Below are 288,358 nucleotides of genomic sequence, written 5' to 3'. Positions count from 1 at the left end.
AGGGAAAGGTTTTCAAAGACAGGGTGAGGGAGGGGGTTGTGGGCTACGTGATCCGTTCGCGGACATTCTCCTGATGGGCTGGTGGTGAGGTAATCAGGAGTCAGCATCATCCCCCTTCAGGTCCAGCTGGTCTGGGGTCTGCGTGCTTGTGGGCAGCACGCAGTTAACGTCTTCCACCTGGTGGGGCTTTCCGTATCTGCAAAACAGTGCAAAGGACGTGGCTCAGAATGCTACCTATACCCCTTGAGGAGGGTCTAAAAGTCCTTGGCTTTGTTTAATGGCTAAACTATTATTATTTTGTCTTGCTTGATTTTTTCCCTTTCTTTCTGTATTTTCTCACTCCTCTGATTCAATTTATTCTCTGACGAAAGTTTTTCTATAGACAAAAGGCAGGCGGAGGATGGGGCGGCGGGGGTGGGGGGGTTAGTCCTGTTCTGGGAAGGCCCCCCAGGGTCTTGCTTGGTTACAATTTTATTTTTTAAATTGAAATATAGTTAATTTACAATGTTGTATTCGTTTCAGGTGTATAGCAGAGTGATTCAGTTGTACATATACATGTACATACACGTGTATATGCTTTTCCAGATTCTTTTCCCTTATAGGTTATTATAAAATATTGAGTATAGTTATAACATGTATTTACATTGGCTCATATGGACTTCTAAAAAGTGTGAGATTTAATTTTTTAGTTCCTATTTTACACGTTTTCATTTTATCTGTTTTCTTTTTCTTTTTTCTTTTTAATCCTCTAATGAGTCCCAAGGAAATGAGATGCAAAAGCGTTTATTAATTAAATGTTAAGGTATTGGATTTAAACAAAGCAAGAAGTGAGCTCTTCTAATGCAAGTTTCTCTGTCTCATCGCTGTTGACACTTCCGGGCGGTATACCTCTTTGTTGTGGGGGCCCCGCCTGCATGTTGTGGGGTGTTTATCAGCATCCCTAGCCCCTGCCCGCCAGATGCCAGTGGCACCCCTGTCCAAACTGTGACAATGACAGATACCTCCAGGTATTGCCACATGTCCCTTGGGGATGGGGTGTGCAAGTTTGTTCCCATTTGAGAATTACTGCTTTAACAGACTGTGTCTCATGAGATGCGAATTGTATTCACTAGGATCTTGCTTTGAGTATTTTTATTCCCTAATATGTCAAAAGTATCATGCAAGAGGGTTAATTCTGCAAAGGAAACTCTCTATAGCATTTGTCGCCTTGGTCTGTTCGAATTTTGCAACCTTGTTACTAGATGAACATCATTGTTGTCCTGACCGCCCAAACAATTTCCACTGACTGCCAATACCAAATCTGAACACGAGATTATAGAAAACAAGAAATAAAGAAAAATAAATATCCACACAATTGTAATGAGAAGCCTGTTCTGGGGACAAGAGCTCCTGTAAAATTTCCCATTGTTATTACCATTTTGGTCTCAAGAATGGATTTGTGTTGTGCCATTTTCAGTTCTTGTTACTATCATTGTCATAATAGGGAATGAGCCAAATTGCAATGCCGGGGATAGTCTGTCACTTGCAATAGTGTGGGGGCCCTGCTCTGACCTTCTGTTATTCCAGAGTGAGGAGGAGGCACAGTCGCCGACCAGGGAAGATGAAGCACTCTGGAGAGATCAGAGGCCACTGAGGCCCGAGTAGCGTACAATTTAGCATCGGGGGTTCTATTTAGCAGCCTAAATTGCAGCTGGGCCATCTGTCCAGAGAGCACTGTGGCACACAGGTATGTTACATCACTCAGCCTAGCAGAAGGGAATCCTCATCAAAGGGAAGAGGAGACTAGGAAGAGCTCTAGTATTTCTTAACACCTACTAGGTGCCACTGGGCTATGAACTTTACATGTGTTTGTTCACATAATCTTCACACTAAACTTATGATGTATTAGTGTATCCAGTTTTTTACTCCAGGAAGTAAAGTAATTTGTCTAAGGTAGTGCTTGGAGACTCAGATCATGGCTTGAAAGTCTCTAGTTTTACTAAATCTGAGTACTTCCAGCCGAATATATCCACATATGACCTAATATTACTGAGTTTTCAGGTCTGCTCTTAGCTCACAGGAGGCTCAGTTGTTCTTATTGTCCTGTTTTAGATTCCAAGAGATTTATAACCTAACACCAAGTTCCTCCCCTGACTCTAGTTAAAATTAGAATGGGTTTCTCATCCTTCTAACCCAATGCGCTTGGACCAAAACATCTGGCTTCACTGATCTTCCCATTCTCTGAATTTCCCGTTCACTTACTCTGGGCTGTGTTCATTTTCTAAATCCATCAGGCGCTACTTAGCCCTCTTATTTGGCTAATTGAACCGGGTGTGCCCATTTTCTCCACCAATTATAAGCTCTTTAAGGGTAGAAGCTGTACCTCATACTTGGGAGGCAGTGTAACCTACTAGTTTAGAGCACGGACCCTGGAGGTAGACTGCCTGGGTTCAAATACCAGCATTTCCACTGTATCAGCCAGGATAGGCTGGAGTGTGTGCTGTTAACAGACAGCCCTCGACCGTGCGGAGGCTTGGCACGCCCAGCACAGTGGGTGTTTGGCTCGTGTTCAGTGTCCCACTCAGCTTGGCAGGGGGCCTGCCAGCATCATAGTCACTCAGAAACCTGGGCTGGTGGAGGCTGCATCGCGACGCCTGCTCAGCGATAGTCAAGCCAGGGCAGAGAGACGCGAGGGGATCAAACACGGGCTCTTAGAGGTTCTACCCAAGGGCAATTCTATCTATCATGGGCCTCCGAGGAGAACAGAGATATTTACAGACAGCTCTTAGGTCTTCCGTAATTTCTTGCTAAGCCGTGTAGCTTGAGGCATGTTGCTTAACTTCTTTGTGCCTCCGTTTCCTTTTCTTTAAAATGAGGATAACAATAGTACTGACCTATTGTCGGAATTAAATGTGAACATTAAGAGTGCGCCACATGGGGCCCAGCTCATTGCTGATGCCATAGGGGGGCTAGCTGGTACTACCTGTAAATACTTGAAGTCTAAGCTACTTCCTTGATTCTTTTTATTCACATCTCTGTGTGGGAATCAAAACTCCTGAAGGTATCAGCATTGGCGTGCTTCTGGGATGACATCTGGACAGAATTACATTCTGATCGTCTTTCATCTCTTATTCATGTAGGGACAGAAATTTCAACGCGTGGTTTCTTTGTGCTGTTCTCGTGCCTTATAGCTTAGCTTTCTTCTGAAAAATCGATTGTACTGCAAAGGCTAGGCCATCACTTTTCCACTGCAGTACCTACCCCTCCTTCTGCAGAAAATGACATTCTAAACAACGGTTGATAATTCAAAAGAAAGGAATACATACCTGTTAGCTATTCATTGTGTCTATCATCACCTCGAGAAAATAAACTTCACCTTAAATATCTGCCGAGGTTTGGTTTAGAGATTTTTATTCTCGTTTTTTTGGGTAAACTCCCCTGAATAACTTATTGCATCCTTAGCACTATTGGGAAGGAGTCCTCTGTTGGTTCAAACTGCTGTGCTCAGCATTGCTTCAAGGGGGAAGCGTAGGGTTACCAGCTGCAGAGGCCTGACGTTACTTTCAGACTTACTATCAGAAAGTATTCTACTCAAACTGAGCACTAGTTAGGAAAAAGAAAAAAAAAAAAAAACGTTTTAGAAAAGCTGCCTAAAATAATAAAAAAATGGCCTCTATTCTAATAGAGGAGAAATGTGGTTTGGCATTAACAAGGGAGTGGATAAGCTTCACTGTAACCAGAAAAACGCATCTTCCAGCCTCATCCTGTGATCAAAGCGAAAGTGTTCTTTTGAATAGTTAGTTGCTCAGATATTTGCGTTCGCCCCCACCAGGGGGCCGCAGTGAAATTCTTTCTCTCTCTCCAGGAAGGATGCTAAGGAGCACTTTGATCCATGGGGTGAGTGTGTATTTACGTGGTGTCTCCAGCTCTGTCTTTCTAAACACACAGAGCCTCCTTCCATTCTACTGTGGGCGCTGCCAAGCCCAGGAGCAGCAGGGGACGCACCTGGTGGTTTGTGCCTCCACGCCCTGCCTTGAACTAAACCTTCACCTAGTTCAGCTGGTGGGTTTTTCTATATTGTGTTTCTAATTCCTTTGGGATGTTGCCTCCGTCATCTTTTGTAACCTTTCTTCTCTCACCATTTCTCTTGATCTCTACTGGGCTTGGATCTCATATTTTGCTTGAGTGTCATTCAGCGCAGCAGGCTGGATATTATTTTGTTCTGTTTCTCGATGGAGGAAAATAAGGCATGATTAAACCAAAAGAAGGTTGTAGGTATTTTAGAGCAGCTTCTGTGAATGGTGCTTTCCAAGTCCTATAATGACGTGGTGGATCTGGGCTGCAAGTTAGGACTAACTGGTGGGTCAGTCACCCGTTGACTGAGGTTTGACAGTGTTGCCAGCCTTGGAGCTGCCTGTTTACATATGGCATTTTAATTAACATATCAACTCAATGACGTGCTTACCATTATTATGTGCACGTTACAGATGTGGAGAAGGAAACCTGAAGAAGCTGAGGGATTGCCAGGGTCATACAGATATGACTCCAGAAAATCTGATTCCGAAGCCCTGCGATAAAATGAATGTTAGTGTCCCCTACAAAATTCCTTTGCTGAAACCTAATCCCCAGTGTGAGGGTATTTGGAGGTGGGGCCATTAGGTCATGAAGGTGGAGCCCTCATGAATGGGATTAGTGACCTTATAAAAGAGACCTGAGAATGCTCTCTTGCCCCTTTCATCACACGAGGACACAGCAAAAAGAGGGCCGTATACGAACCAGGAGGCAGACTCTCACAGGACACGGAATGTCCCGACACCTTGATCTTGGAATTCCCATCCTCCAGAACTGTGAGAAATAACTTTCTGTTGTTTATAAGCTACCAATTTGTGGTATTTTGTTACATCAACTCCCACAGCCTAAGACGGAGCCCAAACTCTAAACCACTATGTGAGACGTTAGCCTCTTCGAATCTCAGTGTCTTCTTATGTAAAATAAAAGAATTCACTTGAACTGGGATTGCTCAATCGCAGCACTATTGATATTTTGGGTCGGATAATTCTTTGTTGTGGAATTTGTCTTGTATATTGTTAGGATGTTTAGCAGTATTTTTGGCTTGTACCTACTCGATGCCAATGACTCCTGCCCCTCCCTTGGCCGGTTGTAAAAAGAAAAATGTCTCTGGTCTTTGCCTAAGGTCCTAATTGGGGCAGTTTAGAGGGGTGGTGCAAACTTGCCCCTGGCTGAGAACCACTGGCCTAAATAATTTCCATGGTACTTTCTAGAATTAATAGTCTATAGTTCAATGTGTGCTTCTCTGCTTTCCTTTTCTTGGTTCTTCTCCTACTTTTTCATTCCTTCACTTTGTTTAGTTTATCCTTCTGTAAATTAGGGATAATGAAAGTGCCCACCTTCACATACAGTTGTTTTGAGGATGAAATGAAGTAATGGTACCAAATCCTAAGGACTGTCTTTGGCACATGTAAGTGCTCAGTAAAAACCATCTGTGTTGTCGTTAAAATCCTCCTCCCTGCAAGCAGGTTAACCATATCCTCATCTCATCGGAGACAAGCTCCGTCACAGCTCACTGTGAGAGGAGGGGAGAAAGGAACACCGCCACTCTGGAGACCCTAAAGGAAGTCCTCCTCCTTCCTCGTGGCCTGCAGCCCATTTGTAATATTGCAGGCTAGAGGTTCTTGTGGTTTGGGGGAAATTAGAACAGACTTTAAGCGTAGTCAATTAATTGATGCAAATCACTTTCCCTTCAGTCAGATTTAGGTAATGAGATATCTCAGATGACAAACCCTGCTATTTGTCATCTTCACTAAGAAAAACTCGCAGCTGCTTTCCATCTGTAAATTCTGAAGAGAGGCTGATAGGTTTCCCTCATTTAAATATAGCATAGATGCATTTTTAAGAACCCATTCCATCTGAAGGGAGTGGAATTGACAGACCTGGACCTTGAATGCTCATTTGATATACCGATGCTCTATGGAGCTTGGCAAGGCAGTTTTTTAACCCACCCTGGAGCATTTTCTGTTTCCTTCCTTGGTTCTATTTTAGACCTTACTTTACATACTACCTGCAGCCAAGGCCAGTGATTATCTTCCCCAGAGAAAACTAAGAATATTTTTCTTCTGCAAAGTTTTAAGATCCTTCTCCCTTCCCAACCCCACATCCAGATGTATGCAGTTTGTAGCTTTGCATTCTACTCATCTTCCATACTACAGTGATTGGAAGAGACTTCAGCTGTCTCTTTAGCCAACATCTTTTTGGTGAAGGAGGCCTTGTGAGTGGTTGGGCTGGGCCAGAAGTCTCTCCTTTGAGGTCCTAGTTTCACCTGCATGTTTACCTGTGAGGCACCATCTTGGCCTTCAGGCAACAGCACCATGCACCTTCTACCTCTCTTACAATATCTTGCCCTCTTCTATCCTTTCCAGTTTCTGTCTGTCCTTTTCATTAGCCTCTTTATTTCCTTCTCACTCTCCTATGAGCTTCATTCACCATCTACAGGAAGAAGAGACAAAAAAAAAAAAAAAAAAAAGTGTGTTTCCTATTGCCCTCTTGTCCAGGATAACTCATAGACAAAGGTACTTCTCCCAAAGATTTACTCCACAGATGGTCATTGGATTTTGTCATGGAATTAAGATTGAGTATCAGGGGTACATCAAGTGGGCTGGGTTAAACATTAGTAATTTTAAAAAAGAGCATTTCTCAAACTTTTGAACATGATAATATGAATTGTGAATTTCGAAGACAAGATAAATACAAGTTTCTCAAACTTACGTGATTGCTTATCTCTTGTTTTTACAATGGAGCATCTTATAGTTTTCTGTGCAACACATTTTGGGAAGCACTGTTCTAGGATATTTTACTTGTATTCTAAATGCTCCTTGGAGTTCTATATTTTTGATATTTTAAAACTAAAATTTTCTTGGAATCAAACAATGGACCTTCTGATGGCTAGAAAGAACATGAATTTACAAAAGGACAAAAAGCATAGCCTAGGTAGCATTCTTTCTTGAAAATTATTAAAACACACAGTGCTTTGTGTTACTGATGTAATAAATGAGATGAACTCAATGGGAACACACCCATGGAAAACACTTAACTTCCTTAATCATGACTTTAAAAACGCAAGAGCAGTGCTGACTTGCCCACCCCTAACTATATCTTGTGTATACCCCATTGCTTTCCAGGAATTTTCAGTTAGAAAATGTAGTAGTTCCCCCTTACACGCAATTGTGCTCTCTGTGGTTTCAGTTACCTGTGGTCAACTGCCATTCAAAAGTATTAAATGGAAAATTCCAGAAATAAACCATCCGTTAGTTTTAAATTGTGTGATGTTCTGAGGAGTATGATGAACTCTCCCTCAGTCCTGGTCCCTCCCGCCCCGGAGGTGAATCATCCCTTTGTCCAGCGCATCCCGCACAGTAGCTATCTCAGTTATCAGATTGACTGTCGTGGTACCCCAGTGCTTGTGTTCAAGTAACTCTTATTTTGCTTAATAATGGCCCCAAAGTGCAAGAGTAGTGATGCTGGCAATTTGGATATTCTGTTACAGTGCTTATAAACTTTACCATTGGTATGTATGTACGTGTAGGAAAAAAACACAGTATATTAGGGTTCGGTTCTATCTGCAGGTTGAAGCATCTGTTGGGGGTCTTGGAAGGTATCCCCTGTGGAGAAGGAGAGACTTTTGTAGTGTTATTTAGGGTAATTAAAATTATGTATATATATTTTTATGTCCGATTCAGGCCAGTGTAAACCGCAAGTTTAATCTCGCATCCAGTTCAGCTTTCTCCCTCCTGTCCAGCAGGCTTGAGTGGTGGCTTGGGGATTTGTAATGGGACACATGGCATAATTATTCTCCCTTACTCTCCCCTGTTCTTTTATTTCTCTTGTATATCCTTTCTTCTAAATCTTAGAGATTTGGAGGAGGAGAAAGAAGGCTAGAGAAAAAAAAAGACTAAGGTCTTTTGCTTTGTCCTTATTGCTACTGTGTATTTCTTGTAACTATGTTTTCCATGATGAGTGTCTACATGTTGGCTTGTTTGTCTTGGGCGTTGATGGATTCTTTGGAGGCTAATTGGACCACCATACTGAACTCAGTAAGGGCAATGTGCTTTCTAGCTAATCTCCTGTATCTACGCCTACTGCTGGTGGTGAACCGGTCTTGTACTGCTCGCCGGAATACTTACAAGGCAGCCCATTTATTTTCTAAGGCATCCGCTTGGTTCTCAAGAAATTGATGCATCCTTACCGGGCAATCTGTCTTGGCTTGCTGTCACAGGCTGCTCCAGTCAGACTCCTAACCTTCAAAATTTTCCAGATAAGAGGCAGATCAAGTGTTTAGGCTAGTGTATGCGAGAATTTCAGGGTACACATATCAAAGTCTCCTGAAAACTCCTTTATCCCCCTTCACTCCGGTGGGTGCACTGGTTTGGTTCTATAAGTGTCTTCAGCTCAGCAAACATCTAAGTGCAGTGAGCAATGCCAGCCTTCTTTCATACAGGATACTTTTTTGGACACTTCTCTATTAATTTTTGAGGGGGAGGCACTCTCTCGCTTCCCCAAATAGAGGAGGTAAAAAATGTATTGCACTTTTCACTTTAGAAGAATCGCCTACCAATTCTCTTCTCTCGCCTTTTGAAATTTCTAGTTTTCCCTTATTGAGGCTGTTAGGTAGGTGATGGGGATTAACAACCATTGGGTGAGTTCTGTTATTCTTCTCCTGGATGAAACCAGCATTCTTCCTTACCATCTATTGAATTACAGTAGGCAACTCAAATCAGGAAAAGACTGAGTTTGTCATGTAACACATGGAAATTAGTTCCTAAATGCAAATATTCTTCATAATATTTTCTTTTGTTGGTATTAAATAATTTCTAAAACAATATCCATTGTATGAAAATCTTTTGTTATTAGAGTTCACACAATGAGAATACCTGCTTCATTCATATGCCAGTTTCTTGTGCTCTCTTCCCAAGAGCGGCACATTGAAGTCAAAAGGGCTTTAACAACTTCCCAGCTCTTGCCACTTTATGTCTAAAGCCCGGAGTAAATGACTGCTAAGTGTTTAGAAGGGAGTTTATTAAACTTTTGAATAATACCACAGTGTACTTGCACAGGAGTTAGAATAGTAAGCACTTAGAGGGTTTTATATTTAATTGCAGTAAATAAAATGGTTTAATTGGACAATTCTAGCTAATCATTTTTAATTTTAGCTACCTAGAGCTGTATCCCCTTACCAATTCTGTGACCTGGCTGGGCTGGGTTCCCATACATTCATATTCCCTCTCTCTGTCTCTCTCTCTCCCTTTTTCTGTTTCCCCCTGTTGTTGTTTGCTTAGTCTCCAGTCTCCAATAGTGTCATTTCCTGCTGGGTTCTCCAGCTGTGTCACTCTCTTCCCTCCCCTCCCCCCCACTCTCCAGCTGTCTCCGTGGGCAGCATCCAACGGCTGATTGTAACACATTTGGTTAGCATTCAGCTGGGGCCAGGGACTCTGGGTTAACTTCTAAAATGTGTTTATGATGCAAAGATATATTTTGTTCCTAATTAAACCTTTCACTAAGCAGGAGAATAAAAGGACATAGAGGTTTGAGGTTTTAAACAGCCACCATCCCAGAAAAGGGCACAAAATAGTCACATAAGTAATACAAGAGTTCAGAGGAACCCGAAGCCCACAGCTGTGTTTCTCATGAGTTGGGGGCTAGCATTGTCTTGCCTTCACTCAGGCGGGGCTGTCTCCTGGGAAAGCGGCAGAAATACCTCTTAGGCAGCAACCCCTGAAGTGGACAACACAAGAAGCTCCTTTCATGAAGGCACTGATTTTTCAAGTGTTCCAGTATCCTGGAGGTATGTTGTCATTTTTGAAGCATTCACAACATGTGATGGTGAGAAAGAGACCCTTTGTTTGCTCTATTTAAGGAGGAAAATTGAGATGCAGCTGGGAGATGCAGGAAGCATCCAGTCAGCAAGATAGCAAGGAGAATTTATACTACATGGCAGCTTGTGGCTGTGTTTGCTTTAGGAGAGACACAGTGCTGCTGTAAGCAAGGCAGGATGTAAATGATTTTTTAAAAAACAAGTGTTAGCTCAGATTTTGAGTTGAGATGGTGCCCCGTGAACCTTGGTATTCATGAAGGCATGGGGAAGGCTCTAGCCCTGAAACTTGACCTAGAGTAAGCCCTCAATAGGGCTTGCTGACTTTCTTGCTTGCTATTTTGTAGCATTCCTAACTTGGCACACAAGGAGGAAAATAAAGTATCAATACATAGTGATAGAAAAGCTTTTCCATTATCCTGACTGCAATGCCACCTGTGGCAGGATTTAAGGAAAATCCATGGAGTTCCCGGTAAACCAGTTCATCCCTGATTGTAACATGTCTATGACATTCAAGAGGCCTTCAGAGCTCTGTCACTTCCTAGTAAAGTCCAACACACTTTGCCTCAGCTCCGTAGCCTCCTCACCTCTCCCCAAGTGTGTCAGTCAGTTCATGACCTCCTGGAAGCAGATGCCAAGACAGAGTTAGAAGTGTAAGAGATTTATTCTGGGAAACATCCATGAAAGATAACAGGAAAGGAGGCAGACACAGGCAAGGAAAGCCTCAGACCTAGAAACTGGTTTGTCATCTATGAGAAGAGAGAGGGAAGGAAGGAGAATTGGTAGGAAGAACCTCAGACTGTAGGGTGGCCCTAAGACGGCCTTGACAAGGCCAATGTGGGGGCCCAGTGGAAAAGGAGTCTTGCATTTGGCAGGAATGGTCTTTCCCTAGTATAATACTTGCCCCTGGCTCGGTCTGGCTGAGAGCAACCTACCAAGCCTGTGATCACTAAGGTGAGACAGCTGGCAGCGGTGAGCTAAAATAGGTTCTCTTTGAGCAGGGAGACCTGAGCAGCGAAGCCCATGCTGCCATCCCATGACACCACCCACCACTTCACCAACTATGAGATGGATCCTACAAAGGACCCTATCACTAGAACCGCTGTTCGAGCCCATCTAATCCTATTATGCCTTATATTCCTCTTTGCCCCTCAGGGCATCTATTATTGTTTTTTAAAATTGAGGTATAGTACAATTGATGTACAATATTATATAAGTTTCAGGTGCACAGCATAGTGATTCATAATTTTGAAAGGTTATATTCCATTTATAATTATTATAAAGTATTGGCTATATTCCCCATGCTGTACAGTATATCCTTGTAGCTTATTTTATATGTAGTAGTTTATGCCTCTTACTCCCACACCCCTATGTTGCCCCTTCCCTCTCCCCACGGGTAAACACTGGTTTGTTCTCTATATCTGTGGGTCTGTTTCTTTTTTGTTATATTTGCTAGTTTGTTTTATTTTTTAGATTACACATATATGTGATTATCATACAGTATTTGTCTTTCTCTGTCTGACTTATTTCACTAAGCATCATACCCTCCAAGTCCATCCATGTTGTTGCAGATGGCAAAATTTCAGTCCTTTTTTATGGCTGAGTAGTATTCCATTGTGTATATACATCTCACATCTTCTGTTGTCCAAAGGTAACAACCATATGGCATTCTAAATCTCCTAATGAGGCTCTGTCTTACACCACTCCCTGTCTACTTAAACTTTTCCACCTGCCCACATCCTCAACTCTTCTAAGAATTTTCTCTTCCCCTTGTTCTAACTAAACCTGGCTGAGCCCAAAGACACTGCTTCCTTCTCAAGTGGTGATTATTTTTTGTCTCATATAAATATATCCTGGGTATGGTGAAGAGTGAAGTGGACTGACTACTTACTCGTTATTTCTTTTTAAAATACATTCTCCCTCTTCCTTTCTCAAAATAGCATCTCCTTTAAAGAACCCATCCGACCATATTCCCTACTCATCTCTCAACCTCCTGGTCTCTCTGCTCCTTCATAGAGGATTTGTGCTATCTTCCTCTTCACCACTACGTCTGTTTGTTACTTCTGGGAAGTTTCTCATTCACATGGCCAATCTATCCAGTCCTCTGGCTGAACTTTTCCTGCTTCCAGCTGAGGCCAACCTCTCTACTCAATACTGGGTCCTTCCCCCATCTGCTCATGGACATGACTCATAATTATCTCTTCTTTTCTGCATTCAAACTGTGCCCACTTACCACTGGATTATTCCTATCAGTTGGTATTATTTCTCATCTTAATTACATCAGATGTAATACTAAAATAAATATTTTTCATTCTAAGATAAAGCCCATCTTGACTTAACACTTCCCTTAGCTGTCACCCCATTTCTCTGCTCCCCTTTAAAGCAAAATGCCATGTTTATGTCTTTATGTCCAAAGACTTCTCTGGGTCTTTGTAGCCGTTCTAATCAGGCTTTCATCCCCTCTGCTTCATTAATTACTAATACCGATTTTTGCAAGATTACTGAGAATCTCCTTGTTGCCAGACTCAGATGACTTCTCTTTCCTCACTGGAACTGCTAGTTCTTGCTGTGCTTCTTATAAAAATTTGACATAATTTATTCTGCCCTTATCTTTGCAATATTTCCTTCACTTAGGTTCAGAATCACCATACTCACTGGCCTTCCTGCTCAGTCACCTTTGCTGGCTCCTCCTTCATTCTCCCTCCCCAGCTTTATTGAGATACAATTGACAAATAACATTGTATAAATTTAAGGTGTACACCGTAATGATTTGTTATGTGTATATATTGCAAAATGATTACCACTATGTGGTTAACTACCACATCCATCACCTCACACAGTTACCATTTTCTGTATGTGTTGTTAGTATATTTAAGATCTACTCTCTTAGCAAAGGTCAAGTATACAATACAGTACTGTTAGCTATAGTCATGGTGCTATATGTTAGATTCCCAGAGCTTATTCATCTTATAAGTGAAAGTTTGTGTCTTTTGACCAACTTATCCCCATTTCTTATACCCTTGAGCTCCTGGCAGTTGCCAATATATCTGTTTCTATAAATTTGACTTTTTCAGATTCCACATATAAGTGAGATCATGCAGCATTTGTCTTTCTCAGTGTCTGACTTGTTTCATTTAGCATAATGCCCTCTAGATTCACCTGTGTTGTTGCAAATGGCAGGATTTTCTTCTTGTTTATGGAAGAATAATATTCCATTGTATATACAGTCGGCCCTCTGTGGGTTCCCCATCCAAAGATTCAACCATCACAGATCTAAGTATCTGAAAAAAAAATTACAGAAAATTCCAGAAAGCAAAACTTGAATTTTCCAGCAACCATTTACATAGCATTAACATTGTATTTATAGCTATTTATAGAACATTTACATTGTCTTAGGTATTATAAGTAATGCAGAGATGCTTTAAAGTATACGGGAGGATGTGCGTAGGTTATTTGCAAATACTATGCCATTTTATACAAGGAACTTGAGCATTCTCAGATTTTGGTATTTGCAGGAGTCCTGGAACCAACCCCTGACACATATTGAGTGATGACCATATATCTTTCTTCATTTTTTAAAAAATTTATTTATTTATTTATTTATTGGCTGTGTTGTGTCTTCATTGCTGCTCATGGGCTTTCTCTAGTTGCGGTGAGCGAGGCTACTCTCTGTTGTGGTGCAGGGGCTTCTCATTGCATTGGCTTCTCTTGTTGCAGAGCATGGGCTCTAGGCGCATGGGCTTCAGTACTTGTGGCACGTGGGCTTGATAGTTGTGGCTCGTGGGCTCTAGAGCACAGGCTCAGTAGTTGTGGCGCACAGGCTTAGTTGCTCCGTGGCATGTGGGATCTTCCCGGCCCAGGGATCGAACCTGTGTCCCCTGCATTGGCAGGTGGATTCTTAATCACTGTGCTACCAAGGAAGCTGCTTCCTTCATTTTTTGAACTTTGAATGTTAGCATTCAGTTCCTGACTCTCATATTTCTTTGTTTACACTGACTCCTCAGCTGACCTTATCTAGACTCTTCACTGATCACTGTACTCCTACATACGACTGTGTAATGAGAAGTCCACCAAATGCATCTGAAACTGACCATAGCCAACAGCATCTTTGGTTTTCTTCTACCTTAACATGTGTGCATATGTACCTACACACAGACACCTCCTGCGTTCTTTCTTTGTCTATGAGAGGGCACCATATTCCCTCAGTTGCCCAGGCGAGCAATCATGGGACATGTTTAATTCCTCTCTTTGCTTTACAAACCATATCCTCATGCTATGTCAGTAAATCCCATTAGATCTAGCTTCAAATCATGTCCTGAATCTGACCACCTTTAGCCATCACCACTGCTACCATCCTGTTAATGGCCACCATCATTTCTCTCCTAGACTATTGCACTAATTTCCTCAATGGTCTTCCCTTTCTTTTTCCTCACTACTGCTTATGCTCCACATCGTAGACAGATTTAATAGAAATGAAATCACTTTGTGTCCCTATGGGGATTGCCATAATCACTCCAGGTAAGTATTTCAATTTAATTGAAAGGGAAAAGTATTACATGTAATAAAAACTTACATTGAACTTTCCATCATTTCTTCCTTTTCATATGTCTGCACCTCTATGCACGTGCTGTCTCTGAAGCCCAGATACATCTTCCCACGGCCACATCCACCCAAACTTCACTTCGCCTTTCAGATCCCTGGCAAGAATTACCTCCTTCTGCAAGTCTAATATGTTTCTCCAAAGCAGCGTTAGTTGCTGGATCGTTTGTGTCTCACTGTACGTGGTTTTCACCTCTTCGTGACATCTGCCTATTTCATCAATTCTTTTTGTCTATTGGTTTTCTTCCATTAGACTGTTAGCTCCTTATGTCCCCATAGTTTAACATGATGCCTGGCACATAGTAGGATACAGTGTGTGTGTGAAAAATAAACAATTTGGCATACAAAATCTCTGCCCCTGTTGTAGGAAGAATATAATCAGTCAGTAAGATATTGAATCTTTTCCTAAAAATAAGAACAAAAACAGTCCGTTTAGGACCAGTCATTAAGAGTACCAAAGACTGCTGTCCCTTCATTAATGGAATCAGTCAGGAGAATGTGTGAGGAAAAGATACCCATAATGTCTAACCAAAAAGAATGTAACTGAGTTTACCTAATGATAAAATCCTAAGGTTAGTCATATATACCTTGGTTATAAAGAAATAACTATAACTTTTCCAGCCTTTGAAAATAAAGGATGTGAATCTGTTTGCTGACTTTTAACAGATACTTTCTTATATTCTGTGGCTCCATTAATAACTTCTATCTTGGTTTGGGGTAAAAGTAAAGCAAAAAACAAAAACCGTATGTTTGAAACAACCTTTCACTTCAAAATTATTGCTAAACTATAGACTCATTTTCCGTTCATTTTTAAAAAACAATGTCTGCTATGTGTAGTAAATAGTATTTTAATCTTTTCTACAGAAGTGTGAGTGGTGTGCACACTAAGGGGTAATTCTGTAGGAATAGACTTTTAAATTCAATTCAGCACTTTTATCGAGAATGGAGAAGCTTAAAAATTAAGCCAGCAGGCATCCAAAGCCTGAGAGAACACTACTGGATGCATTCTTAATTAGAGCCAATAAAGTGTGTTTTTAGGGAAAGCTTTCCCACCGAAAGCGCAATGGCAAAACTCAGAAGAAGCAAACAAATTAAATTCTTTATATTAACTGCTTGGCACGCTGCTTCTCAAGGAGTTATTTAGCCCAACATGAGAGCTGACAAAATTTCACTTTCAAAACTCCAAATAACCCTAAGATAAAGTACCAACTACTTGCATATTTTCCTCAAATACACAACAATCCATACTCATTTCAAATCTTCCTGGGATACTAGAAGAAAAGAGAATGCTGGAGCATGATGAGTTGAATCATGGATGAAGCCTCAAGAATCTTGGATTTTGTTTCTATCACTAGTTTTTTTTTCCTTAAAAAAACTCAGTAGGCATATTTATGTTATGACTTGGAGTGTTTGTAGACACACTGTATGACACCCGTGCAAATAAACAGGTACTATTCATAGGAGGTGGAGCTTCTGGGAGGTGCTGAGTACTATATTTCAAATGTGATATAGTAAGTATCATTTTAGTTTCTTTTGAAGATGTATTTGTAGTGTACACAATGCAGTAAATTGGTTACCAGAAGATTAAGTTAATCTGAGCATTTCTTTTTCCTCAGCTGTGCAACGGAAGTATTTTCAACTCATAAAACATAAATATATCTAATGACTTAAATGTAAAATAGGCCATTGTGTGATGATTCAGAATATTTTAGAATATTTTAAGTGTAAAAGGTATTAAGAAATAGATTGAACTGACATTCACCAGACTGTGAGTTTCTGGCACTGTGTGTTTTATCTCACCCATCCATTGATTCATTCATTTATTCATCCAGCAAATGATTTTTAAAAAATCTTATTTCTTAATTCCCAACACATTGTGTAGAGTCTTGCATGTAACAGGTGCTCCCCTGTCTTGTTGAACATATGAATGAATGAACAATTACCAGTCACTCATCAAGACGTACTTTCCTCTAAAAAGACTTTCTAAATTTCCTTTAGGAGGAGGTATATTGAGAAAATTATTTTAATATGCCTCTGCTTCTAACATAGTACTTTCCACTCCAGTGACACTAAATAAATATTGATTGGGGGAAAAACTCAAAACCATAAGAGATGGGGAATATTTAGAGAGGAGGAAGCTCAGGTTCAACAGTACAGAGGTCTTCAAATACCTAAAATCCCACTGGAGGAAGGTTAGACTTACTTTTATATGGTTGGAAGTGTTTTAATGAAGACCAATTGTTACCAAATGAAACTTGAGTCCATTTGCCCATGTGCAGTAAAGCCAATCTACTGACACTGGGTTGTGGTGAAGGAAAATGCAGTGTTTATTGCAGGAGCCAAACAAGGAGTCCAGGTAGCTAGTGCTTAAAAGGCCCAAACTCCCTACAGGCTTCCCAGGAAAGGTTTTTAAAGACAGGATAAGGGAGGGGGGTTGTGAGGTGCATGATCAGCTCATGGAAATACTTCTGATTGGTTGGTGGTGAGGTAATCAGGAGTCAACATCATCAGCCTTCTGGTTCCAACTGGTCTGGGGTCTGCGTGCTTGTGGGCAGCATACAGTTAACTTCTTCCAGCTGGTGGGGGTTTCAGTCTCAAAGTATCCTTTCAGCTCAAAGGATATGGCTCAGAATATTATCTATAGACCTTGAGGAGGAACTAAAGGTCCTTGACTTTATTTAATGGCTAAACTATTATCATTTTGTCTTGCTTGACTGTTTTCCTCTCTGCATTTCCCCAGTTCTCTGATTAAATTTACTCTTTGTAACTTAAGGAAGCCCTGGGAGGCTAAACTTTTTCTACAGACAATAGGCAGGTGGAGGACATGGGGTCAGAGGTCTGTACTGGGAAGGCCCCATAGGGTCCTGCTCGATTATGCAGTGAGTGAAAGCTCCAGGGAGATTTCAGTTTATGATCTAAGGATGTCCTAAACTTCTTTGGGGTACATCAATTTCTATTCATTTGGAAGAAACTTACAACAGTAGAATAATATGTCAAGCAGGCTGAGGAGTGCATTTCAGCCCCAAATGGGTGTTTGAGGTGGATGACTTGTAAGGTCCCTTCTAACACTAGAATTCTTTGGTTGAATGAATGAAGAACAATGTAATCCCCCAACTAAGACTCCACTCGAGTAAAAGCACCAGATGCTTTAAAACTGTAAGTCTTCCCCTAGCCTTTCTGGAAAAAAAATTTCTATCTATCTTCTCAAAGATCCAGCTAAATGCAAAACTAGAGAGAAATATTACTTGGAAAAGGCACTAATCTTACCTGATTTTCTTCCAATAGTTTAAGAAAACACTTTTAAATCTGTCATGCTTTTAATCAGCTCCAGGTAAAGTTTTATTCCTACTGCTCCAAAAAAGTTTGTTTGTGTGTGGGGTGAGGGGTAGGGATAGCCTTAGGGGTTCCCTAAGAGTGCCCCCTTAGATCTTTAAGGGGGAAATTGGTAAAATTCAGTTTATGTTAGTCTTTCTGGCTCTATAAATGTGTAGTCATATGATGCTAAGAGCTGGTGGTTTTTTCCTTGATGAAAGAGTTTTCCAGATATGTCTTTTTAAGCTCATGCATATTAAATGGATATTAAAGAAAAATAATCAGCTTCTATGTGAATAGAGAACTCAGTCTTTTCAGTGTATCAATCTAATTATGTTTTGAAGAATTTCACATGAGTTTGGGGTTAATTATTAACCAGCAGTGTAGATCAGCTCTTAATGTTTAAACTATTATTAGTTTACAAATGATTATAAGGAAAAAAAAATGTTGTTTTTTCCTCTGAAAGGCAATGCTAAAGAGGAAGTAACATTATTATTTATAAAGTTCTATTTAAGCTCAATTTCTATGTTAAATTGCCACTGAAGAATTTAAATCGACTGTTTATTTTTATTGCACAGCATAAACCATGTAAACAGAATAATACCATGTGCTTCAAAGTAAGTACCTACTAATGTAATAAGTACCTGAAGAAATACCTAATTGTTTTTTATGAACTTGTAATGGTACATGTGGTATTTCATTACTTTATTGCTTAAATAATCAATTATTCTTTTACTCTTAAAATGGAAAAAAGGAACATTGATGCAATTTCAGTGGAGACAGTTCAAAATTCTAACTAAATTATTGATATAATGAAATCAATGAATAAAGTGTCATACAATTAGAGAGCTAAGGGAGCCAAGAAAAAGCAAATATAAAAGACTCTCTTGGAATTCATCCAAAAGGCAGAAAATTAAGACAATTCACACTTCTCAATGCAATAGGGAGAAAAAGAACTTCATGAGGTCCTGTGGTTCTGAGTAACTGTTACACTGCATATAGTTTCAATAAATATACTGAACACACTTGATAAAATGTTAGTAATCAAAAATACATATGAGCAACAGGAAATTTATTGATAGAAATCTCATATTTTTCACTAGATTACACATCATTTATTACTTGTTTTTTAAAAAGTCATATTTTTGTCTTTATAACAGCAAATTAAAGATATGGTGGAAAAAATCCACAAGAGATTTGTTTCCAGTTATGGTGGAGTAACTCGCTGAAGATCATTGCTATCACTGAGGACAATGAATAGTGCTGAATTTTTAAAAGTCTGTTTAAAGACATGAGAGAACTGTTAAAATAAGCAGGGGCCAAGATTGTGGCAAAAGGGTAACTGCAGAGAGATGAGTTGAACTTCTTTAGTGACACTAATCCTGGAGGCATTTGCTGATTGTGGGCACAGGGCAAGAGGCTGTAAGAATCCACAATTTTCCTAGGAAAAGGGGCTGTGTTGAAGGTCAAAGTAACCAGCAGAGATTTGGAAGGTCTTATGGGACTAGAGAGACATAACTGGAGACTTTGGGGGCCAAGATCCCAGTGGGAAGGGTGGTATGGAGAACAGAGCCTGATTTCCTTTTCAAGATATTTGTTGAATTCTGAAGCTGCAAGGAACAGGAGGCCACAAAACCAAGCAGAAGATCTCTGAAAAACAAGACAGGGTATTTCATCAGCCTCAAGGCACTGATGTGGATAGATTTAGGACCCACCAGCTGCATCAGTCTCAAGTATGAAACCCTGGAGGCTTACACCCAGGAGCAGAGGTGAACTAGAGGTAAATGGAAACTTACCAGTTGTTGCCCATTTCTGATTCAGTTCAGTCTCAGAGGAAAGGGTGAACATTTTCTGAAGGAAAATAATATCTTGAGACTATATATTTATTTTACAGATAATACCTGACATTCAATAAAATGTTACTAGGCATGCCAAGATATAAGGCTATAACAAAATATAAGATTTTTTAAAAAAGAGTTTAACAGGTGATTCAGATATTGGAGTTGGCATAATAAGAGCTTTAAAATAACAGCAACTAATATGCACCCAAAAAAGAGGGAAATGTAAGTGAAATACATAAGGACATGGAGGATATCACCAGAGTATTAGAATATACAAAAAAGAATTAAATAGGAATTTTAGAATTGAAAAATACAACTTACATTTTAAAATTCAGTAATAGATGTTTTGAACAAAAGGCTGGACACAGGAGAAGACAGGAATAGTGAAGGCAGAACAATAGAAACCGAATCTCAGGAAGAAAAAAGGCAGAAAATACAGGGGAAAAGCATGAGACAAGTTGTTCTAGTGAAAAAAAAAATTTCATACATGAAATAGAAATCCCAGAAGGAAAAGATAGAAATAATGGGGCAGGAGAATGTTTGAAGAGTTAAAGAAAGTAGAAAGAAAGGAAAATTACAGTCTAATTTCTCTCTCAAAAACTTAAGCTGAAGAGTTATGATTTTTATTCTTTTTCTGTATTCATGTTTCCCTTAAACAAAAAATTTTAAAAGGCCAAATACATGTCTTAGTACAGCAAAATTTGATATTTTATTCTATTAATGTATACACTATGATACTGAAATTCTTGCCATACTAGCACTTAACAGAAGAACTGAAACAGAACAGTGAAGGTTTTTAGTTTTTTATTTTCTGACTTAAAAATTGTTTAAAATTTTACAATATAAAAAGTATATAGTAGAGAATGAAAAACTCTAAGATCCAATTATATGTGTCTGTGTGCATTTATATTTTTTCCAACTAGAATCAAATTACACATAATATTGTATAATTTATATATTTGAGTTAAAAACATATCATGGGGGCTTCCTAGGTGGTGCAGTGGTTAAGAATCCTCCTGCCAATGCTGGGGACACAGGTTCAATCCTGCCCCAGGAAGATCCCACATGCCATGGAGCAACTAAGCCCGTGTGCCACAACTACTGAGCCTGTGCTTTAGAGCCCGTGAGCCACAACTATTGAGCTCATGTGCGGCAACTACGGAAGCCCACATGCCTAGAGCCCATGCTCTGCAACAAGAGAAGCCACGGCAATGAGGAGCCCGCGCACCACAATGAAGAGTAGCCCCCACTCACCGCAACTAAAGAAAGCCCGCACACAACAAAAAACCCAACACAGCCAATAAAATAAATAAATAAATAAATAAATAAATACATTTATTTAAAAAAAGTATCATGGATATCTCATTATGTAACTACTTCATTTTTACTAATGGATAAATAATCTGTAACTTACTTTTTAACAATTTAGGTTGAAAATATTTTCAAAACATATTTCTTCTTATGAAAAACATTGCTGTTCCCTTAGGGAGGTGATCAACATTTCCATCTTAGTGGTTCTTTTTACTTTCTCATAAATGTAATTTGGGGGTAGTTTTTCCTTGGTAGTAACAGCACACTTGCTTTTTCATCCATTCAAGTATATTTATGGTTTCCTTCTATATACCAGGCACTGTGCTAGATAGTGAAATTAAGAGCAAACAATACAGACATATTTGCTGCCCTTAGGAATTTAGTGTCAAATGGGAACACGTACATTGGACATGCTCCAGTGATGTACAGCAAGGTCTCGTGGGAGGAGGGGGTGCTGTCAGGAAGGTGTTCCCTAAAGAAGACTCAGAGTATGAGTAAAAGTTCCCAAGTGGATAGGGACAGGGGAGAGGTCGTGTGTGTGAGGAGAGATGGTTAGGTTCAACAAAGTCTATTTTACAAAATCTCAAAGCCTTATACAGTAAAATTTCAAAAGGAAAATTTTTTTCTAGAAATTTAAGGTGGCAATGTACATCTGTTGTCCTTCCGTAGAAAGCTTACTGACTGTAGAAACTGGTGAATGGTTTATATGTAATATGGATATAAATTTCATTCAGAGAAACATATTCATTTTTTTCAAAGAATTTTGGAACTGTCATTGATCAAAATGATGATAAGAACATGATGACCTAAATCAAAAATTTATTTAAAAGTCTGACTGAAAACAGCCTGTTGTGAAAATAAAATTTCCAAATACAGTATCTCCTTATTTAAAAATGCAAAATACTGTAGTCTATGAGGAAAATGAAAGTGAAAAGCAGCACTTATGAATCCAAGGTTGGGCTCCACATCCCATGTTCTTGGGCACAGTTTGGATGATTGTGGCACCTGACCTGGGCTGCACAGTGTGAAAGTACTGTCCCTGAGGCCACATTGTGCCAGCTCTCTGAGATCTGGCAAAGACTCACAGTAGAGCCCAATGCAGCCAGAATCCATAGGACCGAGACCTAGGGTAATGGCGTAACAACAGAACTCACATAACTGAACAATCTCAAGCATTTTCTTGTTTTTTCCCCAGAGGGACAACTTGAATAGTGAAATTCTTGCATCTGAAATGCCTTCACTGAGAGGTTGGAGAGACACTAGTACCGGTAACCTTAAGGTCAAACAGCACACAGAACGGTGCTCCTGAAAGCGCTGAACAGTTCAATTTAGAAAGTGATCACAATAATGTAATTGCTCCATCACTTCCAATTTTTTTTATTTCAGGGCAAGGAATGAGAGAGGAAAATATGGGTAGAAAGAGAGATCAGAAATAAGATAATACTGTTAAGTAACAAGGGAATTTGTATATGACACCTGTAAGATGCATTCTTTGATCATTAATTTATCCCCTGAAGCCAATGAGATTTTAAATAGAGAATTCAGTGTGTGTATTTGGCACTTCCTATAAATGAGATAGTGGAGAAGTCTGCAATAAGTTAGTACTGCAGTTGTTGCTGCTAATTTTTTTAAAGCTAACTAGCTTGGTTCTGCTTAATTTGCTTTATTCTTTAGTCTGTTGGTGTAGTGAATTATATTAATTGATTTTCAAATGTTAAACCAACCTTGCATTCCTGGGATAAATCCCGCTTGGTCATAATATATTGTCCTTTTTATGTATTGCTAGATATGTTTTGTTAATATTTTATTGACTATCTTTCATCCATTTTCATGAGGGGTGTTGGTCTATAGTTTTCTTGTAGCTATGCTTTAAGCAATGCTGGTCTCATAAAGTAATTGGGAAGTGTTTGCTCCTCTTTTTTTTTTTTCTTCTGAAGGAGTTTATATGGTCTCAGCATTATTTCTTATTTTTTTTTCTTGAGGAATAAACAATCAATTTTATTGGGCTCAGACCAGGAGTCTTTGGGTCTTGAGGACCTCTGTGTATTTGTCAATTTTTTTTCTCCATGTTCTTTTCTGCCTGTTTCCTTAGCCTTGTGAGCTGTTTTTCCTTCCTGTAATGAATCTTGGCCTTCTCCTTTCTCTTCTCCAGCATGGCTATTACTGCCAGGTACTTCCAGCCAATCTATGTGCCTGACTCCCTAGGTAGGCAAACTGGTGGGGGTGGGATGGAGTGCAGAAATAAAGTGGTAAGGAAATGAAGCCAGGGTGACTAGGTGTTGACAAATTGTCCTAGAGGATCCCAGGAACTTAGTAATCCAACTCTTCTTAGCAAGCCTAGGCTCAAAAGATACAGCCACCCCCCGTAAAGGCTCCCGCATCCTCCTGGCATATTATTTCTTCTTTAAATGTTTGATATGCTTTATTGGTGAAGCCATTTGAATTGGGGTTTTTCATGTTGCAGTTTTTAAGTATAAATTCAATTTCTTTAATATATAAAGGACTATTCAGATAATCTATTTTTTTTCTTCAGTGAGCTTTACTTAGTTTGTGTCTTTCAGGGAATTTGTCTATTTCATCTAAATTATTAAATGTATGCACATAGAGCTATTTGTAATATTTTCTTATCCTTTTAACATCTGTAGGGGGATCTTTGTAATATCTTCTCTTTTATTCTTAATATCAGTAATTTGTATCTTTATTTCTGGCTGGAAGTCTATCAAATTTTTTAAATTAATTTATTTTTGTATTGGCTGTGTTGGGTCTTCGTTACTGCATGCGGGCTTTCTCTAGTTGCGGCGAGCAGGGGCTACTCTTCATTGTGGTGCGCATACACAAAAGCACAACCACTTGTAGAGGATGCACCCATGACAGTGTACTCCAGACGTGAACTAACTTACATGATTTCACATGCAAACACACGTTTGCATCTTTGAAAGTTTGCAACTTGAAGGTTCATATGTAGGGGACTTACTGTATTATAAATTTCACTTGAAGCACTGTTTTAACTGCATCCCACAAATTTTTAAGTTCTATTTTACTTTTTATTCAATTAAAAATATTCTCTGATTTCCCTTGTAACTTTGTTTTTGTTAGAAGTGGGTTGTTTAATTTTCGATTATTTGGGGATTTTCCAGATATCTTTCTGTTATTGATTCCTAATTTAATTCCATTGTACTCAGAGAACCTATTTGTAAGATTTCAATTCTCTTAAATATGTTAAGGTTTTAGAACCAGAATATAGTCTATTTTGATGAAAGTTTCATGTAGACTTGAAAATAATGTTGTTGGTAGTCGTTCTATAAATGTCAATTACATCATATTAGTTGATAATCTTGTTCAGGTCTTCTATATCCTTACTGATTTTCTGTCAACTTGTTCCACTGCTTGCTGAGAAAGAAGTGCTGAAGTCTCCAAACAAAATTGTGGAGTTTTCTGTCTCTCTCCTGTCAGTTTTTGCTTCATGTATTTCGAAGCTCTACTGCTAGGTGCAGAGATGTTTAGTTACGTTTTCTGTAGTGTACTTCTTTATCCCCGCTAATGTTTCTTCTTCTAAAGAATGTTGATTGTTTTTGTGATTGTTGTTGTTTTTAGCAGGTTATCAACCTGTTCATGTTCAAATCATAGGTTTTCTTTCGCCTTCTGTGGACAGTGTTTCCAATCTCATTTCTTTGCTGTGCTGCTTTGGTTCTGTCCTGCACGTGTGCCTCTCAGATATTCTGTGACCTGAGTTGTGGTTGGATCCTCAGGTCCATTCTTGAAACTTCACCTCTACTGCTTGAGTCTCTCACACGCTCAGGCTTGGGGGTGAGGCTGAGACATCTTCAGAGTGAGAGTTATCCCCTACCTTAGCTATCCCTTCTCTCAAATTCCCCCCACCTTCTCCAACCTACCATGCCCTTAACCCCATTCCTCTGGCCAGAAATAGGATGTTTATACTGAAGTTTTAGCTACCTGAATTACTGCTCAACCACAGTGTAGTTTCCTTCCCTAAGTTCTTTCCTCCATAATCCACCATCTTTTCGTTACTTTTCAGAGTCCTCAGGTAGCTGTTTTCTATATTTTGTTGAGTACTTTTACTCGTAATGAGAGGTAATATAAGCTATAGTGGAATTTTTCCTACCATGTTGGAAGAGAATCTCTGCTCTCTTTTGAAATGATCTGAGACAGACTGAAAATGCTTTATTGTTATGGGATCATCAAGAATATGGTGAAGGCTTCCTAATTTGAGGAGGATCCAGAAAAATAATGGTCACAGGGACTGTGGAAAGCCATAGGGGCAAAGGAATATAAAGGATTCAGGCAGAGCTTTGCCTGTAACTGCTTTTCCTTCTTTTTTCCCGCCTGCTCCAAAGAAATTTACTGATTTTTGCCTGTGAAACCATTTGAAGAAACTCAGAGCCCCATATGTTCACAGAGGATATAAATCTATTCTTCTAAAAAGTCTGTTGCCCAAATTTGAAATTGTTCATTCAGTTGGCATATTGCCCCTGCAGGACCACTCTTTCATTCTTAGGGTGGGAATTGATTTTTCTTCTCTTATTTTGTCATGTGAGAGTACTAAGTATATTACAACTGCAGAATTTTCACACATTATTTAAAAACCTGTTCACAATGTGAGAAGGTCTTGCATAGGCTTGTCTATACCAACGTGTAAAAACCTCCGGCTGCCTCTGAAATTGTGAAGACAAGCTCTGTTCCTCATTAAGTGCACAGATTAATGTCTGAGGAAAGTGAATGCTTTCTACAGACATTTTTCAACATTTGAAGTTTTCTGTATTTAAAGTGACATCACTGTAACCTCTAAGTTTATGCATGCAAATTATTGGATCTTTCCTACCCATAATTATAATACTTGCTTATAGAAAATCCATCTAGGCATTTAAAATTAGTCGGGACTTAGTAGAAATTTTTGATTTATGTAAGTTAATTCTTTTTGAATAAGCAAATCTAAATAGTTGTACTCAAAACATTTATTTGTGCAAATCCTGTGTTCATCAAAATTAGGATGACAATTTAAAGGCTGGTTTTGGAATTGAAATACTAACTGATTTATACTTTCAGATTTAGCTTTGCCATGTTTGAGTCTATATTTTATTTGGTCACTACCCCCCAACTTCCTTTGATTTTCAACTTTCAAAAAGTAGGCTATTCAAACCTTTTTTTTTTTTTCCTGTCACTGAAATGAATTAAAGTGTTCGAAAAGAAAAATTCAAAAATAAAGTATATTCATGAAACAGGCTTGTGCAAGTATGGTACAGACTGGACTCCCCAGAAAGAAGGATTAGAAGGGGCGTGGGTCTCCTATCCTTTCGAAATGGTATGTCTGGGCATAGCTGGCCATGTTCTTGGGATAAGATTGAGGAGGGGACCTACTCCCCTTACTGTATATTTTTATGAAGCGAGTGTGAGAGCTGCCTTGCCACTGGAGACATAGATTGAGATAGACTGCCAAATAGTCTGGGCTTCGGAGTCAGTTGTTTACAGTATTTATTGGAGATCTTGGAGGAAGGCAAGGGCATGTCCAGCCTCTCTTTCTAGGGGAAAGGCAGCCCCCAGGCCCAGCTAGCTGATTGTCAGGCAACCCAGAGAGAGCTCTAAGGGACTTTAGACTTTCCTGCTTATCCTTCCATATCTATTTTTAATATACTTTCAATTTTTAGATAATTTTACATTTACAGAAAAGTTTCAAAGATAGCTAATTTAGACTGAATGTTTGTGACAATCCAACATTTACATGTTAAAATCTAATCCCTAATGTGACGGTATTTGCAGGTGGGGCCTTTGGGAGGGGATGGTAATTTTGTTATAGTAGACTGAATGGACTAAGACAATAGTACAGAGCATTTCTGCACATTCTTCACTCAGTTTTCCCTAATTGTAACATTACTATGGTACATTTATCAAAACTAAGAAATTAATTACTATTTCTTTTTTGGGTGTGTTGGGTCTTTGTTGCTGTGCGCGGACTTTCTGTAGTTGTGGCACACGGGGAGCTATTGTTTTTTGTGTTGCACAGGCTTCTCATTGTGGTGGCTTCTCTTGTTGTGGAGCATGGGCTCTAGGCATGCAGGCTTCACTAGTTGTGGTGCTCGGACTCAGTAGTTGTGGCACACAGGCTCTAGCGCGCAGGCTCAGTAGTTGTGGTGCACAGGCTTTGTTGCTCCGTGCCATGTGGGATCTTCCCAGACCAGGGATCAAACCTGTGTCCCCTGCATTGACAGGCAGATTCTTAACCACTGAGCCACGAGGGAAGTCCCAGAAGTTAATTACTATTGACAGAAGTTCAGAATTTATTCAGACTTTGTCAGTTTTTCCACTAATGTCTTACTTCTGTTCCAGGATACCATATTACATTTTGTCTGTATCCATTTCTTAGATGGAAGGATGAATATTATGACTTTCTGTCACTGATAATTTTCTGACCTTAATCCTCTTGATAGTCATAAGCAAATTGTATGTAAAAGCAAACCGATTGGAAAATTCAGTCAGAAGTCAGGGAATATGCTATGTTGACACTTCTCTTTAAAGATTTATCTAGTTCAGGTACTAGGTCTTGGTCAGAATGACTGGAGGTTGGGGACTCATCTCTTTATTCAATCCAGTGTACTTAACACAGCACCTTGTACCCCAGAGATATGCAGACCACGTTACAAAATTAACGAACAGATGAGTGTCTCTTGCTGAAGCTTTCTCATCCTAACCTATGTTTCAACATATCAGTGCTACTTTATTTTTAGAATTCAGATGGTGTCCTGGTGAATCTTTATTTTCACCACAGTATAAATTCTTACAGAAAAGTGGAAATTATGCTTTCCATGTTTTTAAAAAATGTTTTTTCAAAAGCAAAACCAATAAGTATAACTTGACCCATTATTCATATATAATATAGATTCTGTTGGACATTACCGTTCACCACATCTACCTCCTCCTCCTCTTCCTGTTTTTCTTTTTTTTCTTTTTTTTAAAGAAAAACTAATTTATTCAGTGAGATTTTGAGAAGTTTGATATTCAAGAAGATTATAGCTTGTCCACTTAAATGGATGGGGTTTGGTTATAGATTTCTACGGAGTCAGATTACAAATGTGAAGAGATGAGAGATGAACTAAGCTAGGATGATTGAAAGTAGTCCTGGAATTTTTCTTTCTGATAATCAGGAATGTATATTTATAAAGGATGCTGCTGACACTGTCCAAAGACACACACACACACACACACACATACACACACACCCCTCTCGAAATCAACTGATCTGTCAACACATTTTTGAAGGAAGCTCCTGTAATAAGAATAAAAACAAGGCCATGAAGCCATTAGAAAATGTGTTTGAACAGAGAAGTCGCTAGTCATGTATAACTATTTACATTTAAATTAATTTAAATGAAATAAAATTAAAATCCAATTCCTCTGTTGCACTATCCACATGTCAAGTGCTCAAGACTTCACATATATTGGGCAACAAGAACATTTCCATTATCACAGAAATTTCTATCTTCAAAGCTACATGTATGACATTTGGCACCATTTGAGGACTAAAATGATTCTGAAATTAAGTAGATCTGGTTCATTTGGTTAAGTTTAAAAGTTTTACTTTAATTCTCCTTAGGTTCAATCTGAGCAAATAGCCCTAATGAATGTTGACCATTCTAACTAGTATTTTCCACTGGAGTTGTACCAATTTTTCCTTTGGCAAGGCAAATGGACAGATTTCCAGTATAGATCTAATATCCCAGAAATAAATTTCTAACTTTACGCTCTAGTCTCATCAAATACTATTGCCTTCCTTGAGGTTTATTCTAGTTACATACCGTGCTTTGAAAAGAGTGATAGCTCTATGTTGTGGTTCTGTTCGTAATCCACAGAGATTATTTTTCGAGCCCAGCTCTTTCTTTCATACTTTACCTTTCATATTTTACTATTATTGCTATGTGCTTGGAAGGGCATGGTGGTAGTGGGTACAAATATACACGAAAACATGAACTTACTCCACCATTTGTGCAGAAGAGAATTACCATAGCGTGCCTAAGACTATTATCTGTAGAAAGACCTCCCTGCAGAGTGGCCTTTGGCGGACAGCTGGGAAATGGCTGTCAGAGCATTCCTGGTAGTCAACATATAACTGGTAAGATTGGTGTATTGTGCCTAGATTGTGCATGTATGATTTATGCTAAGTACTTGTGTTCCTTCTGGGAATCTGGAATTTTGGTACATGTGGGGCAGAGAGTGCCTATGTGACCAGCCTCAATAAAAACCTTGGGCACAGAGGCTCTTATGGGCTTCCTTGCACGGAAACATGACAACGCACAATGCATTTTTGCTCCTAGGGGAAGAATGTGCTTTGTATGACCCCTCATGGGAAGGAGAGAGCACAAGAAAACCTGTAGGTGGAATCCTCCAGACTCTGCCTGCCTGTTTTCCTCTTATCATCCAGCTGTTTATTCTTACTACTTTGATATAATAAATCTCAGCCGTGAGTACAACTATATAGGAGTCCCATGAATCCTCTAGTGAATCTCTGAACTTAGGGTAGTCTTGGGGACTCCTGACACACCATCTTTAACAGAATTCTGGTTTTGTTTTTTATAGAAATGATGAAAAGTCTTTTGTGGTGGGTTACTAAGAAGTCCCAAAGCTCAAACTGAAACAGATTTATAGTTCCATCCAAACTACAAATGTTGTCCTGAATAGGCTAGAGAAAAATAATATTTAAAATGTATGTCAAGGTACCCAGCACATAGTAGGAATTTAAATATTATTACTTGTATTTTTCTTTCTCTTTTTCCTCCCACCCCCACCCCATTAGAAAACAATGTTTCTCAGTGGGTGGACACTATGACACCCTTATGTTGCCTGTTTTCCTGCTTCTATTTTCTTTGCTAGAAAGCACACAATATATTTAAAAGTTAGATCGTTAACCAGTTTTGTTCTATTGGCATCTGGTGTTTAAGGCAGTTTCAGTTTTCGCTCCAATTTTTTTTTTATCACATGTTCCCACCAATTGAATCTCACTTGCTCTTTCTAAAAGCAGAAATATGAAACACAGAGAGGGATCATTTTATGGTTTCAAAGTCAGCAGGGTCAAGCAGGAGAGCTCATAATTGAAAACTAGAATATGCGACTTTTCTCTTCTTTGCAAGAAAAGGGGAAGAGAAGAGGCCGTGACCCAAACCACTAGCACTTTGGTTGGTAGAGAATGGTTGACATTGAAGCAATTACTAGAGCTTAGATTTCAGGTCTGGGATGTGTGGCAAGACACATAGGCACCTACCAGGGAAGTCATTCACGAAATTTCCTAACACTAGGTCCAGTGATTTAAGTTTTTAGCTACTTATTTTTTTATCATGAAATGCATAGAATAAACATAGTTTATAAGTTGGGTCACTGACCAACTAGTGATCAAAATATAAGTGACAAAGGTTAAGGACATGCAAGGTGATGCTCACTTCTCAGAAAAGGAGATTCTGGTCCCTGATGTGCAGTTACTCAGTGACCCATTTTCATTTCTACCCCTTCTCCCTTTCACAAACCTGCCTGTCTTTTTTGAACTTGAACCATACCTTCATAGTATCCCAGTGAATATGGATAACTCCATGTAACAGTCCCTAGGCATCTCAAATTTACTGTATACAAAAATGAATTTAATTCAGAAAAGGTTTTAACCTTTAAGGAATACCTGTTATTCATCACTTGCAATATGGAGGATATCTACATACATGATCTTACTTGATCCCGTTCCCATGATATCTGAGATATCATGTCATGTCCCTGTAGGGGAACTAGCCTTGCAAGTAAATATTTAAAGGGTGAGAGAAACCTCAGTTAAGCATGTGGGGATGTCCCTTCAGTAGCCCACTGCCACTTCAGAGGTTGCATGGGTTGAAATGGTGCCTATGGGCCAACGTTCACCTGTGTAAAGCAGTCCCATGTGGGAAATGGCAGGCCTTCATCTCTGTCCCTCTACCATCCCTGGACAAATTGTAAGTACTTTACAGTCAGCAGGAAAATCACTCAACCTAGCTCTCCATTTCCAGTGTGGCTTCTTTGATGAATGACACAATTATAAAAGGGTCAGAAATACTCAAACTCAGTGTCGCAGATTCCCAGCCCAGCAAACACCCGGAGGCCATCTCTCAAGTCTGAGGGTGTTTATTTGATGCTTTTTGCTCCTTATCTCTTCCTCCTGCTGCTGTTTCTTCTGGCTTCTGCCTTACCTGTGGATCACACATGGACCTTTCTGATGCCAGACACTTCTAAGCCCTGTAGCTAACTTCATATGTTATTATGCCCCCTTTGACTGCAAAGTTGCCAAATGTTCTACTTCAAAAAACATTGGCCAGGTCTGGTTATCTACCAGTTGCTCACGCAGGCAGCTTGTAGCACATCCATTCTCTCTCAATGTAGACCTCTATTTTCACATATTATAATCCACTGGCCCAGAGAAAAGAAGGGGGTAGATGCAGGTGCAGGAGAATTAAAAAAAAAAAGAAATAGAAAAAGGCGGTTACATGATTTGATGTAGCCCTGAACACATTAACCATGAAATTAAAACTGTAGATCTATAGAAACTGTGGAATCTTTACAAACCATGAGTGTCGTGGGATTCCAGTATACTACCCTGCAGCCATCTTTGATGTGGCTGAGGTTAAACAGAGCCAGAGGAGGAGGGGCGCAGAATAACAATCGTCGAGCATTTACGGTGGCTCTGCTATGTTTTACCGGAGGAGTGCTTGGTGAGAGTGGTTATTTAATCTGAGCCCATCACCTGCATTGTCTATGAAACTAAGTATCTATGAATAGAGAAAGGTGATACTCTAGATTAAGGGGGTCAGTTGTTTGTTTTTATTTAACAAGCACTGTACAAACATTTCTACATCAGTGGGATATTTTTGCCTCAGCTCAAATAGGAATAATTACAAAACAAATACCTTTGGCCATGTTCTGGACATCCTCAGAGTAAAGACAAGGCTGGATCCTGATTCATGTCCTCTATTCTCCAAGGGCTCTGAGATCATACCCAGAACCCTGGGACTTCGTGGAGCATAAGGGCACTGTGTGGTCTGGTGGAGAAACAGTTCTCAAATCAGATGCACTGGGAGTTTGAGCCCCAGCTCTGCTGATACTACCTCTTGATCTCAGCAATTTATTTAATTTCCCTGGATATCTGTTCTCTCAACTTCAAAAAAATAAGGGCAAATAGTATCTATTTTAAGAGATGGCTGTAAGGAGTGAATGTGATATGTATAGGTGTGGCACCCAATTGGTATTTAACAGGTGTGATTTTTCTTTTCCCCATCCTTCAGTTAAAGCCTCCCCCTTCAAGTTAAAATAAAAAGGAAGAGCTTTAGTTAAAACATAGAGGATGATATTTGAGAGAGAGATTTTGAGTACTGCCTTGAGTCTTCTTCCACGTATGAAGGTTGCTTTAGGCAGTGTTAGAGAGCTGACCTAGAGAAGACAAGAATGAGAGCTGGTCCCATTAGGCAGTGGGATGGGAAGAGAAAGCCTGGCGACAGGGAGAGGAAGCTGATGGGGAGCAGTGGAAGTGAAGTCTGGTGAGGGTGTCCTTATGAGGTATAGAAGACAGTGAAAAGTATTTGGGCTAAAAAAGGAACATCATAGATTGATGTCCAAGGGAGGGGATACTTATTAGATTTTAAACTGTAGATTTCCAAGATAAATTTCAATAGTTGGGATTGGATGTTGAGGGGATGGACCAGTTGTATCACAGAATCACAGAACTTCTGAGCTGGAAGGGAATTTATCCTTCTTCTGGTCCTCCTCCCTTGGTTTATGGATGAGGAAATGAGAAGTTAAGTGGCTAATGCAGAGTCCCACAGTAAGTTAGTAACAGGATTATGGTGCTGGTGTATTTCCTCTGTAATATATTGCCTGCTCCTTTAGACTTTCCTCTTATTTCCAGGTCAGACTGCACATGACTCCATAGTCTCCCTTAGCAACCAGTTATAATGTTCATGATTCAGAACATAATTCTCAAATAAGAAATTCTGTTTTACATATATTTAAATCTCGGCCACTAAGCATACTTTCTGATCTTTTCTAAAAGCCATTCCACCTGCAATAAACCTGACTGCCTTAGATAAATTAGTGGCATGTTAAATGCAATAACCCCTTATACACGAGGAACTAATTCATATAGATAAAAAGAGGGAGTTTTGACAAAGAGTAAAATCAGATTTCAAACTCCTTGCCAAAGAGGAGCCATAACAACTGATCAGGAATAGAAACATTAAGATACCTCTCCAAGTTTAGATCTAATCCAATTACGATCAAAGAACATATTCTGGCTAACAGAGAAAAAGCACAGAGGCTGGTTAATGACTTCATGAAGAGTTTTAGAAGATGTTTGAAATTAAAAAAAAATTCAAATGAAATAAAAATACTTTGGTATAAAACCCACAGAGATTTAAACATCATGCCTGTTACAGTTTCAGAAAGCAAACAATGGGAAATGTACTCATAATAATAAAATTCACAAGCAACTAATACACAAATTGGATGTCACTTTATTAATTTTTAATGAAAAAATATAATTGTTACAAGAAAATTTAAGTTTGCACGTTACATGCATGTTCTCAGTGTGGGTAGTCTACAGTCTATACCTGAAAACCAAGTAATAACTAAAAAGTAGCTTGGAAATGTACAATGAAAGTTATTTGGATAATCTTCATGGCCAGTGTCATCAAGCTATCATAATCTGATGAATCTGTCTCCCTCCTGTAGGAGTAGCTCCATACTGACCTGATATCTGTTTTCATAAGTAAGGGACTCTCTTTTCCTGGATGGTGCTGGAAACACAGTATTATATATTATATCTATATACATAAACATAATGAAAATCACAATATTATTGTTGTGAGTTCTGGAAAAGCAGAACATCTCCCTTATGATTGATATATTCATTTTTTATCCACTGATTCAATAAGTATTTAATGAACACCTGCAACTTGTCAGGCATTGTGTTGATGGTGGGTGTAAAAGAGGAGCAAGACAGACACAGCCCTACAGAGATTAAGGTCTAGGGATTAAGATACACAATTAAACAAGCTATGACCACAGAGTGTAAGTTATACGGTAAAGGAAATACATGGTGCTGAGAAAGTGAATGAGCGGCACCTAACCCAGACCAAAGATTGGGGAAGTCTTCCTGTAGGAAGTGGTATCTTACCTGTGACTTGGTTGAGTACCAGTTAGCTAGGTAAGGGGCAGAATATGTCCCAGGCAGGGGCCACCATAAGCAAAGATCTAGAAGTAAAAGGGAGGATACACCTAAAACAAAGAAAAACACAGTGAGAAATTCCTCCTTGACAAGAATGCGAAGGTTTTTTGTTTTGTTTTGTTTTTCAAGATAATGTACATTGTTGGTGAGTGTATGGGTACATACTCTCATACAGGGCTGATAGGCGTATAAATTGATATAAATTTTTTAGAAGGTAATTTGTCAGTACTATGCCAAAAGTTGAAAGATGTGTACATTTGATGCTGTGATTTTAAATATTTATTCTAGGGAAATAATTATAGATGTATAAAAAGGTAAAATATCCTAGGTTTTGGTTTTATAAAGAGAAAAATTGGAAACAGAGAAATGGTTAAATAAATTATATATACTGAAAGACATCCTGTACAGCTAATAAAAATACTGTCAAACATGTAAGTTTCTAGACCACGGCAAACTATAGCCAAACTATGGCAACAACATGACACCTGCTTTTCTTTTTTTTTTTTTAACTTTTTATTTTGAAATAACTATGGAGTCATAGAAAGTTGCAAAGATAACATAGAACAGAACTAGGTCCTATGTATCATTCACCTAATTTCATCCACTGGTTACATCTTACATAACTGTAGTACAATATCAAACTAGGGAATTGACATTAGTACAATGTGTGTGTGGAGTTCTATAATTACAACTGCAATCCAGAGAGAGAACTATTCCATCATCACAAAGATCTCTCTGTGCTGTCCTTTGATAGTCATACCTACCGTTTCTCCCTAACCATGTCTAGACCTTGGCAATCATTAATCTGTTTTCCATCTCTGTAACTTTGTTATTTTGGGAATGTTATGTAAGTAAAATCATATATTACCCTTTTTTTAAAGAACTTTTATTGAGATATAATTGACATACAATAAACTGCATATATTTAAAGTGTACAATTTGATATTTTTTTTCTTATTGGTAATGAATATATGGCAATCCCAATCTCCCAATTCATTCCACCCCAACCTCCCCCCCCAATATATTATCTTTTGAAATAGGCTTTTTTTTTTAATCACTCCACATCATGTGATGTATTTAAAGTATAGGTGTATTGATAGTTCGTTTCTTTTTAGTGCTGAGTAATATTCCATGGTATGGATCTATCAGATCTTGTTTAACTATTTACCTATTGAAGGGGGCGTTACGGTCGTTCCTCTTTGTGGCTGTTGCAAATAAAACTGCCATGACCATTTGTGAATAGGTCTTGCTGGGGACATAGGGTCTCATTTCTCTGGGATAAATGCCTAGAAAGGTGATTGCTGGGTTGGATGGTAAGTATTTGTTTAGCTTTTTAAGTAATTGCTGAGTAGCTATATCATTTTACAATCCCCCAAAGAATGCATAAGAGATTTACTTGCCCTGCATTCTTGCCAGCATTGGGTTTTGTCATTATTTTTTATTTTAGCTGTTCGGATAGGTCTGTAGTAATATCTAATCAAGCAAGTTCTTTGTTAGATATATGGTTTATTCTACCACACAGTCTTGCTTTCTGTAGCTATAAAGTACATCCGAAAATTGGACACAGTGATTCCTCCCACTGTAGTCTTCTCTGAAAATTGTTTTAGCTCTTCTAGGTTGTCTTTTCATGTAAATTTTAGAATAATCTTGTCCATATTTCCAAAAAAAAAAAATTGCTGGGAATACGACAGGAGTTATGTTAAACCTGTATATCAATTTAGGGAGAATTGAGATCTTTGCTATGTTGAGTCTTCCATTCCATGAACATAATGTGTCTGCTACCTGCTTTTGTAAATAGAGCTTTATTGGAATGCAATCATGACCATCCATTTACATGTTGTCTATGGTTGCTTTCTTGCTATAAAAGTAGAATTGAATAGTGACAAAGACTGTATGGCAAGAAAACCTAAAATATTTACTCTGACCCTTTACAGAAAAATTTGTTAACCTTTGGATCAGATCAATATTGATGCTATATTGTTAAGTGAAAAAAAGTATATTACAAAATAGTATAAATGGTATTATGATTTTAGATACAAATTTTAATCACAAATGTTTACACATGTTAAGATGACTGAAAGAATGTAAAACAAAAATTTTAACCTTGGTTCTTTCAGGACAGTAGTATCATGGTGATTTAAAAAATTTTTTTCTTGTGTGTGGTTTTTTGCACTTTCCACTTTCTATTCTAGCTAGAAAAAAAGAAGTATCAGGTTAAGGAAAGACTCTGCTTCCCAATCTCTCTCTCACCAATTTTATGACTTGTTTCTTTCAGGTAAAAAGAGACTTTAAAATTATAGCAGATATGACAGTCAATTGTTTGTGTTAGGGAGAGTGAATAATGCTTTTCCAATACGCCTTTTCAAAACACAGATGAATTCTTACATGTTCATAATCTAAGCATACCCTTAGTCAATAAGCACAGATAAGAAAATGCCATAGATAGAGTCTCAATCCTTCGTATTTATTCTTGATAGTAACAATGGAGCGCTCCACCCTTGAGGTTTATTTACCAGCAGCTCCATGCAAATCCCAGATGCTTGAGCCTGAACACCAAGCAAACTGGTTATCACTAAATGACCATTTCCAATTACGGAGACTGGAAAATGAACACTTGCGTATTTGTTGCCATAACCCTCTGTTAACAATTACTGACAAGCTTCTTCCAGTTCTGATGGGACATCAACATAGATACAGACAGATCAAACAGCAAGTCATACCCTGAGAGTATCCTGCCATTTGAGAAACTGAATGCAGGGGATAAAACACAGTGATTACAGCTATGCTTTCATCTGGAAAGGGCTCTGATAGGGTCATGAAAGACCAAAGAGGTGTTTGAAACACACATAGGTCCCTGACAGGTTAATAACCCACTTCACAGAGTCACAGTGCACCTCAAATGACTGCATTCTGTTCCTGGAGTGATTATTTCTTTAACCCTAATCTTGATTTTTAACCCTACTCTAAATCCATTCTGTGAATGTTCATTCATATGGTGTGAATTAACAGAAATTAACATGACTTAAATAACTCTAGGAATTATATATTATATAGTTCCCTCATCCTAACCACGGAAGAAAGTTAGTATGGGGAAAAGAGATGAAATTCTAAAAGGCTCTGATCCTGCTCAGAAACAGGCACAAATTTTCTCCGCTGAAAACATGTTTATTACATAAAGACTGCAGATGCTCAGAACAGCTTGTCATCCCTTTGCTTTCAGGTGATGCCCACACAGTACTAAGAACAGCAGAGATCTGGCAGTTTTCTAATTAAACATGATCAATATTGACAGCCAAACAGCACCATTCTGGCCCCGGAGTAGATTTATGGGCCACAGTGATCGTATTTGTCTGTCTGCATTTCTCACGTTAACTGGGTAAATTGGCTGATCAAATCTCCACTTGTATAATACCAGCCTGGAGGAGAGAGGTTTAGGGATTTGCTCAACAGTGGAGAATGAATAAAAGGTGTTCATCATTCATCCATTTTTTTTTTAATAAATAAAGTTGACAGTCACTCACTTCTGCTGTACTTGGTATATGGAAATTACAGTAATGAATAAGGCATGGATCTTTCTCTACAAGAGGCTTAGAAATTATGATAAAAAACCAGGATGTAATCATGAAAGTGTGCTCTAAGACAGATATGTCATAAGAAATATATAGATACAGTACAGTAGGAATTCATAGGATGAAGACATCACTTCTATCTGGGGGGAATCACAAAAAGCTTTCTGAAGGAAGTTGTCTTGAGCAGGGACTTGAGGCAAGATGTAGAATAAGGCATAAGCCACAGAAGAGGTTGCAGATTAATTAGCTAGAGTATGCTTAAGAGGTAGCAGAAATTACTCTAAGGATTCAGGGGTGTCTTGGGAGAACTCAAACGCAGACATTCAGCCAGGCCCGAGGAAGGAATTGGAATCAGGGTTGGGAAGCTGTCAGGAATCCAGGGAGTTCTCTTTCTACTTCTGCTTCATTCATGTCTCTGAACAGACTTGCCTTCTCAGCGTCTTCATTCACACAGGGGATTACGACTACTCCCAACTCTTTATTTGAAGGGAATTAGCTTGCCCTACATTATGTCAGTTTCATGAACTACTGCTAGGAGAGAGAAGTCATGCATAAATAGCTTCGGGGGAAGATCTAGAAGTTCCTAGATAAGGGGAGATGACTTGCATGGTGATCAGACATTCCCTACTGGGCATGTGCTGTACTGTGTGTGGGGAATTGTAGAACAGTGCAATTGGAATACAGGTTTGGAATGGCAGTTGGGGAAAGATAATAAGGACTTTGGGGGCATCACTGAGTAGCATAGTGATATGAAATAAATTATACTCTGGACAATTTGATAGCACTGAATATGATAAAATTAAGCAATAGATTTCTTTTTGTCTTATTTTTGTATTCATTGATCTTACCGCATTATATGCACTTTTGTTAACCACTTTAATTTCTTTTGGATACAAGACGCAAGATGATACAATAATTATCAATATTAACAAAAGAGTACAGATGGTATAATAAAAATTAGACTTAGAATTTGTGTTATCTATGAATTTGTTCTGTGACCATTTCATGTCCTGAAACCACTCAGGGTCCAAGTTTTATAGTTTAAAAACAACGTGAAGATTCAATTAGAACAAAAATGTCTCTTGTGTGCCCCTCATCCTACTTGTTCCATCCAGAGAGTATTAAAGTCCTGGCTCTTTCTTTCCCTCTGAGGCTGGACTGGGCCTTGACTGTTTCTCCATTCCCAGGCAACTCATAAACACCAGTCCACTGAAGGTGTCGTTCGAGGCCAAAATATTTGCCATTTCTTAACCATTATTGTAAATGGTTAGGTTACTATAATATCACAGTGTGAAAATGGAAATTTTTGTCCAGTCCCCTTATTTTACAGATGACAAAACTGAGGACCAGAAAGAGTGATTGGCATGACATCACACAACCTGGTAAGTTATACCCCAAGACCAGAGTCTTCTTTCAGCAATTGTAATGAAATAGTTGTCTGTGCTATTATAATCCTTCCTGTATGTGGTCACTGAGCTTTGGTTTGTTCTTCAAAATACATGCCATTGAACTTTCTGATTTTTTCTTTAATTTTATATTTTCTAACAAACTAATGGGACATTACTACTTGAATTAACATTTTCTGGATAATGTAATCTGACTTTCAGTGGACCACCACTGACGTACTGGAATTTAGCAATTAGGCAAAAGCAATTACCTTAGTATCATGAAATTGGAACTTTAACCTGCTTATGAATGTTTTCTATTTTGTGGCTTGTCAAAAAAAAAAAAAAAAGACATAACCCTTAGTGAGTGTTACCTGGTTGCTTAGCAAGTCTGAGTTCTGTCCCTGTGTTCTGTTACTCTTGTATTATTTTCCTCTTGTGGCCCCTGAGACCTGATTTCTCAAGAGCTGAGGGAGTGCAGCCTCAGAATCCTAGAGCTGCAGGGTTTTCTAAGAGGTTACTTGATGTTGTCCTTGAAGTCCTAGGAGATAAACTCAGTCAATCAAGAGAAAATTTCTAAACTTATTCTCAGTGAACTCAATAGACACAGACCAGATCAGGATTTTATATCCTTCTTTGGTACCGATATTTGTTTTAGTTTATAAACCCCCTTTAGGTGGCACTCATTGCATTTTCCTGCAATTCTTTGTTCACCTGTTTATCTCCCCTTGGAAGAACTTGAGGACAGGAATACATATTTATCATCTCTTAGAGCACCCAGCACACAGTAGGGGCTTGATAAATGCCATTGTCCCATACACTGTGCAGATATTGGCATAAATTCTACTTTGTTATAAAGCATAATGGAAGCCTATGTCCTTTTGTTTTACCTCTTCGGAGGGGCACACATCCCCAGCACAGGGACTAATACAAAGGGACCAATCAGAAAATGTGTGTTGAATAAATAGATGAATAAAAGATGATTTCACACCTCTTAAAAGTCCACTCACACATTCATTCTTGTGTTACCTTTATTTTCCTAACTTGTATTGCTGTATTTAAGACATGTTTCCCCGTATAAACCTGTTCATGCCCTGTTAAACTTCAAAATATTAGTCAACTAGGAGATATAATAGGCAAAGTATCCCAATTATATCATTGCTTCTCATGCTGAGGCCTTTCCTTACATTGCCAATTAAATTTAACAAGCAATCTTGAGCATCTCTGTGTTCAGGGCACAGGGGATGGGGCAGATATTTATGGATTTATCAGGAGAGGAATGACTTGACCAAACATCCACACCCTGTTGCCTCTTCAATATGACTAATCCTTGCTGACTCCTTGGCAGTTAGCCTGTTTCCTCCCTTGTCTGGGCTTCCTCTCCTGCTGTACCTCTGCCTAGGCAGTGAAACATCATAGTGGCTATTCAGTCCCATATCCTGGGTTTGAATTCTGACTGCTATAGTCTGGTTGTGTGACATTGGATAAGTTACTTAATCTCTGAGTCTCAGTTTCCTTACCTATCAAATGGGTGTGATTATAATTCAGAAGGTTGTTGGGAGGAGGAAATGAAATAAGGCACCTAAAGTGCTTGCTAGAGCACCTGGCACGCAATGAATGCCAGTTGTTTTCATTATGAGTGTAAACATACTTTCATTCTCTGTTTCCTCATACCCTACCCCATCTTCAAAGCCCAGCTCAAAGGTTGCTGCCTCTGCAAAGATTTCTCTGCTGCCAGCCAAAGTGGTTTTTCCCTTTCCAAGTGTCTTTTGTACTCACTCACTGCCCCTCACAGTTACTTGCTCGTTACATGGCACTGTCTGTTCTCCACTGGCCTGTGGTACACAATTTAGCACTGGGGTATGAAGAAGTTCAATAGTGTCCTGCCTTGTTCGTAATATAATTATTCCCTGCATTTGTCTTCTCCTCAAACAACATCTAAGCAACATGTGGGCAAGAACTGTGTAAGGCAAAACACAGGATCTTAAACACGATGGAAGGAGCTGGGCCATGTCTTAGCTTTCTCTCTCCCTCCAATTTTCTTCTCCTGTTAACTCCTGCTTTCAGTTAGCTTTCTGATTTAAATGAGCCCATTTTTCTTTTAAGAGGCTGCCACAGTCAATTTCTGGGCATAAAACACTGTGAAAAATCACTGGTTTGTGAAGGTTTTTTGTGCCAGATTCACCCATCTTCTCAGTTAAAACACTCAGCGTTCTGCGCAGCTGTATGGAATTGGCATTTCTATATTAGCCACATCAAATCAGCTTGGGAAATAGCCAAGTCCAGGGCACTTATCCATTCATGCAGACAGTTCTAGGAAAATTGCCTCAAAGCCTTGTCAGCCAGTTGTGGGCTCTGCGGGACAGAGAGCTGCATGCACTATGTGGGTGGGGATCTCATCCCCTGCTGCACCCAGAGTTTCCTGGCCCTCCGCTCAAGATATCCCAGCAAACTGTGAAAGGAATCACACACATGCACTCTAGAGAGTGGGTTACCTTTTGGACCGGGGGGTTGGGAGAGAGAAGGGACATGGGAAGGGGAAGAGTAAAAGGGACTTTCCAAAACAATGCTAACATTCTCTCTCTTTAACTTGTTACTAGTGGTTACTTGGGTGTTGGTTGTACTGTTATTTTTTTATACTCTACGATGTAACAATGTTGTATATACTTCATATGTAATGTTTTAATGTAGAAAAACTGGAAACTATAATCCTATGGAATATTACTTATTCCCTTGCCATCTTATTCCTGCATTCAAAATGCAGAGTCATCCAAGAATTCTAAACTTAATATGGAAAGGTCACCTGGTGATGCCCCCCTAGTCAGCTTAGTTTTCACTACCAACTCCTGGGGTTCTCTTGGAGGCACCTCAAGCACCATCCCAAGGGTCAAAGGGAAGTCAGTAGGTGGAGCCTGGGCTCATCACCCATTTCAACCACATTTGATTCTGTTTTACATATTAAGATTCTGGGTAAGAAATGGTTAAAGAGCCAGGAGGGAGGTCAGAATAGATCTTTTCTAAGGATATCAAATGAAATTAAGCTGATGTTTATGGCTGCAAAGGGAGAATGAGGATACACGGGTAAAAGTTCTTGGGAAAGAGGACTGAGCAGCTACAAGTAGGGGTGACTCTCCGTTGCAGTTTGCTTGAGGCAACCCAAGTTCGTGGCTTTACGCCAGCTGCCCAGGGTAGCTACAAATAGCACCTTCTTTCATGCTGACTGTACCAGTTTGAATGATAAATTGTAAGGTAGCTCCAGTTACAAGGAATACTTTTCTAACCGTTATATCTAAGATTACAAAGGGCTAGTTCCCAAAGCTGGAGCAAGAAGCGGGATAAGTGATGAGGACCGATTGAGAAGCTGTCTTGATCAGCTGTTTTCAAAGTTTTTTTTTCTTAAGTAGAATTTTTTTCTGGTTCTCTAACCGCTTCTCCTGTGGCATAGTTTGCAGATTCCTCACCTCTTGGTCTCTCTGCTCTTGATATGTTTCCATTTTTTTCCCGGAGTCTCCAGAAACAAAAACGGTAATTCAATTGCGGTCTGCTCAAGGTGGATTGAAGAGGCTTTCAGAATTATAGAATATTTGTATTAGAAGGAAATAAAAGACCATCAAGCTCATCCTAACAGCAACAGGAATATGGTGAACTCTTTTGTTAGGCACTTACATTGGAATCGGTAGAGAGTTTGCTCTGCACACATATTTCTAGGCCCGTTGTGAGAGATTCTTGTTAGGTTTTTCTGGGATGGAACCTGGGAAGCTGAATTTAAACAATATCTCCCGTGTTCTGTTCTTGACCATTCTGGGGACTCCTCAGGGAGCCCACTGCTTCCCACATTGTGGGCCATGACTCCCAAGGGTGCATAGGCTATGTCGTTACGTTAGTTATTCTAAATACTGCCTTTTTTCTTATCAAATAAATATCTTTTCCTCATTTTTAATACTTATCAAATCTGTAATGCTAGTGTAATTAATAAAATACATGTTTAAAAATTATCCAATTCATTATAGCTATTAGTCTTTTTTCTTCACAAATGAGTACTACAGAGAATATAAACTTTATCATGTATATATCTGATACCTTGCTTTATTTATAATTAACTGGGTTTTTATACTCTAAAAGGATGAAAACAATAGAATTCATTTAACTTTACAGATAAAACCAAGTAAACCCAAACCAAGGTCATGGCCAGAGGTGTCCTGGTAAGTGTCTAATAAGCTGTCTGTGGAGGGTTATGGAGAGAAATGGGGGGTGGGGGGAAGGCGTAACGAAAGCCTTGGTTTGTAAAGTTTATCACTTTCTGTAGTGTAAATATTTTGACCATGGCTACCAACCTGCCTTTATTCAGTGTGGATGTGGGAAAGGAGGCAGACGATTGGCTCTTGTTGAGCTAGTAGGAGCTGGCTCCAGCAGACCCCTGGGCCAACTGGAAATCTAGTTCTCGTGCCTCCTAGTTTAGTGACCTTTTCATCACTCTACAAATAAAGCTGGCGTGTTAAGAAGTCTTGGTAGCACATTATTTGTGGAATCAGGGGCTATCATTTTGTGTTTGAATTCCAGAGCCCCAACAATGGAAAGTCGTCCATACCTGAATTCCTGTGGATGTTCCTCTTGCCTCCGTGACACCTTGTTCTGACCTTACAGGTGCCAATTTTGGCTCTCCAGAAAGCTTCCACAGGCTTTGCCTTCCTCCTTAGCCTCGTTCTTTTGTGACAATCTAATATATCTTCAGGGTAGCCCCTCACTAGGACTCCACTTTGGTGAGGGTCAGCCTGCTTAACTATGACGTTAAAGTTCTACCAGATCTGGTTTCTCAAGGATTATGTGGTGACTATGGCAAGCACCATTATCATAGACTTTGTTCATTTTTATCAGCTGTCATTAATTCAGTGCATTCCAAAATGGCTTCTAAGAAACAGTAGTCATTATAGATGTTCAGTGCACAAAAGGGATCCATGTTCGGATATGAATGGGAAATGTGGCATACTACTGTTGTATAGTTACTCCTCTCTTCCTACGACGTTGGAGGATCACAATCCAGTTTCACAAATTAATGACTCTGAGCAATCTTGCAGAGAGAAATATACTTACTTTGGTCTGATTTAGCTTTTCAAGCATGGATTTCTTCGTCACTGATTCTTATTTAAATCCCATTAAATATGCTTAGTGAAATACTGAACTAATAGTTCGTAGTAGCGTCTACCTTATGGCATTTCAAAATCCATATTCCATGTTGGATTGCTTCTTAGTTTCCCCATGTCTGAATGATGGCCACCTGGCACCTCTTGATTTGCTGATGGGAAAAGATTGATGTACTCTGAGATGAATGATTGGCCCAGCTTTTCAGGTTTCAGTGGCCAACTCTATCTTCCAGGGTTCCTCCTGCTTTCCCGTTGGGGTAGAGGGAGGAAAGATCATAGGGGATCTCTACAGTCAGGCAGAGGAATTTATTTTTTTAGTTTTTAATTTGGCCATACCGTGTGGCTTGCAGGATCTTAGTTCCTTGACTGGGGATTGAACCTGTGCCCTCGGCAGAGAAAGCGCAGAGTCCTAACAACTGGACCTCCAGGGAATTCCCAGGCAGAGGAATTTAAATGTGAAGATGTTAAGAAATAGGACATGGAATAGCTGCCTTCTGTTCAAGCAGCTCCTTCAAAGGAGAGAAGTGGTGCCTTGATTGAATTAGCTCATTTAGAATGCATTTGTTTCTTTTCCTTAGATAACAGCATGGCTTTAACTCTGAGCAGCAACACCTAATGTGACCCAGGTGGGCTTTCCTAAACCTCTTACTGCTATTACACTCTTGCACTGGCAACCCTTGACTTCTTTACCTCTCTCTCAAGTGCTGCCCCTGTGCTCGATTCATTCCAGCTGTGCTATTTGGTGCTCAGCCTCAGGTCCCATGGCGATAGTCATGAATTTCCTCATTGAACAGGGTGATATCCTTGGAGAATCAAACCTGCCCAAAAGGAACAATAGGGTTACTAGTATTTTTTTTTATGAGTGCCCAGTGGAATTATATCCTTGATTTGGGTTTCTCTCTGATAAAACTTCTTGTCTTTGGGGAATATCTGTTTTGCAATTGGTTAAATCTATATCTTCAGGGGATAGAAATGCTTGCCACCTATGAATGCTCTGAAGATATTTACATGCCCCGAGAGCCAATGAGAGAAACGTGGGAACCTTTGAATGCTGCCATCTTCCACTGCCTCAGTTATCTGTATCTTCCTTGAAGACATTCTTTGTGATGTGAACACCCTAGAGCCTGGCCTTGTAAAGTGACCAAACATTTCACTTACAGCCCACTCACTACTAGCCTTTTTATTCTAGTATTCAGAGCTTCTCCAGTCAAATGTGTGGACCTGCTTTTGCAATATAGTAAGGGTTACAGTATACTCATCTGCTTATGGGACTTCCTGGGAATTTGCTCTCCCACTCAAACCTGATAAGCAGATTTGATAAGATAACTGATTCTTTACAAGAAGACATTTAATTTGAAGATGTGTTGAAACCTTCTTAATTGTTTTGTTACCTTGTGACTTCGCTGTTTCTAGGAACTCCCAGTGGAACTTAGAGGGAGACCATGGTTAGAGTTCTTAAATGATTATAAACTGTTGAGTCTGGTACTCCCCAGTGACTAGCTGAGCTGAATGCACAGGTGTACTCAGTTCACTGAGCGTACAGGTGTTTTGCATGGATTTTAATCATCCCCATGTTTTCTCTGCCTTCTTATCCCTGGTCGTATATTACAGCTGGCCTTCCCACCCACCATGCTTCTGCAAGCACCAAGATGGCTCCGTGTAGAAGGTCTGTTCCCGGTAAGGCCGTCTTTTTTAAAAATAAATATTTATTTATTTGTTTATGGCTGTGTGAGGCCTTATTTGCAGCACGTGGGGCTTCGTTGAGGCATGTGGGATCTTTCCGTGCCGCAAGCGTGGGCTCTTCATTGCAGTGCGGGAGCTTCTCTCTGGTTGTGGCGTGCAGGCTCCAGGGCGTGTGGCTCTGTAGTTGTGGCACGCGGGTTCCACAGCGTGTGGGCTCTGTAGTTTGTGGCACAGGGGCTCTCCCATTGAGGCACGGGAGCTCAGTAGTTGTGGTGCCCGGGCTTAGTTGCCCCGCGGCATGTGGGATCTTAGTTCCCTGACCAGGGATCGAACCTGCATCCCCTGCATTGGAAGGCGGATTCTTTACCACTGGACCACCAGGGAAGTCCGTCAAAGCCCTCTTTCATTCATACTGTGCCTATTGCTTCTTGCTCATCTCTCTGATACTTTCCTCTCTGACGGTGTTATGTGGTGCTCGCTATTTCTTTTGGGCGCCATGTTTTTTGACCATTTGGACTCTTTTCTGGCTTATGAACAGTGTTTTATCCTAAGCTCTTTGTTTGGCATACTCTGATTTATATACTGCTCAGATTTTTGGATGAGCGATGCTCATGTGAGCATTCCTGACCTATGTGAAAGCCTACTAGCTGGGCTGGGCTCCTTAAGCTAGGGAGGAGGGAGTTTTGAAATTTTATTTGAAATCTAAAGTCCTTAGTCCTTCACCTTTCACAGCCCAGGGACAGAGGATGAAGCCATCAAGATCCTAGGGCTCTAATGGAGGTCATGTGGTGTTTGGTGGTACTCATGGCTCAGCTGGTGGAGAGAAGGTTGGAGCTACTGAGGCTTCATTTGCACACATTCTGGGATGAAACCACTACCCTGCTCACCCTCATAATGCTATTATTGTGCTTGCTGCCAAAGAAGTCCGAGTGGGAGTCTAACAAACTACCAGGCATTTATCTACAAGTTCATTTTCATGTGTAAATTCAGGGTTTGTTGTCCCGTGAACAACTACATTATCTTCTGTTTGTTGGGGGTGGGGGAGCTGAGCGATACATGATTCCCCTCCAATAGTCTGGGAATATCCCTTTATGGTGTTGTACCAAGTTCTAGCTTGTCTCATGACTGACATGGTTGCTGGGCTCAAATGGAATTGAGGTGAGCAATGCCCTTAGCTAGCTGAAGAGGTAGAAGACTGGCTTTCTTATTGTGATCCTTTATGTTCTTTTGTTTAACTGTTCTGCTTAACATCTTTAATTCTTCACTTTAGGATAGGGCCATCTGCTGTCATTCTGTATTCTTTGTGGCTTAAAGGATTTTTATAGACCCCTTTGTGACTGGATTATAAATCACCTGTTTGCCATATGGGGCCGTATGTAGCTCATATTTGATGTATGGATGCTGGGCAACGGGAAGGACACGTTTGACTTTAAGTGATAGTCTTGGTGCTGAGATAGCCGAAGCACTTGGGTCCATCTGGAAGCATTTAAATCGCTAATTGGCAGATGCTGTGCATCACATGATAAAGAACCCAGGAGAAGTCTCAACTATGAGAGGCCCCTGACTTAGAAACATCAAATACTCCTCCTCTGACTTCTTTGCTAGGTTCTTTAAATTACAGGGTAATGAGAGAAGTGAGAAGAAGCTAAATCGGGACTGGATTGCAAAAGACATTTTTTCAATTGAGGTTTCTGTTTATCGAAATAATTACAGATTTACATGCAGTTGAAAGAAATAATATAGAGCAATCCCTTGTATACTTTTCTCTGTATCCCCCAATGGTAACACTTTGAAAAATTACAGTATAATATCACAGCCAAGAGAGTCACATCGATACAATTCATGATCTTTAGATTTCCCCAGTTTCACTTGTCATTCCTGTGTGTCTGTCGTCTCTGTGTTTCTGTATATACGACGTTCTATGCAATTTTATCACCTGTGTAGGTTTGTGTATCCACCGCCAGTTAAGATCCTGAACAATTCCAACACTATAAGTATCTCTCCTTTCTCTTTTATGGCCACACTGACTGCCTGCTGTGCCCATTCTGTACCTCCTCCAGTCCCAAACCTTTGGCAACTACTAATCTGCCTTCCATTTCTAAAATTTTGTCAGCTCAGAAATGTCATACAAATAGAATCCTACAGTGTGTAACCTTTCAAGAGGGGCTTTTTGTTGTTGTTGTTCTTGTTGTTTTGCTGTCTAATTCCCTGGAGATTCATCCAAGTTTTTGCATATATCAAAAGTTCATTGCTTTTTATTGCTGACTAGTATTCCATGGTATGTATGTACTACAGTTTATTTAACCATTCATTCCTTGAAGGACATCTAAGCTGACTCCTGTTTTGGGATATTGCAAATAAAGCTGCTACAAACACTCACGTAGCAGACGTTTTGTATGGATTTAACTTTTCATTTCCCTAGAGCAAACACTCAGGGGTGATTTTGCTAGGTCATACAGTAGTTGCGTATTTAGTTTTTAAGAAACTGCCAAACTTTTTTTTTTTTTCCCCAGAATGTTTATCATTTTACATTCCCACTGCTTCATTGCTGGAATTTGGGTGTTGTCACTATTTTTTATTGTAGCCATTCTGACAGATGTGTGGTGAGACCTCATTGTGGTTTCACTTTGCATTTGTCATGGTTAATAATGTTGAACAACTTTTCATGTGTTTATTTGCCATCTGCAGATCTTTTTCACTGAAATGTCTCTTCATATTCTTTGCCTCTTGAATATTGTCTAATTGTATTATTTTTCTGTTGAGTTTTGAGAATTCTTTATATATTTTGGGTACTAGTTTTTGTCACATATGTAGTCTGCAAGTATTTTCTTCCTGTCTGTGAATTGTCACTTTATGTTCTGCATATGGGCTTTCACAGAATAAAAAAGTATTTCATTTTGATGAAGTTCAATTGATCAGTTTGTCCTTTTATACGTCATAAACTTAATGTCAAGTCTGCATAGCTCTAATTCTCAGAGATTTCCCGTTTTTTTGTTTTGTTTTGTTTTCTGGTTTGTTTCATTATTTTGTATTGATTAGTTCAGATCCATTTTGAGTTAATTTTTACAAAAGGTATAAGGTTTAGTTTAAAACTGTTCTTTAAGATTTTTTTGCCAGTGGATATCCAGTTACTCTAGCACTGTTTGCTGAAAAAAGTGATTCAATGTAAAAAAGGCCTAAATTATATTAGTGTCAGGAAAATGTTATCCTTCACTCTGGGCTTGAGATGGTACTATGCTACTCTTGTGGTGCCCGTGTTCATCGTGAGGTTTTTAAAGGTAAGATCTTGTAAAGGAAGGTTCTGACTTACTTTGTGCTTTATGTAAGACAGTACTTGTAAGGGTTTCCAAGTGAGTTGAAGCTCAGGCCAGGGGTGGCCAGGTAACCATTCCTTGTAGAATATTGCCCTTTCATCAGAAGATTGAGTGGAATGAGATGAATGCCTCATTCTAATTCCAGCAGACCAGAAAAGCCTTGAGGTCCACTGCAAGATCAGTAGCACAAGCAAACAGACCTCTAGCTTCAGGGCCTATGGGGCCAGGTCACCCTCCAAGGGACAGGTCTCTGCAGCCTCCATGTCTCAGAAGGGACCAAACAGCATGGTCTAGGTGACCAGCCAACAGAAGAAAACATTCTCTCCAGGATATTAGCAAACTAATTCATCCTAGTTTAAATGATCCTAGATCATCCTCTGTTACCTCCATTTCAAGGGTCTTTTCTCTCACTCAGCTGTCAAAATAAAGGTTGGCAGGAGTGTATTTTTCAACTCTAATGCTAAAAATTTTCAGTAGCAGTCAAACCACAGCCGGCCAAAAATCAAGAAAGACCTTTTCTTGGAAAGGTCTTCATTTCATTGCCTTTTGGACAATTGCAGTTCAGCTACAAGTGCCAGGGGAGCAGTGAGCTATGGGGGAAACGATACTAGATTACAGCTCACAGGTCAGGAATCGAGTCCTAGTCCTCATTGGCTGGGAGACCTTAGGTAGAGCCTCTGACCTCTTTGGACTTCAGTTTCTCTCTCCTCAAAATGGCAGTAAGACTTGTCTTATCTACTTCACTGTGCCATTGTGAGGCTCAAATGAGACAGTGAGTATGACAGTTCTTTGAGAACCTCCCAGTTTTCCAGGTTGAGAGTGAGCCTGATGGATGCACCAGAAGGCTTCCCTGGCTACTTGAGCCCTGACTGTTGTCTGCCTGCCTCCCCCCCCACCGCCCTGGAATAATGAACAACAACAACAAAAAAACAAAAATAAAGACAAAACACAAACAGACTACTTTTGAGGGAATGTAGGTCAAGAGCTTGAACAGTGTCTGCTGTCTGTGTTCAATAAATCCTAGCTGTCATAATTCTGTCACATATCCTGTACCTTAACACCCTCTAGATGACAAAGCTTGGGTGTGGGCTGAGGCACAGGTGGCAGACCGTCTGCTAGATAGCTGTGCTCCCATCTGCAGCACACAGGTCTCACAGGGACGTGCCGGCCACCACGGACCACATTTCCAGAACCCTCTTGCAGTTAGGCATGGCCATGTGGCTGGGTTTTAGGCAAAGGCATATGAGTGAAGGGACGTACGCTACTTCAAGCCCGACCTGAGAACTCCCGTGATGCTCTGTGCTCTCGTCCCCTGCCTGGAATGGTGCTGATTCCCCAGGAGGCACTAGAAGGAGTGTATAGAAAAAAGCAGAACATCTGTCAGTCTCCCTGACATGCTTGAATGTCTACACAGAGGAGGATTGCTCTGCCAGTCTGTTTTTCTCCCTAGGAAACCTTACTTGAGCCAGAAATACACTTCTACGCTTCTACTGGGTTTGATTAATTGCATATTTCTGTTTATATGTTTTTGACAGCAGTTAGCCTATCCTGAGTAAGTCATGGTTCGCTTTCTCATTTTCAGTGTGAATATGGTATGAACATGTTGAGGGACTCTAGGCATGTGACATATTGTACTTTGCTCTTATTTTCTCCTTATGATGTATAAAAATCAAATTACACAGAGCAATAGTGTCTCTGGTTCAAATAGATCAATCAGAATAACTTTTTGTAATATAGTCTTTCAAGACTACATTTTTCTAGAGTTGACGTTATTAAGTAAAATGAGTGTAACCCACAGATGTTAGCCACACCAATTTTTGAGCTGTGTTTGATAGAAGGCATTTTCTCTCCAGAAGGAGTTTATCTAATCAAAGTTTCTTAATATGGCCCACATTTGGTGCAGACACAGAAACTGTAAACTCCTCTGTCTTTATTTTTTATTGCCCCACCCCACCCCGGGTTTGTCAAACACAGTGCCACTGCTGCCCCTTTAGATACTTTAGAAATCTTTATTTGAATAAACAAACAGAACTCTAGGGCTGGGAAATGCTAACTATCACACGGGCATTGTTGTCACCTCAGCCTTTTGAAGCCAGAGGGATCCAGGCTTAGGTCCAGCTTAACCTTCAGCAAATCAGTCATGAACCAAAGAAAACTGACCTAAAGACTCAGCTTCCTCAGCTGAAAGCAGAACTAATAATAGTACCCACCGTCTGTGTGGGACGCATGGCATAATACATACAGATTGCAGATTGCTTAAAACGCACCCAGTGAAAGTCAGCTGTTCTGTTTATAAGCATTCTTTGTTAATAACTGCACCCAAAGCAATTTAAAACATTTCTGCCTCCTTATTAAAACGAAATGAGTTTGCTGTAGTAAGTACAGTTATACGACCAGCCATAAAACAAACAAGTCTACTAGGAGACTCCTGTCTGCATGGCGACCAGGGGTATATATAATTGTATGTGTGTGCACGTGTGTATTTGTGTGTGTGAGAGAGAAACAATGAAAATACACATGGAAGGCAATGGACCAAAGTCTCTGAAATACTGAAAGAAAGAGAAAGAAAGAAAAAAAAAAAACAACTTTCAACCCAGAATGCTATACCCAAATGAATTTTTACCTTTTAAAAAAATTTCCTTTATACCTCTCCTAATTTCTTTGTGCAGATCTGAAGACCCTTGGCCCAATATCATATTCCTGCTGCCTGAGGAATTTCAACATGTCTGTGGTCGAGGTCTTCTGAACATGAGTTCTCAGTGCTGGGTTTGTCTGAAGCCTTTCTCTTGGCTTAATCATTGCCCAGTGTCGCTAGACCCAGCACTCTGCCCTCTAGTGGGAGGAGGCCATCACTACAGCGGGGAGAAGATTGCCCCAGGGCACACCGCAGTACAGTTTATGTATAGCTCTTGTTTTTTGTCCCCTAGAATGTCAGTCCCATGAGAACATGAATGTTCTCAGCACTGAGTGCAGGACCTCATCTCAACCAGCCTTTGCTCTGCAGCCACCATCCTGACCACCTCCTCCTGGTGGCAGTTGCATCCTGGTCTTCCTTTGGCCCCTTGGCTATCCCCACCATTACCTCCAGGGCCTTCAGTGTCTGTCACTGCCACCCACCCCTATTGCACCCTTGTGGGTAGAAGGGTGATGTGACAAGGCTCTACTGTCATGTTTGCCTTCATGACAGCAAAGCATCCAGCTATGAGAGGAGCCAACTGCCTATGGTGGTGAAGGTAGAGAGGGAGATAGTGATGGGGTGGGAACAGGACAGAGGTGGCCCAGGGCAGGACCACATCAGGGACAGGCAGAATAAAGAAGCTGAACAAGCTGAGGATCCCCGTGACTCCCTGATGCAGGAAATGCCCTCCAGAAGGAGGAAATGGAACTGAGGAAGACGGTGGTGCTGAGGTCAGAATCTGGTAGGGATAGGTGTGTACATGTATGTGTTTAAATTTAATAGAATTCACAGTAAGCTGATTGGCTGGCAACAAAACTTAAAATATTAGGGAGCTATTTACCAGGCAAAAGAAAGAGCCTCTAGACTAGTAATAATGAGGGTGTTAGAAATACCAAGTTGTAGTCTTGGATCTGCCCGCTGATTATGAGCTGTGCAACCTCTCTAAGATCTCATTAAATCATCTGAAAGATGGAAAAAGCTTTACCTACTGTGATGGTTTATTTTGTATAGCAACTTGACTGGGCCAGGGAATGCCCAGATACCTGGCTAAACATTTTTTTTTCTGGGTGTGTCTGTGAGGCTATTTCTGGGAGAGATGAGCATTTGGACTGGTGCACCGACTAAAACAGATGACCCTGCCCAGTGTAGGTGGGCATCACCCCACCTGTTGACGGTCCACATAAGACAAAAAGGTAGAGGAAGGTTGAATTCTCTCCATCTGATGCTTGAGCTGAGACCTGGGCTTCTGCCCTTGGACTGGGACTTGCACTATCAGTGCTCCTGGTTCTCAGGGCTTCGGGCTTGGACTGCAATTAAACCATGGGACTACCAGTTCTCTGCCTTTGAACTACACCATCACATTTCCTGGGTCTCCAGCTAACCAAGGACAGGTTGTGGGACTCCTCAGCTTCTATTATCCCATAAGCCAATGCCTTAAATATATATTCCTTATATATGTAGGCTGTGTCTTCTCTGGAGAACCTTGACTAATGCACCTACCTGACGTGACAATTAAATGATGTATCCAGTGCCCTTGTTCTCTACTTAGAACATGGAAGCCACGCAGTGAATGCTACTGTTATTAACCACATAAACTTGGAAATCACCAAGACTTTTCTCAAAATTCATCCGTCTTTCTAATTTAAATAAAGAGGTCTACATATTCGTGACCTCTATGGCTCTTTTGGAGTTTATCTACTCTTTGTGAAGCCCATGATTTAATTCCCTAGATTTTGAGTAAAAGCTCTCATTTGCATGCCAGCCAGACATAGATAAATGCATGTATAGAAAAGGCTTGAGTAGTCTTCAATATATTCTAATTATTCATCTTGGTGATTTTGTTTTATGAAAAAGTGCTCAAAGAATTGAGCATCATCAACATTTGTCTAAATCAAGTAAGCTCAGAATCTTTGGTAGGCTATTTGCTGGTGCAAATAGAACTACTCTACTGTTACAGAAATAACAGAAAGAATAACTTAACCCATATTAAGTTGCCTTCCCATGTCAGATTTTTCCCCCCTCACATTCAGCTTTTATACTTTACCACACTTGAATTTCTAAAGCACACATCTGAGTATGTCTCATCTCCAACTCAGACCCCCAGGGGCTCCCCGCTGTCAGATGGCTCGGTCTGACATGCCTGCCACACCTTTCCAGCCTCAACTCTTACAATGCCCCTCAGAGAGACCTTATGTTCTAGAGAAACTGAGACATACTTCATACCATGTCCCATGCTTTCCCAGTGGGAGTGTTTAAATTCTACCCATGCTTGAAGGCTCTGATAAAATGGCACTTCTCCCTTGAAGCTTTCTCTAATTCCTATTCACCAAATCCAAATTATCACAGCACTTTATTTTACCTGGCTTGTCTCATACTGTGCCTGCCTGTTTGCCCACCTGCCTTCCTCCCTCCCTTCCTTCCTCACCACGTACACCTACTACATGTCACATGCTGAACACGCAGCAAGGAATAAAGCAGGAAAGATCTGTGTTCTGGATGTGGAGAAAGCTCCTAATCAACCAAAAAGTAAATTTATAATTACAAAGGCGTTGAGTACTGCCAAGGAAAGTACAGAGGACTGTAAGCTAGCGTGACAGAGGAATGCATTTAGAATTTGAAGTAGGGAAAGAAATTTTGGTCAGGGAGGTGGTACAGGCCTGGTATAACATATGTGAAGGTGCTAACAAAGGACGCCAGTAGACGTTGTACATTCAGGTGTCCTAGCTCCCAACCTAGAGCAAAATAATTAGGCTCTCCTGGAGGGCTTATTAAAAAGCTGACATTGTTTCCTTTGGTGCTCATCCAGCTACCCAAGAACAGAACACCTTGATTAGCCCCTCTTTTGGGCTAATTATCAATTTATCCAAAATTTACTGTTTTCAAACTGTGGTTTCCCTTCTCCCCTTCTTCTTCCTTTGATGAATCCTGATACTGTCTTTGCTAAAGGAAATGAATAGTAATTACTAAGTTATTTTTGGTTTCCTCTGCATATAAGTAAATGACATGCTAATAAATAATTATCTACCTGTCATTTTACTTTTTGGCAGAACTTACTCTTTACTGAGCTTTGTTTATGTACCAGGTGTTGTGCTAAGAGGTTTAAATATATTATCTTATCTAATTCTCACAACAAAATTCTGAAGTCAAATATTCTTTTATCATCAAAATGGGAACTAAAACACAGAAAGGTAAATCAAGAGAGCACCAATATTTGAATGTTCCATTTGACTCCAAAACCTGTGCTTTTAACCACGGTGCCATACCATTCCCAGTTGTACAAGTTTCTTTTTTTTTTAAATAAATTTATTTATTTAATTTATTTACTGGCTACATTGGGTCTTCGTTACTACACAAGGACTTTCTCTAGTTGCTGCAAGTGGGGGCTACTCTTCATTGTGGTGTGCGGTTTCCTCATGGTAGTGGCTTCTCTTGTTGCAGAGCACAGGCTCTAGGTGCATGGGCTTTAATAGTTGCAGCATATGGGCTCAATAGTTGTGGCACATGGGCTTAGTTGCTCCAAGGCATGTGGCATCTTCCCAGAGCAGGGCTCCAACCCATGTCCCCTGCGTTGGCAGGTGGATTCTTAACCACTGCACCACCTAGGAAGTCCTGTACGTTTCTTGAAGGGAAGAAAAACATTTCATCCATAGTGAGTCCTGACATGTGAGGATGAAAATCAGGCGGGATAAACACACTTGTTACCATTATATTTTAGAAATACAGGGGCTTATGCTGATCCTCTGAAAAACTGACTTTCAATTTTAAGGACCCAAATTGGTCCAAATTCAGATACAAGTTTCCATAATAATTAAGTCCAGCTCATAAGCAATAACTCTAGATTTTTCAAGAGAACTGTTAGATGACATTGTAAATATATTTTTTCCTTGTTTTCTCTCAACACTTTGACCAAATAGATTTTAACCTATTTTTCTATCTATCCAAGTGTGTCTGCCTGTCTGCCTTTTCTTCTTTTCTTCCTTCTTTATTTCATTCCTTTTTTATTTCCTTTCTTTTCCTGTTTCCTTTCTTTTTCCCCTCCTTCTTTCATTCCTTCTATTCTCCATCCATCCATCATTTTTTTCTCATTTAATACATGAATCAAGGAGTGACAAAATCATTGAAATTTTCAGAAATTCTAAGTATCTTTGTCTCCCACAAAACTGGTTCTCCGTGCATTAGCATTGCCATAGCTGGGTTCAGGAACTGGCATATGAGTTAGCTTAGTTGAATAATTTGTGCATCTGTTGTTGAGGGTGATTTGTAACTTTATTTGGAAAGAAGTTTTGTTTCCTAAAAAAAAATATCAAAGGTACTGCTTGCGCCCCACTAGAGAATTTCTAAAACCTTCTGAAAGCATTCCACCATGAATGAAAAATAAGGCTAGATGATGAATAGGTGGACCTTGAAACCTTAAACACCGAGATGCTCATCTGAGCCCAAGCTCTGTTTCAGTAGAATAACCTGATTAACTTCCAAGGTTTGACATTTCCTCTTTCCAGTCAAGCCAGGATATCTCTAAGGAATAGCCACTTTGCTGGCATGTTGGTGCTGTGCTTCAAAAACTCAAAATGGTACAGACTGAAAGTAATCTTAAAAATTTTGTAACATGTACTTGTGGCTGTGTATTCAGATGTACACATGGAGAGGAAACTTAGACGTGACAGCATCAGAAGCAGCCTAGTGATTTGGCATCTCCTTAAAGCAATACTCTTTAAATAGTTGTCCGACATGTAGTTAGTAGCATAGAAGAGCAACCGATTTCCTAATAATAAAAACTATTCCTCTCTTTACATTCAGAATAAAAAATTTATTAAATGTACTATATAAAATATTTTTAAAGCTTTTTGTAACTATTTCCTTCCATGACTTTTAGCCATTCACAATTTAATAATGTTTCTTAGTTGAATTCACTAAGGAAAGAAGTAACTTACGTGAATATGGCTACAGGTTTGTTCAAAATATTAAGTTCAGAAGTATGTTTTCTTTCCTGTTTCATGTTGGTTAAACATTCCCAAATCTCTTATAAGTCTAGTTCTTTATCTAGTTTTCCACTGTTGTTTAATCTGGAAACTTTCTTGGAATGCACTTGAGTGCTTTTTCCTTTTCGTTGGAGGGAACAACACACACATGTATAAAGTCCTTTTTAAGATATTCTCTATTATGGCTTATCACAGGATATTGAGTATAGATCACTGTGCTATACAGTAGGACCTTGTTGTTTGTCCAGTCAATATATAATAGTTGCATCTGCCAACCCCAAACTCCCAATCCTTCCCTCTCCTGCCCCTCTCGACCTTGGCAAACACAAGTCTGTTCTCTGTCTGTGAGTCCATTTCTGTTTTGTATATAAGTGTCTTTGTGTCATATTTTAGATTCCACATATAAGTGATATCATATGATATTGGTCTTTCTCTTTCTGACTTACTTCACTTAGTATGATAATCTCTAGTTTGAACCATCTATGTTGCTGCCAATGACATTATTTCATTCTTTAATATGGCTGAGTAGTATTCCATTGTATATATATACACCGCATCTTTATCCATTCATCTGTTGATGGACATTTAGGTTGTTTCCATGTCTTGGCTATTGTGAATAGTGCTGCTATGAACATAGGGAGAATGCACTTAATTTTAAAAAATTTAGATAGATAAATTTCAATACAGCATGCACTACATCATACTTTTTTCTATGTTTCAGATTTTTTTTTGACTTTCAACTGACTGCTCTCAATGCTGATGGCTTGGCTCCATGTGTGTGGAACAGAAGATTTTTACACCAGTAAATTTACAGCCAACAATGAGTATCTTCTTCAGATCTGTGAGTTTTTCCACTAATTTTAATTAATTTGAGCTGGTTTTGCAGAGCTGAGAGTGTTCACATTTTTCCCCCTCACATGGCAAAGAGGTTTTCATGTCTACAGATTTACCAGAAAGAAAGCTAAATCTGGTAGGATCCTCGGAGATTGTATGATCAGCCTCGTTAGTTTTGCAGAAAAAAAGAAAATCAAGCTCAGCCAGGTGATGTGAGGCCTCCTGAACCTCCTGAAAGAAGTCACCTGTTCTATATGCAGGAGAATGATGGTAATGCTGTGGTCCTTTTGTGTTTCTCATAGTTTTCAAGCTTCAGTGGAAGCCAGGGAGTTTGTAAAGCATCACAAGCTTTCTGAATGTCTCTGTTCTTTAATTCTGATGGGGCACCACCTTGCAGTCTGAGAGCCACATGTGGGAGGAGATATGAATAGAGTTAGCCAAGAATTAGTTAAATACAGTGTAAATACTATGGAGGAGAAGTAGAGTATATGAAAAAGAAGGATTTGACCTTTCCAGGTGAATTGGGGACAGCCTCAAGGAGAATCGCACGTTTAAGTTGAAACCCGCAGGATGATTAGGAATTGCCCAAACGAGGGAGACAATTTCATTAAGAGCACTATTAGGAAAAACATCCAGTTGTGCTTAGCATATAAGGTTTGCGATCTTGAACTCTGAGGCTGACTGCCTGAGAGAAATTCTCTTCTTTAACAAGTTGTCTGTTTCTGTGAGCAAGACACTGAGGTTCTCTGTGCCTTACCAGTCTTTTCTGTAAAATTAGCATATAATACTATTGGGGTATTATACTGTTATCATACTATTATAAAAATCCCATATGAGGCTTGACTGATATAATGCCTTAAAGCACCTTTGTTATAGTGCCTAACACTCAGAATATAACTGCTGGCCATCATTAACCCAGAACTTTGCAAATTACAAAACACTTTTATAGGCATCATATATCATTTGATCACAATGCTTACCTCTAGTACTCAGTCCTCAGTACCTCTGCTAATGGTAGTAAGATTGTTTTTGGAGAAAACAAGTAAGCTTTGTGGTCCCCTAGTAGGGGCCAGGAGTGTCCCAGAGAGAGAACAAAGATAAAGCCTGGGTCTCAGGGTCCCAAAGAATATTCAAGAATCATCCTATCTGGACTGGAAGTGTGTCAATACTTAAAATGCCAGTAGCATCTCAAGAAGAAAGGAAACACACATTTAACAGTCTAGGTTATATTAAGGATTTTGACAACATGACATTTATGATTTAAGTGCCCCTCAGGAATCATGACCTCAAACTGTTCAATAATGATGTAAAATGTGTGAGCAAACAATTTAAGTGTTACTCTAAGATAATCTCAGCAGGAGCACAATGTTGTAAACAGCCCTCTGCACATCTCCATTCTGTGAAGTAGCTGCCTATTGTCCATTTATTCCTTTACAGCTGTAAGTCTTTGACTAAGTCACTTAGCATCTTCTAACAATTTTTAAAAGATTTTCTAAGGAAGCCAGCATAAGATGGTGTGGGCCGTTATGCTAATGGTAAATGATGTGATTTCTATTGTAAAGAACATCTTTTCCACTGCATATATTTAACCTCTTTATGTCTGGTGTTGTGGCTCAGGTGAGGGAAAGAATGGTGGCATTCATTGTCACAATACTACAGCATTTAACATTGGTCGATGATCTTGTTGTTGATAAAATACATTACCCATTTTATCACATTTGGTTCTCCAAAGAGGGTTTCCCAGTTTTCACTTAGTGAAGCTGAGACCTGGAGATGTTTTTTTTTTTTTTTTTAATTTTAAAAATTTTTTTTGGGGTACACCAAGTTCAATCATCTGTTTTTTTACACATATCCCCGTATTCCCTCCCTTCCTTGACTCCCCACCCCTCGACTCCCCCCCACCCTCCCTTGACTCCCCCCCACCCTCCTCGTCCCAGTCCTCTAAGGCATCTTCCATCCTTGAGTTGGGCTCCCTTTGTTATACAACAACTTCCCACTGACTATTTTACAGTTGGTAGTATATATATATGTCTGTGCTACTCTCTCGCTTCGTCTCAGTTTCCCCTTCACCCCCCGCCCCCTCCCATACCTCGAGTTCTCCAGTCCATTCTCTGTATCTGCGTCCTTGTTCTTGTCACTGAGTTCATCAGTACCATTTTTAGATTCTGTATATGTGAGTTAGCATACAATATTTGTCCTTCTCTTTCTGACTGACTTCACTCTGTATGACAGATTGTAGTTCTATCCACCTCATTACATATAGCTCCATCTCATCCCTTTTTATAGCTGAGTAATATTCCATTGTGTATATATGCCACATCTTCTTTATCCATTCATTTGTTGATGGGCATTTAGGTTGCTTCCATGTCCTGGCTATTGTAAATAGTGCTGCAATAAACATTATGGTACAAGTTTCTTTTGGGATTATGCTTTTCTTTGGGTATATGCCCAGAAGTGGGATTACTGGATCATATGGTAGTTCTATTTGTAGTTTTTTAAGGAACCTCCAAATTGTTTTCCATAGTGGCTGTACCAACTTACATTCCCACCAACAGTGCAGGAGAGTTCCCTTTTCTCCACACCCTCTCCAACATTTGTGGTTTCCAGACTTTGTGATGATGGCCATTCTGATTGGTGTGAGGTGATACCTCATTGTGGCTTTGACTTGCATTTCTCTGATGATGAGTGATATTGAGCATCTTTTCATGTGTTTGTTGGCCATCTGTATGTCTTCTTTGGAGAAATGTCTATTTAGGTCTTCTGCCCATTTGTGGATTGGGTTATTTGCTTTTTTGGTATGAAGCTGCATGAGCTGCTTGTATATTTTGGAGGTTAATCCTTTGTCCGTTGTTTCATAGGCAATTAATTTTTCCCATTCTGAGGGTTGCCTTTTAGTCTTGTTTATGGTTTCTTTCACTGTGCAAAAGCTTTTAAGTTTCATGAGGTCCCATTTGTTTATTCTTTATTTTATTTCCATGATTCTAGGAGGTGGGTCAAAAAGGATCTTGCTTTGATGGATGTCATAGAGTGTTCTGCCTATGTTTTCCTCTAGGAGTTTGATAGTGTCTGGCCTTACATGTAGGTCTTTAATCCATTTGGAGTTTCTTTTTGTGTATGGTGTTAGGAAGTGTTCTAATTTCATTCTTTTACATGTTGCTGTCCAATTTTCCCAGCACCACTTATTGAAGAGACTGTGTTTTTTCCATTGTATACTCGTGCCTCCTTTGTCAAAGATAAGGTGCCCATATGTGTTTGGGCTTACTTCTGAGTTCTCTATTCTATTCCATTGATCTTCCTTTCTATTGTTGTGCCAGTACCATACTGTCTTGATCACTATGGCCTTGTAGTATAGTTTGAAGTCAGGAAGCCTGATTCCACCAACTGCATTTTTCCTTCTCAAGATTGTTTTGGCTAGTCGGGGTCTTCTGCGTTTCCATACAAATCGTAAGATTTCTTGCTCTAGTTCTGTGAAAAATGCCATTGGTAATTTGATCAGGATTGCATTGAATCTGTAAATTGCTTTGGGTAGTACAGTCATTTTCACAATGTTGATTCTTCCAATCCAGGAACATGGTATGTCCCTCCATCTGTTTGTGTCATCTTTGATTTCTTTCATCAATGTCCTGAAGTTTTCTGCATACAGGTCTTTTGCCTCCTTAGTCAGGTTTATTCCTAGGTATTTTATTCTTTTTGTTGCAGTGGTGAATGGGAGAGTTTCCTTAATTTCTCTTTCTGCTCTTCTGTTGTTAGTGTATAGGAATGCAAGAGATTTCTGTGCATTAATTTTGTATCCTGCTACTTTACTAAACTCATCAATTAGTGCTAGCAGTTTTCTGGTAGAGTCTTTAGGGTTTTCTATATATAATCTCATGTCATCTGCAAAGAGTGACAATTTTACTTCTTCTTTTCCAATTTGGATTCCTTTTATTTCTTTTTCTTCTCTGATTTCTGTGGCTAAAACTTCCAAAACTATGTTGAATAATAGTGGTGAGAGTGGACACCCTTGTCTTGTTCCTGTTCTTAGAAGGAATTCTTTCAGTTTTTCCCCATTGAGAACGATGTTGGCTTTTGGTTTCTCATATATGGCTTTTATGATGTTGAGGTAATTTCCTTCTATGCCCATTTTCTGGAGAGCTTTTATCATAAATGGATGTTGAACTTTGTCAAAAGCTTTTTCTGCATCTATTGAGATGATCATATAGTTTTTATCCTTCAAGCTGTTGATATGATGTATCGCATTGATTGATTTGCGTATATTGAAGAATCCTTGCATCCCAGGGATAAACCCCACTTGATCATGGTGTATGATTTTTTTAATGTGCTGTTGGAGTCTGTTAGCTAGTATTTTGTTGAGGATTTTTGCATCTATATTCATCAGTGATATTGGTCTGTAGTTTTCTTTTTTTTGTGACATCTTTGCCTGGTTTTGGTATCAGGGTGATGGTGGCCTCGTAGAATGAGTTTGGGAGTGTTCCACCATCTGCAATATTTTGGAAGAGTTTGAGAAGGATAGGTGTTAGCTCTTTTCGAAATGTTTGATAGAACTCGCCCGTGAACCCATCTGGTCCTGGGCTTTTGTGTGTTGGGAGATTTTTCATCACTGCCTCAATTTCCATACTTGTGATTGGTCTGTTCATAGTTTCTATTTCTTCCTGGTTCAGTCTTGGAAGATTGTATTTTTCTAAGAATGTATCCATTTCTTCCAGGTTATCCAATTGATTGGCATATAGTTGCTTGTAGTATTCTCTCATGATGTTTTGTATTTCTGAGGTGTCCGTTGTTACTTCTCCTTTTTCATTTCTAATTCTGTTGATTTGCATCTTCTCCCTTTTTTTCTTGATGAGTCTGGCTAATGGTTTATCAATTTTGTTAATCTTCTCAAAGAACCAGCTTTTAGTTTTATTAATTTTTCCTATGGTTTCCTTCCTTTCTTTTTCATTTATTTCTGCTCCAATCTTTATGATTTCTTTCCTTCTGCTCCCTTTGGGGTTTCTTTGTTCTTCTTTCTCTAGTTGTTTTAGATGTAAGGTTAGGTTGTTTATTCGATAATTTTCTTGTTTCTTAAGGTAGGACTGTATTGCTATAAACTTCCCTCTTAGAACTGCTTTTGCTGCATCCCATAGGTTTTGGGTTGTTGTGTTTTCATTGTCATTTGTTTCTAGATATTTTTTGATTTCCTCTTTGATTTCTTTAGTGATTCCTTGGTTGTTTAAGAGTGAATTGTTTATCCTCCATGTGTTTGTCTTTTTTGCAGTTTTTTTCCTGTAATTGATATCTAGTCTCATGGTGTTGTGGTCTGAGAAGATGCTTGATATGATTTCAATTTTCTTGAATTTGCTGAGGTTTGATTTGTGACCCAAGATGTGATCTATCCTGGAAAATGTTCCGTGTGCACTTGAGAAGAAAGTGTATTCTGTCGTTTTTGGATGGAATGTCCTATAAATATCAATTAAGTCGAGATGGTCTAATGTGTCATTTAAAGCTTGTGTGTCTTTATTTTCTGTTTGGATGATCTGTCCATTGATGTAAGTGGGGTGTTCAAGTCTCCCCCTATTATCGTGTTCCTGTCGATGTCCCCTTTTATAGCTGTTAGCATTTGCCTTATGTATTGAGGTGCTCCTATGTTGGGGGCATAGATATTTACCATTGTGATATGTTCTTCTTGAATGGATCCCTTGATCATTAGGTAGTGTCCTTCCTTGTCTCTTGTAATAGTCTTTACTTTCAAGTCTAAGTTGTCTGCTGTGAGTATTGCTACTCTAGCTTTCTTTTGACTTCCATTTGCATGGAATATCTTTTTCCATCCCTTTACTTTCAGTCTATATGTATCCCTTGGTCTGAAGTGGGTTTCTTGTAGGCAGCATATAGAAGGGTCTTGTTTTTGTATCCATTCAGCCAGTCTGTGTCTTTTGGTTGGAGCATTTAATCCATTTACATTTAAGGTGATTATTGATATGTGTGTTCCAATTACCATTTTCTGAATTGTTTTGGGTTTGTATTTGTAGGTGTTTTCCTTTTCTTGTGTTTCCTACTTAGAGAAGTCCCTTTAGCACTTGTTGTAAGGCTGGTTTGGTGGTGCTGAATTCTCTTAACTTTTGCTTGTCTGGAAAGCTTTTGATTTCTCCCTCAAACCTGAATGAGATTCGTGCTGGGTAGAGTATTCTTGGCTGTAGGTGTCTCTCTTTCAGGACTTTCAGTATATCCTGCCATTCCCTTCTGGCCTGCAGAGTTTCTGTAGAAAGGTCAGCTGTTATCCTGATGGGTTTTCCATTATATGTTGTTTGTTGCTTTTCTCTTGCTGCTTTTAATATTTTTTCTTTGTGTTTAATTGTCGTTAGTTTGATTAATAGGTGTCTTGGTGTATTTCTCCTTGGGTTTATTCTGTATGGGACTCTCTGTGCTTCTTGGACTTGGTGAATTATTTCCTTTCCCATGTTGGGGAAGTTTTCCACTATAACCTCTTCAAATATTTTCTCAGACCCTCTCTTGTTTTCTTCTTCTTCTGGGATGCCTATAATTCGAATGTTGGTACGCTTAATGTTATCACTGAGGTCTCTGAGACTGTCTTCTATTCTTTTTATTCTTTTTTCTTTTTCCTGCTCTGTGGCATTTATTTCCCCCATTCTATCTTCCAACTCACTTATTCGTTCTTCTGCCTCAGTCATTCTGCTGGTTATAGCATCTAGAGTATTTTTAATTTCAGTTATTTTGTTATCCATTGCTGTTTGTTTTTCTGAGTTCTTATGAACTGTTTCTTGTACTTTCTCTAATTTGTTATCGAGATTTTGTATCATTTTTACTATCATTCCTCTAAATTCTTTTTCAGGCATTTTTCCTATTCCTCCTCATTTATTTGGTCTTGTGGGTTTTTTTCCTGCTCCTTTGCCTGCATGGTGTTTCTTTGTTTCCTCATGGTTGTCCAAACTTTTGGGGTTGCTTGTCCTGGCGATAGAGGTGTTTATAGAAGACTGTCCAAGCCTCAGACTAATGTCCAAGTATTGGATTAAACAAATATTAAGTCTAGGAAACACATACATGTATAAGACACACAATTACTGAATCCATTAGGACATAAGGCTCTAGAAAGACCTGACAGAACCCCAGTGTGCTACCAGATATTCAAAGAGAAACCCAACAGAAATTGACAACTGAAACAGAACAAATCAGAGACAAAAGCAAAAGGAAACAAACAAACAACTAACACCTTACACATACAAACATTAATCCAGGGAGATTTTGTAAGCTAGGAAAAGAGCCAGAGTACCACCAGAGAGAATGGAGATTCTCAGAATGTAATTAGACAACTGTACTAAGAACTAAGATAAAGACAAAAGGCTAATATTAAATACCACAGCAGTGCGTCATCTGGAAAATAGAGCAAGGAGTCTGAGCAGACCGATAGTGTTGCTTATAAGTATGTTAAGATAAAATAAACTTAAAAAGGCTGGAAGAAAGGGGAAAAAGAAAGGAATAGAAATGTATAAAAGATAGGGATGAAAGGAAAGTATGAAAGATATATTGTCCGTACTACCAAAAACTTAGCTAGATATAGAAGTATATAAAAAGGCAAAAAAAAAAAAAAAAAAAAAAAAAAGAATAAAAAAAATCATTAAAAAATTACGTTATAAAACTTGTAGATCCCTTAGGGCTAAGATCATATTTAATAAAAAAAAAGAAAAAAGAGAGAGAGAGAAAAAGAAAAAAAAAAATCCAGAACTGATCCCAGAATGGACCAGTTCAATAGGTATTGATACTACTATTTCTGTTTCCTTAGCGTCTCAGCTGTAAGTGTCCTTCTCCTTGCCTTGGGTTTTTTTGCATTATTCTGTGACCAGCAGAGGTTCCTTTATTGTTCATCTGTAAGCTTCGGTGTGTGGGGAGGGAGAGGATACAAGAGTGCCTCCTTCTCCTGGGAGGGAGTGAGCAGTGGCGCACTGTTGTTTCAATCGGGCTTGGAGGTGCCTGTTGCAGAGGGATGCTGGTGGGTCAGGTGTAAACAGAAAGTCTTAGAGAGTTGGGCGTCTCTTGGGGTTTTTTTTTGTTGTTGCTGTTGTTTTTTTTTTTCTCTTGGCAGCCTCCCTGCTGCTGGCATTGCAAGGGGTTTTAATCTAGCCCCGCCCAAGTGCCTGAGGGTGCTTGTTATCCCTGAGCACCTTAGGTGGCCCACAGCGTCTCTCCACTGCCTGTTGCAGAGGCACCGAAAGAGAGGGAGAGGCTATGCACGCGGCTCCTCCCCCCCGCCCATGAGCCTGCAGCCTCCAGCCGCCATCATGGCCGGGCAGCTCTCAGGGACGGGCACTCCTCTCCGCGGACCTCCTCCCTCCTGTCCTCTTGGTCCGTCACCCTACCGGCAACAATGTTTCTCCCCCTGAACCAGCTCTCCGGTTCCCACACTCCCGCTCCTGGACCCTCCGTTCAGCCGCGGATTGATGTCTCGGTCCGGGAACGCTGAGCTGCACTGCGGACCCTCCGTATGTTTCTCACTCCCTCCCGTCTGCCACAGCTCTTCCGCTTCACCCTCTTTGAACCGTTGTAGATGCCTCCCTACTGGCTATGTCGGGCTCCCCGCGGTCCTTTCTGGTGTCCGAGGCCATCTGCTGGTGTTCAGCTGGTTCTCTTTGGGAATGACTGCATCCTTCCGTGCATTCCCAATGCATCTGTGGAGAGGGATGCACTCCACATCCCTCTACTTCGCCGCCATCTTTTTATTCGACCTGGAGATGTTTAAGCAAGTTCAGGTAGTTGGTTAGTGACAGAGCCAGCACTTGAACCTAAATGTTTGGTCTCCAAATAGAGTGCTCTTGTTACTAAACTGATTTTTGCCTTGTTTTCAAAGCTCGCATGTGAAGACAAGAGCAAGCATGTTAGAGCTGTAAGATTAGTAGATTGCAGAAGACCATCTTTCACAAGTGTGTCATGGAGGACCCTATTCGATGTAGATTCAGTTCCCAGGAAATACTAAGACTTCAGAGGCCACTGGTGAGCAAGAGAGACAATGTTTCAGCAGCCATTGTGTGACCTACTGATCCCCCTGGGAGGGAGCTGTTGAGGGTACAGAGTTAGACTTGGCCACGTGGCTGTATTACACCTTCCACCCTGGGGAGTTCCTCAGAGGCCAGGAGGCAAATGTCCTCCGAATGTCTTCGGGGGTTTCCAACCCTGTTGCAACAGACAGTTTCCAGCCATTTCCCACTTTAGGCAGCCACTGACAAGTTGCTAATGATTCCCTTAGGGTCCTTAACTTCAGGCACTTTAAGGATTGTTTCACTAGAATTTGAATCAGGGCATTTTTTAAAGAAAATCCAGCTTGCTTTTTACCACCCTCCTTTGGGATTAAGTTAAGGAAACTAAAGCCATTATCTGCTTGTGGCTTTGCTGAATCAATGAATTTTATTCACTGTAAACCCACATGAAGTAGTTCTTTTTCATGAAAAGATGGCATAGGCGTTTTTGAGCCTTGAATTCTGAAGAATGCACAGAAGGCTCTCTCCTGCTGATAATTAGAGGTGGCATCAAGACAGGGTACATGAGCAGTGGTGGAGCTTTTCCTTTTCTGACACATTGAGAGACAGAGGTACAGAAACTGTTTAAAGTAAAATAATAGAAAGAGGGGCGAGGTTAGGAAGGGACTAATAACACTGAAATCACAGGAATGGTGTGTTTTTTCTTTGAATGTTTCTCTAAATTGTACCTTCTTTTCAATTGCTTGAGATGCCTTTTGTGCAAAAGGAATACAGATTAAATAATGTTGCTTTTTGGGGGCAAACAATGGACTGGACACATGGCTTAGGCTAAGAAGTCACAACCAGGCAAAGCTACCATATTTTCTTAAGTCTAAGACTCTATTGATTCTGAGATGCACTATATTATGTTAATATATCACTAAGAGAAAAAAAAAATGCTGGCAGTTGGCCACGTCAGCCTCCTGCAAGTTTAACTTGTGTCTTGTCTTTTTGATGGTATTGGTAATTTCTCCTGCCTTTATATTATTGCTTGGCACTTGAGAGGCACATGTCTTTTGCACATGTACCAATAACAAAAATAACACAGCGTCATCTACATTTTGGTTGTAGCTTCATCTGCATCTTGGTTGCAGCTTCATCTACATCAAGTACGTGTTTGTTGCCTTGTAAGAAAACGGGGAGTTTCAATCATCACTTTGACAATATGTATTTGCTTCCCAAATAATACCAAATTTATATGCATTTCAACAAAATTACTCTGTTTCAACAATAAACAATAGTATAGTCTTTTTAAGACTGACAAATTAGGCCATTTGATTTGTCATCACTGCCACTGACCAACAGTGATGATAAGGCACATTCTAAACGTGGAAAGTTAAAATGTGAAAAAAAAAGTGTGACTTAGAATTGATGAACTATGAGAGTTCACCAGTCTAAAGAGACAAGAAGACCATTCAGCCATGGGGATTTCAGTTCCAATGACAAGAAAGAATCATAGCAGTGATTAGTAAACTAGAAGGCCTTAATGTTCCTCTCGGCTTGATTAAACTTTAGATAGATTTCTTCATAACTGTAGGGCCTGACCTCCCTTTTCTTAGTGCATGAAAATTGTAATTATAAATTCTTTCTCTGCCCCTTTGAGATGTAAATTTTCTACAACCCAGAAATATCTTCTCAAGGACCACCCCTTTGAAATGTAATCATTGAAAGAGACAGCACCCATATCTTTGTCTCTGTGGGAGGATGGGAGCCTAAATTCTATAGGTGCCAATTAGCAAACACAGATGGCCTAATCACATTGACTAGTCTCCCCGCCAAGTCCTCCAGTGTTTCCATTAGCTCACCCTGGTTCTTAAGAATCACCTGCCTTTTGTTTGAGCCGATTGTTTCTTCCCGCTCCTCTATTGCAGTAGTGTTGAATAAATTCGTCTTGCCTGTTTAACAGATCCAATGCAGTTTTTCTTTTATACTAGGAACCCAGTTCTAAAGAAATGATCAGCATTAAAAAGATCCTTTCTGCATACTTAGCAAGTCACAATTCAAAGTTGAATGTGCTTTTTTTTTTTAATGCATGTTCTTTTGTCTCCCACGTAGCTTGTATAGTTTATATGTTTTTTGAGAGTAAAATCCATGAAATATATTTTCCCCTATAGTATTTCCTTATTGTAAATGCTTGGGTGCAGCTGTGTTGAGAATTAAAATATATGGTTAGAACTGTTCATTTTTATCATTTTAAACCATAGGAGTTGAGGGGTAAAAGGAAATTCTTTCTGATCTAAATATCTAATTTTTCAGGCTAATATCCTGTGGCCTTTCTCAAGATCACATAGCTAGTTAATGGTCAACCAGGGACAATCCAGTGTTGTTTCCAGTGGACCAATGATCCCCTACACTGACCTGAGCATTAAACACCTGGGGAGTTTGAAAAAATGCTGATGTACTTTAAAAAATAAGGATCAGAGAAGAATCAAGATGGCGGAGTAGGAGGACGTGCACTCACTCCCTTTTGCAAGAGCACTGGAATTACAACTAACTGCTGAACAACCATCGACAGAAAGACACTGGAACTCACCAAAAAAAACCACCCTGCATCCAGAGACAAAGGAGAAGCCTCAATGAGATGGTAGGAGGGGCATGATCCCGTTAAAATCAAATCCCATAAATGCTGGGTGGGTGACTCACAAGCTGGAGCACAGTTATACTGCAGAAGTCCTGAGGGTTCTGAGCCCCACGTCAGGCTTCCTAACCTGGGGGTCCAGCAACAGGAGGAGGAATCCCCAGAGAATCAGACTTTGAAAGCCAGTGGGATTTGATTGCAGGACCTCCACAGGACTGGGGGAAATGGAGACTCCACTCTTGGAGGGCACACAAAATGTGTGCTCACCAGGACCCAGGGGGAAGGAGCAGTGACCCTGTAGGAGACTGAACCAGACCTACCTGCTGGTGTTGGAGGGTTGCCTGCAGAGGTGGGGGGCAGCTGTGGCTCACTGAGGAGACAGGGGCACTGGCGGCAAGGGTTCTGGGAAGTGCTCATTGGTGTGAGCCCTTCCAGAGTCCGCCATTAGCTCCACCAAAGAGCTTTTAAGCTCCAGTGCTGGGTTGCCTCAGGCCAAAGGACCACCAGGGTGGGAACACAGCCCCACCCATTGGCAGACAAGCAGATTAAAGTGTCACTGAGTTCCACCCACCAAATCGGATTAAAGTTTTACTGAGCTCCACCCACCCAGTCCTACCCGCCATCAGTCCCTCCCATCAGGAAGCACCCAGGAGCCTCCTAGACAGCTTCCTCCACAAGAGGGCATACAGCAGAATCAAGCAGTATCAGCAGTATTTCATCTTGTGGAAGTGAAAATCACAGCCACAGAAAGACAGAGAAAATGCAAAGCCAAAAGACTTTGTACCGGATGAAGGGACAAGATAAAACACCAGAAAAGCAACTAAATGAAGAGGAGATAGGCACCCTTCCAGAAAAAGAATTCAGAATAATGATGGTGAAGATGATCCAGGACTTTGAAAAAAGCCTGGATGCAAAGATCAAAAAGTTGCAAGAAAAGTTTACCAAAGACCTAGAAGAATTAAAGAGCAAACAAACAGAGATATGCAACACAATAACTGAAATGAAAAATACACTAGAAGGAACCAATAGCAGATTAACTGAGGCAAAAGGGTGAATAAGTGACCTGGAAGACAGAATGGTGATAATCACTGATGCAGAAAAGAATAAAGAAAAAAGAATGAAAAGAACTGAAGACAGTGTAAGAGACCTCTGGGGCAATGTTAAACGCACCAACATTCACATTATAGGGGTCCCAGAAGGAGAAGAGAGACAGAAAGGACCTGAGAAAATCTTGGAAGAGATTCTAGTTGAAAACTTCCCTACCATGGGAAAGGAAATAGCTACCCAAGTGCAGGAAGTGCAGAGAGTCCCAGGCAGGATAAACCCAAGGAGAAACATGCCAAGACATATAGTAGTCAAACTGACAAAAATTAAAGACAGAGAAAAGTTATTAAAAGCAACAAGAGAAAAACAACAAATAACATACAAGGGAACTCCCATAAGGTTAACAGCTGATTTCTCAGCAGAAACTCTGCAAGCCAGAAGGGAGTGGCGCAATATATTTAAAGTGATGAAAGGGAAGAACCTACAACCAAGAATACTCTACCCAGCAAGGATCTCATTCAGATTTGAGGGAGAAATCAAAAGCTTTCCAGACAAGCAACAGCAAAGAGAATTCAGCACCACAAAACCAGCCCTACAACAAATGCTAAAGGAACTTTTCTAAGCATGAAACATAAGAGAAGAAAAGGACCTACAGAAACAGGAACAAAACAATTAAGAAAATGGTAATAGGAACATACATATTGATAATTACCTTGAATGTAAATGGACTAAATGCACCAACCAAAAGACACAGACTGGCTGAATGGATACAAAAACAAGACTCATATATATGCTGTCTACAAGAGACCCACTTCAGACCTAGGGACACATATAGACAGAAAGGGGATGGAAAAAAGATATTCCATGCAAATGGAAATCAAAAGAAAGCTGGAGTGACGATACTCATATCAGATACAATAGACTTTAAAATAAAAAATGTTACAAGAGACAAGAAAGGACACTACATAAAGATCGAGGGATCCATCCAAGAAGAAGAGATAACAATTATAAATATCTATGCACCCAATATAGGAGCACCTCAATACATAAGGCAAATGCTAACAACTATGAAAGAGGAAATCGACAGTAACATAATCATAGTGGGGGACTTTAACACTCCACTTACACCAATGGACAGATCATCCACATAGAAAATTAATAAGGAAACACAAGCTTTAAATGACACAATAAATCAGCTGGATTTAATAGATATCTATAGGACATTATATCCAAAAACAGCAGGTTACACATTCTTCTCAAGTGCACTTGAAACATTCTCCAGGATAGATCACATTTTTGGTCATAAATCAAGCCTTGATAAATTCAAGAAAATTGAATTTGTATCAAGCATCATTTCTGACCACAATGCTATGAGATTAGAAATCAATTACAGGAAAAAAACTGTAAAAAACACAAACACATGGAGGCTAAACAATACGCTACTCAATAACCAAGAGATCACTGAAGAAATCAAAGAGGAAATCAAAAAATACCTAGAGACAAATGACAATGAAAACACAATGATCCAAAACCTATAGGATTCAGCAAAGGCAGTTCTAAGAGGGAAGTTTTCAGCAATACAATCTTACCTCAAGAAACAAGGAAAATCCCAAATGAACAATCTAACTTACACCTCAAGAAACTAGAGAAAGAAGAGCAAACAAAACCCAAAGTGAGTAGACCGAGAGAAATCATAAAGATCAGAGCAGAAACAAATGAAATAGAGACAAAGAAAACAATAGCAAAAATCAATAAAACTAAAAGCTGGTTCTTTGAGAAGATAAATAAAATTGAAAAACCTCTAGCAAGACTCATCAAGAAAAAGAGGGAGAGGACTCAAATCAATAAAATTAGAAAAGAAATAGGAGAAGTTACAACAGACACCACAGAAATAAAAAGCACCATAAGAGACTACTACAAGCAACTATATGCCAACAAAATGGACAACCTGGATGAAATAGACAGATTCTTAGAAAGGTATAACCTTCCAAGACTGAATCAGGAAGAAATAGAAAATATGAACAGACCAATCACAAGTAATGAAATTGAAACTGTGATTAAAAATCTCCCAACAAACAGAAGTCCAGGACCAGATGGATTCACAGATGAATTTTTTCAAACATTTAGAGAAGAGCTAACACCCATCCTTCTCAAAGTCTTCCAAAAAATTGCAGAGGAAGGAACACTCCCAAACTCATTTTATGAAGCCACCATCACCCTGATACCAAAACCAGACAAAGATACTACAAAAAAAGCAAACTACAGACCAATATCACTGATGAATGTAGATGCAAAAATTCTCCACAAAGTACTAGCCAACGGAATCCAACAACACATTAAAAGGATCATACACTGTGATCAAGTGGGGTTTATCCCTGGAATGCAAGGATTCTTCAATATATGCAAATCAATCAATGTGATACACCATATTAACAAACTGAAGGATAAAATCCACATGATCATTTCAATAGATGCAGAAAAAGCTTTTGACAAAATTCAACACCCATTTATGATAAAAACTCTCCAGAAGGTGGGCATAGAGGGAACCTACCTCAACATAATAAAGGCCATATATGACAAACCCACGACAAACATCATTCTCAATGGTGAAAAACTGAAAGCATTCCCTCTAAGATCAGTAACAAGACAAGGATGTCCACTCTTGCCACTACTATTCAACGTAGTTTTGGAAGTCCTTGCCACAGCAATCAGAGATGAAAAAGAAATCAAAGGAATCCAAATTGGAAAAGAAGAAGTAAAACTGTCAGTGTTTGCAGATGACATGATACTATACATAGAAAATCCTAAAGATGCCACCAGAAAACTACTTGAGCTAATCAATGAATTTGGTAAAGTTGCAGGATACAAAATTAACACACAGAAATCTGTTGCATTTCTATACACCAACAATGAAAGATCAGAAAGAGAAATTAAGGAAACAATCCCATTCACCGTTGCAACAAAAAGAATAAAATACCTAGGAATAAACCTAACCAAAGAGGTAAAAGACCTGTACTCAGAAAACTACAAGACACTTATGAAAGAAATCAAAGAAGACACAAACAGATGGAGGGACATACCATGTTCTTGAATTGGAAGAATCAACATTGTGAAAATGACTATATTACTGAAAGCAATTTACAGATTCAATGCAATCCCTATCAAATTACCAATGGCATTTTTCATAGAACTAGAACAAGAAATTTTACGATTTGTATGGAAATGCAAAAGACACCGAATAGCCAAGGCAATCTTGAGAAGGAAAGATGGAGTTGGTGGAATCAGGCTTCCCAACTTTAGGCTATACTACAAGGCTACAGTGGTCAAGACAGTATGGTACTGGCACAAAAACAGAAGTATAGATCAATGGAACAGGATAGAAAGCCCAGAGATAAACTACAGTCAACTAATCTATGACAAAGGAGGCAAGGATATACAATGGAGAAAAGGCAGCCTCTTCAATAAGTGGTGCTGGGAAAACTGGACAGCTACCTGTAAAAGAATGAAATTAGAACACTTCCTAACACCATACACAAAAATAAACTCAAAATGGATAAAAGACCTAAATGTAAGGCCAGACACTATAAAACTGCTAGAGGAAAACTTAGGAAGAACACTGTTTGACATAAATAACAGCAAGATCTTTTTTGATCCACCCCCTAGAGTAATGGAAATAAAAATAAAAATAAATAAGTGGGACCTAATGAAACTTCAAAGCTTCTGCACAGCAAAGGAAACTATAAGCAAGACGAAAAGACAACCCTCAGAATGGGAAAAAATATTTGCAAACGAATCAACAGAGAAAGGATTAATCTCCAAAATATATAAACAGTTCATTCAGCTCAATATCAAAAAAACAAACAACCCAATCAAAAAATGGGCAGAAGACCTAAATAGGCATTTCTCCAAAGAAGACATACAGATGGCCAAGAGGCACATGAAAAGCTGCTCAACCTCACTCATTATTAGAGAAATGCAAATCAATACGACAATGAGGTATCACCTCACATTGGTTAGAATGGGCATCATCAGAAAATCTACAAACAGTAAATGCTGGAGAGGGTGTGGAGAACAAGGAATGCTCTTACATTGCTGGTGGGAATGTAAATTGATACAGCCACTATGGAAAACAGTATGGAAGTTCCTTGCCAAACTAAAAATAGAACTACCATATGACCCAGCAATCCCACTGCTGGGCATATACCCAGAGAACACCATAATTCAAAAAGACACATGCACTCCCATGTTCATTGCAGCACTATTTACAATATCCAGGACATGGAAGCAACCTAAATGTCCATCAACAGATGAATGGATAAAGAAGATGTGGTACATACATACAATGGAATATTACTCAGCTGTAAAAAGTAATGAAACTGGAACATTTGTAGAGACATGGATGGACCTAGAGACTGTCATACAGAGTGAAGTGAGTCAGAAAGAGAAAAACAAATATTGTATATTAACGCATATATGTGGACTATAGAAAAATGGTACAAATCAACAGGTTTGCAAGGCAGAAATAGAGACCCAGATGTAGAGAACAAACATATCAACACCAAGTGGGGAAATCAGGGAGGGTGAGGGGGGAGATGAATTGGGAGATTGGGATACCAAATTGTACACTCTAAATATACGCAGTTTATTGTAAAAAACAAAGAAATAAAAAGTTTTTAAAAATCGGGATCAATTGATTCAGTATCTCTGGTTTTGGGTATAGGCATTTATAGTTTGTAAAAAGTGCACAGGTTTGTTTTGTTTTGTTTTGAAGTGCATCTAAGATGCACCCAGGTCTTAGAACCACCAGAATAAGCTTTCTCCCTATATGTAATATACTAAAACCAAACAAGGAACTAACTGCTACTTTATGTCCTGCACAGAGGAGCAGAGGCTTTATTTTAAATGCTTTTTATCATTTTTGCACTCACCATTGTCATTCTTAAAGCATCCAACACTTTAGTTATTTCTTTCATTGCTTTCTTGCCCTAGAATTGTGTAAAGTTGCACGTGGTACCACTGCTACACTGGTAATTGTAGCTCACAGAACCTGGGAAGGTGGCCTTTTTGCCAATGCAATAGTTGTGGCACACGGGCTTAGTTGTTCCGCGGCATGTGGGATCTTCCTGGAGCAGGGATCGAACCCGTGTCCCCTGCATTGGCAGGCAGACTCTCAACCACTGCGCCACCTAGGAAGCCCTAGCACTTGATTTATCTTAGAAGCTGTTTGCAGATTGGGCTGTTAGGCACAGAGGGAAAGAGATTTCAATGAACATTTCTCTAATGTTACAAATCTACTAGACTGCTGGCTTATAAGTCTGTACAGGTGATAGGATATTTTTTTGCAGATGAGATATGCTTGATGAGAATAAGCTCCTAGGAAGAAAGAAATTGTATAAATGCAAATGATTATTTTTATTATGCAAAGAAATGAGTCTAATGCAGCAATAATCGCGATTAAAAAGAAAGCCAGACCCCATGCCCTAGAGAGCAACATCTTTGTAAGGAAATCTAACGAAACTTTTATAACTATTATTACATGCCTTAACTGCAGGGTTTTGAGTAAGAACCAAACTTTTAAGTGGGTGTTGGGTTTTTTTTTTTTTAATCTATTAGACAAATTAAGCCAAACCAGGAGATTGAAGTATCTCCTCCCTCTTCCTCCTACACCACTGTGGGTTTAACCTTAATTTGCTGATGTTTGCAGTATTTGTACAAGCACTGCTATCTTCTAGAGCAAAAGCAATGCTACTGTGATGATTCAGGGAAAGAATTAGAAACTATATATTTAAAAATCTTTCCTTTTTATGAGCAGTTTAAATTGGCAGGAAAAACACAATTAAGCAGTTTCAAAGGTATAATTTTATGGATCTTTAAACACTACATCTCTAAACACTGTTTTTAAAAAAGACATTGGTAATTAAGTTTTTCTATTATTTATAGTTCTAATCTTGGGGAGACAGTGGTGAAGAAAATTGCCAAGAATATGATTTTTCACAAAGTACAGCTTGAAAATTCCCAGCCTAAAATGTTAAAATGGAAAAAGGTGACAGTGACTAGAGATTTCAGATGTGGAAAAGAGCAGAGATGTGCTCTTGGCATTGCTCTTAAGATCGTTAACCAAGGGAGTTCTGCAAACTCCATCCCTCAGCTGCTGATGGGAAAATCTCTTACTGCAAATTAGAGAGATCTTGCTGGAAATACTGTAGAAGAAACAGGAAATCACCAGGTGTCTTTAACCCTCCCATTTTCACACACTATCTTTGTAACCTTCCATATACAAGGTTTCATTTTATAGTTATCTTTGACAGCATCAAGATCTTCAATTACCCAGAGTACTGGGAACTCCTAGTTTTTGAGTCAGTTCCATTGCCCAGCTTTGCTTGTTGCAAAATTTTTTATCCATCAATGAAAATCTGATTCCATATTTTTTTCCCTGAAGTTGTCCCTCTTTACAAGTTTGTGTTCTGTGACATCAGATTAGAACTTAAATCTGCCACAGTGAGATTGTTCACATGAAGGAAATCTGCAAAGGCTGCTGTTAATCAGGGAATCTTGGGAGAGCTGGTTGTTATGTCTTTGCCAGCACACCACTGTCTCTGGAACTAGCTAAGTTGGCTTCCTCATCTCTACAATGGCGTTTCAAAGACGTGAAGGTTTCTCTTCCTCTCTCTCAGAAGTCTAGGCCATGCATGATGAGAAGGACCTTCGTAGGGTCTCTAGCTGGGTCTAATTCTGAGCAAGGGGTATGTGTCTTTATCTGTATGTATATCTTCTTCCAGGATATACTGCTTATCTTATTAAGCTGTTTCAGACATTAAACAAAATGATGCCTGCAAAATGCTCAGCTTTGCACATGGTAAGACCTTGGGTACTATTAGCTATTATTATCTTCGGTGTAAAGTTGTTCTGGTACAATAAACCCATTGTTTACTCCCTCTCCTAGCTAAGAAGGTTAAAAGGTATACCCTAAAATGGCTTTTATTTTTTTCCAAATTGTTTCTTCTTAAATTCGTGCAGTTCTAATTAGATATGAGGGCTAGGTATATGTTTATTTCCAACTTTAAGTTGAACACAACATCCTGTTAGGACACTTGGCGGAGTGTTAGAATGGGGACCCCAAAGTCTGCCTTGCTTTTCTGAAAACTTGCAAAGAGAGCTGCAATACATTTGAAAATACAGTAAAACCTTGGATTGCGAGTAACTTGTTCGGTGTGTTCTGCAAGACTAGCAAACATTTCTAATAAATTTTAACTTGATAAACAAGCAATGTCTCGCAATACGAGTAGTACATGACACGGAACGTCACATGATCACAACTGAGCCAGTGGTTCTTCTCTCTCTCTCGCTGTGGGGTTTCTCCAGTTTGCTTGGAGAAAACTGTGGCCTGATTGCGTTCTTGGACATGACTTAGAGGGGCTTGCTCATGAACAGGAGCCACCAGTTACCGATGAAAGTGTGTCCTTGGGGACGACCATGGGACTGGAGGTGAATGAGGATGATATTCAAGATCTGGTGGAGGAACATGGCCAGGAACTGACCACCAACCAAGTGATGGATCTGCATTGCGAGCAACAGCAAGAGGTTATGGAGGAGATCTCATCTGCAGAGGAGGAGGAGAAAAAGGCAGAGGAATCCCTCACTTCAAATGAGATTAGGGAGATGTGTAAAATGTGGGAAACAGTGCAAAATTTTGTACAAAAGCACCACCTGAATAAGGCTGTAGCAGTTTGAGCAATGAATCTGTTTAATGACAATGCAATGTCACATTTCTGCAAAATCCTCAAAAGGAGGCAAAAGCAAGTGTCATTGGATAGGTTCCTTGTTAAAGTTGCACGAGGAGAAAAAGATTCCTTTGAGCCACTAGATAGCAGTGATTCCGTTAGTGATAGTGAAAGTCATCCTACACAGTAACCCTCCTGTCTCGTCTCCCTCACACCAGCCACAAAGGTTTTAAAAGGTAAGTGCAGGTTAATTTGTTTATTTTTCTTTATATTTTGTATTTTCTTTATTATTTTGTATTATATTACAGTATCGTAATCATTTTTATATGAATATTTTTGGGTTGTGGAACGAATCATCTGAGTTTCCGTTATTTCTTATGGGGAAATTTGCTTTGACATACATGTGCTTTGGATTACAAGCATGTTTCCAGAATAAATTAGGCTCTCAAACCAAGGTTTTGCTGTACTTGCTTCAACATAATCTCTCATTATGACAGCCTAATCTCTGATCTGAGGAGAGACTGAGGAGTGCATAGATTTTCTATACTATTCTTCTTGGTCTGTCTTTCTGTCCCTCAGATCCTATAACCCACTTGGCCCTTTGTCCATGATTACTTACCTTTCCTCACCTAAAGTCCTTAAGACTTGTGACATTCTTGACACCAGAAGAGGAACCCAGCTGTGGTTGGTGACCTGCTAAGATGGCCCTCAAGTTTCCCTCCTCCTGATGTATATGTGCTATACAATCCTCTCCTTTGAGTGTGGGCATGACTGAATATCATGGGATAGCACTCCCGTGATGTTATATCATATGGCACAGCTGACTTTAAGAAAGGGAGAGTGCCCTTTGAGAATATGTCCTAATCTGGTGACTCCTTAAAAGGGACTGGAAAAATCTAAAAATGGAGTTACCATATGATTCTGTAATCTCGCTCCTGGGCATGTATCTGAAGAAAACTATCATTTGAAAAGATATATGCACCCCAGTGTTCATTGCAGCAATGAATAGGCAAGACATGGAAGCAACCTAAATGTCTATTGACAGATGAATGAATAAAGAAGATATGATACATTTATAGAATGGAATATTACTCAACCACAAAAAAGAATGAGATAATGCCATTTGCAGTAACATCGATGGACCTAGAGAATGTCTTACTAAGTGAAGTAAGCCAGTCAGAGAAAGATAAATATCATATCATATCACTTATATGTGGAACCTAAATTTAAAAAGATACAAATGGGACTTCTCTGGTGGCGCAGTGGTTAAGAATTCACCTGCCAATGCAGGGGACATGGGTTCCATCCCTGCTCCAGGAAGATCCCACATGCTGTGGAGCAACTAAGCCTATGCATCACAACTATTAAGCCTGCGCTCTAGAGCCCATGTGCCACAACTATTGAGCCCATGTGCCACAACTACTGAAGCCCATGTGCCTAGAGCCCGTGCTCTGCAACAAAAGAAGCCACCACAATGAGGAGCCCATGTACCACAATAAAGAGTAGCCCCCACTCACTGCAACTAAAGAAAGCCCGTGTGCAGCAATGAAGACCCAACACAGCCAATAAATAAATAAATTTATAAAAAAAAGATACAATTAAACTTCTTTACAAAACAGAAATAGACCCAAAGGCATAGAAAACAAACTTATAGTTACTGAAGGGGAAAGGTGGGGGGAGATAAATTAGGAGCTTGAGATTAACATATACACACTACTATAAATAAAGTAGATAACCAACAAGGACCTGCTATATAGCACAGGGAGCTGTACTCAACATTTTGCAATAACATATAAGGGAAAATGATCTGTAAAAATATAAATATATATTATATATATATAATATAAACTGAATCACTGTGCTATATACCTAAAACTAACACAGCATTGTAAATCAACTATACTTCAGTTTAAAAAAAAAAGAAAAAAGAAAAAAAAAGGGGGCTGGGCTCTTCTTGAAGTCTGAGGTTTTGAAGGATGAGATGGATTCCATGGGAGGGAGATTGTCTGTTACTGGCTTTGGATTAGAGGAAGTCAACTTGTAGGGATCTGAGACCAACCTACGGCCAACAGCAAACCAGAAAACAGGACCTCAGGCACACATCCTCAAGGAAATATATTCTGTCAACAACCTGAATGAGGTTGGTAGTGGATTTTTTTTTCCTAGAGCCTCTGATAGAGACCTCAACCCACTTCATATCTCGAGTGCAAGACCCTGTGTAAAGAAACCAGCTTAGCCAGGATGGACTTCTGACTTACAGTGTGATAATAAGTGGCTGTTGTTTAAAGCCGCTAAGTTTGTGGTAATTTGTTATGTAATAGTAGAAAAGTAACATACCAGCTGTCATGTGTTCTCATAGTAATATCTTCTCCAGTCGAAACAGCTTTAATTTAGTCACCATATTTCCAGGTTCTCATCAGCCATGGGTGTTTTATTCTGGATTGTTCCTACTTCCCTAATGTTCTCTTGAAATGAGTGTAGAATGACTGCATTTTGTCAGTATTTTGTCTAACCCTGGTTCAGTTTTCATTCTCTGTATAGGTAGAACATGTGCTAAGATAAATCAAAGGATATTCCAAAATGCAGTAAGTGTACTAGGAGGCATAAAATTCTAAAGAGGCACGTACAAGTTACATTAACATGAAAAAGTGTAAATCTTTTCTGAAACAGAGTAGGATAGAAATAATTGAATAAAAAAGCCTCTGGCTAAAAACTAGACCCATCTCTCTACCATGGCATTCTTTGCACTACCATGTGATTATTTTCACTTTGGTCTAGTGTATGAACTTGAAAGTGAGGGTCTGTGCTCTATTTCATCTCTAAACTCTAAATATAGTACTCGGTATGTTTTAGGTGCTCAATAAGCATCTTCTGTATTTACCTGAAACAGACGTGTTTGCAAATGACAGGATTTACGTCTTGCTGAGATTAATTGAAGTTTTTCTCCAAAGTTGAAAAGCAACAAAGAGAACTATCTGTTCAGAAAGACGTGAAGGGCTAAAGAATGTACCCAAGAGTAAATGCTTTCTCAGAATCAGAAAGCAATTTTTATGAAGCAGGAGGTGTTGGCGAGCTCTTTCTGGGTGGGAGATGAAGAATAGAACAAAAATAAAAATGAGACCCCTTAGAATCTGCCGTAGAACCAACAAGACAGGAGGTGATACCACTGATAGTTTAGAGCTGCTCTGAAAGCATATTTTCTCTAGTTGGGGAAGGGCACTGTCTCTCCTTTGAGAGACACTAGGTTATATATACAGACCTAGCTGGGGGGATTTGTCCACGGTAAAATAGCCAAACTAATATTAAGAAAAGAAAACCCACTCACAGCTGAAAGATAAATGGAACAAAAAGATAGAGGCTGAAATGCTGCAGGCAAGTCAAGGCTCCCCTACAGGGAACCCAATTAGTACCTTCCTAAATCAGGCTGCCAGTTTCTCAGAGCGTAATCCGGGGCACATCTGAGAGCAGCAGGCAATTGTGGAATAACAACAACCAAAAGTAAAACCGATGATGCTATTTGCAGTCTATATACTGCGTACATGTGTGAAATATCAGTAACACTTTTACTGTTCTTTAGATGGGGAAACTGAGGCTCACAAGGTAAGTGACCTGCTGAGGGTTGCAGAGCAATAACTGATAAGGGGGACTGGAACTGAGCGCAGGAAATTGATGTCAACCTTTGTGTTCTTCCAGAACATCAAAATGTCTCTCCAAGGAGAAAGAGAGAATAGAAAAATATGCATTTTGAAATTAAACCCAAATTCCTCAGGGCTGCTGTGAGAATCAGATAAAAGGGTTATGTTCTTGGGAAAGTCACTTAATTTCTCTGAAAAAATTCCAATAATCCATTCAACTCTGATAATCTTTGACGGCCTGACTCTAGCAATTTACTGGTACCTATCATGGATATAGTGCCAGGCCTTAGACATTATAGGAAATATAGAAATACATACTCTGTGAGAGTTTCTGTTGAAATTTGGCTTATAAGTTCCCATCTTCTCTGATGTCAATCCTGCATCAGTGATGTTCCTACAAACAAATCAGGAGATGTTATATATTTTATACATTTCCTTTTAAAAGCAGGAAATGTTAATGTTAAAATGTCACATTTAACTTGAAAGTAAAGATTGTGTTTGTTTTTCAATAGCTGCTAGATAATAAACCATTGACTACCTCTTTTCATTACAGAAAAGATCAGTCAATTTAGGCTGTTTTTTATCTTATATAATATTTTAGAAAATGAAAAATGTATAATCCATCTTTGAGGTCTATCATTTTAATAAATACAAACTTTGCCTAGTAATTAACAGAGAATATCTGTGGTACACAGTTATGATTACTCATCATCTCATTATAAAGTATTGCATTGCTTCTATGATTTGAGATAATCTACAAATCCATTTAGTGAGGCAGACATGAAGTATAAAACAACCCAGTAAGTCAAAAGTGAACAAATGAATGAGGATGGCACTCACTGTCACCCCCTCCCTATGGTGGAACTTCCAGGATAGTTGGCTTGCTGTAAGTGACAAGCATTTCTCTAACATAAGGACAAGATGTCATAAGTAGAAATCCTAGTATTTTCTTTCCTAATCTGATACATATCAACTTGTACCATCCTATACCAGCACAGTCATCACTGCCTGCCTGACATTGTCCTCCCTCCCTCCTCTCAGGTGACTGGAGCTCGATTTGGAGAGCCCTATTTAAATAATACATGCTGACTGCAGAAAAATTTAACAACACATGTATGTGCAAGGAAGAAATTGACAGAACTCCTAATCTACCAACCCAAGTCAAAAGTATTTGACATAATTGGAATTCTCGTGTCTGTGGTAGTTAGCTGGTATGAGTGTGTGCAGCCTTTAATATTTTTATTTTCATATCTCAGCACTTAATAACATATATTTTCACTTCTATGGGATTCTTATTAATATAAAGAAAAACTATTTTAATATTTATTTTATATTTATATTTTATTAAATTTACATTTTATCAAACATCTTACCAAATTCTCTTGTTACTTTTTTTATTGGAGTTTAAATTTTCCCAGTGTATGATAAAATAATCAGCAAATTGTTTTTCAATTTTTAAATCAAAGGACTCATTTTCTGGTCATAGAGCATTTTCTAGAGTCTTTAAGATAAAATGAATTCCGTAAATATATTTAGCAATTATAGTGCAATGATACTAAACAGACTATCATTATCCACTGGATTTAACCTTATGTACTGCTAGGTTCGTGGCCTAGTTCATCACTTACTACTGATTGCTCTGTTTTTCATCCTCCCTTTTCTTGGGGAAGTCTGCCTATTCAGTAGATAATTTTTAATGTGCATGAATGGGATCTGGTTCCTGGCCCCGTCTAGTTTCATCCTGGTTATAATTTTTGCATGGTCATTCCATTCCTCCTACTCATGGCCATAATAGGGAAAATACTGTTTTGCTCTGATCATCTGGTCTTTATAATTTGGTGGTCCAGCAGTAGGGAATCTGGTATCTGTCAAGTGTCAGGAGTCAGGAAATCTGGCTGTCTCTCGATGCTAGGATTCTTGCATGTCTGTCATGATTCTAGTATCGTCTGACATCTGAGACGTCTATCTCTGCCACTAAACCAACTACATTTATTCAGACCATTGACTAGTGATTTCAGTCACGAGATTAAGTCACTGTGTCATTTCCTTTGCTTTTCCATTGTTGACATCATTATTTGTCTGTAATGTCTGTATGAACTCTGAAGGTCTAGATAGGGTGTCCCAACTGTGAAACCAATGTGTATATATGAAAGTCTATGAATATTTCCAAAGGCAAAATAAAGTAATGGACCTACAGCATCTGTATTTGCTTTTGATACAAATGTGAAACTGAAGTTACCAGTTTTCTCTGTATGTATCTGTAAACAAAAAAAAAGCTGAAAAAGCCTTTTTTCATCAAAAAGAGTTTTTTTCAACAGTCTCTTCATGTATCTATTGCCAGGTCTCTGTCTCTGTTGCGTGGAGGCAGGTACTCTTATTCTTTCTCTCTCCCCCAGGACCTTTAGAAATTAGTTTGTCACAATAATCTGTCATTTCTGTGCACTTCAGGGATCTCTTATTAAGGCATATCTGCTGTTTAAAGAACAATGTATGCAAAGATGGAAAGCATTTAAGAATCAAACTAGTTTTTATTTGGCTTGGAGAACAGACAAATCTGAATTCCAAGTGAGCTTTACTTGTGTTTTTACAGTGCTTGTGTAACAAACCTGGGGTGAATTTGGAGGATGGGATTAGCAGATGCAAGCTGCTATACGTAAAACAGATAAGCAACAGGATTTACTGAATGGTACGGGAAGCTGTGCTGAAATAAAGAACAGAAGTGTATTGAGAAGAGAACACACACACACACACACACACACACACACACACACACACACACACAAGAGAGAACACAGATGGAACAGAAATTATTACTTCTGGTTTATTCTGATTTTCATGTCCCTTCATTAAGACCTGAAAAATCTGGAATGTTCTGAGTGCATAATATTTTCACCTCTGTTGAATGCAATAGAACAATTTTAAAGAAATTCACAAATGAGCTGAATCAGATGTGAGGAAAACCTTTGAGTGGCTAGAACGAACTGGGAAAAAAACCTTAGAGTTCAGACCCTATCTTAAATATACAATAGGGTTGGACAAATGTTAGAGAAGACAGCTTCTATGAAATAGGCAGACATGGCCCTAACTATAAACTTCTTATACTGGAGTTAGGGAATTTTGTTCCCAGACTAAGATTACCTGCTCAAGAATCAGTACCAGGGAAAATGACTCTACTACAGAGAGTATCTACCTCCAGATTTCCCTACCTTGACCAAGATATTGATAAGATTCCTTTACTTTGTGAGTGTACATGGTTTTCTAGGCAAACAATTTGAAATATGTTTACCTTTTGGGGAGGGGATTAATAAATTACATTATAAAGGCTCTTAAATTTAAAGGAGTTTCTATTTGGATTGGCTTATAGAGTGTATTTAATACTTCCATACTCCCAGGATAAAATAACTCAAAAATTCCTAGATTACAAAGGAGTTTAACTTCTATGTTTTAAATGTCCTGGCTTTTTAAGAAAGCTCTTGAAGTTATAAGTCAGGGAGAGAAAAACTTAGTTGCAAATTAAATTAATGAATATTGTTAGATTAGAGTAAGTGATATTTAGCTTATAAAAAAAACACTGGGAGAGGTTTAGTATTAAGGCTGTCTTCTTTTATCTTAGAGTAAAAAAAATATGAATATTCTTCTCAATTTTATCTCAGAGTAAAAAAAAAAAAAAAATGAATATTCTTGACCACAAAAGACTTGATGCCATTTATCATACTTTTCTGTCCCTTTTTCTATCAAGTTCTTTCACTTAAATTCTTCAAACTTCCCAACTATACTATTTCCAAACAATTTCAATGGTTGACAGAAATCTTTTCAACTCCTGAGTGGACATCTGGCCCCAGACTTCTCCTGTAAAGTTCTTATAGCCATATATATATATATATATATATATAGCCACATTCCATTTTATAGTCAATACAGAAATATAACCACAGTAATTAACTGCTAGTATTAATATATTACAGAGCCTCAAAGAAATTCAGAGGAAAGGGGTAAAAATGGACATGGAATTATGCAAGCTATGGTCCAATTATTTCTCATGAAGCTATGCCGAGATCATTACAAGATCTGTTTAATTCACCAATTTTTGCCCTTAACCACAGTCAAACCAGTAAGGCTGGAGAGCAATGGATAGCAACTGTTTATCATAGACAGCACAATTGTATACCTTCCAGATGCAGCTCTCAGGGTGTGTGTGTGTGTGTCCAGCTCTGTGTGTTCAGATGGCCCTCCTGTGCTTACCATGTTAAAACATGACCTATACTTTTGATACAGTCATCTTGCCTTCCCATTTATTCAGAGGCACACTGCTTTACCAATTAGTACTGATTTATTTAGAGAATGGACAGTAATTTACCATGATGCATCTGTAACACTGGATAGCACTAGTTTGTTTGGTTAGGGTTACTTGTTTCAAAGTTTCCAAACTACAATGTCTGATCCACAGTTTAAGAACACTAAGGCCCAGATAGCAAATGAAACAGCTTAAGTATTAGAGACCTAACTTATACTTAATCAGCAACAGTAGTTCAGCAGCAGTAGTCCGCTAGTATGACATAGACCTAACCAGCAACAATAGTCCCAGATAGTCGATTTTCTCTTAACTATTTAATAGCCAAACACAACAAAGCATGCACAATGTCCAAAATACTGTGTTGTGCCTGGGTAAATACTTGAGGATTCCCTTGGTTAGGTCTAGGTTGAGAAGAAAACCATTTACAAACTGAGATCCAAGTTTTCTAATGACTTTTCGATTGCCCTTAATCTTTCTGACTTCCGCATCTGTTTGATATATAGTTGTTTAAATGTTACTATGCCGCCAATATTCTGAGCAGATATTCAGCTGATGATGCAGAACCAAAAAGAGAGTCAAGGTTCCCATGGTCAACTCAATTCATCTGGCATCTGAGGTGGACTTAAAGGGAGACTGAGAAATTAGGAGAAAATGATGTGGACCCAACTTAACTGAACTTCCAAGGACAGGTCATCAGCAGCCATAACTCAGAGATGGTTGCATTACACTCCTGAAACAGCAGTATTTCTTAGAAACACCTGAAAATTGCCTCCCTCAACAACTCTGTCTACTGCTAAGGGGCAAACTCTCCTCCTTGGCAGATTTCAGCCAATTAGGTGTGTTGAAGGGCTGCATTCCATAAACCTTCTGCAATGTTGCTTTTGAAAGCGTGGCCTTTGCCTTTGAGCAATGAGATGATGTATACATGTTTGGTCTTCCTCATATATGAGTTAATTTTACATGTACTCTAACTCAGGGGTGGGCAAACTTGTTATCTAGCGTCAGGTAGTAAATATTTTAAGCTTGTTTGTATGCTTTCTGTTGCAACCACTCTACTGTAGGCAAAATGGCCATAGATGATATTAAAGTGATTAAGCATGCATGTTTTCTAATAAAACTATTTATGGTTATTCTTTAGATCCATATGGACATATGAACATTTATATCTTGAGTATAATGAAATACAATTTTTTTCTTTCCAGTTTTATTAGGATATAAATGACATACAATACTGTATACGTTTAAGGCATACAACATAATGATTTGACTTGCATATATTGTGAAATGATGACCACAGTAAGTTTAGTGAAAATCCATCACCTCATATAGATCAAAAACACAAAAAGAAAAAATGTTTTCTTTCTTTCCTGTTATGAGAACTCTTAGGATCTACTCTCTTAACAGCTTTCAAATATATCATACAGCAATACTAACTATAGTCATCATTACATCCCTAGTACTTTTTAATCTTATAACTAGTTATGTTATAACTAGTACTTATACTTACTTATCTTAAACCTTTTTACCATCTTTATCCAGTTCCCTCTTCCCCCACCCCCTGCCTCTGCTAATCACAATCTGATCAATCTGATCTCTTTTTCTGTAAGGTTGGCTTTTGGTGTTTGTTTGTTTGTTTTTAGATTTCACATATAAGTGAGAGCATGCAGTATTTGTCTTGTAACTTCCCTAAGCTTATTGCCCTCAGGTCCATCCATGTTGTTTTGTAAATGATAGGATTTCCTTCTTTTTTTGTCCAAATAATATTTTATTCATTTAACTTCTTTGTTCATTCATCCATCAATGAACACTTCGATTGTTTCAATATCTTGGCTATTGTAAATCATGCTGCAATGAACATAGGGGTACAGATACCTCTTCAACATAGTGTTTTCATTTCCTTCATATAGGTTCCCAGAAGAGGACTTGCTTCATCATATGATAGTTCTCTTTTTAATTTCTGAGAAGCCTGCATACTCTTTTCCATAGTAGTTGTACCAATTTACATTCCCATCAACAGTTCACAAGGGTTCCCTTTTCTCCACATCCTCAGTATTTATTATCCCTTTATGTTTGATGGTAGTCATTCTAAAAAGCCTGAGGAGATATCTTGTGGTTTTGATTTGCATTTCCCTTGTGATTAGTGGTTTTGACTTTTCATGTGTCTGTTGGCCATTTGTATATCATCTTTGCAAAAATATCTATTCAGGTCCTTTGCCCATTTTTTAATTGAATGGTAATGATGATGATGCTTTTGCTATTGAGTTATATATGTTCTTATATATTTTGGATATTAAGCCCTTATCAGATAAGTGATTTGCGAATATTTTTTTTCCCATTCTCTAGGTTGTCTTTTTATTTTGTTGACATTGTTTTGCTATGCAGAAACTTTTTAGTTTGGTATAGCCCCACTTATTTATTTTTGATTCTGTTGCTTGGGCTTTAGGTGTCTTATCCAAAAAATTATTGCCAAAACCCATGTCAAGGAACTTTTCCCCTATGTTGACTTCTAAGTTTACTTTTCTGGTTTTCATTCTTATATTTAACTCTTTAATACATTTGAAGTTAGTTTTCATTAGTAATGTAAGATAAAATTCTAGTTTCATTCTTTTTCATGTGAATATCCAATTTTCCCAGCACCATTTATTGAAGAGACTGTCTTTTCTCCATTGAGTATTCTTACCTCAAGTATTCTTACATTGATTACCTTGTCAAATATTAGTTGACCATATATATGATTGCATAGGTTTATTTCTGGGCTCCTGATTCCATTCCATAGGTCTATATATCTGTTTTTAATGCCAGTACTGTACTGGATTTGATTACTATAGTTTTATAATATAGCATGGTATCATGAAGTGTGATGCCTCCCTCTTTGTTTTCTCTCAGGGTTGCTTTGTTAGAGGTCTTTTGTGGTTCCATATGAATATTAGGATCTTTTTTCTACTTCTGTAAAAAATCCCATTGAAATTTTGATAGGTATCGCATTGAATCTATAGATAGCTTTGAGTAATATGGACATTTTAACAATATTAATTCTTGCAATTCATGAACACAGGATACCTTTCCATTTATTTGTGTCTTTTTTGTTTTTTCTTTCATTAATGTCTTACAGTTTTCAGTGTAGGTATCTTTCACCTCCTTGGTTAAATTTATTCCTAAGTAATTTATTTATTTTTTTGATATTTTAAATAGGATCATTTTCTTTCTTTTTCAGATCATTTTTTTGTCAGTGTATAGAGATGCTACTGATTTTCATATATTAATTATGTATCCTGCAACTTCACTGAATTTTTAGATTAGGTCTAATAGTTTTTCTGTGGCGCCCATAGGATTTTCTATATATAAAATCATATCATGTCATCTGTAAATAGAGACAATTTTCCTATTTCTAATTCTGAAGTCTTTTATTTCTTTTCTTGCCTGATTGCTCTGGCTAGGTCTTCTAGTACTATGTTGAATAGGAGCAGTGAGAGTGATCACCCTTGCCTTGTTCCTAATCTTAGAGGAAAAGCTTTCAACCTTTCATCATTGAGTATAAGGTTAGCTGTGGGCTTGTTATATATAGACTTTATTTTTTATTTTTTTAAGAACTTTTATTGAGATACAATTGACATACAGTAAACTGCATATTATACAGCCTTTATTTTCTTGAGGTACATTCCTTCTGTACCTAGCTTGTTAAGAGTTTTTATCATGAATGGATGTTGAATTTTGTCAAAAGCTTTTTCTATGTCTATTGAGATGATCACAGGGTTTTTTTTTTCTTTCATTCTATTAATGTATCACATTTATTGATTTCTGTATGTTGAACCATCCTTGCATCCCAGAGATAAATCCCACTTGGTCCTGGTAAATGATACTTTTAATGTGCTGCTGAATTCAGTTTACTGGTATTTTGTTGAGAAATTTTTGCATCAATAGTCATCAGGGCTGTTGGCCTGTAGTTTTCTTTTCTTGTAGTGTTCACTGTTTGATTTTTTGAAAGAGTTTGAAAAAGATTGGCATTAATTCTTTTTAAATGTTTGGTAAAATTCACCAGTGAAGCCATCTGGTCATGAGCTTTTTTCCATTGAGAGAGTTTTAATTACTAATTCAATCTCCTTACTAGTAATTTGCCTGCTTGTACTTGTAGTTCTTACTGATTCATTCACAGTACATTGTATGTTTCTAAGAATTTTTCCATTTCTTGGTTGACCAGTTTGTTGGCATGCAGTTGTTCTTAGTATACTCTCATGATACTTTGTGTTTCTGTGGTATTGTTGCAGAAAACCGATCCCATGAGAGACCAAGCAGCACACTCAGAGGGTTGGAGAACTCAGGTTTATTGAGCTGGCAGACCCAGACGAGCTAACACTGCAAAATTCTGGGGCCCCATTTCAGGGAAATCTTTTCCTTATATAGGTTGAAGCATATAGCTGTAATTGGCACAGAGTGATTGGTTGGTTTAAACAAGGCTCTAGTTGAGTCTGGCACAAACTGATTGGTTACATAATTACTATAGGTTACGGGCAGTTACAGAGCGTGGTAGTTGCTATGGGTTACATGCAAGGTGGCAGGGGTGGGTTGGTTTCCAAACAGAAACTTGCATGAGCAGGAGCAGGACGTTCCATACTTATCAGAACATCTTAAGGTTATAGTTGATAACTGGGTCATCTTGTTCTTATAGTGGCACAGCAAACAGATTTTACAGAAATAGAGCTAGCATAAAGTTATAAACTTCAAATTTTCCCCCATCAGTATCTGTTGTAATAGTGTTGTTCAAGTCTGCTGTTTCCTTATTGATACTTTGGATGATCTATTTATTGTTTAAAGTGGGGTCATTAAGTCCCCAAACCTTATTGTATTGCTGTTCATTTCTCCTTTTAGCTCTTGCTTTATATATTTATGTGCCCTGATGTTGGGTGCATAAATGTTTATAATTGTTATATTTTCTTGATGGATTGACGCCTCCATCATTATATAACAGATTTCTTTGTCTCTTTTTACAATATTTAAAATCTGTTTTGTCTTGTATAGGTAGAGTTACCTCTGCTTATTTTATTTATTTATTTTTTTGTTTGCCATTTATTTGAAATATCTGTTTCCACCCTTTACTTTTAGTCTATGTGTGTCTTTAAGTCTAAAGTGAGTCTCCTGCAGGCTATGAATCAGCTTCTCTGCCTGGAAAGAATGAAAGGGCCACTCTAAGCAGCCTTCTGGATGTTCCTATTTAGGCTTTCTGGTTGGGAGGAGCCAGACACTAGACTCAGCAGTAAGTGTGATTATGAGTTATCTCCCCTGCCTGGGTGGAGCAGGGGAGGTCTTCAGGCCTGAAAAGGCTCTTTGTTTGTGGTTGTGACTCAAGCCAAGCTGCTTTCCAAGTTCCTTGGCTGAATGGTGCCCCTGGCTTTGCTCTTTAGATGATCAGCTCTGTCCACTGTACTTGGTTTGAACATTGTTAGCTAAGTAGCTTCTAGGTATTCTGGCTAACCTTTCTGGTTAGGTAGGGCCAGAAGCTACACTTAGCAGTGAGCCAAACTATGACTCAACTCATCTTTCTGGGCAGGGACAGATCAGGCTCCAGGGCTGAAAAGATTCTTCCTTTGAGGGCCTGAATCAGGCATCCTGCTGAGTTACCTGGTCAGATGGAACTAAACTCTTGGCTCTGCACAGGAGCAAAGCTGCTGGTTGGGACTACTACTTGACACTGCAGGTAGGAAAGTGGTCTGCCAAGATCCAAGTTCTGGTTGTTGTAAGGGCCTTACCCCTTCTGCATCTCAATCATATTCCCATTGGTCAAGCGCTACAGATTCCACAGAGACTCTGAAGGGCACAAGCAGAGTAGAGAATCCCATGAACTGACTCACAATGCTGGAGGAGCTGGATGTCCACCCTGGGCTCTCTTTTCCTGCTGGAAAAACTATATGCTCAGGGGAGACCTCTTGGTGTGATAACATGTCAACCTGGGGGAGGGGGATGTGATCCTTGTGTAGCTACTTCTCTTACCCTTCTGACACAGCCTGTCTTAGTCTCTGTGACGCAAGGGATATGCTTCAGCCTGTGTTCTAGGATGTTCTCAGTGGTATCTTGTCCTCAGTAGTTGTTAGTTGTTCTTGTGATGGGGAGAGAAGTGAGGAATGACCTATGCTACCATCTTGGTGGTGTCACCTATAATTTATAGATAGTGAAATTTGATTTTTTTTATAAAGTGTTCTGTTATGGAATATTATTATTTTTTTAGATTTATTTTAATCATTTGTAAATGTAAAAAAAAAAATCTTAGCTCATGGGTTGTGTGAAAGCAGGCAAAGGCTAGATTTGGCCCATGGGCTGTTGTTTGCCATGCCAACTACTCCAACTGAGTATTTCTGAACTGTTCTTTGTCAGAGTGTGACATGCAGAAAAATATGAGGAAACAAGGGGAACTTCAGGGGAAAATCTCCAAAGTAAGCTGATTGTGTGAAAAGAGGGATTGCCTGCTGGGAAATGTTCACCCTGAGGATATTCTTGGTAAAAAATAAGAAATGGCAAGGAAATGAACTACAAGATGGGTTAGACATTATTCTCATTTCTCCTTTTATTTTTTATTTTTTTTCATTTGATGGATTTCAAGCTTCACAATGGAAACTGCCATCCCCTGCTTATTTCATAAACAGACTGCAAAAGGAGTTAGAAATACTCTTTTGCAGTCATCCAGCTCCTCTGCTATACATGCACTGTAACACATTTGTGTCTTCCTGATGGGCTTCACACCTCCCATGCTAATAGTAAATTGAATTTTTTGTCTCAAAGAAGCAGAGCAGCATAAGCTTTTCTGAAAAATTGAGACAAACAGTGCCAATGTCTAGCAAGTGATTTGTTCAGAGAGCTTCTAGGAAGAGGAAGAAATAAACGAACACTGCTGGATAGCTACTATGAACTGAATATTATGCTTATATGTGTAGAATGCTTAGTATAGTGTTTAGCACAGAGCCAGTGCCAAAAACATTAAATACAATGTATCAGTTTTAATTATCACAGAGTGTCTTTTTTGATCTTAACAAAACAACCGGGTGGTTGAGATACTATGATGTCTGTCTTGCACTTGGAGAAAATAAGGCTTGTGAGAGTAAGTAATTTTTCTCATGTTACATAATTAGTAAGTGGTAGCACTGGGTACATAGTAGGCTCTCAATAGATATTTGCTTAATTTTATCTTTATTGTGATGAGGACACTTGGCATAAGATTTACCCTCTTACCAAATTTTAAGTGTAGAATACAGCATCGTTGACAACAGGCAAAGCATCCCACAGCAGATCTCTAGAATTTAATCATCTCGAATAACTGGAACTTTTTAGGCATTAATAGCAACTCTCAAATGGTGAGTTACTAAATTAGTGAATGAGTGAATCTACTGGATTTGAAATCAATTCTGTCTAATGTGAAACTCCCTTGCTTCTACCTGGCACAGAGTGTAGTCTATCCAGGTGACAGATTTTATGCTAAAGTAGTTCCTTGACATGCTGCTGGGGTCTTACCTGATGAATCCAAGAAAAATTCATTAGCAACTAAGGGAGAGTGAACTTCTTGACCAGAACAGATGATGCCGTTAAGGGATTAGCAGTGCCATGCGTAGAGTTATGATTAGCTAAATAATTGGTGACACTTAACTCAGGGCTTTTGCTAAGAGGGAAAAAAATAACACTATTTGTTGTTCATATAATTAGATTTTTCACCTCAAGCGAAAAAGCAAATTGAGCACAAGATGCAGCAGACCTGAAGTGGCTGCTTCAAGGTGATGTGGGTCTTTAATTACAGGACTCATCAGATGCAGGACTTCAGACTCCCCAGGAGATGCTGCTTTGAATTCAAATATGTTAAAACCTCCAGGACAACAGATGACTGGTCAGCTCTGTAACCACTCTGGCCACCAGGAAATGGGAATCATTTATCCTGGCACTTCATAAGGATGTGCAATCAAATCCCACTTGAGGCGCCTTGAAATAACTCCACTGCTCTGCCCTGGAAACGTGTGTCAGTCAGTAATTGGGGCTGCTCTTGCTTCCCCTATTGCTCTCTCCAGCTTGGCAGCCCTGAACCTTTGCGGTCGGAGATTTGCTAATGTATCTGCTCAAAGGCACACATTTCATGTTTCTCATGTCCTCTCTTTTCCTGCCTCTCAAGACACCACCTCTCCAAGGATCCATTTCAGTGTTGCTAGTAATTACCCCACTCCTGAGACAGTGCCTAGGAAATGGACTTCAATGTGACTGGCCTCTCATTTTCCAAAATAGGATCTCCTATTGCCTTGTCTGAGTGTTCTGGAAAATCATATATTTCCTGCGCTATATGATCCTATAACCCAAACTAAGAGGAGTGAAAGATTAGGAAAGAGGATGATTTTGTACTTGGGGAATGAGGGGAGGAAAAGGTGGAGAATTTTGTGTTTCTTTAAAATATAACTTTAATAATAATCATTCATGGGCATAACTACCTATAGCATCCAAGTAAAAATGTATTTTCTGATAGAACAATTTAATTCCAAGAAATCACCTTTTTCAAGTCCCCTCATTAACTAGAAACTGAAGAGTAAATTCTTTTTGTTGATGTAATGATCTTCTTTGTACTGTTCCTGAATTTTTATATTTTTAATTTTTTAAAAAAAATCAGTCTCTTTGTTTTCTGTATTTTCTGGTATCTATTTTATCTTGTGAATATGTACTTATACTAAAATAGTCACATATTCTAGTGTGAGCTGCCTCAACACTTTTTGAAAGTGGGGATGTATAAACTATATCCTGAAAAAGAGTAAATTGCTCAGATTAAAAGAATAAGATCTAACGATTCAAAATATATACAAAAAGCCCTTCTCTGGTTATTGAATCATGGACTTATATTTAATAGCAAATGGATGCACCACTGCTCGGTTTACATAATCCTGAGTTGTACTTTGTCCTGCCACTTGTAGACAGGAACATAAAGTTTCTCTGTTCATCAGAGAAAAGCCAAAGTAGAAGTTCCTCAGCTATTGGCTGAGAAGCCTTGAGGACATTTGTAGAAATGACTTGGTAGAAGAGAGGCCAGTACACGCTCCCCTCCTGAGAGGAGAGGGATATGAGAGGTCTCCTGCCCTGGGACTGCATTAGGAAGTGTCTGTAAAGGGAGAAGACGTTACTATGAATAATATTGCTGTAGCTATTTTATCTTTAAATTGCCATATCATATGGGGAAGGTGGTTTCTTAGGAGAGATTGGTTATATTATGAAAGAGCAGATCTTAGGAGCACAAAAATTTTGATGCCCTTCTTTAACTTTGATGCCCTGTTTTTTCCTTGATTTCACTTCCATTCATTCTGTCAGCCTTTACTTTTATTTTCTTTTGGTGTTACAAATTGGGTAAGCATTCCTCTGGGTTTGCCTAGGTGAAGTAGAGTTTATTACTCTGAAGGTAATTTTGACTAATACCCACTTTCACTTTCAGAAGTGTTTCACCTTGGATGATAAATGATGATAAATCACACATGTCCTCAGTTAGGAGGTCAAATGATTGGTCTATAGGTTTTTCTCCCCCCAGGAAGAGATCAAAGATAGAGTGCACGTGTATGGTGGCACTGCTTGGGGACTAGTAGGCTCAGAGGGCTGTGGGATGGGGAAGGAGGAAGCCAAAATGGAGCATTGGTCCATAGCACCAGGTAAAAGCGGGCAGGCAGGACTCCATCCTCAGGGGGCTGAGGCAGGCTGACTGAGGGACAGGTCTCAGCCAGGCAGTTGAGCAGAGGGCCTGAACAACGACATGATGCCTCCTGAGTTCTTTCCTTCCACAGAGTTTTCCTTTTGATTATTGACTTCCTTGCCATAGCAGTGAGACATAAAATAAGCAAAACATCACAAGCTTGGCAGGCTGCAGAGGTTTAAGAAGTCTTATAATTTCCATAGCCCTTAGCCTTTTCTCTGTTTTATGTACGTGGATACCCAGAAGTTCTCTTGATCTTCTGTTCCCATCTCTTTATTTCTGAGGGTGGATTCATCAGATTCCACCCTTTCCCAGGCACGCTGCTTCCTTCAACCTGATGGCAAACTCCTTCATTCAGTGACAATTAGTCCTGAGTCAGTGATGTGGTCATTGGTCCCTTTGCGGTCCATTTGCATCTTGGGGACTACCAGATGTAGTAAGCCCAATGCCAATGAGGCCTGGTATAGCTCTTCTTTGTGGTTTGTCACTCAAAGGAAAATCACTCAGAGTGGGGCACTCAAAGCACTGTGAGAAATGTCAAAGATCTTAAGGAAACTGGAGGATATTGAATCACCTGCTTGACAGAGAAGATTCAGGAAAAGTAGACTTCAAGAATTGAGTATACCTAGATTTACTTTGGTACCCATACGTGTATTTCTTCTTTTACTCATGAACTCAGCAAATGTTTATTGAACGTTTATGGTGTCATTGACTGTGCTGGATCTTGGGGACATAGAATTGAATGGGTGCAGTTCTTGACCTTAAGAAGGTCATAGTCAAGGGGGCAGAAAAGAAAACCAAGATTTATTATGTGGTGTGATGTGTCCAAATAAGGATGTGCATAGAATGCTATGGAAACAGAAGAGGGACATCTAGATCAGTTTTGAAAAATAAGGGAATGCTTCTGAGGATGGCTGTATTTTGACATAAAACCAGCAATCAATGAGGGGGAGGTTATAGTGAGAAGTGGTGCTGGCGTTGGGGAGAGGAAGAGAAATGATAGTATTATGACTGTGGTCAGTTGGAAAGTGCATTCGTGGGAGTACTGTCCTTTTAGCAGTTACAATATTGTAATTTATTTTTTTTAATTTACCTACTTTTTTTTATTGAAGTATAGTTGATTTACAATGTTGTGCCAATCTCTGCTGCACAGCAAAGTGACTCAATTATATATATATTTTAAATATTATTTTCCATTATGGTTTATCCCAGGAGATGTAATTTATTATTTAAGTTTTAAAAAGGAAGGAGGAAGAGTTGCCTTCAGTGCCACAAACAGACCATATTCAACACCTGCTGGTATACTCCACCCTCTACCAACTCTCTTTACCAGTCTTCTCAACCTGGTAGCAGAGTTGCTCTTTTATCTCAAGCAATCACCACTTAAAGCATCCCTCCATTGCCTCCTCACTCCTCTTACCTAGTACTTTTCCAGTGCTTTAGACAGAGAAGCTGGCCTCTCCTAGGTCTGCATACAGGGAGAGAGAGTAACCTAGTGACTTAAGAAAAGTCTCTCACTCAAAAATAATTTCATTTATTAAGGGAGACATAAAATGTGGATAAAAACATACCCCAGGAAAACATTTTTTCCATTATACTCATTAAAGACTCTAATTGAAGACTTGCCACATTTCATTGCTTTGTATCCTTGTGTTGTATAATCCTGACAACTGACACATGTCAAAATCAAGGATCTGGAATATTGCTATGACCTAGTTATAACTCTAAAACTCTGAAAAAGAGAATCTGTAACACTATTCTGATCTGGTGTGTTGTTAAAACATGTTTCTCGTGAACATTGCCCTGTTCTTAAGACAAATTCATACAAGGAATGACAAGTCCATCTGGCTTATAGTTAATTCATTCAGAAACTTAATTAAGGCAGAGGTTTTCTAACACTCAGGATAAGCTCAAATTTTTGGATTCAAGGGAGATAGGAGATAGGAAGGGATTGAAACCAATTGAACTGTACAGCGATCAGAATATCTTTAACAACCTACATCTCCACCTCAAGCAAGCAAATCTTAGAGTATGCTTTCTCAGTTTGTCCAGTTGTGATACTTTGATTAAAAGTAAATTGGGTTATTAGTTAAAATTAAGATCTGATACCTCAGAGGAGTTGGCTGTGTTGCAGAGGGAAGGAAAGGAAAAATACTTTCTGGAAGACTGAGCTGGGGAAAGTTGTATGTGGTCAATAACTGAGTTCTTACTTGCTGGGACTCTGAAATCTTTGAATCTAAGAGCATTTTTTTCCCTCATAAAATCACAGAGCCCTTGGGTAATGATAGTTCAGTATTGAGAATTTCACCTGAGAGGATTGCTTATTATCTCTGCCTAATTGGGAAGTTTTCTAAACTGAAATAACTCACTTAATGTAAGAATCACAAATGGAAGAGTTTATTTCAGGTTTCCCCTTCGGTTATGACCTCTTTGGGAAATGGATGGCTCAAGCTTCCTTAAGCGGTGATAGTAAGTAGGTGAATGCTTTCACTCAGCAAAGGGGAGCCTCCTCCCGTAGACTGAGCAGCCGTGTGGTGCAGTTGTTTTACATGGGTGGGCCCGTAAAAGGAAGGCATTCCTTCCTGTAACTAACATTTATTGAAACAAACCATATGTGCCGCTGTAGTGTAAGCTTGAGTAAGTCACACTCCCTACTTGGAAGGGTGTTGCAGCCTAGGGGAGAAGTCAGAACTAGGAACAGATAAAAGATACTGCAGTGTGTTAAGCGCCCTAATAAGGGCCGCAAAGAGTACAGTGGAGCTCAGAGGAAGGAACTATGTATTTGGTCTGAGATTGTAAAGCAAAGTTTTCCTGAGGAGATGGCATCTCAATCTGGCCCTAAAGATAGAAAAAGAGATGAGAGGAAGAAGAGAAGGATGTTCAGGGCAGGGGGAGCATCAGGGCAGAGAGTGCTTGAAAGGGCCTGATGAGTTGTATTGCAATGGTGACAGAGGCGACTGGACCAGAGAAGGTGGGGGAGGACGAGATGGACGCTCCTGCATGCCGGGCTGAGGAGTTTGGTCTTAATGCTGTTTGCAACAAGAGCAATTGCTTCTTTCTTTAAATAAAGGCAGTTGATAGAACAGGAAGTGCTCATTAGGGTACAATCAGGAAATAGCTTAATTCCACCATTGTCCTCTAAATCTGCTCTGTTTCTCTGCCTAAATTGGGAAGATTTCACAGCTTTTTGTCAAGTTCAGTTTTAAATGACCAAAACCGCGTTAGAAACTCCGATGCGCTAGGAGTGAAAATTCCCATTTCTCTTGCCTTGACCACAGCTAAGACCTGACCTAGGTGCAGGAGGGGGTGGGGCGGGCATGGTCTCCAAGATTGGACTGGGATGAGCGCCTCCTTTCCTCTGGCCCCCTAGGTGCCTCTCTTGCTTCACCCTCCTCTCAGCCCTGCCTGTGGTTTTAATTCCCCACCCCACCCCCAATCCCTTGCCCTCCCCCCTCTCCCACTCATGATGCTGTTTCTGGCTGCTGTAAGCTTGGCAAAGAGAGGGACTGGCAGAGCGGGGCAGACGTGCCTTTCACTTGGCGAGTGCAGTTTGCTTCTTGACTCTTAATGCACTTGGTCGTTGAAGACACTCGCCTGTTCTCTCAGGGCATAACTTGGTGCATGTGGGGGAAGCCGGGAAGCCTCTGGACCTTAAATATGGACAATTTCCTGATTTGGATTGTACGAGGGTGAGTCAAAAATTATCCACACTCTGGCTGTAGAATTTATAGAAGTTTTAATGTAACCGGAGTGTGAATAATTTTTGACTCACCCTTGTACATTCTCCAGCTAATATCTTTTGACTCCTCCTTGGTTCCTACACCAATTACATAACCACATATGGAAGCAGATTCACCCACAGGCTAATGATGCGTCAGCTTCAGAGCCCCTCACTTGGACAGACTCTGATCAAGGCCCTGTAAAATGTGTAAGAGTAAGCTGTTTTGACACAAGCAGCTGAGACTGAAGTCTGTTCACTCTAATTTTCCCTCTGAAATGCTTCCCCTTATTGCTCGTGAACTTGGAAGGCTTATGAGAACTTGGGGGAGCTGACCAAGGGGGGTTGATTTGAGATTCATTTAGTTAAGATTTAGTGGAATATGTTTGTGCGGTTCATAAGTCACAAGATTTTGTTAGCCATCCAATGTGAAATGGCTTCTAGAAATATTCCAGTCACTCACTGCCATAGGAAGGTGCGGGGACAGAGTCTTACTAACATTAAGTGTCCTGTGGCACCTGGCCTCAGAAGCATGTGGCTCATGGAGAAGAAACAAGATTTGAAACATAGGAGGCTCAGAGCTAGTGTGTGAAAAATTCTTAATATTACAGATATGAAAGAATGGTCACAGTTTCCCCAATTTGACAACAATCTTAAAAACTTACGTGGCATTGCCAAAATAAGATTTAAAGGAGAAAGAAACTTTCTCAACTATCAACAATTTAAAAAAATTAATTCAACTGTACCCGAGGAAAGACTAAATGATCTTTCAATTCTTCTGTTATTGTCATAGGGAGCATGTTTCAAAAATATACAGCCAAAATTTTTAGTGAAAAAAAACTATTGTGGAAAAGTGTCAGATAATTAAAATTTTTATTTTCTGGATTTATGGTCTTTGAGGCATTTGTCAGCTTTAAAAATTTTATATTTCATTATATATTTTCTTATTTCAAATAAACCTTTACTTTTGTGGCTAGTTTTGTATGTGTAAAAGTAGACCCCCTCTAAATTATACATACTTCAGTCCCCATGAAACCTCAAATCACCTTTTCTGATGGGTTCATCTTTTTTTTTTAAATATATTTATTTATTATTTTTTGAGGTACACCAAGTTCAATCATCTGTATTTATACACATATTCCCGTATTCCCTCCCTCCCTCGACTCCCCCCCACCCTCCCCGTCCCAGTCCTCTAAGGCATCATCCATCCTCAAGCTGAGACAAAGTGAGAGAGTAGCATAGGCATATATATACCACCAACTGTAAAATAGATAGCCAGTGGGAAGTTGCTGTATAACAAAGCGTTCATCTTTTTTTAACTTTTATTTTCTAGCTTTTAACTTTTATACTTTCCCATAGAAACGTTTTTCAGTTTTAGTATTTTTTATTAAATATAATTGCTTTACAATTTTGTATTAATTTCTGCTGTACAGCAAAGTGATTCAGTTATACGTATATATACATTCTTTTTTAATACTCTTTTCCATTATGGTTTATCATAGGATATGGAATATAGTTCTCTGTGCTATACAGTAGGACCTTTTTGTTTATCCATTCTATACATAAAAGCTTACATCTGCTAACCCCAATCTCGCACTCCATCCTTCCCCCGACCCCTTTCCGCCTGGCAACAACCAGTCTGTTCTCTGTGTTCGTGATATCGTTTCAGTTGAGTATCCTCTTCAGCAGTAGCCTTTCAAGATAACTCATGCTCAGTGATTTTCCATGTTACCTAGGCTGCAGGAAAGATTTGCATCCTTGTCTTGCCAAACTCAGGAAGGGTGACTTTCTTCAAAGAACTAATTCTCCCTCAGTTCTGATAGGCAGACCAATGAGCGTCTGTGCTCAGCTCATCAAACCTCTAGCCTGGGGCACTAAGCGAGCAGGGTGCCCTCTGGCAAAGACTCTCCTATCCCCTATCCCATCTCCTACACACCGAGTTGCTTTTGATACTCCTTTTACTTACCTTGAGGCAGAGGAGAACAGGGGATGGGAAATGCCTTAGACTCATCCTCCAAGGTCAATAACTAAATCACTGCAAATGAATCTGCCCTGATTATTCTCCTCAGTGATTCTCTAGCCTTCTTGGATGTGCATGTTGGACAAAGGTACCTTAACCGGTTTCACTGTCTTTAATAGGCAAGCCCTATAGGGTGTCTAGTACTTCTTGTTAGAGGATGGGGGTACTTTTATCCATTATCCACAGCTGCACGTTCAGGGGAGGCAAATTGCAGGTAACTACTTTCGTTCAAATATGTAGTTCTTCCTTGTAATCAAGCTTTATAATTTTTCCTGTCATCAGGGAAAGAAACAACAGAAAAAGGAATTCCAGGCAGATGATTCAAGCCATGCAAAGGCAGTAAGAATAGAAAGAAAGCAGGCTGCCTCTGGGGATCCCTGGGATGTTAAGGCAGCTGCAGCAGAGGGTGTATGAGATGAAGGGCAAAGAGAAGGTGTTAGAAAAGGGCCATGTTGTGACCTTTTGTAGGATATTTCATTGTTTCCCCAAAGGATCAGTGATGAAATCTGAGGCAGCTCTTTAACCTTTAGTAATTTTCAACATTCATTTTCTTTCTTCTACAGCTCCTTTACTTTCCTTATACCCTAAAGTCTAATTTTGTACCTCCACAAAAATTTCAGGAATCTGCTTCCGTCTCTTGGGGTAATTGATTGCCAGAACATATTTCTTCGCTTTCTGAATCTCTTCCTCTCCAATTCGTCACAGACTTTGACCACTTCTAACATCAAACCTCTTTCTGTGAAAAGATTTAGTGGCAGAGGAATTAAGAAGCCCTTCATGGTCCTTTAAAAAAAATACTAAGAACTGGTATGAGGAAACTGAATTATACTGATTTTTTTTTCTTGTATTATGCTAGGAATGTCCCGCTCTGTGCCTCAGTTTGTATACTCTTATGGTTAAACAGTTCAGAAAAAATATCTGTATAGGAGTTTGTAGGCTGAAAGATGATGGGGGAAAGACATCGGTACTTGTGCTCTTGTCCAAATAATTTACTGGACCTTATGTCACTGGATTCTCACAATAGTCATGGGAAATATGACTCCAGCTATTACATATAAGGAAAGGAAGACAAAGATAGGTCAAGTGAATTGGCTAAGGCCACTCAACTAGTTAGGGATAAAGTCAAAACCATGATTGTGACTTCCTAATTCATTCTTGTATGTGATGTTCTTTCCCTGAAAAGATCTGGACAAAGAAACCGAAGGGAGCAGAGCCATTGGAGAAAATGGAGGAAGTGGTGTGAGCATGGAGCTGGGCTGTTGATTGGCCTGCCTCATGCTGCAGGAAGACCATGGGTAGCTTGAGGCTAACTCCTTTGAGCTTTGGCCCAAAGGAGTTGTTTGGAGAAGCAACAGGGTGGATCAGTCCCCAGAAATTCCTTCCTAAATGAGACAATGGAGATGTCCCCCTAAACCAAGTAGAGGAACGCAGTTCTGCAGCAATTTGTGGGAACCTTTCAGAAAACCTGGTGTCCTGGGGAACATCATACCCACAGTGCTCTTTTGTATCTGTAAGTGAATTCTACTCTTTGGTTGGTATATTTTCAACATGGTAATTGCATAAAATGAATTTTTCTTCCAGTCATTAGGCAGAATAGGATGTCCACTATTGTGTGTTGCTAAAGAAAAGGACATCCAGCATGAGATGTTTGCCTCCGCTTGCCTTGTCCTACCTAAATGTTGAGTCAAGTGAGCTACAGCCAAGGTACAACATGATATAATTAGGCTATTTTTTGAGACTAACATTTTAGGGTATAGCACAACATAAATGGAGGCTTTATGTTGACAACTTAATATTTTAATCACTGTCCAGCTTTTTATTTCTTAGCACATCTATCTAGATTAGAGTCCCAGAGACCATAGAGGCGTCACATCTCACTCAGATTATGTGACCATTGATGTCCCTCCACATCTATTTTGTAGTTATTAGAATGCATCTGGTGTGAGCAGATTTAACAGATTATTTTCATTGCTTTACTTATATATTTCTGAAATCAAAAGTTTTATAGAACTGCACTTTAGCTATTATGCAGAAAAGAATAATTTATTTTACATACTGGGTGAGAATAAAAGCTATTACAATGAGTTTTCCCTATGTATGATATTTTTCATGGAAAATGAATATATCACCAATTTTGTATCATTTTAATAATTTTGGTTGGCATACAATATAGTATCTTGGCTGAAGTACAACAACAGATGTCTACAAATTTTTTACTAACTCATTTGTGCAACAAAAGCAAATATGCACATATAGATGTCTAAGAGTGGGGAGCGAAAAGGGCTCTAGGACACTTATCCAAAGGAATGCTCACTATGGGAATGGAGACTTAAAAGGAAGGGGTTTTGAATCTCTTGACTGTCAAATAGTAAGATAAAACCAATTCATTCCAAACAGATTTGATTTAATGTAACAAATTGGGGGGTGGGGGGGGGACCCCTACCATCAGAAAATATCTTTATATAAGCACTGAATAGGCCAGGCTGGCTCAGTGGAGAGTGCATGAGATAAGAAATCTGTGGATAAACTCTTTATAGACTGGGGCCTGAATGATATGGGACTTTGAGCCTATGAACTTTATTCTAAAGGCAGTGTAGAGCCACGGAAAGCATGTGAAGGAAGATTATTTCAGAAGCAGAGCATGGAGTAAATGAGAGAAAGGATAGGAGGTAGGCACATAACTAGTGTATTAATACACATTAGGTTAATAGTACAATAGTGTAGACCTTTAGGAAAGTGAATCTAAGAACCAGAACAAAGACAGAAGTGTTGTGAATTGAAAGGGTTGGGTGGGAGATACGAGATACAAGAGATATTGAGAGGTACAATTTCTAGAACGTAGCAACTGATTGGTAGCAAATGGAGACATTAAAGATATTTTTAAGTACATTAACCAGGAATATATTGATTGCATTAAAAGAAATTGAATGTCTATTGATGGATAAATGGGTAAAGAAAATGTAAAAAAATAGCGGAATATTATCCCTAAAAAGAAGGAAATCTTGCCATTTGCCACAACATGGATGGACCTTGAAGGCATTATGCTAAGTGGATAAGTCAGACAGAGAAAGACAAACTGTGTCTGATCTCACTTATATGTGGAATCTAAAAAACAAACAAACAAAACCCCCCAAAACTGAGCTCATGGATAAAACAGATTTGTGGTTGCCAGAGGCAGGGGGTAGGTGAAATGGGTGAAGGGGTTTGAAAAGTACAAACTTGCAATTCTAAAATAAATAAGTTTGGGGGATGTAACATACATATTGTATTGTAAATTTGAAAGTTACTAAGAGAGTAGATCTTAAACATTCTCATCATGAGAGAAAACAATTTGTAGCTGTGGTGACAGATGTTAACTAGATATATGTGGTGATAATTTTGCAATGTATATAAATATGTAATCATTGTGTTGTACACCTGAAACTAATACAATATTACACATCAATTGTATCTCAATTTTAAAAAATTGAGGTTAAAGGAGGAAGCATTTGGGGCATATGGCAAATCATGAGGATATTCAGGGACAGTTTCTTAATAAGTGGGTGAAGTGTCATTTGGGACTTGGTGAAGAAGATGGGACATGAGGGTATATTTTGGGAGTGTTTGGAGGCATTACACTCATGGTGTGATGAAAAGAGCACTGGATTTAAGAGCTGGAATTAAGTTTATAGACCTGGTTACTTTTTATCTTTGAGCCCCTGGGCAGGTGACTTGACCTGTCTGAGTCTCTGTTTCCTTTTCTGTAAAATAAAGAACAGTAGGTTGTTGGGAATATTAAAGGAAAGTCTATGTACATTTTGTAAGCTTCTAGACGAAGATAAGGGATAATTATATGGGGAGAGCCTATGGTGAATTTGTGACAGGAAAACTAATAAGTGCAAGCAGATGCAAAAAGACTCTTAGGGAATGCCTAAACAGTTGGGGTCTGGGGAAGGGTGCCTGGCAAGAGAACTGAGAGGCATTGGCCAAAGATGGGGAATCACCTTAGTGTCATCCAAGTCCAGAGAGTCTCAAGAGTAAGGAGGAGGTCTGTGACACCAATTAGTATCAAAGATGGCTTGGGGGATCCTATTAAAAGGAACCTATCAAATATGATAATTGGATGGTCATTAGTGACCCTCAGAAAATCCGTTTCAATGAAGGTGTGACAGCAGAAATCAGATGGATAAAGGAGTGGGAGGTGAGATTGCTCTCTGATGACCTACTTTTGCCATTCAGCATTAGTATAGCGCCTCAGTGCACGTAGGGAGACCAAGATGTTCCTCCATCTGGCTCTCTAGCCTTCTGTCCTGATATCCTCAGGAGCTATATGAGAGGTACAAGAAAGACAGTGCGAGGAGCAGCAAAACCAAACCTTCATAACTGCTTTTCCTGCGAATGAGTACGTGATACCATTTATTTTGCCTTTACTGTTGTATCTGTAATTACATGAATATTCCATTCACTTCCCCATGTAAATAACCATACCAAGAGCCAAAGACAGAGAGTATTGAAATAGTCACTTGTTTCATTCCAATTCGTCACCAAGCTCCTGCTGCTGTGTCCTGAACGGCAATAGTTCATGTCCTGGATACTAGTCCTTATAAACCCCCTGAGTCCTGATAGGCTTTCTTCTTACTCTTTATACCTCTTTGTCAAGTGTGAAAACCTTTCAGTTGGTGTGTATGTGTGGTAGTGGTTAGTGGCATGCTTGCACGTAGCTCTATGCAATAAGATCCACTCTGCCTCGTGTATCATGCTTCTGATTCCTCTTATGGAATGATTTCCTTCTGTTCAATCACCGTCCTTGGTGAACTCAAAAGTAAAAAGTCACTTTCCTCCTTCCTAACCAAATTGTACCCTGACAGAGGAAATAAATTCTGGTTTTTGAAACTTCCATAAATGAAGATTTAAAACATTTCTCCCTCTTACTTAAAGTGTGATTTTAACAGCACTTGTTATGAAGTTTTAGAAGTCTTGTGTCCTTGTATCGTGTTCATGACTTTTTTCCATTTTACTTTATTTCTTATTGAAGTATAGTTGATTTACAATGTTGAGTTAGTTTCAAGTGTACAGCAAAGTGATTCAGTTATACATATACACATACATACATATATATTCTTTTCAAGTTCTTTCCCACATAGGTTATTACAAAATATTGAGTATAGTTCCCTGTGCCGTACAGTAGGTCCTTGTTGGTTATCTATTTTATATATAGTAGTGTGTATATGTTCATGATGTTTTATGAAATATTTTGAGAATCACAAGAGGCCAAAATTTGCCTTCATGTGAGAAGAAACTTAAATGTCTGTTGAATTTGTCTTTTTCTCCTTATTATGGATAAATCCCAAAGAGGAAATTAGCATGGTAAAATATCTTGCATTAGGAATTTCCTTATTATCATAAACCAACATCCTAACAATGCTTAAAATTCTACGTATATTGATAACCTTTACTATGGTTAGTCTTTTACTGGGACAACTTTAAAAAATATCCATTTTGTGGCACAAGTCATATGCAAGTGAACAGGCTGATTTGCATATGGCAGATAGGCCTGCCCAATCACATGCGTTATTACTAACTGATTTTATTAGTTCTCAGGCCAGTAAGACGTTGACAGCCTAAAGAGATCAGATGTATCTACGTAAAGGTTGTCTATGATGATACATTGTCTACGCTTATCAAGTTTTTACCTTTACAGTAGTTAGATGAATTCGTGGCACAGATCAAAATGAGAGTGTCTTCCAAAGACTATTAGAATAGAAGAGGTGACCTAAGGGCTTAAATTCCAGATCTGTCATGAACCAACCATGTATGTGACCTTGGGCAAATCACTCCATCTCCTCTGGCCTCATTCGGTTTCTTCAACTGTAAAATGAAAGTTTGACTACATCATCTCTAAGGGCCTTCCAAGTCTGTGATTCTCTATCTAAGTTTTCTTTCTAGCTGAAAAGATGAAGGATTGAAGGACTGCCTTAACACTGAGCCAAAGAACACATGATTTTATGCATGCCTGTCTCTCTGAAAGAATCCACAGTATGAGCTTCAGGCCCTGTCACCTTGACACATTCATGTCTGAGCTGGCTCCCTGGTGCTTTCGTCAGCCCAGGGCTTTTCTTCACAGAGAGTGCCTACAGGCTGGGGCACTCTCATCTCTCAACTATTTGAACACCTCCTGCATTTGTAATCAGTTTTTTTTTTAAGCACTGGTTTTCATTAAATGAATTAAGTGGCTATGAACTGTATGCTTCCCTATACATCCAGGGATCCCTCAGGTGGCCCCATTCAGATTGCTTCAACTCATGCACACCTGCTAATTGATCTACTCAGTTCTTCAGTACTCTTTCCCAGGTCCAAAGATGAAGCTATTTTCTTTACAAAAATGGCTTTATTCTTTGCCATCTCATCTCAGTTTTCTCCTTTATGGGTTCATAGTTCCCTCAGCCTTCCAGGATCCCTCATCGTCCATTTGTAACTCTCAGGAGACTAGTAAACTCACCCCTCTTCAAGGTACCACTGGACTCCTTTCCTCTTGGGTCTGGTATTGTCATAGAGGCACACCAGAGCCTAGGTCCTTTCTCACACTTACTTCTACTTTAAGTAACCCACTCTCGCATCGCATCTTGAGCTCTGTTACAATTGAAAATAGATGAAAAAAGATCAGGTAGAGTAACCTTGCCTTCACTTTTTGGTGTCTGAGAGGTCAATACCCGTTAAATTTTTTACTCATTCACACCACAGTAATTTCCGCTTTTCCAAGGGAAGCCACCTCCTTTTCCTATGCTCTCTGTGTCCTTCAAGCCTCTGGTGCTACAAGGGGACCAAGATATAATAGATACCCATTGACTGCAAAAAAAGATAGCTTTCCGCAATCTGGCCATAGATCGCTCAGAAACTCCCTAAATGAGTCCTCTAAGTGCTAGAAATATCATGGCAGGTTTTACCCTCTAAGTCATCTTGAGATAAGGGAACTCCCTCTTATAGTTCACACTTAGGCAGTTTTATCTGCTGGCCTGTATTCACCTCTTCTCTAAGTGCATCACCTATCTTTGCAACTGTTGATTTAGAAAGAATAAAAAGTTTGCACATATTTTAACAATCAACTCCATTTTGGTTGTGAGGTTATATGAAAGCCTGTAAGGAACCATATTTGTAGAGCTCAAGAAAGTATGAAAAAGCAGGACTTTTCTTTTTCTGTCCCTCAAAAGCTTACAGTTTTGATTCTGTTTTTCCTTTGAGTCTCCCTTTGTTTCGTTTGGGCTTTGCAAAGCTGAGGTGATGAACCAGTATCTTTGGAAGTCAGACATGCCTGGTAAATCAGCTTATTTGGTTATAATTTATTTTTGTTTTCGGATTCCCTAGCCTTCATTAAGTCTTCAATCTTTTACAGCTAAGATTGAGTTATTAGGAGAACCCCTTGTTCTTTCTTGGGTCAGAATGTTGAAGGGGGATCAATGTCACACTCTGTTCTACTACCTCTTGGTAGTGGTTGTCATTAGTTAGCAAGAGTTTTAGGGCTATTTGTTACCTGGAGTTCATGCTTCCTTGATGGTGCGTGTGGAGAGAGGGGAGAGGAACCCAAGGATATCAATATTGCATGCACATGAATAGGTCTTTTTCTGAAAGGTTTTCATGATATTCTCAAAGGGACCCATGTCCTCCCAAAGTTAAGGTACGCTGTTGTAGAATAATGTAAATCTGGGAATAACTTCTGGTCTATAATCCAGTGGAACTTTTCCTTCTATCATAAACTGTAGAACATATGATTCTAGTTTTACCAAGAATGGTGAAGATTTATGCCTACCATCCTTTGATACCCTGACCTGTCATAATGAAAACTTACATCTATATCTATCAGTTCTAGGCAGTAATAAAGACCTTAGGTCTGTCACTGAGCTCATCTCTGGTTTCTTCTGCTCCCTGCTGGCTGGATAAGTTTTGAGGCAACTAGGAAAAACTAAGAAAGGCAGCGATTTGTAGGCTGGTGGTAGATTTCTTAGCAACCTCCCAAGGGTAGCACACAGGAGGGAGAAAGTTTAATGAAACATTTACCTTCAAGGGCAACTCATGGTCAAGTCTTTTCTATATCTAAATTAGATTCTCAAACAAAGAAGAAAGTTTATAATTCTTCCCTCTTTGATCACATTAGCCAAAATAATCACTAACCTATTTGTTAGACTAATTCTGTCTTTTTGGCCTTTCTTTCTCAGGTCAGGACTTATTGCTAGGAAAGAGAAACAAAATTGCTATTCTAGTGTTAAAACACCAATAGAAAGAGCAAATATTTCTAAATGTGTGCTTAGCCAATAGGGTCTTTAATGTCATTTAAGATCTTTTAAGTTTTCTTAAGGTCCAGGGAGAGAAAAGGACCATGTGCAAGTAAAAAAGGAGCCCATGGGGCAGTCTTGTACCATCGTGTCTTTTTCAAGTGGATGAATCTTGGCTCCCAGGAAGGCTATTGGCCAGTTCTCTAGAAAAAAAAAATCTTTATACATTTAACCTCTACAGAAGATTTAAGAATTTAAAAATAAGCAGAAACTCTTCTAGACTCATAAAACATTATCTCTGAGGGCCATGGAGAGTTAGAACTTCATAAGCATGATTTTTAGGATTGCCTAAGTTAGAAGTTCTAACCTGGCCAGACCCAGTGTGGAGTTAAATCATATTACAAATAGTCTATACTTATTACTGCTGCTATGACATATACTAAACTTAGGCAATTGAATTGTGGTCATACTCGAATCTGCTCCTCTTCTGATTACCTTCAAGCCTGAGCCAGATTTGGACACACTTAGAACTCTAAAGAAAGCAGTCTCATTATATTCAACACAAAGAATAATTACCAGAAAAAGAATCACTGAAAGGTAAATGTGTGCTGAATAATTCTCAGAGCTTACATAGGTTTGGAAGATAATTGAATCTGACCATTCAGACTGGAGGAACTTCGTAGAACCTGGGAACTTCAGTAGACATACTAAAAGGATCACCTCTTTGAAGTAGGACTAAATGACTCCTACAGTGCTTCCTGGATCTGCCTTTAAGATATTGAAATAAGGCTCAAAAAATCTCAGGCTAAAATCTATCTTCCAAAGAAAAACTTACCCCTCTTAAAAAAAAAAGGCAACAAGATCCAGGCCCTCACAACATAAAATATACAATATAAAATTAGACATGCAAAGAAGCAGGAAAATACAACCTACACTTAAGAGGGAACACATTCATAGAAACAGACCCAGAAATGACAAGTATTATATAATTCTCAAACAAGGACTTTAAAACAGTATTATTAAAATGTTCAAAGATTTAAAGGAAAACATGAATATATTGATAAGAGAAATAGAAGATATTAAATATAGCCCAGTGGAACTTCTAATAGTTGAAATGAAAAATTCTCTGGCTTGGTTTAACAGTAGGTAAGATACTAGAGAAAAAAAGTCATTTAACTTAAAGAAAGATTGATAGAAACTATTCAAATAAAAGCATTCACACACAAAAACAATATAAACGCTAAAAAACAATATATTGAGTTCCAGTGACCTGTGGGACAATGTCAAGAAAACTAACATGTATGCAATTGTGTTACAGTAAAAGGTAATGTCAGGAAAAATATTAAAAAATATAATGAGAAAATTTTTCCTTCTTGATTAAAACTATGAACATAGAGCTCTTTAAAGCTAAAAGAATCTAAGCAAGATACACACACACACACACACACAATCAGGGCACATCGGAATTAAACTGCTGAAAATCCGTAAGAAGGAGAAAATATTTAAAGCAGTGAAAGGGGGTAGGGGGACACTTTTTATACAGGGGAACAAAGATAGGAATTATTATTGACATCTCATTAGAAACAATGCAAGCCAGGTAACAGTGGAATGGCTTCTTTAAAGGCCTGAAGGGACAGGAAAAAAATGTCAAACTAGAATTGTATAATCAGCAAAAATAGGTAAAGGAAGGCAAAAAATAAAGGGACATTTTTAAGACAAGCAAAATCTGAGGGAATTTATTGTTAGCAGAACTGTACTAGAAGAAACATTAAAGGTAGTTCCGTTCACTAAAGGAAAATGATACCAGACGAATAGTTGGCTCTAACAAGAGGTGAAGAGTGCCAAAGTGGTAAATGTGCAGATAAAAAAAGACTTTCTTTCCAGTTTTTTGTTTCTTTGAAATATAATTAAATGTTTAAATAAATAGCAATATATTATGGGATTTATAACATATGTAGAAATAAAATGTATAATAATACAAACGGCGATAGGGTAAGGTTATAGAACATGCTGTCATAAGATTCTTACATTATACATGAAGTGATACAAAATTAATGAAGGTAGACATTGGTGAGTTCAGAATGTATGTTATAAAACCTAGAGAAATGACTTAAAGAAATAAAGGTGTACATCTAATAAACCAATAGAGTAGATAAAATAGAATGCTAAAAGTACTCAACCTGCTCCTCCTCCTCTCTTACTCGCCTTCCCCCCTGCCCCCCCAAAAAAAACACTGATGAAGAAGAGTGAAAGCAATAAGAAAGGCATGAGGACTTTTGTTTTTCTTTTTGAAGTTGGAATTCTGCTGAGAATTTATCTGCTGATAAGTGAATTCATCTGCTGGGCACTGTCTGAAAAAGATGTTGAAAGGAACGGGAAGGGAGGAGAAGGACTGCCCCATATGGAAAGAGCCCATCTGAGGTTGGAGAGCATGGGTTTGTGTGACATTCTTCTGCATGGCGGTACACTTTTCTCCAGCAGTGCTAAGCCATTTGGATGAAGGGAAGGGAAGCCAGGTGGGTAGGTGGCTATAAAGCTGTCATGCTCCAGAGCCGGACAATAATGAAAACGTGAGAGCTGATGAGTTCAACTGATGGGTGAGAGTGAGGCTAAATATGTGAGGAAGTTATCTCTCTAGGGGAGAATAAAATGTTCAAGGGGTTAGAATTTTTAATAAGGTTAAATAATAGGTATAATAGGAGTGATAAAATGAGAGAAGTGAAGGCATGTAGACTTAGAGTGGAAAACTAGAGTTTAATGTTTCGGAGGTGTTATCAAAAAGTGAAGTGCAAGTGTCAGTTGGTGGGGTGAAGTTGTCACTGATTTTGTGATGCCAGCATTTTTGGGGGGCTGTCCAGATGCACTAGCATGTTACTTAAGATGACGGTGAGACTTAAGATGCGTTAGATAGTGTGTGAACCAGGTGCTGATAGTCTGTGATCAATAGTATTTTCAGGGTATAGGAGTCAATTTTTATTTTTATTTTAAAATTTTTTTCATTTTTAAAAACCCCTTTATCAAGGTATGGTTAACATAAAAAGCTTTAATGTGTACAACTTGATACGTTTAGGGATACGTGTACACCTGTGAAACCATTACCACCATCAAGGCCATAAACATATCCATCACCTCGCACAGTTTCCTCCTTTTTATTAATATTATTATTATTATTGTGTGTGTACGTGTCTGTGTGTTGTGGTAAGAACACTAAACATAATGTTTATGCTCACAGCAAAGATAAATATGTCAATTATGTACATGGCAGTTAGATTTTTAAGTTTTTGAGGAACCTCAATACTGTTTTCCATAGTGGCTGTATCAATTTGTATTCCCACCAATAATGTGCAAGTGTTCCCTTCTCTTAACATCCTAGGAGCATTCTTTTAATATCTAATGAGGTCCATGATTTTGACCTTCCTGTTGTTTTGATCTAGTCAGCTGAATTAACCAGCTACAGGTACTCAGTAAATATGGAATATCTATGATGAAAGAACAAGGGGAAAATTACTAGAAGTCTCTATATGGAAAAATTCATTAGCTACTAATGCCTACCTGAACTCTCTTTCTGATACTGTGTTAAGAAATATACGAAACAAATGGACCACTTCTACCACACATTATTTAGAAAATTTAGAGAAGGACAGTGTTATAAACATTGACATCTATACTCGGATATTATGTGATGTAAAGGAATGGCTGGAAGGGGAACCAACATAGATTTACAATGGGCTATTTACTAACTTATGTGCTTTCTATTTGTATAGTAATGTTTAAGTTCTTATAAACACTTTACAGGTGAGGAAACTGAGGTTCCAAGAAGGGATGTCACCTCACTGCATTCTAATAGGGTGATTTGGAGAAATTTTAATCACCCATCTGGAAGAGTCATCTGAAGAACTAATTCCAACTCTGAAATAAAATTGATAAAATTGCTTCTGCAGTTATCAGGGCCTTTTATTTACTCTTTTTGTCATTGCAATTGGAGGTCCGAGGAGAGAAGAGAATTATAGATTTGGTAAAGTTATCTGTACCTTTAGCCCTTGAGCTAAATTAGTAATTCCTTTTAACTTTCATTTGAACTATTCTACTAAACTATACAGAATAACAAATAGGTAGTTTCGCTTCTGATATGTGATCTACTTTTTCCATATATATTTCTTTCTTATTTACTTGGGCTATGTTTATTTTTCATACCTAATATTGATATAAGCTTGTGGTTGTTTGCTTGGTTTAGCAGTTGCCTCCATGACAAATAATGGTGGTTTGCCAGTTATTTTAATGATCAGTATCTGTCAGAAATATGTTGTTTATCTTGATTTTGTTCTTTCATTTTCACAGATAGATAATAAACCATGGTCATTTCTAGAAACATTTTTTAATAGATACTATTCAGTTTGGGCCTAAATTTTAAGTAGAATAATGGTTATTTCTTAATGTAGTTCTTAAGTATTATCAAAGTCTACAGTTCACCTGAATTCTTTTCTTTTACTGGAGCTCAGTATTTTGCAACAGAGGGGAGCTGCTACTCCTTTCTCTTCCTATCTTTTCCATTCAGACCTATATCTCCTCTCAGGCAGGGCGGTACTCTTGCTTCCCCTATCTGTGATATTACACAAAGCAAGACGGTCTTGTTTTCCATAGTGGAACCATTGGAGAGGGGCACTAGGGAGGAATGTGGATTACATATCTCTGGTTACCATAAACAATAAAAGAAGCATTAAAATGAACATTTATTGAGTCTACAGGATTCCATCACTACTCTGAGTGATTAACATATATCATCTCACTAAGCCCCATATCAACTCTACTATGTATAATCTTCACGTTATTGAGAAACATTGAGCCTTGGGGAAGGTTTGTCTAATTCCAAAGCTCATTATGTTTCTTCTATCACATACTATTGCCTCTAAAATAGTTTGTAGCTGAATAGGTAGGTGGAAATGAGAGAAAATGAAAGTCTGAGAGCCCCAAGGGGGCAGACATTTTTAATGGAAAATCAAAGTTATTACTGTCAGCGACTGTAAAGAACAATTATTATGCAACATAAAAGGTAAAATGTTTAAATAACTAAACTGTAAGGAATTCATTTAGGAATTAGACATGGTTCTCAACCTTTAATGTGAATTAGTTAGTTGTGGTGTTTGATGAAATACAAATTCCTGGGACCTGACTCCACACCTCTTGGATCAGAAACTATTGGGACGGGTCGTTGATGATGATGGCCTACATGACGTATTTTAAAGGCACTGGAATAGAACAAAAAATAATGAAACAAACGCATACCAGGTTAAAGAGGTGAAACTGATTTTTCAGTTTATCCATCAAATATTGAATGAATTAATGGAAACACTGATGTCCTCCTGCTCAAGCCATGCTTGGTGCACTCCCACTTTTTCTGTGTCCTTGTGGTCAGTGAGATCAGAAGGTTCTGGCTCGTTTTTCATTGGTCAGAGCCACAGGTGACAACATGACCACCTGGCTCTAGGTCTCCACTGCCCTCCCATGGCCCAGTGCGGTACTGCTCACACCTGGACTCCACATTGGCTGGAAGCTGTCGGTCAGGCTTAGCAGCAAGAACTTTGAAGAATAGGACTAAGGTGATAAAGCTGAGAATAAACTTTCATTTTGTTTTGGAGTGAGAAGAAAAAGAGGGTAAGTAGTAGGCTTACTGTTTGGGGATGGTGGTGTAATATCAGCATACGGTGAAATGGAAGCTTTGTGCCTCAAATCGGAAATCATTTTTTTTCCCATTAAAAGTGCACTACAGATGAAAAAGATCACACAACTAGGATTATTAAAGAAGTAGAGTAGAGCAGGGCTACCCCTAAAGGGTTCAACTGTCCTGGTCAGTATTAAGTAATTTAAGAACACTGATAGAACTTTAGGAGGAATTCCTGAATAATGCTGATGATCTTAAGGATATGCAGAAAACAAGAAAGGGATAAGAAGTAAACGTGGAGCCAAACAGTCTTGATTTTCCAAAAAAGAAATATAGAAGACACTGCAATGCTGAGGCGGACCCTAGGGAAAACTTTAGTAAGATTCTTCATAAAAGTTGTTTTAGATCCACTTAAAAGGAAGCAATAATCATGAACACGAGTGTGTCAGGAACAAATTAGGTCAGATAGAAGTTCACTTACATCTTTTAAAGGACTACTAAATTAGTGATTCCAGGGGAGAGTAGATCTAGGGCATCTTGCATGTAGCAACGCATTTGGAGTCAAGTCTGTAAAGCCACAGGCCACAAAAGTTTTAGACATCTTTCCTTCTTGGTTTACTTAATTCCCTAATCTTACATCCATCTTCGGTTAGATCAGAAGTTGCGATGGGAGAAAAGAAAGGAGTTCCCAGGGCAAGTGATCATTGTGGCCTATCTGTCCGTCAAAGCAGACAGAGAAGGGCAAATTACCACACCATTACAAAATCTAGACATTTTGACATTTTTGGTAGGAAATGTGAGGCTTCCCTTAAATTAACTATTTCTATTTCATAGTATTTTTCTCACTGTTATATGCCTAATTGTTAACTATTTATTTCTATTCTTAAAAATAAAAATAATAGACATACACATTTTAAAATTTTAAGGTTCATGGAGGTATTAAAATTCAGAAAAAAAATCACTGAGGCAGAAAAAAAATCCCCAATCTCTAGCTCTTCTCTTCAAGAAACACTGCCACTAACAGTTTTAATAGTTTCCAGAAAAAAATGTATTTCTCATATACTTAAATACGTTGAATCGCACTATCTGTATGTACTCTTTTATATCTTTTTTTTTGCATTAAATAATATGTCTGAGAGATCTTTCCATATCTACAGATATGAAAATTCTTATTATTCTACCATCTAAATTTATAAAATAGTCTATATTTGTGGTGTTCAGGATCTTAACCACCAGCTACACTGAGTACTTGAAAGTGGCTAGTTCAGCTTGTGATGTATTATTTATGTAAAATACACATACTGAATCTTGAACACTTAGTACAAAAATATATAAAATATTCCATTAACAATTTTTCTATATTGTTCACCTGTGGCAAGTATATTTTGGATATATTTAATTGAACAAAATGTTATTAAAATTAGTTTTACTTTTAAAAATGAGGCTAACAGAAAATTCAGAATTGCATATATGGCGCACATCAGTGGCATGTGTTATATTACTATTGGGAAGTGCTTTTGTATATATACAAACATATATACTATAAGTTACAAGGAATAAAAGAACTTTCACATATCCAGGACTATTTATTATTCAGATGGTAGGCACTAGTGTGGCTATAGTGATTGTTGAAGGGTATCCATACTGGCTGGTAGGTCGCTGCTGATCTGAACCTCCAAGTGCCCCCCTAACCCCACTGCCCCATCTCTTTGGACCTGAACCTCTTTTGAGATTCAGTTCTTAAACACATAATGTCTGGAAAGCAGTCACTGTTTGGACTCTGACAAATTACTATAGCAGTTGTCCTTTTAGATTTGTTGGTAGTTAGACTGTTTGGATTATTGTATAATATATTTTGAATATCAACCCTGCCTGTACCTACCACCCAGTTTAAGAATAGATTACTAATATTTCTGAAGCCCTTTATGTACCTTTCCCCTTAGGTTTTCATTTTATTTCCTCTCCTCCCCTCCCATTTGGTTAGAACTTTTTCTTTATAGGTTTACTATAAAATTTGCATCTATAAATGATAAATTATTTAGCACTGGTTTCAAATCTATATATAAATGCAATCGCAATGTGAGTATTCTTCTTCAACTTCTGTTTTTCATTTAACATGTTTCTAAGATTCATTCATGTTTGAGATATGTAACTATAGTATCCCACTTTACCAATACATTGTATCCATTTTCTTATTGGTGGACATTTGGGTTGTTTACAGCTTTTTTGTTGTAATTCTGGTAGTGTTGCTATGGACATGCTTGAACATATTTCTTCACATGTTCAAATTTCTCTTGAGTGGAGTTTTTCAACTTTTATTTTTTTATCAGGACTCAGCAATACATAGGTTTTGCAATGCACAGAATACACATGCACACGTGATCTATTCTACTCTCGAATCTTCGCCGCTCTCGTCCTCTGTCTTTTCTTCTGTTCTCATTTTATGGTGAGGTAAGTTCCACACTCACTCTTCTTCAAGAGAAGAGTTGGTCTGTTGGCAATGCTTGACCCTTTACTGTTCCATATAAATTTCATAGTATTCTTGTCAACTTCCATGCAGTTGTCCTTGTCAAGATTTTGATGGGAATTGAGTTGTCTGGAGATTAATTAGTACACAACTGATAATCGTACTCTTTAGAAATTTGTCTAAGTATTTATTTTTTCCGAATAATCAGTTGTTGGCTTTGTTGATCATCATCTTTGTTTCATTAATTTCTGTTCTTCACATTAATTTTTACCTTTCTTCTTTTCTGACATAAGCATTGAAGGTGTAAATGCATCATCTAGGCTTTTGGTGCCTCTTCATAGTACAACCACTCCGTAATTATCTGAATCTTATGTTGACTTTCCAACAGCCAGGCTGTTCCAGCAAAGAAACATGCTTGAGTGTTTTCCTAACTTAAATGTGTGTGTCACACAGGACTGTGTCCACCTTTTGTCTTCCTCTTATCTCCCAGCTTTCATTTTGAGTATATTTGGTGATTACTTATAAGCTAGATATCTTAAATACACATTTTAACTTTTTAAATAGTGCTAAAATTCTTTTAAAAAGTTGATGTGTCCTTCAATATCAAAGTGCATTTTTATTAAAAAGAATAACATACCGACTAAAATTGTCAACTTGGCCTCAGAAGCAGCCTATGTACATACAAAAGAGTCTTAAATATGCGGAGGAGTGGAGTGCTTTTGAAAAGTCACCGTATCTCAAGCACTCTGCTTTGTATTGGCTAATGGTGAGATAGCTCTTTTTGAGGCTGGAGTTGTTCATATCAGAATGCTGTTACCATAGGTATAAACAGAGCCCCTCTCTATCTTCTTTATGACAAATTATCAGGAAACTGATCACCCAGTACTTTGTGGGAACCACATCTCTTGGTACACAGATATATGTTCTGAGTAGACTGCTCCCAATTCATTTCAAATGGTTCCAAATTCTGTATTAATTTTACTGTCAAAATGTAAAAAAAAAAAAAAAATAGTATCCAGATTAAGTATTGAGTACATTGAGAATGAATTTGGTGTGTTTTTTAAAATGCATTTTTCACTTTTCGGTATGCAAATATGAGTTTTATTTAAAAACAAAAGGCTGAAAAACCCTGACCTGACCAGTGTTTGCTCACGTGTGTGTCCTGGGTTCACTTGGATGGCCTGAGGTCTGTGTCTGCCCACAGAGCGTTCCCTGCCTGCTCCTCTTGCCGGGATCCTCCACGTCCTGGCTGAGGGGGCCATTGTTCTGCTGCTTCTACTTTGTTTAGAAGGAACAGGCCTGGGCCCCACTGTTCCACAACACCCCACCCCCAGCCCTTGCCCTAGTCAACTCAGAGCACAGGGAGTGGGTGAGGCCCGCGGCGACTCAGGGCTTGCCCTAAATGCTTTGTCCTGAACTGCTAAGTACAACTTCTCTAGACACCAAGACAATGTGAACATACTTCTCCATAGAAGAGGATACATTTTTAGAAAAATTAAAGGTGTATTTTTTGGAAGATTGGGAATATGGCTACCTTTATTTCATTTAGAAAAATTCTATTATTAAATTGTATTACTATAATCAAAAGCATGTTCCCGGTTGTGCTGACAAAAAAAAAAAAATCAAACACTGATTCCTGGTTCACCTCAGTATTTAGAATGCATGGGGTAGCTACTCTGGTTGGTCATTTTTCATTTTTAATTTATAGTCCGGAGTCAGGCACTGGGAGGGCCCTCAAGAAATGGAGAGTAATTCTTTCTTCCCTGATGGGCAGCTATGCTGTGGAAGAGGTGACATTTTTGTTACATATCTGGAAATAATGGGGCTGAAGATCTTCTGTGGCCTAAGTTCAATCTGTATTTGTAGAGTGTGCTCATATCCCCAGGAGGCCAGTGAAAGCTGTGAAATCCCAGAGGAGCATTTAGCTAGAACAACACTTCAAATAAGTGAATGCTGACATTTGCTGCTCTGTTCAATAAGAGGACAGAATTCTCATACGGTTTTTGACATTGTAACCCCAGTGTAGACATATTATTGCAACCACTTGCTCAAGACTTGAGAACAAGATAGCGTTAGGAAACAGGAATCAAGTTTTCAGAGTTTTCAAGAGCCAGATGGATCCCTAACCTGGAAGCAGAATCAAAAGAAGTGCCTCTCAGAGAAGCTGTCCAGGAACTTATAGGTGAACGTTGGAATCCTTCTCTGGGATGGAAGTGGTGATGGCCTGGGTTTAGCTTTCTCTGTGAAGGGAGGAGAGAGAGAATCTAGAACTTGTGACCAATTTCAGAGTAGAGTTTGGAAGAGATGAGATGGAGGAGGTAGAGGAATTGTTATTTTCTTGCTGGGTCTCTTAAGGACCTACAGATGATCTAGCCCTTTGAGCACCTCTCTTCTGAAGACACCTAAACCTATTCATAGCTTGCATTTGTAAAGCTTTTGAAGACATTTATTTATCTTTTGACACTTCCCATATTTAATTCACTGCATGTTATTACATGGGGAGTAAGCAGTGGAATTAAAGATGATATTATAGTTAGATGCCTTAACAGTCCTCCAGCTTTTTAAAGGTAGGACAGAGGCTTAGAGAGCTGAAGCTGTAAGGACCAGCAAATAATATGTTTCTCGCAAGTCTTTTTCATTTTCCTATTATGACTGTTCTGATGAGGAGCTGATGTGAAGCAAACCAAGCCATGTATATCAGCAAAGCATCTCTTGGAGTTCAGCTGGTAGTTATACTTAGTTATAAAGTCTCCAGAACATGGAAATCTAAAATGTACTTCCTATTACAAATGACATGGAAAGGGTAGAAGGGGAGAAATTGGAGAATGGTGTTGTCCACTATTCTTGACAAACTCAAGATGAGGGGATCTTGTGGGGTGTTCCTGATTGGACTGTGTAGGGGCAACTCTAGCCCAGAAACTGACATTTCCCCTGTGAGTATGAAGGAGATGAAGCAAATGCTTGTTCATAAGTTTTGCACAACTTTGAAGGATAATATTAAATGTATGGTATTTAGAAATCTACATAGTTAAGTAGTTCTTCGAATCTACATAGAATTGCTAGGAGATTTCTTAAGAACCATGCAACACTTTGTGTGGAAGTGATTTCTGTTTTCTTGCTACACAATACTTTTCTGCCCTAGATTATTGATTCTTGAGGGGATGTCTGAGACTCTTATCTAAACCTGAATGGAATAGGGGAAATATTTGTTTTTAAATTTCATTCTTTTCTCAAGGCTCAGCATGATAGCAACGTTTGTGCTGGTGATCAGCAGGAAGAACTATTCCCTAAACATCCCCCCAGTGAGAGGGAGAGATAGGAGGATAGGTCCCTAATTCCAGCAACTGTGATAAGTGAACAGGGACCGTCTCTCCTTGCACAAATGCTGAAGAGGAATATGGATTTGCTTTGATATTGCCCTTTTCCTACAGGAAAAGCCTCCTCTGGGCCTTTTTGTGATATGACTGGGGATTTCAGTGGATGTGATTTGGGGATTTCCGAGGTCATCAGCTAGGGAGTCCATCTTTCTATAGTCCTTTCATAGCTCTAGAGGTCTGAAGGGCAAGAGGGTGCTGCAGAATCTAGAGGGGTATGTTGTAGCTCTTACAGAGATGAGCCTAGAAACCCAGCAAGAGTTCTGAACCAGTGTTTGGCAGTGATGGGAAGACCTTGGATCCCACCGGCTTAGAGTTGGTTAGAATCTCAAATAAATGCATATATACATTGGCTTCTTCCTGGATGAAACCAGATTTTCCAGGGTTGGCAGCAGAGGGAGAATTTCCATAAGGAAGAGACTTAGCTAAGGCTCTATAACCAGACTTTTTTCCCTTTCTCTAGAATGTTTCTTGAGAATTTCTATAGCCACCATTTCGAAGATGGCATAAATGTATGGTGTTGTTTCCCTTTAAACTTTCTTGTCTAAGAGGGAATCTGTCCTTCTATTAACAGTTAGGTTAAAGTTGGGATATTCATATTATTTATGTAAGACTTACCTGAAAGTTGGGGTATAACAAAAGAGAAATAAATGGAGAATAACATGTAACCATGGTTTACAAGGGATGGTTGGCTTCTATGAGCATATGACAGATTAACTGAATTTCAGAAGATGGAGGCATAGAGGAAAAAAGCCCTTACCTCCTTGCCAGATAATTGATGACAGTCTCCCGGGTGACCATGCCTACTGATAAGATTAGAAAATCACAGTGACCCATAATTCATAAGTACTGATAAAGGTCATTAAGTTTCTGAGCTCTGTGGCATTTCTCTGTATGATTTTTATGTATGTATGTATTGAAGTACAGTTGATTTATAATATTGTATTTGTTTCAGGTGTACAACATAGTGATTTGATATTTTTACAGATTATATACCGTGCAAAACTATTATAAAACACTGACAGTATTTTCTGTGCTGTATATTACGTCCTTTCAACTTATTTATTTTATAACTGGTAGTTTGTACCTCTTAATCCTCTTCACCTGTTTCACTCATGCCCCCACCACTCTCTTCTCTGGAAACCACCAGTTTGTTCTTTGTATCTATGCATCTGTTTCTGTTTTGTTATGTTTGCTCTTCTATTTTTTAGGTTCCGCATATAAGTGAAAACATACAGTATTTGTCTTTCTCTTTCTGAATTATTTACCTAACCATAATACCCTCCATCCATGTTGCTGCAAATGGCAAAATTTCATTCTTTTTTATGGTTGCGTCATAGTCCATTGTATAGTATACCACATCTTCTTTATTCATTTTTCTCTCAGTGGGCACTTAGATTGCTTCCATATCTTGGCTATTATAAATAGTGCTGCTATGAATATTGGGGTGCATATATCTTTTCTAATTAGTGTTCTCATTTTCTTTGGATAAATACCCAGGGATGAAATTGATGGATTATATGGTAGTTCTATTTTTAATTTTTTGAAGAATCTCCATGCTGTTTTCCATAGTGGCTGTACCAATTTACATTCCCATCAACAGTGTACTGGCATCTCTTTTTCTCCATATCCTCACTAACAGTTGTTATTCATGTTCTTTTTGATGATAGCCATTCTGAGGGGTGAGGTGACATGTCATTGAGGTTTTCATTTACATTTCCCTGTTTCTGAGTTTTAAGAGTAAGAAGTTGTAATGTTTTGGCTGTGTTATTTACAAAAGTCTCAGATTATCCTAATGCCCAAAATGGTGGAATTCTTTGGAACTCTAGAATGGCCCAAAGTAAGGAAAGAGGAGAAGAGAAGGCTCAGGAATCAAAGGGTGTAGGAGCATCTCTATGCATGGCTATGAATTTGCTGATGACCAGAATTAACATACTCTGGTGATGGGCCATGTGGAAAATAAAGACACCATCATTGTGAAATAAAGCGAATATTATTGTGGGTTTGGTGTTTTGTTTCTTTCGAGTCTTATCTGGGCATAAACTCTAAGGTTGCGGGGCTCCTGGATAATGTCTAAGGGTAATGTTCTGGCTTTTAAAGTTACATGTGAGCAATAAATGGGTTATCTGAGGGCAAAAAAAACGTACTTCCAGGATATGGGTTGGTTTTTCTTCCTAGCGATAGGAAAACAGAGTAGAAGAAAGGAAACAACGCTTAGCAAATCATGACAAGAAAAGATCTTGCCCAGAGAGCCTGTACTGACATCTTTGTTTTCCCCAGTGGGGCACCTTCTAGTAGAAAATAGTGTGTAAACGAAGCATCCGTCCTGTTGTCTTCTGTATTTGTAAGGATACATTTGGGTGTTGGGCACCCAATTTCACCATGGACATTTAAAAAACTGTTGCATATCTGAAGAAAAAAAGACAACTATGGTGAAGAGGCTAGAATTCATATCAGATGAAAAATCTTTGAAAGTATCAGAAGTATTTAAGTCAGAGAGGTGAAGACTGGAGCTCATTATGCAAATAGTGTAAGCATTTCCCAGTGAAAGAAGAGTTTGTTCTTATGCCTCCAGAGGGTATGCCGGCTACCCTTGCCTTCGTGGTAAAATTTAAACAATTACAGATAGCCCTGCACAAAAGAAACCCCAGTAGTTTTGCAGCTCATCTGAAGTCAGCCAACATACATATTAAGATCTAAGCATACAGATTTTCCTTTTTCATACATTCTTTCATTAATTCATTGATTTAAAAATAGTCAATAAGTGACTTGTTGGCAACAAATGATTATCGAGTGCCAATGATGTACCAGCTCAGTAGTGATCATAACAGCCATAGTCTCTTTTCTTGCCTCTTTAGCAAAACCAAGGATATCTTAGAAACATTACCTCTGATATCACCTCTTCTGTGATCCTACTAACTTCTTTTAATCACCCCTTTTACCATAATATATTCATTTATTAAAGCATATTTCACATTGCATTGTGTTTAATTTTCATAGCTATATAAGAGTCTGTTAAGGTTGATTTTCTCTTTAGGTTTACAGCCCTATTTCCTGGTATATATCCGGTGCCTAATGAATGTTTTGTTAATGAAAGAACGGAATTACAAACATGTCTTTCATGTCCCCATGTAGTAGGCCTACTTAAGGGGCATCTCTAATGCTTGAGTCAAAGATAAAATTTAAATCTTCCTTTCTTCATGCCTTTTATAATCAATGTAGATTGTTCTAGTGTCAGTACTGCCCAACCAAGGAGAGAAGGATTATCATGGGAAGGAACAAACCAAGATCCTATTTGATCTGCTATTAAAATTTAATCTTTATCAATAATTACACTTTTCATTCGCCAAGTTATATAGTAGGCGCTTTACATACCATGTTTTATGTTAGTTAATTCTCATAGTAACCTGTAATGTGGCACATTATTAAGATGTTGGGCTAAATTCTCAGAAATTAAATTATTTGTCCCAAATTATATTCTTGATATGGTTGCTAGAGTAGAAAATTATGGTGTAGCACTGAACTGGTATATCTGAGAAGACATTTTTAACTCAGATCATGAAAGCTTTTAAACAGGGCCATCAGTAATTCTTTACCAGCCCGTGCCTATTGAATTTTAGTGGGAGAGAAATAGGGATCATTGTTGACCTATTTAGACCTTCTTTAAGTTGATGGAAATAATCATGTTTATCACAGAGGCTGTCAGTTACTTAGACTTGATTAAATGCTTCTCTTACTGGTTAAGATGGCTGTTCTGTGGTGTTTCCTGAAAGATGTAGTATTCTCAGCTATGGGCCTTAATGTTGATTTCCAAGTCTGGCATTGGAGGCACCCAAAATGATCTTGTCAGTAAGGGAGAACTAGTTTAGCTCTTTGATTTCTTGATCAGTATCTACACCAGGGTCATTATTTTTTCAGAGGTGCATCTTTTGATGGGAAGATGGAAACTTTTTTGTTTTCAATTAGTTCATGTGTTCATGTTATTGCTAAATGAGATAAGGATCAACATCAATTCTATTCCTATTTTACATTTTTATAGATGTTTGAGAAATATTACTGACTGAAAAGTAGGTGGGAATGGAAGGAGTTTTGTGATGGAAATGTCACTCAGTTTAAAATACTTTTCAGATACATGACAAAAATCATATAATAAGTAATCATCAAAAATACTTTTTATGAACAGCTGTCAATTGGTAAGTTCTTCGATCAATCTAGTTGAAAGCAAAGAATTGGAAACTCCTTGACTTACAAAAAGATTTTTTAAAAATCCAGTCATTTGTCATTCATTTTCTCAACACTAATACCAATATTTAAATCATCCATTTGTTTGACAGCTTAAGCTTCTTTCTCTGTAAAATTTGAATAATAGTTTACCTATTTCTTAGGATTATTGTGAGATATTCATGAATTATGCATCTATCATAGCAATGATAAGAACTTCTCAATAAATGATAGCTATTTCATGATGAGCTTAGGCCTGATGTAGGTAGATGATCTTAACTAAGCATGAGCGAGGTACAGCATTGGGATGTTCAAGAACAATAACTAAATAGAAAAGACATAGACAGCAGTATCAAGATTTTGGTGTATTTTTCACTTTAAAATAGAATTGTATCCAGTGGAAATGTCTCATCTCTTTAGGGAGGAGATTGGCAAAAGCTGGGTTGGGTGTCAGGGGTCCAAAACATAGGCTTAGGTTAAGAGAAAACTCTAATTCCCAGCAGGAACAAAGTACAGAGAAGAAAAATGAGCCAGAAACTCAGTTTTAGTGGTGGGACCACACAGCAACGTAGTGTGGAAGTTTAAGGGTGGCTGTGGATGGGTGTGCAAAGCTAGGTTTCATCCTCTCCCTACGTACATGCACACGTGTGTAAACACGTGATAAAGAACCTAGAGAAGGGAAGGCAAATGAATATCATCTTTAGTTCTAATTTCTGTATCTTGGTAGCAGATTTCTGAAAGCTGAGAAGAGTTTTTAAGGACTGATATTGGTTTATTAAAGATAAACATTCTGGTGTGTAGGGTTAGTTAGTATTCATGCTTCTTTGTCATGCCGGGCTATAGCAATAACATTAACTCTACTGACGGTGATCAACTGCTTATTGAACTCTTTTCTTGCTCAGGATTGATTCAGTACCCATACAGGAAGAATTTCAATGAAATAAAAGAGCTTCCTTAATTATGTCCTGAATTCCTTAGGTGGGAAGCAGTACAGCATACAGCTATCTATCCAATACAAGGTTGCATGTAGAGTACCAACCGATCAGTGCCTGTCACTGACTGTAATAGTTTCCCAAGAATGCCTTAGCAAGGTACCAAAAACTAGGTGACTTAGGAAACAGAAATTTGTTTTCTCACAGTTCTGAGGGTTATAACTCCAAACTCCAGGCATTAGCAGGGTTGATTCCTTGTGAGGACTTGAGGGAGAATCTGTTTCACGATTCTGTCCTTGTGTCTGACCGTCTCAGGCATCCCTTGGCTTGTAGATGAATTCTTCATGTGTCTTCACATCATCTTCCTTCTGCACACATCTCCCTCTATGTACAAATTTCCCCTTTTTATTAGGGCACTAGTCACACGGGATTAGGCCCACCGTAATGACCACAATCAACTTGATCATGTTCTCTATAAAAACCATATTTCCCAATAAGGTCATATTCATATGTCCTGGGAGATAGGAAGGACTTCAGCATTTTATTGAGGGCTTTGATTCAACTCATAACACTAAAGCAATTATACTCCAATAAAGAGCTAAAAAAAACCCCAAAAAACTCATAACACTGATATATCCTTAAGTGAGAAATAGGCAAATCTTAGAGCTTTAAAAACACCCAAGAATTTCCCTAGAAAGTGGAAGAACACTGATTAGGAATTAGAAGTTTTTGTTTAAGCCCTACATTTATCACTTACTGACTATAACATCCCAGGAAGTAATTCAAAAGCTTTAATCTCAGTTTTCTTATCTCTGCAATGGGAGTAAAACTTCACAGTTTTGTTAAAAGCATTATAATAAATGAGAAAATAGGTGATAGTGATTTGTAAACTGTGCTATACAGATACTATATGTAATTACAGCTTTTATTAAGGCATTGTTTTTATGCTCTATCATTCCTAGATTATTCCAAGCACTAAGTTAAAAAAGTTGGAGGCTCTGAAGTAGCTAGAAGACAAATGGAAGCAGGGACCATTACCTATGTAATTAGTTCTTGAATTATCAATGAAGATCATTATAAGCATTAACAAAGTTTAATAACTGTTTATCATAAGCATAATTTAAAATACTTTGCTTGTCTCAGTTTCATATATAGAATGCTTTTCTTTATTAGTGTATAGAATATTGAGAAACAACTTTTAAAATATTTGCAGATCTTTGGAAGAAAAGCATTGCGTTGAACACCCATGGTGGGGGCAGATATACTGCATTAAAGAATGCACACACACACACATTTCCTGTGTCAAAACAATGTGAGTCTAAGAGTGTGCAGGGTCAAACTGGGCTCTAACTGCTATGACTTAAACTTCTACACTTGGCTAGATGAATTTCCTCAGCCTTTTATTCCGCGCGCTTGCTAAAGTTTTCGGGAGCTGACAGATTGCTATTATGACCACTGCAGACGTTGAAAAATGACTTAGAAACAGCCACTGCTAGGGAAAGACAAATAGCTTCCCAGAAGAGAGAGATTCATGCAAGAGGTCATTAGCGTGTACTCGACTACTTGAGCCTCAAATATATGTAGACAGTTCAGTATTCGGCAGGATCAGTACAGAAGTTACCTTCTAATTTCCCCTATTTTTCCCTCTCTCACCTTCCTTTCACTGATTCTGATACAACTTCTCCCTTGCTCTAGACACCAAACAGAGAGAATCAAAGAGAAAATGAGCACTGCCCATTGCCTGGCCCTTGTACAATGTGACTTTATCAGCATGGTCTCTGTCCTTTAAGAGAGTAATAGCACAGATAGCTATACTCAAGACTACAGAAGGTGTATAAGTGCCAACTATATTAACTAGTTGACATTCAGCAGATATTTAATGGCTAAACACTGCTCTAGGCCCTATCCTAAGTGCACAGGATAGAGCCAGAAACCAGACAGTACCCTTCAAGGGCTTTATGGTCTATTAGATGGTACGCTTAGCAGACAGTTATGATATGGTGTTAAAATTGCAATGATTGGGCACATAAAGGGTCTGTGGGAGTAGAGCAGAGGGTTATCTTCCTTAGACTGGAGATGGGTGTGACGATGGGTAAGAAAGATTTCCTGAGAAAGCATTTTCACTTTCACAGTGAGTTGAAAGTGTAAGCCTAGCAAATTTTATTATCTTCCTCATTATAATAAAGGAGAAGAGGAGCATTCCATTTTAAGCTGCTGCTGAGAAGACATATTAAGTCTTAATTTAGCTCTAAGTTGGACATATTCTTAAGTAAACTGCAACTTGGCTCTTTCAATCCATTTGCCTTAGCAGCCAAGTCGGGGTCCAGCCCGTGTACAGGAAATACTGGTATTCTGAGTAGCTAGGATCTTTCTGTAGAGCTGGCATACTTCGTTTGCCTCGAAGTTCCACCTGAGGAAAATCTCTCAACAGAGTCTAACACACCCACACTAACTCCATGCCTCAAAAGTACACAGGAGGTGAAGTGTGAGGCAGTCTATGCATTTAAATGCAAGAAAAAATCAATAAATGTAGCAAGGAATACTGACCCTCAGTAACCCCAAACCCCACAGTGTGCCTTGATCCTACGTGGATTTAAGCCTAATGTGACTCACCATTCCTGAAATAAAAATTGTTTTCATAGCAGAGCCTTTTGTCAGCAGAAATACCACAGTAAAGTCAACTGAACTCCCCTTTTGCTGGAAGGATCTCTCCTCTGGGATTGTCCACACTGTGTCCGCCTCTCTTCAGCCATAGTCTATATGGCATACATGCCAGCAATGTTGTGGTGCCCCAGTGATACCTTTCCCTATCAGAGAACCACTGTAAGATTATCCTGTGCTATTTCAGTGAGGTCAGCCTCAAGTGGTTTTCCCTGCAACGAAGGGTTATTTGTGGTCATTTTTCTTACCCAGAGCTACTTGGGCATACAGCAGGGAGATGTCTTGTTAAAAAGAAGTCACAGTGGCCAGAGTAAACCCACTCATCTTTTCCTTACTTATTGAGAGTGCCACTTTTATATTAATACACCCTTTTCTAAAAGCAGGCATATGTCTCTGGCCTTTCAATTAATTTTCATTGACTTATTTATTCTTAAGCTAGTAACACGTTGTTTTAAATATTATGATTCTATAGTACGTACATTTTCAAATTTACAATACATCCAAGTTGTTTTTTTTTTTTCCCAAAGGGGGTATATCAATTTATACTTCCACAGTAGGGTGTGAGAATTCCTGTTTCTCTGCATCTTCCCTGGTAATTGAAATTATCAGTTTTTTTTCATTGTTGTCCACTTGATGGTTGAAAAGTGGCATTCATTATTTTAATTTGAATGTTCTCTGTTACTAGTGAGGCTGGCAAACTTTTTATCTGCTAATTTTCAGTTCACATTTCATCTTCTGTGATTTGTCTTATATATCCTGGTCTTAAAAATTAAATTTATCTTCTCTGTGTGCATTAGAGATTTACTTTATATATATGTTGATTTCAATCCTTTCTTTTAAACATATTGTAAATGTCATCTCCCAATCTCTTGATTGCATTTTCACCTTGTGTATGACCCTCTTCTGAGGACAGGAGTTTTTAGTTTTAATATAGTCAAATTCAGGAGTCTTTTAATATATGTATATGCTGTCTCTTGTTTAATTATACCCTCCAAAGATATTCTCCTAAATTTTCTTCTAATTTTAAAGCTTTGGGTTTTTTGTCTAGGTCTTTATTTTTGGTGTGGTTCAAGATTGGATATATTGTAAACTTGAAAATCTTCCTATATTATGACCTAGCAACTCTACTTATAGAAATAAACTCTAATGAAATCCTTGTACCTACACAGAAGGAATCATGGACTCAATGTTTTAAATAAAGCATTGTTTTTAACAGGAAAAAGGACAACCTAAATGCCAGATGGAGTGGCAAATGATGTGTGGTAAATTCATGTGGTGGGATAATATACAGAAATTATAAGGGAAAACACCATCAATGAAGATAGATTTCAGATTTTAAAAATTGGGTAAAAGTAGCAGATTTCAGAAAAGCATGCTGTGTATGATACTTCTATATTAATGTTTAATATCACATACAAAAGCAACACTATATATCCTTACATAGATATATATTTATATAAAAATTTTAAATGGCATGGAAAAACTACCTGTGAAATTCATGATGGTAAAGACATGAATATAAACATCAAAAAGCTTAATGGACGCCAAGTAGGATGAAAAGGAGGCCCACACTGAGGCACATATAACCAAACTGTCAAAAGCCTAAGACAAAGAGAGACTCTTGAAAGCAAGAAGAGAGAAGTGTTTCATTACATGCAACATTTCTCAATAAGAAAATTAGCATATTTCTCATCAGAAGCTTTGGAGACCAGAAGACAATGGGCTGATATATTCAAAGTACTGAAAGAAAACTCTGTCAACCAAGTATCCTAGATCTGGCAAAACAGTCCTTCAAAAGTGAGGGGAAAATTAAGACATTTGCAGGTAAACAGAAGCTGAGGGTGTGTTCATTACTATTAGACCTGTCCTGCAAAAAATACTAAAATGAATCCTACAAGTTGAAATGAAAAGGCTAGACAGTGACTCAAAGCTGTATGAAGAAATAAAGAGCTCAGTGAAATTAAATGCAAAAGCATTTATAGAAGCTAGTGCTATTGCAACTTTTGTTACTATACTTTTTGTTTTTATATGATTTAAGAGGCTAATACATTTAAAAATTAGTCTAAACGCTAATATTATTGTAAGTTTGTAACTCATGGTAATCATAGAGAAAATAGCTATAGAATATTCATAAAAAGAAATGAGAATTAAAATGTTTCACTGGAAAAGAAACCCAGCTAAACATGAAAGAAAATAGTAATACAGGAAATAAGGGACAAAAAGCTATAAAGCATATAGAAAACATAAAGTGACATAAGTCTTTCCTTGTCAAAATTACTTTAAATGTAAATAGATTAAACTTTCCAATCAACAAAGATTGATAAAATTACATGGCCCAACTATATGCCATTTATAAGAGACTTGCTTTAGATCCAGAGACACAAACAGGTTGAAAGTGAGAGGATGAAAAAAGATATTTCATGCAAATAGTAACCAAAAGAGACAGGGATGGATATACTAATATCAGACAAAATAAACCTTAAATCAAAAGCCTATTAAATAAAAAGTTTACAAGGGACAAAGACAGACATTACATATAAATAAAAGTTTTGATACAGTAAGAAAATATAATCATTATAGATATTTATGGACCTAATAACAGACCGTCAAAACATATGAAGCAGAAATGGACAAAATAGAAGGAAGAAATAACAGTTCTACAATAACAGTTGGAGATTTCAGTATCCCACTTTCAATAATGGATGGAACAACCAGACAGAAGACAGAAGTAAGGAATTAGAGGTCTTGAACAATGCAATAAACCCATTAGATCTAACTTTTAAAGAACACTGTACCCAACCCAACAACAACAAAATACACATTCTTCTCAAGTGTACACGGACATTCTCCAGGACAGATCATATGTTAGGCCACAAATTAAGTCTTATTAGATTTGAAAAGATAGATATAGTACAAAGTATCTTCTCCAACTCATAACAGGATAAAGTTAGGTGTCAATAATGGAAGGAAAACTGGAAAATTCACACATTTGCGGAAATTAAACAGCACACTCTTAACAGCCAATAGATCAAAGAAAAAAAATCACAAGAGAAATTAGGAACTATCTTGAGACAAATGAAAGCAAAAACATAACATACCAAAACTTATGGGACACAGTGAAAAGAGTGCAAAGGGGGAAATTTATAGCTATAAATCCTTGCCTTAAAAAGGAAGGGACAGGGCTTCCTAGGTGGCGCAGTGGTTAAGAATCCGCCTGCCAATGCAGAGGTCACGGGTTCGATCCCAGCTCCAGGAAGATCCCACATGCCGCGGAGCAACTAAGCCCATGTGCCAAAAAAAAAAAAAAAAAAGGAAGGGACATCTGAAATCAACAACCTGACTTTATAACTTGAGGAAATAGAGAAAGAACAAGCTAAACCCAAAGCTAGAAGAAAGAAGAAAATACTAAAGATTAAAGGAGATACAAATAAAATACAAATGAAATATAGAATAGGAAAACAATAAAGAAAATCAATGAAACTGAAAGTTGTTGCTTCTTCAAAAAGATCAACAAAATTGATAAATATTTATCTACATAGACTAAGAAAAAAAGCCTCAAATTACTAAAATTAGAAATAAGAGTAGGGGTCAGCATCTGGTTTGTGCCAGTTGCATGGGCCTATGATTTTTCTCAAGCTTGACTCCCTGGCACTGAGCCATGGCACAGGAAGTGAACCTGCCTCTGCTTGTGCTGCTCCTGTCCATTCTGGTCCTCCTGCAGAGCTCAAGTCTTCTGCCCTGGGTATTTAACACTTGGCTTTTTAAGAATGCAATTGAAGCACTGTGGAGGACATAAGCATCTGGAGGCTCTATCTTGCATGCGGTTGAGAGTGGCGGTTGTGCCTGTGAGAGAGCCCTGTGATGGCACTGTAGGTTTGGGGGGATGTCCTGATGAATTTTGAAAATTCTTAAGATGGGACATACTGCTGTTGTTATATCTACAGACGGTATAAAATTCAAAATATATGGTCAACTGGGCGATTTACCAATCCCTGTAGCTGGCCATATGTTGATGCTATGGGGCCAGCCTTAGTCCCCTGGGATGGTGATGTATTGAAGTGTTTTCTACCAAGCTACCAAGCTGTGGAATATACAAGAAGACCCACCCATTGCTTGCTAAAATGTGATTTCAAAAATTCAGCAGTATTTTCCAAAGTTCTTTGGAGCCGTTATATGTTCCAATGTAACTGGAAGCTATGATGCTGCTTATAGTAAACTTCCAACATCTGCTCAGTTTAGTTTCATTGTTTATAATTTTCTAAAAAATTCGCCAACTGAGGAAAAAGTACACTGCATCTAATCCATCTTTTCTGTCAGCAGCTATACTTAAAGAAGAAAGAAACAAAGGCTAAAAAGATTACTAGCTATCATCTTATACTGTGCCTCCAGTATTCTAAATTCTTTGTGTAAAATAAGCACAAAAATAAATTTATAGTGAGTATTAAAAAAAAGTGAAAGCGGGGACATTACTACCAATTATATAGAAATAAAAAGGATTATAGGAGAGTACTATAAACAATTATATGCCCCCCAAAACCCCTGCATATCCATATGAAATGGATTGTTAGAAACACAGAACCTACTATGACTGAATCATGAAGAAATAAAAAACCTGAATAGAATTAGAACTAGTTAGAAGATTAAATCAGTAGTTAAAAAAAAAAAAATCACCCAACAAAGACAAACTCTCAGCCTAATGGTTTCACTAGTAAATTCTACCAAATGCTAAAACAAACAAACAAACGAAAACCACCAAAAACCACCCCAAACTAACACCAATCTTTTTCAAACTTTCTCAAAAGATTGATGAGTAGAGAATACTTCCTAACTCTTTCTGTTTGGATCAGTGTTGCCCTGATCCAAAGCCACACAAAAACACTATAAGAAAACTATAGGTCAATATCCTTTATGAACTCTGATGAAAAACTTCAGCAAAATATTAGCAAACCAGATTCAGTAGTGTATCAAAAAGATTATACACCATGACCAATGTGATTTATTCTTGAAATTCAAGGATGGTTCAAATATGGAAATCAATCAATGTAATGTACCACATTAACAGAATGAAGAAAAAAAAGCTGTCATCTCAATTGATGTAGAAAAAGCATCTGTCAAAATTCAATATCCTTTTATAATGGTAACACTCAACAAACTAGGAATGGAAGGAAACAATCTCAACATAATTAATGTGTAAAATATCCATAATGAGCATCATATTTAATGGTGAAAGACTGAGATTTTTCTCTAAAATCAGGAACAAAGCATGGATGCCTTTTTTTGTGTTTTTAATTTTCAACTTTATTTTTTTATTTTTATTTTTTTATATTTATTAATTAATTTGGCTGCTTTGGGTCTTTGCTGCACACGGGCTTTCTCTAATTGCAGAGAGCAGGGGCTATGCTTCACTGCAGTGCTTGGGCTTCTCGTTGCTGTGGCTTCTCTTGTTGTGCAGCACAGGCTCTAGGCACATGGGCTTCAGTAGTTGTGGCACACAGGCTCAGTAGTTGCGGCTCATGGGCTCTAGAGAGCAGACTCAGTAGTTGTGGTGTTGCAGAAATTGATCCCACGAGAAACCAAGCGCCACACTTGGAGGGTTGGAGAACTCAGGTTTACTGAGCTGGCGGACCCAGGTGAGCTAACGCTCCGAAATTCTGGGCCCCGTTTCAGGTGAGTTTTCTCCTTATATAGATTAAGACATATAGCTACAGTTGGCACTAACTGATTGGTTATACAATTTCCGTAGGTTACAGGTGATTACGGAGTGCGGGAGTTGCTAGGGGTTACGGGCAGCATCGGCTTTCAAACAAAGGCAAGCAGGGGCAGGAACAGCATATTCCATGCTCATCTAATCAACAGAAACAAAATAGGCATCAGGTTATGGATTCCAAATTTCCCTCATCAGTGGCACATGGGCGTAGTTGCTCTGCAGCATATGGGATCTTCTGGGAGCAGGGATCGAACCTGTGTCCCCTGCACCGGTGGGTGGATTCTTAACCACTGCACCACCAGGGAAGTCCCCATGGATGCCTTCTTTTGTTGCTTATATTCAACCTATTACTGGAAGTTCTAACCTGAGCAATTAGGCAAGAAAATGAAATAAAAGGCACCCAAATTCGAGATGAAGAAGTAAAATTATCTATTTGCAAATGATATGGTCTTATATTAAGAAAACCCTCAGTATTGCAGGAAAAACATGTTAGAGCTAATAGACAAATTCAGCAAAATAGCAGGATACAATATCCACAGGTAAAAATCAGTTGTATTTCTATGTGCCAACAATGAACAATTTGATAGGAAAATTAAAGAAATAATTCCATTTACAATAGCATCAAAAAGAATAAAACACTGAAGAATTAACCAAGGAGGTAAAAGACTTATATGATGAAAACTACAACATGTTGCTGAAGGAAATTAGAGAAAACATAAAGATATCACACGTCCATGAATTGGAACACAATCTTGTTAAGATGTCAATGTTACTCAAAGAGATCTACAAAGTCAGTGTAATCTCTATCAAAATCCCAACAATATTTTCTGCAGAAATAGGAAAAAACCATTCTAAAATTCATATGGAACCTCAAGGGACCTCAAATAGCCAAAACAATCTTGAAAAAGATGAACAAAGTTGGGGTACTCACATTTCCTGATTTCAAAACTTACTACAAAGTTACAGTAATCAGAACAGTGAAGTACTGGCATAAAGACAGATATATAGACCAATGGAGCAGAATATAAAGCCCAGAAATAAATCCTCACATATATGGTCAAATAATTTCTGACAAGTGTGTCAAGACTATTTATGGGGGAAAAGACAATTTTCAACAAATGGTTCTGAGAAAACTAGATATTTACATGCAAAAAAATGAAGTTGGACCCTTATCTAACACCATGTATAAAAATTAATTTGAGGTGAATCAAAGAGTTAAATGTAAGAGCTAAAACTATGAAATGCTTAGAAAAAAACAAGTTTCACAACATTTGACTTGACAATGACTTCTTATATATAACAGCTAAAGGCACAGATAATAAAAGAAAAAACAGACAAGTTAGACTTCATGAAAATGAAAAACTTTCATGCATCAAAAGACAGTATTAACAGGGTAAAAATACAAACCACAAAATGGGAGAAAATATTTGCAAATCATATATCTGATAAAGGATTAATAACCAGAATAAACAAAGAATTCCTAAAGCTTGACACCAAAAAACAAACAGGCTCTGAGGATGATCACAGCCAGCACCTAAGATGCATGCTAATTAGAAGCTGGACCCTCAGGCAGCAGTTTCTAAAGCAGGTACTCCAACACCTCCCAGGGGAAAAGCTGGGAAAGGGTTGTTTTGTGCCTGCTCTGTGGACACTGAGCCTTGGGGGGATAGGTGTGACAAATACTCCTGTACCCTTTAGCAACTGCTTCATTGTTTGCTATAGTCATCTTGGATTTGTGGAATGTGAGCCTCATTGACTTTCAGAGCTAGGTGATTTGGGGTCATGACCTTTGGGTAGCAGTGTTAAATGTTGGGGCACTAGATGTGTGGTCCAAACCCTTCATCTCTCAGGGAAAACCTGGAGTTGGAGTTTTCCCCCCAGTTGTATGGCACTGTGTCGAGGTGGGGTTTATTGCAAGAGTGTGTCTCAGCCTTTCCTACCACTTTTGATAAGAGTACTTTCTTAGTCACCCAATGTGTTGTTGGAGTCGCTCAGCTAGTTTCCGGATCTTTCTCTGAGAGAATTGCTCCATGTGTGGCTGTGTATTTGGTTCATCCCTGGGAAGAGGGGAATTCAGGAGCCTGCTATGTTGACATTTTTGTCCAGAGTCCCTGCTAGGCTCTATCTGAAACACTTTAGTTATTAACTCCTTTAAACTTCAAAAGAAGCCACTCAATAAGAAGGGCTCTGCAGACAGGGAATATACAAAAGTGACCTTCAATCATACAGGTAGCTGATTTTGGAGACTAGGTCCCATGACCTGCCACCTGCAATGTGGAGACTAAGGAAAGTTGGTGATGTAATGTAGTCTGAGTGTGAGTTTGAAGTCACAAGAATCAGGGGAACTGTTGTCGGAAAAATCCAGTCTCTGTTCACGGATGCCAAATAGAAATATGGAGACAGAGCTTTGGAGGAGTAGAAAGGAATAGCTTTATTACTTTGCCAGGCAAAGAGGAACACAGCAAGAACTGTGCCCCCTTTCCTGAGGGTTGGATAAGGTCTTATAGTTTTTTGGGGGGAAAATAGGACCGTAGATAAGGATCGGGGCTGATATAGTCTTGCATTCTTCTCCTCCTCCTGGGGCGTTGCGATCATCAGGCTGGTGTCAGGTGATGTCAGAGCAGGTTCTAGGGGTCCTCCAGGTTACCGTCCCATGATGTCCCTCCTAAAACGAAGAATGCTCCAGGAGGAAAGGAGTGTTAGGGAGCGCTGTCTGGAGGGGTAAACACTAGGTGCATAATACAACCTTAGCTAGAGGGTAATTGTTCCCAGAGTGCAATTAAGCAAGAAAGAGACAGAAGAAAAAAAAAATCTGTAGGTCAAATGGGTGACGAGAATAAAGGCTGAATAAGGGCTAACATAATGGGGTGCCTCAACTCGTGGCTGCTACAGCAGAACCAACAGTTTAAATCCCCTTCCAAGGGTCAGAGAAGAGGACATAAGATATCTTAAGTCAAGTCAGGGAGTCAGGAAGCAAAATGGCTGTCATATCATTTTGTATTTATCATTTATCTCTCTCTGTAAAATGTAGTGGGCTCTATAATTAATTTTTCATTATTTTTCATAATAGGTCCTATAAAGTAGGCCAAATAAGAGCAACCTCACCTCATAGACCAAAACATCCTGTCAGCAGTCCTAAAATTGGCACTATTCAAATAATCACACCCAGAGCTACATATTTTTACAGTAAAAGTGTCTGTGAGAGGAGGGGGTGGCTGATAGGGAAGTTTTCCTGTATTCCCAGGATGGAGTAAACGTGGCAAGGTTTTAAAAGCCATGTAAATTAAGATGCATATACTGATCAAAATCATTCCCACCATGAATCGTGAGAGTGGCACATACACCATCAGTTCACAGGTTGGGCGTCTGTGGGTCTGAGGAGGCAGCAAGGTGAATTAGCTTTACAGTGAAATCTTTCAAGCCAGGCATAATGTCTGGGATTTCAGTCCAAGAAATTCCCATAAAACATTCCTACAGTGCTTAAAACATATTTGACACTAACTAAATTACTTAATTTCAAAATTTGTACAATAAGAAGACAAGCAATGACATGCTCCATGTGTGCCGGGGGAAGGGGTCCCCATCACATGTATTTGGTGCTAGCTTGAATATGTGTTATTCAATATCATCAGGTAGGAGATATTAGTAACCCGCTCTAATCTCATGCAAAAGGATTTCGGCTAGTTCAGGAATTCAGATGCATTTGCTTAGTATTACTTAAAGGAATTTATTTTTGTTGAAGATTTTGTAAAGATAGCAAAATAATGAAGGAATAGAACCCACAGAATGAACTGAACAGTGAATATTAAACAGTAAATAAATATTTTATGGTGTGTAGTTATGTGGTCTGCTTTCACTTCCAATTCCTTCTTACCAGAATTCAAGTGACCCTCTGTTTTTATGCAAACTATAATACAGTCATGACTTTGATCCTAGTTTTCATAGCTCTTATTCCGTTACAGTCTAATTCTCTGGTAGTCATCAATGTTTCTCACAGTATATTCAGCTTTCCCCCATTGAGGCACATGATAGAATTGTACTTTTTGACTTCCTTGTGGTTGATAGGGACCTTATGACTTTGATAGGGACAGTGTGGCCAACTCTGACAAAGGAACAGAAGTGACATGTGCCACTTCCAGGAGGAGTTTCTAATTTCCAAGAAAGAATTCTACAAAGTGTTCTTTTCCCTTTGGGATGGCTATTGGATTGGCAGCACTCTAGATGGTGACTTTTCCATCAGACTGTGTCCCTCAGTGATGAAAGATTCCTCCTCGAGACCCATGATGAAGATGTAGTGTGAGTAAGAAATGAATCTTCATTTTTCAAGCCATTAAGAGTTGGGAGATTGTTACTGTAGCATCATCTAGCCTTCATTGACTAACATCCATGCAGTATTATATTTCATATTACTAGACACAATTTCTTATCAGATAGGTCACATGGATATACTACTTATGAAGTGTTCTCAGCCTCTACTGTTCTTGTTTCAAGTTCAGCTTTTTTTTAAATTAAATTAATTAATTAATTGGCTGCATTGGATCTTTGTTGCTGCACACGGGCTTTCTCTAGGGGTTACTCTTCATTGTGGTGTGCGGGCTTCTCATTGCGTTGGCTTCTGTTGTTGCAGAGCATGGGCTTGAGGCACTCGGGCTTCAGTAGTTGTGGCACGTGGGCTCAATAGTTGTAGCTCGCAGGCTCTAGAGTGCAGGCTCAGTAGCTGTGGCGCACGCGCTTGGTTGCTTTGTGGCATGTGGGATCTTCCCGGACCAGGGATTGAACCTGTGTCCCCTGAATTGGCAGGCAGATTCTTAACCACTGCACCACCAGGGAAATCCCTCAAGTTCAGCTTTTAAAGAACAGAAAACTTCTGCTCAGATATGGCAACGTACAAAATGAATTTATCGCTTAAGGATTTTAGTTACTAACCATTGCGCAAATGTATACAGAAGCATGAAATGCTAGCTGTATGAGTGAGACCACATATTGTCCTCTGCAAAATGCCTTCTTCAAAATCCCATGGCTTTGATTGCATATGTTTTATAGGCTATGATGATATGCAAGTGATAAAAGGAAAATGTTTGGACTGAGTGTTTTCTGGAAGACTCTCCCATTCTTTAGAAAATCTTTCATCTACAGTTTTTCTTGCTCACATGAATAAGTGAACTTTGGCTGTAGTCACTGGTTGTGCTATTTTGTGACAACAAAAAATGGATTACATGCATACATAACATAGTATGAACAATATTGAAAGGAATTTTAAGACTGTCCTGTCTTCTTTGCGTGTGCAAAATCTAGCAATTATCTCTTACCAAGCTGTCTTTCTGTTCCTTTAGACATCTCCAAAGCACTGAAAAAATCATTATGTGCATCAGTGGCATGTGCATGGTGACTTCATTAAGGTACCAGAGTGACTGCCTCTGTTGGGAGGAATAGTCTTGGATCCCACAGAGTTGATGCTTCTATCAAATATGACCTTGATAGAGAAAAAGCATGGGTGCAGTGAATATTTCAAAGGGTTAGAAATAGTCACAGTAAATGGAAGAAAAGGGACTAAGACGAGGAAGGGGAAGGAAAAAAGGCTGCCTACATATAGTTTCATGGAATAATTTCTGATTAAAAAAAGCTTTTGGAAACTTCGTTGATGTAACCACCATTTGCAAGTGAAATATGAACCCTATTAAACCAACAGGATATAGATAGGTATAGGTATAGATTATAGATATATAAAAGAGGATTTATTATGGGAATTGGCTCATGCAATTTTGGAAGCTGAGATATGCCATGATCTGACCCTGCCATTTACAAGCTGAAGAACCGGGAGGGTCGGTGGTATAATTCAGTCCAAGGTCAAAGGCCTACAAACCAGGGGAGCTGATGATGTAACTCCCAGTCTGAGGTTGAAAGCTTGAGAAGGGATGGGGATGTTATTGGGTAGAGCTAAATCAGAATCCCTGTTAGATCTGTTTCTTTGACTTTAAACTTTGCTTTTTGCTGCTTTTGTTATTATAATCATACATGATGGCCTGCCTCAGGGAACTCTGCCCCTCTGCCTGAATGTTAAGTTAAAGTGCCTCTGTTCAGCTCACAGGCAGACACTCTGCCCTGCCCACCTGTGTGAATGGCTGAAATTAACACATCCCCTCACTGAGGCTGGTTATTCCTGGAGATCTTTTGTAAGACTGAGGGCCCTTTAACTTTACTTCCTCACAGCCTCTCCCTCTCTGATTCTGTAAAACAAACTGGCATCCAGACCCCAATAAGATGGTTTTTAAAGACACTAGTCTGCCATCTTCTCCACTTGCTGGTTTTCTGCATAAAGTCTATTCCTTGCCTCAACACCTCATCTTCGATTCATTGGCCTGTCGCGCGGTGAGCAGAGCGAGCTTGGACAGGGGTACATTGTGGGCTAGGGGTGTAAGTCCAGAGTCCAAAGGCCAGAAAACCAACCAGGAGCTCCCATGTCTGGGGACAGGAGAAGATGGGCATCCCAGCTCAAGAAGAATGAGAAAGTGTCCTCCCTCTGTCTTTTTGTTCAAGTCCTTAATGGATTGGATGATGCCTGTCTGCATTGCTGAAGGTGGATCTTCTTTACTCAGTCCACAGATTCAAATGCTAATCTCTTCTAGAAACACGCTCACCTCCAGAATTCAGGTTTTGCCAACTGTCTAGGTGTCCCTTAGCTCAGTTAAGTTGACACAAAATTAACCATTGTAAACACCTTCCCTTAAAATGCTAATCATGAAATACATTCCTATGGGGCTGCTATTTCTTCTTCTCTTGGTATCAATATTAGCATCTCTTCCATTGCCTTATACAACTCAGCGACTTTATCTTCAGCTAGTTGCAGTCTCAATTAACTCCTCTCTTCATGTTTTTCATACAAGAACTTGATTCACATGCCTCCTAGCCAGAATATGAGTTTTTCCATAATTATTAAGTATGTCTATCATTCCTGAAGTATTTCTAAATTTTACCCAATACATCTGAGAATGAATCATTTTTATATACTAGTGATAGGGACAGAGTAAAGGGACAAAATAGATGATTAAATAGTTAATCCCACTAGGGGACTGTAAGTAGGAAAAAGTATGGGATACCCCTGTAAGCTAATGATTACTCAGGAAAGCAGGTCTGCTTAACCACAAAACCAAGGCTTGCTCAGCAACAAAACCATATGACACAAGCACGAGATATGCCCCAAAACAATAAAACAATGATGGCATGAGACCCACATTCTGCCCAGTGAGCTCAGTAAGTTAATGTTCCCTGGGACGTGCTCTCTGCACACATAAAGATACAATACTTTATGTAAAGGTGCTCATTGTACAGAGACCTGAAATAATTTTTACAGTCCTGGCTTGACCATGTAGAAACTCCCCTGCCCAACCTGGAGGAGGAGCTGATGATGGAAGTATGACACCAACTCAGGAAAGACAAAGAAGATCCTTTCCCCCTCCCCACTTTTCCTTTGATTTTAAAACTGTAGCCCACTAAGTTCTCAGCACAGCACCCTCTTGCGTGCCTGCTTGTAAGCCTCACAAGCGTCCTATTCTAATAAATCACTACTTATCTATCACTTTGCCTCTTGCTGAATTCTTTCTGTGCTGAGACATAAAGGACCAGGCTCCTCGGAGCCCCCTGAAAACACACCTATCCGTTTCACTAGTATCTTTAATTTTCTTTCCGATTGTTTACTATAATGAATCAAATGGGCTACTCTTTGGGAAACAACTGACCTTTAGTGGTGACCATGTGTTTCTCTAGAAGGAGATCTATGGGAAAAAAAATCTGATAAATTCCATCATATCACTGTTTCTTTTTTTTAATCATATAACTCACAACCATCCCATTTTGAGGACTGTTTTATTTATATAGTTATTTTGTCTGGAATAATTTATGTAACTGATTATATAAAGAGATTAAAATTAATTGGGGCAAATAAAGTTTACATTTTTGTCTCTCCATTATTTTTGAGTATTTCAAAACCAGGGGAATTCTACAATGACCAATTCCTAGATTATTAGAGTGTGCAGGGAAACTGGTATCTTCTAATCCATTTCCTTCATGTGGTTGATATCTGTTGTTTTTTTTGCACCAATATGTGTTTCATTTCCTCTTCTAATAGCACCTAGACTTCCTTTGAATTGTATTTGGTGAGTATGTGACTCAGATTCAAGCCAAAGTGACTGTGTCTCATCTTGGACATGGTTGTTGGTTCAGGAGTTGATGTGAGCTAAAGTCAGGTGAAATGAGAGCTTATAAATACCAGCTCCAGGACTTTTGCTGAAACTACTGGGAAACATGTTCTCTCCTTCCACTATTGTTACACAACAGCTAGAAAAAGCCTGAAGTTTCCAAATGCCATTTTTGTCTCCCATTGAGAAGGGCTTCTCTGAAAATGAAGCTCATACAAAAACACTGAGTGAAGGGGTGAAGAGAAACAGTTTTACCCCCTTAAACACCTAGATTCAGCCTTTCCTGAGGTCTGCTAACCTAGAAATTTTGATTATGGGAGATAATACATCCAATTTTTAAAATTTAAAGTATATTTATTTTTATTTTTGGCTGTGTTTTGTCTTCGTTGCTGCATAGCTTTCTCTAGTTGCGGTGAGCGGCGGCTACTCTTCACTGCAGTGTGCAGGCTTCTCAGTGTAGTGGCTTCTCTTGTTGCAGAGCATGGGCTCTAGATGCACGGGCTTTAGTAGTTGTAGCATGCGGGCTCAGTAGTTGTGGCTTGTGGGGTCTAGAGCGCAGGCTCAGTAGTTGTGGTACATGGGCTTAGTTGCTCCACAGCATGTGGGATCCTCCTGGACCAGGGATTGAGCCCGTGTCCCCTGCATTGGCAGATGGATTCTTAACCACTGAGCCACCAGGGAAGTCCCCTCAAATTTAAAGTATTTTGAATTGTATTTCTATACCTTGCAGGCACAATAAGCCCATTTGTATGCTTTATTATGTATAGAAAGAAGCTGTGACCCAGAAAAGTACGGTGATTTACTTCCAGTTCACAACCTTGAGTCAGAATCTAAAACAATCCTACCAATCCAGATCCTTTCCAGTTCACACCCTTCCTCTTTAGATGGGGACTGTTGGAACCCCAGTTTGGGGAGCTGACAATTCTTCATCTTGCTCTGTGTTCGTTTTGCATCACTGACTATATCAGCCTCCTTGTGTCACACGCAGAAGGAGGTTCCCAATCATTCATGCTTCTGACACAGAAGGCAATAGATTGACAGATTCAGAAGGAATAAAAAGATGTCTTTTATTTCTGGATGTTTTCTTGTCAGAAATAAATAAGGCTGAGCTTTGATAAGATGCCTTGTAAATAATTCTTAGGTGGAATATACAGAACACTCAGTTTGCCAAGTCTGTGGCAGCTATTATAAATTGAGAGAGTGTGCTTTCTCCTACCTCAGTGAATTTTAAAAATTGAATATGTAATCTTTCTTCCAGTATGAAGACTTTCAAAACTCTCCCTTAGAAATTCCAAAGTAAGGGCATTCTGTATGACTTATTTTGATGAGGATCTGACCACTACATTTAATGCTCTAATTCTAAATTTAGGAAAACATAAGATATTATCATCTAGGTAAAAGGCATATGAGGCACAATTCAAACAAATCTTTAGTTTCCCTGCATGGCCATATAGCTATACAAATATCTTGTAGTTTCAGTCAGCCACCAGGCCAACTCAGAAAAAAAATTCAGTCTTTGGTGTTTGCAAAGTTGATCTTGACTTGGAGAAGTTTTGTGGAAGATTCTTATTGCTGCATATTCTGATCATTCAGAAAACTTGGGAGGGTACTCATAATATTAAAGTGAATTTGTCTTTTATTTTGCTGGTAAACAGAGTTTGCTCAGCCAACAGCAAAGGCAAATGTGGTGTGGCATTTTCTGCTGTCTTTCTCCCTTTATGGAATCATAATCTTCAAGGTGGCATCAAGGTGACACCAGTGTGAAAGGAGTTAATTGCCTGTGAATCCAGCAAAACTGCCCCAAGCAAAAAAACAGAACAAAACAAAACCCAAACAACTAAAAACAAATAAACACACAATACAGAAATTCTGACTTGAAGAATTTCTATTTCCCATCCCATGGGTGGGTTAATGGAAGGCAGAAAAGATTTCCTTTTTAAGGACTTTTATTGAGATATAATTGACATACAATAAACTGCATATATTTAAAGTGTACGATTTGATTTTTTTTTCCTATTAGTTATGTATATATGGCAATCCCAATCTCCCAATTCATCCCACCCCAATCCCCCACCCCTCACACTTTCACCCCTTGGGGTCCATAAGTTTGTTCTCTACATCTTTGTCTCTATTTCTACTTTGCAAACTGGTTATCTATATTACCGTTTTTCTACATTCCGCATGTATGCGTTACTATACGATATTTGTTTTTCTCTTTCTGACTTACTTCACTCTGTATGACAGTCTCTAGGTCCATCCATGTCTCTACAAATGTCCCAACAGAAATGAGTTTCATTATAAGAATTTTTCTTATACATTTGTGAATAAAACTTCTGTTGTTTATTTCAAATGCCATTTAAATTCTGTTCGAGATTGATACTTGACTTACTACGAGTCACTGGTTTTTAAAGCTGGGCCGAGGCTGTTCTTTTTAGATAGAATTTGTTTTTTATAGAGGTGGTTTCTTTCTTTCTGAACTAATACATAAATCCTGCCTTCTAAATTTAATGTAGCACTTGAGAGCTGGCGGTTGGCTGGTAAGAGTTACCTGGGAAAGGAGGGGTTAATCTGTCATTAAGATCACCTGGCATCTCAGGTGTTGGTGGGGCAGGTACAGATCTAGCCACACTGCAGGCAGTTGTGATAGTCTGTTGAACTGAGGGCTACAGTTTAGGAGAACAAAATGTACTTTAACTCCATAGATGGAACTCAGTCCTTCAACACAGTTTCTTCATATTTCTCCTGTTTCTGCATTCTTACCATCTTCCCAGTAACATTTGGAATAAGAGTACAGTAGCTTTAAGAGGGACCTAGGTCCCATTTGAACTATGCAGAATGAGGGAGAAAAGAGAAGTTCCACCAATTTTAGAGTCTGGGGAGTCATGGAAACAAATGTCCCTGGGTTGGAGTCACTGCTTTCTCTGAACTCTCTCAGTAGGAGGGGTGGAATTAGGAGTATTTTCCGTTCATGGAACCCTGTTACTTGGTTAGGGATTAGAATTGTTGAAGTGTGTGTGTGTGTGTGTGTGTGTGTGTGAGAGAGAGAGAGAGAGAGAGAGAGAAACAGAGAGAGACAGAGAGAATTTGTGTTTTATGATATACAGCGAAGGAATTTTGAGAGGATACACCACCAAGCCTCTTAAAATACAGCTTCAATGGTACCACTTAATGAATGGTACCCAGCCAGCCAAAACACTTGTGAACAACTTCTTTTTCTCTAGGAAGTTCTTGCTGGTTCTCTAAAACGTGAAAACACTTTGAAAAGGCATTGATATTCTAATTAAAGAGGTAGGAAATCAATATTACAGAAAGGTTGGGGAACTTCCTGTCACTGATTGCCTTGATTGATAAGCTATATCAGCAGCTTCACTCATTTCAGAAACATTAGGCAGCAAATAATATCCAAAGAACTATCTTTTATATTTTGGCCCTTTTGGAAAGGGCGGACCCTAAAACACACAACACCAAACCTCAAACAGGAAAATCAGAAGGAAATGTTTCCTGCGTCTCTGAGAGAGGAATAGCACAAATCGATTTTGTGAAACCTGATGAGAAGGCTTGCTCAATGTGACACATCATTTTCCCAGAAAAATGGTCATTCAAGAGATGCTTTGGAGAGTGCAGGAGGCAAAATCTGTGACTTACAATGAAATCAGTTGATCATTCAGGCTCTAAAGGTTTAATGAGACTTTCAAATGCCTTTCTTAGCTTTGGGCACAGTGTTGCTGAAAATTATCTTCAGCTGTTTGCTGATAGATGCGGGTCTTTGTTATTTCTGGGTAGCTGGCATCATGGCAAGTTGGGAAACTGAATTGTTCTAGTCATTTAACATTCTGGCCAACAGTGAGACACCTGCTTTCTCCCAACATTAGGACCATCTCTCATTCTCTGTTTGTCTCTCTGTCACCCTGTCTTCTCTGCTTCTCTTTTTCTTGCAAGTTTTCTCCCAGGATGTCCATAAAGAACTAGGACTGTGGAAGGACAGAGTTTGCTCAGTTTGACAGGAAGGACACCTTGGCAAAAAATGTAGGCTCTGTATTTCACAGATGTTTCGGAATCCAGTTATAGACTAAGGAAAAGGAAAAGATGAAGCAGAGCTGCTCAGCAGTGGAACAGGCTAGCCTAGAAGATTGTGAGTTCTCCTGCTCCTGGAAGTTCAAACAGAATAAGTGAAGCATAGCTGTTGACAACATGGAATTGGGAGACAGACTGCCTTGGTTTAAAACCCTGGCTCCCCACCCATGACAACTGTGAGACTTGGGCAAGCTGTTCACCTCAGGAAACTTAACTCTCATTTGTAAAACAGGGACAGTAGTACCTATCTCACAACTCAATTTGAGTATTAAAATAGTGTAAATAAAAATCCTTATAAAGTGACACATAGTAGGAACTATGTGTAATTGTTATAGATTTTGTAGGAAGAGTCTGGTTTAAGCAGCTTAACATTTTTATTCTACTGTAATATTCTGCTCTTCGTTTAGGAAAGAATTATCTTTCTGGTATTGACTTTCATCATTCTATCTCAAGAGTTTCTTCTAAGAATATGTGGTAACTGTGTCATTACTCGGCTAATCAGGATTTTTTTTTTGTAGGAGTTAGCAACCTAAAGTCTCAGAGTCAGAAAGTGGCAAGAATTAAGTGAGTTATGGACTTCCTAGATGGCTCAGTGGTTAAGAATCTGCCTGCCAATGCAGGGGACATGGGTTCGATCCCTGCCCCAGGAAGATACCACACGCTGTGGAGCAACTAAGCCTGTGCACCACAACTATTGAGCCTGCACTCTAGAGCCCATGAACCACAGCTATTGAGCCCATGTGCCACAACAACTGAAGCCCATGTGCCTAGAGCCCATGCTCTGCAACAAGAGAAGCCACCACAATCAGAAGCCCGCACACCACAATGAAGAGTAGCCCCTGCTCGCCACAACTAGAGAAAGCCCTCACTCAGCAACAAAGACCCAACACAGCCAATAAAGTAAATTAATTAATTAAAAAATAATTAAATGAGTTAGTACTTTGAAGTGTTATACCCACCACTCCAATTCTGCCATTAATATTTTACTAAACTTGCTTCATCACATAATCCATCCATCCATCCATCCATTTTTTGATGCATTCTAAGTTACAGATATTAGTACATAGTATCCCTAAATATGTCAGTATATGTATAATTAATTACAGTTTAATTTTTTACCTTTAAAAATTACTTATTTATTTATTTATTTATTTATTGGTGCATTGGGTCTTCTTTGCTGCGCAGGGGCTTTCTCTAGTTGCAGTGAGCAGGGGCTAGTCTTTGTTGTGGTGTGTGGGCTTCTCTTCTCATTGTGGTGGCTTCTCTTGTTGTGGAGCATGAACTCTAGGCATGCGGGCTTCAGTAGTTGTGGCACATGCTCTCAATAGTTGTGGCTCGCAGGCTCTAGAGCACAGGCTCAGTAGTTGTGGTACACAGGCTTAGTTGCTCCGGGGTGTGTGGGATCTTCCCGGCCCAGGGATGGAACCCATGTCCCCTGCATTGGCAGGTGGCTTCTTAACCACTGCACCACCAGGGATGCCCTATCATGCTTTTATTTAGACAAAATTTACATACAATGAAATGTACAAATTTTAAGTGTACTATCCTATGACTTTTGACAAATGCATACACTTGTATAGCCCAAACCACAGTCAAGGTACAGAACATTGCCATCACCCCAGAAAGTTCCCTCATGCCCTTTCTAGTCATGAGTTTACCTCCAGAGGCAATCCGTGTCTTGATATTTAGTTCATCATATTTCAGTTTTGCCTGTTCTAAAATTTTATATCAAAGTCTAGGATATGTACTCTTTTGTGAAAGAATTCTTTCATTTAGCATAATACTTTTGAAACTCATATTTTGTTTTCATTGAGTATTTCATTGTATATGAATATAGCACAGTGTTTTATAAAAATATATTCTCCTGTTGATAAACATTTGGGCTGTTTCCAATTTTTGGCCAGTATGAATAAATCTATGAAATTTCCTCTATATAACTTTTCATGGACCTATGCTTTCACAGCTCTTTGGTAAATACTTATAATTTTTAAGAGTTACAGTTACTGGACTTCCTTTTCAACAATTGGAGTATTAATCTCTTAATTTTAGCTCTTCTGGTAGATGTGTAGTAGTATCTCATTGTGGTTTTAAGATGCATTTCTATGAAGAGTGATTATATTGAGCACTTTTTTGTATGTGCTTATTACCCATTTTACGTTTTTTTTCCAAAGTGTCTATTCAGACATTTGTCCATTTTTTGAATTGGGTTATTTGTCTTTTATTACTGAGCTTTAAAAATTCCTCATGCATCTTCAATACCAATCCTTTGTCAGGTATATATTTTGTGAATATTTTTCCCAGTTTATCGCTTGCCTATTTATTTACATAATGGTGTCCTTTGATGAGCATGTGTTTCTACTTTTGATGAAATCTAATATATAATTTTTTTTCTTTTGTGGTTATTGCTTTTTGTGTACTGTTGAAGAAATATTTCCTACCTTCATGTGGTTGTCCTACTTTATCAGAAACTTTCAAATTTTAGCATTTGCATTTAGATGTATAATACATCTCAAATTTTTGCATATGGTGTGAGGCAGAGGGTCAAAGTTTATTTATTTTTTATGAATATCCAGTTGTTTTAGTAACATCATTTGCTGTAAAATCTTTGATTTCTTCATGGATTTCTTTGGTGCCTTTGTGAAAAAAATTCAAATGATCATATAAAGGTGGGCCTACTTCTAGACTCTCTATTTAGTTATATTGACTATTTTGTCAATCCATATGCCGATACCATACTATCTTATAACTCCTTAGTAAGTCGGCATCAGGCAGTATTTGTCTTCTAATTTTATTCTTCTTTTTAAGGTTGCTTTTGCTATTCTATGTCATTTACATTTCCATATAAATTTTTAAATTGACTTGCCCTTTTCTACAAAAAGCCTAGTGAAATTCTGATTAGGGTTGCATTGATTTTATAGAATATTTTGGTGAGAATTGGCATCTAAGCAATATTGACTATCCTAATCCATAATAGAGTACATCTCTCCATTTGTTTAGGTTTCCTTTAGCTGCTCTGAGCAGAGTTTTGCAGTTTTTGTTGCAGAAGTCGAACAGGTTTTTTTGTTAAATTTACTACTTAGTACGTATGTTATATTTTTGATGCTCTTATAAATGAAATTTTTCTTCTAACTTTCCAATCGATACCACTAGTATACAAAAAACATAATTCACTTTAAATATTGACATTATATCCCAAAACCTTGCTAAGTTTAGCTCTTAATTCTAATAGTTGTTTTATGGATTCTTTAGGATTTTCCACATAAGCAATCATGTAATCTGTGAATGGACAGAGTTACCCTCTTCTTTTATGGTCTTTATAGTTATTTCTTTTTCTTGCTTTACTGTACTACTAGGACATCCAGGAAAATGTTGAATAAATATATAAGTGGATATCCTTGCCTTATTCTAAGTTTCAAGAAGAAAACCTTAAATATTTCATCTTTTTTTTAAATTTATTTATTTATTTATTATTTTTTGGGGGGGTACACCAAGTTCAATCATCTGTTTTTATACACATATCCCCATATTCCCTCCCTCCCTCGACTCCCCCACCACCCTCCCTTGACTCCCCCCCACCCTCCCCGTCTCAGTCCTCTAAGGCATCTTCCATCCTCGAGTTGAACTCCCTTTGTTATACAACAACTTCCCACTGGCTATCTATTTTACAGTTGGTAGTATATATATCTCTGTGTTACTCTCTCGCTTCATCTCAGCTTCCCCTTCACTCCCCACCACCTCCCAAACCTCGAGTTCTCCAGTCCATTCTCTGCATCTGCATCCTTGTTCTTGTCTCTGAGTTCATCAGTACCATTTTTAGATTCCATATATGTGACTTAGCATACAATATTTGTCTTTCTCTTTCTGACTTACTTCACTCTGTATGACAGACTCTAGGTCTATCCACCTCATTACATATAGCTCCATCTCATCCCTTTTCATAGCTGAGTAATATTCCATTGTGTATATATGCCACATCTTCTTTATCCATTCATTTGTTGATGGGCATTTAGGTTGCTTCCATGTCCTGGCTATTGTAAACAGTGCTGCAATAAATATTATGGTACAAGTTTCTTTTGGGATTATGGTTTTCTTTGGGTATATGCCCAGAAGTGGGATTACTGGATCATATGGTAGTTCTATTTGTAGTTTTTTAAGGAACCTCCAAATTGTTTTCCATAGTGGCTGTACCAACTTACAGTCCCACCAACAGTGCAGGAGAGTTCCCTTTTCTCCACACCCTCTCCAACATTTGTTGTTTCCATATTTTGTGATGATGGCCATTCTGACTGGTGTGAGGTGATACCTCATTGAGGCTTTGACTTGCATTTCTCTGATGATGAGTGATGTTGAGCATCTTTTCATGTGTTTGTTGGCCATCTGTATGTCTTCTTTGGAGAAATGTCTATTTAGGTCTTCTGCCCATTTGTGGATTGGGTTATTTGCTTTTTTGGTATGAAGCTGCATGAGCTGCTTGTATATTTTGGAGGTTAATCCTTTGTCTGTTGTTTCATAGACAATTATTTTTTCCCATTCTGAGGGTTGCCTTTTAGTCTTGTTTATGGTTTCCTTCACTGTGCAAAAGCTTTTAAGTTTCATGAGGTCCCATTTGTTTATTCTCGATTTTATTTCCCTGATTCTAGGAGGTGGGTCAAAAAGGATGCTGCTTTGATGGATGTCATAGAGTGTTCTGCCTATGTTTTCCTCATGGAGTTTTCTAGTGTCTGGCCTTACATGTAGGTCTTTAATCCCTTTGGAGTTTATTTTTGTGTATGGTGTTAGGAAGTGTTCTAATTTCATTCGTTTACATGTTGCTGTCCAATTTTCCCAGCACCACTTATTGAAGAGACTGTCTTTTTTCCATTGTATACTCGTGCCTCCTTTGTCAAAGATAAGGTGCCCATATGTGTTTGGGCTTACTTCTGAGTTCTCTATTCTATTCCATTGATCTTCCTTTCTATTTTTGTGCCAGTACCATACTGTCTTGATCACTATGGCCTTGTAGTATAGTTTGAAGTCAGGAAGCCTGATTCCACCAACTGCATTTTTCCTTCTCAAGATTGCTTTGGCTATTCGGGGTCTTTTGCGTTTCCATACAAATCGTAAGATTTCTTGCTCTAGTTCTGTGAAAAATGCCATTGGTAATTTGATAGGGGTTGCATTGAATCTGTAAATTGCTTTGGGTAGTACAGACATTTTCACGATGTTGATTCTTCCAATCCAGGAACATGGTATGTCCCTCCATCTGTTTGTGTCGTCTTTGATTTCTTTCATCAGTGTCTTATAGTTTTCTGCACACAGATCTTTTGCCTCCTTAGGCAGGTTTATTCCTAGGTATTTTATTCTTTTTGTTGTAGTGGTGAATGGGAGAGTTTCCTTCATTTCTCTTTCTGCTCTTCCATTGTTAGTGTATAGGAATGCAAGAGATTTCTGTGCATTAATTTTGTATCCTGCTACTTTACTAAACTCATCAATTAGTGCTAGCAGTTTTCTGGTAGAGTCTTTAGGGTTTTCTATATATAATATCATGTCATCTGCAAAGAGTGACAATTTTACTTCTTCTTTTCCAATCTGGATTCCTTTGATTTCTTTTTCTTCTCTGATTGCTGTGGCTAAAACTTCCAAAACTATGTTGAATAATAATGGTGAGAGTGGACACCCTTGTCTTGTTCCTGTTCTTAGAGGGAATTCTTTCAGTTTTTCCCCATTGAGAACGATGTTGGCTTTTGGTTTTTCATATATGGCTTTTATGATGTTGAGGTAATTTCCTTCTATGCCCATTTTCTGGAGAGCTTTTATCATAAATGGATGTTGAACTTTGTCAAAAGCTTTTTCTGCATCTACTGAGATGATCATATGGTTTTTATCCTTCAATTTGTTGATATGATGTATCACGATTGATTTGCGTATATTGAAGAATCCTTGCATCCCAGGGATAAACCCCACTTGATCGTGGTGTATGATTTTTTTAATGTGCCATTGGAGTTTGTTAGCTAGTATTTTGTTGAGGATTTTTGCATCTATATTCATCAGTGATATTGGTCTGTAGTTTTCTTTTTTTGTGACATCTTTGCCTGGTTTTGGTATCAGGGTGATGGTGGCCTCGTAGAATGAGTTTGGGAGTGTTCCTCCTTCTGCTATACTTTGGAAGAGTTTGAGAAGGATAGGTGTTAGCTCTTCTCGAAATGTTTGATAGAATTTGCCCGTGAACCCATCTGGTCCTGGACTTTTGTTTGTTGGGAGATTTTTAATCACTGCCTCAATTTCCATACTTGTGATTGGTCTGCTCATGGTTTCTATTTCTTCCTGGTTCAGTCTTGGAAGATTGTATTTTTCTAAGAATGTATCCATTTCTTCCAGGTTATCCAATTAATTGGCATGTAGTTGCTTGTAGTAGTCTCTCATGATGTTTTGTATTTCTGAGGTGTCCGTTGTTACTTTTCCTTTTTCATTTCTAATTCTGTTGATTTGCATCCTCTCCCTTTTCTTCTTGATGAGTCTGGCTAATGGTTTATCAATTTTGTTAATCTTCTCAAAGAACCAGCTTTTAGTTTTATTAATTTTTGCTATTGCTTCCTTCCTTTCTTTTTCATTTATTTCTGCTCTGATCTTTATGATTTCTTTCCTTCTGCTCACTTTGGGGTTTCTTTGTTCTTTTTTTCCTAATTGTTTTAGGTGTAAGGTTAGGTTGTTTATTCGATAATTTTCTTGTTTCTTGAGGTAGGACTGTATTGCTATAAACTTCCCTCTTAGAACTGCTTTTGCTGCGTCCCATAGGTTTTGGGTTGTTGTGTTTTCGTTGTCATTTGTTTCTAGATATTTTTTGATTTCCTCTTTGATTTCTTTAGTGATTCCTTGGTTGTTTAAGAGTGAATTGTTTAGCCTCCATGTGTTTGTCTTTTTTGCAGTTTTTTTCCTGTAATTGATATCTAGTCTCATGGTGTTGTGGTCTGAGAAGATGCTTGATATGATTTCAATTTTCTTGAATTTGCTGAGGTTTGATTTGTGACCCAAGATGTGATCTGTCCTGGAAAATGTTCCTTGTGCACTTGAGAAGAAAGTGTATTCTGTCGTTTTTGGATGGAATGTCCTATAAATATCAATTAAGTCGAGATGGTCTAATGTGTCATTTAAAGCTTGTGTGTCTTTATTGATTTTCTGTTTGGATGATCTGTCCATTGATGTAAGTGGGGTGTTCGTCTCCCCCTATTATTGTGTTCCTGTCGATGTCCCCCTTTATAGCTGTTAGCATTTGCCTTATGTATTGAGGTGCTCCTATGTTGGGGGCATAGATATTTACGATTGTGATATGTTCTTCTTGAATGGATCCCTTGATCATTATGTAGTGTCCTTCCTTGTCTCTTGTATAGTCTTTACTTTCAAGTCTAAGTTGTCTGCTATGAGTATTGCTACTCCAGCTTTCTTTCGACTTCCATTTGCATGGAATATCTTTTTCCATCCCTTCACTTTCAGTCTATATGTATCCCTTGTTCTGAAGTAGGTTTCTTGTAGGCAGCATATAGAAGGGTCTTGTTTTTGTATCCATTCAGCCAGTCTGTGTCTTTTGGTTGGAGCATTTAATCCATTTACATTTAAAGTGATTCTTGACATGTGTGTTCCAATGACCATTTTCTGAATTGTTTTGGGTTTGTATTTGTAGGTGTTTTCCTTTTCTTGTGTTTCCTCCTTAGAGAAGTTCCTTTAGCACTTGTTGTAAGGCTGGTTTGGTGGTGCTGAATTCTCTTAACTTTTGCTTGTCTGGAAAGCTTTTGATTTCTCCCTCAAATCTGAATGAGATTCTTGCTGGGTAGAGAATTCTTGGCTGTAGGTTTCTCTCTCTCAGGACTTGCAGTATATCCTGTCATTCCCTTCTGGCCTGCAGAGTTTCTGTAGAACGGTCAGCTGTTATCCTTATGGGTTTTCCCTTATATGTTATTTGTTGCTTTTCTCTTGCTGCTTTTAATATTTTTTCTTTGTGTTTAATTGTTGTTAGTTTGATTAATATGTGCGTTGGTGTATTTCTCCTTGGATTTATTCTGTATGGGACTCTCTGTGCTTCTTGGACTTGGTTAATTATTTTCTTTCCCATGTTGGGGAAGTTTTCCACTAGAACCTCTTCAAATATTTTCTCAGACCCTTTCTTGTTTTCTTCTTCTTCTGGGATGCCTATAATTCGAATGTTGGTGTGCTTAATGTTATCGCTGAGGTCTCTGAGACTGTCTTCTATTCTTTTTTCTTTTTCCTGCTCTGTGGCATTTATTTCCCCCACTCTATCTTCCAACTCACTTATTCGTTCTTCTGCCTCAGTCATTCTGCTGGTTAGAGCATCTAGAGTATTTTTAATTTCAGTTATTTTGTTATCCATTGCTGTTTGTTTTTCTGAGTTCTTATGAACTGTTTCTTGTACTTTCTCTATTTTGTTATCGAGATTTTGTATCATTTTTACTATCATTACTCTAAATTCTTTTTCAGGCATTTTTCCTATTTCCTCCTCATTTATTTGGTCTTGTGGGTTTTTTTCCTGCTCCTTTGCCTGCATGGTGTTTCTTTGTTTCCTCATGGTTGTCCAAACTTTTGGGGTTGCTTGTCCTGGTGATAGAGGTGTTTATAGAAGACTGTCCAAGTCTCAGACTAACGTCCAAGTATTGGATTAAGCAAATACTAAATCTAGGAAACACATACATGTATAAGACACAAAATTACTGCATCCATTAGGACATAAGGCTCTGGAAAGACCTGACAGAACCCCAGTATGCTATCAGATATTCAAAGAGAAACCCAGCAGAAATTGACAACTGAAACAGAACAAATCAGAGACAAAAGCAAAAGCAAACAAACAAATAACACCTTACATATACAAACACTAATCCAGGGAGATTTTGTAAGCTAGGATCAAATATAGAAAAGAGACAGAGTACCACCAGACAGAATGGAGATTCTCAGAATGAAATTAGACAGTTGTACTAAGAACTAAGATAAAGACAAAAAACTAATATTAAATACCAAGGTGGTGCATCATCTGGAGAATAGAGCAAGGAGCCTGAGCAGACCGATAGTGTTGCTTATAAGTATGTTAAGATAAAATAAACTAAGAATGGATGGAAGAAAGGGGAACAGAAGAGCATAGTGTGGTTGGAAATATGCAAATAAAAAGAAAGGAATAGAAATGTATAAAAGATAGGGATGAAAGGAAAGTATGAGAGATCTATTGTCCATACTACCAAAAACTGAGCTAGATATAGAAGTATATAAAAAGGCAAAAAAATGAAAATAGAATAAAAATATCATTAAAAAAATTATGTTCTAAAACTTGTAGATCCCTTAGGATTAAGATCATAATTAATAAAGAGAAAAAAAAGAGAGGGAGAAAAAAAAATCCAAAACTGATCCCAGAATGGATCAGTTCAATAGGATCGATACTAATATTTCTGTTTCCTTAGAGTCTCAGCTGTAAGTGTCTTTCTGCTCGCCTTGGGATTTTTGCATTATTCTGTGACCAGCAGAGCTTCCTTTATTGTTCGTCTGTAAGCGTCTGTGTGTGGGGAGGGAGAGGGTACAATAGTGGTTCCTTCCCCTGGGAGTGAGTGAGCAGTGGCGCACTGTTGTTTCAGTCAGGCTTGGAGGTGCCTGTTGCAGAGGGACGCGGGTGGCTCAGGTGTAAACAGAAAGTCTCAGAGTTGGGTCTCTCTTGGTTTTTTTTTTTTTTTTCTCTCGGCAGCCTCCCTGCTGCTGGAGTTCCAAGGGGTTTTAATCTAGCCCCGCCCAAGTGCCTGAGTGTGCTTGTTATCCCTGAGCGCCTTAGGTGGCCCGCAGGACATCTCTCCACTGCCTGTTGCAGAGGCCCGGAAAGAGAGAGAGGCTATGCGCATGGCTCCTCCCCCCGGCCCGTGAGCCCGCAGCATCCAGCCGCCATCATGGCCAGGCAGCTCTCAGGGACGGGCACTCCACGCCGCGGACCTCTTCCCTCCTGTCCTCTCGGTCCATTACCTTACTGGCAACAATGTTTCTCAGCCTGAACCAGCTCTCCGGTTCCCACGCTCCCGCTCCCGGACCATCTGTTCACCTGTGAATCGAGGTCTGGGTCCGGGAACGCTGAGTTGCGGTGTGGACCCTCCGTGTGTTTCTCACTCCCTCCCGTCTGCCACAGCTCCACCGCTTCACCCTCTTTGAGCCGTCGTAGATGCCTCCCTACCGGTTATGTCGGGCTCCTTGTGGTCCTTTCTGGTGTCTGAGGTCGTCTGCTGGTGTTCAGCTGGTTCTCTGTGGGAATTATTGCGTCCTTCGGTGCATTCCCAATGCATCTGTGGAGAGGGATGCATTCCACGTCCCTCTACTTCACCGCCATCTTTTTTCTCAAATATTTCATCTTTAAGTGTGATTTTAACTCCAGGTTTTTCAGAGATGCCCTCCATGAGATTTAGGAAGTTCCTTTATATTTCTCATTGTTGAGATGTTCTATTATGAAATGGATTTTAAACTTTGTCAAATGTTTTCCTACATCTTTTGACATGGCTATGTGCATTTTTCTTTATTCTGTTAATGTGGTGAATTACAATGATTGATTTTTGAATGTTAAAACTACCAACCATTTCTGGGGCAAATACTCCTTGGTAATGATGCAATGCCATTTTAATACACTTCTAGAGTTGAAGATATTAAAGATTTTTGGGGGTACTCAAATATAAAATAATTTTTTTCTTTTATGAAACTCCTTTAAAATATATGACAATATTTCAAAGAATGAAGTGTAGATGACATTATAATCTTATAGCGGTCATACATTTTACATGACATATTAGAATATTATTTAAAGTAAAATTGAAGTGTATTAAAGATGCATATTATAAAGCATAGCATAACCACTGAAACATAAAGCAACGAAGTAAGACCAATTAGGCAATAGTGGAGAAAAACAAAATTGTACTCAGTCCAAAAGAAAACAGTAAAATGGAAAGAAAAAAGGAACCAAAAAAAACAGAAGGGAGAAATATAAAACAAAAAACAAGATAGTTGATTTAAACCCAATGATACTGATAATTATATTAAAAGCCCATATGTAGTTAAAACATTCCAATTAAAAGATAGAGGTTGTTATATTGGATAGAAAAGGCCCAACTTTTGTATTCCACAGAAACCCACTTTACTGCCATGATACTATGTCACAGCTTTTACTTTAAGCAGTCATACGCATTTTAAAGAAAGTAAGGGGAAAAATTAATATCTTTTGATGGGAAGTTTCTAAATTTAATGAAATCAAATGTGTAATTTTTTCTTTTATGATTATTGTTTTCTGTGACCTGTTGAAGAAACTTATGCCTGTCTCTAAGAGGCACACTATATTAGAGTAGAAGCCACATTTTCTGATTATAAGACCAGTGATATTGTCACTATAACATGGTGAAATTCTGTATTCGGGCATGCTGTGTTCATTGTCAAACAACACACAGATGAATATAGCATATAGTGTTTTTTTTTAGGGATCCCTGGAACACAGCCATTTCAGGAGGTACCTTCCTGTCATCATCTCCAGGAGGTTAGGAGTTGTGCCCTCAGCATCCGAACATTACTGCCACGAGAGATTTCCAGTCCAGGTGTCTGGCTTATGAGGGCCTGCAGCAATTTTTGACTGCCAGAGGAGAGCTTCCAATGGCAGGTGCTCAGAGTTGACCATTTGGCTCTTTCTGTTTCCAGTCCTGATCCCTGCAGTCCCCACCATTTCATCAAACAAATGGTAAAATATGGTATGCACATGAATGTGTAAAGTAAAAGCCTGGGTTACTGTGCCCAGGGGGAGTGAATGTTAGCTGGGCCTGGGAGACTGGAGGGAGGACAAGGAGAGGGTAAACGGAGAAAAACCTTCAGTGTTCAGCTCATATAAGTCTGTTTGGCTTTAGCGCGGCCTGGGGGTGTCAATGTCTGGTTTTGCTAAATGACAGCCTGACGGAGAAATGAGTTTCAACTCTTACCCCCTAATTCAGCAGCGGTCACCTTTTTCAAATGAAATTTTATACAGAACACTATTAATAGATGAAATTTCACCAGTTTCTGTAAAAGCAGATAAGTGGCTTAAAGGTCTACTCTTTACCCTCCATGGAAGCCTTGAACACAGTCTAAGAGGATAGGAAAGATAATTTATGGTCAAGGTTAGGAAAGAAATCCAGTCACATCTACACTGTGTTATGCTTGTTTACCTGGATGAAGCACTAGGTACTCATACAAACCACTACTGCAAAGATGGGCAACCTTAAAAAAATAAGAGGAAAGCATATAAAAGTCAGTTTAGAGAAAAAATAAATGTAAATATTAGAAAAAACTCAAAATATGAAATGAAACAACTTCATTCATAATTAAGAAAGTGCATATCAAAACAACGATGAAGTACATTCCCTCTTTTTCACATCAGATGGGAAAAAATAAAAACGTTTAATGGTATCCAGAACTAGCGGTGAAAACATGGGTAATGGGAATCCTCACACTCTGTTGCTGAGAGAAAATGGGTGCAACCTTTCTGGAGGGAAATCTTACAGTATTAATGAAGATAAAAGTGACCTAGAAGTCCCTTTGCTAGGAATTTACTCTGCAGTTATGCTTACAATAAATTTACCAAGACATATCTTTTAGGAGAGAGTGGGTATCCCTTCTTCTATATTCTGATGTTTTTTCCCATGTTGGAGGGACTTCCACCAACATGAGAGTATGGTCTATCTTTGCTCCCTCATTCACTCTTTCCCAGAGGAGATGGAGTGACATATCTGATTTGTGAGCTTGGAAGGAGAAACAGACTTGTGCACCTCTGTCACATCCTCTCTCCCTTCTTAGGAAGCTGCCTGCCTGCAGGGAATAGACATTTCACTCTCCCCTCCATGTTGTAGTTTTGGGGGTGTGTGTGTGTGTGTGTGTATGTAAGTAAATCTTCCAGTTCTGCATTGAATTATTAAGTAACTCTGTTGCAGACAGTTTTAAGCCACCTTCTTCAATGTTCATAGTAATGGAAGTGGTATTTTGTCCTCTGTATACCTTAGTCTTTCTTGTCTGTCTCTTATTTGGTTGAGAACTAGGGTTGGACAGAAAGGATGAGACTTGAGAAATATGAAAGGAGTGGAATTTCAGGTACAACAGGAACCATAGAGGTTTTTACCGTGGCAGATTGATATGACATTATTTTGGATAAATGGGCTGTCTCTCTAGAATCCTATCCTGTTTTCAACTGCAATTGGATCCATATATTTTAAGACTTACTTCATATGGTATTTTGACTTTAGCATGATGAACCAGCTTGTGGCATCTTTGTCCACTAGCTAATGGTTATTTTTATATGTGTCACACCAGCCTTAGGCAAACACTCAGGGGCGTTAGGAAAGACACAGTCTTTAGCAAAACATGTCAGCCTTAGCAAGCATACCTAACTGTATACCCACAGTCCTCCAGGGAGCTAGTTTTGCATAAGAGGGATCCTCTTTGCACAATAAACCTCGACTCTCTTAGAGAAAACACCAGTTGAGCACCTATTTGGATTCTAGTGATCTTGAAGGATCAGTGAGATAAGAATACAGTGGTCTTGGTTGCTAAGCAGATAATAAATTAACACACAGCAGAAACCCTAGTTCATCCAGTTATTTATGTGTCTGAGGCGGAAGTGGAAATAGAGCCTAATCTCCGACACCCCTCATCTTCTCCTCTGATCAGGGTACTCCTTCTTCTCCCATTATCTGTGCCGATGCCTTGTCAGAGCAAATGAAGATGAGACAGCAGCACCATGATTCTTGTGTTAGCACCTTTGCTCTGTGTGTGTAACTGCCCTGCCTGAACTGTCCTCCTGGCCCACCTCCTGCCTTACATTCTTCAAGGCCCAGGTGGTGTCCTACCTCTTCCTTGAAGCCATTCTTGTTTACCCTTGTCTTCTTCTATGAACTTAGAACTTCATATCGGTCTTGTATTTTTCACTAGTGTTTCTAATGCATTTGCTTTAAGTTATTACAGACCCAAACACCATGGGGGCAGGATTTTACTTGTACCTGTTACCCTTCCTCACTCTCTGCCAACAAATCACGGTGCTCTGTAGTTCTAAAAGTACTCTATGAATATGGGATAGTTTATAATTTTATAATTTAATAGATTATGAATCAGTGATATTTTATTAATATTTGAAGAGTTAAGGAAAATTTTTAATTTCACTATCACCAGGAGCTGTTTTTATTTTCACTGTATTACCTATCTTTCTTTCTATGCTCATATCCTTGCAGATCTACACTGCACGTAGCATTCTGCATTGTGCTTTTTTCCTTTTACCATATAACATTATGAATAAGCCCATGCAGCTATATAATTCTCAAAATTATCATTTTTATTGGTTGCATCATATTCTAGCTTGTTGATAGACCATAATTACCATGTCATTCCCTTTTGTTGGGCAAAAAGATTTACAGTTTCTTGCCACAGTGTAGAGGTAACATTGTCAAATGTGTAGCATTTTGGGTTTCATTATATTTTAAGGATAAATCCCAGATGTTGTGTGATTCATAATAGGTATCAATAATTGAATGCCATTGATTTTGTCCCCAAAAACTTTTGAGTAACTTTGTGGGGTGAGTCACTATAAAAATTACTCATTTTCTTTTGGTTAGCAAGATCTACACAGAATATTTATGCTTATGAAATAATTTTTTCCTCAGTTTCAATGTCCAACTTCTTTGGGAAATGTGGAGGCACTGGAATTAAAGTCTGCCAGGACATATACTTTTTCCTTTGGAACTTCAGAATACCAGATACAACAGCAACGAAACCACCCACATTTGGCTTTAAGGATAAAACTTTCATGTAGAAAAGCCTGTAACCCAAGTGGCATTGCCTGCAGACACATGGCAAACATAGCAGTGTGTTCAGGAAATATGGTTTGGTTCCTTTTACGTCTTCATCTGCAGTTCAGTTTTGCTGTTTATTAAAAATGCAAGAAGTTTTGTTGGGATTTATCATAGGCTTACCAGCCTACCCTCCTTTACAGGAATAATCACAAACTATAAAACATGCTAGGATTGAAACAGAGTATATGACACTCATATAAAGATGGTTGTGATTTAAGAGACAGGAACTATAATTACCTGCTGCTGAAGTTCTTGTCCTTGCTTATGCAAGGGCACAGTGAATACAAAGTTTCCATACCCCAGGCAGGGCAAAGTCTTGCTGTAACTTGTTGGCGAGATCTCAAGAATTGAGATTGAAAATCATTTTTTTCTGACATAGCGTTTTGTGGACTGCCATAAATAGATTTGCCTTTATTTTAGACATGGTGTTGAATCAATGAGTAAGTAGATACGTACTAGAAGGGTCCATCTCCAAAACTCAGGCAGAGGCAACATGGTATCTCTCTTCTTTACATCCCGGATCTCAGGGTCATGTCTCTTTCCTGCTTTGTTCTGTCATGAATCCAGCTCAGTACTCTGCAGCTTATGGACTAAACGGGAGAGGGAAGCACCACGAACATAACTGATCTAAGTGGCAAGGCAAAGGCGGAGGAAGGGAAGCAAGCAAGGGCGCACGAGCAGATGTGCCGTCTTGATTCTGCAGGGGGAGGCGGCCACAACGGTTCCTTGTTATCTGCTATTTTCATTATTAACCGTGTCGTAGTCCCCTTTTCTCTGTCCATTATCTCAGAGAGTCACAGTTCCTTGCCTGGTAAGGTAACTTAAATAGTTATTTCTGGGACGACAAAGTGTGTGGTGGTCCAAGCTCTGTGTAGTTTGAGAGAGTCTGCCCTTAATGTTAACAGAGAGAAACAGGAGGTGGTTTGCAGTACACTCGGGGTCTACACTCCTTGTGGCCCTCCCTGTGTTGCGACAACATTTCCCGTTACTGTCAGTGTCAATCACCTCAGCTCACCCTGTGACCCCTTTTTTTTGCATAACATACGTGATCCCCAGATGTTTATACTGAACATCTAATGGAAATAGTATTTGTTTTCAAGAAGAAATGTCCCTTGCACAGGTATTAAACCTGTGGATCAGCAGAGTGCTGGGTATAGGATGGAAAGGCAAACATTTTGAGTGTGGACCGGTAAATGTACCATCGAGAGATACCATCCACATATACGCTGTTTGGTTCCCAGATGTGCTCATTTGGTTGTGGGCAAAAAGACATGATATATTGGCCATTGGTTTAGAGCATCACTCCAAGTCTGCAAGATATTTTCTCTCAGCTGGGACTATATTGGTTTTCCAATGACCCATCTTAACATTTTCCAATATCAGCTGCTTTTGGATGGCAAAGAACGTAATAAGATCCCGGCTTCAAACAGGGTTTAGGATGGAGAGCCTGGTTGTCACAGAGGGCTTCTTTAAAGACTTTACAATTGAATTGAGAGTTAAGTCCTGAGAAGTCATTTGCTAGATAGAGGGAGGAAGGGACAAGAGTGTTCCAGGCAGAGGGAATAGAATATGCAAGGAGCTTGTGGTGGGAGCAAGGACAGTGTATCTGAGAAACATAAGAGTGAATGAGAGTAGAGTGAAGCACAGAGATTGAATGAAAGGGAAGTATGAAAGGCGGGTGGAGATATAGGCAGGGCCAGAGCATATAGAGCCTTATAGGCCATGTAAATTATCTTTGGTATTTATCCTAAGAGTAATAAAAGGCTATAAAATCATCCTAAGGGTGTGTGTGTGTGTATGCGTGCACACGATGCACATAGCAGGGAAAAGTTTTTCACTCCAGTTATAGAATAGAAGTATGATGGTCACATTGCAAGGGTGCCAGAAAGGATACACAGAGACTGGTTGGGGAGCCCCAACAAGAGTATGAGAAAACAGATGGTGGTAGATTGGTGGCAATGAAGACGGGGCTGAGTATACGAAATTCAAGAGATTTTCAGAATATAATTGAAGACATAGAAATACATGCAATTACCCAAGGAGGGAGTATAGAGTGAGGACCAAAGGACGAAGTTTGAGACTTGAGGAACCTCAATGTTTAATAGTGGGTTGGAGGAGGATAAACCTGTATAGGAGGTTGATAAAAAGATCACAGAGATATCGGAGGAAATCAGGAGTGACTTCTGTCCTGCAAGCCAAGGGAGGAAAGCTTTTTAAGTGATGGGTGTGATTAGCAGTGTAAAATGAACACTGAACAATGTCTCTTGGATTTAGTGCCAGAGAGGCATTGGTGATCCTTAGCATGAGATATTTTGGTGGATGGACCCACGTGGAAGAAAGAGTGGGAAGTGAGAAAATAGAGACAAAGGGGTAGCAACACAATATCTAAGGAATTCTGTGAGGAGGAGAGAAATTAATTGCTGGGGAGGAATGTGGGTTAGTGGATAGTGTTGTTTTAATAGGCGACTTTTGTGAGGAAGGGCACCCGGCAGTGTAAATTTGCTAAAGTAAATGAGAGAAAGGATTTAAAGAAAAAGGGGGCTGGACAGTTCCTCTTTTGGGCTAAGAGGGAAATGATGTTTCAAGGTGGGAATACTAGGAGTCTGATAGCAGGAAACCAAGGAGTTCCCATTTGATGGCTTTTAATTTCTGTGAAGTAGAAGTTATTTGCCAAGAGTGGAGAGCCATGGGGAAAAGATGAGAGGTTTGAGAGGAGTTTTGAAATTGCTCTTAGGCAGAATGGAAGAGGGAGATGATCATAGAAGGAAAACAGGACCAGAGCAGGACTGCTGTGCAGTGTTGGTGATTATGAACTTATACATCTGAACAAATAGACTGATGGGTAGATTATGGAGGATGGAGAGATAGGTTCAAATAAATTTACCTAGGCAAGTGATTCTTGTGTAGAACAGGTCTTTTGTTAAATACCTGAGATATGAATAGATACTGTGCTAAAAATAGAATAACATGGGGGGAGGAGAAACCTAAAGAATTCTGTTCACTGTCTCCCTCTCTTAGAAATTCACAATGTCCTTCACTGTACTGTGTGTCTCTGAGAGGTCTTAAAGTGAAGTCTTAACCTTGCTAAGCTTTATTTATTTTTTATTTATTTTTGGCTGCATCAGGTCTTGGTTGCGGCACACGGGATCTTTGTTGAGGCATGTGGGCTCTTTGTTGTGGCACACGGGCTTCTCTCTAGCTGTGGCACGTGGGCTCTCTAGCTGTGGTGCATGGGCTTAGTTGCCCCATGGCACGTGGGATCTGAGTTCCCTGACCAGGGATCGAACTGAGGTCCCCTCCGTTGGAAGGTGGATTCTGTACCACTGGACCACCAGGGAAGTCCCACTAAACTTTGTTTAAACCAGTCTCCCCCTAGAGAGTCTTCATGATCTGGCCTCTGCCTGAGGACCTTGCTGCTTGTCAGTCTCCTAACCTACTGCCTTCCTCCCCCTTTCTCCTGGACTATTTACATTTCTTTAAAACGTGCCAACCCTTCTTTCCTCAAGTTCTTTGCACAGGGTGTTGCCTTAGCCTGGAACACCCTTTTTTCCACCCACTTTTCGTATAACTGTCTCCGGGTAGAAATCGCCTATGTCGGAAAGCCTTCCTCTGATTGCCCAAGCTTTGGTCGATTATCGGTATTTGTCTGCTCTCCTGTTCTGCGATCACAGCACCCTAACTCCCTGTTGGCTTATGGTCTCTTCCAGCTTGAAGCAAGGAAATTTGCCTTCTTTCGTGCTGTTTCCCCAGCACCCAGCACAGGGTGCATAAAGAGTATACACTTTGTCAGTGGCTGGAGAGCCGGTGACACATGGTTCTTCCTTTCCCCTTGTGCAGGGGAGGGGGCGGGTGCAGGATTGTGAGAGAGGCTGTGTCAGGTGGATCTGGCCCTGGGTGGCCCAGATCAGCAAGCTCTGGGCTGCTGCTGGAGACTTGTAATTCCCTAGTTAACTTCTGTCATTGTTTTCTGCACACAGTTACATATATGCATGTTCCCGTCATGCATCCCTGAACACACACACACACACACACACACACATATGCACGCAAACAATTTGCATTCTCTCTCTTCTCAGCTTTTGCTTTTATCTCCTCCATCTGCCCTCGATTCCTTATGGAGTTATGGTTGTTTTCATACTCTTTTCACTTATCTTGATCTCTTTCCCTCCGCTTATAGTGTTTTCCATAGTCATTCCTCTGGGCCTTTTGCCCTTTCATTTTGTCTTTTATTTCTTCTGCTTCTTTCTAGGCTGCTTAAAGCACCTCCCAACAGACTTTCAATAGGAATATGGAGGCTTGCTTTGGCGGTGCAGATGTTAAACAGTGGCGATGTTCAGCGCTTTTCTTTTTTCTTTCTTTTTTTTTTTTTTAAACTACAGGGACTAGATGCATATAGTGTTTCACTGCTCATTCTTTGTAATAGTACTGCACAAGCAAAATGTTAATCAATTATACCAGCAGAACTAATTAAAAGGCATGCATTATACATCTTGTGGACATACTCTTCATTTGCATAGATTCTCAGCATTACGCATTCAAGTCAGAGGGAATGAGAAGGAAAAATTAAAAAAGAAAAAGACATACATGCAGAGAACCAGGCACTTTGGCTTTCTTAAGACTTTTGCCAAATGTATCTCCTCATGGATTCAAAAGTCTCTTTCATTTTTTTGTGTGATTTTAAAAGAAAAACACGAGCCCTATTTTTATATGTTAAAAAAAATCCAATCAGCCTTAAAATGAGAAAATTAATCCTGCTTTTACCTCCTCGGAAGCTTAAATGATACTCAGTGAATAGGTTTCTAGAAACAGAAGCATGTCTTTAATTTAGCTCTTCCATAATATTTCCTAATAGACATTTGACTATGAAGAGCTCAATCACTGGGCTCTCATGTTTGTTGTTGCTTTCAACTCAGCTCTTATTCCAGAGCCCAGCTTTGTCAGCAGCAAGACAGGCCAAGAGTCAAGGCAAAGAGCAGTTCAGCACTGCCATACAGTCCCTCCCAGTGATTTGACCCCTTCCTTAGGAGGGTATGTTGGCTCAGGCTTTTTGTGACAGTTTGGGTTTAAGGATACTGGACCACGTATCATCTGTGCTGACAGAGTTCTCTTGTGCATAAGGACTTCTCATAACTTACTTTGTAGACAGCTTCAAGTGGGAACTAATCTGATAGACAGTAGAAGTGCCAATATGGTGATGACCAGGCATCTTTTAGTCACTGAGCCAGGTAATGGGATGATTGGATTCTGCTTTTAACCACAAGTATTCATAGCACTTTTTAGTTTCTTGCCTCCTTCCAAACATAGGATTCAAGAGCTTGAGATGCCAAGTTGGTGACACTACTATAAGAGCTTTTCAGCGCATCTCCCTACATTTACTCCTGGCCCATAGTCTATTCTCCACTCAACAATCCAAGTGAGATTTAGAAAATGTAAATCAGATCACATTCTACCCTTGGGTACAACTCTCAAATGCTTCCCATCATTTGGGAGAAAATGTTTTCTAAATGGCCAAGTAGGCCCTTCTTGATTTGGCCCCTTCTCTAATCTCATTTCTTATTATCGTCTGTCTTTTCCACTTTGCTCTAATAACACTAGCATTCCTGTTCCTTGGACATGTCAAACTTGCTTCCTCCTCTGGACCTTTGCACATGCTCTTCCTTTTTTTCTGACCATCTTACCCCAGATGTAAGTATGGTTTGAACAGTCAGTTCATCCAGGTGTCTCCTCAGAAGGGACTTCTCTGACTACCTTTTCTAGAACACCAGGTAGCACTTACAGCTACCTGATATTATAGTATACATATATTTGAAATGTCTTCTCTCTAACAAAATGCAAGCTCCTTATGGTTAGGGGTATTATTTCTCTGACTCAGTGTTCTTATAGCACAGTCTGGGAGAGTACCTGGTACATAGTATTCACTACTCATTTACTGAATAAATGAATGAGTGAATCTTCTTTGGTGCACTTGAGTGAATACAGGTATTTGGATTTAACCAGTTATTAAATTCAAAAGGACCTGTTAGGCACATGCCTCTTAATGTAAGAGTTTGAGAGGAAATTACATAGGATAGGATGGTGAAAAATATTGTAAAGAAGTGAGGCTGGTATAATTGTAGGACAATAATGCAGGGACAGGTGGGATCTAAGTGTACTTTGTATAAAAGGACAGAGTGACAATATTATAGATGCTTTCATCAAAACCTAAAGTGGTTTATGAGCATTCAGGGAAAAGAGGCCTCTTCTACCCGACTGCTCAAACTGTAAATTGGCACCTGTCTGGTATCACTGTTTGTCAAAAGCCTCAAAAAGTTTCATTAATTTTTGACTCAGCAATTCCACTTCAGATAATTTAGCTTGCAAAAGAAATTAGGATCATGACACTCCTAATTAGCTCCAAAGATGCTCGGTATAGTCATTGACAATAAGGAAAAGAATCGGAAACAACTTAAATATTCAACCATATGGCATTGGTTAGATAAATTACAGTACGATTAGACAATGGAATTCTGTGCAGCCATTTAAAATAGAAAGCTATTCACAATAAAATGTAAGTGAAAAGGAAGTTTATGAAACAGTATGTACCCATTAAAAATACATACGTATATGGTAAAATTGGTTTATGCTTATGCTGATTTAACCACCTAAATATTACCAGTGGTTAGCTCTTCATTTAGAGTGGTCGGAAATTTTAAGTTTTCTGTTTCCTATCTGTTTTTTAATGATTCTATAAGGAACATTTGTTATATGTGTATTTGAAAATAGACACTAATAAAGCCCACAAAGAGTGAATGTTTTGTGAAAGAGCTTCGTGCCTAGAAGTTTGTCTATGAATATGCTTCTTCATGCTGTGGCTTTTCTTTGGGTTATGTACCCATTTATCTGACACACACTTAGTGAGCACCTCCTGTATGCCAGACTCCGTATTAGGCTTTCCCTCCATCATGGGGATATGGACTTCACACAACCCTTCCCCACCATTGTAGGCATTTCCCTGGGACAGAGGAGAGGCTCTTTCACACCCCTCTTTATTTCCTTCACTTTGATGATATTTCCAAAATGTAAGGTGTATGTGTTAGTCCAATCCCAAGGCTTTTCATTTTGGACACCCCATTCAACCAAGATTTTTTTGCCCAGAAGAGCTGTTCCTTGATAATAAAATGAAACCTTTGACCTGCAACAGTTTCTGTTTGAGATGGCCTCCCAACCATGTCACTGGACTGGGTGCCTGGCCCAGCTTCCCAAGACAGACCTGATATACCTATCTTGCTTTCTACTGTACAAGCTGGACAGAGGCAGGACTGAAAGGCACCTTGCTGAATGACTTCCACACGGAGAAGTAGCTGAAGGACAGGCAGAGACGTGATACCTCCTTTTCTAGGTGTCTTACTTGAAGTGGAATCCCAGCGTATTAGCTGACACAGAGTAGGCACTCAATAAATACTTGAGTGATTTACAAACAGGCCAGATATCAGCTCACTTGTTTCTAATCTCATTGAAAGCTCCCTAGAGGGGGACCCTTTCTCCCTGTTTCTCCATATACCTCTCCATATTCCAACTCAGGGACATGTGAAAATGTAAGGAATTTGGGAGAGTACTGTGTGTAATAACTCTGACAAATGAAAGCATGCTATGGCAAATGAGCGAGATGAGAAGGCCCATAAATAACCCACGTTTCATGGTAAACATTACAAAAGCACACACAGACAGTCGGCCTTGGCCCTGCTTAACATGAGGTGTTTAATTGGAAACCTAAATAATAAACTCAGCTTTCTGTGTTGGAATCACTCTCTGTCATTCTCCTTATCTGTCCCTGAATGAGATGAATTTCCACGGCGTGCTTAGATTGCTTTATTTAACACCAGCAGGCAACCACTGTTAATGCTTCTTTTCTCTCCTGATAGCTGGAAGGGAGTTTTCATCTTCCTGGGGGAGGTGGTTGGGCCAGAGTTGCCACATAGAGTCCATCTGCATCATTAACCTCTAGGAACAGAGAGCAGTCTCTGCCTCTCTCCTTCCCCAATTAGCAGAAGTTTCCGCCGTACTTAATATCCAGTGTTTCCAAATTAGGCACATATGCTTCTGTGTTTCATATACCGAAGATTTACCTCCCTTGTATAAAAAAATGAAAGTCTGCAGAAGAAAGATGACTTCCCATATAAAGCACATGGGGTTTCCTCTCCCTATGGGTGGCATAATCTAGTCTTATCTTCTGTTTTACTTCAATTCCAGGAAAATCTCATTCTCATCAAGAAAAATGTGTCAGAAAAAAGAACCCAGACTGCTCTGTTGTATGGGGCTTTATATAACCGATTTCCCCGACCAGCTAATAAAGGGAGGCCTTATCAACATGAAGGCAGGAGAGTTTTGAAGGTGATGAGGAGCTGCAGGCTTACTCCCTGTGGCTCCTGTGATCGCAATCATGAGAAAATAACTTCAGAGGAAGAAAAATGCCTCTTTGCCCTTTAAGATAGTCAATAAGCTTTTACAAGCAGGCACCACAGAGTCCACTGTCCTCTCATTTAGTTTTTAATTAATACCAAATTACCGTTGCATTTTCAGAGCATCCCTAGTTAGACCCCATTAGCAATAAGTGATTTCATCTGTATGGATGTTGTGACGAACACCAGGGGAATGAGTACGAGATCCCGGGCTGCTGCAGGGGGCAGGGGCGGAGCAGGAAAAAGAAACAAACCTCAACAGAATGGCGGCACATGTAGAACAACGGTAGTCAGAGGCCTCCTTGTGAAATGATTATAAGGCTTCGTTTTACTTAGGAGAGTTTCAGAGTTGAGGGGCAGCATGGCAGGGTGGAAAGAAGAGGATGTTGAAGTTAGACCGCATTGGGTAAAAATCCTACAAAATGAGAAAAACTAGTGGTTGCCAGTGGGGAGAGGGAAGGGGGGAGAGGCGAGATAGGAGTATGGGATTAAGAGACACAAAGTACTATGTATAAAATAAGTAATCAACAAGGACATATTGTACAGCACAGGGAAATATAGCCATTGTTTTGTAATAACTGTAAATGGAGTATAATCTCTAAAAATAGTGAAGCACTATGTTGTACACCTGAAACTAATAACAATATTGTAAATCAGCTGTACTTCAATTTTAAAAAAAGTGCCCACCAACCTCTAGGGTTTCTTGGGAGATAAATGAGCTTGTTTTTGTAAAGCTCCAGGTACACTGTGGGTGCCTAGTGATTGGTAGCCATTATTGCCTTCAATTTGCATCTGCAAATTTCAAAGAAGATCATATAGACTGAGCTGAGTAAAAGTGATTTTTTTTTTAGAAGAATGTGAACTTTTAAGGATGCAACTCGCACCATGATCACTACGGAGGATTTTCTCAGACCCTTTTCTGATGTCCTGAATGAGGGAGTAGGCAGGTTGTTTCTCCTTTGCGTGCTCTTTTTTTGGCGCTTCACCAGAGGCCCTGGAATGCTGAATGGAGAGAAGGAGCAGGAAGAGGAGGAGGAGAAGGAGCAGGGGCAGGAAAAAATCGTGGTGGTGGCAGCAAAACCTTTAAAAACCTCTATTTTAAAACCGAGTTTACTATTTAAAGGAGACTAAAAAAGTGTACTGTAATAATTACTGTGAAAGATAAGGGAATAAAGGATTTTCCCCCCCAAATCTCTGTATTTTCTACATTTTTTTTTTTTTACAATGAGTCAGCATATAGTACTTTTATATTTAGAGGGAAAAAAAAAAAACCAAACAGCCCCTTGCTAATTACTTCATTGTCCTATGTCTCTTTCTGGACCTTTGAAAGAGTAATGTTTGAGGAGCTTAGCAGACTCATGGTCAGACGTACACTAATAGGACATGAGGGGTTTAGAAATTCAAATTCTAGCCTCAGAAATCAGCACAGCCCCAGTAGGCTAGGACCCTAGATTCCTTTAGAGTTTATAAAAGGCAAGGACAGAGTGTTTATTTATTTATTATTTATTTATTCATTTACTTATTGGCTGTTTTGGGTCTTTGCTGCTGCATGTGGGCTTTCTCTAGTTGCCGCCAGTGGGGGCTGTTCCTCATTGCGATATGCAGGCTTCTCATTGTGGTGGCTTCTCTTGTTGCTCAGCATAGACATGCGGGCTCAGTAGTTGTGGCTTGCAGGCTCTAGAGCACAGGCTCAGTAACTGTGGCACATGGGCTTAGTTGCTCCGCGGCATGTGGTGTCTTCCTGGGGCAGGGCTCGAACCCATGTCCCCTGCACTGGCGGGTGGATTCTTAGCCACCAGGGAAGTTTGAAGGACAGAGTGTTTAATATGAAAGAATCTAGCTTCATAAACATGCCTCTAATCTCAGATAAAGAAAAGTTGTTTTACATGAGGACTCTGACTCTTTCTCCCTGGCCCCACCCTGATTTCTGGAACATTTTGTTCCTGCATGGGACAAAGTCTTGTGGCCTAGCCTCTGATACAGAATTTTGGTTCTCTGGGAACCTCAGCGAAAATGAGTAACTTGGACAAATGCTGGCTTATCACACTGAGCCTGACACCCTGGTTCTGTACTATCAGCAAACCCAGTAGGAATAGCTGCAGAGAAGCTTGTGGGCATCTTGAGTAAGTTTTAATTTAGGCAGTTATCTTCTTCAGACAGAAAATTTGGGCCTCTTTAGGTCAAGCAAATGGTCTTAGCAAACACTGTGGTGCTTGGTTAGACAAGAACACTTTGATTGATGGTTCTGCACCAAAATAACTATGGAGAACAAGCTAATAGCCTGTCACTTAGCTCACGTGGGTAAGCCAATCTGCATACTGAAAACGGTACAGCTGACCTGGAATGTGAGCAAATATTGAGTAAAGAGAAAAAGAAATTTAAGAGGTTAAGATTTTTGCAGAATTATAACTCTGGGGATGTGTTGTGAAAAACCAGAGAACACAGCTCTTTAAGGACTTTGGTGCAACAGAATGAAAAGTCATATGTAATTGCAGAAAATTAATGACAGCTAGGCCAGTCTTGAAGAGTCAAGGAATAGTAAAGTAAGTGAAAACAAAGAGAAGACTTTCGTAGTTGTTGAAGTCCTTTTTCATCCGTCTTTATTTGCTTATGTTGACTCCTCTGACTTGTCTTGCTAATAGTTTTACCAAACCAGGTTCATTTGCCTCATGCACAGCAAGTCAAAACCTGAGACTCCAAGATTTGCAGTAGAGAAAGGGTTTATTCACAAGGCAGTCAAGTCTCAGATCCACCTCCCTGTAGGAGAGGGGCTTAGGATATTTATGGGATAAAGAAGCAGGGTGGTCTTAGGAGCAGAGAGAGGTGATTGGAGATAGGAAAAAGACGAAGTAATCTGTGTTCTTTGCAAGTGTATTTGAGTTACATGCTTCTTCATGGGATGTATGTTTAAAAAAGAGGCACTTAGCATGATCTGAGGGTGGAGTTTTTGGCCCTCTGACATCAAAAAGTCATTCATTGGACACCTGCACAGGCCCAGATTTTGGGTCAATGGTCCCAACCAAGACTTGATCCCAACCAAGCCATCTTGAACTGGACACAGCTGACTCCAAGTTCCTGAAAAACAACTCTGACGAACAATTTATTGTTTGGGCTAGATGAAGGTTGCAGGGTATACAGTTTACAACAAAATGACCAAGGCAAGCTTCTCAGCCAAGGTGGGCTACAAGCAGATAGGTTTTTTGCAAGCTGTAAGACTAGCTCAAGAATTTCTGTTAGTCACCCGTTTCTGTAAACGCTGTGGTGCACTGTTTTAGGATAAGTTTTTTAACTCTATGGGCCATGGTTTCCATATTAGATACCATCTCTCATGCTCGTGGTAAATAAAGGTGATGGAGCACTTGGTTAATGTGCAGAAACCAACTGCTATGAACTGAATTATGTCTCCCCCACCCCCAATTAATATGTTGAAGACCTAACCCCCAATGTGATTGTATTTGGAGATAGGGCTTTTAGAAGGAAATTAAGTTTCAGTAAGTCTATAAGAGTGGGGTCCTAATCTGATAGGGTTGATGGGCCTTGTAAGAGGAGCGAGAGAAGGAGATAGCTCCCTCTCCCCATGTGCACGTGCTGAGCAGAGGCCATGTGAGGACACAGTGAGAAAGTAGGTGTCTGTAACCCAAGGAGAGAGCTCTCACCAGAGGCTGACCCTGCTGGCACCTTGATCTTGGACTTCCCAGCCTCCAGAACTGTGAAAAATAAATTTCTGTTGTTTCAGCCACCCAGTCCATGGGATTTTATTACAGCAGTCCAAGCTAAGACATCGACAATGTTTTTGTTTCGATCAAGTTTCTCTAAATTACTGTGGCAGAATCTTGGCTCAGAAATTTTTTTTAAAAGTCAAGCTTCATTATTTTCATCTCATTTCTTAAAGTTTCCTAACTGACAGAGCTAATAGCTCATGGTTATTTCCTACCACTTGCAGTGACATTTTTGCTGGAAAGAAAAGAGGTCATATTGGAAGGCCTGTTTCTTCACGCCCATCTGTCTTAGGTGATTCCATGTTCAGCCTTGAATACGGAGCCCTCATAATTGGTTCTTAATTTTTTTCAGTTCTAAATCCTGAACAATTTTATTTTATTATTTTGCAAGTAGATATAATAATTGAGCTATACCAATGAATGTAGGAGAAGGCTGAGCTTCTATTATAATTATGATTAAAATATGATTAATAATGTAGTGCTATTAATGAAACATTAAAAGGATGAAGAGACGAATAAATGTTATTTTAGAACATTCAAAAACGAAATACATTTTTTTAGGAAAGTATTTTATTTTTGTGTCTCAATAGATGAAATTCATAACCTTGTTTTCTGATAAGACAATTCAAACATACAAATCAATTACAACAATGTGCTTTTCAGCTCCCCCCTCCCACCCCTGTATTTTAAAGCAACTGACAATTTTGAAGGACACCAAGACAATAGGGCTTAGCTAAACAATATGGCAATTAAAACTGGCCCTCTAAGAAAATAATTACAGTGGTTGTTGAAAAGAACTTGTCCTTTGAGCAAAACAGACAGCATGAAAAGAATCATCATGAAATGAGGAGGATTATAGCTTCCCTTCCAACAAAAGGGAAAAGGGGATGTATGTTAAAACAATGGTACAGAAAACTGGGGAGTCAGACTGAAAACAACAGAGAACCCTAGACAGTAAATTTCTCCAGTGAAATGCATCCCCTTGAAGATACCCATTCAAACTCTTGTTTCATATTGAAACAACCATCCCCACCCCCAGCACATGGAAGGGAATCATTTTATTATCCTTTGTTAAAATTAGTTTAATAATTTTTCCAAGCTAGCATCTCTCAAACAGAAGGGAATTTGTGATGAATCTTGTAGACATCATATTAAAGCTAAACCAAGCCAATCGATGGTCAATGCCATTTTAGATTCTAATTGTATTAGGGAACAGACCTGGGCCTCTCAGCAGGAGAGTGGCTCATACTCAACGACTTTGTCCAGCCACTCTAACTCCTGTAGCACCTTCGTCTTAGGCCCCCGATTCTACATACCATTCCCTCATGCTTTCACGGTAAGCCTCACAACACCCTTGAGAGGTAGGTAGTGTTATGGTCATTTTAAGAGACGGGGATGAAGAGATGTTAAGGATCTTGCCCATTAAGAGACGTGAATCCAGTGACGGAGCCCTTAGAACTCTTACTCCAGATCCTTGTCTTTTTAGTACTTAACTGCACTGACTCCCTGAGAGTGGATCATTAAAGCAGGTAGGTCCTTAAAGCCAGATTAATACCTGGCCTTTTGGACACCAAGGCCCATCTCGAAACTACATGATTTAGATGATGGAATGAGAAATACATTGTGATCAACTGTGGAAGCCAAAGAAATTAATATGGAGAAATGCAGGATGAAAGTTGGGATTGCAATTTGATAATTTTATTTATTGATGTGCTGTTAGTATGATAATGGATACTTAGTAGATGTTGCATGATTAAATAGATGAATGAATGAAGGAGGGAGTGAGTGAATAAATGGAGATTGTGCTTGGATAGGTGGAAAATTAAACTTTGTACATATTTTAAAACTAGAACTAGAGAAATCTGATTTCCAATTTCTAATCAAGAACGAGAAGGAAAGAGTTCAGTAGATTCCTGAATTTTCTGTGGGCATATATTTGAGCTAATGCTGGCAGCATTTAAAAGGATATAGATACACAGACATTTAAAATAACTTTTAATATAGAATCTGTGTACTTAACGGTTTTGGATCCAAACTGTGGAGATCAATATTAGAGGCATTGCCACATCCATAAAGACCATCCATTTTCCTTCAAAACGAAATTCCCTTACGTATACCTGTTTTCTCATTGTCATTTATTTAAAAAGCTTGTGCTCTACAGTTCTTATCAAATCGTATTTTGAAAATACATTAAACTAAAACAATGAACTACTTCTCTCTTGACTCACCAGTCAGAGAACACTTTTCAGTTACTTTCCATTTCTGTGAACCCATTTTTTTTACTCCAGAAGACTCAGGACAGAAAGTAGCTGCCATGCGTCAAAACCAGCCCTGCATTAATACCAGCAAATTTTTTTTTAATTGCAGTGTTGTGGAAGGCTCTTGAGACCACTGAAGCAGAGGCAACTGGATTCTCCAGGTGTTGCTAAAACAGAAGAACTTATGTAAATCAAGATGGTGGAGCTGACTTGATAATCTCTTTGCATTCACATTTGTTCAGTGTTCAGTAAATTAATTCCCAGTAGGATGTTTGAACTGATACACAATGAGGCTTAAAGAAACTCTGGACACCATAGTATGGATTTGTGTGTGTGTTTATGTGTTTGTGTGTGTGTGTTTAAAAAAGTGTTTATCTAACTTTCATAGGAGCACTGAATGCATATAATAGATGTAACCTGTCGGTCTTTTGTACATCCAGCTAATAGCCCATGAAAAGAATAGATTAAGTGTAGTGAATTGCCTCTATGCTATGGTACCAGCATGCTTGATTTCTTGGGCTTAAGAATAATATGAGGACTGATGCAGTGGTTAGAAAAGGCTCATACAAATGCGGATCTGGTAAATGGATTTATCTCCCAATGTTACAATGAAAAAAGTTGTTCAATGTATACAACTAACTTTTGCAATCATGGTTAAGAATCAGGTCTTTCAAGTGAAGAGGTAACCTATGTAGTAGTATGTTGTTTTTCAGAAACTTTACTTAGGTTTTCATCTTTCAGACCCTATTTTCTCAGTGACTGAGTTCTGTTCTTAGTTTTCTTTATTAGAGGCAAATGGAATTGTGAGAATCCTCAGCTAAGCCATATATTTTCCATCTGCCTTTTCTTTTTCCTTATCTTTCTTCAGATGGTTCTTAGTAAAACTTGTGCTCACGCATGTGTGTGTGTGTGTCTGGCATTAAACTACGTGTACTATATAGAGAGACTTATTGACATGTTCTGACTTTCTGATTTACCCAGTTCAGAGTATTAGGGAATGAAACAGTGCCTATATAGCTATAACAAGAGTTTTCCTTCTCAATCCAAATTTTTTACAGAGGGTCATGATTTTTGCATTTAGTTGTTCATAAGAGTTGATGAAAGGCACCAGAGTGACAAGCCCTACAAGCCAGTGTTTTCAGATTTTCCCCCCATCGGTGGCAGAATTCCTAGGTGAATTTCCCCTCAGGAATCCCATTAAGGTTTCTCAATTTCCTCCTTAACTTGGCCTGTTGCACATTAATTGTCACATCCTGGGTTTTAGGTCTGACAATGAGGTAATTATGAAAAGAATATTGGGTTCTACAGTGTACTTATCTGCCTTAACAGGAATATGTAGGAATTCATAACATTTATTTTGACTGTATCAAATGACACAGAAACATGAACAGCTAGAGCAGTCTGCCCATAACCAAGGAGAATGAGAGGAGAAGAAGACCTACAACCACCTCCCCAACTCAGAAACTCAAAACTCCGATGGGCTTCTAAATTTATGAAGCAACACATGGCCAGAATGTCTTTATAAGGACAGAGCCAGGAGACAGGCTGCTGAGTTAAGAGTATATTTAGGTCTCGTTTAAAAATTTGACTTCATTATATGGTCTTCTTCCCTTTTATCCTTGTTTAAGAAAAAGCTCTGAAGTATTGGGGTTCTCTTCTCCCTGTTCAGGGAGTTTATTGGACAGCCTAACTTGTGATGTATTAGTCGGCAGAGATGAATTCCCAACATATTCAAAACTATATTCATGGAAAATCTTTCTCTGTTTTGGTCATGCTAGTTTAGTGATATAAAAGGAAAGCCCACTGTCAGAGGTGTGACTTTTAGTCACACAGCTTTGGCAACACCAAAAAATCTTCCAGGAGAAGGAAACCCCTTGCTGGTGGTAAGCTCTTCATTCTGCAGTTACAGAATAGCAAGGCGGCCTTTTGTGAATTTCTTGCTTGCAGCCTCAGAATTTGAGTATCTGCTGCTGCCTGAGGTGAGTCATGGACTTTCTTGTCATTTATCAATATAGTTTCCAGGTCCCATTCCTGCCAGCTCTGTCTTCCTCCACTTGCTCCCTCTTCACTGGAAGGCATCTAATGAGCTCTAGGGGGTGAAGATGAAACTACAGGATGACAGCTACCTGAGCACACCTATCTGAAGCCCATTCCCTTAAGCACCAAAGGTAAGGAGAGAGCACCTTTGCTCTCAGAATAAAGACTGCACAAGGGCAGTTATTACATTTTCAGTTCTTTTCCTCTTTTCCACTAGACAGTCTTCTTTTCTTTGTTACCAATTGGCCTGAAGATGAGAGAAAAGATTTTTCTCTTTTTAATTTTTTATGCCTTCCTATCTTACACGATGTCTCAATCACAGATAGTTGGCTCAGTGAAAGCTACCTCAGAGAGGATGACTGGGTGATGATGTTGTGTGCATGGCTTGCTGAACCCTACAGTTCTTGCACAAATGTATTTCACACCTAAAGTCATGGCCATTACTTGCTTATGTAGCCAAATCAAGTGGGTGAGATGATTTTGCAAGTGATACAGGATTTATCTTCAGTAAAGCAGAATATCTTTCTAGTGTGGTTGTTAAATTTGAATATCTAGCAGGTGAAATCATGTCCCCTTAGATATTTTGCTTACGAAGAACCTGAAAGCCTGGCCTCTGATTCTTACCCTGAGTGGTTTCCTTTCATCCCAGGAGTAGAATCAAATTCCCTTGGGCCTACTGCTAATCTAACTGGAGTTATTTGTAGATTATCTGGTCTAATAACAATGTTAAAGATATTTAAGCAACCTCATATTCCTGGTAAGGCTCATATAACCTACCTCTCTCAATAAGGAAATATTTTCTGATAGATGACTCCAATTGTCTTTTATTACATTTCATTTCTTAATAATACCCGAATGGATTTAACTGAGATGTCAGATGCTTAAGCCCTTTACATCAGTAAAGAAAACATGTGTTCTTAACTTATTTTATATGTTAATAAAATAAGTTAACTTGGTTTTTACATGTTAAAAATAAAACATGCCCACAATAAATCAATAATAATAGTCAATGAGACACAAACCTAAATCAAGATACTTTTGTCATTAGCACTAATTTTTTTTGAGAACAAAAACAAGCTATCAGGCATTAAAAAAAAAAAAGTTTTATAGGTTGTTGGTTAGTAGCTTCCTATCATGGGATGTTCCCGGAATAAGACTTTGATAAGACGAAAAAGAAAAACAGACACTTTTTCTTTTTCTCCTTCTCAAGCTTATCAACTTTAAAAACAGTTACATTTTATACACTTAAAAAATCAAATCACCCTCCCCCTCATATTTATATATGTATATATAAACAACAGCTTTTAAATTAATTATTACTTGGGGCATTTCATACAACATGGAAAAGGATAAAAAGTAAGAAGACAACTGACTTGCATATCACAGCAACATGTGTGTGTGGTACACCTGATTTCATAACCGGGGAGGAAAAGAGCATGTTTCTCTCCAAATAGCCTGTAAACAGATTGTTCGTGATTCAATCCTGTCTCTTGCCATCACATATATATATATATATATATATATATATATATATATATATATATATATATATGGCTCGGTGTGTTGCTGGACACGCATTGTTGTAAAGATTGAATTTTTTTTGCAAGTCTGAATTACTCCCCTGCTTAATCATTGTTGATTACATGGTATTGCAGATTGAATTGATTTCATCATAGTGGAAATTAAAAATATTAAAGCAATTTAGAATAGGAGGTTTGCAAGAAAATGAAGAAAGTTAACATGACAGCCAAATTTCTGGGGTTTTTTTGTTTTGTTTTTTGTTTGTCCTTGTAGAGTAGACCCAACATCTTTGACTCTGACCCATTTGTAGTATGGAAAGCTGTCTTTTGAACTGTATTGGAATTAATACAGTTAACCAGTTTAGAAGAATGTAAATTTGCATTTTCGTTGTCTTCTAATGGCTATTTTGCATATTAAAGGTAAAGCCTTCCTTAAAATATGCAGTACTCTCTTGCTTATGCCAGCTCTTTGCTCATTCTGCTAAGGCTATAAATAAAGCTTCTATTTAAGGCTGGCATTATATCAACCCACCTGCTTCTAGAAGAGAGAGAGGAAAAAAATCAGAATCACTCCACCTGCCGATTGCTGTCAGCTTGTGATTATGTGAATGGTAAGTCTTAACTTTTAAAGTGTTATGTGAGATAGGCTGGAGGGCTTTTTTAAAAAAGCAATTTCCAGTTTAACAATTACCCAAGAATTTCTGAGTACCAATGAAAGGAGACTTTTCCCTGGAGAGAGCATTCATTGATGAGGTATGACAGCAGCTCGGAGGTGGCAGTGGTGAGTAAGGCAGAGCTGGAGAATGAGGGATCCTTTCAATTGTGGCATCAGGAAAGGAGGCAGGAATGGGGGGAGTGCCAAAGCTTTCCTCTCTCTGTGAGCTGTCTCAGGGGAGTTAGTAGTCCCTGTGCTTTTCCTCCTTGCTATTCAGAATGTTCTGGGGGGTAGGGGGTGGGAGAAGAGGTATTAAAGGCTTTGGCCAACTGGAGAAGGGCAGCCTGGGGTACATGCAAGCTTGTCTTGATCAGATTCCCACATTTTGAAAGAGGAACATCCAGCTTCAGTTCAGGCCTGTTTTAGAAAAACAAAGCTTTTACAAACTTCTTAATTATGTTTTTTTTTTTCTTTTTTTCTGCAAACAGTTTATCCTAGACAATCTGTTGAAAAGTTCACAAGATAAGCAGTTTTCATTCTCTTACACTTTTTGAGAAAATATGCAGCTACATTTACTGCTACCAAAACAGAAAAGCCAACTTCAGATTTGAAAACCTGTCATTCATTGTTGATTTAAAACATGGTTTACTTGGCTAAACCTTGCAAGTCTAGGCCTATGGCCGCTAAACCCATTTTTTGGTAGGTAACTTAGCTAAATATCATGGCAAATCAGCTGTCATTGACTTAGACTGTGAAGCTGTCCTTTCCCTGTAGCAGAACTTTTGGTAGAGTGAGAATGAGAAGGCTCTCTTTGGAATGGCTTTTGAAGGAGTTAAGAGAAGAGTAACAGATTCATGTCAAATGTTTGCCAAAGTGCTAGGAAGCACACTCTGCTGCCTCACATGCAACTCTAAAATCAGCGAGTCAGATAATACTCCATTCCTCAAAGCTTTACACACACAGTGGCAAGGATAACTCCAGAACCTCCTCAATCAGAAGATAGCAAGGCTTTTAGAAGAAAGGATGGGGTTCTCAAAGCCAATGGTGGAAAGTCAATGGAAATAGCCAGGCACCTGAAGTACTGGGTTGGCCAAAAAGTTCATTCGGGGTTTTCCAAACCATCTTATGAACACACCCGAACGAACTTTTTTGCCATCCCCATATTAGTCTAATGGGGAATGTTTCTAGGACTTTAATCCCAGGAATAAAGGGAATAAATCTTTACCGAAGTACTAAGTAGAACGAATGGCTTTGGCTGCACATGTTTGTTACTGGGTTCACGTGGCACAAAATCCATTTGGCATGGTTTATGTAAGCTATGTGAAGGTGACCAGGACATAGGTAAGAGGGTTAAAAAAGACACTGATGAAGGTTAAAGGAGAGTATAACTTCTGACGTTTCTTCAGTTAGAAGGTAACTATAAAAATTAGTAATTAAGGAAATAGGATTAAAATGGATTCAAGTGTCTCCCTCCAACCTTTCTTTAAACTTCTGATGTGTTTTCGGTCAGGTCTTAGCCTTCTAAGTTGAAAATGATGTGTATTTTTTTTTTTTTGTTGCTTTCCTAGAAAGCCTCAAGATATATTCTGTGGTATTAAACAGCTTCTGAGCACAGTCCCTGAAGTTAAAACCAATATCTTGATGTGGAGATAAAGAAAGCCCCTGGAAGGGTAGGTTAATTTACATGAGGCTATACTCAATTTTTCTTTTCCAAGATCACATCCTCTCTTTTGTACCTTATAATATATAAATATATTTGTTCCTGCTTGAGTTGCGGACAATGACAAAGGTCAGGCTTAAATGCAGGTGATATTTAAATCATCCGTTTTTTTTTTTAAGTCATAGAAGATTTTAATTTTGGGGCTCCTCTGAGAACTGAAGAAAACAAAATATTTGACAGAACAATGGAAAAAGAGTGCACCTTAAACAATTCAGAGCAAATCCTGCATGCGTTATACTACTGGGGAGCTGTTGGTGATAAGCAAAATGTCTGAGAAACTTGAGCAAAACCAGAGTTCAGAAAATGTCATCTGGGACTAGGAAGTACAAGTCTTGGCAATTCTTGGTTTATATTTTCAAACTTTGAGAATATTTGAAAAGCTCATAATTATAAATGCAATGAAAATGAAAAAAAGTAAGTAACATGAGAATTTGGAAAAGTAGAAATCCCTTGCCAGGAACACATTAGGCCAAATCGTTTGGCGAGTTATCATAGTCTAATAGCATGTGTTTCAGACATATGGGGGCATAGATCAATTCTCTGACCATTAGGGCTCTAGTCAGGGAATTTTGCTCGTAGAAATTCATTGCCTAGAGAGTATTAGTACATCTCTGAATATGCTTAGTATGTACAGAGAATTGGTCAACCCAGAATTAAATACTGAGCCAAACAACTGTATTTCTTCTTAGGATAGTTTGAAACAAATACTCTGGAAGATGATGACCCTGAGATGACTACTCAGGGGAAGATTTGGCCCATGTGCTGATCCAAGCTGCTATTGTCTATGATGGTCTAGTTGGATCTAACAAAGAGGTAAGCTGAGGCCATTAGAGAAATTCACTTTGTGAAATTCAATTCCAGAGCCCCAGGGTTCTAGTCAACGGAACCCAAGATCAGAGCTTTGCTGTTATAGAAAGGAACCCAAGATCTGAACAGATAGTAAGAATATAGAAAATTAAGTGGCCATTCAATTACCTATAAATCTGTTACTATGATGCTTCAGACAGAAAGTTGCAGATTCTCCTAGAACTATCTGGCTAGTACATTTTTATGATCAGATCACTTATCCCAGTGGCATTTTTTTGGTAACCTATTGAAGCCCAATTTAAATAGTAATTTTACTCTTTTTGGAAAATAGTATTTTACCCTTCTTCCTCCTGGGTTTAGGAATAATTCAGAGGAGTACTGCTTTAGTCCAGTGTTGAGCAAACTGGGTTCTGTGGAACTCTAGTTTTTCAATATGTTTAACAGTTACATCATGAAAAGAAATGCTTTGTGCTCAAATAAGTTAGAGAAACCCCAAGGTAAACAAAATTAAACAGAATTCTTGTTTATTGGACTTTTCTGAGGATTTATTAGGCTCAAATAGATATTGAACCTCCAAGAGGTGGTTACAAAATGTACCATTTTCTCAACTTATTAGTCTATGGGACTCTTTTTCGGAAAGAACGCTTATTAATATCTTAAATCACTATTATTCCAGGGATCAGAGTATGGAAACCCCTGAGAGAGTGCAATCTCCTTTCTTCCTGCGGAATAATAACTAAATCTTTTCATGGATGGGTTAACTTTAATCCAATTTCATTTGTCTAAGCTTTTTGGTCAGTTAGAATAATAGCAGTTAGAATTATAAAGCCCTTTTATTAACTGCTAAATGTTTCTCTCTTTTTTTTTATTGGACAATTAGTTAAGTACTTACCCCGTACAAAGCACTCTCCACTAACTTTCGGTAGACTATCTCTCTACTTTAACTTTGTTCATTTTTAAATTTGAAAGACTCCATTCCATTTGCACACAAGTTGGAATTATGATAGATATAAATAAGGTAATTGCCATAAGCGGGAAATGAGTTTCTAGGTGATGTATGATAATCATCAGGAAAGTCAAATGAAGAATGATTCAAGCTGGCAATTCTTCAATCTTTCTATCTCATTTTCCACCCTTTATTAAGGGAGAAATGGGTTTAACCATGCTGCTATCCAGTTGGTAAAACAATTTCTGGACCTGTCACTTTTTTTTATTGAGGTCAATTTAATTTTATTGAAGTTACTCAAAATTTCAAATACTCCAAAAAGCCAGCTTTTTGAAAGTCAAACCTCCAATCTGATATGCCAAGAAACAAACCCCAGAGACCTTCTACTCCTGCTTACACGCTGTCTAAAAGGGTACTCTTTTTAGGTCTCTCTCAAAGTGTGAAAAGTGCAGAAATCTATCTGTGCTATGCTGATTAAATGCATCACGTGTCATGAATACACTCCATATTCAATGCTTTCTCAGATCATATGAACACAGTTGACCCTTGAACAACATGGGTTTGAACTGTGCAGGTCCACTTATACACAATTTTTTTTCAACAGTAAATACTACAAATACTACATCATCTGAGGTTGGTTGAATCCATGGATGTGGAATTGTGGATACACAGGGCTAATTATAAGTTACGTGAAGATATTCAACTATGCAGAGAGTCATCACCCCTAACTCCCATGTTCAAGGGTTAACTGTATATGCTTTGAAAACCACTGACTCAACTGTTAGCCAAATGGAATTATGTCTCATTTGAATGAGATCACTTGTGGTAATGGGATAACACCACTTTTTAAACTATACTACTTTAACTTCGAGTAACAATCATTAATACAGACTGAATTGGACAAATACCCTTCATTCAGAGGGGTGAAAGTGTCAGCACAATTTAACCTATTTATACATAGGGGTAAATCTTAGTTTTCCCTCAGTAGAGAAAAAAAATCAGTAAGTGCTTTTTAACCTACCTTGTTTTTTTTGCCACTTCTTTGAAAACAAGACAGATTCTTCTTGTCTACACCAGACGCCTTTCAAAATAAAAATCAATATCTACTTGGAAAGGAAGCAGTGAGAAACCCTGCAGCTGTCCATTTAAGATGATACTGTGTTGAAAGTATTTGACTAGACCACACGAGAGCCGCAGAAGCTGGCTGATTCCTTAGACTGGCAACGGTCTAGCCTTTGGACAGCTCTCATATTTTAAACAGATCCTTAGCTCCTTGGGTCATGTGAAGCATGCATCACCCTGGTTTGTGGTGGCATCTGAGAAGAACTCCTTCTTATCCAGAGAGCTTTTAAACATCTGAATTGTTGATCTTAGGTATGAACTGAATATTACCCCATGAGTATATATAACAATCCCATCCTCTTCCATTTTCTATTAACCCATTAGTAGTAGTTGATGAAAGTAAAAATCAAGTTGTGGTTAAATGAATAATTTTCATCATTAACACCCACCTTGCATTTTACAGGCATAAACAGTGGCACGCCACCTTCTGGAGAAACCAAGGGCTTTGTTACAGTAAACTGGTCCAGTGTGATATCACAAGTATAAAAAATATTCCATTCTGTATCAAAACTAGGCACATGCCTTTATTTATAGCAACAGAAGTGAACAGAATTGAGCATTTTTGCCTTGGGTCCTATTTCTTGGCATCCTACATCAGACAAACGCATCTTTCAACATATATCCGCCCATAACTCCAGGGATCTAGTCTCAGGGTTATCTCTATGTAAAGGAAGGTGAAATCACACTTGGATCGATAGTGGTGAGTAACTAAAAGTACAACCTCTCATTCATATTGCTTTAAAACATATACAGCATATACGTTTCAAAAAAAAAAAGAGTAAAGAATATATTGATTTCTTTGTGGTGTTGAACCAACAATATGGTATGATGCAAGGCTTTAACAAATAAGAATCATAGATACAAATATTTCTGTAGAGCATGTTTTAGACAAATGTGTCTTTTTAATATGTAAATCCTACATTGTAGGTTGTTCCTTTTTATTTATTCTTTTGTTTTTGCAGTGGTAGAAAATATTGAACAACTGTCCATGAGCGTGAGCCAAAGGTTCAGGTTCATTACTGAGATCCCCAGAATGCCAATATTTGCAATGCAAACAATTAGTATCCCACCGTGTGAAGGGCTCTGACACATGCCTGCCTGCCTCTAGGTGGAGAGTCTCCATCAGAAGTCCTCCTGCTTCCGTGGACCCTGCCTTGACACAGGGGCAGCTGCCCTAGGCTGCCTTTTAACCTAGTGCTGTACTGTGCCAGGCTGTCTTACTGGTTACCAACAATGACACAGAAACAAGAGCGGGAGTGGTCGACCCTCAAATCATTTTCATGTTGAACCTCCTGGGTCCAGCCACCTCCCCTTCCACAACAGCACCATTGTTTTTTCGGGGCACATACTCAAGGTCAATGCTGTTTTTGTGTTTGCCTTTCCCTCGGCTCCACACAAAAAGGAGAAGAAAACAAAATAAAACCACTCCCAGGAATGTGAAACAGCCCATGGCTGTAGACACCAGTATTGTTTTAAGGTCCAGGGAAAAAGTATTGGCATTGGTGCCATTGGAAATGGTGTCGTTGGAGTCGGTCATGTACATAGGGGTCCTGTTCGCATAAAGGAAGCGGTCTGAAGTGAATCCTTTCACAGTTAAGGAGGCCGTGAAGGTGTCATTCCCAGCAGCATTGCTAGCGATGCAGACATACATCCCGCTATCTTGATCCTGGGCAAAACGGATTTCCAAAGTGCCATCGCCCAACACGGTGGCTCTTCCATTGGACTTGGTGGTAATGAAACGCCTTCGAGGTGTCACCCAGGAAATCACAGGCTGCGGGTCTCCATCAGCATTGCATTCTAGCTGCACCGTCTGCCCCTCATCCACCAGCAGATGCTGCAGCTTCTTTTCACGGATTTTGGGTTTTTTGCAGGTAAAGTAAAAAGAAAGGGCAGTGCTGTGGAAATCCTTGAAGGACCTCTCACGAATGGTGTCTGGGCCAGCACACACGGGCTGCCGGCCACCGAACTGCAGGGTGGGGTGCCGCTGCAGGATCCAGAGGAGGCGGCAGTCGCAGGCCAGCGGGTTGTTATTAATGCTCAGGACCTCCAAAGCCCTAGGGGAGGAGAAGACATTCTCTTCCAAAGTTTCCAGTAGGTTCTGAGACACGTTGAGCACACGGAGGAAGCGCAGCCCTTGGAAGGAGTGAGGCTCAATGGTGCGGAGCTGGGCCCCCACTATGTGAAGCTCCTGAAGGCGGATCAGGTCAGAGAACATGCCTGCTTCAATAGTGCTGATGGGATTGTAGGAGAGGTTAAGGTGGGTCAGGTAGACCAGGTGTTTAAAGGCAAGGAAGGGTACGGTGGACAGGTTGGTGTTGGTGATGGAGAGGGACGTGAGGTTGAGACCATAGAGGCTATTGGCAGGCATCATATCCAGTAAAGGCCAATAGTCAATCTCTAGGTGTTTCAGGTGGAACAATCTTTTAAAGGCATACACGGGCATGTTGTTGATATTGAGATGCTTCAGATGCAGGCTGATGAGGCTGCGGAGGTGGGAGAGGGCTTCTGTTGGTACCGCTGTTAGGTTGCATTTCTCCAGGGTGAGCTGCTCCAAGCTAAGCAGCCCACTGAAGGCCCTGTGTGATATATAAACCAAATCATTGTCCCCCACTTCTAGAGATTTCAGGTTATGCAAATCTTGGAACATGTAGTCGAGTAAAATGACAATCTTATTCTCACTAATGTCAAGCTTGGTGAGGTTGGAGAGGCCCGTGAAGACCCCCAGGGGGACCAGCTTGAGGCGATTGCCCTTCAGGCGGAGGGAACGCAGGTTGAAGAGATTGTTGAACGCCCCTGGCTCCACATTGGCGATGATGTTGTCACTCAGGTCTATCTCCTCCAGCAGAGGGTATGAGATGAATTCTTCAGGGTTGACGCTTTTTAGCCTGTTCTTGCTCAGGTCCAAGATTTTGGTCTCGATGGGAATGCCCTCTGGGATGGCGATCAGCCTCCTTCGGTGGCAGCTAACAGATTTGTTCTGGGCCGAGCACTCGCAGCGAGCAGGGCAGCCGATGGCGGATCCCATGAAGATTAAGACCACAGCCAGACCCAGGAATGGCTGCCCGCATGATAAGGCCGTGTGAAGCATGACTCCCCCTCTTAGTCTACACCTTGGTCACGGGCCTGCAGGAGAAGGGGCCAAAGAAGAGAGGAAGAGGAAGTGAGTTATGACATAGGTAAAGAGACAGGAATGAGACAGTGAGTACGATGAAAAAGACCTTGGATTTGGAAGGCTGCAGATCTGAGCTTTAAACCTGAGACCTGCCATCATTAGTGACAGGATCTTGGGTACGTTATTTTGTCTCCCTGTACTTCAGTTTTCTTGGCTGTAAAATGGAAATTAGGGGGACGATAATAGTAGCTTCCTAGAGTTATTACAATTTCAGTATTGGACAACTAGAGAGAGACTATGACAGTGTCTGGCACAGACTGTGGAGCAAAACAATACATTTCACAAGAGGCTCTACTTTGAGGTCAATGGCTAAGAGGATACCTCTTCAGTTTGAATCAGTGTCTGCATCTCTGATGTTTGGGATGTCATCCTCTGTTCAAAATGAAGCTAGTACAAGCCTCATTCAACACTGGGCCCTTGGGTTCCAAGGACAAAACAAAGTTACACATTCAATGCAAGAGGTTGAAACTTTCTACCTAGATGTATAAGTTTTCTATTAAAACGTCCCTTTCAATTAGAAGGTTTACCTCTTTCAGAATTCAGTAAATTTTGATTATGCAGGGTTTTTCTTTTTTGAGGTAAACAAAAGGATCCTCAGAATCTCCTTGCACTCTTTATCACAGGGATGAGACAGAATCAAGGCATCATAGTGGCCATGGTGATGAAAGTGATTTCTTTAAGATTTTGGGTTAAATATGTAAGAGTGGGAAGAGTCATCATATAAGAAAAAAATGTCTTTAAATAAGTGAAATATAATTTTTTCATATTCAAACTTAAACCCAATAAACCTGTTAAGCTGAAATTAAATAGGTATCAAATGAGATTGGAACTGAGCATGTTTTAAATGCATATAGTTAAGCAGACACTGAACTTACTGCTCAACTGAATAGAAAGAGGTATGTTATGGAGCTGTGCTTCTCAATCTGTGATCCCCAGGGGTGTGCTTCATCCACAGACACCATATTTTACTCAAGGGTAAGTTGTTTAAAACAATATTTTTAGGTAAAAATGTATTTGATAAAACTTCAGCATTTGCTCCTGAGTTGTAAGAGTATAATTCTCCAATCAGTGTTTGCATGTATGTCTATGTCTGTGTGTATAGCTATGTCTACATCTAAACGAATCAATCCATAAAAAATAACAGCTAGGAACAAACTTAATAGTGAATCACTAGAAAAATGGCCTCAAAATGTAGAAAAAAAACAAAGATGCAAAAAGTGCTAGTAAAACCAATCATAAAGGAACATCAGAGTTAGTTTTGCCACATCTTTTCCAATAATTCTATCTTTGTAGATCAAACTAAAGTCTATCTTAAAAACCAAAAGAAATCAACTGAAAAATTATTAGAACAAAGATAATAAGTAAATAACTTTCATATATAAAAATCATTTAGAAAATATTACTGTGTAAAATGATTCCGTCACAGAATCGCTGAAAAAAAAAATCAAATTCCTTAGAATAAACTAAATAAGAAATACACAGAATTTTATAACCAGTAGCCCTACTAAGGAAACAAAATAAAACTTACTAAAAAGAGGGATATAGTACATGTATTTCAATAGAAAGATTCGATATTATAAAAGACATTAATTCTCAATAAATACATACATTTCAAAGATAATATTTTTGGATTTGAAAAATTAATTCTGAAGTTCACTTGGAAGAATATAAATTGAGCCTAAACGGAAACATTAACAATAGTAATGAAAACAGACTTACCCTACAAAATATTTAAACATAAATTACAAAACTATAATAAAAAAAAATAGTATGCTGACACAAAAATACACAGTTAATGAAACAGAAAGAGTAAGGAATTATATCTAAATATATTTGAGAAGTCAGTATATGTGAAAGATGGCATTTTAATCCAGTGAGAAAAATATAAATGGCTAGAGATTTAGTGGGAAAAGTTGCACATCAGCTTCACTGGCACCAATAAGATAAATTCCAGATGAAGGATTAAAATGCAAGAATTATGTACCAGATGAAAATTCATTAATTTTATAATAATAGAATTGAAAAGCCTTTTCTATGACAAAAGCTAGCAAGCATGAAAGAGAAGAATAATCTATTCAATTCTGTGCATTAAAAAAATTATAGTATAACAAGCAAATAAACAACAGATACACACACACACAAGGCCATTGCTAAAATGGAGAATATCTTCTAGGCTTATAATAGATGAGGGATTAAACATAGTACAAAGCAAACAGTTCTTATTAATCAATAAGGACAAGAGGTAAATGTCAATAGAAGACTAGGCAATGAATGTAATAAAAACTAAAAGCAGCTAATAAATATGTGAAAAGAAGACTAACTTCACTAGTAAGCAAAGAAATACAAATTAAACAACAGGAGTATATCACTTTTGCTTATCAGACTGACAAAGTTCAATAGTTATTTTTGCCCAAAATTAACAAGAGTAGAAGGAACATAAACTGGTATAATCTTCAGGAGGTTGAGGTACAACGAGGAGGTTAATGCATAAATTTAACAAATCCAAGTTCAGTGTGTTCATCCCTTTGAACCTTTTCCTTGTAAATTTTATTTTTTAAAAACTACTTTATTGAGGCATGACTGACATAGAGAAAACTGTACATATTTAATGTATAATTTGAGTTTGGAGAGAAGTATGTCTCCATGAAACCATCACCACAGTCTATGCCATAAACATATGTGCTACCTCCAAAAGAGGGGAGATCTTACAAACCTTTTCTTTTTTCCTAGGAATGGATCATAGAGAAATAATTTAACGAATGTACACAGATGTTTGGTACAGCTTGTCTATGATATAGGAAAACTGGAAATATATACGAGTAGGACTTAGTTATATGTTAAGATACAACCACACTTACTATAAAGTATCATGTACACAATAACACTTAAGACTTAGGTCTATACTTATTAACATGGAAAAATGAAATAGATATCTACTCTTATTTGTGTGAATATATATATTAATATGCATATTTATATATGTGAATATAGACATATATGTAGGCAAGGACAAAGTTGGGAGGATATAATGAAAATGTTGACAATAGTAATTATTATGAGATTGTGGGATTAAAGGTGATTTCCATTTTCTTATACCTTTACATGCATTCTATTTCTTCCCACAATATACCTGTATTACTTTGATAATTAGAAAAAAAACTTTTGATTTTTGAAATTGTTTTGACATGTAAAAAGTCATGGATATATTTTACAATAAAGGATCAAATTTGCATTGACATTTTTAAAGGTTATTTGAATTTTCATATAAATCTTAGCATCCTTGCCAGTTTCTAAGTCTGCTGGGATATTAATAAGAATTGTGTTGAATCTATAGGTTTTTGTGGTGAATGATATTGTAACAACATTGTTTTCCAATCCATGAATGTGGTACTCTCCATTTATTCAGGTCTTCTTTAATACCTTCAGCAAATGTTTCTTCCTTTCTAACTTTTATGCCTTTATTTTTGTGCCTTTTTGTGTTTGCTACAACCTCTAAGATAATGTTGAAGCTATCTTCCTTACTTTGTTCCTAAATTTAAGAGAAACCATTCTTTTTTTTTCTCCCACCACTAGATTTGATGTTAGCTGTGGGTTTTTTAATAGATGTCCTTCAGTAGATTGAGGAAGTTCTCTTCCTAGTTAATGAAAAAATTTTATCATAAACGAGTTATTGAATTTTGAAAAATGCTTTTCTGCATCTATTGTGATGGTCGTTATTTTTCTGTATTATTCTTTTAGTATGGTAAATAATATTGATTTTTTAAAAATGTTACACCAACTTTGAACTTTTGGGATAAACTCCATTTATATAAAGTGTGTGTGTGTGTATGTGTGTGAGTATCTATATACACACATATATTTTATTGGGTTTGTTTTACTAGTACTTGGTAAATAATTTTTTTATTTCATGAGAATTTTTTCTCTGATTTTTAGATCTCTTGTGATGTGTTTATGTAGCGTTAGTATCAGAGTAATAGAGACCACATAAAATCAGTTGGAAAATGTTTCCTTGGCATTTATTTTTTAGAGGGTTGGTATAGGATTGTTATTGCTTTCTAAAATACTTGATAGAAATTACCAGTGAAACCAATAGAGCCTAGAGTTTTCTTTGTAGGAATGTTTTGACAGGTAAGTCAGTTTCCTTTGCAGATATTGAAATATTTAATCTATTTTTTGTGTGTGTCAGTTTTGGTAATTTAAGGAATTTGTCTATATCATCTAAGCTATCAAATTTATTTGCCTTAAGTCATAAAGTTTCCTTATTATTCTTTTATTATCTGTAAGCTCTTTAGGTCATCTCTTTCATTCTTGATACTGCTAAGCTGTAAATTTCTTCATAAGTTTAGCTGGAATTTGGTCAATTCTATTGAACTTCTCAAATGCCAACTTTTACTTATATTTTCTGATTAATTTCTGTTTTATGCTTATTATTTCTCTCCCTCTATTTACTTTGGGTTCAGTTTGCTTTCTCTCTCTTTTTTTTTTTTTTTTAATTTCCTAGGGTAGAACCTTAGATCACTAATTTTGGGCCTTTTTTCTATAATATAAGCTTTTAAAACTATACATATCCCTTCACGGACTGCTTTAGCTGCATTTCACAAATTTTAATATCTTTTTAAAAAGATTATCATTCAGTAAAAAAAAAATTTTTTTTCAAATTTACTTTGTTGTTTCCATCTTTGACCTATGGGTGGTTTAGTTTTGAATTAGTTTATTTCCAAGTATTTAGGTCTTTTCTAGATTCTTTTTTTTTTTCTAATTTAATTCTGTTGTGGTCAGAGAACAAACTGCAAAATGTCAACCTTCTGAAATCTACTGAGATTGTTTTATGGACTAGCATAGGATCAATCTTGATGCCTACTCCATGTGGACTTAAATGTGTATTTGCTCTTTTGGGGTGTAGTGGTCTACAGAAGTCATGAAGATTAATATGGTTGCTTGTGTTAACAAGGATTGGGAAAATCTTAACTTTTTCTAAGTTACTCTATCAGTGACTGATGTGTATTAAAATCTCCAGATATGTATGTGAATTTGTCTATATCTCCCTAAATTCTGTAGGTTTTTGTTTCACATATTTTGAAGCTCTGATAATAAGCAAATGTTCAATTTCTGATTTAATTTTTTTTTTTTTTATCAGAAAGAGTCCATCTTTGTCTCTGGTAATACTTCTTGTCTGTAAATCATTTTGAATGATTAATCTAGCCATTCTAGCTTTTCAAGCTTAATGTTTTCATGGTATTATTTTTCCATTCTTTAATTTCCAACATATTTGTGTCTTTGTAGTTAAAACATCTCTTGTAGGCAGCACATGGTTAGTTCTTGCTTTTTAATCAGTCTGGTGATCTCTATTTCTGCATTTTATTAGATTGCTTAGTCCATTTAAGTAGAACATAATTACTATTATGGTTGCATTTAAGCATGCCATTTTGCTAATTGTTGGCCATTTGTCTCTTGAATTCTTTTGTTCCTTTCATTCTCCTGTCTTCTGTTTTAAACAATTAGTTTTTAGTACGTATTTCAATTCTTCTTTCTGTATTTATTTACATTATTTTTATTTGTTGCTGTATGGATTAGAGTATACATCTTTAACTTGCCACAATTTACTTATACTTTTTATCGAATTGCTTCAGGTAAAATATATAGTAGCCTGGCAACAGTATATTTTTGTTTACAACCTCCCTCTACCTACTGTCCTTGGTGGAGGGAGGTATAGTGAGTTCTAGGCAAAGGGAACAGTGTGTGCAGAGGCATGGGAACAAGGGAGAACACTCTGTGACTGGGGAGTTAAAGTATGTAGTGCAGAATGGTTGGAGCAAAAACGGGAGAGAAATGGAGAGGAAAAGAGGCGGAGTGGTAATTAGGCGAATGATTTACAAGGGGCTTGTAAACTGTGATAAGCTGTTTGCACTTTATCCTGAGGGCAATGGCAAGCCATTAAAGTGGTTTATGCTAAAGAGTGATATGAACAGATTTACATTTGGGGAAGATTAATCTGACTGAAGCATGAAAAACAGACTTGCAGGAGGGGAAACCTTGAAGCTGGAAACTCAGGAAGCTGTGGCATGAATTCAAGCCAGAACAAAGTGGTTTCGAGCAGGGTCATAGGAGTGCGCTCGAGTAAATGGACAGATTTGAGAGGTGTTTTGAGACGGAAGTGCTTTCTTTATGGATTAACTATGAGGGGTGGAGAAGAAGAGGCAAAGATGATTTCTAGCCTTTGGTCAACGGGATGGGACCTGGTGTCATTCACTGAGATGGCAAGCTTAGCAGTAACGAGATGAGGAATTCCTAGTTTCCTCAAATGTGTCCATCACTGGGCCAAGCTGTGTGGGCAGATTAATGCTTTTCTACTCCTTGAAAATAACATTTTTCGAATACATTTTGGGGGGGGGGGTATTTCTTTGGTAGGGCAGGGAAAATGTATATTCTATTACAGATTTTATGTTCAAGATAAAAGTTTTATTACATGCTCTGTACTTTCCAGTTTATTTTGACTTATGATAAAGAATGACAAAAAAATTTTTTTTTATAAATTCCACTGCAGAGTGTAGTCCTCTCTGGCAGAGTTTGCCCAATCTACATATCAGCAGTTAGTTAAGGAGATAACGGACATCCTCATTCTGATTTGTTTCAATAATGGTTTAGGGAAAAGTTATTTTAAGGCTTGGATCCCTTAATCGGGCTCTACATCCAACATGGAAATGACAGTATCTAATTTAATCATGGCTGCAACTTAACCAAAAAAGAGTTCAACTAAGGTGGATAGAATCGAGTATCTTTTTCCTTAAAAAATTGGTTGTTTTGATTCCAAAGTGAAGGACCATCACAAAGAAGGATGGATAAGTGCTCAGCAAGCAGGCAGCAGATGAGCCCCCTTCAGATCTGGACAGCTCCCCCATTCTACTTCTGTCTTTCAGCTAAGCAGAAGTAGATAACATGGGGCCATATCTCATCATAGTTCTTTGATGTAATTTGGAAACTGTATAGGAAGGTTGTGCTTTATTATTCTCATCATAATACTTCTTAGTTTTAGTCTAGAAAGGCAAACTACTGGACTCCATTTAGCTTCCACTGTCAGCGCAAGACTTATAATCAAAGCTTTCTTGTAATGTCTGACTTTGACCATGGTTTGACAAGATGAACTTCATTTCATTAACAATAAAGAAGGGAACTAAAATCAACAGGAAGCCAACTAGAGCCTTTCCATTAATTCTGATCAAAGGGATGCTTAGGCTTAATGGTGAGCACCTTTTTATAATGTGTGAATTTGGATATTTTCATACTTATACTTTTTGTGTGCTGAGTATATTTTACAACTCATTCTATTAAAGTATGAAACAAAAAAAAAACATAAAGGGCTTAAGGAAGCAATGGAAAAATGGAAACAGTATTTGGATGCAAATATGTGGCTCAAACTCTGAGTCTGACATTTGTTAGCTATGGGACATGGGTAAGCTGATACCATCTGTGATTCTCATTATCTTCTATATTAATTTGTGGTAATAAAGCAGGATAAATGTGAGGATTAAAGGTGGTGTGTGTAAGGTGACTAGCATACAACTAGTTGCCATTATTATAATTTTTTAATGGGATAATGGTTTAATGGTTTGTTGAGACAGTATCTGACAGGACAGAAGGCATTACAAAGAAGACATGGATTTTCACTGAGGACAGATTTGGAAGATACTGGAGAAGGAAATCCTCAAAAGGATGATGCAGTGATAAAGAGAAAAGAAGAATTTCAAACAGCCTTCATCTAAAAAACAAAAACAAACATAAGAGAAAAAAAGAGATGATGGTGGTTCTATGTTGTTTAAAAAGAAAGCTTAGGAGAGAAACAGCTGCTTTGATGGATGATAAGGCAATGATAAATTTCTTAGCCTGGGACTTCTATGATTAATTTAGTTTTCTGACTGGTAACTGAACAAGGGCACAAAACAATAAATCTCTTTAAACCTTTGCACTACCAAATGATAGGTTCACTTATTTACTTATTTCCAGTAAAGCTGTTTCTAAAATGGAGAGTGGTGGGTGATGAGGAAGGTAAAGTGGGGAACAAAAGAAAGTAAAGAATTTCATGAAAAAAAAGTGTCCAAAATATATCTGAGATATGATGATATCTTCCAGGTGTCTAAAACCATAAATTCATAAATACTGGTCTGTGCCTAAATCAGATACTGAAGAGTTGTGAAAGTTGTATAAAAATATTTGGAAAGCAAGAGAGATCAATTTTAGTGTAAGTCTTGAAAGTCACCAGAGTTACCTAAGTTCTTTGAAGGACCTGAGTGAACTTGAGATTGAACCCCAAAGTCCCCAACCTGGCAGGAAACATTGGACTTGAACTGTTTTTTCTACAAAATAAAAATTATCCTTCTATGTGATCTCCAATTACCCTTCAAAGTATCTTATTTTTACCTTTTTCTCTCTACTCATTTTTGACAGAGAGAAATGGAAACTTTCAGTATCAAGACTACTTCAATATTCAAGGGGGAAATGGAAATAGCCAACATGACAGCCAGGTTTGGAGGGCATCCACTGTGTCTCATAATATTTTTTAAACAAAAATTACAAATGGAATGATAAAATTTCTCAGTGGCTCCTGCAGGTAGGTAAACAGTTATCCACTGTTGTAGGTACCTCTTAATTAATCATATGCAGATGACCAATTCTGTAAATAGCCAAAGATAGGATTTTGATCTCAGGTTATTTGGATAGAGACTGTTAGATGTTTGCAATTATCATTTGACTTAAAGTCTATATAGATAATGTGAGATTCTATCTGTATGAAAATTAGCTGTTAATGATTTAATGCAATGAAATTTATATAAAATGATCATACATCTAGTAAACTGAAAAAGCAGGACTCATGGATGTAGTCACGTAGCATCTTAAATGTTTCCATTTTCCCTTTATACTTACTAGGAGAGGTAAGGAGATCAGGAAAGTTCTTATTTAACTAGAACTGTCATAGATAATGTTCTTTGGGACTAGTAGATTTTAAAGCCGATCCCTTTTATGTGGCAATTTCTGGAGCTCTTTGGGAGCCACGATGAAGGGCTATCTCATTAGTAGTACCCTTGATTTGGATGAGTCGATCTCTATTCTGGTTTGTTGAGCAGTCATCCCACAGTCCCCAGGAGTGTTCACCTCCAGCTAATCCTTGCTGAGGTCCCATTACCCTCCCAGATGGCATTATAGTAGAGGACCCAAGACACCATACTGGCTTTCTCATGCATGTTGCCCTCATTTGGCATGGGAAAAACTCATTTGCCCAAAAAAAACCCCCACCAGTGTAGAAAAATCCCAGTATAGCAGCAACTTCCTTTACTGTGCCACAGAGAGGCTATCTAGTCTAACAATTGCTCTCTAGATTTCCCAGGAAGAAGTCAGATGGAAGGCATGCTATGCCCTTAACTACAGTGGAAGATGCTGAAGGATTCTACAAAGCCTTTTGAAGCACTTACCTCTTGACTTGAGAAGGGGGAAGTACCCTTCCTGCTTTTTAGGTCCTTTGCCTAAGATTATATAGCCCTAGTCAGTAATGGAGCCAGTATTTTTGTGCATTTTTTACTTCAAAGGCAGAGTTCTTACCCTTTACCCTGTACTTCTTCCATCCTTTCTCATACATTTTCACTAAATACAGTTCATCTCAAATAGCAACTATAACTATTTTTAAAAAAAATTTTAACAGTAATGCTTCTTTTTTAAAAACAAAAAAACATAACATTCCCTAATCTTCCCTCTGAGCTATGCTTTGGTATCTTTTTTTCATGATTCTGAAACAGCTTTCCACTGGACTGTATCTACTTCAAAACGAGTTCATTTTGTATTCAAGTGACTAGTAAACAATTAGCAAAGCTTGTCCTAAGTCATTAATTAATAGTTTCTGTTTAATCTTTCCTGAAACCGGAGAGCCCTCTGTTCTTGTGTTTATTTTGATCTCTTTGAAATGCAAATCATTTGCTCTTCTGCTATAGTTCTGAGTCTCCTTTTGGCCTACATAGAAATATTTGGACATATAGAATATGCCTGTTCTACTTAAACCATTTAGAGATGACAGTGGTTTTTGTCTAGCTTTGAGATGTGTCTCTTTGAAATTAATATTATTAAATATAGAGTAGTTGGCTTAAGGTGCCTGATGGCCTCACAAATATATTACGCAGTGCTCCCAATCTGTAAGGTAGTATATGGTGAGGGCTAAGAGCCTAGGTACACAACAATAAAAATGTGTTTAAATCTTAGCCCTTTCTTAGTCTCAGTTTTCTTACCTCTAAAATGGGAATAATTGTAAGTAACCTACTGGGTTATTGTGACAATCAAATGTGAGAGTGTATATGAAGTCAGAACTCCACACATGTTAACTAATATTATTATTATCATTATTATTTAGAGAAAGGGAAATATTACAAATGATATCTCCCAGACATCTAAAATCTCCATTGAAAGGAGTACTTACAACCTTTCCTGATTAAATAGTCCCTTCAGGGATAGGCAATCTGGAAAACCTGGATTAGTTTATTAAGGTAGATATTAATGTCTGTTAAGTATCTCATATTACAAATGAGAAAACTGAGGTAACCACAACCCTGGGTAAAAATTCCTATTAATAAGTTACTGAAACCCCTCTGATGATAGAGTTAGGAAAAGCTATAAAATTATGGAGCAAAAAAAAAAGGTTGGCTGCCGTTCTGTGGTAATTACTCAGTCCTCAAGATCTACCCAGGCCAATCTCTATGAAATGTGTGACCACAGAGGACCACTTCTCTTTCATAAGATTATTAAATTTTACTTGGGAAAATAAGATCAAATAGGGAAGAGTTCTGTTAAGTAGTTTCCCCTTCAGATTCTTGAATCTTATCTATTGTTCTGTGAAAAACTGGACTCTTTGAAGTGTGGGTATTCATGAATAAAGGGGAATCTCTCTGGAGATTACCTGGTTTTAATTAGTTGGTGCTGAAGTCACCCAGACTTTTTAAAAGCTGTTCAGAATAGATCGCTGTCTTAAATCCCATTTGGAACACTCTGGAAATGAACAAATATAAATTTCTTCCAGCTTTTGTAACAGATAGACACTAATCTCTGTGGCTTAAACCAGTGGTTTATTAGCTCTGCTTCAAGAAAACATCAAGGGACTTGTGCCTATGTATTTTGTGTCTCCACACGCTTCTAGATCTTTCAAATCCTTGCCATTACATATGGAGAAAGACCAAGAGGATTATGGGTAAGAGATTTTCATGAACCAGACATGACAATAGCACTCATAATTTTTGCTCTTATTTCATTTGCCAGAACTCAGTTATGTGGGTACACCTATGTATAGGAGGCTGGGAAATGAAGTTTAGCTATGTGCCTATGAGGAAGGGAAAGTAGGCTTGGTAAGTAGCTAGCCATTCGTAAGAAGCTAGCCATTCTCTGCCAAAATATCTATATCTATATCTGAATCTATATCTAGATAGATATTAAGGATCAATCTAGTATGCATGGGTATATTTTAAGCTTCTATTGTTTGTTTCTTTATAAGTTATTCTGGAAAGGATTTAGGCATCTGGAAAATTAGTTTGCATCAATGATATTTTAGATAGATGACAATTTTACATTCAGCTGTTTTGTTGTTTGTTTTACATATTGGAGAAATACGATCATATCTTGCCACATTAAGGTTTAAGTTTGGTGCCTATTGATATAGCCATCTTTGCTAGATAAAGAATTGCACCTAAAATTTCCATTTATACGCCTATTCTATTAAGAATACTAAGTCATACTAATAATACTAATACTGACTTAGTGTAAGTATACTAAGTATGTCTACTTAGTATAACTAACTCAAGATTCCTGGGTGATAGGAATTTAATCATTTTTCTAGCTACGTTGTAGATGAGAAAATGAAGGCTATTGAAGCTTTTATTTTAAAGCTGTACAGCAAAAAAGCTAAGCAAGAACGTAATTTTTATATCCCAAGACACTCTTAATAGATTTTTGCCTCTAACTTTGGTACATACTTGGGACTTTATTTTAGCAACTGATGGCTGCCAAATGGTTGCTTGAGTTTTCTCCAGAAAATGGTGGAAAACTATCAAAAAAAAAGTATATTCAATTCAGCCCAACAAACATATTACAAGTACCTTCTATGTTCAAGGCAGAGAGCTATGGAATTAGAGTTGAATACATGCAATTCTTGTTCTCAAACAGGTAATAGTCTAGTAGGGAAACTGTCCAGTAAACAAATTAATGATTCAATTTTCCCAAATTGGAATCAAATTACAACTTTAAACATCAAAGATGCATTTTACTACATTATTTAATATGTTGAAATATTACATAAAACAATGTCCAGTCATGGAGAAATAATTACATTATCTGTGATTCATCTCCTTAAATTGACTACTATGCAGGAATTAAAATCATGATTATAGAAAATATCTAATAACTCAGAAAACTTTTACATGTAAAAACATTTAGTGAAAAAAGGAGGATATAAATTTGTATCTATATTATGAATATAATTACTGGAAAATGTCCTTATGCATCAAACAAAAGATTAAACGGAAATACACCAAAATGTTGTGTTAGATTGTTGCTATAAGTAATGGATATTTATTCTACCAATTGTGTTTTTTTGTTTTTGTTTAAAAAAATGTTTTCAACATGCATTACATTCCTTTTGAAAAAATGAACAGAACATAAAAATATAATGAAAGCCCTTTGAAATTCAATCACAGCAAGCCTCTGTTCTAGTGGATAACTGATAGACATGGACTGCTATAGCTTTTACTTAACTGGCCACATTATAAAGTTAGGGAAGAAGGCAGGTCCCCTTTTTGGTTACTCTTTCTATTTTCCCTGTCAATATTACAGTGCTCTATAACTACCTTATGATTTCCTACTGTATATTATGTGTACATGTTGTATCTTCTCCACTAGAATCTATGCTCTTTGAGTTGGCATCCAAGTGCCTTAATGGAATAGCAGTTCTAACCATGGTGCCTCCAAACTACAAATATAGGGTAAGTTGGTGGGAAAGAAAGGACTCAAGTCATAGATGCTAGAAAGGGAACTACACATAAGCCTCAGCCTATATGATCTGTGCAGTAGCTCTTTTCATATATGAATGTGTCTATTTGTGTCCTGAAGGAAAAAGGGTGAGGACAGTGTTCTTGTGCTCAACACAGTATCTTGCACAAAGTGTGGTAACCCTTTAGGTACTAAAAACAGAAGCACAATGTTTCCAGATGCCAGTCCTTTGTTGTCATGGCATGATTTTTGTTAAATCAATGTGTTATGTGCACTATTATTTAAATCAACTCATTTTTAAAACTTAAATACCCTAAAAGTAAAAATTTACTGTACAATTTTAAATGGAGAACCAGAAATGGAAAGTAGTGAATGGGAAGTAATTTTTAAAACATAAACAATGGAAATAAAATAATGTTACATTCTAGCTAAAATTTCTTATCTTGCAAGGCTCTGAGGCAGAGACCTGATTTCCATTTGGGACAATGGCCAGGGTTGGAGAGGTGTTAAAACTGAGTCATCCTCTTCCTTGTAATCAGAGGATTGGCAGTAAACTTAAAAGGGAATAACTTTATCCTCATTAATTCAGGGTTACTAAACATTTTGTACTTCCTAAAATCAGAGGATCACATTGGAATGCATCCCACACTTTGGGAAATACATGAAAGACTTAGGCAATGAGCTTTTCACTTCTGATATTTCATTTGTCAGAATTCTGTAGGAGCAATGAGACAGAAAGGATAACTTTATAGAGTCAGATACCTGACAAATGCTGGAATAGGGACTTGCACTCAGGCCCTCTGTCTACACTCTCAACATTCTCTAACTCCTATCTCCTTCCTCTAACACCCTCTCCTCTCCATGCTGCATGGGGCATCTCTTTTCATTGTATTGCTTGGCATCAACCGCTGATGATAGAGTATTCATGAATATCCTATCCTTCAAGAATTAGTTCTAATGAGGGGACGGAGAAATCACATCTCAACTTTTTGGTTTATTTCTTTCCATTGCAAAAAATATACACAGGGCTGAAAACTTTAATTTATACATACATATATACATGTGTGTGTTTTAGATTGAGTTGGCATCTGTGTGCCTCCTTGGGGATTATACGTATTCACTATATATCCATTATGTATGTGTCTATCAATCAATCGACAGATACATACACTAGGGAGGCTTATATGTATTTGTCAGTGTGTATTTTGGTAAACATTTCTGGAATCACAAGGAATCACATCTTAAATATTATGTTTACCTTCATGCAATATACATGCTAATTATCCTCATTTGGATAAAATGTCTCAAAAGAAAACCAATAAATGGCTCAGCAAACGTTTTTATGACTAAAAATGAAGGTGAAAAACAGATAAAGTATGAAAGCGCTCAGAGTATAAAGCAGCATACATAAGGAAATAATTCTAGCAATTCTAAATTTGTTGCATGGAAAGCAATGTCATTTGAGGTTTTAACTCAGACAATTCAGGGGTATAATTCATAGGTTATGTTTATGTGAACCTTTGCTTGAGTATTTAAAACCAGATGAAATCTTAATTTGGTTTTCAGATAAGACCACAGTGATTCAGACTAGGCCAGTTAGTACCTAATAATGTGTGGCCAGAGAAAAGGCAATCTTAACAACTTCTGGTACAAATTATTTATTGGCCTTAAGTGTCTTCCCATATTATATTTAAAATGATGACAATTAAAATATTTATTATATGCTTACTTTATATGCATTATATTATTTAGTCCTCAAAATAACTTCCCTCTGAGATAAGAACTGTTCTTATTACCATTTTCTATAGATAAGTCAACTGAGTCTCTAGGTAAAATTTACTCATCCAAGGTCGTGCAGCAAAGAAGTGGTACAAGTGACATTTAAACTAAGGTCTCTGTGGCTCTAAAGCGCTGGCTACACCGGTAAAAAACAACCCTGGATGGTAGGTGGTATTATGCCTATTAGTGGACTATGCAGTTGAGCCTTAAGCAGAGCTGAGCAGCCAGGTCAAGGCCATTCTTGTAGCAAGTGGCAGGGTGAGGATTCTAACTCAGAGCTGTCATTGACGCCAAAGCCCCGCTGAGCTTCCTCTGCCCGTCTTTGCAAGAATATAGGTCTGCCATAGCAGAGAAACAAAGAGCTACTATCTTTCAACATATTTTATGAATTACATAAGCAGCATTTATCATATAATTGGTTTTCGCTTCACTAAAGCCTCATAATGTTTTGTTAACATTGCATGTTCTCAGCATGGCAAAACCCAAGGTGAGAGGGAGGTACACGTGTGTCCGCTCCGGTGATTTAGGTTTCACACAGGTAGGCTGATCACAGAGGATACCACCCAAACTGGGACACTTCTGTGAACGGTGGGGCACTACTCATAATATTGTGGGCACCAGGTAAAAAACATGAGCTGTCCCAGTCAAAGGAGGACATCTGGCCACTATCCTGGGAGCATGTAGATTTCCCTCCTGATGGTCATGGGCTGGTGTTTCCCTTGGTTCAGGGGTTCTAACTGTTCTCCAAGATGTTGATCTCAAAACTGAGTTCTTTCAACATAAATATGAAAAAAATATGTTATTTAATCTTAATTGATGAATCTAATTTTAGGAAAAAATTGTCTAAGATCAAGTAAGCAGCCTGGGGTTAGAACTAAGCAAATTCTCCTGACTTTTGAGGGCTATGCTATCTTGACAGCCAAAGGGCTGGAAAAGTAAGAAGTTACCCTAAGTAAACAACATTGATTTCTGTGTTGTTTTTCCTATGGGAAGAGCGATGCTTATGAATTCTATTAAATCCCAAGGAAATATTGCCTTTGACTCTCAATCCTTGTTCTGAACTCCAGTGTGAGAAATTTTGTACGGTGGACTGTACTACTTTCTATCAACCATGTTATAATGGGAAGACCAAGTTCAAAGACTTGGAACGGCAGCCAATTATCAAGAAATCAGGCATAATGGTGTGCCGCGGAAACAGACACATCATGAAAATAGATAACATGGAAAGGGAATAGGAAGCTTTGGACAATCTTGTCTGACTCCAACACCTGATCTTGAAGCTGGGGAGAAGTATGTTAACCACGGCACGTAGACTCAGGGAGTCTTAGTTTCATAATGTCAAGGATAATATCTCTACCTTTCAACTATTTGTTGAGATTTTTAAATGAATTAAGTACATAGGGTAGTTGGCCGATAGGAAGCCCATAGCAAATCTTGGTTCTCTCCTCTTTTTACTTAAAGTAGCAAAGTCACACTCCAAGTTCTACAACAAGACTGTTGGTATTTTTCGCATCAACCGTATAAAAAGGTCACAGTCTTTCTTTTCTCTTTCTTTCCTCCCTCCGTTTTCCTTTCCTCTTTATCTTTATTATTCTTTATCCATTTTTTCTTCTTCCAGCTTCCTCCTTTCTTCCTATTCTCCCTTACCTCCTTCCCCTCTTATTCAAACAAAGATTTAAGGGGGCAAAGTGTTATAAAATGTAACCTCCTGCACACAAAAAATAATTTGATGGAGTTAGACATTTGACCTTTTAAAAATTAATCATTATCAAAATAATTAACCATGTAATTAATCATAAGTTAAGTTTGTTTATAAGACCTTTAGAGAAGGATTTCAATGACCACATCTCTTATAAACCTAACACTTAAGGAATGTGCAAACTGAGGACAACAATTTTTCCCTCTGGAGAATGAAATTCCCTGTAGCAAATAGACACATGAATATTAACTTTAGATAAAATGCTCTTCAAATTTAGTTTGATTCCTTAAAAACAATAAATATTACAATATGTACATATTTAAATTCTTTACTATTGTAGATGGAAACTATGTTTATTATGTTAGTGTTCATGTTTGTTTTTATTCTTTTCCTTGACCCTCTCCCTATGCACCTTCAATAATGGGTCCTGGAATAGAACCAAAGTCACAAAAGGACTTATAAAAGGGGAATGAAGGTAAGTAGGTGAAAGAAAGAGAGGGTAGTTGAGGAATCAAACTCCTTTGTCTTGATTTAGGAGATGGTGAGGGCATCTAAGGATTTATTGTATGAATATAATTTTCCAGTACTTTTTAGCATCAGCAGCTGGGTTCCGGTAATTGAACTCTGATTACTGCATAAAGAAGTGAAAAATAGATGTTAATTAGATAAAATTGTCTGAAGAGAACAGCAACATTTAGGAAACCTGGGACATGAGAAAAACAGACTTGAAGAAAGCCTGTCTAGTAAGTGAAAGTTTCCCCTCTTCCTCCTAATCCTCCTTTCTCTGGCTTCTCAAAAATCCTCCTAAGTGTCCTCTCACAACCTTTGTCTGTCTTGAGCAAGTCAACGCTCCACTGTATAGAGTCTGGGATAACCTTGACCCATCCAGTGATGGAAACCTTGGGATTTGAACGTGCCTCACCACTACCACCAATCCACAGTCTCTTTACCAGTGAGGCCAATTTAAAGAATAAAAGGCTTTACTGCCTTTCATGCAAGTAGAAATTTTGGGGTATTCCAGATTAGAGAGTTGACTTTGTACTTTCTGGATCAGTGAGAATGAAGGTCTCAGGCTGCCATGGTGGGGATTCAGGAGAGAGGCTGCTCTGAGCTGCAATCCTCTATGGCAATCCCATCTGGGTCCTTTTACAATCTTCCTGGGATTGAGGGCAACAGCTCCAATTGAAAATCTTTTCTTTCACTGTACTCTTTTATTAGGAGTCATCACAGGTCTTTGGAGAAAGCTTTTGGTGGGTTTTGAGTGCTGGGGGGCTTGTGTAGTTTTGTAGAAGTATAGGAATGTATGGAAATATAAGGCAGAGTCAGCTTCCTATTAAGTCACCAAACGCCTACAGGTACTATTTATTGGGATAATGGGAAAGTCCTTGACAAACCTGGAACACTATCTACACAAGGCCAGTCCCATGACTGTGTTCCTTGCCACATAATATTGCATGCTTTTATTCAGGGATTATCAAAGCACTAAAAGTTCCCAGAGTAAAAGCACTATTCTTCCTGTTTACTGAATGTAATTTCTGACTATTGATAGTTGGGTTTCACTAACAGGGAGTAGATCATTAAAATATCATTAAATGCATTTGATTTACTCAAAACTTGAAACTGCAGCCATCAGTAATGTGAGGGAAGAGAAAGTTAATTTCTTATCACTTTGGGGGATAAAAGGGTCAATAGGACAAAAGTATGAATACTATTCTCAACCTAAGTGGGGAATTCCAAGCCTATTTAATGCTAGAACATCCCAAAATGCTACTTTGTTTTTGGACATATTTGCTCTGTCAAAGACAGGAGATTTAGAAACACTGTGATAACATATCAGATCTGCCCCAGACACAGTCCACATGCTTCATTTTGTTGCCAGAGAAGTTATTAAATACCTAGACTTCTGATTTGCATTCTAGGACTATCAGAGTAAGGACCTGGGGACACTTTTTCTTCATCATGGGTTTAGCTTTGGGGACTCTTACTACTAGAAATAATTATTTAGATACTTAATAGCAAAAGGATGAGAGATAAATTCTGTCTGACTAATCCATATTTTTGGTTACTGGCAAGAACTCAGTGATTAAAGTTAAGAAGTCAATACTGTGATTAACTTTCTATTTAATGTGCCAGTCTGAATGTACTATTTAAAATATCTTTCTTTTTTAAAGTGCCTGTTAAGGAAAATGTGTATGTTTGGTTCTGGTTACCTGACCTACTGGAATAGCAGTGTGCTGATAAATGTTTAACAACTAGTATTCCAAAGGAAAAAAGGATCCCGTTTTCTAGCCATTACTGATTTCTGTGGTGTAAATACTCCCACTAAAGCCCATACCTACCTGACATGATATCAGCACATATTTATCAGCCTGCAAAACTGGTACAATTTGGATCCAACACTCATAGTAATTGAACCCTATTGCTTTGAATTAAATAACTTCATATATATTAACTAGGGCAGTATTTTATATATCATATATAATTTTGTATATAAACTTTGTGATCAAATGTGATAAATTCCCTGTATTTAAAAACACTGTTATTGATTGGAGAGTAGAGAGACAAAATGGCAGAGTAGAAGGACTTGAGCTCACCTCCTCTCACGAAAATACCAAAATCACAACTAACTGCTGAACAACTATTGACAAAAAAAGGCTAGAACCTACCAAAAAAGATAACACAAAGACAAAGAAGAAGCCACAATGAAACCATAGGAGAGGCACTTTCTTGAGATAATCAAATCCCATACTGGGATGTGGGTGATCTACAAACTGGAAAATAACTGTATCACAGAGGTTCTCCCACAGGAGTGAGAGTTCTGAGCCCCATGTCAGGCTTCCCATCCTGGGAGTCTGCCATAGGGAGGAGGAGATCCCAGAGCATTTGGCTTTGAAGGCTAGTGGGGCTTGAGTGCAGGAACTCCACAGAACTGGGGGAAATAGACTCCATTCATGGAGGGCACACACAAGGTTTCATATGCACTGGGATTCAGGGCAAAGCAGTGACTCCATAGGAGCCTGGTCAGACACACCTGTGGGTCTTGGAGGGTCTCCTGGGAGGTGGGGGATGGCTGTGGCTCACTGTGGGGACAAGGACACTAGTGACAGAGGCCTCAGGGAATGTTGATTGGTGTGAGCTGTCCCAGAGGTCTCCATCTTGTCACTGACCTCACCCTACCCAACATTCTGTGGGCTCCAGTGTTGGGATGCTTCAGGCAAAACAACCAACAGGGTGGGGACACAGCCTCAACCATCAGCAGACAGGCTGCCCAAAGTCGTCCTGAGCCCACAGCCACTTCTAAACACCACTTGAAATGGTCCTGCCCACCAGAGGGACAAGACTCAGCTCCAACCACCAGAGGGCAGGCACCAGAATCAAGAGGAACTACAATTCTGCACCTGCAGAATAATGGAAACCACAAACACAGAAAGTTAGACAATATGAGATGGCAGAGAAATATGTTCTAGATGAAGGAACAAGATAAAACCCCAGAAGAACAACTAAGTGAAGTGAAAGGCAATCTACCTGAAAAAGGATTCAGAGTAATGACAATAAAGATGATCCAAGATCTCAGAAAAAGAATGGAGGTGTAAACAGAGAAGATACAATAAATGCTTAACAGTGAGCTATAAGATTTAAAAAACCAACAAAAGGGAATGAACAATACAATAAATGAAATGAAAAATAGACTAGAAGGAATCAATAGCAGAGTAAATGAGGCAGAAGAACGGATAAGTGACCTGAAAGACAGAATGGTGGAAATCACTGCTGCGGGACAGAATAAAGAAAAATGAAAAGAGATGAGGACAGTCTCAGAGACCTCTGGGACAACATTCAACACAATAGCATTCTCCTTGTAGAGGTCCCAGAAGGAGAAGAGAGAGTGAAAGGGCCTGAGAAAATATTTGAAGGGATAATAGACAAAAACCTCCCTAACATGGGAAAGGAAACACTTCCTCAAGTCCAGGAAGCACAGAGATTCCCATACAGGATAAACCCAAGGAGGAACATGCTGAGACACATATTAATCAAATGGACAAAAATTAAAGACAAAGAGAAGATACTAAAACAACAAGGGAAAAGCAACAAATAACCTACAAGGGAATCCCCATAAGTTTATCAGCTGATTTTTCAGCAGAAACTCTGCAGCCTAGAAGGGAGAGGCACAATATATTTAAAGGGATGAAAGAGCAAAACCTACAACCAAGAATACTCTACCCAGCAAGACTCTCATTAAGACTCGATGGAGAAATCAAAAGCTTTACAGACAAGCAAAAACTAAGAGAATTCAGCACCACCAAACCAGCTTTACCACAAATGCTAAAGGAATTTCTCTAGGCAGAAAAGAAAAGGCCACAACTAGAAACAACAAAAGTACAAATGGGAAAGCTCACCAGTAAAGGAAAAGATATGGTAAAGGTAGGAAATCATCCACACATAAATATGATAGCAAAACCAGCAATCATGAGATAAGGAGAACACAAGTGCAGGATATTGGAAACACATTTGAAATTAAGAGACCAGCAACTGAAAACAACTATATATATATAGTTGTGTATATAGTGCTGTATCAAAACTTCATGGTAATCACAAGCTGAAAATCTACAATAGATATACACACAAAAAAGAAAAGAAATTGAAACACAGCACTAAATATAGTCATCAAATCCCAAAAGAAATGAAATGAAACAAAAGCACAACAATGCAAAACCTATGGTATGTAACAAAAGTAGTTCTAAGAGGAAAGTTCATAGAAATACACTCTTACCTCAGGAAATAAGAAAAATCTCAAATAAACAGCCTAACCCTACCCTTAAAGCAAGCTGAGAAAGAACAACTAAACCCAAAGCTAGAAGAAGGAAAGAAATCATAAATATAAGAGCAGAAATAAATGAAACAGAGACAAAGAAAATAATAGAAAACATCAATGAAAGTAAAAGCTGGTTCTTTGAAAATATAAAGAAAATTGATAAACCTTTAGCCAGACTCATCAAGAAAAAAAAGAAGAGGGCTCAAAGCAATAAAATTAGAAATAAAAAAGAAGTTAGAATGGACACCAGAGAAATACAAAGGATCATGTGAAACTACTACAAGCAGCTATATGCCAATAAAATGGACACCCGAGAAGAAATGGACAAATTCTTAGAAAGGTACAACCTTCCAAGACTGAACCAGGAAGAAATACAAAATATGAACAGACCAATCACAAGTACTAAAATTGCAACTGTGATTAAAAACCTTCCAACAAACAAAAGTCCAGGACCAGATGGCTTCACAGGCAAATTCTATCAAACATTTAGAGATGGGTTAACACCTATCCTTCTGAAACTATTCAAAAAAAAATGCAGAGGAAGGAACACTCCCAAACTCTTTCAGTGAGGCCATCACACCCTGATACCAAAACCAGACAAAGATACTACAAAAAAAGAAAATTATAGGCCAATATCACTGATGGACACAGATGCAAAAATCCTCAACAAAATACAAACAAACTCAAATCCAATACATTAAAAGGATCCTATACCATGATCAAGTGGGATTTATCCCAGGGATACAAGGATTTTTCAGTATCTGCAAATCAATCAGTGTGATACATCACATTAACCAATTAAGGAATAAAAACCATATGATCATCTCAATAGATGCAAAAAAAGCTTTTGACAAAATTTAACACCCATTTATGGTAAAAACTCTCCAGAAAGTGGGCATGGAGGGAAACTACCTCAACATAATAAAGCCCATATATGACAAACTCACAGCTAACATCATTCTTAACAGTGAAAAGCTGAAAGCATTTCCTCTAAGATCAGGAATGAGACAAGGATGTCCACCCTTGCCACTTTTATTCAACATAGTTTTGGAAGTCCTAGCAATGGCAATCAGAGAAGAACAAGAAATAGAAGGAATCCAAAGTGGAAAAGAAGTAAAACTGTCACTTTTGCAGATGACATGATACTATACATAGAAAATCCTCAAGATGCTACCAGAAAAGTACTGGAGCTCATCAATGAATTTGATAAAGTTGCAGGATACAAAATTAATACACAGAAATAGCTTGTATTCCTATACAATAACAACAAAAGATCAGAAAGAGAAATTAAGGAAACAACCCCATTTACCATTGTATCAAAAAGAATAAAATACCTAGCAACAAACCTACCTAAGGAGGCAAAAGGCCTGTACTCTGAAAACTATAAGACACTGAGGAAAGAAATCAAAGGTGACACAAACAGATGGAAGGATGTACCATGTTCTTGGATCAGAAGAATCAATGTTGTCAAAACGACTATACCACCCAAAGCTATCTACAGATTCAGCACAATCCCTATCAAATTACCAATGGCATTTTTCACAGAACTAGAATAAAAAATTTTAAAATTTGTATGGAAACACAAAAGATCAAAGAATAGCCAAAGCAATCCTGAGAAAGAAAAATGGTGCTGGAGGAATCAGGCTTTCTGACTTTATACTACAAAGTTACAGTCGTCAAAACAGTATGGTACTGGCACAAAAACAGAAATATAGATGAATGAAACAGGATAGAAAGCCCAGAAGTAAACCCATCTACTTATGGCTAATTAATCTCTGACAAAGGAGGCAAGTATAGACAATGGAGAAAAGAGTGTCTCTTCAATAAGTGGTGCTGGGAAAACTGGACAGCTACATGTAAAAGAATGAAATTAGAACATTCGCTAACACTGTACACAAAAATAATTTGAAAATGAATTAAAGATCTAAATGTAAGATTGAACACTATAAAACTCTTAGACAAAAACATACCCAGAACACACTTTGACCAAAATTGCAGCAATATCTTTTTGCTTCCATCTCCTAGAGTAATGAAAATAAAGAACAAATGGGATCTAATTAAACTTAAAAGCTTTTGCACAGCAAAGGAAACTCTAAACAAAACGACAACCCACAGAATGGGAGAAAATATTTGCAAACAATGAGACTGACAATGGATTCATCTCTAAAATATAGAATGGGACTCAATATCACAAAAACAAACAACCCAATCAAAAAATGGGAACAGGACCTAAATAGACATTTCTCCAAAGAAAACATACAAGATGACCAAAAAACACATGAAAAGATGCTCGATATCGCTAATTCTTAGAGAAATCCAAATCAAAACTACAATGAAGTATCACCTCACACTGGTCAGAATGGACATCCTCAAAAAGTCTACAAGCAATAAATGCTGCAGAGGGTATGGAGAAAGGGAACTCTCCTGCACTGTTGGTGGGAATGTAAATTGGTACAGCTACTATGGAAAACAGTATGGCGATTCCTTAAAAAACTAAAAATAGAACTACCATGTGATCCAGCAATCCCACTCCTGGGCATATATCCAGAGAAATCCATAATTTGAAAAGATACATGCACCCCAATGTTCATTGTAGCACTCTTTATAATAGCCAGGGCATAGAAATAACCTAAATGTCTATTAACAGAGGAATGGATAAAGAAGATGTGGTACATATATACAATGGAATATTACTCAGCCATAAAAAAGAATGAAATAATGCCATTTGCAGCAACAAGGATGGACCTTAGAGATTATGATACTAAGTGAAGTAAGTCAGACAGAGAAAGACCAATATCGTATGATATCACTTATATGTGGAATCTAGAAAAATGATACAAATGAACTTATTTACAGACCATAACAGACTCATGGGCTTCAAAAATAAACTTATGGTTACCAAAGGAGAAAGGTGGGGGAGAGGGATAAATTAGGCGGTTGGGATTAACATATACACACTATTATATATAAAGTAGATAATCAACAAGGACCTACTGTATAGCACAGGGACCTCTACTCAATTTTCTGTAATAACCTATATGAGAAAAGAATCTGAATAAGAATGGATATATGTATATGTATAACTGTATGACTTTGCTGTATGCCTGAAACTAACACAACATTGTAAATCAACTATAATATAAAATAAAAATTAAATTAAAAACTTGTTATTGAGTACAAAATACCGTGTGCCTCATTTTACAAAACTGTTTCTGAAGAGCTACAAGTGAATTGCAAAATTCTCAAATTCATTAGAAGAGAAACTAATAAAAGAACTTTATTTGCATGTCTTAAAATGAAAATTTCTTCTGTTACATATATATATTTATCTTTTGTGTTACTACATTTTCACATGTGGGAGCTATGTAGTAAAGTGAGAGAGGCTCTTCATCACACGTGATGCTGATGATTTGACAGCAGCGTCTATTAGGCCTCATCTTGGGGACTGGAAGGCAGTACAGACTAATGGTTAGGCCCGTGGGTTCTTGAGTCCGACTAGTTCTACCACCTGCCACCTGAGTGAATGAAGTTGGGAAGTTACTTAACATTTCTGCTTCCATTTTCCTTCTGTAAAATGGGATAATAACAGCATGTACCTCATAGTATTGTCACAGGCTTCAACAAGTTTAATACATAAAGTGCTTAGAATAGCGCCTATAACCTATAAGGACCACATACTGCTGTTTTTATGGCCACTTGGGGTGTATTTGGGGAAGGCAGTCGACTTAAGAGTATAGAACTTAATACATATTGCTTTAGATGAGTTGTCTTGAGGTAGGGGGCCCAGCAGTCTATGTTTTAACAAGCCCTGCAAGTAAATCTGATGCACAATGAAATTTGAGAACTACTGTTTGAGATTACCACCACGAGGACTTCCTGTGTTCCAGAAGAGTTAGCATTCTTTCCAGCGGGCTTGACTGATCGTTTGAAGATTACCTATACCAGAATCACCTGTAGAGCTTGTTTAAAATGATCCACATTGGTATAAAATATGAGAAAAGACCTAAGTATGTCTTTGACTGTATGTGAATAAAACAGCTCTGGAAGAATACAGAGATAACATTGGTTACTTCCAGGGGAGGGAACTGGGTAGATGAGAGGCAGAGGTGGGAGAGAAAATGTTTATTATATCTACTCTTGTCCCTTTTGAATTTTGAATGACATACAATTTAAAAGTTTAAAATTTGTAATATATTATAAATTAAATATACATATATATAAAAGAGATCTGTGGGTTTTATCCCAAGCATACTAAATCAGAACTACAATAGCACCTGCTACATCAGAATCCTTGTGGTAGATTTCTAGAATATCTATGCTGTTGCCTTGGTTATCATGATGGCACATAGGGAGATATCTGTCCATTGCTAATTTCCATAGTGTCAATACTCCCACCACGACCAGTTTCTAGCTGTGCTAGTGGTTTGATGTTGCTGAGTAGCTCTCTTCATTGGGCCAACAGAAAAAAAAGGAGACATTGGATATCCATATGTAAATAGATGGAAGGCATAATTATGGCTTGTATCACTTGGAAAGCCTTTATATATGATGAGATATGATTAGATATTATTGGGACTGTGAGGTAGGAGCCTCGGCTTCCATCTGTCCTACACTAATTGGGTAACTGGGTAAGACCCTTAACTTTTCCATCTCTCAGTTTTCTTATCTATCAAATGGGGACATTAATAACTGTCTTACTTACATCCCTGGGTCAAGTGGGATTTGCTCCAACACAATTTCTAAAATGCAAAGTTAAAGGTAATTAAATCTGGCTTTGATGAATTGACTGCACATTGATGGCATTGTATTAACACTTTGAATTTAGTTGGGACAGAAATCTCTTATACGTCAAATGGGACGTGAGTTTCTAAGTAATTTTAAAATTGTACAAAACTATGTCTAAAAATCTCTGTCTCCCAATAAGAAAATGCAGGGGAGATTAATTGCCTGTCTTTAATCCCATTCAGGTTGTACAAAGTATGTGGATTTTACAGTATCTAATACTATGAAAGAGTTTATTATTCCAATAGAACTGGACACATTCGACTAAAATTGATCTACAATGCCCTTGCCAAAAGAAAAGCATTCACTCTATCTGAATTATTATTAATTAGCTTCCCACACAGGCTGTAGAATTGCCACACGTGAACCTACCCAAACATAACAGGGGAGTAAATGAGGTGATGGCTCCAGCAGGCAAATAGAACAATACAGGAAAGGGCTTTCCTTCCTGACACAGGGCCTGCCTCCCTCTCCTTTTGTTACAGCAGATGAAGCTGGTGCCTGAGTTTGAGTGTCACGTGGAGCGCTGCTTGGCCTCCCCACAAAAGGCACCGTCCTCAGCATCTCCGCCTGAAGTCAGCCTTCCGGGAAGGAAAGTGGACTCATCGTCACAAGACATTCTTCTCTGGTTTTGAACCAGAGTCCCTTCTTTGCAACAGAACGGTTACACGATGACTTAAACTACCCCTTTCTACTTAGGCACATCCAGAGTTTATATTTCCATAGAGTAATTTTTGAGACCAAATGACCTGAACTAAGAAACCTTCTGAATAATAAAATAATAGCTATAATTTACATGCCAGACACTGTGCTGGATTCTCTGTGTATCATCTCATTTACTCCTCACAATTCTATGAAGGAGGTACGGCTGTATCTCTGTTTGGTGGATGACACAATCAATTCTCAGAGCCCTTAAGAAATGGACTTGATGTCACATGCTCATAGGTCTGGCTCTGTCATCTCTACTTTTATCCACTGGACTGTATGGCCCCTTCTTTCTAAAAAAAAGACTATGCAAACATTTTACCTTCATTTTTTTTAAAGGATTTAAGTTGTAGGAAGGAGATTCATTAAGTTGTATGAAGGTGCAAATCTAAATGTTGTACCCTTTCTACAGTTCCCAAGAGAGTAGATGCTGGGCCAGGAGTCAGCCTAGCTGGAAAAGAATTCTCCGTGTGACAGGAATACACTATGAGCTGGACCACTCCCATGATAGTCTGCAGAACCTTCTGTATATTTTTTGATCTAAGTTTGGTTTCGAGCACATAAATCTCTGCGAGAAATCTCATGAGAAGATTCCACCAACGTAGCAACAAAGACTCTTGTTCCAATCGACTTTTTATGTAAATGAGAAAAAAATGAATTGGAAGCACACACCTGAAAATTCGTAAGAGGCTCTCGCTCAGTAATTGTGCGATATTCATGGAAATAGACTCTAGGCATCATGCTGAAATTCGGACTTTGTCTACACTTTTTCAAAAAAGCAGATGACCAGAAGGGAGAAACGGTGCTCACAATCACACCAGAGACACAAAGACGGGAGGTGGCATTTCACAGTCACTTCTAAAGGTAAGTATCTAAGAGGTAAACTTCCCAGACACCTGAGGAAGCTTCCCCTGCTGGGAATATTCAGGCCCCTCTGGATGACTAATTCATCACTTCAGGAGATAGAGAACTCGAAGGGTGCCCAACAATTTTTTCTGTGGCTAACCCTTATCTCCTCAAAAGAAAATTATATTTTGCTTTTCCAGGTTACCATGACTCCCCAGCTACTAGTACAAATAAAAATAAACTATTCAGGAGCATCTGTTACAAATGATAATATTCCAGGGAGAGCTCTTGATGACATATTCTCAAAGACAAATTTTATTAGAAATAAAAATGCAGTGTGAGTAGGATAAACAGCAGCACTATCACTGTATACTTTAAAAATATTTACTACTGTGTTAGTGAAATATTTAAAGTGATTATCTGAATGGCTCCCGCATCACATGGGAGCCTGGGTATGTCACCAGCCAACACAACCGTCTGACAGTCTCACGCTGGCACCAGGCTTTCCAGCAAACAATTCACGCCAAAGAGTGACTACAACAGTTTTTAATGGGAAAGAAATACATCTCAAATTAAATAAGGGCTGAGACCAGGCATTAAGAGATGCGGCAAGCTGTTTGCCCGAGAGTCAGGCTCTGCAAACAAGCCCCAGTGGGTGTCAATGAAAACATCATGTTTGGTTTAGACGAGTGTGTGCTTGACTGCTTTTAGCTCCCTCTTTCTGGATAGTGTCTATGGAAAGGACATCTCATCAAAGAGCCTTTTCAACCTGGTCACACTCTATGTGTTTTTGTCTCTTGTACCCTTTGCTTCTGGGATGCGATGTAAGAACACTTCATATTCAGATTCAGCTTTGACATTGATTCCATCCTGAATTCTAAAAACTTTCCAGACTTCCTTAGCTTCTAAATGAATGATCTTTAGCTGAACTGCAATTCAGTACAACAGATACTTTGGAGGGTCACTGATCACGTGGTTGAAAATAGACAAATGGGTTCTACCTGCGAGAATTTATTTCTAAATGGAGTCTCTCCTAGACTTATTATTATTTTTAATATAGAATCTAGCAAAAAGGCCCAAGACACCATTGAATAGCTCCATAAAGCTCTCCTCACAGACATTTTGATAAACCTGATGCTTCAAAATTGAAAAATAGAAAATACAGAAAACTGGTTGATTCTTACGGATAATAATCAATATCACTTGTTGAGAGCACACTATATGCCATGCACTGTGCCAAGCACGTCACTCACCATTTACCAACCCCCAAAGGAAAACCACCTTCTATTTTACAGAACTCAAGGCTCAGAGACGTCAAGTCACTTGTTCAAGGTCACACAGCTGGTAAGTGGAGGACCTGGAATTTGAACATTGGTCAATCCTATTTCCAACTCCATGCACTTAAATGCTAAACCAAAATAGGAAATAGGCTTCACATGGTGTAACAAATCTAATCCATGGGAGTGGCTTCCTGAAGCACCGGGTTGAGAAGGCTGTGTGTGGGGACTCACCAGGAGAGAGGATCAGATCAGTGAGCAGTGCAAGGTTAGTGGGACTCTTGTTCCAGGACTTGCCATCCTTATTTCCATTTCACTGTCCCTCAAGTCACTGATCTTCACGTCCTGTTTCAGCTTCCTCTGAGTTTAACATGCATGGGAGGGAAATGCAGTTAGGTGGGAAGACCTAGGGTTAGCGTCCTCCTGGGTCACTCTTCCACTCAGTGATCTGGGGCTAGTCATTTAGTCTCTCTGTTTTTCATATGTGTCCTGAAGGAACTGAACTGGACGATCTTTAGAATTAAAGGCTTTATGTGTAAATATATATTTTAAAATTATTGTAGCAACTAGGTAGTTTTTAAGCTATCTTGTGAATTTTGTTTTATGTTGTTTTATATTCTCGTCCTCCTAGTAATCTACCTCAATGGAAAAAGAAAACAAAAGTGTGATAAAATATATAATCTTTATAAAAAAACAGAATCATGCATTTATTTCCCCTCCAGCTCACTTGTGCAATGCCATGAAAGTTTGGAAGAACATTCTACTGTGATCCTTTGACATGAAGGACAATAAAAAAATGAAAGATAACCTGTCATAACAAGTGAAATAATTCTATTATCACATATTAAAGGACAAAGAATTACAAAGGAAAAACTAAAACCAACTCTTTTTCAGAATTAAGCAAACCAAACCCTTAATGTAAATTAAAATCAATTGAAAACCAGCATGGTTTTACATCCATAAAAGTGTGGTTCAAGGACCTATTGTATAGTACAGGTATAGCACTCAATATTATGTAACAAGCTAAATGGAAAAAGAATTTTTAAAAGAATAGATACATGTATATGTATAAGTGAAGCACTTTGCTGTACATCTGAAACTATCACAACATTGTTTAACTATACTACAATATAAAATAAAAAGTTAAAAAATAAAACTCCTGCAAATCAATAATAAAAAAGACAACCCAATGTAAAAACAGACAAAAGAACTGAACAGACATTGACAAAATTGCATATTCATATGGCTAATGAATAAAGGAAAGCATGTTCAACAACGACAAAAAAATGTGTGGTTCTTGAGAGGAAAAATCACTTCTCATGTGGGTAGGCATCCTCTCTCACTAATTAAAGGAGCTGGATTTCTTTTACATCCAGTGTTGCCACATGATGGGGACAGGGTCCGAGGTAGAGTAAAGGGGTGCTTTAGCTTCTATTTCACTTGGTGGCAAGAATTTTGTTTTGATACTAAGAGACAAAGGTGCAGAGGAAGGATTGCTGTTCAGTCCGAAGAAACAAATGTATGGTAGTAAAGCCAGTTCAAAACAGAGGTGGAGAAAGGCACAACTCTGGCTATAATGTCCTGAAACTTGCAGGATGCCCAATACCTTTCTATGTCATTCATTCATTCATTCATTCACTCACTTCCCTGGCAATGAACTAGTAAGAAATTTCCTTAATAAATAATCCATTTTGCTGGGTAAGTCTGAGGCACTCAGATTTCCAGAAAGACAGCCATTACCAGATAATCATCCAGGATTCTGGGCATCCAGTATTGTACACTATCATCATTATTTTTGCTTCTAACGCCAAAAGACAGAACGTATTGCCATTGCCTTTAAAGGGACTATCTTCGCTGTTTTGACCACCATTAACAAGATGATCAGCATGCCTTTCACCATCTTTATGAAACAACAGATGCTTGCCCTTGCATTTTTACAGCCCTCCTTGTGTCATCAAGCCTATAATTCCTTCTTCATTAGTTGGCGTGCTCTTCATTCTGGTCCTGAGTGAGAGGGCTGCCTCTTGGCCCCACCATGCAGCTGCTTTGATTTCAGATATAAGAGGTGGGCCTACCTCGGGTGGGTGAAGATACTCCTTTTGCTCTTACACACATCAACTGTGAGGAGGCTCAGGCAGCTTTGGGGGATAAGAACACAATAGAAGTGCTCCTCAAGTGGTACTTTTTCTTGATGAGGACCCTGTGTTCCTGTTTAGCTTCTAATGTGACATAATGAATTATGAACTAAGGTAATTGGAAGATTTGTGCCCTCTGTGCAGAGCAGCAACATCATGTCTGAAAGCAAACCACAGGCCCGTTAGGAGAGTTGATCAATATTTACACTGCTCTTTAACAAAAGGAAATAACCCTGATAGATTTTCCTTGAGATTACTGATTTATGTGTATTTGTAGTCAACACATGGGGCGTTTCATTGATCTCAGTCAAGTTAAAATTTTATTAACAAGTCAGACACTCATCTGTATTTTTCTAGAAGTTCTCTCTCTCTGAAAGCCAGTTAATACTACTGCCTTCTGTTTCTCTTTCTTTCTGTCTCCCTGAACTGACACTTAAGTACCTGATATGTGCCGAACACTTTCCCATGTATTATCTCATTTAATCCTCGTGACAACCATTTTTTATCTCCATTTACAGATAAAGACATTGAAGCAGAGAGTGGAAAAGTGAGTTGCCCTTTATCACACAAGTAATAAAAAGCAAAATATGGACTCGAACAGAGCTGGTTTTCTCTGACCCTGAAGTTCTTACGATTTTTGCAGCCCCATACAGTCTCCCAGAAGCGGAATGAGGGTAGTTTTGTAGCATGGCCTGATTTGAATGAAGATGATGAGAAGGATAAATGATGAGGCTGACAAGGAAATGCACCCGACTATGGCAGCCTAGGAGCTGTCTTAACCCACCCAGGAGGGCTCTGGGGCTGCTGCTCCTCCCTGGTTCAAGGAGCAGAGTTTCCTGTCCATCTAGCGTAGCGAAGGGCCAGCAAGTCAAACATGGCACCTCCAAGTCAAGTGATAGAATTCAGCACCTGTGACCCTAAACTTTTCGAGACAGTTTGGTCTCGGTTTTTAATGGCTCTAAAGCAAATACAACAGTATTTTGAACAGTATTCCTACTCCCTGACTGTTTGGATTGAGTCTCCTTACTTTGTTCAAAGGCTGATTTCAGACATCCAAGCAACATGAACTGCGTTAGAGAGTTTGAGGTTTAATCAATAAAATTGACTAGGAAAGAAATCAAATCCACACTGCCCGCTTCCACGCTTGATACACTGGGCAGACACTTAGTTCTCGTCTTGTGTTTGATCTACAGACTCTGTGAAAACTAACTCTTCCTTCCTGTGTGAAATTTTAAATTAGAGCCTGCATTATGTTCTTTGGGCTGCAGGGTTACTGTGGCAATCAGCTCCTGAAGCATAGGGATTTTATCTGAGAAGCGCCTCCATGACGATTACGTCGGAGGCCAGGGTTTTGTCTCTGTTCATCTCTCCACGTTGGGACCCTGTTCCCACATGGCTGCTCTGAGGCATACTCACCATCCCCTCATAAACATAATGCACATGATTTATAATCAGGTTGCCGCCAAGAATCAGCTCTTTTGTATAAAGGAAATGAAATGCACTTCAGGAGCTAATGTGTGAGAGACTTCCAGAAATGTGAGAAACCATTCAGTCCAGTGCGCGCGCACACACACACACACACACACACATTAAGTATTTCCTAACATGCTGGTTCTGTCCTAAGGAAATTATATGCATTAACGCAAGTCCCCTGAAAACCCAACGTAGTAGGTTCTATTTTCTTCCCATTTTGAGAACTGCAAACTAAGGCACAAAGATGTTAAGTGACTTGCCTTATTTAGCTCACACAGCTAATAAGTAGCAAAACTGGGATATTAATACTAAGCAATCTGGCCAAAGATGATATACCCTTAATTGTTCTACTATCCTGACTCAAAATTTGTTCTGAGAGCAGAGAACCTAGCTGAGAATCTCAGACACAGCTTTGTGATCTTGAACAAGTCACTTAAATGATGCTCAGCTTCAGCTTCCCATCTGTAAACTGGTTAACAATAATACCAGTTCCTCATGATCGTTCAGAGGAGTTAATCAGAATAAGCATGTTTTGTAAACTGTAAAGTGCTATATATATGTCATCAATAAGTTGTGGATACAGCACACAGTACACACTGTATCCTTCCTACTTTGTTCTTCTCTGTTGCCTTGACTCCATCCCATAAAGAACTGGACACATAAAAACACATACACTTAAAATAGTAACTTCTAATTAAATACATCCGAGTAACCTTGAAATCTCTTCCTAAATCATGATGCTAACAATTAATAAGTCTCAGAGAAATTTTGTCTCAGAGAAAATGGGGAAATTTTGTCTCAGAGAAAATGGGGAAATAATTTTAGAGCAATGGGAACAAATTGTGCCACCTAGTTATGAAAAACACATGCAACTTAGAGGCTCTGTAGATCTAAATGTTAACTCAAAAATATTAGTTAATATTAGAGATATTATCATTAAAATAATGACATGGATGAGGACTGGTATTCTGTACCTTTAATGAGTAGACTAGAAGTGCCTGTCAATCATTTGAAGGGGGTGGGACCTTAACCCAAAAGAGGCGCAGTGAGGAAATGAGATACCAAGTGGGATAGGCCATGGGCCTTGGCTCAAGATTCAGAAGCCCAGGTACAAGTCTTGCATCCATCCAAAAGCCACGGAGTGCTTGCACGTGCCAGGCCCTTTCAAGTAGGTACCAGAGATACAAAAGCACATAAATACATGGTTCTTGCTTTCCTAGAGCTCTCTTGCTCACCCAATGACCCCCATGACCTTTTGTCAGTCTTTCCATCTCACTAAGAAAAACCTTGGTTTCCATATCAATAAAAGGGAGCAAGTGAAGAATCAGAGAGGTAAAGTTCATACAATTAATTGGAGTGGAACTTTAGATTTCTAATTCAGTGTTTTCTGCAACTGGATCTCATTATTCATTTTGTAATTTATAGAACTTTTTTTTTTTGCATTTCTTAAGTTTGGGTACAATATGTCAAGATATAAGTGATTAATTTTTTTCACATTCTGCCAGGGTTTACTTTTTATGGCCATATCACCTTTTTTTGCCCAAGATTAAAAATTATTTCTCTTTGAAAGAAATAGTTTAAGGAAATCTCTGCAAAGAAGACATACAGATGGCCAACAAACACATGAAAAGATGCTCAACATCACTAATCATTAGAGAAATGCAAATCAATACTAGTGAGGTATCACCTCACACCAGTCAGAATGGCCATCATCAAAAAATCTAGAAACAATAAATACTGGAGAGGGTGTGGAGAAAAGGGAACCCTGCTGCACTATTGGTGGGAATGTAAATTGATACAGCCACTGTGGAGAACAGTATGGGGGTTCCTTAAAAAACTAAAAATAGAACTACCATATGACACAGAAATCCCACTACTGGGCATATACCCTGAGAACACCACAATTCAGAAAGAAACATGTACCATAATGTTCACTGCAGCACTATGTACAATACCCAGGACATGGAAGCAACCTAAATGCCCATCAACAGATGAATGGATGAAGACGTGGCACATATATACAATGGAATATTACTCAGCCATAAAAAGGAACAAAACTGAGTTACTTGTAGTGAGATGGATGGAGCTACAGTCTGTCATAAAGAGTGAAGTTAAGTCAGAAAAATGAATACTCTATGCTAATACATATATATGGAATCTAAGAAAACGGTACTGATGAACTCAGTGGCAGGGCAAGAATAACGATGCACACATAGAGAATGGACCTGAGGACATGGTGGGGAAGGGGAAGCTGGGACGAAGTGAGAGAGTAGCATTGACATATATACACTACCAAATGTAAAATGGATGGCTAGTGCGAAGTTGCTGCAGAGCACAGGGAGATCAACTTGATGCTTGGTGATGGCCTATAGGGGTGGGATGGGAGGGGTGGGAGGGAGGCTCAAGAGGGAGGGGATATGGGGATACATGTGTAAATACAGCTGATTCACTTTGTTGTACATCAGAAACTGGCACAACATTGTAAAGCAATTATACTCCAATAAAGGTCTGAAGGAAAAAAAAAAGGTAAGCCACAGATTGGATAATTTTTGTAACTATTTATCAACAAAAAGCTTTTATCCAATTTTTAATGAACTATTAGTGATTAATTTTTGAGTTTTCTCAGATTTTTTTTCTCTTTTTACCCACTAGAGATTTCTGACAAGGTCTAAATTAAGACCTTCCCTTCTCTTCCGCTGCAAGATGTAGTCTTGGACAGTTCCTAGGCTGTATAATGGAGAAGTGATAGAAAAGTAGGCAGAAAAGAGGACATCAAGGGAGAAGCAAAAGCAAGGGCTGTAAGGGTTTTCACTTGTTTGAGACGCAGAGCTATACCATGTGGCGTAGTGGATTGGCAAGAACCTAAAAAGGGATTTTAAAATTTATTGCTGAGGGATTTCCTGTCCCCTTCATTATACTGAGTAATGCTAGTTTGAGTTGTTTTAAAATTATTCTTGGTTTCTGGGACCATGTTCATTTAAGCACAATATGGCTCTGAAATTGATCTATGAGGGTCACAGGTTTATGAGCCTTGAACAACCATTGCCTTCATCTTATTAGCAGTGGAAGGCTGTGTGTGGACCTTCCCAATGCATCTCGAATGTGAGAACCAGCCAGGCTTTAATAGCTGAGCAAGGAGCTATAGCACATCTGTCTGAAATCTACCAGGGGAAATGGTGTCAGGAAATGGAATGGAGTCTTCAGAACATTTGTCTTGTTAAGTACAAACGTTCCTACTTCAAAACTTCCTTCAAAGCTTTAAGCAGAAGGGAAACATCATTTCATTATCATGCCACCTGGTGGTTGAAACCAACAGTCACTAGGCCTGTGCTTGGGCTCTGGCTTAAGGTCTGGGACGAATACAGAAAGAGCATTGTTTACTTTACACATAGTCGTTTGTACCTCTTAATCACCTACTCTTATTAGGCCCCTTCCCTTTCCCCTCTGGTAACCAATAGTCTGTTCTCTGTGTAAGCTACAAAGACATATTGTACAACACAGGGAATATAGCCAATATTTTATAATAACTATCAATGGAATTACCTTTAAAAATTGTGAATCACTGTTGTACACCCGAAACATATAACATTCTACATCAATGATGGCTCAATTTAAACAAAACAGAAAGAGCACCATTCTTTTCTGGGCAAAGGAGATGGAATTCCACTATAGGACACTGACAAAATCAGCATCATAGTTAACCTACTTTCTGTGTTTCTAGCTCTAAATTAGAGGTCATAGCTAACTCTTGCTCTAACTTTTTACATTCTAGAAGCAGAGTGGGGTGAGGAGAATGGCGTTTACTGAGATCTGCTAGTTTATATTCATCCTCTATTACTTTTAAAATCCTCACCACACCATATGTGGTGGTATTATTAGTATTTCCATTTTACAAATGGGGAAAGAATTAGAGAGTTTTAATGATCTGCTCACGTTGTAATTATCACAGTAGATGTTGGGGAGGAGAAGAGAATGGGATGTTTAATGATAAGAGAAAAACTGTAAACAACAGTGTTTTGGGGGGAGAGGCTAAACTAAAGTAAGCACTTCTGTTTAAAAAGAGAAATTAGTCACACGCGTCTCTTGACTCTGAATTATTTCAGTTTGACAGTGTAGGTGTGATATAAATACATGGAAATGAGACAACAGAACTGTTATGACATTCTTCTTTCCAAGTGAGGAGAGAGGGTGTGTCTATCAGTGATTCTCATTCCTCAAGATGGGTGTCATAACACATCAGCTATGTGCATCGTGTATATACACAACACGTATTTATTTTTTTCCCACTTCTTTTTGGTTCTGGGTCTGCTTTGATGTGAACATGTGATGATTTTAGTTAGTCAAAATAATATTCCAAAATTTATATTTATGCAGGATGACTGAGTTCCAGAGATCTGCTGTACAAGAGAGTGGCTACATGCAACCACACGTTACTCTGTACTTAAAAATATGTTCGGGGGTAGATCTCATGTCAAATGTTCTTACCACAAAACAAACAAACAAAAGGACAGAAGAAAATATTAAAGGGGTAGATCTCATGTCAAATGTTCTTACCACAAAACAAACAAACAAAAGGAGAGAAGAAAATATTAAAGGGGTAGATCTCATGTCAAGTGTTCTTACCACAAAACAAACAAACAAAAGGACAGAAGAAAATGTTAAGGGGGTAGATCTCATGTTAAGTGTTCTTACCACAAAACAAACAAACAAAAGGATAGAAGAAAACTTTTGGAGTTGATGGAAATGTTTCTTACCTGGATTGTGGTGAGGGTAACACAAGTGTACATGTATGTCCTAGCTCACCAAACTGTATACATTAATCGTGTAAAATTTTTTGCATACCAGTTATACCTCAATAAAGCTGGATAAACAAACAAACAAATAAAACTATTTCTCTCTTTAAAAAATTTATCAGCTCTATAGCAAGGCACCAGGCATGCAATTCACAGTATGCATCCAACATGAAAAGTTAGAATACCCCCAGTTTTTCCCTCCTGTTCTCATATATAGCCAAGCTACTACGGTTGGATTCTGGAAGTCCTTGACTTGAATCCTGGCCTGAACAGTTAGCTGTGCATCTTTTAGTACATTAATGACCAATTTGTTTTGTGAGCCTGGGGTAATTATTAACTTTTCTACATCTCAGTCAGTCTCCTACTCAATAAAATGGAGTTCAAAAACCCACCTGAAAGCATATGTATGAGGATAAACATGAGATGACTTTTACAGTGAGCCAAGTATCTGTTATATCAGATATTTTTTATGTCTGTTTGTTTACTTATTGGCTCTGCATTGGATCTTCATTGCTGCACAGGGCTTTCACTAGTTGTGGCAAACAGGGGCTACTCTTCATTGTGGTGCACGGGCTCCTCATTGTGGTGGCTTCTCTTGTTGCGGAGCACGGGCTCTAGGAGCACAGGCTTCAGCAGTTGTGGCACATGGGCTCAATAGTTGTGGCTTATGGGCTTAGTTGCTCCGTGGCATGTGGGATCTTCCTGGAGCAGGGATCGAACCCGTGTCCCCTGCATTGGCAGGCGGATTCTTAACCACTGCGCCACCTAGAAAGTCCCAGATCTTCTTAATAAGCAGTTTTTAATTTTGAATCTGAATGATAAACACTTTCAAGGTGGTGGAGTTATCTACAGTCAGGGAAGTTTCTCTCTTTAAAAACTAATTGGTTTAAGTATGAATTAGACCTTCAACATCAGCTTTGTAAGTGCCACACCCTGAAGAGCTGAGCTTTAGAGTGCTGTTATATTAAATAAGCAAGATATTTGATTTGAAATTATGTACTTTGAATGCCAAAATATCATTTGGTTATGGGAGGAGTGGGGTTATATTGTAGCGACCCTGCCTTTACACATGAATGACACTGTCTGTTGCTCAGACCACAGCCTTGGAGAGTCCCTAACATCACGTGGACCTATACATAAAGTTCCACTTAGGGAAGGAGGAGCCTAGCTTCACTTATGACTCTCTGAATATCAACCCCCCTCCCCCTCAAAAAAAACCAACTGACCTCCCCGGAAACCTACTTTTCCCTGATTCTTCCCACCTCTGTAAATGGCACCCCCAAGCGCCCACTGCTCAAGGCAAAAGTCAAGAGCTGTCCTTGATTCCTCTCTCTCACATGCCCCTCAACTAATTCATCAGCAATGGGATTGATTACTCTATCTTTAAAAGGTAAAACCTGAGACACTAACTACTTCTCACTCTTTCCACCACTGCCGCCCTGGTTCAAGCCATAATTCTCTCTTGCCTAGACGACTGCATCTCCTTCCTCTATAAGTTGCTCACACACTGGCCTTTGTAACTTCCACTCAACATCCAGAGCAATCAGGTCACCCTTACTCTACTCTTCACCCTCATTGTTTCCAAGTCCACATAAGAAACTCTTTTTTTTTAAAACCAGGTTTACAAGGTTTATACTGTCATCTTTTCTGTCCTCTTCCTCTATTTCCTCATCTATAGCTACACTAACTTTATTGATATTTTTGAACATTGCCAGATCTTTCCCACCTAGAGACACTTGCAATCTCTCTCCCTTCTGCCTGGAGAACTCTTTCCTGGATCTTTGCCTGGCTTGCTCCTTCACTAAGTTCAGGATTCTTATCAAGGGTCCACTTATCATCCTTTCCTCTCTCACCTTGATTTCTTGTTGTTCAAAGCCTCTCTCATTCCCTGGAACTGTATTATATGTTTATTTGTTCATTTTTGTTGTCTAGTTTTCCAATGGAATATAAGCTCCATTCAGGCGGGGACTCTATCTTATGCATTGCATCCTCCTCAAAGTATACAGTGTGTTTTCAGTAAGATCTTATTAAATAAATGACCTACTGATCTCTGTGTGTGTGTGTGTGTGTCTGTGTGTGTGTGTGTGTGCGTGTACAGGAACCACAGAAGAAATGACACCATAATGGAAGGTTCTGGCAAGCACTGGGGGATGAAATGCTTTGGGCAGACATGAGGTCATTCCAGAAGGCCATCATCATCATCATTCATGTGGCAACTGTACTGTCAATTATGCGCTACTAGAGCCAAAGCCCCATGACCAGGACAAAAGGACACAGATAACTGTGGGCCAAACACTGTCCTGCACTCTTTCATATATATTGTCTCATTTAGTTCTCACCCCAACAAGGCTGACATTTTTCTCACATAGGCCAGATGACGAAAGAGAGACCTGAAAAGGTAAAATCACTTGACCAAATTCATTCAAGAAAGTGGGAGAGCCAGGATTTGAACCCAAGTTTTATGACTTCAAATCTATTATTCCCCCCCCCCACCCCCACTGCTTCTTTTTCCTTTGACGGAAGTATAGTTGACTTATTACATGAGTTTCAGGGGTATGACACAGTGATTCAATATTTTTATACCTCACATGCCATGCAAAGTTATTATATTATGGACTATATTCTCCTGTTGCTTCTACGTTGCTACCAAAGTTAGGAAAGCTCATTAGGATGAAAGAGAAGGGGAAGAAAGAATGAAGAGGAGCCCCAGCTGTAGAGGCTTCAATCAAGCCCCATTTCTACATACATCCACCTCTGTTGCTCCAGCATGTGTGAAGTAGTCATTCCTTTAAACAGATAGTTGATAACTTTCATTTAGCAAATAGTTCATGCTTTCTCCCACTTTTACTGATGATATACACTCCCTAGTTATTAGGTTGAATCATAAAATTGCTAATATTCTACAATTCTTGACATAAAAATAGCAATTCAGCAATTAAAACTCAAGTCTGTCTGATACAGAGTCTGTGTGCTTAACCAGTTTGATACACTACATCATCTCTGACAAAGAGGCATCCAATGCTTTGCTCTCTGTAGAAATACAATGCTCGTGCCAGGGAGATAAGTATCACAGCCTAACTCTGCTACCTGGCATCCATTCTTCCCACTGTACCTAAAAACAGAGAACTGACTTTGCTCTGCTGAAGAAGCCAAGAAGCTCAGGACCGCTGGTAAAAAGAGTCCCTTTCCAAGGGGCAAGCATCCTTCCCTGCCTTCTTCCTCCTAAATACATTTGAGCAGGTTAGGTAAACCTCACACCACACAGAGGAACCATCAATGCATCAAAAATCAAGGAAAAATAACACAAATCCTAACGATTCCTCTAAGCTCTGTTCTTCTTTCTCAAAGTACTTATAGTAAGGAACTCACAGCACTACATAAGGAATTTGGTTTAGCAAAATAAACAAGTGGAAGAATTTCTGTGTACTGAGTCATTGATGGTGCCTACTGCTTTCTCTATAGAGCTAAGAGGGAGGCTAATTTTTCCTCTCTGGGATGATTCACTTGTGGCTTTGGTCTTTTTACCAAAGAACAAGCAAATGGACTAGGTGATCTTGAAGGTTACCCCATAAGCCCTCAAGATCTGTGCTCAGACGATAAAACAAAGATAGTTGAGAGTTTCACTTGGGCTCCTCTTCTCTGGCAACTATCATTAGTGCCATTGTCTCAAGGCCAGGCAGAAGCCAAGTGTAGAAACTTTCTTATTTTGAGAACATTGGAGTTGGTTGCCCATGAGAAGAATACAGACAAAAAGGAAGGAGTAGACAACATGAAGGGCAACTCTGAACACACAGGAACACAACTCAGATGCGGATGATGCAAACACAACGACCACGTAACTTCACGTTTGGCAGACCAGTTGTCTCTCCCACCTCACAGGATGTCTATGAATGGTAGAGCATTTCTGAAGAGAAAAATGGAGGAATGTGATTTTCTTTATGGCAAAGAAAGTCCCGATACGTATTTTCATTATTTTGTGGGGAATGGATTATCATATGAAAATATTATGTGTTTCGATGCCTGCCATGCGTCAGCTGAGCTGTCTTCCATTTCACACATGTGTCCCTGTTCCCCATCTTCTTTCATCTGCCTCTCGATTTCCACAAGATTCCAGCTGTCATGAAAACCATACACTCATTTTCACTGCTTTCTCCAGCTAAACCCACACCTTGATTATGGGAAATTCCCACCCTGGGTATCCAGATGGATTTCTATTGCTTTTCTGCTTCTTTCAAGTTACTTGCAAAGGTGATAATAATGTAGTTGTCTGTGGCCCCAGTAACTCACCATCGCTTGGATGGATTTTGATTGAAAACACCTTTCCGGTCTTTTCCCCTAACCTATTACTGACAACACTGTCACCTTTATACACTGTCTCAAATCCTTGTATTTTCTAAAATCTGAGTACTAATCCCAAGAGGGGCTATATATAAGTGAAAAAAATTAGATAGCATTTCAGTTATAGAAACAGTGGTTACATAAATTATGACATACAGGCTGAAAGTACTGTATGCACCATCATTCATTGACTTAACAATTATTTATTAAATCTCTGTGCCATACCCTGTGCAAATCGCTCAAGCAGAGACAAAAGAAACTGTCTCTTGGTAGCAACAGTCTAGTAGATAGGGAAAAGCAGCCAAAAAAAAAAACAAGGGACGTAGTTATACAACATGGTAAGTGTGAAAGCAGAGGTGAGAACGGCGTGCTTCAGAAGCACGGAGGAGGGAGCAATCAGCGCAGCCAGAAAAGCAGTCACTACAGACCATCTGACAGCAACTACAATCGACTTGGGTTTTTGATTTTTTGATTTTCTTAAATTGAAGTATAGTTGATTTACAATGTTGTGTTAGTTTCTGCTATACAGCAAAGTGAATCAGTTGTACGTATACATATATCCACTCTTTTTTATATTTCCTTCCCATTTAGGTCACCACAAGATCATTGAGTTGAGTTCCCGGTGCTGAATGGTAGGTTCTCATTAGGATAGAGTTTGATGATATAATGTGACGTGAAAAAGAAGGAGCTTGGATTAATACTGTGGACACATTCTATGTACATACAGATGAGCATTAGAAGGCAAGGAGGGAAGATGAAGTTAATGGGCTAAAGTGCTAGATGTCTAGTTGTTCTTTGCTTTGCTTTCTCTTTAACTTTTGTAATAAATGAAAACTGGGCGAGGGAGTGTTAACTAAGCACAGGGAGTCTTGCGTGAAGCATCACTCTGTAAAACGGATCTTGCCTGAGTGAGAAGCAGCACAAGAGCGAACCGACAGACGTCCGGTTGTTGGCACGTAAGGTGTGCAGATCCACCTTCGTGACCCTGAAAAGGCCGCACGTGGGAACGCGGGGGACTATCTTCTCCTAAGTAGCTGGAGTATATTGTCATTAGACAGGAAGTCAGCTTTAGAATCAATGATTCTCTGAGTAAGACGCTTTAACCCCCTGACCATGGTTCATGCAAAAGATTTACTAATATGCTAAATACATGGATGACACTAACGATTTGCCCAGTTTTCTGCAGGTAAGGTTAACGTTTGAATTACAACTTAATTGACATTAATATTCATTACTTTATAATGTATGATACCACACATTATATTTGGTGATTGGTTCCTCTTTTCCTTGGCCATTTCAGATGTATCCTAGGTTAGGAAATACATTTTCTCTGCTTTTTTGGTAACTAGCATTTTGAGGCTGGACTGTGGATCATTTGAGGATTAACCTTGGTTCCCCATAAACAATGTATTAATATAAACTGAATTCTTCCCGTTCAAATGCAATTTATCATTAGAAGTCCATCTCAAGCTGCACTCCCATGAAATATTTTCGTTAATAACAAATCCTAACTGGCAGCTCTTTTTCCTTTTCTTAATTCCTGTCTCTTTAAACATATGTTAATAACTGATCATTTCTAGTGTCTAAATACTCATATGTGCTAGTCTCCACTACTATACTTAAGTATAAATTCCTTAAAGGGAGGTAATTTTAGCTTTTACCACTTACCCCTAGTACCTACCTCAGGGCTAAAAGCATATGAAGAACTCAACAAATGCTTATTTTATTTGAAAAAAGATTGATTTATACTTTCACAACACACACATACACATCTGTTACTTTCAGCTCTAGTGGATACAGCTTTCAAAGAACCTCTCGTATGTCACATTGAACTTTTAAATCTCCCAAAGAGGAATTTAATATTCACATACACACATTCAGCAAGATTCCTTGCAAAATCATCAGTTATTTCCGACACATAACGGTTCTTAATGGTTCTATACCTTTAATCAAAGCCTAGGACAACTCGTTGCAGTATCTGAAACTGGGTGAACCACACAGGCTACTCAAGGTCAGGTCTAATTATCCACATTTGCACCCACCTGGCAGATGTGAAAGACTTAAGATATGCATGTGCTTGTTAATTGAGGGTCAAGCTGTTCTCTGCAGAATTCAGCAAAACTCCAGCTGAAATATAATGGCATTCATTGTGAGGTAAAATTCCCAAGTCATTAAGCACTTTGAGATGTGATACTCTCTGTAGTAAGAGAGAATTTGAGTCCAGATGAGCTCCAATCTGTCTCTTTTCCTAAAAGCTGTGTGACCTTGGGCAGTTCCCTTCCCCTTGCAGAGCCTCAGGCCCCTGCATATAACACCAAGTTGTTTTACTAATGGATCGCTAAGTACTGTCTTTGCTCAGGCTTATGATTCACTGTTATTTAATTGAATACTTAGACCTAATTTTTGTTGTGCACTTACTATGTGTGAGGTAATATACTTTTATGGGTTTGCACTGTGTACCAGGCTGAAATTGGGTTTAACCACAATGAAGATACATTTGCTAAAATATATCTGTTTGCCTTGTCTGAAAGCTACCGATAAACCAGTAGCTTGTTCTCTCTTTAAGATCTAATGGTTCTAAAACAAGTCAGATACTACTTTAATGCAGTCATTTTCCAGCCACTAAGCAAGTCATTCATTCTTAAATTGTGTTCAGTGGAGCAGCTGATACTCCTTTCAAAGTGCAGGTTTTCAAGGTATTTATTCTAAATGGATTTCAGGAAATGAGTTCACACAAGCTTTTTTTCTGAAACGGACATCAGTCTATGATTTAGTCTCTATTTAAAAAATTATAGTGTGTTAGTTTTCTATAATACACTGTACTTGATACCCATTGTGGTAGCTTTTCTCCAAGATGACAGCCATCAATACCTTCCTTCCTTGCACACACTTCCCTTGAAAGGGAAGGTCTATTCCTCTTCTTGCTTGAAACTGGGCTGGCCTATAACGACCTTGACCAACAGAACATAGAGAAAGTGGCACCATGTGACTTCTGAGGCTAGGTCACAAACAGCTCTTCAACTACCTGAGCCTTCTGGAATGCCCACTTTGGGGTGTCACATGGAATGCCATGTAAGAAGCCCAATTGCTCTTAGACCACCATGCTGTGGGGAAGCCCAAGCTAGCCATGTGAAGAAGTTTTGCGTAGAGATGCCTGACCAGGTCTCAGCTGGTCCAGCCGGTCTAGCCCAGGCACCAGTGAGGGAGTCTTCAGATGACTCCAGTCTCAACCAGCATTTGATTATGAAGTGTACAAGGACCCGAGCAAGTACTGCCCAGCGGAGGCCTATAACTACCTGTGCATGAGAGAGAATAACAAATGATTACTTTAAGCTACTACATTTTGGACTGCTTTGTTATATCACACTTAGATAAGCTGGAAATACATTAAGCTCAGAAGACATAGTGGATAGAAATTTATTCCTTTGGGCCTTAAGCATCTCAGATTCTACTAGAGGGTGCGGAATAGAGTCGGCTCAGAGTTCCCTCTTACTTTCTGTGCTGGTTAAAATGTTGGTAGAATAGAAAATTCAGGCACACTTAAGAATGCAGAATCACGAGTCAAAAGGTCCATAGAGACCAAACTCAAATATACTTAGAGGAGGAAAGATTGGGCCTTGGACCTTAGGCTCCAGATTAGTGCACCTGGTTGGAAAAAAACAAACAAAACAAAACACCAAGACAGAGAAACTAAAATGGATTAGAAGGCCATAACCAGAAAGCATAAACCACATAAACTATCATGGAGGAATGCCTGCACGAGAGACTGATGGAAGAGAGAAAGCAATGATGCTTTGTGTGCAGGTGCAACCGACCAGGTGATTGACAATCTGACTTCACAAACCCCTTCAGCTTAATCACAGCATCTAACTGTGAGGGTGTATGCATGTGTGCTCATGCACACGTGCATGAATGCCCTTGTGGGGGTGTGAGAGCCCTGACACGAAGAATACTCATTGGGCTTTCTGCCCTGGAGGCAACAAATTCATTTACGGTGGGTGACTTGTTTCCTCTGGTGTCTCCATGGCAGAGATGGCCACTCAGGCTTCTGGGATGCCCTGCCCAGAAGTCTTTGTCTGAAACGTTAGAGAGGTCAGTGTAAATGATAATGGATATCCCTAAGTCCAATAAAAGAGAGGCTGCCCTAAGGAATGTTACAGCTGAGAGACAGAGAGAGAGATGCTGATTTCTAGAACTTGGGAAGTCTCAGACACATGTTATTTAACATAGATATAATGGAAATTGTACATAAATAGACAGCAGGATGGATTTTAAATGACAAAATTCTCCTCTCACTCAATATGAGATCCTTTATAGGCGATGTCAAATAATTGCTGTTATGGTACCTGAAATGAGCTTTTCAGGGGATTGGATTGTTTTCTAAAACCTCTTTCTTAAATACGGTAACAATGATGTGATATTGATTTTAGATTCTTAGCAGGATAAGCTCAGTGAAAAGACCAGGAGTGAGTGAAAGAGAGTCTGAACACCACCATTCACTGAAGAAGTGCTCTGGAGGGGGTCGTATTAAAGCTTAAGGTGTAGGACAGAATGGCATTATTCCAAAAGCAATGTGTAAGTCGTTTTCTTTCTAACTTGTAATAGGTTTTTAACTGAAACAGCGTTATAAAGGATGGTGAGCTTTATCGGGCAGCCTTCAGTAAACAGTTTCAGCATATCGTGGAGCTAAACAGTGGTATTAATAGGCCTAAAAGAAGGAGAAAAAAAAAAGAGAAAGAAAAAGAGAAGGAAGACTGGGTGTTAGCTTCCTTTGGCCTCCTTCATTATAAATTTAAAAATCTAAGTCAATGGGTTTTGATTAAATGCTTTAATAATGATATTATGGAAAATCCTTTCTTGATACATAGGACTTTTAGATGGTTCTGTGGTTATCATATGGCTAACTGGATTTGCTAGAATACAACTTCTGCATTCTTTTTTTAAAATTATTTATCTTTATTTATTAGTTATTGATTGATTTTGGCTGTGCTGAGTCTTCATTGCAGTGTGGGCTTCTCTAGTTGTGGCATGGGCTTCTCTAGTTGTGGCTCATGGACTTAGTTGTGGCATGTGGGATCTTAGTTCCCCGACCAGGGATCCAACTGGGCCCCCTGCATTGGTAGCACAGAGTCCTAACCATTGGACAACCAGGGAGGTCCCCAACCTCTGCATTCTTGACACCCTATTCAATCAGACAAACATCTATTGAGCGCCACCTGAAAGCCTCGCTCTGTGCTAAGTGGCATAAAGCTATAGTTCTGACATTAGTAGACATCATAGACTTGCAGAATTTTAAGAAGTGGGGAAACTACCATAAAGTTGACAAGTCTTTTTCATTTGCCAGGGAAGCAGATATAAAAGAAAACAACTGCTACCTGTTCTCATAATTATTCTTCACTGCAGCCTAGTAGGAAAGGAACTTAGACTCTCAATTTGAAGTCACTGCACTGAGCAGTACCTAAAATTCATATAAAGCATATTCCTACCTGCCTAGTCATTTTCTCCTGACATGTCAGCTTAATTCTTAGTTGAACAGTGACTAAAGCTGATGTTCCCTGCAAGACAATTCCAAAGCACTTTCATAACATATTTTAGATTGACTGATCGTTACACAGCAATTCAATCTTTAATTCTAGACCATAATCACCATCAATGTATTTTTACACAATTTGAAAGGAAGTTTCTTAATCTACTATGAAAGGTTTTCAAAATTTCTTTAAAAATAAAAAACACAGAATGCTTTCTTCAATCGAAATCTTATTCAGGAAGACCCACAACTAAAATAGATCAAAGTGAGCTGTTCTGATTGAAGCAGGCTGCTGGGCTCCCCTTTCCATCTTCCCCATGCCACAGGGGCCCCCAAAGCACCTCCACACAACTCCCAGGGCCACACGGAGCAGCCCTGAATGGCTACTGATCTAACAGAGCTAGAGACTCGCAGAACTTCCAGGTCAGAATATATTTTAGAGACGATCACCAACGACAGAATCCTGAGTGAAGTCAGTCAGACAGAGAGAGACAAACATCATGTGATATTGCTTGTATGTGGAATCTAAAAAAGGAGTATAAATAAGCTTACCTACAAAACAGAAATAGAATTATAGATGTAGAAAACAAACTTATGGTTACCAAGGGGGAAAGTGAGGGGGGGTTAGGGATAAATTAGGAGACTGAGAGTGACATATGCACATTACTACATATAAAATAGATAACTAATAAGGACCTACTGTACAGCACAGGGAACTCTACTCAGTACTCTGTAATGGCCTATATGGGAAAGGAATCTAAAGAAGAGTGGATATGTGTATATGCATAACTGATTCACTTTGCTATACACCTGAAACTAACACAACATTGTAAATCAACTATGTCCAATAAATTTTTTTTTTAAATGGCAGAATAGCAGAGCAGGAAGAATCTTAGAGCACAACGTTCACCCCCCTCAATCCACAGGTAAGAAAACTGAGGCCCAGAAAGGTAGCAAAACATCCCCGCAGTGTCACATACATTGCTACTTAGTGGCAGACACATGGCTAAAAATTAGAACTCTTTTGCTCCAGTGAAATGTTCTTCTGTTATTTGCAACTCTGTTAGAGGCACAATGTACAGGGGAAATGGCAGGAACATTTGGAAAGGAATTATTTAAAGCAGAGACAGTATCTAGCAGAAGAGGGGAAGCTTGAGACAAGCAGAGAAAGAAAGGACAAATGGATGCTCACTCTTGCTAGCTCTTCTTAGGTACAAAACAAGTAGCTGCTGAATCACTATCTACAAGAGGCTTCCAATCTAGTTAGGAAAAAAAAGAATGTTTATGACTTCTGTGATGTTCTAAGAAGACCAGCTCCAAGTGATAAGAAGTTTTAAAAATCCTGATAATTGAAAAATTGGAAATTACACAAAGATGTGAGGAAAAGTTGCCCATGATCATAGTAGTTACAAATGAAAGTTAGACCATCATCTGACAATCGAGTTTATAAAAGCTTGGTTATTTCCCTCTAGTAAAACTTGCACATACTTTGGGGAGGGGGTGCTTGTTGTTTTGCAGGATGCAGAGCTGAGCTGGGGCACTGCTGGCCCATCCAGCAGATTGAATATTACAATGTGAGCACCACTGACACGGAAAGCCCGTGAACATGGGTAAATGAGTCCTGGGAGCCTGTGATGCAGACAGTTTGATGTACCAGTACTGTTTTTGTCTAATTTGAACTCACAGTCAGAGCTCAATACATATAAATTCTCTCTTCCCTTTCCCCCTCCATTCCTTTTCTTTTTCTTTCATACTTCAACTTATTTCAACATATGAGAAATATATGTATGTGTAAGTATGTGTTTAGAATCACTAACTAGACAGAAACTGTATTTTTTCCTAATCTTTAACATGTGAGAAGAAATTTGAATCCAAATTGCTGTGGAATGTATACACTTAAATCTGAAAAGCTATTACCTTGAGTAATGGTGCCATTTCCATCACGGATTAAATCAATTAACTGATTTCTGACTCTAGGAGGATTTAGACCACGTGGCCTTTTATATTCTGTCACTGTGTTTAAATTCAATGTGAGTCTGTGCATGTTCATTTACTTTATAGAGCATGTATATTATATAATACCCAGGTCAGAAAAGAATTCAAAATTAAACTCGGGGCTCCTGCCATATCCTCTCAGGGGACTGGCCCCCTCATAACCCCTATCTCAGTCTGCGTATTTGTGTGGCTACCTGATTACAGCGCATGAGAGCAGGGGCTGCATCTGTCTGTGCATTATTTTACCCCTAGAGTTTGGTACAGTCTCTGGTCCATAGTGCATATTCAGAAAAGGTGGCTGAACAAATCAACTGAAATCCAAGGGAAAATAGAATTGGAGCTGAGTTTTGAAGACAAGTGAAATAATTAATCTAGAAGCAGGATGAGAAAAGGACACCAAGTAGGGTGTTGGCTTGAAATGGGGGTGCGGCTGGGGGTAGAAAGATTGGGGAGACCCTAGGGGTACGGGTGGGGGTAGAAAGATTTGAGGGAGATCCCTAAGGAAGGGCTCACTACCACATGGGCCTCTGTGTCTTAGGAGCAGGTGTGTATATAACAGGAGTTGCTTCTAGAAATAGGGTTGTGTTTTTATCTGACTTGATTTCTAAAACCATCAAGAAACCCAGTAATACTGAGTAGGCATGGACATGGGAGGCTTGTTTTCTTAGAAACATGCAGTTAGGCTGCCTTTGTCATGCTAAAAGAGGACATTTCCACGATGCACATAAATAGGCAGTATTTCTGAAAGTGCCCAGTTACTGGTTACTGTGGTTTCCTCCCCTGGAAAAAGGAAAAATTTAACCATTTTCCCAACAGCACAGGACTGTCACTTGGGTAAACTTTTTACTTCCCAAAGGGTGTGACCAGCTGAGATCATACACATCCGGAGGTCCTGAGTCCAATAGCCGTGTCAGACATTTTCCACTATTCTGTGATGTTCTGTGTCCCCCGTGGACATTTTAGACGTTTGGAACGTGTAGCCATTTCAACCTCCTCACGGTTCCTCTCTCTCATAGCTCCTCTCTATTTTGATCTCTGGTAAGGATACTTTTTAAATCTTAGGTAAGGATTTCTTCCTTTTAATCCTCAGAAGGCCCATGTTTTCTGTGGTTTTCCCCTCCATTTAAAATTGACTGTGATTGTGTTTCAATTTTGTATTCAGAGATTCCTGTTTTGATTGATAAATGTTTGCAAGGCATATAATCTACCCTTATGGTTTTCTCTTCCTTTTTTTCTCCCAGAAGGAGTTTGCATGGCTAGCAAAGCTCTGCTGATAACACTGGAAATAAATCTTAATGTCTTTGCCCTGCGATAGTCCTAGACCTTATCATTTTTCTTTTTACTCCAGTGATAATTGTTTATCAGTACACACAGTCCCATTCATATGATTCTGATGCCACCAGGGTTTACATCTCTGGGAAGACAGACAGAAAGTGCAGTCCACTGAATCCATTCTTAATAGCTTTAATAGAAATCAGACAAAGAAGGAATACTGGGCCAGGTTGACTATCTCAAAATGATAAGGCCATCTATGCATTTTGGTTGCTTTCTCATGAAGCTTTTTTTTCCTCTTCTTTGACTTGCCTGCCCTGGAGAGGTGGGGATTTGCAAAATGCATTTCTGTCAAAGCTACAATCAAAATAAAAGATGATATATTAAAAATATATCCAACTTGCTGCCATTTCACTTCCCCAAGTAGCTGAAAGGGATCTCGGACAGAAGTCACACAAACATAACACATTCAAAATATACAGGCCTACAGCCCAGTGGGACACTTGGGAGCAGTCACATTCTTTGAATAAAACTTTGGGAAGTAAAAATTGAACTTTCTATGTACCAGATAAGTACACCAATTTGGGACATTGGATACCACGTCTGAGGATATATGGAGAAATAGAAATAAACTATGAGGCGAAAAAGAAGATGGGAAACAGAACTGGTAAGAGAAAGGGAGAGAGAAGAGGGAAAAGCAGGACCTGAGGAAAATTCTGGAACCCTCAATTTGTTCTGACATCATCTCAGAGGAGTTGGGAAGCACAAGGTATGATTATTCCCTCATCAGACCAGGATAAGAAACATGGTAATCAAATCACCTAAGGTTGCAATGGCTACACGTTCCAAACGTCTAAAATGTCCATGGGGGACACAGAACATCACAGAATAGTGGAAAATGTCTGACACGGCTACTGGACTCAGGACCTCTGGATGTGTATGATCTCAGCTGGTCACACCCTTTGGGAAGTAAAAAGTTTACCCAAGTGACAGTCCTGTGCTGTTGGGAAAATGGTTAAATTTTTCCTTTTTCCAGGGGAGGAAACCACAGTAACCAGTAACTGGGCACTTTCAGAAATACTGCCTATTTATGTGCATCGTGGAAATGTCCTCTTTTAGCATGACAAAGGCAGCCTAACTGCATGTTTCTAAGAAAACAAGCCTCCCATGTCCATGCCTACTCAGTATTACTGGGTTTCTTGATGGTTTTAGAAATCAAGTCAGATAAAAACACAACCCTATTTCTAGAAGCAACTCCTGTTATATACACACCTGCTCCTAAGACACAGAGGCCCATGTGGTAGTGAGTCCTACCTGAGAGTTGCAGAGCAATGCATGGTTTCCTAAATATTTCCTAAGTATAAAAATTATCACAGTTTATTTTCATAAAAACCCTCTTATGGTTGGATGGACAGCTACACTAATTTCTATGCTACTGATGAGAAGAACATGTAAGTCAAAAGAAAAACAAGATTATAGACCAGGTTTTCTGGATCCTGGTTTGCTCTTCCTTCCATTGTATCACAGGGCCACTCACCAGCAGCCTAATGTCCAAAAGGCTCAGCAGGTGGGCTCTTTCTCTGCTTGTGATAACATTCATGCAGCATCTTCCAGGGAGGCTGGGCAAGGCAGATGCTCAATGCATGTTTACTGAATAACCATTTTTCTTCTGAAATCAGGGTCTTTTATTATGTATTTTAACACTGCTCCCAGCTTATACATCTGTCAGCAAAATTACCCCAGCCCACTCTCAAGAGAGGCCTGCAAAGGTGGGCAGACTTTCTGTGAAAAGCAGCAAGACAGGCAAAAACTCAAAGATTATTTTGAGTTGCAAACTGATGGAAAATACTAAAATGTAACCCAATTTCCTTATGGTATTTCTCAGCATTCTGGTATTTATCCACCCTGTAAACATAATTTGTCTGCTCTTACAAAATATACATCTATCTTTCTATCTTATTCATATATAGGACAAATAATATATATAATATATAATGTAACCTATGCAAATACAATCAGGAAGGCACAGTATATACCTCCCGTATCACAGTAAACATATCAAAGTTAAGTATAATTCTACTCTCACTACTTCTGTTCAAATTGTACTGGAGTTTCTACCCAGGGCAATTAGGCAAGAAAAAAGAAATAAAAGGCATACAGATTGTAAAAGAAGAAGTAAAACTTCCTTTGTCGAAGATATGATCTTGCATATAGAAAACCCAAGGAAATCCACTTAAAATATTAGAGCTAATAAATGAATTCATCAAGGATTCAGAATATTCTGTCTATCTATATCAGTTATATTTATATGCATTAGCAGTAAAAATCTGGAAATGAAATTAGGAAAACAATTCCATTTACAAGAGCATCAAGAAGAATATAATATTTAGGACTATATTTAACAAAACAAATACAAAACTATAAAATGTTGTTGAAAGAAATTATAGAAGACTGAAATAAATGGAAAGACACCCTACATTCATGGACTGGAAGATTTAATATTGTTAAGATGGCAGTACTTTCCAAAGTGAGTTATAAATTAGATGCAATCCTTATCAAAATCCCAATGGCCTGCTTTGCAGAAATGGACAAGTTGATCTTCAAATCCATGGAATTACAAGGGGCATGAGTAGCCAAAATCGCTTTGAAAAAGAAGAATAAAGGTTGCAGACTCCATTTCCTGATTTCAAAACTTACTACAAAGTAACAGCAATCAAAACAGTGTGGTACTCACATAAGAACTGACATATAGACCAATGGCATAGAACTGAGAGTCCAAAGATGAATCCTTACATGTACAGTTACTGATTTTTTGATAAGGTGACAAGTCAAAAGGGAAGTAATGGTTTTTTCAACAAATAATCCTCGCACAACGGGATAGACATATGCAAAAGTTAACTCAGATTGGCCACGGATCTAAGTTTAAGTGCTAGAACTATAAAACTCTTAGAAGAAAACATGGGATTAAATCTTAATGATCCTAGGTTAAGTAAAGCCTCCTTAGATACAACACTAAAAAGCACAAGTGATAAAAACAAAAGATAAATTTTACTCCATCAAAATGAAAAAATTTATGCCACAAACAATATCATGAAGAAAGTGAACAGGTAACCCAAAGAATGAGTGAAAACATTTGGAAATCATATGACTCTAATAAGGGACTGTAATCGACTACATAGAGAACTCTCATAACTCATTAATAAAAGATAAATAGCCCAATTAAAAATGGGCAAACAATTTGACTAGATACTTCTACAAGAAGATGTAAAAATGACCACTATGTACATGAAAGGATGCTCAACATCATTAGCCATCAGGAAAGGCAGATCAAAACCACAATGAAATACCACTTCACACCCACTAGGATGGCTATGATAAAAGACAAACAATAAAAGTGGGCAATGATGTGCAGACACAGGAGCCCTCATACATAGTTAGGGGAAAGAGTTACTGTGGCAACACAGATTTACTATATGCCTCAGAAATTCCATTCCTACGTACACACTCAAGAGAAAATATACAGCCACACAAAAACCTGTATGTGAATATTCAGTGTACCATTATTCACGGTAGCCAAAATAGAAAAGCAGAAATCCAAATGCCCACCAACTGACGAATGAATAAGTAAAATGTGATATATCTATATAAAAGATTATTTTTTGGCAATAAAAAGAGATGAAATATTGATCCATGTTACAACATGGATAAACCTTGTAAATGTGATATAAATTAGTCACAAACGATCACATATTGCATGATCCCATTTATATAAAATGTCTACCAGTGACAGAAAGTGAATTTGTGGCTGAAAGGGGCTGAGGCATGAGGGGAATAGGAAGATGATAGCCAAAGTGTACAGGGTTTCTTTTTGGAGTGATAAATGTTTTAAAATTGATTGTGGTGAGGACTGTACTTCTCTATGAATATTCTAAAAAACCAATGAGTTGTAGAACAAGCACTTAAGTATATGCATATTCAATAAATTTTGGCCATCAAGTTGTTCTAATTAAAGTTAAGTATAACTGACTTGTAGGGAGGTAGTTTGCCTGGGTTGTAAGAACATTGAGTTAGCAACTCAGCAAAACTTTTTTTTTTTGAGTACAATCTTACATGGAAGCTTAATGTAGAAAGCAGAGAAAAACCCAGTTTCTCTGGTTCAAATGGGGGTGAAGGTTCTAGATCCCACTCATGCAGATTTATTCCTGAGTTGGCCCCCAAATCCGCAAGCAGTCAAGAACCCTGTGGGCTCCATGGTGTTCCACAGAACACAGTTTAAAAGCATTCTAAGTGAGCTCAAGGATGCCTTCCAACCTCAACCGTGTCTACAGTCCATTACCATAGGGCTTTAGCACTCAGCAGGTGTGACCCATGCTTCCAGGAAAAACTGGGCGAAGATCAGGGATGTTAAATCTGTCAGCTGATCTGGGGAGCGGGGGTGTGAGTAGGGAGGGACACGAGAATAAGGGATCAAGTCAGCAGTCAAGAATCAAGTCAAATACAATTTCAGATTAGCAGTGAGGAACAAAGTCCAGATTTTTGTGGCATGAAAAAAAAAAATCAGCTGCTGGCACCAGAATTCTTCTGATGGAGGGAAATATATTTGTTTAGGAAAATTCTCTTAGAGGTCCTTTGGGAGTAGAAGATGAGTCCCTAAAGGCATGAATATTTAGAGCAAAGGAATCAAATATTATGCATTGTTCTATATTGGAGAATAGTAGGAATTTTGGAGAATGGGGCGTGGAGGTCCAAGGAAAAGAATAAGGATCCCTGACTTGGGAACATGGATGCATAGCTGAAAAGCTTTTAAGAACAAGATGTTTGCGTTTCTGTGCTGTAAATCCCTCTCTACGGCCCCAAATCTTGACTTCTGTTTTCTGCACACACACACACACATGCCTAGAGATTTAGCAGAAGGTCAGACAGATGGGTGAGGTTATATAGGTCATTTTTCCATTCTCTTGCATTACAAGTGATGGAATCTTATTCCACGTATATGTCCGTTAGAAGCTTCATGACCAAAGGGATTGCTGAGGTCTGTGCATTGTCATCTTGCTGGAGAGATGAAATGCTCTACCTATAGACACAAACTATGAGGAAGCCTCAGGCCAAGCATTTCTCATCTTATTCCCAACAAGAACAGTAGCCGGATGAGGAGGATGCCTCCTGTGGCAGAGCGCCAAAAAGACAGACAGAGCAGGAACTTGGATCCAAGGCAGCTCGTCTGCACCAACGACTGCCCTGCATCTTCAGGGGAATGTGGGTCTCACCTGGCAATCCCATGCCTCCCAAGGATAGTCAGACTGTCACTCATATGATTGGAGGATTCTGAATTGCGCTTCCTCTTCTAGGACCCAGTGGAACTTGATGATTATTTTCATTAAACCAGTCTGGTGTCAGTACAACCTCATCATCCTTTCTCCCATGTGAGTTGAGCCAGAACCTCACTAAAGCAATAGGACTCCTACTATCACAGTGCAAAATAAAGCACCTATCTTTCCCTGTTTTTTGGGTAGTGGGGCGGGGGAGGAGAGAAACAAGGCAGCATGTAAGTGTGAGCTCACATAACTTACAAGGTTCATGTAAGTGTGAGCTCGTTCATGTGGAGGGTGTGAGGTGGGAAGGAGTTGGTCTCTTGTTGATGCTACGCCCTTCCTACTTCTGACAGGATGGAGTGTTTAAAAAATGCTGGCTTACCTTGCTTTTTCGGCATGAGCAAAATGGTTATGGGTTTCTCAGAATTTACCATTCAAGGGTAAAAAAAAAAAAACTAAGGATCAGTAGTCAAAGTCAGGGTTTTCTAGCTTCTAGCCTTCTCTAACTGCTTTCACCGAAGTTCACTCAAGGGCACTGAGTGCAGTGTGGTGTCGGTCATGTCATCGTACGTGACTTCGCCTTATCTCTGCTCTTGCGAGGACCCCTCCAAGGCAAGAGCCCCTTCCCGCTGTCACCCAACCCATCTCTTGCCAATCCCTCTAGACTGCCTGTCTAAGTCACTTCCCTCCACAGGTCATCTTCAGCAACCAGTCCAGAGTTCTTTTAGTTCACAGCTTTCCCAAGGTCATCTTTTGCTCACGGTGGCCACTTGCCTGGGTGACACCCAATAAGATCCTCAGAGAGTCTGCTCTTTCTTTTCTTGCCATTTACAATGTGTTTTTAGAGTGGTGACAGATAAGACATTTGACTTATAATTTCCTCTATACCTGCCTTACATTTCTGACCCTCCCCATCCCCTCTTCCTCCTCCTTCTTTTTTTTTTTTTTTTTTTGACTCTTCACTTTTATTCTCCCTTTCCTCCTGCCCCAAGCCTGAGTTAGGAGAAGGACTCGTCACATTCCTGATGACTGGAATTTATAATAGGAGTGGTGTGAGAAAGAAGCACCAAGGTAAAGATAATCTGTTCATCTGCTATAGTCAGAGAAAACTCTGTTGTTGTTAAACTAGTGTGGTCACTCCTTCCTTTAGCAACTCATTCAGGAATCCATCCATCTATCCATCCATCCAACCATCCATCCATCTATCCATCCATCCATCCTTCAAAAGTCCTGCAAACATTTAGCTTGACCCTCTAATCAACACTTTTAGCAACTATCAAATACACCTGTCCAGAGGAATATGGAAAAGACGGGTAGAGGGTGAGCAGAGGCTGACAATAACTTTACCACTAGTGTCTTAATGCCTACATTGGCTTTCCATTTTGAAGGCTGTGCCTTGGTTCTAGCTTGCTAATAGGAAGTAGAGGCTTCCCACAAAGAAGGGATTTATGATTCTTTTCTTGGGTACCCAGATTTTTACTTGGAGTTGGAAATCAATAAGTGCAAGATTATTTATCACCTTCAAACTCTTAGCACTGCACATTGGTCCATGACAGGATTTTAACTAGTCTTCTGATTGTTAGATGTAAGGATATTTCTAACTAAAGAATGGGGCATTCACTGCCCTTATTATCCTTTCAAGTCTTTCTTCAATTGCTAAGAAGAACTGAAACTAGTTACATTGCTAAGGTGAGGAGGTGCATGCTCTGGTATTCTGCCCTGCTATTTCTGCACTGTAGGTCTCATGCCTTGACATCTTGTAAGCTCACACATCAATCATCATTTCTAGTATGTACACCACTGTGTAGGATGGGGTTACCACCCAGAAATTATAGCAAGTTAATCTAAAGGCTTTATTAAAACATTCTCAAAAACACATTCATGTGTTTTTGGTATCCTTGAGCATTTGGAAAATTAAATTATTCTTTAGAATTAGCCTACTGAGCTAGAAGAAAATAAAGAACATTTACAAAAGGGGAAAAAGTGACAAAAATTCCAATGACGAATGGTTTTTAATTATAATTGCATAATAGTCTCTTGATATAAGTGCCACTTAGTGCTTTGATAATTCCTGCCACTGATCCATTAGGCCCCTTCATACATGTATAGGCACTGAGTGTAGAGCACAGAAGAATATCAGAATATTATCTAACGGCATTCAAGTGCCTTGAATTCAATCAACTTAATGGTACTCCTAACCATCCCACTATTAGCAAATGCTGGGAGAGTGAGAAATGATAAGCCAGTTTTAACTAATATTCTAGTGAATAGTTTTATGCTGGGATAGAAAAGAAATAGACTATAACAAAGGTAACATTTAGTTTATGGTAATATTTTATTTTTTTAAGTTCCTGGTGATTTTGAATGATGCTGCTACAAACAGTCATGTACTAGTTTTCATGCGAACCTAAGTTTTTATTTCTCTAGAATCAATTCCTAGAAATTGGGTTGTTGGATCACACAGTAATTATATGTGGTGAGAAAGTCTGACTTTGAAGAATCCCCATGAGGTACTTCTGTCTGGGATGGTGGTGGTATTTGCTGTATATGTTAATACTCACAGAACTATGTGTAGACTTGGAGTCCACAATGTTTTAGTGGAGAATTATTAAAAATTTTAATAATAAAAGTGCGTAGGACAAGCACATAGTGAGGCAATGAGTTGAAAACTTTAAACTAAATCAAAATCTTTACCACCAAGTCCACAAACAGCAAATCACTGATGAAAGAAATTTGAGGTCTGATGTTTAAGTAAAAAGAGTGGGCCCGCTTTCCTCCATCTTTAAAATTCTGTTTAAGATTGCTGGGAAAATTTATATCAATAAATATTACCTGTGATGTTGGCAATTTTCAAAGCCCTCATTACATCAGGAAGACAGTTTTTAAAAAAAACCAGAGATCACTTCCATGAGAGGGCACAGATACAGAACAGAGTAGTTCTGCTTTTAATAAATAGAGTAAGTCAGATCATGCATTTTCACAAAAAATATGCCATTTCACAGCAATAATCACAAAACCGGAGCTATCTTTGCCCTTTTTCTACTCTCAAGAGGGGCCATCACTTAGATGATGATCCCAACTTACCTTAGGCTAATGCTAGGAGGAGAGATGAGATGTGAGGAAATCTTGAGCTCTTAGTTTTCATTCATTGATTTGTTCACTTAACAAATACATGTTGGATACAAAAATGCAGCACAAACTGACTGTCTGGGATTCAATGGTGAGTAAATTGGACTTTGACTTAACAATAGAAGAAGCCAAATAATCACACAAGCATTTAAGTAGAAACTGTGTTAACTATTCTCAAGGAAAAATAAAAGGGACCTCCGAAAAGATACATCAGGGATATTTTAGGTGAATGTATCTTTTCTGAAGTTCAAAGAAGGCTTCCTTGGGAAAGTAACATTTGAACTTAATTTTGTGACCGCTGACCTATATTTCCTCATTCCAATTTCCTTTTTCCTCAGCATTCCGGCTAATATCTATGAATAATTATTTCTGGGCATTTGTTTTAGGTTCCATATGGGACCTAAAATTATATTAAAACTTGGCAATAGAACCAATGGTAGGGGCTTAGTTGGCACTGTGAGAAGAGGCCTGGCATTACTCTCAAGATTTCTAATGAAGTTCCCGCCACTGAGCAATATTTATACCAGACTACCTGAGGTACAACGTGAGATGCAAACACTCTTATCCCCTCAGCTACTCTGATGCTCTGAAAAAGGGGTTTAATTCTTAGATGTGTTATCTGGGAACAGGAAGAAGAACATGTGTATCTGAGAAACATGACATTTCCAATCAGAGATAGACGCTCTTCTTTGGAGGACTTCCCTGGTGATCCAGTGGTAAGGAATCTGCCTTCCAACGCAGGGGATGCAGGTTTGATCCCTGGTTAGGGAACTAAGATCCCACATGCTGCGGCACAATTAAGCCTGTGCACCTCAACTAGAGAGCCCACATGCCCTGGAGCCTGCACGCCACAACTAGAGAAGAAAAAAACCCTCCCGCCACAAGCAGAGAAGAGAAAACCTGCATGCCACAACTAGAGAGAAGCCCACGTGCTGCAACAGGAGATCCCACATGCTGTAACTAAGACACAACACAGCCAAAAAAAAAAAAAAAAAAAAAAATTAACAAAAAAAACAAAGGATGCTCTTCTATTAAGAAATACCAGTTTCTGGAAACCTAGGGGAATTATTTTCCCCATTACCTAGCAATGGATTAGCAAACTAAAAGCTCACTATGGCTAGGGAGCACTGGGTAAAGAACTATGGGAGGAAACAGAGGTAAACTGGAACGTTGATCTGGTCCTTCATGTTACTCTCTTTGGTAAAATACAAAACTCACCTATGAAACAAACTGAAGGAAATGACAAAGAATATTATAAATGATAAAAAATGTAATCAGACATATTTAATCTGAATGCCAAAGAAATACCACGACAAAGTGGTCAGATACATAAAAATCTAACAGGGTTTATCTTGAAGTGGAGGAATTACGATGGATTCCTTTTTTTTTTTTTTTTTTGGCTTGTCTATACCTTTGAAATTTTCTCCCATAAACTATTTTACTCTAAGAATACAAAAATAATAAAAATTTTGTAAAAAATTACATCATTATGGACTTCAAGTCTTCAACTTCATTAATTTTTTCTTTGGCTATGTCTACTAACAAGCCCATCAAAGGCATTCTTCATTTGGGTTTTTTGATTTATAGTATTTTCTTTTGATTCTTACTCAGAGTTTCGATTTCTCTGATTACGCTACTTATTTTTGCATGTTTTCTACATTTTCCGTTAGAGCTTTTAGCATATTTATTTTAAGTTTCTTGCTTAATTAAAAAATCTTTATCATATCTGAGTCTGATTTTGATGTTTGCTTTGTTTCTTCAAAAGTGTTTTTTCTAGAGTTTTAGTATGCCTTGTAACTTTTTATTGAAAGGTGGACTTGATTTATCAAGTAATAGGAACTTAGATAAATAAACTTTTACCTATCAGTTTAATTTTTATCTGGCTAGGAGTTCCACTTACGTGTGGAATCTAAAAAATGACACAAACGAATTTATTTACAAAACAAACAGACTCACAGACTTTGAAAACAAATTTATGGTTATCAAAGGGGAAAGGTGGGAGAGAGGGATAAATTAGGAGGTTGGGATTAACATATACACACTACTATGTATAAAATAGTTAATCAACAAGGACCTACTCTATAGCACAGGGGACTCAATATTCTGTAATAACCTATATGGGAAAAGAATTTGAAAAAGAATGGATATATGTATCCATTTTGCTGTAGGCCTGAAACTAATACAATATTGTAAATCAGCTACAGTCAAATATAAAATAAAAATTAAAAAAAAAAAAGACTGTTTTCTCTAGAGTTCTAGTATGCCTTGCAATTTCTCATTGAAAGATGGACGTGATTTATCAGGTAATAGGAACTTAAAATTTTACCTATCAGTTTAATTTTTATCTGGCTAGGAGTTGGATTGTTTTTAATGTTTACTGTATTTGTAGGTACCAGAAGCTTCAAATTCTTCTAGTATCCTTGTTTTTCCTCCCCTTAAACAGAGTCTCTGCCTTGCAGTTCTTTTAGCTGTAATCCACTGTAATTATACGGGAACACTGTCAGTGTGGTGGTGAGGTATGGGGAGGGGAAATATTCTATAATCTTATGAATAGATCTCATTCTTTTAGTGAGCTTGTGTTTCTTGGCCATGACCTTCAGGTGTATTTCTTAGCTTCCCTGCCTATCAGGTGAAACAAGAAAGCTAGAGGGTGCCAGAGTCAGAGCAACATCATTTCCCCTGCTAAAGTCTTCTCTGAAGTATTGATATTTGTTAGAGACTGCTCTGGGCATATTTCACAATGGTTAGTCTTCTCTCCCCTGCCAAAGCCAAGAGGAACCTTCACTGCCTCTTCACTATGAGAACCTGGTGAGGTTTCTGGAGGTAAAACTGACAAAAGTATGAAGGTGCCCCTAAGACTGTGACCCTCAGGAATTCCTCACTCTAGTTAGTCTACACAATGGCTCTAGCAATTCATCAGAATTATCATTTAAGTTTTCCTATCAGTTTATGGCTCTAGAAGCTTCTGTCCAGGTCAGCAAATCTCAGTTAGGACTCTTTGGGTTCACCAGTGTTACGGACTGAATATTTGTGTCCTCCTGAAATTTACACGTGAAAACCCTAACCCCCATGTGATGGCATTAGGACTGGGCCTTCGAGAGGTAATTAGGTTTAGATGCAGTCATGAAATTGAAGCTTCTGTGATGGTCTTAATGTCCTTATAAGAAGAGGAAGAGACTGCGGTGCTCTCTCTCCACCATGTAAGAACACAGCAAGAAGGAGGCCATCTGCAAAGTAAGAAATGGGCCTTCACCAGACACCAAATCTGCCAGCACCTTGATCTTAGACTTTCCAGCCTCCTCATTTATTGTGAGAAATAAATATTTGTTACTTAAGTCATTCAGTCTATGCTATTTTGTTGTAACAGCCCCAAAATAGACAACCTGCCTCTTTGGGTTTCAGGGTGGCAGTTTTCCTGGCATCCTTAAATCTCTGACAGGTCCAAGAAAAGTCATTGATTTTCAGTTTGTTCAGCTTTTTATACATGTAAGAACAGAAACAACCATTGCCAAACTCTTTAAATGTTTGAATGGAAACCAGAAGTGGCCCCCTTTTTATAATTATGTATAACTAGTAATATCTTTGAGTAAAACTATATGATTTTAAATACTGTAGTGTTTTAAAGGCTGCTGCCTACAGTTGTGAAATGTGTGGTCTACACAAGGGCACCCAGCCTAGGAGGCAAGAAGGGATGGCATTTCACTTGTACAAAGATGCCCTGTGGGCTGACAGCTGACCCTGCTTTGCAGGTTGGAACAAGGGAGATGCAAGCCTGCACTCATCAATTACAGCCATCCTATAAAGCTGTCCAGGGGCTCTTACCAGCCTAGTTTGTGGGGTACATTCAGACCTACCCTTAGAATTTCTCCACCCTGATGAGGACGTGATAGAACTGGAACACCAGCACAGAGTCCTTTCAGGTCCTTCACTAATTTCCAGCCTCAATCTCTGGGAAGGTCAGAGCCTCCCCTGACAATCCCTTCATCTTTATTGTGTCTCCTGCTGCTTCTTGACTGCCAGAGTCTGGCTGACTAATTAATACATGAAGGCAAGTGTGTCCCCGTCTTCCACAATCATAGCCCCTTAATGGACTCCCTCATTGTTCTGGGGAGCCAAGTGGTGAATGTAAACTTGAGTGGAAGTGAGAAGGCTTGTGCAAGGCAGCCAATGTCCCCAATGTGGAGCCAAAGGTTGCATCTAACAGGGGGGTTTGAGCAGCATTTTCCCAGCCCTAATTATTAAATCAGGCCCTTACAAGACGGGAGGGGTTGGTGGTATAGAACCCAGTACTGATTCTGGCCCTGCACCAGCAGCGGGCAGCCCTCATTTGTTTTGCTGCCGAGAGCTAGGGCAAGATCACTGTTTATTGTGGCTCCAAGGCAGTAATCATTTCACATAATGTGAAGATTTTTTTCACTCAATTTACTCTCATGCTTTGGGCTGATGAGAATAATAATGACATGTTGATTATCGGTCCCCTGACAGGTGATGCTCAGAAATGCAGGTCACTGCTCATTCCTACCCTTTTCCCCCTCAAACATCATAAGCTTGTGATTCGGAATTTCATTCAGTCACTACTTTCCCATCCCAAGGTTTCTGAGGCTGAGAAGACCAAGACAAAATATTTCTTTCAGGGGCCCCCAATTCCTGCAGTCTGCCCTATGGGATAATTTATGTTGAGTTGTTTTAAAGACAGGCATACATAATTCATGTCCTGTGCACTGCGGCTTTTGGCCATTGAAAATACTATCTTTCTTTTGGCAGCACTTGCAGGAACTAGTTACAATAAACATTTCATACCTCACTGGACACTCTCTTCTCAGCTAATAGGAGCCTGACTTAAATGTAGACTCCATCATCAGAGGAGTATATTTAATGGTGAATTCAGCTGAGCATTTTCTTTCCTTCCAAAGCATAAAATGAGTTTATTATCACTATCAATAGTTGGTTTTTCTCAAAAGGAGTCAAGGTGTGAATGGGCATGAAAGGGAAATTAAATTGAAACTCTTGGTGGTGTCATGGTTGGAGGCCACTTAATAGCTGCTTTTGAACTAGCCAGGAGAACTTTAGGGTCAGAAAGTACACAAATTTGAAAGGCAGCATCAGGGCTGGGCTTCCCACCCAGAAGGCAGAGGGCTGGACAAACTCCTATGGGTTTCAGGGGCACTGCTAAGGATGGCTGAATTTATACCTGTGAAGATTACAGCAGTATTAAGTATAATCTACACAAGTAGAGCCAAAGTGGTCTTTTAAAAGCGCAAATCTCTTCAAGCTCCTCCTCGCCTCCAAGTCCTTCCCTGGGTTTTCCATTTCACGTGGCTTTGTCCCAAGGCCAACAGGCCTGCATGTTCAGGTCTCCTTTGCACTACATCCACAGCAAGCTTGCTCTTGCCCACCCGAACTCTGCTCCAGCCACTTAAGCCTTCTTTCACTTGTCCACAACTGCATGCTTTCACCTGAAAAACTCTTGCTGTCACTGCAAAATTCATCCTAAGGAAAAATTTCCTATTTACTCTGGCAAGTTTAAGTCCTCCTATTAAATGTGCCCACATACATTTTTGCCCCTTTCTTTGAGATTTTCAGTGTCTGTATCCTTCCACTAGACTGTAGGCTCCTTATGGGCACCTGGACTCTGACTCACAGATGTAGCCTCTGAGGGTATAATCAGCAATCGATAAATAGTTGCTATATGAAGAAATGAATGAGGGCAGCAGTTCTCAAACTTTGGGGGTGTCAGGATTACCTGGGGAGCTGGTTAAAGTATGTATTGCTGGGCCCTTAGAATTTCTGATTCATGAAGGTGAAACCCAAGACTCTGCATTTCTGATGAGTTCCCAGATGGTGCTGGGACACTTTGAGAACCACACAATACTAAGAAGCCCTTCCAGAAATGCTCTCTCACCATGGGGACCCCAAGTGAGGAGATGTGCATTCTGGATCCATCTCTGCAACTAGCTAGCTGGGGGTCCTTAAGCAGTCCCTTATATTTTCTTCCTAGTCAGTTAATCATTTTGCTTCTTCCTTTGCAGTACCTCCGTACATCTCTGTTCACTCCCCTTCTAGATGGGGACATTCTAACCTTACCTTCCGACTATTATATCCACATTCTAATCATTTTCTTGGCCCCCACTGCCTGCCCTTTGAATCCCTCATTGACTTTACTACTAGTTTTAAGTGCTTCAGAGACCATCAAGACCATGCCCTGCCTTGAGCTAAAATCTTGTGGAGATACCAGCGTTCAAGCACAACCTGGACTTCCTGCCCACTTGCCCCAGTTCAACACGAGACTCCTCATAGCTCATTGCACTTACCTAATTGCCCATCTTTCCTGACAGGCTATCAGCTGCATAGAAGCAAGCACCATGCTAGTCTTGTTTAACTGACAAAAATTTGACCCATATTTGTTGCATCATAAAATATTACTGAACAGAAAGGTCACTGAACACTAGATTTTCCCTTCTGTACAAAAATAATAATCCTAGAAAGCACTTAACCGGGGTTACTCTAAGCCAGATTTCTCCTAATCACTTTATACATATCAGTTTATTTAATCCTTACAACAAGCATCCCTGTTTTACAGATAAGAAAACTGAGGCACAGAGAAGTTAAATGACATGTCCTAGGTCTTACAAGTGGTGACTCAAGAATTCAAATCCAGGAATTTGGTTGTAGAAGTTCACAATCTTATCTACCATGCTATAGTGAACAGAGGAACAGCTCAAATGATGCCTAAAATTACACAGACTACCAGAATGTCTGTGTCAGTTTACTAAGATACACATAATCACAAAAAATAATTTATGTGCAGGTGAAGAGGAAAATTAGAAACTTGCACTCAGCTAAAAATAACTACATGCTTGTTCTGCTTTTGTAAAATATTCTTGCTTCACCACAAAGGAAAAACAAAAACAGGAGGACCTAGCAATCAAATGTAACCATAGGATGTTTTGCTAAATATAGAATGTTCTGCACCTGCTCTTGTAAGTTTCTGTTTGGAAACTTCCATGGGCTGTAAACCAAGTAACAAATCTACCAATGCTAATTGTAACCATGTACACTGACCCCTATAAAAGTAAAGCTCAGTCTGAGCTCCGGGCCCAGAACTTTGGAGTGTTAGCTTGTTTGGGGCCACTGGCTTAATAAATCTGAGTTCTCCAACCCTCTGAGTGTGGTGCTTGGTTTCTCGATGGACCGATTTCTGCAACACAGGGAGCTAAGACAAGGAATCAAGCATGAAAGGGACACAGTGAATGAATAAGGTGAGAGGCAGCCTGGTAGTACAGGTGGAATCAGACCACCCATGTTCCACCCCTTTCTGAGCTATGTGACCTTGAGCAAGTTACCCAACCTTTTTGGGTCTGTTCCTCATCTTTCAGATAGAGGAAATGCATTCCATTTCACAAGGTATCTGCCAGGGTTCAATGTGAAGAGTGTGTATAAAACACTTAGCACCATGACAAACACATTCTGTCTCTCTAGTAGATGAAAACTATCATCCTGTCCTTGCCCTTGAGCAGTTTCCTATATATTCAGGAGACAGGAAATTGATAGTGGTCCTCTTGAATTAAGAGTTTAGCTGCTACAAATAGTGGCCTCAACAAATCCAACATAGAACACCATTTAAGTCTAGGGTAGGCCCCAAAAGCTGTATAGGAAGTGTGGGTAACACCCAGCTAGTGAGGGAATCAAGTTTAAAAATCAGAAAACTATTCACAAATGAAGGGTTTTTCTCAACCATCCACTTACTTAATAGTTATTGAGTGCCTAGGTGCTGGAAACTGTGCTAAGCACCGAGAGTTCAGAAAAAAGAAAATAGTGTTTGTCTTTTTTCTCTCCAAACTGTTTTTATCACCCACGCTATAGTCGATCTGGTATTGACCGCCTTCAGAATGATTAAGAATAATTATGAGAATGTTAAGAATGATTCTTTTTGCTGAGTTTTGGCTCACAGAATACATGTCAAAGAGCTTGCAGATGAATGAAACTGGAAGGCTTGGGTGGGTAGTTTCTTAATACAGCCTTTCAACTAGGCAAGTACAACATAGCCACATAAACTCCAGACTTCATCCATTCTCATCTTCTGCTGTCTCAGCTTTTTAAGCTACTCTGCCTGCCACAGCAACAGAGTTATATCATGATGGTTGACAGGATATTATACATATTTAAATTATAAAAGGTAGAAGTAGTTGGGTTACTATATAAACTATATTTACCATATAAAAGTGTATATACATAATACCCACAGAAGACTATATCGATACACACAATACCACTAAAAGTAACATCTGTACATGTACATTTCTATGCACGTGTGCAATACAGACACACACACTCAACACTTATTTGTTATAATCCAAAATTTACCTCTTCTGCGCCTGTGGGACCAATTTAATCTTGGTGATTCAGGCCCCAAGGCAACCATCAAACACTGCACAGACAAGTACTTATTAGATGCTTAGTAGGAAGGCTCACAAAAGCTTTCAGAAATAGGACTGACAGGCCTAGATGAGAGTGAATATATGCAAGGCTCTCTATGTAGAGAAGTCTAGCATTGTGTCTTTCTCCCTATGAAGACATCTGTTTAATACTTATTTTGTTTGATGACTTTAAAATGTCCAAAAAACAAGGCCTCTTTAAGAATCAAATGGTAAAACAAATTTTTATCTATCAATAGAATAGTGATTTTATATTTTATTGTGTATTGCTATCACTAGACTATCGCAAGACTGCAAGGTCAGACCCACCAAATCATCATTTCTTGAGCTCGGGATCCAGGAATCTGAATTTTAACAAGCATCCCAACTGTTCTGCTGCCTTTGATCCATGGCCAACACACTGAGAATCACTAAAGTGTAAATTAAAAACAGGCAGGGTACTCCTCAGAGCTATTCAAAAGACAGAGAGGAGAAAGAAGATGCAAGGCTTGTTGATCTGTTTGGCAGAAGAAATGGTGAAGCTGCTTCGAAATCGAGAGGCAGGTGGAGAAATTTGGTCCTCAGAGTGCCAGCAGCAGGAGGAGCTATGAAAAGAACCACATGTATATACAAAGAAGAGTCAAAAATAAGATGGAGGAGATGGTATTAGGAGATAGGGTAAGTGACCTGAGATAGACAAGAATAAAAGATAAATTTTAAAAGCATAACCAAATCTTATAATAATTAGGAAATAGGTAGCAGACTGTTACTTCGATTATTATTTCTTTAAAAACTTCTCTGAATGGTTATTTTCCTACTTAAAATGAAAACTTTCTCCCCCTGTTGTCTAAATAAACCCTTTTCCCCACCCACAGACACATACCCACATATGCATGCCTGTGTAGGTTCTGCATTAATTTCATCACTGGCTGATGGGAACTGTTAGCTATTTTAGAGATTAAAGATAACTTTCATGGGGTTCTGTGAAGATTAAATACAACAACGTGTGGAAAGATCTCAGAACAGTTTCTGGCAAGCAGCATAAAAAAACCTGTATTTATTACTATTAATTATTAATGTGCAATTATATGACTTGGAAAGCATTTCCTGTTAGTTGGATCAAGGTTGTAAGCCAGAGAGCAAAGCTTAAAGGCACAATAGTTCTATAGTCTCTAGAGAAGCAGTAAAGTTCCTATTGAAGGAAAGGGCAAATTTCCAGTGATGCGCATGAGAAAATGAACCTGGAATCCCAGAAATCAGAGAGGATGATGCAAGGCCACCAGAGAGCAGAAGACAGAAGTAAACCTCATCTCTAAGGAGAAGGTGTTCTGACCCGTTAAAAGCTTCCTGTTACTTCAGGCCCATAACTGGCTGTCACTGAAGTTTCAGGTGAGGTCAAAAATTATAGGGAAGGAATAATAGTGGTAGGTGTGAACTTGGCCATGAGTGATTCATGTTCAACACAAATTGGTACGTGAGAAAATGGCCTTCCTTGGGTGAGGCCATTTCTGAGATTCTGAGATAGAAAGTGCATATTTACTTTTATCTTAATTTCCTTATATCAAATAATGTTGACTTTTAATTAATTAATGGACTTGATATTTACATATTGACTATATTGACTATATTGAGTATAACAGCCTGAACTAACAGACTCACTATTATTTAAGGAACTAATTTAGAAAAAGTCTTACAAAACTCCAGAGAAATATAAAAAGCTTACTACTGCACCTAAGATTAAAAAAAAAAAAAAAAAGAGGCCGGGGAAAACTTCCCTCATGTATGAGCTAAATATCTGGCAATCACAAATAGATAAAATGGGTTGGAAACACAAAATGAAGAAAGCATTGAGTAGCCAATGTGTGGTAAGTATCTAACGGCAGATGGAAGTGTGCAGGGTCCTGGTATCACAGCGACCGTGCAGGAATGCACCATCACTTCAGGATAAGGGAGCAAGTCACTCACAGATTTTTATCTGAAGCTAATTAGCAGTATTTGGGGCACAATTCTAATGTGTTCTTACCGTACCAAACATTACAAACAACAGACCAGAGTGTAGTTTGAGAAGGTGGTGCGGGTGAGAGCAAGAAGTGACAGGGACTAGTCCATTAATGACGGAGGAAATAGACAATCTGTGAAACGCAGATGTGGATTCAACATGATACTGAAGTTATTTAGTTACTATTTCCAAAGCATTATAAACTCACGTCTTTCTTTTACAACTGTGGAAACAAATCAAAGCAATGGACAGTACCATTCCTTTGTTTGCCAACCAACACAATCAACTTCCTTTGCACCTGCAGAGACTGATATACAACTTGAGGTGCAGGCAGGGCCTCTACTAAGGGTTGGCGATGCTGCTGCTCATTCATACGTTAATTACTTACATAGGCTGCTAATAAGTGCCTACGATGTGCTAGGACTCTTCTAGCAGCTGGGAATACTGCAGTGAACAAAAGAGAAAAACCCCTGCCCTCATTTTGTTTACATTATGGTGTGTACGTGGGGGGAATCAAAATACAGTAAATCCCCTACATACGAACCTTCAAGCTGTGAACTTTCAAATGTGCGTTCTTTCAACGTCAGGTGTGAGTGAAACTGCAACTTGCCCTCCGTCTCCTGTTGCTGACGATCCTTCAGCTCCACCATCTCCCACCTCCTCTCCCTCCTCCAGTCAGTAACTCTTCTTACCTGTTCACTTGATGCCAGCCCCTGGATGCCAGCTGTTGTACTGTACTGCTGTACTTTTCAAGGCACTGTACTGTGAGATTAAAAATGTTTATTTTTTGTGTTTGTTTTTATGTATTAATGTGTGAAAAGTATTATAAACCAATTACAGTACAGTACTATATAGCTGATTGTGTTAGTTGGGTACCTAGGCTAACTTTGTTGGACTTATGAACAAATTGGACTTAAGAACATGCTCTCAGAACAGAACTCATTCACATGTAGGTGACTTACTGTAATTAAGATGCATAGATAGTCTGTCAGTGAAAAGTACCATGGAAAAAAAATTAAGCAGGGAAGGAGGACACGGAGTGCCAGGTGGCGAGGCAGCAGTTTGAAACAGGAGGCTAAGGAGAGCCTCACGTGAAATGATATTTGAGCAAAGACTTGATGGGAGTGAGGCAGCAGCTATGGTGATATTGGGAGGAAGAGTATTCCTGACAGAAGGAACGCAGATGCAAAGGCCCCAGGATGGAGGCATACCTGGCCTGTCTGAGAAACAGCAGGGGACAGCGAGAACAAGACAGGAAGCGGGGTAGACAGTCAGCCAGATGAGGCAAATCATGAAGGTCTCCGTAGGCCACGTGACCTGGCCCTGGATGCAAAACTACTGCAGGATTTGACATCTTACAATTTCAAAGGACCACAAGCGATTCTAAGAAGGCAAGGGCAGAAACAGAGAGCTTTATAAGGCTACTGGAATAATGCTGATGAAAGATGATGTGGCTTGTACCGGCATGTGGAGGTGAAGGTAGTAGTCAGATTCTGAATATATGATAAGGGAGACCTGATAGGCAGTGGGAGGAGAAGAAAGGACCCAAGACTGATGCCCAGGCTGAACAACCAAAAAGACAGAAGTCATCAATGTATTCTGTCCAACAGTGCCTGCAAGTGTACTTTATCCACTAAAAAAGATTCCAATTTAGAATGGATACCATAAAACCAGGTTTGGTGCTGAAAAGCCTATGGATTCAGCAAGTTGGAAAACTCTGTCACAGGATCCCTCAGTCCCCAAAGATATTGACCAGAAGAGACATTGCCATCTTTCAAAATCAAAATCTTCCCTGTTAGAAACTACTGGGTCTTTCTACTTCCTATGACATTGCAATAACAATGATGGAAATTAAAATTCAATTTCTTAATGTGTGATAATACTAACACGTGGCAGTTGACAAATCTATTTGGTCCACACAGTACAGATGAATCTGGAATCATGTTATTCAGAGGAAATTAGGTGTCATCTGGTGACCCTTTAATCCTCTTTCTGCACCCCAGTGCTGCCTATGTCGTTTTAAGCATTCATGAATGGAAAACTTGTGACCTCTTGAGAAGAACAAAATTCAACTTTTATGGACCTTTTCTAAATAGAAGTCGTATCTTACCCACCTTTGGATTGCGAGTACCTAACACAGGGCCTGACATGTAGGATGCACTCAATAATTATTTCTTGGCAAAATATTTAATCCGGGTTTGGGGGTAGGAGGGCCAGATGTCTTTCCGAACCAATGAAAAATCTGAATTGAGACAGTTTGTTTTCCTAAGATAGAGATGCTATTCTATATACTCAGGAATGATGACTTAATAAAGTTGTACCTAACAGAGGTCCCCAGGCAGCAGGCTTTAATGAAAAGATAAGAGTGACTTATAATGAGTGTATCAATCATTTGCATGTGAATTCATGCTTGGAAACAATTTTTTCTCTTTACTAGCTCAACTGTACCATTGCAAGTGTGTTTACCCGATTAATTTGCTTAGCAAACATTACCTTCTAGTCAGTACAAAGCTAAACTTCAGCCCACCCTCTTGTCCTGATATGCAGAAATTCTGAATCCTGGATTTACTTGGGCATTTTTGACAAGCTGCTCAACTTCCCAGGGCCACAGTGCACTTGAGAGAGAGGAGGAGGGAGAGAGAGAGAGAGGTGTCTTTTTGAGAACAAGGATTTAATTCATACAATTGCTTCCATACTTTTTTGGAAACATTCTAATGTTTGATTCTATAATAGTAATTAATGGAGCCTAGTTGAATGAAGCTTTATAGTGTTGGGTCAAGTTCTTGGCTAGTCTTTAAAATGGAAAAAGCAATAACTCTTCCTGGAGACTGAGAACCTGTAGAGGCGTGATTTCTCTGATATATTCCAAACATCAGTGGTGGGCTTGTGTTAGGTTTTGGAAACACTCACTAAAGAAAACAGGACCATCCTACCATGTTTCACTTTGTTTTGCATGAATTGAGCAGTCAGTCTGTGCTTCTACCCACTTCAGTAGAAATAGATGGATTTTGATGGAGTCAGATTGCCTTCGTTGGAACCTGGGGTCTGCCATGTGCTTGCTGTGTGACCTTAGTTACTTAACCTCCCAAAACCTCCATTTCCTCATCTATACAATGGGGACAATAGGATATCTGCTACACAGCATTCTTGTTGGGGTGGGATTAGCTGAGATAATTATGACCTGCTCTGTGGGTGTCAGCTATGATTATTGTCTGTCCAGGGCTGCTCGGGTACATCTGGGAGAATCCTGCCAGTTCCCTTTCAGGTCTGCATCACAGCAAACTGTCCAGAATACACATTCATCTATCAAAGGAAAACAAATTATTACAGGGAGATATTAGCGATTCTACTCTTAAAACCATTGGGCAAGACCACACTTAACCATAATCCTCAGAACCCTCCTTAAAGTACCTGCAGTCTGGTGTGGTCCTGTGGCAGCCTGCAGCATGGGAGGCGGGCAGTAAAAGTTGTTTGGAGATTAGCACTCAGAGAACAGCTGGGTACCTTTGTTGCCGGTAGGCTGCTGACTCAAAATGATGAAAAAAAAAAAAAGCCTCACTGGGATGAAGAGAGAGAAAAACCGCAGAGCTGAGGGTTAAAAAAAAGAAACAAAAAAACAAACCAAAAAACCAGCTTTGGCCTTTGAAAACAGATTGCTCTGCTGTCCTGTCATGAAGTAGGTGTACGGGCATTCACAATTCCACACAGGGCCAAATCCAATTCTTTGGGGGAAAAAAACTCCCAGAACAACATGATAACAACCCAGGGCCAGGTGCAGGCTGTTTCCTCTTGCTGCTCCATCTGAGGAGGCGTCTGTGGCTTTATTTCTATTATGAAAGTGCACACAGTGCCCTGGGTTGTTATCTCCCCGCCCGGCCCCACTTCAGCCTCCAGGACTGCAGGAATGCTGACCACAGAAGGGCTCCCACCGAGCAAGCGGAGGAAGAAGCTGCCCTGTCGACAATTAAATGTGATTCGCATAACTAAGTGCTCACACCTCATGATTCCAGGCACTTGACTCTTTGTGGATTCCGATATAACTCAGAGGCAAGTCACAGAAATGTCTTCCATCTCTCAGTGCCTTCAGGCACTCTCACTGGGTCTTAAGGTAGCTTGCCGAGCGAGGCAGGCAGAATGGATTTTCTTAACCTGTTCTACAGGTGAAAACTCTAAGACCCAGAGTGGTCAAGCAGTCCACCCAAGGTCACAGAACTAGTGGGTGACAGACCAGGAATCCTGGAAAAAGAACCTGTAACCTGCTACTGAATGTACACCGACATAGGCAGATCCTGCTGGAAACATGCTCCTACAATATAATGAGGAACAGACACCGTTCCAGCTGAATGTTTTACTTTGTTTTCATTGTCATTGGTGTCAGTGACATGAGGGAAACAGTTTGTGGCAAAAAGGATACAATTTTAAAGCGAGATCTTCCACCAAAGTTCACCTTCTCTTGTGTAAGAAAAAGATTTGAGCCTGAACATTTCAGTAGAGATCACCCTTGCTAGCCTCATCCTTTCTCTGATTATGTGTCCAAATGAAATCCTTGCAGCTCTCAGCTGAGATGAGCAACGTGCTGGAAAACTAGAAAACGTGGCATCAACAGAAGCCAGGACCACTGCAACTGATGATACGAAGTCTGCCCCTTTCGGCATTTGCTTCCATAATCCCTTTAGTTATTTATGTGACCTCAGTTGTGTATGTGAAGAGAGATGTGTCTTCACTCGCTTTGCACATGTCCGCTGGGCCCAGCCCAGTGTGTTACACTAAATAGCTGTTCATTCATTCTTTAAACAAAATGCTTGTTGAATTTCTAACGTGTCCTCAGGGCTATATTTATTAGCTTCTTCTAGTTGAAAGAACCTCAGTGATGATGGGAAGTTGGGGATGGGGCAAGAGTCTGTGCCCTCTGAAATGGGAGAGTTTTGGAGACATGGGCGATTTTAGGGGGAGGATCTCGTATTAGGAGTCATCCAAGGCTCTTGCCCACTTGCACTGGCTCACTGCTCTGCCTTGCTTCTAAGCAGAGGCATAGCAGCAGGGGTGTAAGTGGCCATGTTATAATTTTAAAAGGCTCCCAGAAAGTAAATACATCAAGATATCAATTAAGTAATTTCATCATGTAAGCAGCTCTTTGCAGGAAACTGCCCTCAGGAGGAAGCCCCTTTTCTTGTCACGTCAGCAATGCTTTATTGTAACTAAGTGTTAAACCAGGCACCCCCCATGCTCTACTCATCTCCAGCCCAAGCACACCTTTCAGATCTTTTAATCGTACAATACCTTGCCTAACTTGTGGAAATGAATAAGTAACTAACAGATGACCAGATCTCTTCTCTAGCTTCCCCTTCAGTAATCTCATGAAAAAACTGACCAAACTGTATGAACACGATAACATCTAGAGGAAGACCACAAGGAGTCGATGAGCCTGCACGCAGTGGGGGATGGTGACAGCTCTGACACACCCCACCCCCACTTCCCCCAATCTCTATGATTAGCTGAGATGACTTTCCTTCTTCCCTCTAAAACTTTCATAGCCCAGCAGAATCTTCGGAGGTGGTTTTTGGGGGACACTGAGTCCACCATCACCCACAGGTTGCTGGCATTCTGATTAAAGGTACTTTCCCTCCTACCAACATTTCTCTCTGTCTCTTTCTCTCTCGTCTTGATTCTTTGAGTGGCGAGCAGTCGGACCTCACTCAGTAACAAGCGTGGGCTGATTTTTTTCTCCCCCTTTTTTATATTTTGAGAATGAATTCCTTTCATATTGGCAAAAATCCCAACAATGACATGAAAAATTTTCAAGTGTTTCTATTCCACCCAGGATTAATACAGTTCTGAAGGAGCTTGTCTCATCTGTGAAATATTAATAAGTGTTAAGAAATAACCAGGAGCATCTGCTAAATCTATTAGGAAGAGGGCAGAAGACTTTGCTGAGTTCAGTTAGTTAGAGCTCAGTGTGAATTTGGCCCGAGTCATGTGTTCAGTCTCCGTGAAGGAAATTTGTTTAGCACATCATGATTTCACATCCCCCCACCCACCCCATTCATCACGTTCCTCGGGGCACTTATGGATTCTATTCTTGTAAACACAACCTTAAATATCAGTTTCTCTAAAAAGTAGCAGTTCATTTTTATGAACATCTGTAGGTCTTCCTTCTATGAGATGCCTTAGCGAGGCTTCATTTGCTCTGGAGGTCTTGGGCCCTCCCCATAGTTTAGCAGGCTCTTCCTAGGTGAATCAGCTTCATTTCCCCTGTTGCTCTACCTTAAACCTGGGAGGTGTTTGCTTCCTCGGGCCGGGGCTTGCCGGGGCGTTCAGCTGCCTGAATACCAGCTGCTACTCTAATCCCAGGTGTGCAGTTTGTAACAACACAGCTCCTCTGCCAGTTGTTGAATAGGGAGAGGGGCAGCTGTGAAAGGGAGAAGAAGGCTGATTAGTCATTCTCTTTCCCTTGGAAATTCTGCTTTGGGATCCTGTTCCTACTTAGAATGTTTCCCCAGCAGCCCATTCCTTTTAGCTCTCTTGCTAGGGAGCATTTTTTGTCAATTTTCCAAAATGCATATATCCCAGGCAGTTGGTTGGAGGTTTTACACAGATCCTCGTTAGCAAAGCTTGGTTGGCCTGGCTTTGCTTTGTATTCCAGAAGCCTAGAATTTTAGCAACTCACAACGAACTCAAGTATCCTTATGTGTGATATTTGAAGGATAGGGCTTTGCAAATCAGCCTAGAAAACAATGATAGTTATCTCTTGACTATAGAACAAACAGAATTCATCCCATCCTGGCTTGGAGACCAAGGATTTACCTCCTGGAACAAGTTCTCAGGGATGATAACCAGCGACCTGACATTTTTCTCATATGAATTTAAAAACAATACTTAAGCTAATAATTGCTATATTCTCTTCTTCAGAACACACTGCTCCCCCCCAGCCACCCACCCCCGACTTGTTTCGGCTCCAGCCTTTAAAAGCAGAACCAAACTACCGTTTCAGGTGGATGAGTTGCAGGTTGAGGGTGCAGGCTGACTGTGGCTAGCTGTGAGCACTGGAGTCCCTTCCCATTCCACAGACACTGCAAACCACAGACCTAACAACATCCATGCAACTCCAGTGCCTGTTTGGATATTCAAATATTTTCTCAAGAAGCAACAGTTATATATTAGCTTACAGCACCTGCCCTGCAGGAAATTCAACCCTCAGGGTCTTTGGGTACAATGGCCTGAAGTTGCTTTTATTTTCCTAGTTCTTGTCAGCACTCTGCTACTCAGCTGATATGTGTTCTTTCTCTGTTTTATGATTTACTCTTCAGAGGAATCTGTATAGGCAACGTGGATCAAGTCATAAATTTTCTTATAGGGCATATTTTAAATGACATTACTTTGAATTCAGAACCTGTGTTCTCACTGTGGCTATCAATGCCTTTCTCAAAACAATTCAATAAATAATGTCAAGGGCAGCGTCTCCCTTATGGACACCTTTCACAGTTAATAGGACTTCCTCAGACAATTATAGTGTTTCTGGTATGCTACAGTATATAATAGAATCCAGCGTTACTAACTATGAACTAGAATAGAATTTCTGTTAAATTCAACATAACTCAATAATTAACTGCACATGCTATTATACATTACCCATTCACATAATTAATGAATGCTATACCGGTCTGTCTTCAGTTGAAGCATTTACTTTAAATATCTTATTAACTCTCCCCTGAACAATTACATGTATTTCAGCGGCAACATTATTAGTAAAATTCTAAGCCTGTGTTAGGACATAAAAATTGAAGTGAAAAACCATCTTTCCAACATACAGAGCTGACACCACAGTAGGGGTATGTGTATAGAAAATGTATTGTTATTCACTAGGAGTTAGGAGGGTGCATATGAATGTAAAAGCTTATCATTCTTAGCTTTTATATATCCTCTTGCTTTGAATTCCTTATTAAGTAACAAAGAAATGAAACAGCCAAACTAGATAACACATGCATAGACGATACTAATTTAATATTGACTCATCAGGTATTTGATCCAATGGAGTCATTCAATATCTATCCTTCAATTTTGAAAACTGATTATTGTTGGAACAATGCCAAAGATAGGAATGTAGTTTATTTATTTAGTAAAGTGCTTTGAGGCTTCGGAAACCTCTCTGCTGAATGTCAGGAAAGAGTTAAAGAATTTAAATAGGCTCCAAAGGGATTTTCTACTGGGGAGGCAGCAATTATGAGAAGCCAAAGCATCACATATGAAACAAGACTATTTTGTAGGCAAAGGGGAAGTTTTTGAAAGGGAAAACAGAGAAAGACCATGTAGAAGTGATATGCTGTTCTGGGCAATCTTCTTACCAGCAATTAACTAATTAGTTACTCCTTTATACCAAAAGTAAAAGGATACAGAAGTGTCCCAGGTCACAGGAAAGAAGAGGAGCCATTAGAACAGGTTGGACACATGTGATGTCCAGGGTAGAAGGAGCTTTAGCTTGGTAGCCAGATTCTTTACTGGGGCTCCTGGTTAGCCAAACCATGGTTGTCAGGAAAAGCAGAAAGATTGAAGTTATCAATCTAGTTCTAGTAGACCTATGCCTGATGGCAGAGTTCATAATCAATGAAAGCAATAATCTTTTGGTGAAAAATGGTCTTCATTAGAAAAGTGTCCAAAGGAAAAGTGCTGCTTTGGGAAAGCTATGAAGAAAGGCAAGTGAAGTGAGAATAGGTTAGCCCAAAGATTGGTGCAACCTAAGCTGAACCAAGATGCCTCCTGAGGACTTAAGTAGATGGAGGAAAGTGGTTCCCGTTCAGCACTGTACTGAAATAGCATGAACGGAAATATGTAAATAGACATGTGCATAAGACAGAAGACAAGTTAGGGGAAAGGCTCCTTAGCAACTTAGTTTAAAAAAATTCAGAAGAAGGGTGAGAAGCCAGAATATTTCTAGCAAGAGGAAATGATGACTAGCTTAGTCTGGACAAGAGGTTCTAATGAAAACTTGGACCCAGAAGTTAGAAGAATACTAATCTCTGCAAATGAGGAACTGGTATTTAAATGAGAAAGGTGTAATGCTTATCGCAAATAGTTATATCAGGGCCTCTGCACACATCTTGATTTATCTGTGTGTAATTCATTCATGCTGCTGCTTTGCTTATTCTAGAGGAATTCCTATTTCCAAGGTTCCAGACAACTCAAGCACTCCACTCAAATGGTGCTGATGTAGGAAAACATTGAGTATGGGTAGAACCAAATAACTGGCTGGTCATGACTGCTGTCTGCCCAGGGTATGGAGGCAACTTTGAGCTGGGGCCCTACATACGTAAACACTAGATCTGTAATAAACAGCAGCCTTCTCTGACTTCGATCTATCTTAACATGGCTGACAGGTCTTCATGGCTTCTGCTCACTGCTCTAGCTCCATCTCTTCCCATTTCTTGACTCAAACCCTATATTCCAGTAAGACTAAATTGCTTGCTATTTCATAACTTCGTACGCTATTTACTTTGCCTGCAATTGATTTCTTCTAATCATTTGCCTGGTGGGTGCCTGTTCATCCTTCAACAACTCAGCTAATCTTTCATCTCATTTAGGAACTTTTCCTAGAGTTTCTGGACAATCTTAACTGGTCTTTCTTTTGCATGAGCTTTGTACCCCACAGGCTTTAAAAAAATTCTTGCCCTTTCCTGCTACATTTTGGGGACTCTTTGGGGTCAACAACTGTGTCTTACTCATCTTTGTGCCCTGATTGCTGGCATAGTGTTGTAACGGTCATGGTAGGGGCTCAGTGAATCGCCACTGAGTGAATGGATATATCAGAACCCAGGAACTCAAACATGAATCACCAAATAGGGTCACCTTCAAGTCTACCAACTTTTCATGCAATATCTGCAGGACAACTTTTTTTTAATTTTATTTTTTGTTGAAATATAGTTGATTTATAATGCTGTGTTAGTTTCAGGTGTACAGCCAAGTGATTCAGCCATATATATATGGGTATTCTTTTTGTATGCACATATATATATATTTTTTTAAAGAATATATGCACGTATATATCTTTTCAAATTCTTTTCCTTTATAGGTTATTACACAATATTGAGTAGAGTTCCTTATGCTATATAGTAAGTCCTTATTGGTAATCTATTTTATATATAGTAGTGTGTTTATGCTAATCCCACCCTCCTCATTTATCCCTCTACCACCCCCCCACCCCACCCCCGCCTTTGATAACCAGGACAGCTTCTTAAACTACTTCCGTGGTGGGGGGGGGGGGCGCGGGGGGGGGCGTTATTTTGCTAAGTGCCAGCTACTCTGAGTTCTTTACATGAATGAACTCAACGAACTCATTTACAGTGTCACCACAACCTCGTGTGGTTAGTGTTATCAATATTCTCCTTTTAGGTGAGGAAACTGAGGCATGGCCAGGTCAAGTAACTTTCTTGAGTATACAGAGACAGTAGTAGCTGGATTAGGAATGAACTAGGAGAATGAATTTCAGAGCTGAACTCTTAACCACCAGGCTGCTCTACTCTAACAATGAGAGGATTGATGAGTGTAGGCTTTCCTTAGCTACTTCTGGAAAATGAGCCTGCAATTTCATTTTCTGAGATAATAAGAGGCATTTTAGCCTAAGCAACCCAACATTTATAATGAATTTAACTTGAGACCATGCCAGGGCAGACATTTATCATGGTTCATTTAAGTAACTGTTCATTAAGTGGCTTGGAAAAGAAAACCACTATGAGACCAGAAGGGGCCTCTAATAAGAAAAAGAGAGGGATGTGGGAAACCAAGAATGTGAGGTACTAGGAACGTATATTATAGAAAATTGTAGAGACACGCACATGCTTGTATTCATAAATTTTAAAAGCACATGTAGTAGTGCAGAACAGTGTTGAGATCACAAAAAAACACTCCAACAAACAAAATCTATTTTCAAAAAACACAGGTTTTTCACTTGTATTTTTCAAACACTGTGAAGGATATTCACAAACCACAGCAACATATTAAAGTTCCTATCTGTTTTCTGTATTCACTTCTCTTAGACACCACGGTGGCTTGCTTCCCAGCATTTTTCTTTAAATCTCTTCTGAGTGAACTTTCTGAATTTCCTTTTCCTGTACCACTATTCTTGATCCCCCCCAAAAAGGAGCGTGGCACGGAAAGAAGGCAAGGCAGGGGAAAAAGCTTCGGGCACAGCCAGAACCCTTTTAGCAGGCGAAGAGAAGAGGACCACTACATGTTAACGATAGTTCTGCCCCTGCTCAGAACTGAAAAACAAGTACAAGCAGCCTGTCGGTGGGCCCCTGCCACCTGGACATTCATGACGTATAACTGTCCATAAATGTTTCTCAAAGGAACAAGGCTGTGCCCTTACTGTCAAGAAACTAGGCTAACGACCACAACCGAAAAAAAAAATTAGTAAATTTGACTATGTAATTTTAAAAGTTTTTAAAGCTCTACATTAAAAAAATTTAAATGTAATGAGAACCTCAGATTTTCATGTAGGCAAAATACAAGAAAAACACATTACTGCATATACATTCTAACTTATAATGGAGGCACAATGAAAAGTGGAGAGGGGAAGTAAAACAAAGCTTACCAGAGGAAATGCCTTCCGGGCTAGCTTGAAGCATGGGTGGGTGGGTGGGTGGGTGGGTGGGTGGGTGGGTGTGGGGGGGTGTGTGTGTGTGTGTGTGTGTGTGTGTGTGTGTGTGTGTGTGTGTGTGTGTGTGTGTGTGTGTGTGTGTGTGTGTGTGTGTGTGTGTGTGTGTGTGTGTGTGTGTGTGTACACACGCGCGCATGCGCAAAAGTGTGAGGAGGACATAATGAACGCGGGATCTCTTATGATTCCACTGAGTAGATTTAGGTTTCTAGGGCCCCGTGTGTAAACCGCCTCACATCTGGGTGACCTGCTCTTCACCCCAGAAGAGGAAGGGATGAGAACATTTGCGAGTTCATGGCGTTTACTCCCTGAGTGAGTGAGCGCTAACTCAGTCACGGCAAATCTCCATTCCTGATGTCATCTGATCAGACACAACAACTTAGTCTCCCAGTAGTCTCCTAATTAAAACTATGGTCCTTAACAGACACAAACGTCAGTGCCCCACTCATGTGCTGTCGGGGCCATGAGGAGGTTCATTTCTGCTGCCTTTTCTCTCAGGACGCGTCCCCTCTGACCCGTGGCCGCGTGCCTTCTGCTGAAACAGCAGTTGCAGGGGGCCGCGTGCTCGCTCCTTTTTGTACGCTTGCCACACTCCCCGAAAATGGGGACTTTATGAAAACATATGCCAAGCCTGAGCCCATGTGCTCATCAGCCTGCGATAAGGTGAGCTATGCAATTTCGGTCCTGAGAGATTTTTCAAAACCACTTTGCTCCACTGCTTGCATTTACAGCGTAACTCAAATGGTGAATGATTATCACTCCCTTCCTTACAAACGTCTTCCTGTTATTTTTTTGTTGATGTTAGCAAAACACATTGCTTCATTAACAGTTAGTTGTGGTCTTTTCGGTTCCCCTCCGAAGAATTTATGCTATTGCGGCAAAGGCAAACGACTAATAATCTGTCTTGAACAATATGGCTTCGTGTTTGACTGGGAAGCCTTCACACAAGCAAAACTGAACCCGGGTATCAAAAACTGCTGAACTGGAAATTTCCCAGCAATAGCCCAGTGTAACTTCCTTTCCAACTTTTACTGGTTTAAAGACTGCTTGAAGTCTTCTTTTCCTTTCTTTTTTTCTGCGCAGGCATCTTATCACCTCACAAGAGAGATCACTTTTAATTGTTAAAACACTTCTCTTTGTATTTTGAAGTGAAAAAAATCCTTTCTTCCTGATAGGTTCATGGCAGTTTCTTTCTCGACTATGACATGGCGGTTTCCAACTCAGCTCTTGATGATAATTCTATTGTTCTAACATTTATTTAGTCCTGCCTACCTCCTATGTCGCTGCTGGTGGCTATTGCCCAGTGAGTGTCCACAGTTCAACAGCGGCTTTGCCTACACTGTCTCTAAACCTTAAACAACTTTCCAAGAAGTTTTAGTCATCCCACTTTACTGATAAGAAAACCAAGGCTCAGAGAATGTAACCAACTTCTCCCAAAGCACACAGACTAATTAGCAGAACCAGAACTTTGAACATAGGGATGCCTGGCTGCACAATTCATGTTTTTTTTTCCCACCACAAAATACACACGGCTGTCTTCTTGATGTACTGCCACTACGTATCAGGCACTGAGCTGGGTGCTGTAATAATAAAGGAATGTCTACATTACATAGTCTGCCCTTGAGAAGTTACCAGCTTGGCAGGAAAGAGAGTCATATACTGACAGTCTCTGTGGCAGGAAGACTTCCTCAAGCTAAGAATCTCATTCCCTCACTAGGTGGAATCATGCCACAGCACTGCTGGTAACAGTTCCTCCTTACAACCCAAGGTATAAATACAGTGAAATAGCAAAAAGTTACCACTGTGGACAGCTGAAAAAAATCTCCTCTCAAAAGATATCCAAGACCTGCTGTGTCTGAATCTAACATCTATTTCTTCATACTGCACCTCATTAACTGTTTTCTTAGAGTCGGGAGGTGGATGAGGCCAATGTAGACTCATACCAAAGCAGCCGGAATTCTGGACTTGGGTCCAGATCAACAACCCTCTATGAGTACAGAAGGGTGGTGGAGGACAGTGAGATGGACAGATGGGCTGTTGTCTTACTGTTCAAATTGTGCTGAATAACTAAACTGCCTGGAATCACTCCTTATCTGTGTGCTTTATGTCCGAAACCTACTCTGAACTGCCCTCCCTCGAGTAAAAATAATAATGCTAATCACATAGGGTGTGCTGGGTGTCTGCGTGTACATGTAGGCTGTGTGTGTGTGTGTGTGTGTGAGACAGAGAGAGGGAGAGGGAGAGAGAGAGAGAAATTGGCTAAAATGGAGGATCACTTTAAGAAGATTTTAAAAATTCAACTCAAATGAGCATTCATATTTTTAAAAATCTCAATTCTGATTTACTGAGACGTATAGTCCATCAACCAGGAAAAGAGAATCACAAAAGACAAGGAATAATTTAGACTTAACCTAATCAGATGATCTTATATTTGGCAGTGGTGGTTTGGGCTCAGAGAATTTAGGCATTTGCTCAAGGCTACACAAATAGTTAGTGACAGATTATAATTTATGAACTTTATCCTTCCCATGGCACCTTACCCTACAATATACCTGTTTGCAGTTATAATTATTGCAAGATGGAAACTTTTACAACTCCCTAATGCCTGGAGTAAGGAGTGTAAGACATAGGTGTCAACCATAAGTAAAAAGAACAGACATTTTGGAACATTCTTCTAAAACCACAGACTACTTTCGCACCATCTCCTTTGCAGTAACAGGGTCCATGAAATGCAGTAGAAAGGAAACAGGTGTTACATTCAGACAGAGCTGGGTTAGAAGCTTAACCCTGAGACTTCCTAGTTGTTATGACTGTGGCTAACTTATCGAGCTTCTCTAAATTATGTTTCCTCATCTGCAAAGTGGGGAGAATAAAATGTACCTCTGTACATGCTTCTAAAGGTTTAATTAAGTAAAGTGTGTGAATTACCCAGCTTAATGCTGGTACGTATGTTAGATCCTGCTTATCAGGATTGGTAAAAATGGTGAATACAAATGAGTCAGAATCTGCACATTTCCTATTTCCTTTTCTTCCATTTGCTTTCAGTTCAAAACTGTGAAGCACTTCCTGCTAATGGCTATTCTTCAAAGAATGAGATTAAGAAATTTGCTTCATTAATACCTTTTAACCTCTGCCACAGTCACCTATGATGTGCCCCTTTGGTTCTCCTTTACAGAAATCAATGTGCTCCTTATTGAATTGTCAACTTGCATAAATCTGTCAAGGCCAATGATAGGATTTGGGGAGAAAAAGATATGAAAAAGTCACTGGGACACACTGGGAGTTTGATGATGAGATATGTCTTTGACTGTCATGGGAATCTTTTTAATGACATTTTCCTGGTTTCTTTGAATTTTGTAGAGATATTAAAGAAAGTGATATAACCAAAGGTCACCATCTTTCACCCCTGAATCCTGGCATTAGCTTGTACAGGGTCTGAAAGGAAGCTACAAAATTCGAGGGATTTTTTTCCCTACACATTAAATTTCATTGTGTTCTTTATAGGAGAAAAAATCACATCTTTAATCTATTTTTTAGTATTTTGTCTCCATTTCAGAATCCCATCAGAATCTCAAGATGATAATGTACTTGTTCATTCATGTTCTGCAATGAAAAATATCTTACATTCCTTACTGTCCCTCACCTTCTCCCCCGTGTATGTTATCTTTGCCTCCTTTCCTCCTCCTTCCATTTAACAAATATTAATAATTATATGAACGACAATTCTGAATAATATTGAGAGGGGAAGAGTGATGAATGACATGTTACCTCCTCTCATGTCAATGAAGCTGGAATTGCCAGATACCTGGTTCAGCAGCACAGGGAGGGGTGAGGGGAGGAAATAGCGTAAACTTTTCTACAGAAAGCACGTACACTTCGGGGGTCTAATGCGATGCGACTTTAGTACGTTTCATAGATCGAATAAAAACTGTGCCCAGATAACACGCATGCTCAGATTGGGGCACCCTGCCTGACCAAGCCCCTGGTGTTAGTGAGACACTCTGCAGGACATCCTGGCTTCACCAACCAGACAAGGAGATGTCAGTGTATGCCCCCCAGGCATTTGAAGCTGGCACTTATTTTCAAATTTTCTTCCTGCCTGGCAGGGGAAACACTTTCCCAGACACGTGGTAAAACGGCAGCACGGAGTGGGATAACGAGGCTCAGGTAAGGACTATTTCAGAGAACCGTTGTGCTCAGCAGCTGCACTGACCGTGTGCCCTCAACACACACACACAGACACACACACATCGCTCAAGAGCACTGACGAACTCTTTTTACTCCGCAATGAAGAAGGATTTTCATCTGACAAGGCTCACCCGAGAGAAATTTGTCACGTGATATATAGTATGTAAAAGGAACGTGGTGGAGGGTGAGGGGTTAGGGGATTGGAGACTGGAACCAAAATCATACAAATGCATATTTGCTTCACAATATTAGAAAAAAAACTCTTCCTTGTTCAAAACTCAGAAACCATAGGGAATCCTATTCCATTTTAAAAAAAGGTTTCTTTATGAAAAGTTTGAAACATATACAAAAGAATGGGATAACGAACCCCAACGTACCCATCACCCAGCTTCGACAATGATCAAACTATGGCCAATTCCGTTCCCTCTATCCTCCCCACCTCCACCCGATCCTGTACCCTTGTACTGGATTGAAGCAATCTGTAATAATTCACTATATATCTCTAAAAACGCTTTAAAAGCCAATACCTACAAAATAAATAACTCCTTATTATCATCAATTATCCATTTAGTCAATGTTTCAATCCCCCCAATTGATTCTTTTTGTAGTTGTTACATTGTGTTTGGATCAGGATTCACCGAAGGTTATTACATTGCAATTGGCTGTTGATGCATATTCTAGTTTTCTTTTAATCTCTGTAAGTTTTCCCCATTTGGTTTGAAGTAGCCTTTGAATTCTAAACTCTAGATCCTTGTGCTAGGAGGTGCAAATCTGCCTTTAAAACATCCTGTGGCAACTTATGGGTCTAAATATGGAGGCATGGTTAAACAGTGCTGTATGCATTTGGTTAACTATTGTGCACACTGTGGTTGAAAGAATGCCCTCTCTGTGAAACCCAGGGCAAGTTATTTTTGAGCCTTAATGTATCTATTTGTAAAATGAGAATAAAGGATTAAATAAATTAAACTCAAGGATTAAATAAAGTACATACAATTTCCTATCACAGTGCTCATTACATACCACCAGAGCATACAGCATATCATTTTAATATGTATAATACTTAGACATTTTTAATGTGCATTTTTACTTCCCCTCAAATCATGTTAGGTTGCAGCTGAGCAAAGGTTGGTTCATTCCCTTCAGGGAAGCAGAGAATGGGGACTGCCTCAGACATCAACACAACAGACTTCCCTATGAACAGTGACAACCTGAAAGCCAGGTTTGTGGAGCAACAGCAAGCGTGTCTAAATTCTAAAGTTCCCTTTTCTTCATATCAAGAGTTTGGCCTTAAAGTGTTCTCTGTGTGGTTTCATTTTTCTAAGCGTACAGAACACACAAAATAGTATGGTATGGTAGTTCTAATCCGACAGGAAGAGGAAAGAACTGTTCTATCTGTGCTGAGAGGAGAGTCCAAACAAGAAGGGAGAAGAATTCGGGGAAGAAGGTGGGAAGCTCATGTGTCTTGACTTCTCTAAGGCAGGTGTTTTAAGGGGAGACGCTTCCATAAGTTGAGGAGAAAGTTGCAAGTATCTGTTGCCTTTTCTCCATTTGAAAGAATCTCACTTCAACTAAAGACCACATCCCAAGTAATGCAGGAGAGATAGTATATAACTGGTTGATGAATGTGGCTAGATAGATGACCTTAAAACAGTTCTGACTCCCTCCGAATACTGTATGTGCATCTATTCTGGGGGCCCCAATGTCTCAACTGGCTCAGGAGAGCGGAAGCGGGGGTTCTGAGAAGGCCGGTGAACCAGCAGACGCAGGCACCGGAATAAATGAAAACACCTGAGACCTCTTCCCTCATCACCATGGTCTCATATAAGCCATTTACTCCACCCACCCCCGAAAAAAACCCCACCCAGATGCCATCTCCTAAAGAAGACAAGGGAGGGACAGAAATCTGAAACGCTGAGCATTTATCTGCCATAAACTCAATCATCCAAGGGATGATTTAACCCAACCATGAAAGAGAGGGTTGAACTTACTATTTCACAGATACAGACTGTTTAGCTGGAAAAGACTAAGCTATCATTAATTGTCAGCTTTTCCAATTATTTACTAGATTGACGAGAAAGAGCAAGTTAGTTTCAGAAATTTAAAAAGCTGTATTCTCTCTGCACATGGGAGTGTATCATGTAATCTGATTCCCTAATACACAATGAAAAGGGAAAAAAGCAGAACTCAAAATATGTTTATAACTACGTAAAACGAAGCTTTGGAAAATAGAAAAAATCTAGAGTCATTACAGATACAATCTGCATAAATGTAAATGTTACAGATTACAAAATGTAAATAGTGGTCACGTTTGGTTGGGCAGACTAGGGTTCTAGTCTTCTGTTTTATTTAATTGTAATACTTTGATTTTGTATGAAAAACAGATTTTCAAACCTGGAGGACTTATTACCTTAAATACATTATATTTAATAAGCAGTAACTGATCACTAACATTTCACAGGCATTGCACTCACCACCATGGAAGATACAAAGATGGATGAGATATGTTCCCAATGCCAAAGGAACTCACAGGATGGTGGAATAAACAGATGGATAAGTGGCAAAGGGAATTCAACATCTACTGTTTTACAGCTATAAGAAATTTAGTTTTTCCCATCTACTCCAAACCACCTCCAGAGGACTTCAGTTCAGTTTGATGATGAAAATGAAAGCATAAAACTAGTATGATAATTTGCGTTTACACATCTATCCTTTGAAAAAAAATACACATATCATGAGGGTATGCCATGCCTCATGGTTTGCATGTATGAGAGACCTCCAACCATTTATTGGGACACCTAAAGTTTAGCTGCAACACTGTCTCATGGTTGACATCATGAAGCCATCTCTTGGATGAAACCACTTTATAATGAGGTCCCTTTGTTATTTCAACAACGAACTTCCTCTAGATGTAGTATATGAATAGTATCACATTGATATAAAAGTGTACTGCGTAACAAATATTAAGAGTTAAACTTCAGAGTTTTAAGAAACATTAGACTTTATCTAGGTTAGTAGTTCTCAAATTTTAGCATGTATCAGGGATCACCTGAATGGCTGGTTAAAACACAGATTGCTGCCTCATCTCAGTTTCTGATTCGTTAGTCTGGGGTGGGGTCCTCTAATTTGCCTTTCTAACAACTGTGGTTTTTGGCTGGTGCTGGACTTGCACTTTAAAAACCATTAATCTACATCAAATTCTTTTGCAATTTAGGAATCACTTTTCTGTAACCTTTGGTCTCTGCTCAAATTCAATGGATGAGACACTCGCTAAATTACAAGGAAGCCAGTTTCCCTGTTGGACAGGCTAATTCTATAAGAATTTACTGGCGCCAAAATCTGTCTCCTTGAAAACTTTGCTCACTATATGTCTATTCCTTTTTGCTCTAAACAACTCTTCAGATATCTTCTCTTAACCAAGCTGAAAGTTTCCATCCTTTAACCATTTATTCTATACAATTCCTTTTTATCTACCACGATATCATCCCCTGATAAAACTCCCATTTATAAAGACCACTCTCAAAACAGGGGGCTGAGAACACAGCATTCTAGATACTGATCCACTGGTACTATTCCCTTCCATAAGCTGACATCATATATCCATTAACAAAGAACTGGGTTTTATTACTTTGTTTACAGCAATCATGCCACTTTATTAGTTGATATTCTATAGAAGATCTGAAGTCTTTCACATTCTGAACAGATACTGACCTTTATCTTCTTACCCATTTGAAATAAGAATTTCGCTTTTATTCTGGCTTAATTTCATTACCTTATTAGCTCATAATTCCAGTTTACCAAGTATACGATGGTAGTTAAGAGCACAGCCTTAGAAGTCAGACAGTCCTGGGTGCAAATCATAGCTCTACCATTTAACAGCCATATGGCCATGGACAAATTATGTGACCAACATAAACCTCAGCTTCCTCACAGGCATTATGATAATAACAATAGCTACCTTACAGAGGTATTTCATTAGATAATATATACAAAACACTTAGTATAATGTCTGGTGCATATTACGTGTTTATTAATTGTTGGCTATTATTATTTTATTAAAAGCAGTCTAAAAATTAAGGTTTATACTGTACAAAATAAGAGCAAAAGTCTCTTACAGAAACCTACAAACCCTTATTAGAAGATTTTAAAAAATTAAAATAAATAGAGAGGTACAGTTTTTGCCTCGGTGAGACTAGAAATTATAAATCTATCTGTCCACTGCAAGGAGGTTTACAGACTTAGCACAAATTCAATCAAAATAGCAATATGATTTTTTAAATTGCAACCAAATTTGCACAAACAATATGAGAAAAGGTGAAACTCTGATAGACAATCTAAAAAGGAGAAAAGAGAAGGAAATCTAGCCATATCAGATGTTAAAGTTATACAAAAGTATTAGAACTTAAAACCGTGATATTGACATAAACACAGAAAGGCCCATCAACAGGAAAAAGTGGAAACACTAGAAATAAACCCAAAACATATGTGGAAAGCTAAGTCAGTTTTCCCAAATAGAGGGACAAAGAAGGCCTATTTAATAAGTCTTATTCAGATAAAATGTGACAGTTTAGAAAACCAACGTGTCAGAGCTGTGCCTCACTCACTACAAGAGTCCACAGGGGACATGCAGAGGAATGTACCACCACAACTGAATACACGGAAACTGAAAGCCTCTGTAAGTGAAAACAGTGTAAAGTACGTTGTGTCATATAAAAACAACTGATTCAGAAAAATATTTGTGCTGAAAATGTCAGACAAATTAACATTTATCATATATGAAGAGTTCATTCAAATTCAGAAGGAAAACCTCAAGAACCTAAAAATCAAATAAGCCATGACATTAACAAAAAATTACATACAGAAATATCAGTAATAAAGAAATACTGGGGAAAAGATCATCCTTGATGGAGCCTGGAGATACTTTTAATCACCTATTTAAGTAGCTAATAAATTTTAAAAATGGTACCCATTGCTGGTTAAAGTTTAAGGAATCTGTTGTTTTCACTTGGACCCCATACTATAAATCACTGATGCCCTTGAAGGATTTTAATCAGGAAAACAGTATAGTCAGGTTTGCTTTTCAAATGGGTCACTATGAAAACTGGCTAGAAGCTGGATTTGATGGGGCCGAGCCTAGCAGTAAGGACTGTTAGTGGGCTGCTCTAATAGTTCTGGAGAGGATGCTGAAGGCCTAAATATAGGAATGGAAATAAAGGAAAGGTTAGAGAAATATTCGGCAGGTAGAACAGGTAGGGCTTCGTGATTATTTAGAGATGGGAGGAAAAGGAGAGGAAAGTGAGGCGTCAAGTTTAACTAGTTTTCTAGGACGGGTGGTTGAGTGAATGGTAGTACAGCCACTAAAACGAGAAATAAAAAGAAGGAACAGGTTGTGGGAATATGATGGTACCCGTATGCACCAGGCACTGCTGAGTTCTGAGGTTACAGAGACGAATAAGACGCAGCTTTTTTCTGTAAGGAGCTCACATACTGGTAGAAAAGATATGAAAATAACGATGAATAAAATACAGATTGTTTGTATAAAGTCATCTGTCTGGATTAACAAAAACCATTTAATATGTAATCATGAGGAAATAATCAGACAGATCCCAATTAGGAGATATTCTGCAAGACAGTCTGACTCTTCACAAGTAGTAATATTGTGAAAGATTTTTAAAATTGAGTTCAATGTTGAAGGACATTAATATGCATGACAACTAAATGCAATGTATGATCATTGGTTGGATACTAATAAGAATAGTTAAAAGGACATTAATATGATAACTGGGAAATTTTGAGCATGGAACATAAATCAATAGTACTTTCATATCACTTAAATGTCTTAGGTGTACTAATGCTATTGTGGTTATATAGAACAGAGCTCTATGTATTCAGATGTAGATGCTGAAACAGTTAAACAGGTAGGGTAATATGCCATGTTATCTGTAACTTATTTATAAATATGTATGCTATTTTAAATACGTGTCTATTTCATACATATAGATATTATGAACATATATAGACAGACCACATATGTGAATGTGGCAAAATGTTCAAATTTGGTGATTTTAGATTCAATTTATATTGATTTTATTATTCTTTCTTCCTTCAACTAAACCAAATTTGAACATTTGTATGCTATCATATCAGTAACAAGTGCAGAAGAAATGTAAGAAGGATGAAACAGTTTTTTAGCTAAACGCTTCCTCCAAGATTTTCTCCATGGTTTTATGTTTCTACACATGATACACTGTGAAAACCCTTACTTTTCAAGAGTTCTGGCTTTGACAGCTAGGTGAGCCGCATTCCAGAGTATCATGGAAACAGACACCATTGATGTCATAACTCTGCCCCATTAGCCAGTGTAGGTTTTGTTCTCTCCAATGGGAAGACTGAGCCCATAAGAAAGGATACACTCAGACACATTATTGGGACAATTTCATAAGACATGACAAAGCCTCAGTCTCCTGCAGAAAAGTTAACACATTTTCAAAGTGTCACTCTACATCATTCTATATCCTGAAATCTTGTCTACTGAGTAGATTTTTCCTGTCTCCCATGAATCCTGGAAACAATCCTAGCAACTTCCATTTATTGAATACTCCTACACACCATGTACTATGGCTGGTATTTTGTATATATGATATTCATTTATCCAAAATGTGTCTCTGAAGTCAATACTATGGGCCAGTCACTATTCTAGGCACTGGAGACACAGCACTGAACAAAACAAATATAAACCTCTGCCTCTTGGAGCTGAATACATCCCAATGATCTCATTCAAACTTCATTCAAGGTTTCATTTAATCTTCATAATAAGCCTGAAAGGGAGCTTTGGTAAGATAGCAAACCTTGCCTAATGTTATAGTTGAATTCCAACTATACTCTTCCAAATTCCAAAGTACCATTTTTCTTCTATATCTTTCTTCTTTACAATAACTCAGCATCACTGGAATTGAAGAATTTGAAAGGTGATGTAGTTAAACAAAGATCTGATCAAGAACAAAGATGTACTTTTCATTAAACCCAAATTTAAAAAAAAAAATAGGATACACAGTCCATCTAAGTTTATGCAAGACTCTGGGGGACAAAGTTTGCACAGTAAAGTGTTAGACTTTCTTGTGCTTAACAATAAGCATAGAATATTCAAAATCACAATTGCCCTGGGCACTGCAGGCACTGCCTCGAATTCCGTGTGTCCTCTCTCTCATATAGTTAGGGTTGTCTCTTGCACTGTGCTATCTGAGCTCCTATCACTTTGATATGCTAAGGAGCTTTGCATCAGCAGTGGGTGAAGTGGGCCCAGCCAGTGTTCCAGATTTAAATTTTAATTCATTAAAGAAGCATGCAGTTCTCTGTAGTGAATTGAGCAATAAAAGTATGAATTCTGAAATAGACAGCCCCAATTTATTCCTATGGCAACTTGATCTTTGACAAAGTTGGAAAGTGCTGCAAGTTTGAAAGCTGCTTAATAAAGAAAACAACAATAATCCTGGAGAATGGAAATGTACAGTCCTAATGCCAGCAATTAGAAGTAATGACTAGTTTATTAGGCTATCATTTGAACAGCATTATTTCCACTTCAACACAAAGCACATTGCTCACATCTCGTGCACAGGAGGCAGTATCCACTGTAGGGAATTTGGGGGCTTCCAAGAACAGCTTAGTTCTGGGACCTCTGGTTGTCACTACTGAGCACATCAGTTCCCAAGATACTCCAGGACTGGCTTAAGTACCATCTGCCAGAGAGGGCATGATACAGCCCAAGAAGTCCTTTACCAATCACAACAGCAGACACCTAATTTTATAGCATAAATCTCTCATGTAAACTTACGGCATGCATTCTCAAGGATGGGACTGAGAAATTAAAGCTCTTTCAGCTATAAAGACCCTAAGCTATTCACTCCCAAGATTTCTGACAGGAAAGGCCTTACAATTACAGATAATGAATTAAAGCCTAAGGAGGCCAAGGTAAGTGGGAGAGAAGGGACATCTATTAGTTCTCAAGTGCATGAAATTTGGCATGAAAGGATTTCCTCAGAGGAAAATACCAATTATATGGAAATTTTATGTGAAAGTGATTTGGGCCTGCAAGAGCTAGATAACTGACACCACAGTTTACTTATTGTGTATGTGCATAAATAAACATCTGTATTCATATAAATTCAATTTGGTTTAATTCAGATATTTATTAAGCATCTACTATATGCTTGGCACTATGTAGAAAATGGGGATGAAATGGTAACTAATACAGGTATGCTTCCTGCTCTCATGAAAGGTACAGTCCAGAGAGGAATAGAGAGTGATACCTAAGCAAGGCCACATGATAGGCCTAGAGAGACGAAATGTAAGGCGTAATGGGAGTCACAGGGAGGTTCCTAACTCACTGCGGAGTCAGGGGAGATTCAGCAGAGTAAATGCTATCCACACTAAGTCCGGGAGAAGGGGCAGGAATTAGATGACAGGGACGGGGAGAGAGTGGATCTGGCAGGAGCAACAACATAGGCAAAGAACGTGAGAGACTCTGGGGAGCTGCTGGCAGTTGAGTACAGCTGGATCTCAGGGTGCAAGCAGAGATCAAAACAGATAAAACTGGAACGCTAAGGAGAAGCAAGGTGATACATGACGGCAGAGCAAACAGTTTGGTGAGCATATCTTTGCTAAAGAATTTTAATTGTATATAGTTTAATATATGATATTTATATTTCTGTATTTGCATAAAAATTAATAGCATAGAACCCAAATCTGGTCAAACTTTTAAAGAAGTACTAATCCCAATTTCAGAGAGTCTAAAGCTTTACCTGGTGCTGCTAAGTTCTGAGTTATTTCTGGGAATATCATAGTTTGCTGCAGTTCTGGCAGTATTTACCATCAAGGCATTGTGGCCAGGGTCAGAGGTTGCCAACGATTAGACGAATGGTTCTCCACTCTGGCTGCAAACTAGGATCAATCACCCGGCGAATTTAAAGAGAAACTGATGTCCAGGTCTCACCCTGAGATTCTGACTTAACAGGCCTATATTAGAACTGGATATTGGTATTTTTAAAGAGCAGAGATGTAAATGCCAAAAGCAGGAAAGAATCTGAGCCACTCTCGACTTTCAGAGCTGAGTATATCTTCTCAGCTAGACCATGAGCTGTGTGCAACTGGGGACTATGGCTCCTGCCTTTTTGTTATTATAATCATTGTAATTATTATTATTTTTTCAACAGCTAGCCACAGAACAAATATTCAATAAAATATAAACAACTGTTGATGAACAATAGCCATGAGGGAGAAAGGAAGGGCAAGTACTATATAGTCTGTGCTTAATATCAGTTAGCACTTGTTGAGGGTCCATTTGAAGTCCTTCTTTATCGCCAGCACCTAGCACAAGATATGCCACAATGTAGGTGCTTAGTAAGTATATATTCAATGGATAAGTTAATTTCTATTGCAGAGATGAGGAAAATGAAGCTCACAGTTTCTTATTGGTTGAGGGGGAGCACATAATTATGTGATTCAAGACAAAGCTGATCACACTCAAAAACTGATAACTTTGGGGGCCGCGAAGGGGAAGCTGGGACGAAGTGAGAGAGTAGCACGGACGTATAAAAACTACCAAATGTAAAATAGATAGCTAGTGGGAAGCTGCTGCATAACACAGGGAGATCCACTCGATGATGGGTGATGACTTAGAGGGCTGGGTTGGGGAGAGTGGGAGGGAGGGGATATGGGGATATACGTATAAATACAGCTGATCCACTTTGTTGTGCAGCAAAACCTGGCACAACAGTGTAAAGCGATTATATTCCAATAAGAGCTTTAAAAAAAACCTGACTTTTTATTACAACATACTCAGGAGATTTGTGCAGGGCACTCTATGGGCTACAACCCTCTTAGATATCTTGCTTTCAGAGCCATGGGGAATGTCTGACCCGCTTGCTCCTTTGCTGAAAACGTCATCCCCTCTACTAGGCAATGGTACCACTCAAAAACGTCTCCTCGTTACAGACATGTCTTACCTAGTCCACCTTCTCCCGCTGACCCAGCACTCTGCAGGAGGGTTGGGGGAGAGTGGGGGTGGGGGGGGGTACAGGTTGTCGCCCAGCTGACAGAAACGAAATCCTGGGCGTGGGTTTGTTGATGTAACAATGCTGTGCGTAAGTATGATGGGGGGGTGGGGCTCCGGTGAGGGGGGGTGGGGGGAGCCTGTAACAGAACTCAAGGTGCTCATGCTGAGAGGGTTGTTGGGAACCTTGGCCCTTCACGTGCTTATCCTCAGCATAGTAAGAGAAATGCTGACCGCCAGAAAAGAACGCGTGCCAGCCTGTCAAGTGCATGGGGGACCGGGAACCTCCTCTCACTTTCTTTTACTTTCACTTAGTTGAGCCAGAAAAACTGTGGTTACATCTCAGTCTTTCCTTGTGACTCGGCATTTTTCTTGCTTTGGCTGTTTTTAACACTTTTACTTAGAGGTCACGGAGGGTGTAGAACGATGAGTAGTAGTTGATAAATGAGACAGACATTTGATAAGACCTGCCTTGGTCTCCATGTGTTATTGCCACACCCACATACACACACTGAAACTTCTTCCTCTCTGTACCCTAACAAACACAGTATCTATTATGGGTTTTAGAGAATTAATATATGTTATATTTATTGGCTGAAGTTCCACAATCTATATTTATCAAAATTTTAGAAACAAGAAACTTAAAACTTTTATATCACACCCTCATCTTCCTACCTCTAAAATAAAATAAAATAAAATAAGACAAGGGACAGGCTTAATTTGAGTTTGTCTTTCCTTTGGTGAACAGCTTTTATGTTCTATAAACTAATTTATTAAAAATTATAGTAAATAGTTTTATAAATAAAAACCAAAAACATCATATTGACATTATCTATGGATACTGGATTTAAGTAGAGATGATCATATGACAGAATAGAATTTCCAAAGATTTAAAATTTTCAATATTTCCTTAAGTTTTTACACTAAGCCTAAACTTTTGATTTTTATGTTATTTTAGAAATACAGGTTTTTAACTATCTAAGCCCTACTTTCACACATTCCTCAATCTTTGTTTGTATGCCTCATACTACAATTTTATATGAATGAAAGTGTTCTTTTCTCTAAAAATGTAAATCCCCTTACGTGGGCTTTACCAAAACATAATTTGCTTTCTGATTAAAATGAACAAATAAAAATCCCACACAAATCTACAGTAAAATATACAGCCTCCCAGAGGGGTCCTAGATTTCGATCAAGAATTTCCAGAAACCACAGTGAGCTTTATTTACGGAATGCATTTCAAAGCAAAATGCTGAAAACTCTTTCCTTCTTTTCCTGGTGATTTATCTTCATGTATGAATTGGTTTTACTTCTCACATTGCCACAGATTTAGTGCCTTATGAATAAAGAGAAGGCCTCAAATTCTTTCTCCTTTTCCTTGTACTAGTGTGATCTGCCATTTATAAATAGCTTAGTAGTGGCCTGACAAAGCAGACATGGGTGGTGGGGAAAGGGCTGCTAGATGAACAAGTCCCAGCCATGGACTCTGAAGGGCCAGGCCATTTGGACTCTGAAGGGCCAGGCCATTTTAGGCACTGCCCTTTTCCTTCCTATGCAATACTGTATAAGGGCATTTGCAGCAAGACTAATGCATAAAGCATTAGAACTTGTGGAAGAAGGGGAACAGGGCCCAACTTAAGTAAATTATGAAGTAATTTTGTGGCTTCCACATTGAAAGGGACTCTACATTGGAACATTAGGTCTGCAATATATTTTCTCATCATTTTTCATCTATTTCATGGGCTTGTGTAAAAAAGCAGCCTTGCTTTTGAGTTTAAGTTAGGTTTTCATGGAAGAAAAAATCTTAGGGAAACTTTTTCGTTACCCATCTGCTATGCTACTTAAAATTTTTTAATTATCTTTTTTTAAAGATATATACTCAAAATTCTGTTTCTCTTAAAAATTTAGATGGCTTTATTCAGTTCTATTTGAAGTCTATGGATATAATTTGATTTAGAAGAAGTAAGGGTAAGTTTTGCTTAGTCTATGTGGTCACAACTTATATTGATTTCAGAGTAGGTACAGGGCAAATGTTAAGAGTGTATGCTTTTGTCTTGTCTTAGCACTCTTTCCATGGGAAAACTATCCTCCCCACATTCTTGAATAAATATTCAGAGCTCATGTGGTTCAGCTGATCTGTCCCACTACCTCATCCTTTCACATTCCAGTGATGCTTCAGTGATCTGCATGTGACCCAGGCCTAAGTACTCCACTCCAGGCAGCGTCACCCAAGCCAATCACCCAAGTCACCAAAGCTCCCATGGCAGGCACTCTCCAGGAAAAAGCACTTCTGGGTCTGCAGCTCTAAGAATGATCTTGGTGCTGCCACCAGCCATTCTGTTGGTGTATGAAGCAGATGAACCGGGACCCATGGCTTAAGCTCATATGAGTTGTATTTTTGCCACTTGCAACTCCAAAGAATCCCAACTATACAAAGAGAAGTTGATGTGCTAGCATTTGTTTTGTAATGAACTGTCCCAGTATATTTCACATGTGCAAACTCACTCAGTCCATTCTTTTAAGAATGATAGAATGGATATGACCTTATATTAAAATTCTATACAATTTTCACAGAAATATTATATTGGATTTTAAGGGATTATCTTGATTTAGGTTAATCTCAGAAGTGTTTTCAACAGATGGTGCTATATAAAATGACTGAAGAACACCATGAAATAAAATAAAAACCTACATGATATAATGTTTGTTATTCTCATTTTGAAATTGCAGCTGTTACACTTATGAATGGGATAACTGATGATCTGTTACCAAAAAATTCAAACTAACTTAAGCCAATTTGTCCTTGTCGTCCTGATAAGGTATTGGCTATACTAATTTTATTCCAATTTATTTGGGCTGAAATATATCCCATGCCTAATTCATTTTGGAACCACTAAGTTAAACAAAGTTGTTGTTTTTAAATTGCAGGCCTTCTCAGAACTCTATGTTAATGTGCGTTTTAAATCTACAAGAGGGAAACAATATTCAGCCTTTCTTAAGCTTATTTAACCATGGAACCATTTACTACTAAGCATTTTCAGGGACTAGCGTTTTACAAGATAGACTTTGAGAAATTTCAATCTATGTTGTTAAGTTGAGCCTGTATACAGTGCTTGCCAGTTGCTAATGCACATTAAAATAACTATCCAAGTAGAGATCTCTCTTCTTTACGTATTTTGTAAGGTAGCATGGTGGAGAATCAAGAATACAAAGATCTGAATACCAGTTCTACCTAACTGCTCTTTAAGCCTGTTATCTCCTAAGTTTTTGGTAAAAATCATATAGGACCTTCTCTGCATCTAGGCTACCCTTCTACTTCTACATGTACTTAACACCTTATCTTCAAAAACCAGGTTAATCTTGCCACCTTCCCTAATGTCCTCTTTGCTCTTGTGCCCTGTTACAACATAGCATAGATCACACTGCACCATAACTCTCTTTTTATCGATTGGTTTCCCCCATTAAACTCTGAGGTACTTTAAAGCCAAAAAACATGACTTGATCATTTTTATATCTCTAGAAACAAAACATGGTGCCTGACATTTGGTAAGTTCTCAGTAAGTGCCTGTGCCAATCAGAAAGTCATCCCTCTTTGCTGTTTATGCTTGCCAGTGAAGAACTCCAGCTGCTAGTTGATAGTAAAAGGTTTAATGGGTCTAAGTACTTGATGCTATCATCATCAAAATCTATCCTAGCAGTTTCCAAGATGGGATGCTCTCACTAGTGTTGGTGCTTGGGGTGGGGTGCAATGCAATCACTGCCATGCCCAAAAGGTAATATATATACATACATATTTATATGTACATAATATGTATATATATATACAATATCTATGTATTTTGTAATTAAGAAAAAACTTTAATCTGTATGGATATATAACATACTCATTGTCACCCACATATAGTCCATATTGTAAAAGGTATCCAAGGTATTTTTAGGCAAGAGAGGAAGTGCTATCATACATAGGTATAAAAATAGGTATAAAGGACCTAAGTCATTCCTTGTTTTTCAACACACTGCAATTGCTTAAGTAAATTTATAGTTTCTATTACCAGGCTTAAACTAAAATAAATGTCACAAAGTAGATAAATGGCTTTAAAAAATTCCTTGTAAGCAAACCACAGTTTGAAGATAAAGCAAAAATGCAAATTACATAAGCACAAATGAACTACAAGAAACTTGCAGAATTGACTTTCCTCCAATTTCTAGTATTATACTTTCAATCAATTTATAAGGTAAACACGACAACAGTCCAATTAAGGAAAAAATCTCATAAAATTCCCAATTGATCCAGAAATTTTGAAATATGAACTTAAGTCAACTCATAATAATTAGCTGAGATTAGTGGATGATGGGATAAAGCATAGAGACATTGCAATTTCTAAGACATTGAAAATATAGCTTATTCCAACTAAATCTAGTCTACTACTTAACATTTGCTATTTTTCTTAGGTATTCAACAATTGTATACACACACACTAGTTATTATATATAATATATACTAATACAATGCATATAATTATATGAGATGTATTATTAGTATATATATTTCCTAAGCACTGGGGAAAAAAAAGGGATGGCTCTGGGGTATGAAATGTATTCTGTCTCATTGTGAGCAATGCTTTGGTGTCTCATTAGACCAATGCTTTGTCTAAATTTCCCAGAGGCGCAGGCTTGATGAGTCCAGATATTTAAGTGCAGAAACAGAAAAAAAAAAATAACTCAAGGCTGAAAGAGAAGTGGGATATGGAGTGGCTTCAGACTGAGATCTGAAGCTGATACACCTTGTCCGATTCCCATGGCATACGGTCCTCCCCAGTACTACTCTGTGCTGCCACGGCACTGGGGACTACCTTGTGCTCTCTTCCTCTTTCCCTGTTAGAACGTTTAATTAAGGAATCAGTATTTTCCACTTCAGAGCCACACAGCCATCAATATCTATCCAGT

At 38.8% G+C, this 288,358-nt stretch overlaps 1 protein-coding gene across 1 annotated transcript; it reads right to left on the bottom strand.

Annotated features, from left to right (window-relative positions):
* Positions 1-186,330: 186,330 nt before the first annotated feature.
* LINGO2 (leucine rich repeat and Ig domain containing 2) lies at positions 186,331-188,151 on the bottom strand. The gene has a single exon (XM_057724413.1). It carries the CDS (start codon positions 188,149-188,151, stop codon positions 186,331-186,333), a length of 1,821 nt encoding a protein of 606 aa, XP_057580396.1.
* Between the last annotated feature and the right edge of the window lie 100,207 nt (positions 188,152-288,358).

Source organism: Hippopotamus amphibius, chromosome 2 (genome assembly GCF_030028045.1).
Source record: "Hippopotamus amphibius kiboko isolate mHipAmp2 chromosome 2, mHipAmp2.hap2, whole genome shotgun sequence".
NCBI classification, from domain to species: domain Eukaryota; kingdom Metazoa; phylum Chordata; class Mammalia; order Artiodactyla; family Hippopotamidae; genus Hippopotamus; species Hippopotamus amphibius.
This window is presented reverse-complemented; position numbering and strand designations above follow the sequence as displayed.

Excerpts from the sequence above, each read along its gene's own strand:
- LINGO2 (XM_057724413.1), bottom strand. The coding sequence starts at position 188,151 with ATGCTTCACACGGCCTTATCATGCGGGCAGCCATTCCTGGGTCTGGCT.